At 52.8% G+C, this 250,455-nt stretch overlaps 1 protein-coding gene across 1 annotated transcript; it reads left to right on the forward strand.

The window, feature by feature from the left end:
* The first annotated feature begins 20,723 nt into the window (after positions 1-20,723).
* ADAMTS2 (ADAM metallopeptidase with thrombospondin type 1 motif 2) lies at positions 20,724-229,555 on the forward strand. Its single transcript, XM_077138156.1, has 23 exons — positions 20,724-20,788; positions 20,932-21,659; positions 21,807-22,189; positions 81,709-81,853; positions 131,660-131,862; positions 149,100-149,183; positions 170,903-171,059; positions 179,378-179,483; positions 180,153-180,296; positions 180,630-180,762; positions 181,829-181,942; positions 197,943-198,088; positions 201,353-201,528; positions 204,654-204,787; positions 207,340-207,463; positions 208,075-208,155; positions 209,645-209,811; positions 210,368-210,527; positions 212,538-212,670; positions 213,041-213,248; positions 214,679-214,808; positions 215,884-215,973; positions 226,101-229,555. The coding sequence occupies exons 1-23, from the start codon at positions 20,724-20,726 to the stop codon at positions 226,556-226,558; spliced, it is 4,269 nt and encodes a 1,422-aa protein (XP_076994271.1). The 3' UTR covers positions 226,559-229,555.
* The last annotated feature ends 20,900 nt before the right edge of the window (positions 229,556-250,455 follow it).

Raw genomic sequence — 250,455 nt, forward strand, 5'->3', positions numbered from 1 at the left:
TCACATCCTGGTTCTTCATGCTGTCCTTTGCACCTTGTGCCCTGTATTCTGATCCTGCCTGTTCCTCTGCATACTGCTTACCCGGCTGACTAGATTAAGAGAGTTTTTTTCCTTCCAAACATTCATGCAAGTTCTGGTGTGTTCTTTTTGGAACAATGGAGAATTGTGGCTAAATCCTCATCCAATTCCTCTCTGGGAGTGATGTCAAGACCTTTCACTGTAGCTGAGCATCGCCCCCACGCCCGACTCCTCTCCAGCCTGGCTGCAGCCCCTCGACAACCTCATAACCAGGATATTCAAAACTCCACTCCCTCCCTCGCCAGGTCACACGCTTCAACACCTGCCTGCCTTGGCGTTGGAAAGGTACCCTGTGGGACCTCAGGTGTGTTTGTTCTCTTCTGTATGGAGGGAATCTGTAGTTGCTTTTTCGAGCCTCAGTTCTCCTTGGGGCACTTCTCCTTGCTCTCTGATGAGAGCCTTCTTCAGCTATGCAAATGGGAGGTGAGACATTTTCATCATCCTGGAACAAGCATGGCCTTGGAAACGGCCTCCTCCCTTGTGGGTGCAGGGATGTCTGGAGAGGACAGGACAGCTCTGGGAGGCCCCCTGCTCTTGCCTCCTCTTGCACAGACACACCCAGCTGGGCTCCTCTCCTGGTCACACCCCCCCGTTGGGCTCCTTCCAGGACATGCCCCCAGCTTGGCTCCTCCCCCTGGCACCTCCATCCAAGCTCCTTCTCCACGCACACATGGGGAGGGGCTCACAGACCTGGAGGAGGGTCCGGGGCTTCTGGACTTGCTCTTTCTGCTGGCAATCCACTCGGGGATCCTATTTGTGCACAGACGAGCCTGAGTGTAGACGAATCACCATGGTTATTGCACATGGATTTGTCACAGTGTAAATTGTTGCCTCTTCAGAGAAGCCCTCCAGAGCTCTTGCAGACGCAGCCAGAGTGTCTCTCAGCATGTTCACAGGAGAGTGGCCCCTGCATGGGGACCTCTGCTGCCTTCCCCCTTGTTCTCCGTTGCCCTGGACTCTCTACTTTCCTCCCAGACTCACCAGTTGTCCCATCCTCCATGCACATTTGGGTTGCTGCCGGCCTGGGCCATCTTTGGGGGCCACGTAACTACTTTCCTCTGTCGGCTGTGGCCCCCACGCTGGCTCCACGGAGCAGAGCAGGGCGGTCCACTGTCCTGCTTGAAGCTCTGCCTCTTGGTGGTGCCCTGTCCCAGCGTCAGCCTTCACCCCCCGTCCCCGTCTCCCCACTCCCCGCCGGCCACAGGCGTGTCTCCCCCGGGGCTGCAGCGTGGCGGCTCCCCAGCCAGGTCTTAGCTCCGACAGCATTTTTTCCGGGAGCCTCTCCACTCAGCGCAGCAGTCATTCATTCACGCAACAGAAAAACGTGTGAGTCCTTTCTAGGGGAATAAGAGGGCAGCTGATGGGGCAGCGGGGCCCAAGCAGTGTCCAGGCCCTGAGGGGGGACCTGAAAATGTCCCACGGGGCTGACCAGGAGCGTCCCACGGGGGCTGTGGAGGTGGTCTGAGGAAAGCCGGGCCGGCACCCCCCAACCAAGCAGGGCCCTGCCGAGTCCGTTGCCTGGTGGTGCCCCCCTCGCCTCGGGCCGAAGACTTCTCCATCAGCTACACGTCAAGTGAAAGCGCAGGGTGCCCCGTCAGCAGGGTGCCCCGTCAGAAGACAGCCCTCCCTCGAGGGGCCCCAAAGCCCCCTGTCCCGGCCGTCAGCCTCCGCCTGGGGACGGTCCTCTGAGGCGACCTGAGAGGCGCTCCGCGTTGCACAGCCCCAGCCCTGCCCTTTGGGGTGCTCACAGCGCACGCTGGCCGCCCTCCGGGACGCCCGCCCTCTTTCCTGGGTCCCCTGCTGCCTGCTGCCTGGGTCAGGGGCGTGGAGATGCCCGGGAGCTGCAGCTCATGACCCAGAGCTCTGTCCTGAGAGAGGAGCCAGCTGGGCTGGTGGGTGGCCCCACTGCATCCCCGGAAAGCCCGCAGGGGCCCGTCTGATGTGGGAGGAGCTCAGGGTAAGGAAACCCGCCTGCGGGGCCTGGGGGGGGGGGGGCATGCAGAGAGGGCTGTTTTAGTTAGACTCCCGGATGCAAGTGTCAGAAACCAGTGTAGACTCGCCCAAGGGCTCTTCCTGCACCCAAGGGACCCTAGCACCGGAATGGGCACGCCCTCCTCTGACCCCACCCCGTGCTGGCTCCTTCCGCTGTCTGCCAAGAAGACACACTCCTTAAGCCTTAGGGAGAGGTTAAAAGTACCAGGGAAAGAGCTGATTGGCTGAGCTTGGGCCAGGAGTCCAATCCCACAGGAGGGGGCGGGGCTCGGCATCGATCGGCAGCTCCCTACCAATCAGAACCCGGGGTTCTCAGGCGCTCTGGACTGGGACCCTCCGCACAGATTTGGGGAAGAAACACCAGGAAAACCTGCTGATGAGGACTCGCCAGCATCCCAGACTCCTGAGACCAGTTAACACCCCCCACTCCCCGCACTTCCCGGCCCTGGGCCAGGCGCTCTAAATTAGTTATTTCTCCTTCCCCTACCAGTCCCGCGCAGGTGTGAACGAGCCCTCCCCCAGGCATAGCTATAGGCTCATCCTTCATCCTCAGGGTCTCCCGCTGGGAAATGCTGTGACTCCATGAAGCCAAACCTCCAGCAGGTAAACTGCCCACCCAGAGTCGGATGGGGGTTTGCCAGGCTCCAAAACCTGGGCTGGCCCCAATCCCCCCCTCCCCACCCCCAATGCTGCCACCCAAAGACAAGGCCAAATCGAAAGGAAGATTCTCACAAAATACAACATGATAGAAAGAAGACAATAAAACATAAAGATTGGGAAAATGAGTGGGCCGGATGAAATTGCTGGAAGCCTGTGCAATAAAAGGCTGAGATAAAACAGTAGAAGACCTGCAAAAATTTATTTAGAAAAAGAGGGAAAGGTCAAGGAGTGAGTCGCATTAGCTAATGGAAGACGCCAGACAGAAGAACGCGTCTGACTGAATAATTATGAAACTATGAGTTTCGATGCGGGGGTGGGAGGGGTTGGAGGCAAGCTCCTGCTTGGTCCCGGGACCCGGGCTCCTGCCCCCTGCAGCCCCTTCCCCCGGGGTCGGTGCCCAGCCCTTCTCGGGGACGGCCCTGCCAGGGGCTCTGCTGGGGGTGCCAGCGGTCTGGAATTGCAACCCCCCCAGCAGATGAGGCTGGTGCCCTGCACAGCTTGGAGCAGACGGCGGGGGAGCCTGGGCTCAGCTCCCGCTTCTGGGGCTGCGGCACGCCAGCCTCCCCACCTGCCTTTATTTGCAAACTCCTGGCAGGTTCCAGTTGCTCTTGGTTCAGACAGCCCTTCCTGCGTTTTGTCCTGGTCTGGAAGGATGTCCTGTCCCCTCCCCGGGGAGGGCAGAGGGGGTGGGGGTGGGGGCCCCCTACACTAGCGGTGGCTTCGGAGCTGGGGCGCGCGGGGCTCTGGTCGCTGAGCGCAGCATCTTCCCCGGAGCCCGCAGACAATGGCCGGGTGCGTGGCGTTGCTGGGAGACCAGCAGCCCTGGGCAGGCGGCCGGTGGCTGGCCGGGTGGTGGCATTGATTTTCCACCAAAGCGCTGTGCCATCTGCTGGCCCCGCAGCTCCGGTGTCAGGATGAGCCTGCGGTCTGGGGTGGGGGCAGTTTCAGGGGGCCAGATGCTTGGCTGGGAGCCAAGTTTTGAAAGAGAAGCCCCTTGGCAGGGAGGGGGAGGGGGAGGGGGTTGCACGCCCTGAAGTTGGGGGGCCGCCTTAGCTCGGACATGCCCCTCCCTGGACATTGCTGCACCCTCTGGCACCTTCCCTGTGCTGGTTGTCAGAGAGCCCTGAACCCCTGCTCTTGTGGAGCCAAGAGGGGGAGGCAGCAAGGCAGGCACAGACGAGCATGGGGAATGAAAGGACTGGGAAAAACAATGTGGTGACAGTGATGGCAGGTGACAGAGCACTACAGCTGGGCGCCCTTGGATGAGCGACCCAACCTTTCTGAGCCTCTGTTTTCTCCTCTGGAACGTGGGGACGATGAAAGCAATCCCCGCCTTAGAGGGTGATGGAGAGAATTAGATGAGGTTAGGTATTTCTCAGCACCTCAGAAGTGCTGGGCAGGCACCGGCTATGACAGCATCGTCGTGCCAGGACAAGGGGGGCCTCAGCACTTGCAGATCCTTTCCTGCAGTTCCCCATTTGCGAATTCACCAACTGCTGAATTCTGTTTGTAGGCAATGGGCTCTACCTCCTTGTCTGCTCTCAGACTGCAGACAGGTCCTTTCGTGACATAAGCAGCACCCCGATTTTCGGTGAGTTGGCGGCTGAAAGGGCCTCCCAAAGGGAGTTGTGTGTTGTGGCCCCACCGGCGAGAGGGCTGGGATGTGCCTCGCCGAGAAGACGTTGTTAAAGCAGCTTCTTCCAGCCGTGAGTTATGTGCTGCTGGCCGTGAGTCCAATGCCAATGAATCAACAGTGGACACAGAGTAAGATGTCTGGAATATATGTCTGAGTGGGGGGAAAGCGGGACGCTTTGACTGTATATAGGGCAATACAAGAAAATTTTTTAAAAAATCGATGGATCTGCACGACACAGCAGGGAACCCTAAGTTAAACCACGGCCCGGGGTTGAAAGCACAATTCTAAAAACGCGTACCCATCCATCTTAACGGCTGCTTCCCACCCCCCTCGGGCTTGGGCGGAGGGCGGCTCCGGGAATCCTGTATTTTCCACACCATTGTTCTGTAAACCCTCAACTTTTTTAACTAAACGCACAGAAGAAAAGGGAGAAGCTGTCTTTCAGCGGGACTCCACGTGCTGCAGGGTTTTGCATTTATCCGCAGAGACCCGAGGCAGGTGGAACCCAGCCTGGGTGTCGGGGAACCCGGGTCTGGGCGCTGGGGGAATGGAGGCATCTGTGGGTGGCGGGACTGGCCGCAGTGGGGGCGCCTTGCAGTGGGGGGGGAGGGGAGGGTCGTGGGGCTTAGCCCCCAGCAGCGGGTGACCAGAGGCAGGGGCTGCAGGGACAGGGGCTCCGCAGGGGCCATCTGGTCTGGGGCTGGGTGTCTTCAGGGCATGGCCATGGTGACGGGCTGTGGGGGCGGCGTGGCCTTTGTCTCCGCTGCAAGGACACGGGTCATGCCCCGCTGGGGCTGAGGGTCTCCCGTGGCCCTCACCGCTGCCCGGTGCGCAGGGCCCGCACTTGGACGGCCCCCCATGGCCGACGCCTCCACGCAGCGGCAGGGAGCGACCTCGGACTGGCACCTGCGCGCAGGGAAGACTTTGTGCAGACACAAGAAAGCCGGCAGCTCGCGGGGCGTGTGCGGGGCTGCCTCATTTTAGCGTTCCTGGGTGTGGCCGCGGCCCTGATGTACAGTCCGGCAGCATGGCTGGGCCCGTTCCTGGGCTGGGGGCCCCGAGGCCCAATGCCGGGTGACAGGCACCGGCTGGGGTCGCGTCGCCCACCCCCGCGCCGGGCCAGGTCGGGCGCTTTGCCCCGGTTCCCTGGCGTCTCCCCTCCTGGTCGGGCAGACCTGGAGCAGGAGGAGAGAGGAGAGAATTCCAGGGGAAGGCACGGGGGCCGGGCCTGCATGGTCAGGCCCCGGGGTCTGAGAGCCAGACCCGGCCAGAAGGAATGCCTGCCCCTGCTCCGGCTGGTCCCACAAACTCCAGCGTCTTCCCTGGGCCCCCAACCGACTGCCCGTCTTGCGCATCTGGGGTTTCCCGTCCCCATGTCGCCAGCCAGACCTTCCATCTTTTCACCCACGCGTGTGCCCTCCTGTGGGTTCCGATTTCGCGGGGAACCCTGGCGAGCATATGCTCAGCATCCTCTCTGCACCTGCCAGGCCCACCCAAGGGACAGGCCTTCGGGGCTGGAGGGAGCACAGCCCTGGCACCTCTGGGGCCCCAGGAGAAGCTGCAGAGGAGAAGCTGCAGGGGAGGGGGTGCAAGGGAGGGGGAAAGGAAGGGGGCCATGGGTGAGGGGCTGCCCCTGGCCGGGGCAGGGTGCAAGGTACATGGACAGGCAAGACTGTTCCTCTGCCCGGCCCATCCATACAGGATACCCCAGCCCAACAAGGTCCTCGCCACCCCCATGAGACAGCCTCACATGAGGAAACTGAGATTCACAAAGGCCACTGCTTTGCCCCTCTCTGACTGTATCTAAAAGGCAAACATGGAGTGAGGTGGGATGCCAGCCAAGACAGGAGAAAACTGGGGCAGCCGACAAAGGTGGGAGGAACTGCCAGCCCCCTGAATTTACAGATCAGGAAACTGAGGCGCCATGGGCAGGGCGGGGCCGAAACTGCGAGCAGTGAGGTGCCTTGTCCAAGCATCAGATTGCGGATAAGGCGCCATCACTGCCCGTCACCTGTGGCACTCGGGACGATCAGCCTTTTGGACAATCGCCTAGCAAAAGCTGTCAAACTTCAAATGTGCCTTAACCTTAACAGGCACTCCCACTCCCGGGACCTTATCCCATGTGAAAATAGAAGCACCCAGATACCAGGAAGCGGGAAGTCTGTGACAGGCTGCTGGCGCGGCCAGCACACAGTAACAGCCACCGCCACCTCCACGGGAGTGGCTAAGCCCAGCATGGCAGAACATGCCGTGGATTTTAAGCAGCTTTTCTGAGAAGGTGGTAGGTGAATCTGCAGCTACCATCCTAGGATGTCCCTATACATTATGAAGTGAGAATGGCTAGTGGCGAGCTAATCTGTACAGCGTTGGCTGAAACCTACGGGGTACGTTCTCCCGCAGTTCTGGGAACCCAAGTCCAAAATCAGTTTCCCTGGGTGAAAAGCCACCTGCTTGCAGGGCAGCTTCCATCCCTAGGCTCAGTGGGGGGAAGCCGTTTCTTTGCCTTTCTCATCTTCTGGTGGCGCCTGCATTCCTTGGCTTGTGGCCCCTTCCTCCTTCTTGAAGATTCGTTGCTTTTTTTTTCAATATGTTTTTATTGAGAAATCTTCACACACACACATTCCATACATGGTGTATAGTCAGTGCTCACAGTGTGCACAGCTGTGCATCCATCACCATGATCATTTTTAGAACATGTGCATCACTCCGGAAAAAGAAATAAAGAGAAGAAAGGAAAACCCATACCCTTACCCCTCCCTCTCATTGACCACTGGTATTGCTCTTTGCCCAGTTTGGCAATCTACCCAATTTGTCTTTGGAAAGTCCTCACTCAATCATGTCTGTGAGTCCCTTTCGCCTCACAGGGTGAAGCTCACAGGTTCCAGGGATTGCAGTTTTTGTGCTGACTGTGATTCTGTTCTGGGCAAACCAACCAACCAACCCCCAAGTGCCCCCCAGGCCCATGAGGGTGGGCTGTCCCTGGGCTCAGGGTCACAGGGTGGGGTATGGAGAGAGCCGCTGGCAGCCTCCAGGCCGGACAGGCAGGCAAAGACACCCTCAGCTCAGGGTTTGGAGCTGGACTCTGAAAGGAGGTGGCTGGACTGCCTCAGAGACCCCCTCCATGCCCCACTGGAGATATATGAGTAGCTGCTCAGTTTGACTGGCCAATAAACTGGACAATCTGGGTTATAAGAATTCACTTATTTTGCATGTGACTTCCTAGATACACTCTGAGTCAGAGCCAATAGGATGGGGTAAGGGACGTTACTGTCTTGTGGTCACTCACACCCTTCCACTCTGGGCCATGCAGTTGGGATGAAGCTGACCTGGCTCTGACTTCAGCTCTGGACCTCATGGTCCGGGCCTGCCCCTCAGTGAATTCTATCCCCTCGGCCACGGGATAAGTGCAAGGATGCACACTTGACCCCCTGTGGGCTCGTGGGGAAGCTGTCTGCTTTTTCTCCAGAGGGTGGGGGTGTGGGAGTGGTTCGCTGGAGCTGCAGCAGCCCTTTTGGCACCATGAGGAGATCTCGTGTTTGAGATGGGGAGTCACCCAGAGAAGCAGGGCAAAGAGTTGTAGGGAAAGACACCTTGTCCTGTGGATATCATGTCCTATCTCTGGACTTTTAATTTTATGAAGCAATAAATTTCCTTTTTGCTCACGGCAACCAGAGTTGGTTTCTGCCACTTGCCAGGTAGCTGTGACTCTTCTGCCCTGGGCTCTTGTTCCGAGCTGTCTGCAGCTGGGCAGTGTCCTCTGCGTCCTGGGTCAGAGTCTGGCGCAGCGTGTGCTCCCCATTTAACCCCTCGTGGGAGGCTCTGGCCTCTCTCAAGTGGCTTCCTGCCCAGACACGGGCCTGCGAGCAAGACTCGCATGTAGCCCCTAGGTCTTTGTCGGGGGAGGCAGAGCGCAGCGTTTTCCTCGGAGAAGGCAACCAGGTGGAGTCTCCACGGCCCAACTTTAATTTAACTGATGATTTAAAAAAATCAAAACCAGCGTCTGGGGCATTCAGAATGCCCGTCTTTCTCCCGTTTAATTTCACGGGGGCCGTGTTATGGCTTTTGATAAAATGTTTCATTTTAAAGAACGGTCTCATCAAAGCTGAACTTGCCCATCAGGGACTCACCGATAAAAGACACCCTCATTAGGGAAAAGCGGTGCCGGGCTCGGGCTGAATTGGAGGTTTGGGGAGCAGAGAGGCGACGCCTGTGCCCTGTGAGATCCTCTCCTCCCCAGGGGCCACGAGCTGAAATCCAGAATAATTCCTCGATCACACTGTGCCGTGCTTGCCGCCTCCCCATTCCCGGCTGGCTGGAGCCCTGTGCAGACCAGCCAACCCTCCCGGGCCCCAGCAGCTGCTCCGTCCCCGCTGCAAGGGAGAAAGCCTTGGTGGTGTGGTGTGGAGTCTTGGGGTGCTGGGGGGGGGGTGGATGCTGCCGTGAAGCCTGTGAGAGGGGGCAGCGCCCGGAGGACGGGAGGTGCGGGGGGGGGGGGCAGCTTGCAGGTCCACAGGCCCGGGGACTTGCCCCAGAGCCTCGGGGGCAGTGGCCAGTGGTCCTGATTACAGAGCGGCAGGCAGGGCAGGGGTGCATTTGTGAGGATGAGAGGTGAGTCCCGAAGCCCAGGTGGAGAGAACACTGGGGCGCCCTGAGGGGGAGCGGGATCTTTCTTGCCTCTGTCTCGCAGCTCCCCTTCTTAGCAGGGCCACGCACTGCCTGCCCCCTTCACCCAGCAGGAGGGGAATGGGGGGCTCCGCAGGGAAGAGATACTTAGGTGTGTTTTTCTAGGGTGATTTTGAATCGGTTCACTTGCTGCAATAACGGAAATGGACGGAAAAGCATCAAATGAAGAGAATTAAGTCTAAGGTGTGCTGGGTGGTGCGAGGGTTCCCGACGTCCGCACACATCCTGGTGTCTGTGTCCTTTGCTGCGTGGCTCTGTAGTTGCTCCCTCCAGGCACTGCGAGGTCCTGGCAGTGTGCGGGTTTCAAATCCAGGCCTTACAAGACGTTGCCGGAGAGAAATCATCGCCCTCCCCTCCACGTGGGACCTGACGTCCAGGGGTGAAATTCTCCCTGGCAATGTGGGACGTGACTCCCAGGAATGAGCCTGGACCTGGCACCGTGGAATCGACAATGCCATCCTGACCAAAAGGGGTAAAGAAATGTAACAAAATTAGGTATCAGTGGCAGAGAGAGTCAAATAGAGTTGAGAGGCTGCTCTGGAGGCTGCTCTTATACAAGCTTCAGCTAGATTTTGCTATTTACCACGGTTTGCCAAACCCCAACCAACACCATTTCTGTTTTCCTTAAAGAATACTTAGGGCTCTATCAGAGATCCTACAAACGTTCTGTGCACTAGGAGAACTTTCCAGAAACTTACAGCCTCCAGATGGTTCCTAGGCCAGAGAAGTCTTGAAACCCAGAGGGACCAACCTCTCCAGAACATCAGCTAGTTCCATCCCCCTACCCCATATTATCCACAGCCCCTTCCAACATGAAAAAATTAGAATGGGCAGAGCCCAAATACCCCCAAAGAGTGGGAGAAGGATCAAAGGAGAAGGAGGAGTTAGAACAGATAAGACAGGATTTAACAAATGAGTGTGACTGCTGAGTCATTACACTGATATTTCTTTTAGTCTCCAGTGTCTTGGAGCAGCTGGAAGGAAAAACCTGAAATTGTGGAACTGTGACCCACACCAAACTCTGACATCTGTTCAATAGGCTCTTGTTACAATGTGCTTTGAAATGTATTGCTTTTTGTATATATATCACAATAAAAAAAGTGAAAAAAAAGAGACATTGCTGGTGTCTTTGCTCATCTTTCTAGAAGCTTCTGAGTTTCTCTAGGAGAAGCTGGGCAGCACAAGGAGCAACTCTGTGGGCTTGGGAACCCGTTGTTCCTGGAACTTGCTGGTTTTGGTGGTGGCTTGTCACACAGCACTACCATGACCATGGCTGACTGCTACAGAGAAGGTGCCTAGGATGGAAACGAAAACATGTGGCATTAGCTTTGGAACTGGAAACCATCATAGGAGGCCGGAAAATGATGGCCCAGGGGAGAACTGTCCTTTGTGCAACACCCTGGAGGTCAGAAAACACACCTGGTTTCCAGGTAGGATGGTGGAGGCGCGAGCTCCTGACGCCTGCAGGCTCGGTTTCCTGGTGGCTGTTGTAATAATAAAATCACCACAAACCAGGAGGCGCAGGGAAGCACACAGCAGAGACGTCTTCTCTCTCTGTTCTGGGGGCTAGAAGTCTGAACCATGGTGTCGGCCAGGCCTGGCCCTCTCGGAGGGCTTCCTGCCCCTCCCAGCCTCTGTTCCCCGGGGGCTCCAAGCAGTCCCCAGGGTCCCTTGGCTTGTGGACGCGTCGCTCCGATTTCTGCTTCCAATGTTTCTCCACGTCTGTGTCCCTTCTCCCTGTCATATAAGGACCTCGGGCCTCTCGCATCAGGGCCCCGAGTGCAGTGTGGCCTCGTCTTAACTAATTGCATCTGCAGCGACCGTGCAAACAGCATTGTGCTCTGGGTTCCAAGGGGCCATGAGTTTGGGGGCTGCAGTCGGGCCATGTGGGAGCACAGCCCACAGCACGGTCCAGCCCTTTCACCGGTGCCGTTTGCACGGGACTCGGCTGCTTCCCGGCCCTGGGTGCCATCTGCAGTGCCCGTGGGCCGGTTTGAGCCCGAGCCTTGGAGGCATGGCGCTGTTGTGCTCATCCCTCTGGAGGCTTCCGAGCCCTTCCAGGAGAAGCGTTTCCTTCCAGGACTGTCGTCCCTGGACCCTGGGTGCCCCTTGCAGCTGTGGAGCAGAGCTTTCTCCACCGACTCGCACAGCTGGGAGGATGAGAACAAAATGTTGTATTTTTTAAAAGATTTTTTACTATGAAATGTAACACACACAAAAGCAATAAATTTCAAAGTACATTGTAACAAGTAGTGATAGAATAGATTTCAGAGTTTGGTGTGGGTTACACTTGCACAACTTTAAGTTTTTCCATCTAGCTGCTCCAAGACACTGGAGATTAAAAGAAATAACATAATGACTCAGCAGTCATACTCATTTGTTAAATCCTGTCTTCTCTGTTCTAACTCCTCCTTCTCCTTTGATATTTCTCCCACTCTTTAGGGGTATTTGGGCTCTGCCTATTCTAACTTTTTCAGGTTGGAAAGGGGTGTAGATAATATGGGTTGGGGATGGAACTAGCTGATGTCTGGAGAGGCTGGGCCCTCTGGGTTTCAGGACTTACCTGGTCCAGGGACCCATCTGGAGGTTGTAGGTTTCTGGAAAGTTCCCCAAGTGCACGGAACCTTTGTAGGATCTCAGAGGCCTGAGTGTTCTTTAGGGTTGGCAGGATGGTGTTGGTTGGGGTTCTATATTTGGTAATATAAAAATCCACCGTATTTATATGGTAAATAGCAATGTCTAGCTGAAGCTAGTGTGAGAGCAGCCTCCAGAGTTGCCTCGTGACTCTATGTGGGTCTCTCAGCCACTGATACCTTATTTGTTCCATTTCTTTTTCTCCCTTTGGTCAGGATGGAATTGTCGATCCCACGGTGCCAGGTCTGGATTCATCCCTGGGAGGCATCTCCCATGCCGCCAGGGAGACTTTCACCCCGGGTTGTCATGTCCCACGTAGGGGAGAGTGCTATATCTTTTAAGCCACTAGAGTGTAGGGTAGGTTTCGATTCCCAGATACAACTCAAGAAGGAGCAGAAATAAAGGGGAGCATCCCTACTCAGCAACAGATACAGCTGTCTGCTGGGCACAAATCCAGCGTTGCCAATGTTTTTCTCAAAAGGAGTTAAGAATCTAGTTGTATAATCTGAAGTCTCTTATACTGTATGTATCTAAATCAGTAAAAAAGAACCACAGCGCTGTCCCAATCTCCTCACGGGCAGACATGGCTCTGCCCTCATCCTCCAGCTTGGGACGCCCGGCCCCCTGGGACCGCACGCTCCAGTTCCTTCCCCGTGAACGAATACCATTCTGGGCAGATCCTGGTCCCAGGAGAGGGTGACACGGAGCCCCGTGGAGCCAGCAGAGGCCCAGGGTTCCCGTTAGGGGCCTCACACAGCCTGCTGCTGGGCAGGACCCTCCAGCTCTGTTCCACTGGCAGTGAGGCCATTTGGGGACCGCAGGCAATTCAGGGGATTTGCCATTTCCTTGCTTTTCTGCTTCTTAACAGGGCATCTCGGGTTACATTGTTACAACTCATTTTGCGACAAGATGTGCAGAGAGTTACTGTAACATGCGCGCGCACACACACACACACACACACACACACACACACAACGCCTGGAGTTTAGGAGAGAGGGGAAATCAAGCACCACCAAGCTGAAGTTGATTTTACTGGGGGACGTTCTCCCTTTAGATTTTAACGCAGCCCGAGTTGGTTTTCTTTCCCAGACTTCTAGAAGGTGGCATTCAAAATGTTTACACTTGTTTCATCTGCCTTTTTTTGCCAAGCCCTGGTCCCCCACCCTCCTTTCCCTTATTTCACACTTGTCGTTTCGTTGCACACATATGCTCAATTTTATATATACATAGATATCATTTTTATATATGGCTTGTGAAACATGCCAGACGAAGAAGAGTGAAACAGTCCCGAAAACAGCTGGAAAATTATGCAACAGTGTGGCGATTAGGCACATGTACATTCTGTACTGCAAAGCTGCACAGCAGACTAAGTTTGTTATAAGTGAGGCTGGGTGGTTTTATTTTTTCTCTGGGACAACAGCTTGTTCAGTGGAGCAAGCCCCCTGCAGAAGGCGTGTCCCCAGGAGCCTCAGAACCTGCCTGCGGGTGGGAGCATGGGGGTGGTGGCAGGACCACTGGCAGGGAACAGGTTCTGGAAGAGCCAGGGAGACCAACACCCAAGGTCCATAACCTCAATTGTCAAGGCTCAGTTTGGAAGTGAGGGGCAAGGGCAGACTTTTCCATGTTTATACAAAAACGATCTGAGGGTCTCAGTGGACCTCAAGTGTTTCAGGGTGGCTGATAATGTAATTTGCCTGCTCAAAAATCAAGGGCAATATTATGGCCAACACAATATTCCTGTGCTCTGGGGAAGACCCCCCTGGCCCCCAGCAAGACCATCCACCCAACTCCTGGGTGAGCCCCTAGCTCTGGGCCATGACCTCTGCTGGCTGAGGAGGGGGCATGACTGGCAGTAGGACCCCCACAGGTTTGCTAAGGAGCAGTGTGGCTGCAAGTGGCTATGGGAAATGGCCGTGGGGGTAACGCCACCACCTGGAAGTCATTCGATTTCCTCCCTCTCATGTTCAGAAATATAGTGAGAGTGGCCAAGCTCAATGTGGGCTCCTGCTGCCAGCACCTGTACCTTGGGGGTCTGTGGGGAGCTGCCTCCAAGTCAATGTGCATCTGCGTGCCAGTTCATCTGCCTGCATCATGGCTGTGCAGGACAGCTTGCTTGTGTATGTGCGTGTGTGGGTGTGCAAACGAATGCTCTTGTTTCTGTCTCCTGGGAAAGCCTCCCGGCAGGTGCCCTTGACTTGCCTGCAGCGCTCCATTCATGCTAACTGGGTTCGCAAGCCCCCCAACCTCAAAATGGCAGGTCTCCCCCATATGCCTGCACCCCTGGCCTCCTCACCCCTAACCCTGTACCCCCATGTGCTGTTTTGAAGTTGTTATGTACCCCAGAAAAGCCATGTCCTTTAATCCTGATTCAATATTGTGGGTGAAAACCTTTGATTAGATGGTTTCCATGGAGATGTGACACACCCAGTTGTGGGTGTGACCTTCTGATTAGACGGAAATGTGACCCCACCATTCAAGGAGGGTCTTGACTAATTTACTGGAGTCCTTTAAAAGGGGAGACATTTTGGAGAAAGCACAGCTGCTTTAGAGCCGACAGAGATGCAGACATTTGGAGGTGCTTGGAGAGCCGACAGAGAGAGCAGACGCCTAGACACGGACGTTTGGAGATGCAGAGCCCAGCAGACGTCGTCATGTGCCTTCCCATGATATGCTGACGAGTCAGAACCCAGAGCTGTGTCCTGAGGAGCTGAGTGAGGCCCACAGACGCTTAGAGAGGAAGCCACTGGTATCAGAAGCTGGAAGCAACGGCACCGGGAACAAGGACCAGCAGATGCCACCACGTGACTTCCCACGTGACAGACATCGGCCTTCCCTGAGTCAGGGTGTCTTTCTCTTAGTTCGAACGTTGTAATGGCCTCAGAACTGTGAACTTGTAAGGAAATGAATTCCCTTTACAGAAGCTGCCCCATTTCTGGTATATTGCCTTCTGGTGGCATTAACAAGCCACCCCCCCCCCCCTCCACCCCCCCCCCATGCCCTCCCAGCTGAAAGTCTGTGCGTTCAGACCCGTGTTCCAAGGCCCTGGAGATGCCCCTTCCTTGGGTGGGTGGGGGACCTCGGTGGGCAGCAGGGGGTTGCTGGTACTAGGGGCAACCATGAAAATAAGCATTTTGGAAAGTCCCAGCAACTTGAGGCTGTGTGAGATGGCAGAGAGGCCTGGGGTGGGGGAACGCAAAAGACCAGACGTCCCCAACTCTAGCTCTAGCTCGTAGCTGCTCCATGGCCCAGCGGGCCCAGCTCTTTTTCCAAGAAGCCAGAGATGGCAGATTTTCAAGGGAGATTGTCTGATTTAAAAAATCTTGGCAAATAATTCAAGTTAAAAACAAAAACCTGGGGGCCACCAGCTGGCAATCCCTTATGCATTCGTTACAACACTTGAGTTTCAGAGCCACACTAATGAGTTGACTGCTTCATGAATAAAAGTGAGGACAGATAGCAATGTCAGGGGGCCTCAAGGAGCTGCACCCCAAAAGGTCAAGGGCCCAGGGTCTCAGGCAGGTGAAGCTCCCAGCCCCGAAACTCAGCTGCTTCCTCTATGACTGGGAATGATCACATTCCACTGACTCAGGGAGATACTCTCCCCGAGTGCCGGCCTCAGTTTCCCCCTAACCCCTGCTGTTCCCAGTGTCCTCCCCTCCCCACTCCAGTGGGGACATTGCAGTGTGCAAGGTCATCCTGTTCCTAGAGCATTTTGAAATGGTCACCAGCTTGCTTCATCCCTCCCCACCTAAAACCCTCCTCTTACTCCTGGGTGTGGCCTCTTGGACCTGTCCTCTTGGCTGCTGGGTGCCTCGTTCACCTCCTCTCCTCTTTTCTCCTGTTCTCACCTCCTCCACACTCGCTGCTCACCTGCTCTCCCTGCCACAGGGAGTCTGCATCAGTTTAGCAGCTCATCGCTTAGGCTGCCCCATTCCTAGGAGCTCCTCTCAGGTCAGATGCAGCCCCAAACTTAGCCCAAGTCCCCCTCCATGCCCCTCCATTCTTTATCACTTCCCCCTTTTGATTTTCTTCATAGCGTCTCTCATCGAAACGATGCTACCATATTGATTCATTCTACAAATATTTACGGAGCACCTACATGTGCCAGGCATGTTATGCTCGTTGCTGTATTTCCCCTAAGTCGCTAGGCAAGCTTGTTACCAGGGCGAAAATCAGCCCTGGCGTCACGGCACTGACGCCCCGTGTTGGCTGCTCCATCAGCGAAGGCATGAGGGAGGCACATGGTCTGAATGACTCCAGGACATTTCCAATGTGCAGGGTTTGCTCTCAGGTGTGACATTTCTGAACATAACCAATAAAGGGCAATACTTTGTCACATCTACGTGCCAGCGCTAAGCTTTTGTGTGTGTGCTGGTTTGAAGCTATTAGTTTCCCCAGAAAAGCCATGTCCTTTTTCCCACCTAGGTTTCCTCTTTTGCATGACACAGTTCCCGTGTGTGTGTGTGTGTGTGTGTGTGTGTGTGTGTGTGTGTGTGTGTGTGTGTGTGAAGGGGGGAGGGCATCTGATGGGGCCTTGGCACCCGTTGTTGGCTAGAGCTGCTGTGTTCAGAGGCCCCTCCATGAGGCCACCGATTTCGTCTCCCGGCTGCCAAAGCAAACACCGTGCAGTGGGCTGGTTACACAACGGGAGTCCGTGGCTCACGCCGCCGAGGCCAAGGGAAGTCCAGACCAGGGCATCGTCGAGGCAGTGCTTTCTCCCAGGGACGGTGGCGGTCTGGGCTGGCTGCCGGCTGTCCTTGGTCTTAGGCTCCCCTGCCACCTGGCCGTGCACATGGGGGCCTCTCCTGGCCTCCCGCTTCTCTTCGGGTCCTGTTGACCTTCAGCTTCTGTGGTTTTCCCCTTCTCTGTGACTTTCCCCTGACTCTGGTAATAGAATTAAGACCCTTGCTGGTTGAGCTGAGTCACGTTGTAAGGGAAGAGGCCGCCTCCGAATATCCTGTTGCAGTGAGCTCATACCCACAGGACAGGACTGGGGTGTAAGGGTGTGCTTTTCTGGGGTGCAGAGCTCCAAACCACTGCAGCCACTAAGCCCCATCGCTGGTTCTGCACGTTCATGGGCCCTCGTGGGGCTGGAAGGCCCCGGATCCCTCTCCAGGACCCCAGGAGCTTGCTCATTGGAAGGGGGACCAGGAAAACTCGCTGCCTTCACTGGGATCTGCCAAGGAAGGTGACAGAAGACCTTTTGCAGGGGATGGGAGTGGCTCTCCAATGGGCTCCTGTTTCTGATGAGCCCCGGAAGCCAGACACCGAGCAGAGAGCCTCAGCTTTCCTCCGCAAACCCCTGCCGGGCACCTGCCCTGCCTGTCTGTGGCCGGTACCGAGACACAGGGTCTTCTCTCTTAATTGGACCTCGCTCCTACCCTGAGGCACCCATGGTGATCTGTGACGCCAGATGGTGAGGAAAGTTTCCCATCTCTTTCTGCACCTATGTCCTCAGGAAGCTTTCAAGTTGGAGGTGGAGGGAGCAGGGAGCAGGTTTGGAGAGCAAAAGCTGACCGGAGAAGTTGACCAGGAATCGCTCCTGTTCCTCTTCCCCGAGGGGCAGGTGTTGCAGCACCTGCAGGGGCGGGGCTGGAGGCCCTCACGAGGAGCAGGCGCGTGTAGGGCAACAGGGAGTGGTGCGGACTGCATCAGGTTCGGTGGAACTGGAGGCACTTGGGCCCACTGAACACAAACACACATGACACACCAAGCAAAGCCCGCGTCCGAACAGAATTGATAGTTCTTTGTGTCTTGGGGACATAGACTGAAACCGGTCAGCTTGAGCAAAGAATCGCTGGGGTTTCGTTTTTTATTAATATTTTAACTGAGATATCTTCACACACATACAGCCCATCCGTAGGGTACAGCCGGTGGCTCACAGTATCATCACATAGTTGTGCATCACGATAATCATTTTTGAACATTTGTATCACTCCAGAAAAGAAAAACGCATACATCCCATACCCCTTACCCCTCCCTCTCACTGACCATTAGTGTTTCCATCTACCCATTTTTTCACACCTCACCCCCCACCCCACACTGCATTATTTATTTTTTTATCCTTATTTTCTGACTCATCTGTCCATACCCTGAATAAAAGAAGCATCAGACACAAAGTTTTCACAACCACACAGTCACACTGTAAAAGCTCTATAGTTATACAATCGTCTTCAAGAATCAAGGCTACTGGAACACAGCTCAGCAGTTTCAGGTACTTCCCTCCGGCCTCTTCAATACACCATAAACCAGCAGGGAATATCTATATAATGCATTAAAATACTTCCAGGATAACCTGTCGACTCTGAAATCTCTCAGCTACTGAGACTTCATTTTGTCTTATTTCTCTCTTCCCCCTTTTGGTCAAGGTTTCCTCCATCCCATGATGTGGGGTCCCGGCTCATCCCAGGAGTCTTGTCCCACGTGGGAAGGGAGAATTACACCCCTGGGAGTCATGTCCCTCGTGGGGGTGGTGGCAGTGAGTTCACCTGCCGAGCTGGCTGAGAGAGTCTCTGGGGTTTCTGCACCCCTATTGCTCCTGGAGGGAAAGGTGAGGTTGGGGAGTGGGAGTTAGGGACACATACCAGAGGGTCGAGAGTGGTTTCCAGAAGAAGAGGCACACAGGCTTGAACTGTGGAGGCTTGAGGAAGGAGGAGGCGACTTTTGTTTTCGAGACAAGGACTGGCCATCAGGACCAGCAGTTGGGGTGTGTTTACAGCCCCCTGCACTCCCCATGGAGGGTTCAGCTGCACTTCTAGATGTGCATGCATTTGATTCATACACTCAGCCTCGCGGGCTAGCATCGTGGGGTCCCCCCACTGCCCTGGGGCTCTGTCCGGGTGGACTGGCACCCCAGCAAGGGACAGAGCCTGGGCGGGCTGGGAGGGGCAGCTGCGGGAGTTGTTCAGGAGCAGAAGGGAGACCCTTCCAGAGAGGGAGCAGAGGGAAGGCACCCGAGGTGGGACTGGACACGACCTGATACACGATACACGGACTCACCAAGTGAGAAAGTTATCAGTCCTCTTTAATTCTCCTGCTGTCCTTCCCATTACAGCAAAGCAAAGCGCTCTGCTGGTGCTAGCCTGTCTTAACACTTTTATAACACTTGCTAATCAGCTTCAGCCTCAGCGCCTTTCGCAGGCAGTAGCATCTGGAACTTGATACCATTTTTCGGTTTTCATTTTGTTTATTTTTGAGAGCGGGGATGGATGGTGAGGGGCATGGGCATTCCCACGCACAGCAGTGATTTAAAGTATCCACAGCAAATTTAAATAAATTATTAAGTGCTGCATAAAGAAACTGTGGTAGTGGTGGTAGAAGCATTGGGTGATGATGGCGATCGTGGCAGGGAAGGGAGCGAAGTTTGGGGGACTGGGGCCCTTGCAATGGGAGAGGCTGTGGGTTGTGTTCCTCTCGTGTCTCCAGGAGGATGGAAGCACAGACAAAGCATGAGAGATGACTGGGAGGGACTTGCAGGTCCCAGGACCACCACCCACCTTGCTGGACCCAGCTCAGGGCTGCCTGGCTCCCTTAGCTCCTGAATTCAGCTCAGATGCAGCTTCTTCCGGGAAGGCCTCCTGGTTGCCTGGCTCCTCCCACCATGCTCATCACCATCACCTCTCTCTGCAGGGTCATCACAGGCCAAGAAATCAGATGTCCGCCAGGGCTGGGGGGAGAGGGGACTGCAGTACAGCACAGGACAGGTGCCCCATTTAGTGGCCTGGAAGCAGGAACGCGGGCCCAAGAAAAGTTGGAAATCTAAATTTTACGTGAAATCCTCTCCTATCTGGATCTGTGGACACCCCAAGTACCGTTTAGGAATTGTGCGGCGCGCGCTCTGGCTGCACGTCTAGGGCCAGGCAAACGGACCTGAGGATACAAAGTCACAGCGTGTGCAAGCTGTCTAAGTCATGCCCTTCCCGAGAAGCCTGGGCCCTTCTAGCAGGCAGTTCTGGTGGGTAATCGCTGGGTCCGGGGCTGGGCCCAGCACACGGAGTGAAAGGAGAGCCAAGAACAGGTGCCCACCCACCGGGGAAATGAGGCAGGAGTTGGGGGTCTTGCTGCAGACACATGCCTAGGAGGCAGCTGGGGAGGGTCCCCCCGTGGGGGCACAGGGGCAGGGGAGACACTGCCTCCAGGCAGTGGGGAGCTCAGGACTTGCTGGGGTGGAGGGATCTCAGCTGAGCCTGGGACTAGACAGCCAACATAGCGTGGGAGGAGGGGCGGGGCCGCCTTTGCATGTGGAGTTGGGAAAGGTGGGCAGAGTGGGCTGAAGCTCTATCAGGGTCGGGGACGGAATGCCCACTGGGGACACAGAGGCCACTAGGCTGGAGTGTCCCGGCGGGACTCAGGGCGTGCAAGGGCAGCCAGCTGGCAGCGCTTGCGGAGGGAGGTCCCGGGGCAACTGCGGACGGATGGCGTCCCCCGGCCCCAGAGCTCTCTCCCCGCGCGCCCTCCCAAGGGTGGGGGGCAGCAGCCAGGACCTCCTCCCTGAGTCCTCGCGCCCCGCCTGGCGGTCCCTTGAGCTCCACCCCGGGGGGGTCCTTGGGTGGGGAGGCTCCGCCGGGCTTGTGCGCGGGGGGGGGGGAGGGGGGGAGGTGGGGGGCGGTGGGGGAGGGTGGGGGGTGGGGGGCGGTGGAGGGGACGCGAGGGGGCGGCCGGCGGGGCTCCCAGGGCCCCGCTCGCAGCGCTCCTCCGCGGCCGCCTGGGGGTGTCGGTGCCTCGCCGCGAGCCGGGAACCGCGGCGGCGGCGGCAGCGCCAAGAAGCGCCGGGTCACCGCAGGCTGAGGCGCCCGCCGTCCCCGCCTCCCCCCGCGCCGGCCGGCCCCCGCCTCCCGCCTCCCTCGCCCGCTCCTTCCCTCTCCCCGCCTCCCCCTCCGCTCCTCCGCCCGCCCCTCCGCGCCGCGCCTCTCCGCCCCGCGCCCTGCGGTGCTGCAGCTGCGGGCGGCTCCAGCTGCCCCCAGATGTGGGCTGGGCGGCGCGCGGGCAACTTTCGCGCCGGCTGCGAGTGCGGGGCCCCGGCTGCGGGCCGGCTGCCGCCATGGATCCGCCGGCGGGAGCCGCTCGCCGCCCGCTCTGCCCCGCGCTGCTGCTGCTGCCGCTGCTGCTGCTGCTGCTGCCGCCGCCGCCGCCGCCCGCGCACGCCCGGCTCGCTGTCGCCGCCGACCCCCCAGGTAGGCGCCGGCCAGGTCCCCGCGCCTCGGCGACCCCAGTCCGCCCCGCCTGCCCGCCCGCCGCCCCCTCCCCAGGCGTGGGCCCGCCCGACTTGGGCAAACTCCGTGCGCCCCGCCCGGGGCCAAGTTGGCCAACTTCGGGGCCGGCTTGGTCGCGCAGGGGCCGCCCCGCGGCGCGCGCCCGGGCGCCTCGGGCCGAGGGGAGCCTTGGAGCGCTCGCCGCTCTCGGGACGCGGAGTGTGGGGAGACCGAGGGTCGGCAGAAGCCCCGCGGCGGGGAGCGCGGCGCCAGCCCCGGCGGGTCCGGGGCAGCCAAGGCGAGGCGGCGCCAGCGGACGCTCGGAAGGAGCCCCGGTGCCGAGGGCGCCGCCACGGGCCCTGCGCATGGTGGGGGTGGCCAGGAGGGGCTCCCCGGAGATCGGAGGGACCCTGCCCCACTCTTCCCCGCCCTCGGGCGCCCTGGGAGCGGGGGCGGACAGCGGGCTGCCCGGGAGCTGCACAGAGGACAGGCCGCCCGTACGGGTGGGGGGAGGGGGCGCACGGGGGGAGCCGAGTCTTCTCCACTCCGGAGGCGAGAGGTGAGGGCACTCGGGTGGCGGGATCGAGTCGCACGGGTAGGGGCCAACCGAGATGACTTCCGAGCAGCCCCCCGTCCTGCCAAGGACGGTAAGATCAAGGGGGAGGGGGCATCCCCTGGGAGCCCGCGAGATGCCCGCGGAGCTCCGGTCCCGAGCGCGGCGCGGGGCAGGGCTCCAGGCTTGCAGGGTCCCGGAGGGGGAACGGTCCGGAGGCGGCGGGAATCGGGTCGGTGGCTCCGTTAACGGCCTTTCCCGGTTGCCAGAAGGCCGGGGAGGTGCAGGCCACCCCCGGGGGGCTGCCTGGCGGAATGCCCCTTCCTTCCGCCGTGGAGCAGGGAGGTCGCCGCCGCTCTAACGCCCCTTCCCGTTGCAGGGGGCCCCCTGGAGCACGGAGCCGAGCGCATCCTGGCGGTGCCGGTGCGCACAGACGCCCAGGGCCGCTTGCTGTCCCACGTGGTGTCGGCGGCCACAGCCAGGGCGGGGGTACGCTCCCGCAGGGCCGCCCCGGGCTTTCCCGGAGGCAGGCAGGAGGACCCCGGCGGCAGCCTCTTCTACAACGTCACGGTCCTGGGCAGAGACCTGCACCTCCGGCTGCGGCCCAACTCCCGCCTCGTGGCTCCTGGGGCCACGGTGGAGTGGCAGGGCGAGTCAGGCGCCACGCGCGTGGAGCCCCTGCTGGGGACCTGCCTGTACGTCGGGGACGTGGCCGGCCTGCCTGGCGCGTCCTCCGTGGCGCTCAGCAACTGCGACGGTCTGGTGAGTGAGCGCGTGTTGGCCCCAGCATCTTGCTTAGTCCCGCCCCGGGCCCACCCCCCGGTGCTAGGCCCCTGCACGGTAGCGGGTGTGACAGGCGAGGCGTGGGCGCGCTGGCCCACGGGTTTGCTCGTTTCTGGGGCTGCAGGTGGTGCCAGCCGCGAGCCCTGCAGCGCAGAAATGCTCTTGTTCTCTGCCCCTGGCCCGCTGGGGCGCCACTGCCATTTATGTTGTGATTTCCTGGCCAGCTCCAGCTGGTTACTTGAAAAGTAGGTTTTTTCTCTCTAGGTTTTGAGCCAAGGGAAACATTTGGGAAACGCAGCCCCTTGGGGTTCAGGGGCCACTGGACTCTTCCTGGGCGCCTGGGAGAGGTCAGGTGCTAAAGTGGAGAGAAGGTGGGGGTCCCTTTGGGGACCGCCTGGGCACGCATGTGGTGGGAGCCTGGGACATCTTCTTGCTTCTGGGGCCCCACAGGAAGGCTGGGCGGCCGCTCGGGGAGCAGGCTGACATTGGTGAGGTTTGTCCGGCAGCTTGGTGGCCTGGCACGCGGCAGAAGCCACTGCAGTTTTCTATTTTGGTTTTTGGGTGTCTCCTGGCCAGACAGTGGAGCTGCCCGCTGTGGGTTCAGTTTTAATTGCTCTCAGGATGCCCCGATTCAAGTGTGTGGTGGCTCCCCCAGCCCTTGCCTGGCCCCTGGGCCACCAAGAGGGCTCCCCTTGGTTTGCAGAGCCAGCAATTACCTTCCAGCCAGACCGCCATGACCTTCTTTTTATGGATATACGGGAAAGACACTTAGGAAAATCACTGCTTTTGGCTGGATTTAGTTAGAACCTGGGCACAGTGTAAAGGGCTATAAATATCTTTGGAGGAGTTGGGTTAAAAGGGTGCCAACCTGAGAATCCCCCGTTTGTCTGAGGGTGTCCACAGCCTCGTGGGCATGCCATGCTACACTGGCATGGACTTCTTAGATGAGAGGTGGGGTGAGCCTGGCACGGACGCTGCCTGGGGCTGCGCACTTCCAGGGCTAATGAACTCCTGGTGGAGACCCTTTCATGGAGGCTTCACAGTGCATCATTTGTTCATTTGTCCATTTGGTGATTCACTTGTTCAGCCAGCACCCCCAATGCAGCTGTCCTCTGCATTGGTCAAAAACCTTGCAGGCCTGGTGCCCGCCCTGGAGCTCACATCTGAGGGGCACCCTAGCCGGGGGTTTGAGGGCATGCTCCTGGGGGGCTGCTGGAATGAGGTCCCGAAGGATGAGTTGCCAGCTGGAAAAGGCACAGGTTGGCATCTGGGCAGAAGCACGACTGGGGGCACGAGGTATGAATTGGCCTGGCCGGGGCGGGCAGGCTGAGAAGTCGTGTGTGCTGGGCTCACACGGGGACTAGAGAACAGCAGACAAGGCTGGGCGGGGACTGAGGTGGAGGCTTCTCCTAGGGGCCTGTGTGCCTAGGGGCAGTGAAAAGTGTCCTCGGTTTTTCTTCTTCTGTATCATTTGCTCTTATTATTTTCAAAAGGTTTTTATTGTAAAATATAACATATATACCAAGCAAAGAAAGAAAAACAATACATTTCAAAGCACACTTCAAGTACTTACAAAACAGGTCCTGGAGTTTGTCATGGGCGACCGTTCCCCCATCTCAGATTTTCCCTCTAGCTGCTCCTAAACACTGGAGGCTGGAAGGAATATTAACATAGTGATTCAGCAGCCATGCTCATTTGTTAAACCCCGTTTTCTCTGTTGCCGCTCCTCCTTCTCTGCTCCTTCTCCCAGGCTATAGGGATCTTTCAGCAATGCCCGTTCAGACTTTCTCATGTTGGGAAGGGGTGTCCACACTACAGGGGAAGGGGATGGAACTAGTTGATAATCCTGGAGAGGCTGGTCCCTCTGGGTTTCAGGATTTAGGTGACCTGGCAACCCTCTGGGAATTGTATGTTCTGGGAAGGCAAACCTACGGCAGGAAACCTTCACAGAGTCTCGGTTCCAGTCCTGGGTGTTGTTAAGAGGCAACAGGAGCGCTGTTGGTGTGGTTTAGCAAACCGTGGCGGTGAGCACCGTCTCCCTGCAGCTTGCGTGCAAGCAGCCTCAGGACAGCCTCTCGACTCTATCTGATCTCTCCTGGCCACTGAGGCCCTCCTTTAATACACTTCTTTTCCATTTGCTCCTGTTTTATAGCAATGAATTCCTTAACCCTTTAAGTCCCTCTGTGCCTCCCCGAGGTCCCAGGACGGCCCGCATCCTGCTCCCTTACCCCCTCACGGTACCTGCAGGGAAGGTTTCCAGGAGATGCAGTGACTTGCCCAGGACCACTCAGCCAGCGAAGGCATTTACCTGGCCTGGTCTTGTCCAGCTCCCTCGGCCGGGGTGTTCCCAGGTCTGGCTAGGCGAGGGGCACGGGGGTAGAATAAACCATTTCCTGGGCTCTCACTCAGTGGGGCTCCCTGTGACACCCATGCCTTTAACACTGAGCCGTGCAGTCCCCCCCTTCCCCGATAGGTGCCGTCAGTTCTCATTATCCCCAGGCCTCCTTTCCTGTATGTCACTCTGGGCCTTGGATTAGTGAATGCCAACCGCTGCCCCTGGGGAGATACAGGGTTCTATTCCTGTGAGCCTCTGTCGCCACATTTCCACCAACTGACTGACATGTCACCTCGTTCTGTGACAGCTTCCGTTTAAAGACTCCGTGTCCGATGTTTGTATAAAATCATTCATCTGTTAATACTGAGCTTTTCTGGCACATGGGCTTTTCTCGGTGGGGTAAGAGTCAGGGCTTCCTGCGGTGGAGCCCCGCTCCACAGCGCTGTCTTCAGCAGCGAGACCACCAGCAAACGCGGCACAGAACACGGGGCACTGGCCGGACCCCGGGCGTCAGTGCCCAGGCAGGAGGCAGAGCCACGTCAGCGGGAAACTGCCTGACACCGACTCATTTCGCCTCCGCGGAGGAGGATTTGGGGTGACAAATGAAGTTCAGCAGGGAGGCGAATTTGCAAACACTGGCGCGTGGGCAGTGCGGACCGACTCCCCGTGACCACACCCAAGCGGGCCAGCGGGTCCCTGTGCACGGGGCTCCCCAGGGGCCTGGATGAAATGCAGACACGTGCCTGCGCCCTGGCAGCCCGAGAGGTGTGATTCTGTCGACTCGCAGCATGGGCGAAACTTCTCTGGGGACCGCTGGGTCCCGCAGCTCCATTTCTCAAAGAGGGTTCCGCGGCACAAGGTGCTCTGGGCAAGTGGGGTACCGTGGAGAAACCAGTTTGGGAAACACGGCATTTGAGTTCGTTCTGGGAGCTCCAAGGGGCCCCATCTGGGGGTCCGGGCGCTGAATGTTCGGTCATAAAGAAACCTCTCAAACTTGGCGCAGCACAGCACCTCCCACGGACCAGACCAAGGGACCTTTTCCTTAGGGAAGGTGGGGAAGGAGCTGAGGAGAAAACACAGGAGGCAGTGCACGAGCAAGGTCGGCAGGAGGCGGAGGTGGACCCTGCCTCTCCCGGGAGCCACGGGCCTCTCAGGCCTGCTGTCCTACCCACTGGAAACCTTGCTCAGCCCCCTGCCTGGCTGAGGTCATTTCCCTGGTCTAAAGGAAGGGCGTGGTAACTCTCCTTAATGCGCACAGAGGCCGGCCCATCCGTGCAGCGCTGCAGCGCTCTCATGTCAGCGCGCTGCTCAGAAAACTGTCAGCAGCAAGTGGCAGAAAACCCAAGTCCAGTTTGGTGAAGCAGGACGGGGTCTTGTTAGCTCCCAAGGTGTCGAGCTCTCAGGTGTGGCTGGCTTCAGGTTCCCGCACTCTTGCGTGGGCTCCCCTCTCAGGTAGAGCCCTCTGGGGAGAGTCAGGGCTTCCCAGCAGGGCCAGGCTGATGTCTTCGCTGGTATCCACAGCCGAGCCCCACTTAGGCTGGCAGAAGTGAGGGCACGAGGTTTGCAGGCCCCCATAAACAGAGAGTGTGGAGGTGCGGCCCCCCCAATGCAACAGAGGTCAGCACCCCGGGTCAGCCACGGTGCAGCTTCCCTGGGCATCAGGGAGAGGTGCGTGCGGGAGCTCCAGTCAAAGACAAGCCTGCGAGGCAGCTGCGCCCCTCGGCTCCGGCATGCTGGGGAGTGGGGTTTCCGTTCCCTTGCAGGCCACTCAACGGGCATTGAGCATGATACTGCTGGGGATGGAAGTTTGCTTTCCACACTGTGTTAGAGAAAGTGCTTTCCAGGTCTTGTGTGCATCACAGCGCCATGGAAGGGCCTCTCAGGACCTCTCAGTCCGCGACACCCGGGCTCATTACACATGGGCTCCGGCATGCTCACCAAAACCCAGAGGGGCAGGTACGGGCTCTATGGGTTTTTTAATTTTTCTTTTTATTTCTTCTTCTGGAGTGCTGCAAATACTCTAAAAATGATCATGGTGATGAATACACAACTTTGTGATATAGTGTGAGCCATTGATTGCGTACTGTGGGTGGACTGTATATGTGTGAAGATTTCTCAATAAAATGTTAAGAAAAAAAGAAAACTGTACAGAGAAAACAGCAGTGAACATTAAAACCACATGCCTGCTCTGTCCGTGCTCTCTGCTGAGAAATGCAGACCTCCTCATCTTGTTTGATTCTTGCAACAGCCTATGGCGTATATCCTAATGTCACCCCATTCTACAGATGAGCAAACAGAGGCTCCAAAAACCGAGGTGGTCTCCCTAGGACTTTGCAGCCAGGATTTGAAGACATGTTTCTCTGATTTCAAGGCCCGACTCCCTGCATGCCAATGACAATAATAAAAATGAAAAACTGCATTAAGAAAGAAAAGCCTTTCTTAGTGCATTAGTTTGTTAATGTTGCTAGCATGCAGTATACCAGAAATGGAACAGTTTGAAAGGGGATTTATTAAGTTTGAAGTTTACAGTTCTGGGCCATACAATGTCCAAACTAAGGCATCCAGAGAAAGATACCCTGACTCAAGGAAGCCCGAAGCCCAATGTCCCATGGGAAAGTATGCGGCTGGTGTCTGCTGGTCCTTGTTCCCAGATCTGTCGCTGCTCATTTGGGGGAGTCCTGGGCAGGTGCTTCAGGCACAGCTGGCTCCAGGAGCTCTGTCCTGGTGTCAGAACTTGCCGTCTGCATTCATCTTGGGGTGGCCTTCCCTATGTAGGGGTTACCTGTGGCTCTAGGCTTAACTTGTCTTTGGAGATGCAATCCCCTGAAATGCTCTCCTTTCTAGAAGGTTCCACGGGACTCCTGGGGAAAGGTCTGATGGCCCTGCTTGGGTCCAAGGCCCATCTTGAAACCAGTGACTGTGACGGGAGCATCTGGCCTGAGCCTCCAGCCTGCTTTTGAGGTTCAGTCTGAGGTCAGAGCATCCGAGCACATGGAAGAGAGAGGGGTCTGGGCACACACGCAAGGGAAAGGCATGCATGCTGGACGGATGCCTGAATTGCCACCGCACCCCACCGGTTCGAGGCTGTCCATGTCCTCCTGGGTCGCACACTCGCCCAGCTGTCTCCAGGACTCCTGTGCATGACCCTCATGCTCTTAAATGGAACGTCTCCATTACTGGATCCCAGCTCCCTCCAGATGCCCCCAACCAGGCCGGACCCCAGCCTCCTCCAGACCCCCAACCAGGCCGGACCCCAGCTCCCTCCAGATGCCCCAGCCAGGCCGGACCCTAGGCCCTCTTCCTCTCCCCTGCTTTGCTGCCCCCACATCCAGTCACCCAGCATCCCTCCTGGACACCCCTGAGCTCAGCCCAGGTGCTGATTCTGCACCACAGACTGACTCCAAGCTGCTCGCCTTTGCTTTTGGTCCCCCCACTTCTCACTGGTCTCCCCTACCAGCCCTTCTCCACGCAGAAGCTGGTGACTTTTATAAACCACACATCAAGTCAGGATGCTCCTTTGCTCGAGACCTTTCAGCGGTTCTTATGGCCTTTAAAAAACAAGCAGGCGAACAACAGAAAACACACACACTGGCTCCCCGCCCATGCTCTGGGCCCAGCCAGCCCCCTGCTTCGTTTGTCACTGTGTGCCCTTCCTGTCTGAACTGCAGCCACACTGAATATTTTCCAGAAAGAACCTCTGCACACACCGTGTCCTTTCCCTAGACCCTCTCACCCCTTTCCTCTGTATCTGGCTTCCCCTGCAGCTCTCATTCAAATGCTGCCTCCTCCAGGAAGCCTTTTTGGACAGTTTACTTGTACCCATTCTTTTTGGCAACATGTGTCTCGAGCATCGGGGTTGCATGGCGTCTGGTTCTCACATGTGACTGTGCCTTGGCACCCTGCATGCAGCTCTGTGCGACTGTGTCCTCAGCTCCCTGCATGTGGCTCTGTGCGACTGTGTCCTCAGCACCCTGCATGTGGCTCTGTACAACTGTGTTCTCAGCACCCTGCATGCAGCTCTGTGGAGAGCTGTGCAGTGGGAGTGCAGGAGCACGTACAGGGAAGATGGGGCCCCCCAAGACCAGGGGCTGGCCTGCCTCTGGACTGCCATCTGCTCTGTTGCTGACCCCTGGGTGTCTCCACCCCATGGGGCAGGGCCCTTGGAGAATGGTGGAAAGCTTGGCCTCTTTCACCCACAGGAATGCATTTGTGCAGATGTGTGGTTTTGCATGGGTTTCTCACATTCGTTGGGGTCTGTGGAATCTATTTCTTTTGTTTTTTTTTGAAGAAATCTGTTGGGTGGAATTTCCCCCAAACTATTGCTTTCTTAGTTAAGAAGTGAAAAAGGCACACCCAGCTTGCCCTTTGTCTTCTTTTTCTTTTCTTTTTGGTTTCTTACTTTATTTTATTAAAAAAAAATTTTTATTGAGAAATCTTCACACTCATACGGTCCATACATTAAATATAATCAGTGGCTCACAGTATTATTACAGAGTTGTGTATTCATCACCATGATCATTTTTAGAAATGCATCACTCCAGAAAAAGAAATGAAAAGAACAACAACAAAAAAACTCATACATCCCATATACCTTACTCTTCTCTCTCATTGACCACTAGTATTTCCATTTACCCAATTTATTTTACCTTTTGTCCCTCTATTGCCTATTTTTTTATCCATATTTTTTATTCATCTGTCCATACCCTGGATAAAGGGAGCATCAGACACAAGGTTTTCACAATCACATGGTCACATTGTAAAAGCTCTATAGTTATACAGTCATCTTCAAGACTCAAAGCTACTGGAACACAGCTCAACAGTTTCAGGTACTTCCCTCCATCCACTCCACTACACCATAAACTTAAAAATAACCTCCAGGATAGCCCCTCTACTCTGTTTAGAATCTCTCAGCCACTGACACTTTATTTTGTCTCATTTCTCTCTTCCTCCTTTTGGTCAAAAAGGCTTTCTCAATCCCTTGATGCTGGGTCCCGATTCATCCCAGGATTCAGGTTGCACATTGCCAGGGAGAGTTTACCCCACGTAGGGAGCACAGTGAGTTCACCCGTTGAGATGGCTGAGAGACAGGCCACATCTGAGCAACACAAGAGGTTCTCTGGGGTGACTGTTAGGCCTAATTTTAAGTAGCCTGCCTTCTTGACTGGAAAATAGACACAATGACCGGAAGCCCTGCAGCCATCATGGGGCCACGAAGACACGAACCAAACCACACCAAACCTTGGTCTAAACCAACCTGAGTCAGGAAGGCACTCCCGAGGGACAGGAGTGGGGTGGGCTCAGCTGGGCTCTGGCAGCCGTCGTGGGAGCCCAGGCCTGTCCCCTCTCCTGGGCCTCACAGGGTCCAAGGGGAAAGTGGGGCAAGGTGGGTGGTGGCGGGTGGAGGTCTCCCTTGCTGGGGACATTTCCAAAGCTGGAGCTGCAAGTTCAATGCCCGAGGGCCCAAAGGTGAGCTCCTGTCCGCACACAGCGAGTAGGCAAGCTCGGAGGCAGGGAGAGGTGGGGGCGCTGGTGACCCGTCTCGGGCGCAGCGTGCGGCCACTCGGATTGTGCCTCGGCACTGCTGCATCTCCCCGGCATCATCAGGGGAGCTGGGTTTCAGAGTCAGGACGCTGACTCTTCTGACCTTGTGCAGACAAACAGGTCTGAAGGCCGCGTGCTGGCGCTGACGTCCCCTGAGAAGGGCTGGAGGCAGGCCTGCGGCTGTGGGGGCTGGGGGGCAGTACTTGTTGCTCGGCCTGCGCTTCCCACGGGGGCCACTGAGCAGGTGGGGGTCATAATGGGGGTTTGCTGAGAACTCAACTTCATTTCACCCCTCCATTCCACATCTCCTGGTTGACTTCCCCACCAGCTTCTCCTCGGGGCCTTTTGGTGGGTGGGATGGGCTTTCCCAGCCCTGCCTTCCTCCTCCTACTGGCCCTGGAGAGAGACGGGTACCAACTGGTGCCTGCCGGGATGGATGCTGGATTGTTGGGGCTTTGTGCACAAGTTGGCAGAGAGGCAACTCACCCCCGCCTCCGAGCAGCCCCTGGGGAGTAGCTTCCAGCAATAAGGCATCTCTGGATTTGTGGCATTTGAAAGGCACAGATGTAGTAGTAGCCCAGGGGTCAAGGGGTGTCACCTGAACCCCGCTCTCCCAGCTCCTCTTCTCACTTGTCACACCATGCTTCGGGGTACATGTGGTTGCAGCTGTGCCGGCACAGGTCGCATACTCCCAGGGACAACCCAGTGGAAGAGAGGAGGGGCCTCTACTTTGGAGGCTCTTGCCACGCCCTGAGCCTCCCCCTTATTGCACTAGCTCAGGTGATTACTGTAAGCCAGAATGTAAAGAACTGATTGGGCAGGCGCTGGTCACATGGCCCATGGGAGGTGCACATCCAGGAAGTAGAAATGGGGAGCTAGGGGGTGCTGGTGCCCCCAGGGAACGCCCTCTGACCCCGTTTCCCTGGCAGGGCCCCCTGGCTTTTCCTGGGTCTGAACTAGTTGCTGCATGGCAGGAACACTCCCCCCCACCTGCCCTCTGTGCCTGGTACCGGACTTGGCACTCTCCACTCCTGGCCTGTAGGGGTCCCGGCACGACCCCCTGCAAGCCAAGCATGGGACAGATGGGGAAACCAAGGCTGCGGTGACAGACGCAGGTCTGGGGTGGCCTCGCCCCTGGGATGCCTTCTGGAAGGGGCAGAGCATGGCCGGTCACCATCTCTAAGCCTGAGCCCGGGGTAGGGAGCTGTTGTGCACACACCTGAAACTTACCTGCAGGAGCAGAAGCCGCCATGCCGAGGGGCCCAGGAACCGCAGCAGCTGCTGGGCACAGGCGGGCACCCACCCTGTGGGCACTCACAGGCTCGGGGCCGGTCGGCAAACTGCGCCTGCCCCTCTGTCTGTCTGCTCAGTGGGGAGGGTTGAGTCACGCAGGTTAAACACAGGCAGCAGGCGGGGATCCCCTGGGGGAAACATCCCCCCCCCCCTCACCCCGCCCAGCCGCGAGGCTCAGGGCCGGCGGTTGGCCCTTCAGCTTCTCGGGTCTGCCCACTCCAAAGGGCGCCCCCACCCCTGCTGCTTGGGATGCAGCCCAGCTCAGGCCCCTCCAGCCCCACTACTTGTGCTCCCCCCCGCCCACCTGGGTCTCTCCATGTTTCCGTCAGGGAGCGGACAGGGCGAGCTGCGGGGGGCATGCAGCTGGGCGGAGTGTGGGTCTGTTTCTGGGGGTTGCAAAGTGTGATGGCGCTCGCTTCCTGCCCACAACACGGCCTGCCTATCCCCCCAGCACCTAAGAATGGTGTGAAACAGACCCCTGCCCAGACCTGTTCCCACCAAACCTGGGAGTGGGTGCGAGGAAGACCCTGCCCAGGGCACGTGGGGGGGTGGGGCAGCCGCGCGGGGGCCTGGGCTCGCCGTCCTGCCCTCCTGGGCCTAGTTGGACAGGCAGCCACACTTGTGTTGTCCCTGACGCCCTAGACATAGGTGCTGCTGTGTGCATGTGAACGTGCGTGTGTTCCTGTGCGCAGGAGTGAGCACCTGTGATGAGCACCTGTGTGGGTGTGTGCAGGTGGATCCATGCGCAAGGGTTTGTGCACATGAGCATGTGCATTCAAGTGAGCATGGGCATGCAAGTGTGAGCACACACACAAGGGTGTGTATGTGTGCACACAGGAGTGAGTAAGTGTGCACCTGTGATGCATAACTGTAGGTGTGTGCAGGTATTCCATGGGCAAGGATCTGCACGTGAGCGAGCATGGGCATGCAGGTGTGCGTGCACACTTCCAAGTATGTGTATGTGTGTATGCCTGTGTAGGAGGAGTACGTGTGTGTGTGTGTGTGTTCTGGGCATAGGTGGTTGTGCAGGGGAGATGGCAGGTTGCAGCCGGAGCCCGGAGGCGCCCGTGATGCCCAGCCGGGAGCTGCTGTGCGTGCTCCGCAGCCAATGCCAGGCGTGCCCCGCGCCTCAACCCGCTCCTTGGGCTCCTCTGTGAGTGTGAGTCACGCTGTCCATGCACCGGGGTCTCAGGCATGTGGAGGCAGAGAGACCATGGCGTGCAGGGAGGAGGGAATGGGACTAGTGTCCCCCGTGCCTACCCTTTAGTCCGAATGCTGTGGACTTAGCAATCGCGTGGGGAGCAGAGGATTTAGGGTGGGCTGGGGAGGCGGGGCAGCTGGCCCTGTCGGTGTGCATGTGGAATCCCCAAGGTCCCAGAACTCAGATCCCGGGATGCCGGACAGGGCGACTGTCTGAGCACCCTCACTGGGCACGCAGGACAAGCTCACGAAGAGCGTCCAGCACGGGCCTGGGGTGGGCCCTCCTGGCCAATCCCGTGTCTCCTCCAGCCGCAGAGGCTGTCAGTTGTCACACGCCGCTCCACAGAGCCACCACAAGAGGGGCAGCAGAGCTGGACCATGTGCACGTGACCACCTCCTGTCTACACCCGGGACCACCCCTCATTTGCACCTGGGGACCCCCCTCATCTACACCTCATCTATACTCGATCACCCCTAGTCTACACCTGACCACTCCTCATCTACATTTGGTGACCACCCCTTGTCTATACCCAGGGACCACCTCTCGTCTACATCCAATCACCCCTCGTCTACACCTGACCACCATTTGTCTACACCCGGGGACCACCCCTCGTCTACACCTGACCACCCCTCATCTGCACCCGGGTGTCTCTCCCTGGGAGGAGGGACTGGTATCCCCGGCACATTGTCCCTGAGTTCCCTGCAGGCTTCCTTCGAAGCGGTGACAGAAAGCGGCTGGAGCTGGGAGCATGTGGTGTGCACATCCACCTACGCGTCTTTTCCTTCCTGGATGATGCCTCCTGCCATCTCCGTGTGGCTGAAACTGCAGGGTAGGCGATGCCGCGGGGTCAGTTCCACTTGTCCGTCCCTCTGCTGTGTGTTCCTGCTCTTCTTTGAGTAATCCTTAAACCTGCAGTGTGGCCACACCTGGCCGCTGAGTTCTAAAAGTGTGGCTAATCTGAATTGAGAGTAATTCAAGTGTAAAATACCGGATTTCAAAAACGTAGTACCAAAAAATAAATAAAGAAAAGATAGAATGAAACATCTTAGGTAATTTGAAAATACTGATTATAGTGTGTGTGATAAAATGATATTTTTGATGTACTGGATTAAATCAGATGCATCATTAGGATTAATTCCTCCTGTCTCTCTCTCTTCCCACACGTGCACGCGGCGCCTGCGTGCGGCTTTACTGTGCACTGATGCCCCGAGACATCCGGCTGGCCCCTTTGCCCCCCCCTTGCCTCAGTGGTCCTGCACAGCTTTCCTGGTGGCCCCGTCTGTGTATTTTTCAAATACATTTTGGAATTGCTTTGTCTGGTTAAAAAAAAAAAAATTTCTTGTGAAGTTGACGACGTGAAATTAAACTTACAAACTAAAGGAGGGCTCAACGTCGTTTACAATCCACTCTTACTTATTTCAGTCCTGGGGTGACGCTGCTTGGTGACGTGGCACGCGTTCGTATGTAGGTCTCCCAGTTTTTTGTTTTTTTTTAGCAAGGGTCATTTCAAGGATTCCTTTTTCCTTGGCCAAAGAGGCTAGAATCCGTTCCAGCTTGGTGGTGCGGGAAGGCTGCTGGCTTCTGTGCGATTATCTTGGATCAGGCAGCTCGCTTGGGCTCGTTGGTTCTGACACGTTTGTGGCTCCCTTGGGGCTGGCATCGGCACAGCTGTCCCGGCTGAGAAGTCCCTGCACCCCAACTTCCGTGGCAGGCGCCCTGCCTCTCCCTTGGCGTGGTCCTGCTGGTGCAGTGAGTGGACCTCTCGTGAAGGCAGCAGCCTCTGATTGCTGCTCTCCTGAGGTCCCATTTTTATCAGGGACCAGAAATTGGGAGGAGCAGAAATCGGGAGCAAACGTGGCTAACCCTGCACCCCATCCTCACTCCACCCCCAGAGCCCACACGGGCCTTTTGAGGGGTCTTTACTTCTGCCTTAGTTGCCCATTTTGCTGGGCTTTTGGGTCAGAACCCACCTGGGACCTGTTGTAGGGAATGGGGGTTTCCTGGGGAGGGGGGAAGAGAACCCTCTTGGGGCACATTGGGGTGCAGCTAGCTTCAGGTGGAGCCCTTCGGATTCCCCCAAATGCTGGGCTCGCTTCTCCCTGCTGTGTCTCTCTCCTGCAGCTTCTCTGGAGCCCCCCAAGCACCCCTGCAGCTTGGGAGCTGCAGTTTGGGGTTTTCCCGGAGGAAGTCCCCTCCAGGGGAAGCCCGTGGGCGCTGTGCAGAGGCAACAACTGCTTTCCCTCCTGTTGTCTGTCCATCTGCCAGCCAACGGGCTGTGGGCTCGGGGAGCCGGGTGCCCGGGTGTGTGGCCACACCATCCTTGTACGGCCGTGACTTGGTTTCCCCAGCTGGGACAAGACACCTGCCTCGTGGGGTGGGAGGGGGTGGGGAAAGCGCGGCTGGCCAGAGCAGATGCATCATGGAGGGGTGTGGGGTGTCCCTCCTTAGCAGGTGGGGGTGCTGTACTCAGGGCTGGTGGGGAAGGTGCAGTCCCGAGCTTGGGGCTCCAGCTCCCTCCCCGCCCCTTGCCTGTGGGGGGCTGGTCACAGCCGGTTTGGCCTCACGTGACACTGGGGCCTGGTCTGGGCGGCCTGAGAGGGCGAGGGGAAAGGTCCATATTTCCTGAGCACCCCCCTTGCAGCGTCATTTTGTGGGGCCGGTTTGGGGCATTCAGTTGGGGCCCCCCTTTCCCTGTCCTCCTTCCCCTCCCTTTCCTTCTTCCCTCTCTTTTCCCTCCCCCGCCCTTCTTCTTCCTCCAGCCCCCTTGCCTTCCCCCTCTTCTATCCCCCTCCTTCCCCATTTTCTCTCCCCTCTTCCCCTCTCCCCCCAGATGGCATGCCCAGGACGCAGGGTGACCCACGCGGTGGCTTCTCTTCCTGGCCGCCTTTTGTCCAGGCTGCCGTCCGGCTCCCCCACTGCCCAGGCGGGGCACAGGGCTACGGGACGGGAGTGACTGCCCCAAGGCCACACAGCACCCGGCCTCATGCTGCAGCGGGAGCCCCAGACCCCAAGCCTTCCTTGTCCTGGGGGGACCGGCGCCTTGGGGCCCCGGGACCATGGCGGGAGGTGATGGGGGTCACGCTCCTGGGCCAGCATGGGGGGCAGAGGCTGTGCCAGGTGCCCCCACCGACTTCATCTCTTCACCCAGGCAGGGCACAGAATCAGCACTGTCAAAGCAGTGCCGGGTGCACGCCTGCTTCCCCTTCCCTCTCCTTTCCCCGTGTGGCGCACGTTCTGTCTGCTGCGAAAGGAGCGGGTTCAGTTCCGTTCCTCCCCAGTTGCCCCCATTGTCCCCCCACCCTCCATTCCCCGCTCACCCCCTCCTCCTCTTGGGAACACTTGCTCCGGCCTCTCTGAAGTCCGCAGAGGCGCTCCATTGACTTCCAGACCCTGTTTTCTCTTTTTGCAGCAGCCCCAAGCTCTTAAGCACTAACCCTTAATTATACGTTCCAACATCTCCTCGGGTAAGCATCACTGCCATGACTTTCAAAAAGATGTTTGGGCTATTTTTTGTCTGTTTCCTAAACAGACCGTGGGTGTGCTTTCTCACGATCTTACACAGTAGTAAAAGGAGATCTGGATTTTGGATGAGATCGCATACATAGAAATAATGTCCAAATCTTTGCTGGGCAAGCAGATGACATTTTCATGATCCTTAATTTTCTCCGGGAAAGGAGAATACTGTGAAATATTCCAGCCCCCCCCCTCCCCCGCCAGGAGGTTTATTGCTGTGAGGTTTGGACTTTCTCTGCCAACGTGAATGGGCATCCTACAGCAGCTACTGTAGTTATCCAGGTACACCTGTGCAGTGCAGGTGAGGTGACACCCAAACCTGGTGCCTGACCATTTCAGATGAAATATCTTTGCCAAGCTTAGGCATCTTTGCCCCCAAAGAGCAAGCAGATCTAAAAACGACATTTTGGCACAAATTGCATATCCTTTGGCACAACTGTGGCAAAACATTTTAAACCATCGTCAACTGGGCAAATCCAAGCCCCAGCACTGTGTCCTCTGTGAGGTGAGCCCCCAAGTCCCCCCGACTTCGGGTCATTTTCCCCCAGCAACTTCCACCTCCTCCAGGCGCGCCAGCCAATCCATCGTCCACTATCATAGAAATGCGGATAATCACAAAACAGCCTTGAGGAAAGGAAAGCTCTTGTTCAGATGCTTCCCGTGTTTGCATTTCCAGGTATACAAGTTTCTATATTTATTTGCCATCAAGACATTCTCATGAACTTCCTTATTATTGTGTTTTCCTTTTTTACTGATTTTTTGGGGGGAGATGTATGCTTAAAAGTATGCAATCAGATCTTCTCCATCAGCAATCTTTCCCTCTCAATATTTCATCGTTTTATCTATCTACATTATGTCGTCGTCTTTTTTTTTTTTCCAAAAAGAGAAAGTATTCATTGCTAGGCGGGAAGCAGGAGAGTAGATGGTCTAGTGGCCCAAAATCCGTCTCCCGGAGTCTAAGGGTTCAGCGTTTTAATGGGTTCAGACAAGGGCAGATGGAGTCGCTACCATTTCAGCAGAAGCTATAAGCAAGACCAGTTTACAGATGTAAAGGCATGAAACGGGGCTGGAACCCGCTGAGGATCTGTCCCGGGCAACGGGGGTTTCCCTTACTTGTCACTTTGAGAAAAAGAGCGGATAAAGGGAGTGACGGCTCTCACGGTCCCGGGGCGCACGGGAAGGGCTTCTGCGGTCATTACCAGGTATCAGGGCAGCTGGATCTCGGGTCACGGATTTCGGGTGTCCCCTCTGTCCACTCCATATTCCGGAAGGCAAGAGGGGCTTGTCTGTGTGATAATGCAGCGGTCAGTCACCCTAGCTGCGTGGTCACCTCGATTCTGCCCGCGACGCTGAGGAGCAGAGACCTCAGCCCTCGGACACGCTGCAGGACGAGAAGCTCCGACGGGGAAGAGTCTCTGCGCCCGGAGACATCGGGCTGTGCCTGTCCCTCCCAGACGCCTCCCCTGCATCTCGTCTCTTGGTTTCTTCTCGTTCATATCCTTTCCCGTGTTGAGGCTGTGAAATGTCCACATCGAGACGTCCTCAAGGCGATGCTTCCTTCCCCGGTGCACGGCGGCCCCGGCCTCGCCCTCCCGTCCAGGCGCTCCCTGCGCCCTGCGGGGCACCTGCCGTCTGGTGGCGGTGGCCGAGTGTGAATGGCAGCGGCTCTGTGGGTACCACGGCGCGTCGTCTGAGCCTGCGGCCCCTTCTCCGGGCGGCGGCAGAGCCAGGGAGCGAGGGCCGCAGGGCGGACGTGTCCCCTCGCACACGGGGTGGCGGGGTCCCGGGCGCGTCTCCCGTCCTCGCCCCCCGCGCTGGCGGCCTCTGCTCCCCGGCCTGCGGCCCCAGATGCGGTCGCGAGCTCAGGCCACGCTTGTGGCGGCCTGTCAGCCCCGGGGCCCTGCGCCTGCACCTCTGGGGGCCAGCAGGGAACCGTGGCATTTCGGAGGCGGTCCCGCGGCTCACCCGGGGCGGGGCTTCAGCTGAGGTGCTTTGGGGGGAGCTGACACGTGGCCTCCGATCGGGTAGCCTGAAGCTCCGGAAAACCAGGAACGGAGGCCCCTGCGGTGCTGGCCCCTCGCCCCCACGCCGCCCTGGCCCTGGGCCAGCCTGCTCGTCCGGTGGAGGCGGGGTTGCTAAGCGCTGGGCCGAGCGCCACGTCCACCCGCGCACATGTTTTGTTCGGCCTCCCGGACCTTGGACGGATTTCCCACAAAGCTTCCCATCTCCAGTTTCTCCTGCGAACCCGGGCGCTCTGGTGTCTCCAGGCCTGGGCTCCCAAAGCTGGAGCTGAGCCCCGGCGGACCCTTCTAGGCGGCTCCCACGACTCCACGTCTCTTTGCTGACGTCCCTGGGTGGCACCTGAGAGTTTCCTTATGATGAGGAGGGCGCGGCAGGGCTCCCTCCTCGCTCTTGTCCAGCTTTGTTGCACCTCTGGCCCGGGCACAGCCCTGGGCAGGGAACCCCGAGGACTCGGAGGCCAGATGTGCTCCGCACCCCGCGTGCTCCGCGCCATGGGGTCAGTTTCATTCTGGCTTCTTCCTGCCCCGGCTGAGCCGCCCGGGCCTTTTTCCTCTGCGAAGGGTCAGAGTTGACAGCAACTTTGGTGGGTTACTCTGTGGAGTAAATGAAATAAGCTCCGTGGCCGGCACTCGGCAACGACTCGCCTGTGTCACTCGCGATAATATTTTCCTCATGGCACGGCTGCAAGGAGCTCAAGTGTGGAAGTACTTACTTGGAGGCTGGGAAGCACGGTGCAGACATTCATCATTTCTGAGAGGTTTCTGGGCCCGGGTGTGGGGCTGGGAGGGGCTGGGGCAGGATGTCTTCTCACCCCAGGCCATAGCTGACCTTGGCCGTGTCGCCGCAGGAGGCCCCGCCTGTTCTGAAATGGAATTCCTGGGTCAGGATAAAGAGAACAGATGTTTACGGGACGAGGCCAAGAGCCGCTGACGTCACCGAGAGCCCGTCAGGACACGCCATTCCTGGGGCCACTGCCAGGGCTGGGGTGGACACACACACCATTTCTCCCACCAAATCCTTCCATCTGAACCCAATTAGCCAGGATTGGCAAAAATGTCCAATCTGGAGCGGGAGTGGAGCGCCTTGCTGGTAGGCAGGACCCAGGGAGGGAAAGGCGGACTGGGTGGCAGGCAGCCCCTGGCCAGCGCAGGGACATGGCTCCCTTCCGCCCCGTCGCCCGGAGGGAGCAGGCCTGTCCGTCACTTCTTCTCTGGCCACGGATCTGGACAGCGGGGCGGCCTGCTGGGCTCTCGCCGAGGCCCTTCGCCGACCTTGCCTGACCCCCGGGTCTCAGTCCTGTGAGGGCAAGTGGCTTCGGCCCAGGAGGCAGCCCGGGGCTGCTTGGAGGCCTCGCCCTGCTGTCCCCGCCTCTGCGGCTCGGCCCGGGTAGCTTCCACCCACCACGAGGTCAGCAGAAGAAGCCGTCATCTCCGCAGTGGTTTCAGCGCCAGTCCCAGGGCGGCTTCTCATTGGCCCAAATCAGTCACATGCCAAGCTTTCAACAAATCACAGTGGCTGGAGCAGAAGGCAGTGCTCTCATTGGTCAGACCTGATCACATGACCACCCCTGGTTCCCGGGGAGTCAGTCAAGCTGAGCCAGTGGAGCGAGGGAGGGGGTAGGTGGGGTCCCTGAGGCTGGCGTTGGACACCCCCCTAGCAGGCGGCACTTTGATTTTTATTGTCATACCTGTTCTTTTGGTAACAGCTTTATCAAGATGCAAATCATGTACCGTATAGTTCACTTCCTTAAATGATCAAGTTCCGCTTTTTAAACATGCTCCGGGGGTTGAATGACACCCATCGCAGTTTCAGGACATGCCCATCACCCCCAGCGCAGCCGCAGCGCCTGCACCTCATACCCCAATCCTGGGCAACCATTAATCTACTTTCTGCCTCTATAGATTTGCTTATTCTTTCATACAAATGGAAACATACAATTTGGGGCTTTTGGCGTCTGCGTTTTTTCATTTCACATAAGGTTTTCAAGGTCCATCCATGCTGTGTGGTATCAGGACTTCACTCCTTTTTAATGACTGAATAATATTCCACTGTCTGGGTGGATTCCATTTGCTTTACTCATTCTTTTATTCACTTATGGACGCTTTTGTTTACACCTGGCAATTGTGAATAATGTCGCTATGAACACCGGTTAATGAGGTTTTCATGGACCTCTATTTTTAATTATTGATGCATCAAATAAGACTTAGCGGCAGGACTCACGACCTCGGCCACTTTTATGTAGTTGTGAAGGTAAATGCTGTTTTCACTCATCTGCAGCCCCTGCAAGGAGAGACAAAAACCCCTGGGTTTTGTCCACGACTGGCTCATGTACCTCCATTCTGATGTGATCTGTGGCCTTTGTTTGTAGATGATGGAAACGCCAACTCTTGGCCAGAGGTTAGTGGAAATCGAGTCAGAAGTGCTCTCCTCTCCCAGGTGTGGGAGTTGGGGTTTTGAACCCTGGAGGGAGCTCCCGGAGGGCTGGGCAGCCGTCTTGTTGGGGGTCCCCCTTTGGTGCTATGGCCTCTGGACTCGTTAAGGAAGGTGTCCTGCCACCCTTTCCTCTCCCGAGTGTGCTGGGTCCCTTGCTGGGGACTCCTGCAGCCCAGCCTGGTGGAGATCCCTGGCCATAGCCTTCTCTCCTCCTACATGGCCACTTAGCCAGGAAGGCGGCCGGAGCCTGAGGTGCTCCCGTGACATGCCCGGACCACCCCTGGTCTCCTCTGGGTCAGCGCCAGCCTCCGGAGGGCACCGGCTCTGTCACGTCCTGTGCCAGGCACGGGGCTGGGGGGCTCTGCAGCGTGTCATGGCCTTGGGCCCTGCCCCTCCCTGCCCACAGGTGGCTTCCGTGTTGCTGGTCGGTGCTGCCCGTCGTTGGGCACAGCGGCGGCTGCATGTCGGCTTGTCCTCCGTGGCCACCGCCCGGCCTGGCCTGGCCTGCCCCCCGGGTCACCAAGGCCTCTGTCTGACAGCCCCTGGTGGCACCTCCTGCCCCGCGTCTTGGGTTTGCGAAGCGGCCGCGGTTCCCAGCTCCGCGCCTGGCTGCGCCGTGTTGCCTGGGCCACCTTCCTCCTTGCGTCGCCGGGGGTCTCAGGTAACAGTGCGGCTCAATTTTAGGACCAGCTGCAGGGGCTGCCGCGGTGGAGAGGGCGGACCCCGGGCTGGGAGGGCCCCCGGCAGCTCCAGGGCCTTGGGAAAGAGCTCCAGTGCCGTGGCGGCTCCGTGAAGGGAAGAGAGGGCGGGCGGCCTCCTGTGCCCGGTGCACCTGCCCACTGCGTCCCCAGGTCTTCTCTCCAACCCATGTGGGTACCCCAGAATGGGGGTCCCCAGCACCAGCTGTCCTGGATCGCTGCCCCAGAACGGGGGTCCCCAGCACCAGCTGTCCTGGATCGCTGCCCCAGAACGGGGGTCCCCTGCACCAGCCGTCCTGGATTGGTTTCCAGTGGGTTACAGCTTTTCATTCTGTCATTCGTGATCTCGCCCCCGCGCTAAAACAAAACACAGAAATAAACCCAGAGCACGCGGCATGTTACATGCATCTTCCACTTGTTCATGCAAACATGTTTGTGAACAAGTGTGTTGCACAGACCCTGTGACCTGCTGTTTTTGGGGGGTGGGGTGCACAGGCTGGGCCTCGAACCCAGCTCTCCTGCGTGGCAGACGCGCGTTCTGTTGCTGAACCACCCATGCTGAACAACCCAGAACAAGGGGCATGTTTCTGGGTTGTTCCAGCATCGCCTGGAGGCAGCAGGGTGTGCTCAGGCGACGTGGAGAGGCCAGAGTCTTCTGGGCTTGTAGGCCAGGGAGGAGCCGAGCGGAGGAGCTGCCCCGGCTGTCTGGGCACTGGACTCTGCGTAGTTGGAAGGGCAGGAGTGTGAGGTCTGGCCAGGCGGGGGGGAGCGCTGGTGCAGATGGTGGGCGTTCTGCCCGGGGAGGCAGGCAGGAAGGGTGGGCAGCGCCTCCTGGGCCCCCACACGGAGGCTGTGGAAGGCCTGCTGCAGAGTAACAAGACCAGCTGCCACAGGCTCACGGCTGAGGGGCTGTGGAGGGCAGGGGGTGCAGCCACGTTGGGGCTGCGGGGAAGCAGGTGTGTGGATTCCAAAGCTGCAGAGGGCGGGGCCAGGGACGTGGGCAGCAAGGAAGTGGAGGGAGGGATGCATGGGGGCAAGGAAGTGGAGGGAAGGGTGCACGGGGGCAGGGGAGAGTGAGCTAGAGAGGCTCTTCTTCCTAGGAGGGTTTGAGTAAACAGTGCATGTCTGTTTACTGTGTGTGTGCTTGAACTGCGTTTTTGCACATTTGAAGGGGCTCGAGTCTGTTTACAGAGAGCATGACAGAGAAGGGGGCACTGGAAGCTATGGAAGAGAAAGGGAACATGCATTCAAGAGCTCTTCCACAGGTGTCACAAGCCAAATGAAATGGGCAGAAACAAACAAACAAAAAGAAAGTATGATTAATAAAACTGAAAAGCAAACAGACCAGGGTCACGCGCTTTAGGCACAGCTGGGTCCAGGAGCCGGGTTGTGATGTTCCCTCTCTCTCTTTCTCCAACTTGTGGCTCTCTGTGCTGACTCCATCTTCAGGCAGGCTCTGCATCAGGCATGGAAACATCTGCAGGTGGTGGCCCCCTCACGCACTCACGGGCCAGCAGTTCCCGGGAAGCAGCTTTCCTGACAGCTCCGCGGTCCCTGGCCTGGTCTGAGTCTTCAACCAAGCTGTGCTCGCTGTGGCGGGGAGGATGCCTTCCCCTTCGCTGGCCCTGAGCTCCCTGCCCCAGCCCCCAGCCACGTGGTCTGTGCAGGCCTCTGCCGTGGGAAGTGGGGTGCAGCAGGCTAGGGCGGGCCTGAGGATGCGGCCGGGCGGGGTGTGTTCAGACTGGGGGCAGCCCAAGTGGCCCGAATGCAGGGAAGTGAGCCTTGGGGCCGGGCAGGGCAGGGCCAAGCCTGGGGTGGGGGCCGATGCCAGTGGGGCGGGGGAATCGGGGTGGAGAGGCCCAGGGGCTGCATGGGGGCTGTGTGCAGCTCCGGGGCCTCCTGCGCTGGGTGCCTGTGCACAGGTGGGCGGGGGCCACGGATGGAGGTGGGGGCCATGGATGGAGGCGAGGGCAAGTGAGCGGAGAGCAGCATGCACCTTGGAAAGCACTAGACGGGTTACGGGCAGAGGGCAGTCGCCAGGCTGAGTGTGAAGGCACCTGTGTGTGTGTGAGTGCACGTGACTGTGTGCTTGTATGTGGGTGCATATGAGGAAGTGCTCATGTGAGAGTGCACATGCAATGTCTGCATGTGTTCACATGTGCTTATACACGTGGGTGCATGCGTGTGAGTACATGGGAGGAGTGCACATGAGTGTGAGTGCTTTTGTGTGTGCACAAGCGCATGTGTGCAGGTACCTGTGCTCTCCTCTCGGCGAGGAGCTGGGAAGCAACGGGAAGCCCCAGTGCTGGGCAGCTGTGTCCCCAGCGGTCGCCCTGGGAGCTGTCCCGTACTCCCCAGCGGTGGCCCTTGTCCCGTTCCAGCTACCAAGACTGCGTAGTACCCCCGCCTCGTTCTGACCTGGCACTTGCCCCAGGCGTGTGTGCAGTGGGCACCCCGGCCATGCCACCCCTGCTCGCCCTTCTCCCGTCTGCTGGCCCCTCTCGCCCTCGCCTCAGCATCTGGCTTCCCCTTCGCCTGCCTTTCCTCTCCCAGCTTTGGCTTTATGTCGTTTTAATGAGGCCTTGGCCTCCTGCGGGCCGCGCTTGGCAGCGGCGCATTTAATTAATCATCATCCATTGCAGTTTCTCAGAGTAGACACTGCCGTTTATTCCCCACTAATTGGAGGAGGCTAGTTAAGCTCCGAGACGAGTGACCCTCGGGGCTGGGGACAGCTCAGTCCAGGCTCTGCTCCCGGTGGCCGTGGCACCCTGGGCAGCCCCAAGGCCAGGGCAGAGGCATGGCACCTGCTGAAGGTCGCTAGGTGGGGAGTGGCAGGTGGGGACCCGGCTGCCCAGAGCCTGGCCTCTCCACGGCCCTGCCCTAGTCCCTACTGGCCCCAGAGCGCCCCTGTCTGGGTTCTGGAACCTTCCGCTCTGGAGTCCACTAGACGGTGCCTGGTTCACCCACGTCCGTTCACAGCCCTCACCTGGCCGGGATGTCTCCTGGTGTTCATGTCGCCTGGTGCTGGCCACTGCTAAATCGATCAGGCCGTCGGTTAGGTGGATGATTCCCCAGGGAGCGAGCGCATGCTGTCTGTTCCACTGGCAGTCGGGGAAAGGAAAAGTCAAACAGGCTGCGACCCCGCAGGCCACCGGGAAGAGGCATCTACCTGAGTGGGGGGAAAGAGCACACAGGGAGAACTGAGTGTAACTAGTGCTGGTACTAGTACGTGGTCAGGTGGCCCAGCCATGCAGCAGTACTAACCAGAGCGAAGCACAGTGTGCTGGTTTGAACCTGTTGTGTACCCCACAAAAGCTTTGTTTTAACTCTGATCCAATCTTGTGAGCCAGACTTACTGTTCAGGGTGGGACTTTTTGATTGGCCCAGTTGTGGGTAGAGAAAACACAGCTGCTTCAGAGCTGACAGAGATGCAGACACCTGGAGGTGCTTGGAGAGCCGACAGAGAGAGCAGACGCCTAGACACGGACGTCTGGAGATGCAGAGCCCAGCAGACGTCGTCATGTGCCTTCCCATGAGATGCTGACGAGCCAGAACCCAGAGCTGTGTCCTGAGGAGCTGAGTGACGCCCACAGACGCTTAGAGAGGAAGCCACTGGTATCAGAAGCTGGAAGCAACGGAACCGGGAACAAGGACCAGCAGACGCCACCATGTGCCTTCCCACGTGACAGACGTTGGCCTTCCCTGAGTCAGGGTGTCTTTATCTGGATGCCTTAGTTTGGACATTTTTATGGCCTTAGAAAAGTAAACCTGTAACTTAATAAATCCCCCCTGTAAAAGCCGTTCCACTTCTGGTACATCGCATTCTGGCAGCATTTAGCAAAACCAATACAGCTGTGCACCTGCCTCGCCCTGAAGTTCCAAGCCTCAGTGTCACCCTAGGGATGCAGGTACGCATCCTGTCTTCACACAACCTGTGTGTCCCTGCCTAGGAGAAGGTCCAGAGGAGATGCATGCCCAAAGTTGTAGCAATTGGTCCTGGGTGTGGACTGATTGCAGGGTGAGGTGGAGAGGCCACGCATTTAGAAAGGATACACGCTCAGTTGCACATCAATGGGTGCCTGCACAAGTGTGTTTGCAAGGGCTGGCAGCACACGGCCAAGCCCAAGAGGTGAGGAGGGTGCTCTGTGGGGTGGGGGTGGGGGGCTCTAAAGGGCTTAAGCAGGAGCAGGACGTGCTCTCAATGGCATGACCCTCTCGGCTGCTGTGGCTGGACCCCTCCCCTGGGACCCCCTCCCCGTATTAAGTATCTCCTGGGGAGCTGCTCACCCCCTGAGCTGTCCCCTGCTGCTTGCTGGTGGCCGCTGGTGTCCCTCTGGACTCAGGGAACAGGCCACCTCTTCCCCCAGGGTGAGCTCCTTTTCTTTATTCTTTTGCAAATACACTACTTTGTGCCCTTGTGTCCTAGCTGCCGCTGCTGGATTTCGGGATCCTGGAGTCTGATGTGGGTGCCATCCTTTGCTCTTTGCAGCTCTCTCTCCTGGGAGTTCTCAGGACTAACTCTTTGTCTTTGATGAGCTTAGGTTTCATTACAGTGATTACCACGTGACCAGGTGTGGGTTTCCTTCATACATACACATATTGATCAGCTTTCTGTGAATCCATTCAAGTTGAGATCTTTCATTCAATTTTGTGAAATTCTTGGCCATTATTTCTCCTCTGTTTTTCCTCTCCTTCCCTCCCCTCCCCCTCCTTCCCTTCCCCCTCCTTCCCCTCCCTCTGCTTCCCCTCCCTTCCTTCCCCTCCCTTCCTTCCCCTCCTCTCCCCCTCCTTCCCCTCCCCCTCTCCCTCCCTCTCCTTCCCCTCCCCCTCTCCCTCCCCTCCCCCTCCCCCTCTCCCCTCTTTCCCCTCCCCTTCCTTCTTCTCTCCCTCCCGCTCTCCCCTCCCCTTCCCGATTCATCTGTGTCTATGTCGCTTAACTTTTCTCATCTACCTCCTATCTCTCCATCTTTTCCCAAAGGCGACAGAATGACAGCTCAGAGCATGCCTCAGCCTCTGAGTTTGTTTGGCTCAGCTCCTTCTGCAGCTGGATTTGGGGACCTGTTTCCAGTCCAGTGGGGAGGGGCTCGTCTTTGGAGCAGCTCCGCCGGCCGGCTTGTGCGTCCCTGTTCCTCTTGGAGAGCAGCAGATGTGACCCCAGCCCTTCCTGGGGTCGGTCGTCTGCTCAGCTTGGGGGGGGGGGGTCAAGCCCGAGTTCTAGCTCTGGCCCCAGTGTAGGTTCACCCCCCGACCCCCCCACCTGTGCCCCCCACCTGTGCCGCCTGTCCAGGCTCAGCTCCCAGGACTGGGAACCAAATCCCTTTCCGGGCCCTGCTGCTCCCCCAACCCTGGACCGGCCCTGGCACCGCGTGGGACCTCAGGCCTTCCGGAGGCACACAGCTGGGGGCCCTCTCGGGGTGGGTGGAGCGGCCTGAGCCGGGGCCACCCGGGGGGACAGGGGCCGGGAGGGAGGGTCCAGTGGGGCTGGGGAGGGGGAGCTGAGGGGCAGTGGCCGAGCTTGGGAGCCGGGCGGGAAGGAGGGGAGGATGGGAAGCAGGGGCGCGTCCCTCGGCGCACATGCCATCTTGGGGCCGTGGGGTGTGGACCGTGGGGCGTGGGGTGTGGGCCGTGGGTGTGTACCATGGCCGTGGGGTGTGGGGTGTGGGCCGTGGGCCGACGGGTGCGGCTGGGTGGACGGGTCCCGGCGCCCTCCACGTGGCGCGGCCCCTAGGACCTCAGCCTCGTCCTGGACGCGGGCAGGGGCCCTGCGGGGACACTCGGGGACGCCCCGGGTCCCGGCGCGGGGGGCAGCGCTAGCGGCGCGGAAGGGGAGGCTCTGTCGTCTCGGGAGCCGCCTCCGGCCCGGCCCCCCTCGGCGCTCCGAGCTCGGTAGCCCGGCTCCGGGGACGTGGCAGGAGGCGGCGAGAGGGGCTGCTCGGCCCCGCCCCGTGCGAAGCCGCCATCAGGACGCGGGGCCACCGGCTCGGGCCCGGGCGGGGGCGCATGCGCGGGCGGGGGTGCAGGAGCCCCCTACCACCTCCACCCCACCCCGGCAGATTCTGGCCAGGCCTCTCCTTCCTGACAGCGCGCGCGTGTGTGTGTGTGTGTGTGTGTGTGCGCGCGCGCGCGTGTGTGTGGGGAGCCTTCCTTGCAGGCCCCCCCTGGGAAGGAGTCGGGTGGGGGAGCGTGTATGAGGACATTTGTTCTGACGGCACCGAGCCTTAAAATATTGTCTTACTGCTATTTCTGTTTTCTTTTTAAAATTTTAAACTTTTATTCTGAAGCACTTTCAAACTTAGAGGGCAGTGAAGAAAAAAACAACTGGCTCCAGACAGCGGAGAGATATCCCCCTCCCAGCGAGCTGAGCCAGCAGCCTCACCCTCTCGCCACGTTTGCTGAAGCATTCTGTCTGTGGGTCTTTCAGTCCACGTAGCTGTGCGTCTGTTCCTCTATCTGTGCACTGTCGTCTGTCCGGGCAACCGTCATCTTTGCCTCTCTCTGTCCACCTACCATCTCTCTGTCCTCTGTGGCTCTATCACCTGTCACTTAGCTATCTTCTATCATTTATCCTTCCATCCATCTGTACCCGTGAGTGTAGGCTGTGCCCGTCGTGCTTGTTGAACTCTTACTACTGTCGTGGGCATTTCCTAAGAGCGCAGATATTCATTTATGAATCCACTGTAAGTACAGGTGTCAAGTTCAGGACATTTAACACTGATGTGGAGCTCACAGTCGATATTCCGAAGTTTTCATAGGTCTCAATAGTGTGCCTTGGAGCCTTTTCACCTCCCGTCCCAGGTCCCATCCAAGACCATGTTGTCCCTTCAGTGGTCATTGTCTCTCCAGCCACTCTTCTCTTTTTGTTTATTTTTTTATGGTGGAAACACGTGTAAGCACCAGCGTCCCAGCTCAGCCCTTCAAGCAGCCCGTGCGCCGGGAGGCCCCCCCCTGCAGCGCCCTCACCCCCTTCTGAAACTGGACCGTCCGCCTCCCCGGCCAGAGGCCCGATGCCCACTTGGCATTAACGCCCCACTCCCTGCCCTCCCTGGCAACCCTGCTGTATTCTCTGCCTCTGTGAGCTGCTTGTTCTCTGCTATTTCCTGTGTAGTGACCACAGGGCTTACACGCAGCACACTCAATCTGTAACAATCTCATTTTCCTTGACACAACTTAACCTCAATGGTGTGCACACGTGCCCCGGAACCCCCATCCCCAGCTGTGTGCAGTTCTTGCCACCCGTTGCATGCTGATAGCTGCGAGTCCCAACCCCGGCCTCTCACTCCCTGTTACACATTCACCCCTTAGACCCTGTAGAAGTAAAACGTGGAGTTAGAAAGTGAAGGTACAGTACCGCAGCACGGATGTTTACCGCACTCACCACCCTTACCAGAGGTCCTTTTTCTTCCTGCAGCTTAATTCTGCCTTGCGTCCTTTCCTCTCCAGCTGCATCTTTAGCGCCCTTTGTAGGGATGGTCTAGTGGGGACGGATTCCCTCAGCTTTTGTTTACCTGAGAAGGTCTAATCGCTCCCTCATTTTCTTTAAATTAGAAAAGTTGTTGGTTACAGAAAAATCATGTATAAAATACACGGTCCCACATGCCACCCTGCCCTTAACCCATTGCTTTGATGTGTGCCTTGTTACAACTGATGAAAGTGCAGCTTTATAATTGCACTAGTAACGATAATCCATGGCTTAACCACTTGTGTTGTGTAGTTCCATAGGTTTAAAAAGACCCTTACTATTGTAACAAGTATACAACCTAAAATTTACCCTTGTAGCCACATTCAGATATGATTCAGCATAACTGACATCCACAGTGCTGTGTTTCCATCTCGTCCATCCATCGCCCCATGGGGACTCTACATCTTCACCCTTAACTGCCTGCTCTCCACCCCAGCTAGGTCCTCTTGTAGCCTGTGTCTGAATCTTGATTCTGTGAATTTGCTTATTTAAAGTACTTCATATCAGGGAGATCACCAGTAGTTCTCCTTTTTTTACTGCACTTGGATGATACCTTCGGGGAGCATCACACTGTCTCCCGTGTCAGGACTTCATTCCCCTTTAGGGCTGACTATTCCCTTGTGTGCACAGACCACAGTTTGTTCCATTCATCAGATAATGCACACTTGGGTTGCTTCCAACTTTTGATAATTGTGAGAAAGGCCACTGCAGACCTCTGTGTGAGAATATCTGTTCGAGGTCTTTTGGGCATATACCTAGCAGTGGCTTTGCCAGGTCATGGGGCAATTCTGTACTTAGCTTCTGGAGGAACCAACAAACTGTCCTTCACAGCAGCTGCACCATTTTACATTCCCACCAGCAAGGAATGAGTGTTCCTATTTCTCCACATCCTCTCCAGTACTTGTAATTTTCCACTTTCCAAATAGTAGCCACTCTAGTGGGTGTGAAATGGTATCTCATTTGGTTTTGATTTGCATTTCCCTGATGGCTAATGATGTGAGCATTTTTTCATGTGCTTTTTGGCCATTTGAGTATTTTCTTTGCAGAAGTGTCTACTCAACTAACTGAATTTTTTTTTTGCATGGGCAGGCACCGGGAATTGAACCCAGGTCTCCAGTATGGCAGGCAAGAACTCTGCCTGTTGAGCCACCGCGGCCTGCCCTGCCCATGTTTTTAATTGGGTTGTTTGTCTTTCTTGTAAGATTGTTGACTTGTAAGATTTCTTTATACGTTCTGGAAATAAATCCCTTATTGGACATGTGATTTTTAAATATTTTCTCCCATTGTGTATGTTGTCATTTTACTTTCATGATAAATGTCTTTGAGTTCCAAATAGTTTACATTTTTTGAGGAGGTCACATTTATCTATTTTTTCTCTTGTTCCTCGTACTTTGGGTGTAAAGTCTACAAAACCATTACCTAACATGAGGTCCTCAGTTACTTCCCTATGTTTTATTCTAGGAGTTTGCTAGTTCTGGCTCTTCTGGTTAGTTCTTTGAGGTAGGGGGTACACCTACATTCTTTTGCAAATGGAGATCCAGTTTTCCCAGCACCATTTGTTAAAGAAAGTGTTCTTTCCCAGTTCAGTGGTCTTTGCCCAATTGCCAAAAATCAATTGCCCATAAATGTGAGGTTGATTTCTGAGCTCTCAATTCTATTCCATTTTTCTGTACATCCATCCTTGTGCCAGTACCATGACGTTTTGACTACTATGGCTTTGTAATAAGTTTTAAGATTGGAAAGTGTGAGTCGTCCGATTTCGTCCTTTTTCAAGAAGACTTTAGCTTTTCAGGGTCCTATACCCTTCCACATAAATTTGATAATTGGATTTTCTATTTCTGCAAGGAAGTTCGTTGGAATTTTGATTAGAATTACATTGAATCTGTAAACCACTTTGGGAAGACTTAATATTTATTCTTCCAATCTATGAATATGGAATGTCCTGTTTATTTAGGTTCTCTTCGGTTTCTTTTAGTTTGCAGTTTTCTGTGCAGAAGTCTTTACATCCTTGGTTAGATTCATTTCTACATATTTGATTCTTTAAGCTGTTATTGTAAAAGGATTTTTTCCCTTGATTTCTTCTTCCAGTTTTTCATTCTGAGCATATAGAAACACTAGTGATTTTTGCACGATGATTTTGTACCCTGCCACCTTGCTGAAGTCATTTATTAGTTCTTGGAGCTTTGTTGTGGATTGTTCAGGATTTTCTGCACATAAGATCAAGTCCTATCTGCAAATAGGGCAAGTTTCATTTCTTCCTTTCCAATTTGGATGTCTTTTATTTCTTTTTCTTGCCAAATTCCTCTGGCTAGAACGTCAAGCGCAGTGTTGAATGTCAGTGTGACAGAGGGCACCCTTGTGTTGTTCCCGATCTTAGAGGGAAAGCTTTCAGTCTTTCAGCATTGAACACAGCATTAGCTGTGGGTTTTTCATCTATGCCCTTTATCATGTCGAGGAAGTTTCCTTCTATTCCTAGTTTTCCAAGTGTTTTTTACAATAAAGGGTACCGGATTATTGTCAAATGTTCTTTTTGGCATCGGTTGAGATGGTCATGTGTTTTTTCCCTTCATTCTGCTAATGGCGTATTGCATTACTTTATTTTCTTCTTTTGAACCACCCCTGCATACCTGGAATAAATCCCACTTGAACATGGTGTATAATTCTTTTAATATACTGTTGGATTCAAATTCCTAGTATTTTGTTGAGGAGTTTTGCATCTATATTCATCAAAGAGATTGGTCTGTAATTTTCTTTTCCAGTGATATCTTTATATGGCTTTGCTAAGAGAGTGATGCAGGCCTCTTAGGATGAATCAAGGAGTGTTCGCTTCTTTTTATCTTTTTGGAGGAGTTTGAGCAGGATTGGTGTTAATTTTTCTTGGAATGTTTGCTGATATTCTCCTGTGAAACCATCTGGTCCTGGGCTTTATTTGTTGGGAAGTTTTGATGGCCATTTCAGTCTCTTTTGCAGTGATTGGTTTGTCGAGCTCTTCTGTCTCTTCGTGAGTCAGTGTAGGTAGGTTGTGTGTGTCTAGAAATGTGCCCACTTGAGCTAGGTCATCTGGTTTGTTGGCATACAGTTGTTCATTGTGCCCACTGATGGTCCTGTTTATTTCACCAGCGTCAATAAGAATGTCCCTCTTTTCCTTTCTGATTTTATTGATTTGGATCCTCTCCCTTTTTGTCTTTGTCAGTCTAGCTAAAGGATTGTCAGTTTTATTGATCTGTTCAAAAAACCAACTTATGGTTTTGTTGATTCCACTGTTTTTTTTTTCCGCCTCTTTCTTTCATTTATCTCTGCTCTAAGCTTTGTTTTTTCTCACTTCTGCTCACTTTGGGTCTGCTCTTATTTTTTATTTCTTCCAGTTTTGAGGTAATCCTCTGGTTTGAAATCTTTCTTCTTTTTTAACGTAAATATTTAGAGCTAAAAATTTACTTCTCAGCACTGCCTTTGCTGCATCCCATAAGTTTTGGTATGTTGTGCATCATTTTCATTCGTGCCAAGATATTTCCTAATTTCCCTTGTGATTTCCTCTTTAACCCATTGGTTGCTCAAAATTGTGCTGCTTAATTTCCACATATTTAAAATTTTCCATTTCCTTCTCTGGTTGTGATTTCTAGCTTTTTCTTTCCATATGCATTGTATGATTGCAATATTATTTAATTTATTGAGGCTTGTTTTGTGACCTATGATGTGGTCTGTCCTGGGGAATAACCCACGTGCACAGAAGCAGAGTGTGTGTTTCTGTCGCTGTTGGCTGCAGTGTTTCATGTGTGTCTGTTAGGGCTCGCTGGTTTAGGGCATCGTTCGAGTCTTGTCTTTCAGTATTGTTCTTCTCTCTGGATGTGCCATGCATTATTGAAGATGTTACTTAAAGTCTGCTAGTATTCTTGTAGAACAGTCTCTTTGTCCCTTCAAATCTGTCAGTATTTGCTTCATAGATTTTGGGGCTCTGCGGTTAGGTGTATGTATGTTTATCATAAGTATGTCTTCTTGTTGAATTCACCCCTTTATCAGATATATTGACCATCTTGTCCCTTCATAACACTTTTGACTTAAAGCCCATTTTATCTAATATTAGTATAGCTGCCCCAGCTCTCTTTGATTACTACTTGCATGGTATATATTTTTCCATCCTTTCACTTTCGATATACTTATGTCTTTGAGTTCAAAGTGATTCTCTTGCAAATCGCATATAAGGGGTTATGCTTTTTTATCCAATCTGCTTGTCTCTGCCTTTTGACTGGATAGTTTAATCCATTTACATTTAAAGTCACTACTGATAATGCAGGACTTTCTTCTGCCATTTTCCTATTTAGTCTTTGTAAGTCATACAATTTTTGTCCCTCAAGACTTCTGTTAATGCCTACTTCCATATTTATTTGATTTCTTTATTGTACCATATTGAGTTCATCATAATTTCTACCTGGCTATGTTTTAAATGTATTTTCTTGTTGATGCCATGGGGTTAAAGTTCAGCATCTTAAATATGTAATAATCATATTTGATGTGATACTAACTTAAGTTCAACAGCATATGCCTTCATATGCCTCTCCATTCCCTACCTTTTTATACTTATAAATTATGCCCTTTTACATTGTATTTCCAAAATCATAGATTTATCATAACTTTTTAATGAATTTGCATTTTAGTGCCTGCAGGAAGTAATAAGTGGTGAACATACCAAAAAATAGAATACAACAATACTGGCATTTATATTTACCCGGATGTTTACTTTTGCCGCAGGTTTTATTTCTTTGAGCCACTGCCTCTCCTTTTCTTTCAGTCTGAAGAACTTAGCATTGATTGTGGGCAGTCTAATGGTGATGAACTTCCTCTGCTTAACTTTATCTGGGAATGTCTTGACCTCTCCTTCATTTTATTTTATTTTGGCATGGGCAGGCTCTGGGAATCAAACCTGGGTCTCCAGCATGGCAGGCGAGAACTCTGCCACTAAGCCACCGTGGCCTGTCCCCTCTTCCTCATTTTTGAAAGGAAATCTACTGAATATAAAATTCTTGGTTGGCAATTGTTTTCTTTCAGCCCTTGAACTATTTCTACCTGCTGCCTCCTTGCCTCTGTCATTTTTGATCTGCCCTCATTCGCACTGGGACTCTTTGTGCATAACACATTGCTTTTCTCCTGCAGTCTTCAGAGCGCTTGCCATGCCCTCGGCATTCAAGAGTTTGACCCATGTGCTCTGGGGACTTTCGCCCTCCGAGTTTACCCTGTTTGGTGTTCTCTGGGCTTCTCGGATGTGCCTCTTAAGGTCTTTTGCTAAGTTTGGGAAGTTTTCTGTCACTATTTCTTTTTTGAGTGTCCCCTCTGCCACTTTCTCTCTTTCTCCTCCTGGGACTCCCACGATGCTATTTTGGTACGTTTGATGGAGTCCCGAGGTCTCTTAGGCTGTCTTAATTTTTACAATTCTTTTTTCTTTCTCGTCCTTACCCTCAGCTGTTTCAGTTGTCTTGCCTACGAGTTTGCAGATTCTTTCTTCTTCCAGCTTCTATCAGCTGTTGAAACCCTCCTGTGAATTTTTCTTTTCAGTTTTTGTAGGCTTTAGCTCCAGTCGTTCTGTTTGGTTCCTTTTAAAAATCTTTCTCTATGGAGATTTTCATATTGTTTATTCATTCCTCCACCTCCCCGATGTCTTTTAGCTCTTTCTCTGTATTTTCTTTCACGTCCTTGAGCATATTGAGGATCATTTTTCAAAGTCTTTTGTAGGGTATGGCCACAGTCTGCCCTTCATAGATGTTTTCTGGATTTTTATTGTATCCTTTGGATTGGCCATCATCTTCTGTTTCTTCGTTTGTCTTGTATTCTTTTGCTGCACACTATACATTCTAATATTTTAAGATGTTAACGTTGGAATTTATTCCCTGAGATGCCTGATTCTTGAGTTTGTAGCCGGCTGGAGCTTTGACACAGATTTTTTTGAGTGTCAAGAGATAACAAAGCCAAGCAAACCTAAGCAAATTGTCTTTGCAAACTGTCTTTGCATCGCCTGCTGCTCTCTGCAGGCGTCCAGCCTTCCTGTCAGGAAGGTCAGCCCGAGGCGAATGTCTCTTCTGAGCCTGTGCCCTACCCTGGGTTTGTGCTCGTGGTGCCCGCAGGAGCTCCCGCGTTACAGGAGTTTGGAGGCTGCCTCTGTTTCTTGGTTGCGACCTTCTCTCCCTCCAGCTGCCTCCCGCCAGGCTGGAACAAGAGACCTTTACCCCAAGCCGTTCGCCTCAATTGTTTCAGGCATTGTTTCTTTTTTTAAACATTTTTTTATTGTGAAATATAATGTACATACAAAAAAGCAGTATATTTCAAAGTACGTTGTAAGAAATAGTTGTAGAACAGATCCCAGAGTTTGGTGTGGGTCCCAGTTCCACAATTTCATGTTTTCCCTTCCAGCTGCTCCAAGATGCTGGAGACTAAAAGAAGTATCAATATAGTAACTCAGCAGTCAGACTCATTTGTTAAATCCTATCTTCTCTGTTATAACAACTTCTCTTATCTTTCTCCCACTCTTTAGGGTTATTTGAGGTGGGGATAATATGGGGTAGGGGAATGGAACTGGCTGATGTTTGGAGAGGCTGGGCCTGCTTGGTTTCAGGACTTATCTGGTCCAGGGACCCATCCAGGGACCCATCTGGAGGTTGTGGGTTTCTGGAAAGTTCCCCTAGTGCATGGGACCTTTGCAGGAGCTCAGAGCCTTGGGCGTTTTCAGGGTTGGCAGCAGTGGTGTTGGTGGGGTTTGGCATGCCGTGGTGATTAGCAATGTCTGGCTGAAGCTGGCGTGTGAGGGGCCTGCAGAACATGCCCTGCTTTTGTTGTCTCAAGTTGCTTTTGCCTGGAGGGCAGATTTGGAGGTGGGGGTCATGCTATGTGGTAGGACTTTCCAAACCGCTGTGGGGAGGGGCAGAGGGAGGGCCCCGGAAGGTTCCAGAAGCTTCTTCCACGGCTGCCCAGAGCTGCACTTTCCTCACCCTGCCCTGCCCAGCCAACGCAGCCCTTCCTTGGCTTGTCCTCCACAGCCCTGGGGACGAGCCCCTCTAAGTCCCTGTCATGTCTTTGTCTAGGGCAGGGGCAGTGCCCACCCGAAAGCCAGGCTCCAGCCACCCTCTGAACGGATGCCTGTGCTTGCACGTGGGGCTCTTCAGATGCCCTAAGATAACCCCCATCTCCAGAGCCTTAACCGAATCACGCTTGTAGGCTCCTTTTTTATTTTTTTGCCGTGTAAGTCCTTGCCCACAGTTCCGGGAGAGGTCTGGACTGTCCTGGGGAGGCTGTGTCACAGCCCATCAGACATCTGTGCCTTTGCTCCTTCTTCCCTAGCCTTGGGCCCCCGCCCTGCCACCTCTCCTCCTGAGGCCAGGGCCCCCACACCTTCCTCTCCTCCCCCCCCGTCACCCCTCCCTCTGCATGGCTGCAGTGTATGTGCACACACGCTTCGTGTATAACTGCACCTTTGCCTGTAGCTGGACGTCAGTGCCTTTAATCTGAGTCTGGACAGCGTCTTCGGAGGAGCGTCCAGCCAGAGGCCAGCTTCTCGGGGCCGGGAGGGCGGGCCTGGGGGGAGGGAGGACAGCTTTCCTCCAGCGGGGTTGGGTGACTCTGCACCCTAGCAGACGTCGTGGCGCATGTGCATCGCCCCTTATGGGGCCCCCTTGGCAGGGTGGGCTAGAAAGACGGCTGCTGCTGGGGGGATGGGAGGTGACGAAGCCCCTCTCCGGCCCTCAGGGGACAGAGGCCAGTAGGCAGGCGCAAACAGGTGTAACGCAGTGGGTTGGCATTTTGATTCCTAAAGCTGCCGGAATACATTGTTCAGAAATGAATCAGCTTTTCAAAAGGGAATTTATTAAGTTACAAGTTTACAGTTCTAAGGCCATAAAAACATCCAAACTAAGGCATCCAGAAAAAGACACCCTGACTCAGGGAAGGCCGATGTCTGTCACGTGGGAAGGCACATGGTGGCATCTGCTGGTCCTTGTTCCTGGTTCCGTTGCTTCCAGCTTCTGGTGCCAGTGGCTTCCTCTCTAAGCGTCTGTGGGCCTCACTCAGCTCCTCAGGACACAGCTCTGGGTTCTGGCTTGTCAGCATCTCATGGGAAGGCACATGGTGACGTCTGCTGGCTCTGCATCTCCAAACGTCTGTGTCTAGGCGTCTGCTCTCTCTGTCCGCTCTGAAGCAATTGTGTCTTCTGGGGCTTTGGCATTTCCAAACACTGCGTCTCTGTCAGCTCTGAGTTCTCTCCAAAATGCTTCCTCTTTTAAAGAACACCAGTAAACTAATCAAGACCCATGGGGAATGGGCAGAGTCACATCTTCATCTAATCAGAAGTCCACACCCACAACTGGGTGGGTCACATCGCCATGGAAACCATCCAGAATTTCTACCCACAGCTTGAATCAGAATTAAAACAATCATGGCTGTCTGCACAAGAATGGATCAGGATTGAAACCTGGCTTTCCTGGGGACACAACAGGTTCAAACTGGCAGTGCAGGAGGAGGCCACGACAGGGGCCTGCTGTGTCCTCCCGTGGCGTGGCCGTGGCCTGTGCCCATCACCAGGACGCGGACAGAGGCCCCTGGTAGGTCTGCTTCCCCAGCCCCTCTGTGGAGCAGGCTCTTCCTCCCATTGCACAGTGAGGGAAACTGAGGCTGGGCAAGTGGGCAGAGACTGCCTGCCCAGGCCTGGGGCTGGTGGTGCTGGGGGAGCAGGTTCAGCTGCCCAGGGGTCATCTCCTGGCCCGCCCTGCACTGGGGCCTGGGACTCAGCATTCTAACAAGCTCCCACAGGCTGGCGAGACCACAGCTGGGACCCCACGTCAAGTGGCAAGACCCCAAGCAGTGGCCCCTGCAGACCCGCAGGCAACCATCGCGAGAGCCTCGGAGGCGCAGTGGAGAATCCGCCTGCCCCGACTGTCCCCTTGGCTTCCACGCTGCCCCTACGCCCCGCAGCAGGGAGGCCTGGGGGAGCCGGGAGGTCTGCACATGCCTTGCAGCTCACGGGGGCCAGTCCTGGCCCTTGTCAACCCCGGGGCCTTTTACCCTTGCGACCCCCATTCATTTCGCAGAAAAGAAATTGAAGCCCCAGGGGCTGGCCCAGCTGGAAGTGCCGCGGGGTGGGGTGGTCATGGCTGAGCCCCCAGCCCGCCGCATGCTCAGACTGCAGGCTCCGAGGCCAGCTGGGACTGGAGGGCCCAGGCCTTCCTGCTGCGCCCCAGGGGTGTGGGGTTCGCTGACCGGCTGCTGTGGGAGAGCCCCAGTGGCAGAGGGGCTGGGGGATCTGTCCTTCCCCTGCCCCAGCCCTTCGCACCCCACCTCGCCCGCTCCCCAGGGCCTTGCCAGGTCTGCCCACCTGCCTCTGGAGGGGCACCAAGGGGGCAAGTCACGGAGGGAAGTGGCCGGAACTTCCTGAAGGCCAGTGAGGGTTACGGGTGCACTGCTCCGAGGGCGGGTGGGGGCACCGGGGGGAGGGGCGGGCTCGGTTGCCCGTTCTCTGCCTGCAGACACCATCTGCTGAGACATTTGGCGAAGACACTCAGGGTGGACCCTTCCTGGAGCTTTGAAAAAAATAAAGACGCGAAGCCCCGTGTTGCTGGGCCGGCGGGGGTGGGGGTGGGGGCGGCTGCAGTAGGATCCACCTACTCGGCCCCGTCCACCGCCTGCCACTGCGGGGCTGGCTCCGCAGCCCCTCCCCTCAGACCCTGCCCTTCAGACTCCTTCCCGCAGCCCCCGCCCCTCAGCCCACACCCCACAGGCCCTGCACCCCAGCCCCTTCCTGCAGCCCCCTTCCCGCAGCCCACACCCCACAGGCTCCGCACCCTAGCCCCCTTTCTGCAGCCCCCTTCCCACAGCCCCTGCCTCCCAGACCTCACCTGCAGACCCCGCCCCGCAGACCCAGTGCCACAGACCCCCCCCCCCCCCCCCCGCTCTGCAGCCCCGCCCCGCAGCGCTGCTCCTGCGCAGGAGCCCAGGGCCTGTATCTCTCAGCTGTCCCCCCGGCAGCCCCACCGCCCTGCACACCCCCTGGGCCAGGACGGGCTCCCAGCTCCGCCTCCAAGCCAGCGACACCAATGCTTGATAAATGGCGAAATCTGAACCCGGGAACCCCCGGCTAACCGGCCCCCGCCTGTGCTGGGCGCTCATACGGGGCTGGAGGCCCCACAAAAAGCCCCCGTGCTGCTTACTGGGAAATGGGGTTAAGGAGGAATAGCGCAGTATGGGCGGGTGGGCCGACGGCAGGGGCCTTTGCTAGGAGGTGCATTTCAGCCAAGACCTGAATTCCTGCAAAGACAGCGTTCCAGGTGGACAGGCAGCAGGCGCCAAGGCCCTGCGGCAGGAACCGAGCTGAAGTGTGCCAAGGACAGACAGCAGGTGCGTGCGGCAGACGCAGAGTGAAGGAGAGCGAGTCAGGGCTCAGTGGGGCCGGCTCGGAGCGGGGTTGCCCGGGGGTCTGGGGCAGGTAGGTGACGGGCTCTGCTGGATGCTGGGCTTAGGTGGGGGCTCAGGCCGGGGGCTGCCTGCCCACAGTTGCTTGATACCCGGTGTCTGCTGGCCCTGGGGCCCTGGCTTCTGCCGGGCCGCCCTTTTCCGAGAGTCCCCACCTTGGCCACTGTGGGGGACAGTCCTGCAGGTCAGCTTCTCCTGGGGTGCTGCTTCCCCGAGGGAGTCTCACTACCTGCTGTGGGTCCGCACGAGCCTGGCACTGCAATCAGGGCTCACCCCGGCGGTGGACAGGGAGCAGCGCCTCGGGAGCAGACGGTGCACACATCCCTTCCCCCTGGCAGGCTCCAGGGGTCTGCGCTCAGTCCAGGGGCGTGCGAATGTGTGTGTGAGAGAGGTGTGCTGTGCGTGTGCAATGGGAGCGTGTGTGGGTGTGTCCACACGAGTGTTTGCTTCAGTTGTGTGAGCATGTATGTGTTTGTCCATATGACCATTGCATTTGAGTAGTGTGTATGTGTGTTGTGTGTCCGTGTGTGTTTATGGGAGTGTGGATGTGTGTTTGCGTGGTGTGTGTGCATGTATTTCTCTGTTTATGTATGTGTGTCACTATGTGCATGTGCTTTTCTATGTGTCTGTGTGAATGCAAATACGTGTTTCTGTATTTGTGTGTGTGTAAGTGTATTCTTATGTGTGCCTATGTGGATGAATGGGGTGCTTGTTGTTTGTGTGTGTATTCCTGAGTGTGTTTTTGTGTGTACGCACGTGACAGTGTGTGTCTATTTCTCTGTGTGTGCATGTGTGTCAGTGATTCTGTATTTCTGGTAGCGCATGTGTCAGTGTGTGTGTGTTTCTACATGTGTACATGTGGATGTGAGGGGATGTTTGTGTATGGATTTCTATGAGTTTATTTCTGTGTATGTATGTGCGTGCCAGTGTGTCTATTTCTGTGTGTGCACGTGTCAGTGTGCTTTTGTGGACTTCGGTGGGTGTTTGTGTGTGCATTTCCTCATGCACATGCGTGTGTGCCAGTGTGTGCACGTGCTTGTGTGCGCCCGCGTGTCACTGTGTGCTGTGTGGGTGTTCTGAGCCATCAGGCGGGGCTGCCTCCTGGGGGGACCCCGTTTTCCCCGGTGGGCCGTGTCCTGCTGCTCCCCACGCTCCTCTCCCACCCGACTGCCCGGTGCCCACCCGGAACCCTCGCCACCAGGGTCAGCCCGGCGGCTTTCAGGGCAGGTTCATTTTTAAAGAAAAAAAGCTTCTCGTTCCAGTTAATTCATCTACGTTCATTGTATTCTAATCACCCAAGCGATTGGACTCTGTTCTGTGGAAACTGAGGCAGGCAAGCAAAAGGCCTGTCCCAGACCAGCGTCTCACACTGTTTCCAGTACCCGTACGTGTATGCCTGATGTCGTCTTGCAGTCATGCCCTCTAACTGCCATTTTCCACTCAAGCATATGTTTTAGAGCCATCTATGCTGGTGTATACAGATGGAGCTCACTTTGAACCCCTGCCCAGCACTGCATCTGTTAGCCCACTTCATGCGGGCTGGTGTCCTTAGGGGAGATGTGGAGCAAAGCTGTGGCCATTTTTAAGCGTCAGTGATACAGTGTAGTGTGAGGAAAGAATGTGGGTGCAGACTGGGACGTGGGCTGGCCCCCTGCCCATCTCCAGACTCTCAAACAGCCCCATTACCTGCACCCTTTCTCCTTTTTTCTTGGCCTGAAGTATGTCTGTGGAAGGGGAAGGGGCACTGGAGTTGGGCACTGAAGGTTGAATAGGAGTTTGCTGATTGGTGACAAGGTTCCTGGCAGCCAGAAGTTTAGCTTTCTGGACCCTGAATGTGGAGAGAGGCAGAGAGTGACTGGACTTACGGGGCAGAGGCCAGGCACTTGGGCCAGGAGGGTGAGCTGAGAGGACTTGGCCCTCCCTCCAGTGGTGTGCAGCCTCCTGTCCCTCTTTAGCACACTCATGAAGCCCACAGGCAGAGTGCACCCACGGGCATTCAGAGCATGAGCCGTCTCCGTCTCTGTGGCCTTACTCATGCCAGCTCCAGAGAATGCACGAAAGGAGATGGTGGGATTCCAGGGACATCCTCAGCCTGGCCCTGGCACCACCCTCCCTGGCCACACCTCCTGCCACCAGTGGCCCCTGCTCAGGATGCAGCTCACCGCTAGACGTGTGGTGGGTTGTCAGGGACCGCGCCCCTGCTTCCGGCTACGTTTGCTGTGGGCGCCCCGTCTCCACGCCCTGGGCACCACCTGGCTAGGGGCCTCTGCCACAGGCAGGATGGTGGGGCAGTCCTGGACACAGAACGCAAGGTGTTCACCCTTGGCCCGAAGTTTGCCCCTGGCTTTGCGTGCAGCTGCAGGTTTTTCTAAGTGTGCCGACACCGGTGCCTCAGTGTCCTCATCTGTGAAATGGTGCTGCCTCGGGTGGGAAACACTGTGACCGGGCACGGAGGCTGCAGGATGCTGCTGTCCCAGCCTTATGGTCTGCCACCAGCCAAGCTGTCTGGGGAGGGTAGGCACCGACCTGGGTGTTGGGCGCCCCTGTTCTGGGTGGGTCGGGGGGCGCCGCGCTCAGGGTCATGCAGGGAAGAGCATTCAAGCCCCCCCACCCCCGTCTGTTTTCTCCGTTGGTTGTAAATTTGCAACATAATAAATTCCCCCCTTTAAAAACCATTCCATTTCTGGTATATCACATTCTAGCAGCTACCAAACTAGAGCCACCTGTGACCCTCCCCCACCCCCACCTTGCCAGCAACACAATGGAGACATGTCCACCTCTGAGCATCCTTCCACCAGCATCTGTGGCCTGGGGCTGCTGTCAGCGTGGGCTGGGGGCATCTTGAGCAGGGAAGTAAAGGAGTGCTGGGGCCAAGGAGGCACCCAAAAACTCAGGGCGTTGCTGGGCGGCAGTGGGGCAGGGACGGTTTCCCGGAGGAAGGCACTGTGGCACTGAGGCCTGGCATGGTTAAGGAATGGAGAGAAGACCAACACAACTAGGTTGTAAATTTCCGTTGGTTGTAAATTTGCAACATAATAAATTCTCCCTTTTAAAAACCATTCCATTTCTGGTATATCACATTCTAGCAGCTACCAAACTAGAGCCAGACCTCTCTCCCTGCAGGGAGGTGATGGTGGCAAGACCTCTCTCCCTTCAGCTTCTGGCCAGTCTGACCAGGGAGCAAGCGTGGCCATTGGCAGCCACACTCTGACGATGCCGTAGCGTGTGTTTTCATTGTCTGAACCCAGAGGAAATGTCATATTTCATGAAGCCAATTTTTTCTTTCATGGATCATACTTTTGGTGTCACTTCTAAGCACTGTTTTCCTGACCCCAGTTGACAAGGGCTTTCTCCCATGCTTTCTTTCCTTTCTTTTTTTTTGCATGCTGTGTGGTGGGGTCTCATTTCATCCTTTCTCCGTGTGACTGTCCTGTTGGCGCAGCGCCATGTGTTGCGTTGTTTTGGGGGGTGGGATGTGTACGGGCTGGGACTTGAACCTGGGTCCCTGGCAGGGCAAGCGAGAATTCTACCACTAACTGCCCCATGCTGCCTTTTAACAGCTTTATAGTTTTGCATTTCACACTTAGCTCTATGATCCATTTTGAATTCATTTTGTATAAGGTGTGAGGTTTGAGTCGAGGTTAATTTTATTTTGCACATGGATGTCCAGTTGTTTCAACACATTTGTCAAAAACTGTTTTCTCCGTTGGTTGTCTTAGCACCTTTGTGACAGATTGGCTGGCCCTGGTCACATGAATCTTTTTGTCCATTTTCTATTCTGCTCCATTGGAGTATCTGAGTGAACTTTTGCCAACTACACATGACCCTGATTTCTGTAGGTTTATAGCAAATCTTAAATTCTGATAGTGTGATTCCTTCGGTTTTAATTTGTTTTTTCAAAATTGATTTGGCTTTTCTAGATCTTTTGCCTTTTCATCTCAATTGTAGAATCATCTTGTCTATATCTGCAAAAAATCCTGTCGGAATTTTACTAGAATCACCCCAATTGTGTTGGTCTTCTCTCCATTCCTTAACCATGCCAGGCCTCAGTGCCACAGTGCCTTCCTCCGGGAAACCGTCCCTGCCCCAATGACGCCCAGCAATGCCCTGAGTTTTTGGGTGCCTCCTTGGCCCCAGCACTCCTTTACTTCCCTGCTCAAGATGCCCCCAGCCCACGCTGACAGCAGCCCCAGGCCACAGATGCTGGTGGAAGGATGCTCAGAGGTGGACATGTCTCCATTGTGTTGCTGGCAAGGTGGGGGTGGGGGAGGGGCACCCCCTGGGTCACAGGTGGCTCTAGTTTGGTAGCTGCTAGAATGCGATATACCAGAAATGGAATGGTTTTTAAAGGGGGGAATTTATTATGTTGCAAATTTACAGTTCTAAGGCCATGAAAATGTCCAAATTAAAGCAAGGCTATAGAAATGTCCAATCTGAGGCATCCAGGGAAAGATACCTTGATTCAAGAAGGCCGATGAAGTTCAGGGTTTCCCTCTCGGCTGGAAAGAGACGTGGTGAGATCTGCTGGTTTTCTCTTCAGGATCTTCCCAAGGGCTCTGTCCATTCTGTTGGTTCTGGTGACTCTAAAGCTTTTTCCAAAATGTCTCCTTTTAAAGGCTCCAGTAAGCAACCCCACTTTGAATGGGTGGAGACACATCTCCATGGAAACAATAAAAAAGATCCCACCCAGCAATACTAAATGAGGATTAAAGACCTTGGTTTTCTGGGGTCCACAACAGATTCAAACTGGCACATTCCACCCTCTGGATCCCCGAAAGACATGTTCTTACCAAATGCACAATGCATTCATTCTGTAACAGTGTGAGAAAACCTTAAACCGTTTCAGTAACAGTACAAATGCAATACAAAGGCAGAAGCAGTACAAGATCTCATCAGTCAGCTACAGGCTGTTCTAAGGCAAAATTCTCCTCTGGCTCTGGACTTATAAAACTCAGAACAAATTATTTGCTGCCAACCTATTCCCATTTCCATAGGGAGGAAGGAACACAGGGGTTACTGGACCCAAACAGTTTCGAAAACCTGCAGGGCAAAGTCCATTAGGTTTCAAAGTCTGAGAGTCATTTATCCTCAGGTTTTAGAAAGCGACGGTCCCACCTTTTCCAAGGGCCTACGCAGGGGCCTGCCTTTTTCCGAATGCAACCTTGGGGGACACTGGGGAGACCACCTTTTTCTCGGCTCCACCCTCTCCAAGCATCGGGGCTACACCTGGGCTCTCTGCCATCTCCGGGGCACACGCTCAACCCCTCCATGTGGTGGCAGCCAGGCTCTCCCCAAACCCCAAGGAATGTGCTTCACCCTCTCCAAGGCCTGAGGCGGCATGACTCTTTCACTTCCATGAGGTGGAAAGCCAATCCTCTGTCTTCGGAGCAAACTCACCCTCTCCACGGGCTTGGGTGGGTCCGCTCTCCTGGTCTGAGGCTTCTTGACTTCAGACCTCAGCCTCCACGGTTTTGCCTCTGAAGTTATTTTTCCTCCACTGTGTCCCTTCTCTGAGCCCCTCCATCCAGACTGGCAGTGCTTCTCTTTATACAGATCCTGCAATATTCTCGTTGGCTTTCCATGCAGTAGCCTTGGATCATGCCCATCAGACATAAGGAGTTTCCACAAATCCTTCCTGGATAACTCCATGTACAGTCTTGTTTTCTTCTGAAATGGCTGAGTGGTTCCACATTTGACCCGATCTTCATGTGGGGCACTATTCTCTGGGGTCTCCCTTCCTGGAGGCCCAGAATTTTCCAGATCATCAGTTTCTGGCTTCTTTGTACCCAAGAGTTCAGTTCTTGGCTTATCTCTCTCCTGTTGCATTTCACTATAAGCTGTGAGGAGCAATCAGGCTGCACCTTCCACATTTAATTTGGAGATCTCTTCTGCTAAATATCGAAGTTCATGGTTTTTAAAATGTGCCTTCCAGCCAAAGCCACTTGTCAATTTTGCCAGATTCTCTGCCGTTTTAAAACAAGGATCGCCTTCCTTCCAGTGTGCAATAACATGTGCCTCACTTCTGTGTAAAACCTGGTCAGAGGTATCTTTAGAGTCCACATTTCTACTGACAGTCTCTCCAAAGCACTCCAGGCTTTCTCTATCAAGCGCCTTACAACTCTTCCAGAATCTTCCCCTTATCCATGTAAAAAGCCGTTCCAACATCTTTGGTATTTGCAAACCTCAGCAGCACCCCACTCTTGGTACCAAAAGCTGTTCTAATTTGCTAGCTGCTGGAATGCAATATACCAGGAATAGAACGGTTTTTAAAAGAGGAATTTAATAAGTTGCTAGTTTACAGTTCTAAGACCATGAAAATGTCCAAATGAAAGCAAAGGTATGAAAATGTCCAATTTAAAGCATCTGGGGAAAGATATCTTGCTTCAAGGAGGCTGATGATTAGGGTTTCTCTCTCAACTAGAAAGGCACTTGGCAATGTCTGCTAGCTTTCCCTCCAGGAGTCTTTAGCAACTTCCCTGGGGCTCTGTCCGTCCTCACGGTTCTAAAACACGTGGTTTCCAAAGTGTTTCCCTCTTAAAGGGCTCCAGTGAGCAACCCCACCTTCAATGGGTGAGGACACATCTCCATGGCAACCATCTAATCAAAGGTTACCACTCACAGTTGGGTGGGTCACATCTCCGTGGGAACAACCAAAAAGATCCCACCCGGCAATGTTGAATGAGGATTAAAGGACATGGCTTTTCTGGGGTCCACCACAGATTCAAACCAGCACAGAGGTCCCCCGGGTTCCTTCCTATCCAGCAGGAGACTGCTCCCCTCTTGATGGAATCCTGGTGCCACAGCGTGGGGAGCCCCAGCTTCCATGAAGGCAGTGGTGAGGAGCAGGCAGCCTCTAAGCCGGACCTGCCCAGGATGTCCAGCGCTGGTCTACACCTCCCTCCCTCCCGGCGCTGGTCTACACCTCCCTCCCTCCCGGCGCTGGTCTACACCTCCCTCCCTCCCGGCGCTGGGCTGTGCCTGCTTCCCGAGCCCGGAGCCCGAAGGGTGTAGACACAGGCTGTCCGCACTGCAGGAGGCCTGTCTTGTGCACGGGGGAATGAAGCCCTCACACCTCCTCCCTGCTGACCCAACTCAGACCGTTGCTGGGGTGGGGACGCTGCCGGACATGGGGAGGGCTGGAGGGCAGAGGGGTCGGGGCCTCCTTTCCCACAGGGTCTGTGGACCCTGAGTTCCGGGGCTGTGACCCCAGGGCGCTCGTGGAAGGAGGCCTGGCATCCCCACGTCCCCGTGTTCTCCTGGCGTCCACGGACCTGAGCAGCCCTCGGGGCGGGTGGGACGGGGGGAGCCAGCCCTGCGGCCAGCAGCCTGCACTGGCCTGTCAGTCTCAGATCCCGGGTGGGCCCAGAAGGTCTCGGTGATGGCTTGAAGTTCTATGGACCCCAGAAAAGACCCGCCAGCCGGCCCCTGTGCTGTGGGTGGGCCCCTGTGCTGCAGATCAGACCTTGTGCTGTGGGGGTCCCCGGCTGTGGGGGTCCCCGGCTGTGGGGGTCCCCGGCTGTGGGGGTCCCCGGCTGTGGGGGTCCCTGCTGTGGGGGTTCCTGGCTGTGGGGGTCCCCGGCTGTGGGGGTTCCTGGCTGTGGGGGTCCCCGGCTGTGGGGGTCCCCGGCTGTGGGGGTCACTGGCTGTGGGGGTCCCTGGCTGTGGGGGTCACTGGCTGTGGGGGTCCCTGGCTGTGGAGGTCCCCTGCTGTGGGGGTCCCCGGCTGTGGGGGTCCCTGCTGTGGGGGTCCCTGGCTGTGGGGGTCACTGGCTGTGGGGGTCCCTGGTGAGGCTGTTGCAGCAGAGGCCGCCCGGGTGGGCTGATGCTCCCTGTGGAGTCTTCTGCAAGGATGAAGCCCGGGGGGAGACCCAGGCCAGCGGCGGGCGAAGGGGAGCTGCAGGGCCGTGGACTGCAGGGCTGCCTGCCAATGCCCGGGCTGGGCATCTTCACGGCCTCAGAACTGTCCACCCGTAAGCTGAGAAAAGCCAGCCCACTTCCGGCGTCCCGCATGTTGGCACACTTAGGGAACTGAAACACTTCCCGAGCCGTTTCTCAGCCTGTAAAATGGGGACAATGAAGGATGTGAAGTGTGAACTTGTAACTTAATAAATCCCCTTTATAAAAGCCGACGCACTTCTGGCACATTGCCGTCTGGCAGCAGTCAGCAACCCAGACAAGGGAGAAAAGTGTGAAGATGAAAGTGAACGGCAGGGAGTCCTGCGGTTTGAGCTCGCTGCTGTGGCTGCAGACACCTGAGCCCGCAGCTCACGTCTGCCTGTGAATAGGATACGCTCTGTGGCTGGGGGCTGGCGGCCGCTCGTTGGCTGACTTCAGGGGATCAGCCTGGATGAGCCTGCAGGGCCTGGTGTAACCCAGAGGTCCCTGCAGGTGGAAGGAGAGGCAGCGGGCGCGATGCGAGTCCTGGGTGTGACGATGCTGTGGCTGTGGAAACAGGAAGGGGCTGCAAGCGAAGGAACTCGAGAGGCCCCTGAAGACGGAAAAGCCAAGATAATGGCTTCCCCCTGGAGCTTCCCGGAGCTTTTAGCCCAGTGAGTGCATCTTGGGCTTCGGACCTTCGGAACTGTAAAGTGATACATTTGTGGTATTTTCAGCCTCTAAAAGTTTGTAAAAATTGCTTAGAGCAACAAGAGGAAACGAATACAGCTACCATTGATATTTTGGAGATATTTTCATTTTGTCACATATATGTATGATTTCACATGAATGGGACCATATCACACCTATTTTTGTTATTTCACTTCCTTCAGATCCATTTCGGGTCTCTTTTCTGTCTTCTTGAGTCGAATGTGCATGTCTTCATTTATTTGCATTCACTTTTATAATTTGGAAGCATTTAGGGTTGTAAGTTTGCCTCTGATGGCAGCTTTGGTCTGATCTCCCCCAAAGCTTTTTTTTAATGTAATTATATTGAGATATATTCACATACCATAGAATGCATCCAAAGTATGCAGTCAGTGGCTCACAGTATCATCGCATAGTTGTGCATTCATCACCATGATCAATTTTAGAACCTTTTCATGACTCAAAAGAAAAAAAAGAAAGAAAGAAAAATAAAAAGAAAACCCAAAATATCTCGTACCCTTTAACCTCCCTGAGCAGGTTTGAAAGAATCATGGACCCAGAAAAGCCATGTTTTATCCTGATTGAATCTTGTGGGAGCTGCCGTTTCTTTTCATCCTAGTTCAGTACTGTGGGAGTGGAGACCCTTTGGATTATTTCCACGGAGCCGTGACACCTCCGACTGTGGTTGTGGCCTTGCAATTAGATGGAGATGTGACCACCCTTTCCCATGAGTCTTCATCAGTTTACTGGAGTCTGTTAAAGGGGAAGCATTTTGGAGAGAATAAGAAACTACAGAAGCCTTGGAGCTGACAGAGAGAGCAGATGTCGATGCTCAGACAACAATCCATTCAGAGACTGGAGCCCAGCAGCCATCGCCATGAGATGTTAGGCCAAGCCAGAACCTGGAGAGAGCCAAGGGAAGTCAGGAGATGGAAGCCAGCCCTGGAGAAGCAAAGTGAGGAACCCTGATAGGAGCAGAGGCTGAAAGCATCAGAGCCCAGGAGGAAGGAACCAGCAGATGCCAGCACGTGACTGCCCAGATGACAGAGGGGCTCCTGACCCATCGGCCTTCCTTGGGTGGAGGTAACGTCTTGTGGGTGCCTTAGTTTGGACACTTTGACTTCCTTAGAACTGTAAACTTGTGACTTATTGAATTCCACATTTTTTTTGCTTGGGCAGGCACCATGAATTCCACATTTTAAAAGCCGTTCCAGTTCTGGTAGATCGCATTCCGGCAGCTTGCAAACTAACACCCCCACCCATTATTATTATTCTTTTTGTCTTTATTTTCTTACTCATCCCCCCCCACACTGGATAAAAGGAGCGTCTGTCACAAGGTTTTCACAGTCCCGTGGCCACACCATAAAAGCCACACAGTTATACAGTTGTTATTGAAGGTCAGGGCTGCCAGGTCACAGTTCAACAACTTCGGGCATTTCCTTCTGCTATTCTAACACACTGGAAACTAAAAGAATATCCATACGAGTCCCTGTCACAGTCATTGTTACTCCTCCCTTCTCGGGTCCACCTCCTCCCTCTCGTCTGACCTCCCCCAGTCTCCAGGGACGCCTGGCCGTGCCCACTCCAACGTGTTCGTGCTGGAAAGGGGCGGCGAGCTTCTGGTGGAGGAAGGAGCTGGTTGCTGCTCCTGGAGGAACTCGGACCTCTGGGTTCAGGCTCACCTGGCCCAGGAGCCAGCTGGAGGCCTGGCGTTCCTGAGGAAGCGAACTTACTAAGAAACCTGTTTTGGAGTCTTAGAAAGAGCCCAGGTGTTTTCTGGGGTTTCCAGGAGTACTGCTGGCTGGGGATTGGCAGGCCACAGCAACTTCCAAAAGAAGTTTTTCCCTTTGTATGCTTTATGGCAGGGGCCGCATTTCATTCTTTTTCCATGTCAGGCATATCCCCTTATTGCAGCTTCATTTGCGGATTTTTTTTTTAATTTGTTTTTTTGTTTGTTTGCTTGCTTTTGGTTTTGTTTGGGAAGTGCACGGGCCTGGAATCAACCTGGGTCTCCTGCACTGCAGGTGAGAATTCTACCACTGAGCTGTCCTTGTACCGCCACCCAAAAGTTTCAGTGCACTGAATTTCTGTTGTCATAATTTTTTAAGGTGCTGTAATGTTTTAGTCTAACTTTTATCTCAGAGTTATTGAGCAGAAAGTTGAAAAGAGTTCCGAGGGTTTGGGTTTAGGTTTGGTGTAAATTCCTAGTATTGCCCAAACATTCTCAGACCTGGACACGGGGGGATGAGTCAGGTGCATTAGCATTTGTCTTTGACCAGGGCCAGCCCACCTCTCACCAGCTCAGTTTCCCACCATGGTCGCCCCCATCTTCTGCGCCTCCTGCCCACTCTAGCTAGGCAGGGCTGGGCCCACCCTCCAGGCCCACCCTCCCGCCCCACCTTCCAGGCCCACCCTCCAGGCCCACCCTCCAGGGCTCACCCTCCAGGCCCACCCTCCCGCCCCACCTTCCAGGCCCACCCTCCAGGCCCACCTTCCAGGGCTGCCAGCTGGGAAGCAGGTGGAGCACGCTGGGGACACCCGTGCTGCTTTGGGGAATTGCCGAGATTGGCTTTGTTTCTGGAGCTGGCTTAGCGTTTGTAGGTGTTAGGTGGATGTTGTCTCTCTCTTGTTTTTTTTTATGGTGGGAACACGTGTAAACACCAGTGTCCCAGCTCAGCCCCTCCAAGCAGCCTGTGCCGCTCTGCAGCGCCCTCACCTCCTTCCGATGCTGGACCGTCCACCTCCCTGGCCAGAAGCCCGATGCCCACTTGGCATTAACGCCCAGCTCCCTGCCCTCCCTGGCAGCCCCGTTGTATTCTCTGCCTCTGTGAGCTGCTTGTTCTCTGCTACGTCCTGTGTAGTGGCCACAGGGTTTACATGCAGCACACTCAATCTGTAACAATCTCATTTTCCTTGACACAACTTAACCTCAATGGTGTGCACATGTGCCCTGGAACCCCCGTCCCCAGCTATGTACAGTTCCTGTCACCTGTTGCATGCTGATAACTGAGTCCCAACCCCCAACCTCTCACTCCTTGTTACACATTCACCCCTTAGACCCTGTAGGAAATAAAACGTGGAGTTAGAAACCAGATGCACTAGTCCTGGTGTTTTAATTTCCCTATCGTTGTCTTTGCTGGTGACCTTTATCTCTTCATGTGCCTTCAGTCCGTTGTCAAGAGTCCTTCCGCTTCTTTGGCCTCTTGTCGGGTGGGCCTAGAAGGAGCACGGCAGCAGATTTTGTTTATCTGGGAATGCCTTCATCTCTTCCTCATCGTTGGTAGTTATCCCACATAGAATTTTTGGTCAGGAGCTTTTTGCTTTCAGTACTTTAAAAGTTTCATCCTATCACCTTATTACCTCCATGTCTTACGATGAGAAATTGCACTTCCGAAGCTCCCTTGTATGTGACGTGTGTTTCTGTCTTGTGGTTTTCAGAATTCTCTCTTTATCTTGGACAGTGACAGTTTGATTGGGTTCAGATCAAATTATTCTCTGACATACGTTGCGGTGTGTGTCTGTCTGGGTTCATCCCATCTGGAGTTGGTTGAGTGTCTTGGATGTATGTATTTGTGCCTTCTGTTAAATGTGGGAGGTTTTTAGTGTTATTTCTTTGTATGGTCTGCCCCTTTCTTGGCACAGGGCCAAGGACGCTTGCTGCCCCCCACCCCACGCTCGGAGGCTGCCCTGTCCTGGGAGCTGAGCTGGTCCAGGGCTGGGTGTCAGAAGCCCAGGGGCCCCATCGTTCTGTGTCCACTGTGCGTGTCGTCCAGAGCCCTGTGCCGGCATGTTTTGGTGGCTCCTTCTCACCTCACTCAGTCCTGCCGGCTGCCGGCACTGGTTTGGGCTCGGAGCCTGCACAACCTCCTGTGACCAGCCCGGCCCACCCGCCGGCCAGCACCTCGAGCAGACGCCCAGCACGGGGCTCTGTCGCCGTCTCCCACACCCCGGGGGGCTCGGAGCAGCAGCACATTCTTGTCCAGCTATCTGGGCGTGGGGTGTGCGGTCCTGTAGGCTGCAGCCCTCCCTTTCTGCTCCTGCCTTCTGCTGGGTTCCTGACTGTCCTCGGGCATCAGCCTCTGCCTCCAGGGTCACAGGGCCTTCTCCCCTGGGTCTGTCGGGGTCCAATCCCCCCTTCTCCTAGGGACACCCGTCCTGTTGGATTAAGGGCCCCTGCTAATCCAGCGTGGCTTCATCTTAACTAAGCCCAGCTTCAAACTCTCTTTCCAAAGAAGGTCACGCACATGGTTGGGGGACCAGGACGTGGACATGTCTTTGGGGGACCCCCATTTCCCCCTGAACAAGCCCCCTGCCCCGTGCGCGCTGCCTCGGCCCCACTGCTCTCCTTGCAATCCCATCCCAGCCCCTGGCGCCTGTCCCTCTGTCTCCTGGAGCTCACCCCCCTCCAGGGCCTGCTTCCCAGACATGGGGCAGCAGCTGCAATGCCTGGGGCAGCGGCGTCCTGCACAAATTGCATGAGGACGTCACTGGCCAGGTGGTGATGAGTCAGTAGCCCAAGAGGAAGCTGACCAGAGGGAACCTTGAGTGGCCTGGGGCACAAACTCCCTTCTGTCTTTTGTTTTCTTTTTAATATGTTATTTTGGAATCATTTTAGGCTGCAGGTATAGCCTGGAGGCTTCCCGGATGCCCACTGCTGGGGACTGAATCACATCACCCTTGAAAGGACGGTTTCTTGTCTTACTCTCTGTCCTTGGGGGTGTAGATAAGAACTTTTTTTTAAAAAAAAAAATCTTTCAGAATTGTAAAATACAACATATATACAAAGCAAAGAAAGATAAAAGCAATCATTTTAAAGCACACTTCAACAGTAGTTACAGAACAGATCCCAAAGTTTGTTTTGGACTACCGTTCTACCATCTCAGAGTTTTTTGGGATGAGTCTGGCCTGGGCACCATGGGATCAATCACATCTTCTGGCCGAAAAGGGGGAAAAGAAGTGTAACAGAATGAGGCCTCAGAGGCCGAGTGAGATCAAATGGGGTCAAGAGGCTGTAACTTGTGCCGGCTGCAGTGAGACCGCGCTCGCTGCCGTGGCTGCCTAAGCCCCCACCCGCAGAGCTGTTGGCTTTTGAGAACACCCAGGGCTTGAACTGAGACTCTGTAAAAGTTTCATTCACTAGATTTGCCTTCCTAGAACCTATAATTCCTGGAGGGTCCTAGGTCTGACAAATCTCGAGGGACCAGCGTCTCCACGATTGTCAATCACATCCTCCCATCTTGTAGTGTTGATGCTTCTTCTCCACATGAAAAAGTCAGAATGGGCATTGCCTGAAGATCTTATAGATTGGAATAAGGATTAAAGGAGGAGGAGGAGGCAGATAAGACCTTTTGAAGATCTTATCATCAGTCAAGGCAGGGTCAATTCGAATCAGGGTGGGTCCTCATCTGTATGATGGGAGCCTTAGAGAGAGAAGAAATTTCAACATTGTTAGCAGAAGCTAAAAACCAGGAGAAGCCCAAATGAAAAAAAGCCAGAGAGGAGAGAAGGAGATGGCCATGTGATGGAGGGTTCCTCACCACAACACTGTCGACACCCAGCAGGGGAAGGTGTGGCCTTGCCCACCCTGCAGCCCCCAAAGGGTGGGCTGATAAAGCCTGTTGCTCCGGCTGATGGTGGTGTGCCATTTGTCATGGTAAAGGCGGCCCCGTGTCACAGGCCTGGCCGCCCAGCCCCTTGCACGGCTGGACGGCCCGCTCGGCCCCGGCCCCCAAAACCTGGCGTTTACAGCCCTGCTTTACCCCTGAAATACACGAGATGAGATCCTTTGTCAGATGGCATGGCCTGATTTTCATTTTGGGACATCTGGACAAGAGAGGACAGCGGGTAGCCGGGGGCCCTGACAGGGAGGCCTACGCGGGTGAGCAGCTGGGCAGGTGGGCAGGGATGGTCGGCGGGCAGTTGCCCCAGACACCGTGGCCACCCCCAGGCCCGAGCAGGAAAGGAGCTGGACACAAGGGAGAGCAGGGTGGGCAGGGCGCCAGGCTCTCCATGTGGGAGCCTGAGCTGTTCAGAGAGGGGTTTGCACCACTGGGGAAGCCGAGACTTCAGAGGGAGCCCCCTGGCCCCCATCAGACGTGCCTGCAAGGGATGCCAGGTCGGGGCCGAAGCTGGCCAGGCGCTGCCTCCGGGGCCGTGGGTGCTTCCCCAGGCTGCACTGCCCGGAAAAGCTGCCGTCAGCTGTCTGCACCCCTCACGTGCCAGGAGCAGCTGCCTGCCCGGAAAATGCTGGGGTGTTGTGGACATGTGGCCTCCGCAGCCGGCCTCTCGGTGACCTGAGAGAAGGGGGTGCTGTGGGCATGTGACCTTGCAGCCTCCAGTGTGGGCACCTGGTGCTCCCCAGGCGCTAGGAGAGCCGGAGGGAGTCGGGAGGCAGGTCCTCACTGCAGGGACGCGCCCAGTCCCCGCTGTGCGTGCCGGGTGCCCGAGGGCACAGAGAGGAAGGGAGGGTGGCGCGGGTCCCCCAGGCCCCACTAGCACCCTGACTTGTCCACTTGCCTGATTTCTGGCCCAGCGGGGGGTGTTTCAGGCGGGGCCCTGCTGAGAAAATGACCCTCCTTCTTGCCCTTTGGTCTTAGCTGGCTCCAGTTTTGCATACTGGCGTATGAAGGGATGCAGCTACCACTTTTCTCTCCAAGCCCCTGAGCTGAGCTGGCAGGTGCTGGGTGAGGTGGTCACTCAGCGCCTGTTCTGGTTTGCTGAAGCTGTTAGGATGCATTATGCCAGAAATGGATCGGCTTTTAAAGAGGGAATTTATTAAGTTGCAAGTTTGCAATTCTAAGGCCGTGAAAATGTCCAAACTAAGGCACCCAGGGAAAGATACATTGACTCAAGAAAGGGCCAGTGATGGTCGGGGTTTCTCTCTTAGCTGGGAGGGCACATGCTGGCGTCTGCTAGCTTTCTCTCCAGGCGTCCCATTTCGTAGGGTTTCCCCAGGGGCGTTTTCCTTCTGCATCTCCAGAGGTCTCAGGCAGTGTGGGCGCTGAAGCTTTTTCCACAATGGTTCCCTCTTAAGGAACCAACCTTAAGGTTCCTTAAGAGGAACCTTCAAGGAAGCAACCCCACCTTGAATGGATGGAGACAAGTCTCTGTGGAAACATCTAATAAAAGGCACCACCCACATGGGTGGGTCACATCTCCATGGAAACAGTAAAAAAGCTCCCACCCAGCAATGCTGAGGATTAAAGGACATGGCTTTTCTGGCATACGTGATAGCTTCAGCCCAGCACAACATCCCTCAGTGAAGGCCAGACACTGGTCCTGGGGTCACCAGGCCCTTAGTTCCTGCAGTGGGACTTTGCAGCTTTCTCTGCTCACCAGGTACATTTCCTGGGGTGGGTAGGGGCGGGGTACGTTGTTGGAGTCATTTCCGGAAGGTTCTCCCTGTGCGAGCACAGACAGGGCCCACATTGGGAAGGGTCACCCAAGTGCTGGCCAACTGAAGGGGACTCCCTGCGGAGCCCTCTCGCCTGCACCTGCTGTGCACTGCTGGGGAAGCTGCTGTGGATTGCAGCCTGGCAGTTCCTCAGAAGATTTACCTTTCCTCAGAGGCAGCATTACCATATGACCCAGCAACTGTACCTCTAGCTATAAACCCAAGAGAAAACGCAAACATATGTCCATGCAAAGACTTACATGCAAATATTATTCATAAGATCACTATAACCATTTTTATAGCAGCATTATTGGCCAAAGTAGAAACAACCCAAAATTTGTCAACTGATGAATGAAGCAATAAAATGTGATGTGTCCATGCAGTGGCATAGTATTCAGCAATAGAAAGACATGAATATTGAAATGTATATATATGCTACAACATGGATAGTCTTAAAATATGATGCTATGTGAAAGAAATTAGCCACAAAGGGCCATATATTGCATGATTCCATTGTATTAAATGTCTGCAATGGGCAAATCTACAGGGGCGAAAACTGGATCGGTGGATGCCTGGTGGCTGGGGGTGTTCGGAAGAAATGGGGGGTGATAGCTAAAGAATATGGGGTGGACGGCCACGGTGGCTCACAGGCAGAGTTCTCGCCTGCTATGCTGGAGACCCGGGTCCGGTTCCCAGTGCCTGCCCACGCAAAAAAATTATAAAGAGCATGGGATCTCTTTTTGGAGTGACAAAAATGTTCCAAAACTGACTGTGGCGATGCTGGCACGACTCTGTGACTGTCCTAAAAACCAGTGAACTGGACTCTTTAAGTCGCGGATTATATGACGAGCTGGTGTGAAAGTGCTGTGTGCCCCAGAAAAACCTTGTTTTAATCCTGATCCAACCTCGTGTAGGGTGGAAACCTTTGGTTAGGTTACTTTATAGAGACTGGCCCTCCCGATGGTGGGCGTGGCCTTTGATTAGAGGGAGACGTGACTCCACCTTGACTAGTTTACTGACGTCCTTTAAAAGGGAGACATTTTGGAGAAAACACAGCTGCTTCAGAGCCGACAGAGACGCAGACACGTGGAGGTGCTTGGAGAGCCGACAGAGAGAGCAGACACCTAGACACGGACATGGAGATGCAGAGCCAGCAGACGTCGTCATGTGCCTTCCCATGAGATGCTGACGAGCCAGAACCCAGAGCTGAGTCAGGGTGTCTTTCTCTGGATGCCTTAGTTTGGACATTTTTGTGGCCTTAGAACTGTGAACTTGTAACTTAATAAATCCCCTTTATAAAGCTGTTCCATTTCTGGTACATTACATTCTGGTAGCATTTAACAAATCAAAAAGTATGATATTTGAATTATATCTCAAGTGGAGAGAAAGGTATTTCCTTTTTCATTGTATTTAAAGCTTTCTGATTAAGTCAAGGAGAGTCTCAGGGAACTCTCTAGCACTTACCAGTGCCTTCTTTACAATAAAGAGGGGCCCAATGCAGGCTCAGAGCCCCAGCAGCCAACAGTATCTGGGTAGAATTTAATGGAAATGGGGTCTGGAGAAGTCACAGAGTGCAAAAGTCTGGTGACGGTGCATGTGAAAGCTCTGGGGGGCGGGAGACCATGGCCGCAGGCACCGCTGCCCAGGGCTGGGGCCACCACACTCCTTGGGAATGGAGGTGGAGGGCTGGAGAAGCTGGAGGGAAGGGCACGGCTCCAGGTGTGACTGGGGGTTGGGTGTGGAGGGAGAGCCCGGCTGCAGCCCCAGGAGGCCCCTCCGTGCTGGGGAGTGTGGCTGTTGGGGAGCAGAGGGGCCTCGGGGGGCCATGGCTCGTGTCTGTCTGTTTTGCTTCTTCCTAACGGGACCCAGTAGGGTTATGGGTGGTAAACAGGGCCTCATCCACAGAGCCCCTGGCTTTGCAGATGGGGAAACTGAGGCTGGAGAGGGGCCGGGCCTGGCCGAGGGCAGGTGTGAAATGGGTCTCCTGGCTCAGGGTACGGGGCCATCCCAGGCAGGTCAGCCCTGGCTGCCTGCAGCCACCCGGAGGCCCAGGCCGCGCTGCCCACGGAGAGCAGCTTCCCAAGATGCAGGGGCACGCGTGGTCCGGCAAGAGGTCCCCAACCTGGAGCGGCAGTGGGAGGGGCCCCCAGCTCCGCAAGATGAGGCTGCGGGAGGGGCACCCAGGCCAGCCCGCCAGGAACCCCCTGGTGCCGACACCCTGTGCTCACCCGGGTGGGCCGGGCTTGCCAGGCAGTGTGTGGGTCCCGGGCCAAGCCCTCTCTGCGAGGCGGCCGTCACCCATTCCAGGCGCTGCAGGGAAAGGGCCCTGACCCTGCTTCACCCCATGGCTGAGCGGCTGGAGGCGAGGCATGGAGGTGGGTGGGCAGGGCCCAGCTGCACGGGTTGGGCAGTGGGCCTCGTGGTCAGAAAAGTTCCAGGCATCGGGGTTGCAGGTGCCAGCGCTGGGGCTGCTCCCGGGGCAGACATGTGTGTGTGGTGTGATGTGTGTGCTGTGATGCATGTGTGTAGCTGCGTGTGTCTGCGAGTGTCGGGGACCTCTGGGTGCCCGTGCAGGTGCTGCTGCCCTCTCCCCTGTGCCCCGTGCCCTGTGCCTTGTGCCCTGTGCCCCGCGCCCCACGCCTTGTGCCCTGTGCCTTGTGCCTTGTGCCCTGTGCCCTGTGCCCTGCGCCCCACGCCTTGTGCCCTGTGCCTTGTGCCCTGTGCCCCGCGTCCATTCTCCCCTCCTCTTTTTGATTGTCCCCAGGACACCATGGCCATCGCCGGCTCCTCTGTGCAGATGCTGCCCCGTCCAGGGCAGGGCTGGGTCCCGTCCTGTCCCCTGGGGCAGCATCTGGAGGTGGCCATGGGGTGCGGAAGGGAGAAAGGCGGGCGCTGTGTGAGGGTGGGGGCCCAGCCCAGGTTTTGCAGAGTCCCGAGCTGGAGGTCGGTGTCGGGACGCTGCCCGGTCCGCGGCTCTATGCAGCCCCGCCCGCTGCCAGGGTGGCGGGGTGGGGGGTGCGCTCTTCTCGTAAGGATGATTTTGGGGTTACGGAGCCGAGCACTGTAAAGCCCCCCACGGCCCACCCCCCACCAGGTCCCCGTGATGACGGTTCACCAACTCGGTCACCATGGGCAACCCGGGCTTGTCACACGTGCTGAGACCCCTGTCCCAGCCAGGCCCCGCTGCACTGGAAGCCGTGTCCCCCCCAGTGGTGGAGGACCGCACTTGGCCACCTGTCGTCCTCGCCGTTAGACTGGGCCACCGGGTCCTTCCCCATTCTTGTGCATTTACCTCCCACTTCCAGAGAGTGCTTCGCCATCCACCGAACTTCCAGGTGAGGCCCAGGAGGCCAAGGTGGGGCAGGCCCCAGAGCAGCGTGTGACCCAGCGCTGCGGCCCTCAGGCTCTCAGGGGAGCAGAGGTCCCCCAGCCCCCCGGCCCCCGGCCCCCCGGCGCACAGGGGCACGTGGCTGGGAGTGTGGAGACAGTCACAGCCTGCAGGGGCACAGCCGGGCGGGGGGCCGGGGCTGGTTGCCGGGGCGCAGCAAGCTCCCCTAAGAGCCCCTCATCTGGGGCACCAGCCCCTCCTTAGTGGAGGCGCACACTGGTTTTTATGAATGACAATTGTCGGTGAGAGCGATGCACTTCTCACACCGACACTTACCTGTGGGCCTTTAGATGCCTTGCACCTGGGATGCGTAGTACAGACTGAAGACGCCCTGGTCTCGGGTGGGCTCCGTGGTCTCGGGTGGGTGCCCTGGTCTCGGGTGGACACTCTGGTCTCGGGTGGACGCCCTGGTCTCGGGTGGACACTCTGGTCTCGGGTGGACACTCTGGTCTCGGGTGGACACTCTGGTCTTGGGTGGGCGCCGTGGTCTCGGGTGGGCTCCGTGGTCTTGCGTGGGCGCCCTGGTCTCGGGTGGGCTCCGTGGTCTTGCATGGGCACCCTGGTCTTGCGTGGGCGCCCTGGTCTCGCGTGGACGCCCTGGTCTCGGGTGGACACTCTGGTCTCGGGTGGACGTCCTGGTCTCGGGTGGGCGCCCTGGTCTCGGGTGGGCTCCGTGGTCTCGGGTGGGCGCCCTGGTCTCGGGTGGGCGCCCTGGTCTCGGGTGGATACCCCACAACGGCAGACGAGATGTGCCCACGTGGTCAGGCCCAGTAGCTTGTGGAGAAGACTGGACGGGTCACGGGATCTGCTCCCCCCCGACCTCCCCACCTGGCTCCCGAGGCGACGCCCCGGCCTGGTGAGGGGCAACCTGGAGACACGGGCCCAGACCCCACACTTCGGATACACCTCAGTGCACTTCAGTGCCGTTTCGGGGGTGCCTGGAGAGGGTGCCCCAAGCAGCAGCCCCCCGTGCAGCTCGGCCTCTGGATTGCTGACCGTGGCGAGGCTGCAGTCAGCCCAGTGGCCACTCCAGAAGGTACCTGGACCTCCATCCCATGGGAGACCCCAGGGCCACGGCTGCCCCTCACCAGGCCTGGTCCTGGCCTCTTGGTCACTCTGCGTTCCTCATGGATTGGGGGCAAAACCCTGTGTCTTTAAGGAGTTCTCCAGGGCCTGAGCCTGTGGGGCAAATGCCCCCCACCTGCAACCCACGGGCCTCTGCAGAGGGGGCTGCCCTGTGGGAACCCCCCCATTTGCTGGCCTGACCTCCATCCCTGGGCATCCGCAGGTCTCCTCTGGCCTCAGTTTCCTCGCTGGGGAGTCAGCGGCCTGGTGGTGTGGTTGTGTCCTGGGCTCCGAGTGCCACCCGGGACGTCTCAGTGGCTGTGTCTGGGAGGGGGCAGCTGGCCCACCGTCCACAAGGTGGGAGGCCCAGGGAGCCCCCAGACCCACTCCCGAAACAGGACCAGTAACGCAGAGAGCTGGTCTGTCCAAGACTCGCCCGGCCGCTGTTTCCCACATGTCTCAAGGGGAGTCTCCCACCCAAACCACACAGTGGCGTGGCCCACGGTGACCGGAGTCCCTGTGGCTGCGTGACCACTCACCCACCTGCCTGCAGCAGCCCCCGTGCCTTCCCCTCCGCTGTCCTGGCCCCCTTGGAGGACCTGTCCCCGCTGCTACGGACTCACTCCTTCCCTGGTCCCATGGGCATGTGCTGACTCCCCGCTGAGCCTGGCTGGGCCCTGGGGTCAGGGGATGAGCTAGAGGTTGGGGATCTGCAGGGGACCCACTGGGCTCCCGCTCCCCTCTCTATCCCCACAGGCCCCCATGAGGGCGCCTGCCCCAGCCGCGGCGCCTGCCTCCCTGACCTCCTTCCCAGAGGAGGGAAAGGGGGGGAGGGGGCTGGGGAAAGGGGAGGGGGCTAAGCTGAAGGTGGGGGGAGGGGGCCCAGGCTGGGGGAGGGGTAGGAAGGGGGAGTGTCCATGGGAGAGCATGGTTCCAGTGCCCATAAAGGGAATGTGACCCAGGCCTGCTGAGCTGCAGTGTGGGATGGGAAAACAGGAAACGCCAGCTCTTCTGATTTTATGAGAAATCTGAAAATCTGGTCGTTTATGTGAAATCTCATGATTCTTCAGCCTGAGCAACAAATTCTGCCTTTGTTGTAAGAAAACCCTGAGTGGGCCATTACTTTGTGGCTGGAGGAAGATAAACCTGTAGGTCTAGGGGGTGCCCAGAGTTTTAGCGACCACAAAGCCAAACTGTGTGTGCGCCCAGGTGGGGCGGGGCCTGGGGGAGCGCGTTCTGAAGACACGCCCTTCCGCTTTGAATTGGAAACAAATCCCCAGCTTGAGAACTGCTGCGTGGCTGTGACCATGGGCCGACTCGGTCTCTGGCTGCCAGTTCTGATCTTGTCTTAGACTTCGGGTCCCTGTGGGGAGCTCTGGGCCAGTGGCCGGGACTCCGCCTGCATCAGCCCCAGTGTTGGCTTCATAAGGGGGACAACTGTCCTGACAGGTGGGGGGAGGGCAGGCAGGGTCACTGCCCCCCCCCCCCGCAGGGCCAAGCGTTGCCCTAGCACCCGCCTGAGGAGTCTGAGTTGCTGGCGGCTGTGACGTTTGCAGACTGTGCGCGCACCTCTGTGATCTTCCCTGAGCTGTTCCCTGCACTGGGATTGCCCTGCCCTGGGGACAGCCTGCTCAGCGTGTGGGAGCAGGCTGGTACCCCTGTGAGGAGGACATGACTTTCCCAGGCCTGGAATCCTGCCCCCACTGCCCGTGCCGCTGCCAGAACGGGGGCCTTTGGGTGCTGCGCTGGAGGCTCTGTGCCTTGGCCCCAACCCCCCACGGTCCAGGGCAGCCCTGGCACTGCAGATGACAACCCCTGAGGGCAGTGTCCGCAGCCCTGGGCCTTTCTTTCGGCCTGTGCGATGGGGACAGCACTCTTGCTTCCTGGGTAAGGGAAACTGAGGCACAGAATCAGGCGGGAGCTGCGCGCCGCGCTCTTGCCGCGAGCCCTGGGGTGGGGGGGACCTGGCCCCTAGGGCGGGAATGGGGTCTCCGGGTGGGGGGCGGCCCAAGGGCCATCTCTGGGCGCCGTCCGGCCGGGCTGGGGGCCAGGCCGAGCCCCGAGGTGGCGCGCGGGAGGCGCTGCAGTGGGGCGCGGGGCCGGGGTCTGAGCTGTGTCTCTCCGCCCGCAGGCCGGCCTGATCCGCGTGGAGCACGAGGAGTTCTTCATCGAGCCCCTGCAGGAGGGGCTGGCGGCGCGGGAGCAGGCGCAGGGCCGCGTGCACGTGCTGTACCGCCGGCCGCCTCCCAGCGGCGGGCCCCGGGCCCTGGACGCAGGTGAGACGGCAGGGGGGGCGGGGCACCCCGTTCAGGGGAGGGGCCGGGGCGCCGGGACGGGCGGGGGCAGGGCTGGGCGCCGCCTCTGGGGCCAGGCAGGGCCGGGCGGGGTGGGCGAGTGCGGCACAGGGACCCAGGGCGCCCAGCGCGTGGCACACTGCAGGGGACGAAGGCGCACACTGGGCACGTGCTGACGGCGGTGGGGGGCGAGGTGGGGCGCTGCCAGTGCTCGGAGAGCCCTTGTCTGAGCTTGCCGGCCCCCCATCCCGGCTCCCCTCCCTTGGTCCCCCACCCCTGGACTCCCTCCCCTGTTCCTCAGCCCCCACCCTCAGTCTCCACCCCCAGGCCCCTCACCCTTGTTCCCCGACCCCTGGTGCCCAGTTGCAGCCTCCCCACCCCCACTCCCCAACCGTAGCCCCCACCTCCATTTCCCCCCCAGCCCCCCCCAGGCTTCCCCCCTCCAGGCACCCCGCACCCCCCTCGTGGCCTCCCACCCCTGCTCCCTGCCCTGGCCTCCCCAGCCTGCTCCAGCCTCTTCCTGTCCTGGGACGGGTGAGATCAGGGTCGGGACCTGGCTGGGGTCCCAGCCTGCTGTGGTGCTGGCTTACTGGGCTCCTCAGCACCCAGAAGTTCTCACGCACTTCCTCTGACTTTCTCTGGCTTCCCCGCTTGGCAGGTCTGGCTTCCCTGCTTGGCTTCAGCTTGGGCTGAAGCACAGGGCGGGGGTGTGGAGGGTCCAGCCCTGCCTTCCCGTCTCTGGCTCCCGCTGTTCTGGCCTCTTCCATTGGTTGCCCCTCTTCTCTGGGCCCTTCCCGCCCCTGGCCTCTGCCGTGCCCGGGAGGGGAATTTTAATGCAGGATACGCCACTGCCTGGGAGATGGGGGGCCAGGGGCTGAGGCTGGATGGAGGGTGGGGTGTCCAGGGGCGGCTGCCTGGCCGTGCGGAGGGGCTGCTCCGGCCGACGCTGAGCTTGGGTGCCGGACCCAAGGCCTGGGCAGAGGGTCGTGTGACCCCAGGCGGGGGGCTTTGACCACGGCCCCGGGTCCCAGCTGGGGTGGCGTGGCCACGTCTGCTTTCTCCATCGTCCCCCTCCGATGTCAGCTGGACCCCGCCCAGTGGCTCGGCCCACACAGGACACGTGCCTCCTGCTGTGTCTTGCAGGCCCAGGGCTGGGTGGCCAGCGGCTGGAAGGAGGCTGGCGCGTTCTGCTTCTGGCCGGGGACCTCAGGTCACCCAGCTTTCCACTGGCCTGGCCTGGGCAGGGGCTAGGTGGCAAGAAGGAGCTGTGTCCTGCAGCTGGCCACCGGCCTTGTGCCCTGCCCTGGAGAGGCCCGGGCTCTCTGCAGAGCTGTGCAGGGGTTGATGGCTTTGTCCCTGTTCACTGAAGGCAGGGCCCCTTTCCCCAGGAGGGCTGAGCCAGCACGAGGGCTGCACCCCCAGGGACCCGCGGGGACCCCCGGCACGGCCAGCGAGCACGGTTGCTCACGCTTTCCTCCCCCGCCTTCTGATGTCGCCATGGGCTCAGGGCGACACTCCTGCACCAAGACCAGCCCCCTCTGTGACTGACGCGGCCTGGCGGGAACGTGGGCTTTGGCAGCTGATGCTCTTATCGTCGAGAGAAAGCAGATGATCAATTTTTGTGCAAACCCTCTTGATTTTAAAACGTGGCTTCCCGTTTCTGAAACACACCATGTGGGCCAAAGGAAGTGTGTGCCCTGTGCTTTGAACGACGCGGCGTGGAAGTGTCCTCAGCTGCTCCCGGGGCCCCCACGCCCCCCCAGCCATGGCCCGGGAGCACAGGAAGGGCCTGTCCTTTTGGCCATGGCGAGCTCCTGAGCAAGGCAGGTGATTTGGGGTCCTGGTGGCGGAGAAGCCCAGAGCAAGGGACAGAGAGCAGACACGGTGGCCTTAGTGGCCTCCTCCCTAGTGGGTGAGAGCTGCTCGGTGCTGCCAGCCCTAGGACAGTCGGCTGGGGAGAGGGGCAGGTGGCCAGTCTCCTGAGCCGGCTGCCCGCTGTCCTTCCTCCACGGGGCAGGGCTTTCCCCACTTGCCGCTCAGTCCCCACCGTATCTTCTTGCCCTGAGCCGGGTGGGGTTTTCCAGGCTGCCGGGAGCTAAGTGGTGGACGTGTGGCCTGAGGGCCAGAGCTGGGCAGCCCCTGTGCGTCCTGAGGGCGGTGGCAGCTGGGGCTGTGGAGGGTGTTATAGCGTCCCTCTGGCTGCATCGCGAGGAGGAAGACGTGGGGACCAGGCAGGGTGGTGGGGTGCTGTGCCGGTTTGAATCTGTTATGTACCCCCAAAAGCCTGTGCTCTTTTTACCCATCCCTGTGGGGTGCACCTCTTGTGGGTGGGACCTTCTGGTTAGGCGTTTCCATGGAGACGTGTCTGCCCATCAAGGTGGGGGGTCCTCCTTTCCAGTAGTCCTTTAAGAGGCTCACGGAGAGGGCGCAGACAGAAGTGCCCCAGGAAGAACCACAAGGACACACAGAAGCCCAGAGACACTTTGGAGCGCAGGACAGCTGCATCGCCACACGCCTTCCCAGGTGCCGGAGGAGCCCGGGCACCAGCAACCTCTCCTCAGGAAAGGTGTCTTCCTCTGGGTGCCTTAATTTGGGCATTTCCATGGCCTTGGAACTGTACATTTGTAAACTAATAAACCCCCATTGACAAAGCCAACCCATCTCTGGTATATTTCATTCTGGCAGCTTCAGGAAATCAAAACATGTGTCCCGAGATGAGTGGAGGTGAGAGAGCACAGCTTTCACCAAGACAGAGTGCAGGCTGGGACGTGGGCAGGCTCCGTGTGGAAGCAGGCAGATGGCTGAGACCTGGGGGCCCAGTGCTTGTGAAGGGCAGTGGGGAGGAGGGGCAAGCTGGCCAGAAGCCAGAGTGGACAGGCCTTCAGCTCTGCCGCGGTCTGAGTTGACCTGGACCAGTCTGTATGAGTTTTGTGTTGCTGCTGTAACAAATGGCCACAAACTTGGCAGTTTCAAGCAAGTCACATTTATCCTCTTACTGCTAGAGGTTCAGAGGGCCTCTCAGGGTTGACATTGGGGGCGGAATCCGTTTCCTGCCTCTTCCAGCTTCTGGGGGCTTCTTGTTCCTTGGGGCTGCACCACATCATTCTCTGCATCTGGGGCCGCAGTCACCCTCTCCTTGTCTGTGCTACGCTCTCTCTGCCCCTCTTTTAAAGACCCCTGTGATCACATTTGGCGTCAGGAACAATCCGGAATGTTCTCCTGTGTCAAGATGCTTGCCTCAGTCGCGCCTGTGCAGTCCCTTCCATGCCTGGAGGCGCTCAGGTGCACGACCTGTTCGCGGTGTGTCTCAGCTTTGCATCAAGAGCAGGGAACCTGGCGATAGGACCCGTGCCGCGCCTGGCATACCTGCGTTTTTTGGGTCCCCAACAAAGCAATCCCCGATGTCTGGGAGAGACACAGTGTCTCCCCGCGGCAGCTGCAGGTGTCCGCAGCATTTGTGTTCCAGGTGTACGCACCGCCCTGCCTGGTGGGGGCAGTGGGGCCCACGTGTCCTGGGGTTGCGAACACGGCGGCTGCCCAGTTTCCCGCATTGCTCAAGGAAATGCCAGGCAGTGGGTTAGCTTGAAAATGGGAATTCAATGGCTCATCGTTTTAAAGGCAGGAAAAGTCCAGATCAAGGCCTCATGACGACCACGCTTTCTTTTTCTTTTTTTTTTTTTATATATTTTTTTTATTAATTAAAAAAAGAATTAACAAAACAATTAGAAATCATTCCAATCTACATGTACAATCAGTAATTCTTAATAACATCACTTAGTTGCATATTCATGATTTCTTAGTACATTTGCATCGATTTAGAAAAAGAAATAAAAAGACAACAGAATAAGAATTAAAACAATAATAGAAAGAAAAAAAAACAAAAAAAACAAAAACAAAAAACCTATACCTCACATGCAGCTTCATTCAGTGTTTTAACATAATTGCATTACAGTTGGGTAGTATTGTGCTGTCCATTTCTGAGTTTTTATATCCAGTCCCGTTGTACAGTCTGTATCCCTCATCTCCAATTATCCCTTCTCTTTTTTTTTTTTTTAATTAACGGAAAAAAAGAAATTAACCCAACATTTAGAGATCATACCATTCTACACATGCAATCATTAATTCTTAACATCATCACATAGATGCATGATCATCATTTCTTAGTACATTTGCATTGGTTTAGAAGAACTAGCAACATAACCGAAAAAGATATAGAATGTTAATATAGAGAAAAAAATAAAAGTAATAATAGTAAAATCAAAACAAAACAAAACAAAACAAAACAAAAACCTATAGCTCAGATGCAGCTTCATTCAGTGTTTTAACATGATTACTTTACAATTAGGTATTATTGTGCTGTCCATTTTTGAGTTTTTGTATCTAGTCCTGTTGCACAGTCTGTATCCCTTCAGCTTCAATTACCCATTGTCTTACCCTGTTTCTAACTCCTGCTGAACTCTGTTACCAATAACATATTTCAAGTTTATTCTTGAATGTCCGTTCACATCAGTGGGACCATACAGTATTTGTCCTTTAGTTTTTGGCTGGATTCACTCAGCATAATATTCTCTAGGTCCATCCATGTTATTACATGGTTCATAAGTTTATCTTGTCTTAAAGCTGCATAATATTCCATCGTATGTATATACCACAGTTTGTTTAGCCACTCTTCTGTTGATGGAGATTTTGGCTGTTTCCATCTCTTTGCAATTGTAAATAACGCTGCTATAAACATTGGTGTGCAAATGTCCGTTTGTGTCTTTGCCCTTAAGTCCTTTGAGTAGATACCTAGCAATGGTATTGCTGGGTCGTATGGCAATTCTATATTCAGCTTTTTGAGGAACCGCCAAACTGCCTTCCACAGTGGTTGCACCCTTTGACATTCCCACCAACAGTGGATAAGTGTGCCTCTTTCTCCGCATCCTCTCCAGCACTTGTCATTTTCTGTTTTGTTGATAATGGCCATTCTGGTGGGTGTGAGATGATATCTCATTGTGGTTTTGATTTGCATTTCTCTAATGGCCAGGGACATTGAGCATCTCTTCATGTGCCTCTTGGCCATCCGTATTTCCTCTTCTGAGAGGTGTCTGTTCAAGTCTTTTTCCCATTTTGTAATTGGGTTGGCTGTCTTTTTGTTGTTGAGATGAACAATCTCTTTATAAATTCTGGATACTAGACCTTTATCTGATATATCATTTCCAAATATTGTCTCCCATTGTGAAGGCTGTCTTTCTACTTTCTTGATGAAGTTCTTTGATGCACAAAAGTGTTTAATTTTGAGGAGTTCCCATTTATTTATTTCCTTCTTCAGTGCTCTTGCTTTAGGTTTAAGGTCCATAAAACCGCCTCCAGTTGTAAGATCCATAAGATATCTCCCAACATTTTCCTCTAACTGTTTTATGGTCTTAGACTTAATGTTTAGATCTTTGATCCATTTTGAGTACACTTTTGTATAGGGTGTGAGAGATGGGTCTTCTTTCATTCTTTTGCATATGGATATCCAGTTCTCTAGGCACCATTTATTGAAGAGACTGCTCTGTCCCAGGTGAGTTGGCTTGACTGCCTTATCAAAGATCAAATGTCCATAGATGAGAGGGTCTATATCTGAGCACTCTATTCGATTCCATTGGTCGATATATCTATCTTTATGCCAATACCATGCTGTTTTGACCACTGTGGCTTCATAATATGCCTTAAAGTCAGGCAGCGCGAGACCTCCAGCTTCGTTTTTTTTCCTCAAGATGTTTTTAGCAATTCGGGGCACCCTGCCCTTCCAGATAAATTTGCTTATTGGTTTTTCTATTTCTGAAAAATAAGTTGTTGGGATTTTGATTGGTATTGCATTGAATCTGTAAATCAATTTAGGTAGGATTGACATCTTAACTATATTTAGTCTTCCAATCCATGAACACGGTATGCCCTTCCATCTATTTAGGTCTTCTGTGATTTCTTTTAGCAGTTTTTTGTAGTTTTCTTTATATAGGTTTTTTGTCTCTTTAGTTAAATTTATTCCTAGGTATTTTATTCTTTTAGTTGCAATTGTAAATGGGATTCGTTTCTTGATTTCCCCCTCAGCTTGTTCATTACTAGTGTATAGAAATGCTACAGATTTTTGAATGTTGATCTTGTAACCTGCTACTTTGCTGTACTCATTTATTAGCTCTAGTAGTTTTGTTGTGGATTTTTCCGGGTTTTCGACGTATAGTATCATATCGTCTGCAAACAGTGATAGTTTTACTTCTTCCTTTCCAATTTTGATGCCTTGTATTTCTTTTTCTTGTCTAATTGCTCTGGCTAGAACCTCCAACACAATGTTGAATAATAGTGGTGATAGTGGACATCCTTGTCTTGTTCCTGATCTTAGGGGGAAAGTTTTCAATTTTTCCCCATTGAGGATGATATTAGCTGTGGGTTTTTCATATATTCCCTCTATCATTTTAAGGAAGTTCCCTTGTATTCCTATCTTTTGAAGTGTTTTCAACAGGAAAGGATGTTGAATCTTGTCGAATGCCTTCTCTGCATCAATTGAGATGATCATGTGATTTTTCTGCTTTGATTTGTTGATATGGTGTATTACATTAATTGATTTTCTTATGTTGAACCATCCTTGCATACCTGGGATGAATCCTACTTGGTCATGATGTATAATTCTTTTAATGTGTTGTTGGATACGATTTGCTAGAATTTTATTGAGGATTTTTGCATCTGTATTCATTAGAGAGATTGGTCTGTAGTTTTCTTTTTTTGTAATATCTTTGCCTGGTTTTGGTATGAGGGTGATGTTGGCTTCATAGAATGAATTAGGTAGTTTTCCCTCCACTTCGATTTTTTTGAAGAGTTTGAAGAGAATTGGTACTAATTCTTTCTGGAACGTTTGGTAGAATTCACATGTGAAGCCATCTGGTCCTGGACTTTTCTTTTTAGGAAGCTTTTGAATGACTAATTCAATTTCTTTACTTGTGATTGGTTTGTTGAGGTCATCTATGTCTTCTTGAGTCAAAGTTGGTTGTTCATGTCTTTCCAGGAACCCGCCCATTTCCTCTAAATTGTTGTATTTATTAGCGTAAAGTTGTTCATAGTATCCTGTTATTACCTCCTTTATTTCTGTGAGGTCAGTAGTTATGTCTCCTCTTCCATTTCTGATCTTATTTATTTGCATCCTCTCTCTTCTTCTTTTTGTCAATCTTGCTAAGGGCCCATCAATCTTATTGATTTTCTCATAGAACCAACTTCTGGCCTTATTGATTTTCTCTATTGTTTTCATGTTTTCAATTTCATTTATTTGTGCTCTAATCTTTGTTATTTCTTTCCTTTTGCTTGCTTTGGGGTTAGCTTGCTGTTCTTTCTCCAGTTCTTCCAAATGGATAGTTAATTCCTGAATTTTTGCCTTTTCTTCTTTTCTGATATAGGCATTTAGAGCAATAAATTTCCCTCTTAGCACTGCCTTTGCTGCGTCCCATAAGTTTTGATATGTTGTGTTTTCATTTTCATTCGCCTCGAGGTATTTGCTAATTTCTCTTGCAATTTCTTCTTTGACCCAGTCGTTGTTTAGGAGTGTGTTGTTGAGCCTCCACATATTTGTGAATTTTCTGGCACTCTGCCTATTATTGATTTCCAACATCATTCCTTTATGGTCCGAGAAAGTGTTGTGTAAGATTTCAATCTTTTTAAATTTGTTGAGACTTGCTTTGTGACCCAGCATATGGTCTATCTTTGAGAATGATCCATGAGCACTTGAGAAAAAGGTGTATCCTGCTGTTGTGGGATGTAATGTCCTATAAATGTCTATTAAGTCTAGTTCATTTATAGTAATATTCAGATTCTCTATTTCTTTGTTGATCCTCTGTCTAGATGTTCTGTCCCTTGATGAGAGTGGTGAGTTGAAGTCTCCAACTATTATGGTATATGAGTCTATTTCCCTTTTCAGTGTTTGCAGTATATTCCTCACGTATTTTGGGGCATTCTGATTCGGTGCGTAAATATTTATGATTGTTATGTCTTCTTGTTTAATTGTTCCTTTTATTAGTATATAGTGTCCTTCTTTGTCTCTTTTAACTGTTTTACATTTGAAGTCTAATTTGTTGGATATTAGTGTAGCCACTCCTGCTCTTTTCTGGTTGTTATTTGCATGAAATATCTTTTCCCAACCTTTCACTTTCAACCTATGTTTATCTTTGGGTCTAAGATGTGTTTCCTGTAGACAGCATATCGAAGGATCCTGTTTTTTAATCCATTCTGCCAATCTATGTCTTTTGATTGGGGAATTCAGTCCATTGACATTTAGTGTTATTACTGTTTGGATAATATTTTCCTCTAACATTTTGCCTTTTGTATTATATATATCATATCTGATTTTCCTTCTTTCTACACTCTTTTCCATATCTCTCTCTTCTGTCTTTTTGTATCTGACTCTAGTGCTCCCTTTAGTATTTCTTGCAGAGCTGGTCTCTTGGTCACAAATTCTTTCAGTGACTTTTTGTCTGAGAATGTTTTAATTTCTCCCTCATTTTTGAAGGATAATTTTGCTGGATATAGGAGTCTTGGTTGGCAGTTTTTCTCTTTTAGTAACTTAAATATATCATCCCACTGTCTTCTAGCTTCCATGGTTTCTGCTGAGAAATCTACACAAAGTCTTATTGGGTTTCCCTTGTATGTAATGGATTGTTTTTCTCTTGCTGCTTTCAAGATCTTCTCTTTCTCTTTGACCTCTGACATTCTAACTAGTAAGTGTCTTGGAGAACGCCTATTTGGGTCTAATCTCTTTGGGGTGCGCTGCACTTCTTGGATCTGTAATTTTAGGTCTTTCATAAGAGTTGGGAAATTTTCAGTGATAATTTCTTCCATTAGTTTTTCTCCTCCTTTTCCCTTCTCTTCTCCTTCTGGGACACCCACAACACGTATATTTGTGCGGTTCATATTGTCCTTGAGTTCCCTGATACCCTGTTCAAATTTTTCCATTCTTTTCCCTATAGTTTCTGTTTCTTTTTGGAATTCAGATGTTCCATCCTCCAAATCACTAATTCTATCTTCTGTCTCTTTAAATCTATCATTGTAGCTATCCATTATTTTTTCTATGTTTGCTACTTTATCCTTCACTTCCATAAGTTCTGTGATTTGTTTTTTCAGTTTTTCTATTTCTTCTTTATGTTCAGCCCATGTCCTCTTCATGTCCTCCCTCAATTTATCGATTTCATTTTTGAAGAGGTTTTCCATTTCTGTTCGTATATTCAGCATTAGTTGTCTCAGCTCTTGTGTCTCATTTGAGCTATTGGTTTGTTCCTTTGACTGAGCCATATTCTCAATCTTTTGAGCGTGGACAGTTATCTTCTGCTGCTGGCGTCTGGGCATTTATTCAGATTTCTCTTGGTGTTGGACCCAGCAAGGTTGTAATATTTTTCTGTGAAATCTCTGGGTTCTGTTTTTCTTATCCTGCCCAGTAGGTGGCGCTCGTGGGACACGTTTGTCTGCGGGTCCCACCAGTAAAAGGTGCTGTGGGACCTTAAACTTTGGAAAACTCTCGCCGTCCTGGGGGTTCGCTAGCCGAAGCAGCTTGAGCCGGCCCGGGGACCGAACGCAGGGAGGGTTGCTGGTCGCCGCAGCCAGGGAAAGAGCCCGTCCGAATTTCCTAGTCGGCCCTGGGCAACAAGCGTGGCGGGAGGGCGCCAGCGGCAGCGGCCCGTCCGAGAGAGTGCACGTTCCCCGGGAGTCACGGGGTCACCGTTCTCCGCGGCCTGGGGGTTTCCGATCCAATTCTCTCAGTTGGTCCGGGGGCTGCGCGTGGTGTGGGCGCCAGTCGCCTTGGTTTCAGGGGACCACCTCTCCAATTCTCCCAGCCGGCCCGGGAAGGGGGAAGGGAGTAACTCCGGCCGCTTGCCACCCCGCCCGGTAAGGCCCGCGCGCCTCGGCGATCTCACCCGAGCTGCTTCTCTCAGCCAGCCAGCCGTTCCAGGATGGGGTACGCTGTCTTTTTTATCTCTGTTGTGGCTTTGGGCGCTTTCTGTATCGTTTCTACTCCCCTAGTAGGTGTCCTGGAGAAGAAACTAAGATCCGCGCGTCTTACTAAGCCGCCATCTTCCAGGAAGTCTCCACGCTTTCTTCCTGGAGACGCCTCCAGGGCTGGCTGCCGGTTCCCTCTGTCACCATGCGCGTGGCAGCCCCCCGGCCTCTCTCTTCTCCTCCAGGTTCCGCTGACCTGTTGCTTCCTGCTTCCAGTGGCTTCCTCTCTCAATCTGTCTGAATTTCATTCTGCCTATGAGAGACTCCGGCTATAGGGCTAAGACCCATCCTGATTAAGGTGGATATTTTGATTTGCTAAATGCTGCTGGAAATGCAATATACCAGAAATAGACTGGCTTTTAAAAAGGGAATTTATTATGTTACAAGTCTAAGTTCTAACGCCATAAAAATGTCCAAACTAAGACATCCAGAGAAAGACACCCTGACTCAGCTCTGGGTTCTGGCTCGTCAGCATCTCATGGGAAGGCACATGGCGACGTCTGCTGGGCTCTGCAGCTCCAAACGTCCGTGTCTAGGCGTCTGCTCTCTCTGTCGGCTCTCCAAGCACCACCGCATGTCTGCATGTCTGCATCTCTGTCGGTTCTGGCTGTGTGGGCTCTGGAGCTTTTCCTAAAGTGGTTCCCTCTCAGAGGACTCCAGTAAGCAACCCCACCTTGAATGGGTGGAGACACGTCTCCATGGGAACCATCTAATCAAGAGCTCCCACCCAGCAATCCTGAATGAGGATTGAAGTACATGGTTTTCTGGGTCTAAGTGAGATTCAGACTGGCACAGTGGGCCACACCTTAACTGAAGGAGCCTCAGCAAAGGCCCGGCTCTCGGTGGGTCCACCGCAGGACGGGGTAACTTGAAGAGCACGTTTTTCTGGGCATGTACAGCTCCAAAGCCCCGGGCTAAGGCTCCCTCCACACGTGGTGCCCTGGGGACAGCGTGAAGAGACGTGACTCCTGCTCGTCTCCGTGTCCCCGTGGGGATGAGGACAGCTAACCACGCTGAGTCCCCAGACAGAGAGACAGCACGTGTATGACGGCCACGGTGTGCAGGGAGGAGGACGCGTGGCAGAAGAGGGTCCGGCTGCAAGACCACTTGGGCGACATCGGAGGGGACCGAAGACTCTCCAGAAGCAGAGAGGACTGGCCTGGCTCGGGAGCTGGCCCAGGTCATGCCAGCTGGGGGCTTCGGATCCCAGGCCCAGTTTGTTCCAAGAATTCTCTGCGAGTCAGTGAACACTTCGGTCAGCTCAAGCCTCAGATGTTTTCCACTAAAATGTCCAGTTTTCTTTGACCCGTTTCTCTTTGATACGAATGCCAAACAGCTCTGTGCACTTGGCCCTAAAGTAGCTTCACTGGGAAAAGGTCACGCCATCGCGTAGAAATATCAGCCTCTGGCTCTTCTCGCCCTCCTGTCCTTGGCTATTAGGTTTCTCTCCTGCTGTCCCACCTTCTCCCTCTCTCTCTCTCTGTCTTGCGTGCGCGCGCGTGCACACACACACGCACACATACACACACACACACCCGGGGAGCTTGGGTTGGGTTGGGGTGCCTCTCCCAGAGTGCGGGACCTGGCCCTCCTTTGGCGGAGGGTTGGGCCTGGGGTATAGGCTGGTGGGACTGGCCAGGAGAAGCCGGTGTGGAGTCCAGCTGGAGAGGCTCTGTTGGGTGCTGGGCTGGGTGCCAGGGTGACCTGGAGTCAGGGCAGGGCTTGGGTGCGAGCTCGCGGGATGGGACGGGACGCGCTGGAGGGGGAGGCCTGGAGCCGGACCCGGGTGGCAGGACAGGCAAGGGCTGAGCAGGGCCGGAAAGGGGGAGCTGGCTGCTCTGGGGGGCTCAGTGAGGCCGGGATGCTCCCCCATATCTTGGGTGGGACGAAAGTAATGTCAGCTGTACTTGGTGGGAGACGAAGGACACTTGGCCCCTTGGCACATCTTTAATAGCCCTTCCTTCCTCCTTCCCTCCCCTTCCCCCTTCCTCCCTCCAATGCCCCTTCCCTCCCCCCATTCCAACGTAAGGTCCCGGGTTCCTGCTTTCCACGAGCCAAGCCCTCCTTTCCCCGCCTTGGGAAGGTGTCCTTGCTCCTTTTGGTGGAGTGACAGGGAGCGGAGGGGGAGGCCGGCACCTTTCAGGGGGAGGGGCAGCGTGGACCCCCTGCCTTTTAGGCCTTCAGTGGAGCCCTGCTGCCCACTACCTGGACCCCCAGGATGGCCCCGCCACGGCCACACCCTGAGATAGGAGACACGCTCCCCACTTCCAGCCTTGGCACCTGGGCTTGGGCACGTCCGGGCAGCGGGTTCCGGGTTGCTGGCTTCGTCCAAGCTCACCAATGCCCCAAGCCCTGACTGGGGCAGCCCCAAGGAGAACCTGCTGGAAGCTGCCCCTGGGCTCCCCGGCCTTGGGGCAGAGCCAAAGCGGACTCCCGGCCGCTGCCAGGTCCTCCAGCCCCCACAGCGTGGGCTTCCGGGGAAGGTCTCTGCTGACTCTGGGGCCAGAAAGAGGGGCTACCTTTGGCTTTAATTTGTGACACTCTGGCTGTTGGTGATGGGGGACGCCCCTAGTGTGACTGCTTGCTGTGCCCCATCCTCCTGTTTCAGTCCCTTGCTCGTCTGTCTCCGGCATCTTACCTCGGGGGAAAAACCCTTGTAGGGCTTGACCTGCTGTCGCACTTGGTGCAAACTGTCCCCTGGCCGAGGTTGCCCTTCCGTTCTCCGTTTGCACTGAAACCTGCTCTTCCACAGCCCTTGGACGGTGGTCGAGGCCATGCACCTTTAAGGCCCCGTGCACAGATCGGGGCACTGGGCACCCTGCTTTGGGGTGTCATTTAATCTGCCCGCAGCCCCAAGAAGCAAGTGGGGGTATGGAGGCCCAGGGTAGGATGAGAGGAAAACAGACGATGCCACAGCTCCCTCCTCGTGCGTTGCTTTCCTGCGCAGTGTCGCCTCAGAATGCCCACCCAGAGGCCAGGTCCTGATCTCTGGTCACCCCCAGGAGCCCTGGACTGGCTGTCCTGGGGACACACAGGGCCTTCTGGGCACTGAGGCCCCCAAACTCCGGTCTTTGGCCACTTAGCACATCAGCTGGGGGAGGTGCGCGTGCACGCAGCAGGACTTCTCCGCATCGGGTAGAGCGCGTGGCATGTACTCGGTGCTCAAACATCCGTGAGGGGAAGGAAATGAATGAGCCCAGCCGGCTGGGACGCAGGGACCTCGTTCCCGGAGCCTCCCAGGGCTGCCCTCTGTTTGTTGCCAATGCCTGAGGCTGCCCCCTGCCGGTGTCGTGGCTGCAGTCACACCTCGCGTTCCCGGCTGTGGGTTCATGGCTTGGTGGAGGTGGGGCCCTTGCTGGGGCTGGCAGACAGTGGTCACCGGTCACTCTGTCTCACGGCCTGCAGAGACCCTCTCCACCCGTGTCCGGAGACACGGAAAAGCTCGGGGATGCTCTCACTCCCTTGTGGCTGCACCCCTGGAATGTGCCGTGACGTTTGAGCCCGGGACTCTGCGTTTCCCTGGACACTGCGCCCGCAGCGGCTGCAGCCCACCTGCCTACGGTGCCGGAGCAAAGTGTCCCGTGACCACTGTTCCGTCTCTCCCCTGAGGTCTCACGGAGCGATGGCCCCAGCTGGGGACAGGACACTGCCCAGTGGCCAAAGTGGGAGATGCTGGTAGTTCTCCACATGGAACTTCGCTGGGACCCTGCGCAGGAGGGCTCGGCGCAACCCTGGCCTCAGTTTCCTCACTTTTTCGGTGCGCTGAATGCTGGACTGCAGTCAGGCCTCGGGTGGACAGCTCCCGGGCTGTGCTCGCATGCCCCACCCCGAACCCCACGCTCACTTGATTTGACTCACACAGTGTTTGCAGGAAACTCTGAACCTACGCCTAAAACTCGGGATTTCACATTAAAAGCTGCTTTGGTTTCTTTAGAGAAGTCAGAGGGCCTGACACGCTGGCCCGGGGCCTGCAGACAGTGTTTAGCTGCAAATTTCTGGGTGGGGTGCACAGCCCCCCACCCCCTGCTGCTTTCAGCTCAGCCCCCTCCCCTTGCAGCCCTGTCTGCCCTGGGTGGCTTTGGGTGTGAGTCCGGGCACACTGCCCCAGTTCTGCATGCACAAACATATGCACACTCTGCCTCTGTCAGTCTTTACCTCTCCCACACACTCACACTTACACACTCATCCACAGAGCTTGTGCATTTCCACTTACCCAGTTGCTGGGTTGAATTGTCCCCCACAAAAGACACGTCCTCAGCTTTACTCCTCATTCCCATGGTGGGAACCCATTTGTGAATAGGACCCTTGGAAGGCGAGTGGCCAGCTCAGGGGTCACTCTCTTGGAGGGCCTACCTAGGAGTGGCCAAACTGACAGAGGAGCTGGAGCCCTGTGGTTGGGAGCCTTACTGAGAGAAGAAATGCAGGAGGCCAGAGGAGCACATGCTCTTGTCAAACAGGACATCACCAAGAGATGGGGCAGGCTCATGTGCCAGTTTGAAACTATTACGTTGCCCAGAAAAGCCACGTTCTAATCCTGATCCAATCCTGTGGAGGCAGCCATGGTTCTTCTAGTCCAAATTCAGTACTGTAGGGTATTAAAATACTTTTAATTCAAACCAATAACTTTGATTGGATTGCTTCCCTGGAGATACGACATCCCTAGTTGTGGGTGTGACCTTCGGTTAGATGGAGACGTGACTCTGCCCACTCCAGGTGGATCTTGACTAGTTTACTGGAGTCCTTTGACAGGAGAACCCAGAGCTGTGTCCTGAGGAGCTGAGTGAGGCCCACAGACGCTTAGAGAGGGAGCCACTGGCACCAGAAGGTGGAAGCAACGGAACCGGGAACAAGGACCAGCAGATGCCACCACGTGCCTTCCCACGTGACAGACATCGGCCTTCCTTGAGTCGGGCTATTTTTCTCTGGATGCCTTAGTTTGGACATGTTTATGGCCTTAGAATCGTAAACTTGTAATATAATAAATTCTCTTTATAAAAGCCATTCTACTTCTGGTATATTGCATACCAGCAGCATTTAACAAACTAATACAGGTACGATACAATATTTTGTCCTTTTGCGTCTGGCTTATTTCACTTAGCATAATGTTTCCTCTGTCCATCCACATTGTGGCATGTATAATCACTTCACTCCTTTTAATGGCTGAATAATATTCCGTTGTGTGGATATACCAGATTCTGCTGACCCGCTCACCTGCCGAGGCTGCTGGGTGGCTTCCGTCTTTGGGCTGTTGTGAAGAGTGTCTGTGAGCGTTGGTGTGCAAGCCAGTGCCTGTCCTAACACATGCTTCTGGAAGGACCTGTTCTGGATATTCCACACAAATGGAATCATCCAACATGGGGCCTTTTGTGTCTGGCTTTACCCCTGGCTTTGGTTTGCTAAAGCTGACGATATGCACTAGACCAGAGTTGGGCTGGTTTTTAATCATGGAAATCTGTTAGTTTGTAAGGTTACAGTTCTGAGACTGTGAAAATGCCCAGATGAAAGCATCACCAGGTGACCTTTCTCCCTGAAGACCAGCTGCGCGTGATCTGGGGCCCCTGCCATGTGCTGTTCCAATTTGTAAGCGGCTGGAATGTGATGTGCCAGAAACCAAATGGCTTTTAAAATGGGGAATTTATGAAGTTGCATGTTTACAGCTCTAAGGGCATGAAAATGTCCAAATGAAAGCAAGCTATAAAAATGTCCAATCTAAGGCATCCAAGAAAAGACACCTTGGTTCAAGGAGGCTGATGACATTCAGGGTTTCTCTGTCAACCGGAAAGGCACATGGCAACGTCTGCTAGCTCTCTTCAATGGCATCCTCGGGGTTCTGTCTGTTCTGTTGGTTCTGTCTGTCCTAGTGGCTCTGAAGCTTTTCCCAAAATGGTTCCCTCTTGAAGGGCTCCAGTAAGCAACCCCACCATGAATGACTAGAGACACATCTCCATGGAAACCACCTAATCAAAAGTTACTAGCACAATTGGGTGGGTCACATCTCCATGGAAACAATAAAAATTATTTCCCATCTATACTGAGTGAGGATTAAAGAACTTGGCTTTTCTGAGGTCCACAACAGATTCAAACTGGCACACATGGCAAGGCTCATGGTGATGCATGCCAGTGCTTCTCTCCTGGGCTTCACTGCATTCAGCTTCTCTAGGCCACTTCTCCGAGTGGCCTCCTCTCTGAGCCTCTTTAAGGTTTCTCTCTGTTAGCTTCTGCCTCCTTTCCTGATAGCTTCTCTCTGGGTCTCTTTCTTGAGTCCTCTCTCTGTCTTTTATTCTCTTGGGAGGGCTTCAGTGAGAGAATCATGACCCTGGGGCAGCTCAACTGAAATAACCTCGTCGAAAGGGCCACCCACATAGGTCTACACCACAGGAGTGGATTGAAAGAGCACGATCTTTTCTGGGGTGCCTGCAGCGTCAAACCACCACACCCCAGGTCTTTTTAAAGTATCCTGTCTTCCTCCTGGGCTGGCCCCATGTCACACGGGCTGCACTGGCCTGTTCTCTTCCACCCTGCCCAGGCAGGCTTGCTCTCGTCCCTCCTGGCCTGTGGGACCCCGGGTGAGCCTTTCCGTCCACCCCGTGTCATGGTTTGCAGGCCAGCTGGCCTCACTGCACTATCCGTGCTCCTGGGCTGCACAAACCTCCTGGCTCCTTTTTCTGGCCCATCCATGACCGTGATCACGCATGTATGGCTCCAGGTCCCTTCTGGAAATGGGGCTGAAGGGGCTCCATTCATTTCATCAGAAAACACAGTTCTAGGTCTGTCCCATGCACACTTTAAGCTGGTCCTCTGAAGGACTCCATGGAAGGTGGGCAGCCCCAGGGCCCCTCTGTGTGAAGGGTCAACTGCGTGTTCAGGTTTGCCAAGCTGCCAGAATGCAATACACCAGAGGCGGACTGACTTTCTTTTTGGCTTTTAAAAAAGGGAATTTAATAAGTTGTAAGTTAATAGTTTTTAGGCTGTGGAAATGTCCCAATTAAAGCAAGTCTATAGAAATGTCCAATCTAAGGCATCCAGGGAAAGATGCCTTGATTCAAGAAGGCCAATGAAGTTCAGGGTTTCTCTCTCAGCTGGACAGACACATGGCGAACACAGCATCATCTGCTAGCTTTCTCTCCAGTTCCCCAGGAGGTGTTTTCTTTCTTCATCTCCAAAAGTCACTGGCTGGTGAACTCTCTGCTTCATGGTGCTACGGCATTCTCTGCGCTCTCAGAATCTCCTACTTTCTCCAAAATGTTTCCTCTTTTACAGGATTCCAGTAAAGTAATCAAGACCCACCTAGAATGGGTGGAGACTCATCTCCACCCGATCCAGTTTAAAACCCACTCTTGAGTGAGTAATATCTCCATGGAGATAATCTAATGAAAGTTTCCAACATGCAGTACTGAGTAGGGATTAGAAGAAACGGCTGCCATTACAAAGTGGGATTAGGATTAAAACATGGCTTTTCTAGGTTATATACATCCTTTCAAACCAGCACATTCCACCCACTGGACCCTAAAAAGACATGTTTTCCCCATATAAAACATGCATTCATTTCATCACAATATCAGAAAACGTAAACCATTCCAGTAAAATTACAAATACAATACAAGGTTAAAACCAGTACAAAGTCAGTTACATGCATGGTCTGTCCTAAGGCAAAATTCTCCTCTGGCTCTGGACCTGTAAAACTCAGAACAAGTTATCTGCTCCCAACATGAAAAGGAGGAAAAGTCATAGGATACATATACCCATTTCCACAGAGAGGAATTGGAAGGAACACAGGGGTCACTGGACCCAAGCAGTCTCGAAAACCTAGAGGGCAAACTCCATTAGATTTCAAAGTCTGAGAGTCATTTATCCTCAGGTCTTTAGGAAGCAGCAGTCCCACCCTTTCCAAAGCCCGATGCAGCAGCCTGCCTCTCTCCGAATGCAACCTTGGGGGACACTGGGGAGACCACCCTTTCCTGGCTCCACCCTCTCCAAGGATGGGGTTGCACTTGGGTTCTCTGCCATCTCTGGGGCACATGCTCAACCCACCATCTGGTGGCATCCAGGCTCTCCCCAATCCTCAAGGAAAGTGCCGCACCCTCTCCAAGGCCTGAGGCAGCATGACTCTTCCACTGCAATGAGGTGGAAGGCCCATCCTCTGCCTCTGGGGCAAACTCACTCTCTCCAAGTACTTGGGTGGGTCCGCTCTCCTGGCCTGAAGCTTCTTGACTTCAGAACTTGCTTTTATAAAGGGGATTTATTTAGTTACAAGTTTACAGTTCCTTGTTGGAAAGGCAGCTGGCTTTGATCTGGGTTTCTTCGTCACATGGGAAGGCACACGGCAACATCTGCTAGCCTTTCCTGCCTTCTGGGTTCAAACGGCTTTCCCCAGGGTGCTTCCTCTCTGCATCGTCCAATGTCCAGGTCTGTGTTGGCTCTGAGCATTGCACTCAGCGTGCTGAGCTGTGCTGAGCTGCATCTCTCTCTTCTGACTTCTCCTTTAAAGCCTCCAGCTGATTAGATTAAACATCACTCACGGAGGCACTCTCCTTAGCTGACTACAGATGTCATCAGCCATGGATGAATTTCACATGTCGATGCTTATGTCTGCAGCAACAGAACAACTGGGCACCATCACCAGGCCAGATTGACACCTGCACCTAACTATCATAATACCCAATTATATGAATATGAAACAATATTAATAGTAAATAATACTCTGGAACTGTTAATACCACTACTAAAAATCTGCACAGTAGTAATCAGTGACAGAAGGGAGTCCCCACTGGTGGCAGTTCATAGTGGAAACCAGTGCCTTACCTGTCCCTCTGAGCACCAGGCACAGAGCCAGGGCAGGGGATGCGTCTGCTGGGTTCTGTTTCTCTCGTAAGGGGGGCTGCGGCTCACACGCTCCATAGAACCGGCAGCGCGTGCGTTTGAGAAGCCAGTAGGGTGTGGGGCAGTGGGAAGCACTGGGGACTGTGGCAAAGTAGCCAGCGTGTGTGTCCACAGAAGGGGACTGTGCAGAGGCTGGACTGGTGCTGGTGTCAGACCTGAACCGGTGTGGACTGCGTGTGCGTGTGTCTGCTTGTGCACACCTGTAAAAATACATGGGCAACAGCTGGGGGCAAGGACAGCCAGCTCAGCTCTGAAAGGGCACATTAGAGAAAAGGGACATGCTTGTTCCACATCTGTGAAGATTTGAAAATGCAGTTAATTACAATTAAAGAGTATTCCATTCAACTTCTTTAAAAAGGGGAATATATAAACTAAATCTGTGCATTTAAAATTTTTTTGTTGGAGTGAAATATATATGACATTCAAAAATTCCCATTTTAACCACTTTCAAGCATACTGTATTAGTTAGAGTTCTCTACGGAAACAGAACCAACAGGAAATATTCGTAAATATAAAATTTATAAAAGTGTCTCACATAACCATGGGAATGTAAAGTCCAATATCTGCAGGGCAGGCTGTGAAGCCGACAATTCCGATGGAGGGTCTGAATGAACTCCACCAGAGAGGCTCACCATCCAAAGCAGGAAGAGAGCCTGTCTCTTCTGAATCCTCCTTAAAAAGCTTCCAGTGATTAGATTAAGCATCACTGATTGCAGAAGACACCCCCCTTGGCTGATTACAAATGGAATCAGCTGTGGATATAGCTGACGTGATCATGATTTAATTCTATGAAATGTCCTCATAGTAGCAGACCAGCCAGCAGTTGCCCAACCAGACAAACAGGTACCACCAGTTGGCCAAGTTGACACATGAACCTGACCATGACATGTACCATTCAGTGAATTACATTCACAGGGTTGTGCTGCATCACCAACATCCACTAACCAAACTTTTTCATCACCTCAAACAGCAATGCAGCACCAATTACCCAAAAACTCCTCATTCCCTTCACCATCAACACTATACCAGCCAGGATATAATTCTTTTTTTTTTTTTTTAAGAAAAACTAAGAAGGAGGAAAAAGAAATGAAAATTATGAGATAAATTGAAACAATTTAAGAGTAAGATGAAAGAAATAAGTCCAAATTCATCAATAATTAGAGTAAATGTAAGTGGATTAAATAATCAGAGTAAATGTAAATAGATTAAGTTCAATGACAGAGATTATCTCAGTAGATCAAACAAAACAAAACGATGCAATCCAGCTATAGGTTATCACCAGAGATACAACTACGGTATGAAGGTGAGAAAAAAGTTCAGAGTAAAAAGTGTGGTAAAAAGAAATGTGAGGCAGCCAAAGGGAAGTCAGTGCTGATGTGTAAATCAGAGACCCAATACACATTAAGGCAAGATCCATTGGTAGAGAAGCATGGCTCCCCATCTAATGAAAAAAGGTTTCCTTCCTCAAGATGAAATGGCAGTACTGAAGGTATAGTCACCTAATAAGACAATCTCAACTTATTTAATGCAAACTTTTTTAGAAATAGAAAATTAGACAAATCTATCATTGCTTTAGAAGATTACAACCATTTTTTCTGATTAGTGTTGGGTCAAGTAGACAAAAAACCCCAGCAAAGTTAGGGAACATCTGAATAAAGCAAATGACAAGCTTGATTTAATGGATAGAGATAAAGTTTGCATCTGATGATGTGGCAGTTAGGTTCAGGTGTCAACTTGGCCAGGTGAAGGCGCCTAGTTCTGTTGCTGTGGACATGAGCCAATGGTAAGTGAACCTCATCTGTTGCTCATTACATCTGCAGTCGGCTAGGAGGCATGCCTGCTGCAATGAATGATGTTTGACTTAATTGGCTTGTTCTTAAATGAGAGAGCTCAATGTAGCACAGCCCAAGCAGCTCAGCATCCCTCATCTCAGCACTTGCAGCTCAGCCCAGGCCTTTGGAGATGCAGAAAGAAGTCACCCCAGGGAAAGTTGTTGGAACCCAGAGGCCTGGAGAGAAGGCCAGCAGAGATCGCCCTGTGCCTTCCCACATAAGAAAGAACCTCAGTGGAAAGTTAACTGCCTTTCCTCTGAAGAACCAACAAAATAAATCCCCTATTATTACAAGCCAATCCGTCTCTGGTGTGTTGCATTCTGGCAGCTAGCACACTAAACAGACAAGTAGAGGTCACTCATTCTTCTTAAGCAAATATATGACATAAAAATTGAACACTTAAGTGTAAATCTCAAGAAAATTCAATGAATAGTTATAATCCAGATACATTTCCCTGTCCATCATACCTTTAAGTTAGAAATTAATAATCCTCAAAATAAAACTCCTTTAGAAATATAAAAAAAAGGTTTAAATAATATGTGGTTCAAAGAAGAGATCATGGAACTTTGAACGTACACCACATGATGACTAAAGCACCAAATATCAAAACTTGGACCCAAGTAAAAGCAGTGCTTTGGGGGACATTTATATTACAAAAAGAAAGGGCTGCATGTGAAAGAGCTAAATTTCCATCTTAAGAAGTTAGAAAAAAGTAGGATTTTCCTAAAGAGGGTAGAAGGAAAAAGATAAAACAGAATAACACCAAAAATCAGTGAAATCTAAAACCCCTCAGTTCTGTTGTGTTGCTCTTCAGGAAGGTGGGTCAGTGTTGCCACATATTTCAGCTGCTCGGAAGAAGTCAGAAATACATTTTGATAGGAGCAGTTTCCAAATTAAGGCAATAGTATTGGACCACAGGAAACATCAGGAGCCTCCACTCCTCCAGCTTTGTTCTTTTCCAAGACTGTTTAGGCTGTTCAGGTCCCTTGTAATTCCACATGGATTTGAGCATTGGCATTCCCATTTCTGCAAAATAGGATGTTTGGGGTTTTGATAGGGATCACATTGAATCTGTAAATCATTTTAGGTAGTATCAATATCTTAACAATTGTGTCTTCCTATCCATGAACATGGGATGTCATCCTATTCATGTATAGTTTTAATTTCTTTCTGCAGTGTTTTGTCATTTTCAGTGCACAATCCTTGCACATCTTGGATTAACTCTATTCCTAAGTAGTTTTTAATTTTTGAGGTTATCATAAATGGAATTGTTTTGTGGATTTCCTTTTGGGTTTTTCTTTGATAAGGTGTAGAAATACAACTAATTTTTGCATGTTGATCCTGTATCCTACAACTTAGCTGAATTGGTTCGCTCTGATTGATTTATTTGTGAATTCTTTAGCGTTTTCTATATATAAGATCATGTTATTGTACTTTTCCTACATGCTTTCAATTTAGGTACCTTTCATTTCTTTTTCTTGTCTAATTTCTCTGGTTAGACTTTTCAGTAAAATTTAAATGGAAATGGCTAAAACAGAGATCCCTGTCTTGTTCCTGATTTTAGGGGGAACATTTTCAACTTTTCTACCATTGAGTATGGTGTTAGATGTGAGTTTTTAATAATTGCTCTTTGTCATGTTGAGGAAGGTCCCTTCTATGCCTGGTTTGCTGAGTGTTTTGACCATGAAAGAGTGTTCTATTTTGTTGAATTCTTTTCTGCCTCAGTTGAGAAGATCTCGTGCTTCCTTTCCTTCATTCTCTTCATGTGATGTATGACATTAATTGATTTTCATATGTTGACCCACCGTGGCTTTCCTGGGATATAAGGCCACTTGGTCCTCGTGCGTAATTCTCTCAATATGCTCCTGGATTCAGTTTACTAGCATTTTTTTTTTTTGAGGATTTTTGCATCAATATGAATGAAGGGATATTGGTCTATAGTTTTATTTCCTTGTGATATCTTTATCTGGCTTTGGCATCAGGGTAATGCTGGCCTCATAAAATGAGTTGGGAAGTGTCCCTCCTCTTCTATTTTTAGGAAGAGTTTGAAAAGGGTTGGAGGTAATTCTTCTTTAATTGTTTGGTAGAATCCACCAGTAAAACCATCTGGTCCTGGATTTTTCTTTATTGGGAGGATTTTGTTAACTGATTCAATCTACACTTTTCCTAGGTATTTTCAGGTTTTCGGTTCATTCTTGGGGCAGTTTTGGTAATGTGTGTTCCTAGGAATTTGTCCATTTCATCCAGGTTATTTAATTTGTTGGTGAAAAAATGTTCAGAGTATTCTTTTATAATCCTATTTTTTTCTTTAAGACCAGTAGTAACGTCCCATTTTCATTTCTGTTTTAGTTATTTACATCTTCTCTCTTTTCACTTAGTCCATTTAATGAAAGATTTGTCAACTTTATTAATCTTTTCAAATGAACCATCTTTTGGTTTCCTTGGTTCTGTGGTTTTTCTGTTGGCTATTTTGTTCATCTCTGCTCTAATCTTTATTATTTCCTCCCTTCTGCTTTTTTTTTTTTGTTTAGTTTGTTCTTGCTTTTCATATCCTTAAGGTGTATAGGTAGGCTATTGGTTTGAGATGTTTCTTCTTTTTTAATCTAGGGGTTTACAGTTATGTATTCTAAACTACGCTTTCACTGCATCCAATATTTTTGAATGTTTTGTTTTCATTTTTATTAGTCTCAAAGTATTTTCTAACTTCCCTTGTCATGTCTTGCTTGATTCATTGGTTGTTTAAGAATGTGCTGTTTAATTTCCACATATTTGTGAATTTTCCAGTTCTCCCTCTGTTATTGATTTCTAGCTTCATTCCATTGTGGTTAAAAAAGATAGTTAGCATGATTTCAGTCTTTTAAAATTTATTGAGACTTGTTTTGTGGCCTAACATGTGACCTATCCTGGAGAATGTGCCTGTTCTAGTTTGCTAGCTGCCGGAATGCAATATACCAGAAACAGAATGGCCTTTAAAAAGGGGAATTTAATAAGTTGCTAGTTTACAGTTATAAGGCTGAGAAAATGTCCCAATTAAAACAAATCTAAAGAAATGTCCAATCAAAGGCATCCAGGGAAAGATACCTTGGTTCAAGAAGGCCGATGAAGTTCAGGGTTTCTCTTTAGTGAGAAGACACATGGTGAACACAGTCAGGGCTTCTCTCTCAGTTGGAAGGGCACATGGCGAACACGATGTCATCTGCTAGCTTTCTCTCCTGGCTTCCAGTTTCATGAATCTCCCCAGGAGGCATTTTCCTTCTTCATCTCCAAAGGTCGCTGGCTCATGGACTCTCTGCTTCGTGGTGCTGCAGCATTCTCTGCTCTCTCTGAATCTCCTTCATTCTCCAAAATGTTTCCTCTTTTATAGGGCTCCAGAAATTTATCAAGACTCACCCAAATGGGTGGAGACATGTTGTCACCTAATCCAGCTTAACAACCACTCTTGATTAAATCACATCTCCAGGGAGATGATCTGATTACAGATTCAAACATACAGTATTGCATAGGGATTATTCTGCCTTTATGAAATGGGATTTAGATTAAAACACGGCTTTTCTAGGGAACATACATCATTTCAAGCCAGCATAGTGCCACATGAACTTGAAACGACTGCATATTCTGGTGTTGTTGGGTGGAGAGTTCTGTATATTTTTGTTAGGCTTAAGTTGGTTTATAGTATTGTTAAATTGCTCTATGTCCTTGTTGATCTTCTGTCTAGTTGTTCCATTCACTATTGAAAGTAGTGCATTGAAGTCTCCAACTTCTACTGTAAAATTGTCTATTTCTCTCTTCAATTCTGTCAGTTTTTGCTTCATATATCCCAGAACTCTGTTGTCAGGTGTGTATGTGTTTATACTTTTTGTATCTCCTTGATATATTGACCTTTTTATTATATATGATATCCTTCTTTACTTCTTGTAACAATTTTGACTTAGAGTCTTTTTTTCCCTGTTATTTTTTCCCTGTTATTAGTACAGCCACCCCAACTCTCTTTCGTTACTATTTTCATGCAATACTTTAACCATCCTTTCTTTTCAAACTATTTGTGTATTTGGATCTGAAGTGGGTCTCTTATAGACAGAAAATAGTCAGATTATGTTTTTTTCATTTCATATACATTATGTTTTTGGTTTCATTTCTTCCATTATTGTATTGTTTTGTGTTAAATCAATATTTTCCAATGTGCCATTTTATTGTCTCCTCATCACTTTATGTGTGCATGTATATGTGTGTATGTTTGTATAGATATTCATATACATAGTGTTCACCTTGGGAACCACAGTTAATATCGTGATTTTTGACAATTGACTTCAAATTAATACCAACTGAGTTTCAGTAGTATACAAAGGTTTTGCTCCTGTATATCTCTGCCCCTCCTTTATATTATTATTACAAATTACATCTTTATACATTGTGGGCCCATCAACATTTATTTATAATTATTGTTTTAAACAGTTGTCTTTTGAGTCATAGGAAAAAAGAGTAGTGACAAACCAAAAATACTTTTACGCTGCCTTTCACATTTACCTACGCAGTTACGTTCACTGGTGCTCTTCACTTCTTTACATGGCTTCAGGTTTCTGTCTGGAGTCCTTACATTTTAGCATGAATGACCCCCTTTAGAATTTTTTGTATCACAGGTCTACTAGCGATCAACTCTTTCATATTTTGTTTGTCTGAGAATGCTTTCATTTAAGTTTCATTTTTAAAGGGTAGTTTTGCCAGATATAGGAATCTTGTTTGACAATTTTTTCTTTGAGCACTTTGAATATGCCATTCCACTGCCTTCTGACTTTCAGGGTTCCTGATGAGAAATCAGCTGCTAATCTTACTGAAGAGCTCTTTTGTGTGACATGTTACTGTTCTCTTACTGCTGTCAAGATTTCTATCTTTGGTTTTCAGCAGTTTGATTATTATGTGTATCAATGTGGATCTTTCTGAATTTATCATACTTGAAATTTCTTGAGTTTCTGGGATGTGTAGACTCATACCTTTCATTAAGTTTGGATAGTTTTCAAACATTATTTCTTCAAATATTCTTTTTACCCCACCTCTTGCCTTTTCATTTTGGGATACTCATTTTGCATATATTGGTATGCTTGATGGTGTCCCATCAAGGCCTCTTAGGCTCTGTTCAGTTTTCTTCATCCTTTTTTGTTTCTTTTCCTTGGACTGGATAATCACATTTGCCATATCTTCAAGTCCACTGATTCTTCTGTTTGCTCAAATCTGTTGTTGAATCCTTCTAGTGCATTTTTGCATTTCAGTTATTGTATTTTTCAGCTTTGGAATTTTTATTTGGTTACTTTTTATAATTTCTATCTCTTTATTGATATTTTTTATTTGATGAGGCATTTTCATTCTAATTTCCTTGACTTCTTTAAGCATGATTTTCCTTAATTCTATGAATATATTTTAAATGGCTGTTTTGAAATCTTTCTTAAATCTGGCATCCAGACTTTCTCATAGGCAGTTTCTGTTTCTTGATATTTTCCTGTGTATGGGTCACAGTCTTTCTTTAAATGTCTCTTTTTTTTTTAGGGGAGAGACTGGATATTCTGGGTAATATATTGTGGCAACTTTAGATATTGATTCTCCTCCCTCCTCTCTGGGTCTTGATGTTGGTTTAGCTTGCTTGTTTATTTTTTTCTTGACTTGAATGAACTATTTAGTGAATGCTGTTTCCCCTGCAGCTGTTAATCTTATTGAAGATCTCTCCTCCAAGGGGGCAGACTTGGGTATGTGCACACTCTGTCTGGGATAATATTGGTTTTGGCAGGTTTCTCTTTCTCTGGTCTTTGTTAAACTGTCTGCCTAGTTTTGTATCATGCCCAGCTGTTAGGCTCCAATAATTGACGGCTGATTGCTCCATTGTTTGTTACAGTGTCCTGGGACATAAATTGCTCCCCAAACTGATCCAATTCAATTGGGGTAGGCTAGTTTTTGAAGACAGTCTTTGAAGTTTGTTGTCACCCCAGTAAGACTCTTCTTAGCTATCTTTTTTGCTGCATGATCTCTGGTAAATTGCCTTCTGATTTAGCTGGTTGCTCCCATGAAACTACCAGCCTCCATTTAATTGCTTACCAGCCTTAGGCTTGAATTTTCCCATAACCTGTGTAAGATAAAGCCAGTCCTTTGGGGAGAGCTTCAGACAGCTCTGCTCTTTTGGACTGCCTCTCTCCCCAGCAGAATCTCTGAGGGACATTATAGATGGTGTATAGGACAGTGACCTCTGAGGGACATTATAGATGGTGTATAGGGCAGTGACCTCTGAGGGACATTATAGATGGTGTATAGGGCAGTGACCTCTGAGGGACATCATAGATGGTGTATAGGGCAGTGACCTCTCAACTTCTGGGCTTGCGCCTCCAACGTGGAACCTGTGTCCTACCACCAGACTGGAATGGGGCTGGTCAGGTCCCCAGCATTCTCAGCCTGCGTTCCCTGAGATGGAGCCCCTGCCCTGTGAGTGGGGACTGCGTGGGAGTGGGGTGAGAGTGGAGAGGGGTCCCATCTTTCTGGCCACACCTGACCAGGGTGGCCTGGAGCTTCCCTTAAGCTGAGCTGGTGGGGGGAGGGAGGGAATCATAGCGAAGGGCCACTGACTTTTCCTATGCTCCTTCTGAGATTTTTCTTATCAAGATTTAGCAGATTTTCCTGAATAATTGATGCTTCTTCATTTGCTGTAAGCCCTTAAGACAATTTCCAGAGACCTTGAATTGTTGGTTTAAAAAATAATTTTCCCCCGTGGTGGTTATTTTGCTGAGGAATGGGCCCCTGGGGCTCCCCACACGACCACTCCCACAGAGAAATGGGAGGGTCCTTCTTAACCCTTTGAGGGGATAGCATCGAGGAAGATGGGGAGCCCTGTATCTGCCAGCATCCGTCAGGATGTAAGTGCTGTGGATACAAATCCAACTAAGCCAAGGAAGGAAACTCACTGGCATACATGATTGAGGTAGTGGGCATAGCTGGCTCCAAAGATGCTGCCAAGACTCTGTCTTTCCCTGTCTCCTGACTCAGCTTTCTGCTCTCACATTAGCTCTCTTCATCTAAGTAGCCACAGCCCAGGGAAGAAACGCGTCCTTCTCCCAGTGTCAGATCTCGTGGAAGGCCGCGGGCAAGCCTGGCTTCGGTGCTTGCCTGCCCGCAGGACCCACTGCAGTGGCGAGAACAGGTCCCGGTTCTGGTTCATGTGCCCTCCTCTGCAGCCGCCTGGGAGAGGAAGGGCGTGATTTACACGCTGGCCAAAGCCACATGGGCAAGGGTCCTTTTCCCCAACAGAAAGAGACCCAGTTTGGTCTGAAGAATCAACAAGTGGCCTTCGCTTGCCCCCTTTTAAGGAAATGTGCATGGATAGGTCCATACCCAGTTTTTCATACAATTAATTTCGATGCACTATGCATCTCTTTCACGTACTCAGAATATAAGAACTAGTTCTAAGAATTATGTCTTTTTTTAAAAAAAACTTTTTATTGTATGTTATATAGACACAACTTAAATTCTTATTTTAACCATTTTCAAGCATATAAGCTCTCATTAAATTCCTTTTTTTTTTCCACATGGGCAGGCACCGGGAATCGAACCTGGGTCCTCAGGCATGGCAGGCAAGCACTCTTACCTGCTGAGCCACCATGGCCCGCCCATTAAATTCCTTTTTCATGCAAAAATAAATGACCATTTCCTGGGAAACTGAAATAATTTCAAATTATGCAAATAAAAAGAAGAACAAACTTGAATTCTGATCAAAAGTAAACTTCTTCAAGAAAGCAGCAGTTTTTTGACATCAATAAATTGAAATTACAGAGTGGCCTTTGACATGGCAATTTTCACATAGTTTTGGACACTAAATTGACTTTAACTTTTTGTTTTGATGGCAACAAGACTGAATAATTCTGAGTCATCAAAGGATGAATAACAAACTGAGCTCACAGAACTTTGCTAGATAAGGAAGCTTCTCAGGGTTGCTTTGATGTCCCCTCATTCTCGGCAAGCGTGAGGTCATCTTTGGCCATTCGTGTCTCCCTGCGGTTGGCTGGGGCAGCATGTACTGACCTCTACTTACTGGTTGAGGTCTACAGGTGACAGCTGCTGGGACTGTAGAACACAGGTCACCATGCAGGGTCTCCAGGTATCTCTACACTTTTGCTCTTGACACAGTCACAGGCTTTTCCCCAGCCCCAACCTCCAGTGTCCTGCTCTGGAAACTTCACTCTTCTCTTCCTCTCTTGCTCTGGTTTCTTCTCTTCCCAGGGATGCCATTCTACTCCAACAACATACACAGAGGGCTGTGGTTCACCTCATTCGTGGAACTAACCCACCTATCAGGGAAACTTAGACTCGAGCTCACTTCTCCCCAGTAAATTCCCTTGGGAGTTTCCTCCTGGTCCACTGAAACCAGGACCTGAAGTTGGGCCAAGCTTCTCGTGGGCAGCCCACAGAGTCTGTGCTCCCTTCCTACCTCCTGAAGACGTAGAGGCTCAGGTTCCTGATCTAATGACTCGGGCGGTTCCCACAGTAAGTGCTCGGGGTGTCTCTTGGTGCCCCCAAAGTCAGTGCCTCTGGGGATCGAGGGCAGGGGGGCAGCATGGAGCCTCTGCCCCGACCAAAGCCGTAAATCCACCCTGTGACACATCCTGGGAACTCATTTGGCAGAGCACCCAGTTCTGTAGAACTTCAAGATGTCAACAGCTTTCAAGGTTTCAAAAAAAAAAAAACTTGCAAGATGTGTTTTGCTTTGATGCCACCAGCAGTCACACCCTGGACCTTCCTTTTGCCGGTCACCTCAGCCCGTTCACACGCTCAGTTTCGGCGTCCACTCTCTGATGGCTCCCTTCGGTCCTGGCTCACTTTCGCTAACACCTGGACTTCCAGGAACCTTCAGCCTGCCTAGAACCTCCAGCCTGTTGGTGTTTCTGCCTTTTCCCCGCCTACCGTTGACGTCCTCTCCGTCCCTAACCCAACTTCCTCATCTTACATCACCTGCTCCATTAGTGTAGTCGCTCTTGCTTTGTAACACTTGCTGGACAAAGCTGTAGTCCTGGTAAATAGAAGCTACCTCAGCAACGCACCGGGGCCCGACCAAAGCTGGAGAAAAACACTCAGCTACACTTACAGGGACGATGGTCGCACGCCTTAAATGGGCATGGAGGGTTGTCAGCAGTCCACTCACACGCTCCCTTCCTAGGCGACTTTTGGTCCCTTTCCTCTCTCCTCACAACTCCAGCATTTTTTCCCCAGCTTCGCTGACACAGGTCCCTTTCCTGCCTTGTCAGCTACTGCCCCTGACCTTATTCCCTTTATAGCAAAAATCCATGAAGAAAAGTCACTGTCTCCAGTTCTCCTCTCCCCATTTTCTCTGAACCCCACGTTGTTCAGCCCTTTGCCTCCACCCTCTGCCACAGCTGTCTCAAAGCCACTGATGACTTCCACGTTGGTCAACCCACTGGCCAACGTTTGATCCCTGCTGCAGCCTGGGACAGGGTGGGTCCCTCCTACCCCCTCGGCCTGACTTGCAGGACATTCCACTTTCCTGGTTTCCTGTCTCCTCACTGGTTGTTCATTCTCAGCTTCCTTTACTGATTCTTGCTTTTTACCCCCACTGCTGGACGCTGGCATCCCCTGGGCGTAGTCTCTGGAACTCTTCTTGTCTCCCTTGGAGATCCCCTTCGTCCTGTTGCTTTAAGTTCCCTCAAAGCACCAGTGGCTCCCAGACGTTTATCTCCAGCTCAGACCTGTCTTCTGAACCCCGCACTCATGCTCCAGCTACCTCCTTGGCCTTCGGATGCCCACAGACTACAGAATTCAACGTGCCCCAACCTGGACTCAGGCCCCCACCCACTCCTGGCCCACCCGCTGCCTTCCCCGTCACTGTGGATGGCTAGTCCCTCCTTTCGTTGGAGTGGCCCAGAGTCTTGAGTTATCATCGACTTTGCATCTCACATCCTACGCCCAATCTGTTCACTTACATTCGGCATCCAACGAGCGGGCCATGTCTCACCATGCCACACTTGTTCCCTGGGCCAAGCCGCCGTCCCCCCCGGCTGGCTGCACGAGCTCTCTAACAAGTCTGCCTGCGTTTCTCTACCCGCCCTGCTCCCTGCCAGGCCTCCTCAGCACAGCAGTCCGTGGTTCCTTTTATTAAAAGCAGTTTTATTGAGATATAATTCACGCACTGTACAATTCATTTAAAGGGTAAAAGTGAGTAGTGTTTAATATCGTCACAATCAGTTTTAGAGCATTTCTGTTACCCCAGAAAGGAGACCCTCACCCATTTACTGGTCACCTCATATTTCCTGTCCCCCAGCCCCTGTCCTCTAGTGATCAACTTTCTGTCTCTATAGATTAGCCTATTCTGGACATTTCATAGAAATGGAATTATACAGTGGCTCCCCACTTCATTTGACTTAAAAAAAATGTCCTTACGATTTGTGAGACTCTTTCTAATCTGGGCCTCCTGCCTCTCTGATCCTTCTGCCCGTCTCCCTCTCACTCAGTGCTCTGGCCACTCTGACCTCCTGGCTCTTCCTCTTCATGAGATCTTGTCTTAAAACCTTTTGGACCAACTCTTCCTTTCACCCAGGTGCGCTTTTCTTGGACACCCCCACGCCTCACTCCGTACCTCATTCAGGTCTTTGCTAGCTGAGAACCGCCCCGACCTTTCTAATGTTTTGCACCAATCCCTCTTCTCAAGCCCTGTGCTTCCCTTCCCCTTCCTCCGTAGCGCTTGCTGGCTTCTGACCTGCTCGTGGTTGCTAGAGTGGAAACTCTGAAAGGTTGGGGGGCTGTGTGGGGTCCCTGGCACTCCCCAGGAGCAGGCCTTTGGCCCGGGTGGTGGAGTGGAGCGTGCACACTGAGGGGACAGCCAGAAGAGGCTGTGCCCGAGATGTTAGATGTCTCAGCCGCCCCAGCTCATCCAGACCCGTCCTCTCTGTCCACAGCAAGGGGAGGCTGTGGTGGGCGCCCCAGCGGGCTGCACGCTGCCCCGAACCTGGGACACTCAACTGGCGCGACTAGACCCAATCATGAAGACTCTTCAGAGTAGCTCAAGGGAAATGGAAGGAGGAAGTGTTTTCAAGCATTTATCAGAAGTCTCTACCACCTAGCTGAGTTTCCCCATTTAGGGCCCTAGAACTTGGGACAGAGGAACCAGTGGTTTCCTTAGGGTTCCAGGCTGAGCCACTCTTAGGGCCCCTCATTGCCACTCAGCAGCTGGTGGAACGGGGCCCACTGACATCGTGCCTGTGCCCCAGGGCCGAAGGACCTTGGGCTGAGCCTTTCCCAGTGTCGTGTCATACCCAGCTTGGCATTGACAGCCTCCTCCTGGCCAGGGCCACATGGCCAGAGGTGAATTGGAGGGGCTTCTCCCGGTGGAGGGGCTTCTCCCGGTGGGGCTTGTGCTCGGGTCAGGAGACTTGGAAGCCCGTGAGTTCGTATCTCCATGTGGTCCATGTTTAACAGAACGTAACTATGGGGGTACTTTTGAAAACCCAGGAGAGAAAGTACCTTGCTCTGTTTGCATGGGTGACGTGCAGCTGGGTTTTGAAGACTGAATAGGAGCCTGCCAGAAGGAGGGTGGGCGTTCTGTGCAAGGTGAGCAGTGCTTTTCAGGACCGGGGTGCCACCCCCCTAGGCCAGCCAAATGTGTATCCTCCAATGGGGGGCTCCAAAAATGGGACCCCTGGCCAGAGGGGCTCTGCCCTTGCTCTGCCCACACGGGTGCCATGACTTGGCGCGCCTGGAAGGTGGCGTCTGCTCCTTCTAGTAATTTCCCCTCCTCCAACCTGCCGTCCTGCCCACCTGCTCCCTCCAGCCCCGTCCAGCTGGGCCTCTAATCCTGTCATCTCCTTTCTTAGCAATCCCAACTCATAGGGATTTGATTACAGGGTTTTCTAACAAAGTCAAAGGGAAATTTCCGCGTGTGGCTCGGAGCCGAGTCCTCACGGCGCTGCGTGCCAGGCAGCCAGCTGGGGCCGGGTGGGTCAGAAAACGAAACAAGAATCAGGAGGGCGAGGTGGGAGGGCCGAGCCCATGGGAGAAGAGGGTGGTAAACCCTCCCTTCCCCATGCAAGCGCCACCCCACACGGCGCTGGGAGTGAGCATGTGCAGTGAGCGTGGACATCAGGCGAAACACCCAAGTTCCTGCCCGGGGGCTCCGGAGGCGGAAGAGAGCTTTCCTTAGAGCTGGTCTCCAGAGCAGCCCTGCTCTCGAGGCACTGGGGGGCGTTCCCGGGGGGCCCTTGGAACTGGGCTTGGGGAGACATGTTCTTGGGGAGTCCTTAGAGCTGACCCCTTCCTCGCAGAAGGCGCGGGAAGCCGGGAGAGGCTGCTGAGTGGGTCTGCCCCGCTGTGGGAAACTAGGTCTGGGTCTGGTCTTGGCCCGTTCCCGTGCTTTGGCCACTCCAGGGCGCTGGAACCCGGGCTTTGGCTGCCTCCGGGTCCCGAGCCCACCTGCCTGTGGCTGCTCTGGGCAGGCCCGGGATTGCTGGGCTGGGGATGCTCCCTTCGCCCCCAGGCTGGCCTCGGGCATGGGAAGGGGGCGTCCAAGCTGGGCCCGCCCGGAGGTTTCCCTGGTGAGTGGGCAGGCCCTGTGTCCTGGTCACTGCTGTTGAGTCACCTGGGCCGCGTTTGTCTCATTCATCCAGAAGGAGAACCCCCTGGGGTGAGGCCCCTCGTGCCCCTGGGCTTCCCAAGACCACCCGCTAGCCTGGCCCCACTTTGTGCCCCTTGGCGCAGGCCTGCCTGGTGGGCGTCCGTCCTCTGGGACCCCACAGGAGCCCCCAGCATCACGGCCTGCAGATGCTACCCTGAGCCCTTATGCATGTTCATGCCATCACTCCGCCTCCTGCGTCCTGCTGAGTGCGGGCGTGTGTGAATGTGTGCGAGTGTGTAAATGTATGCAAGCACGAGTGTGTGCACATCTGTATGTATGTGTGTTGGAAGTGTGTGTGAGTGCATGTGTGAGTGCTTTCAAAATGTGTGTGCAAGTGTGTAAATGAGTGCATGAGTTTGTATGTGTATGTGTGAGCATGTGCTGGTATGCGTAGGTGGATTGCATGTGCGTGAGTGCATTGAGGATGAGTGTGTGTGTGTGAATGAGTGTGTCCGTGCATGTGAGTGTATGTGTGAGCGTGTGCTGGTGTGAATAGGTGTGTGTGCATGTGTGTGAGTGCGAGGATGAGTGTGTGTGAATGAGTGCGTCCGTGCATGTGAGTGTATGTGTATGTGTGCATGTGTGCTGGTGTGAATAGGTGTGTGTGCGTGTGTGTGAGTGCGAGGATGAGGCGGCGGGTGGGGGGAAGCTGCGGCCGGGTGGCGAGTGGCGGGAGGGGCTGCTCAGCCAGGGTGGGCGGCTCGGGGGCGCCCCGGGAGGGGAGAGCAGGACCGGCAGGTGGTGTGTGGCAGCAGGTGGGGCGTCTGGGGAGGGCGGCAGTGCGTGCCACACACTTGGCAGGGTGCCACCTGCTAGGAGCTTTCTGAGTGTAACTGTGACGATTTAGGGAGTCTCGCCCCAGGGGAACCCCCAGGGTGTCTGGGCAGCAGGGGCCTGGAGAGTGGCCACGTGGCCTCCTCTGCTGCCGAGGGCCCCCCGGGGATGTGGGCTCCAAGTGCAGCCCCCCGGCCTGGGAGCCCCGCGTGACTCGGGTGGGATTCACAGGGTTCAGAGGCGCTCGGACCGCTGGTTTCTCCCCTAAGGAGGCTAATCGAATTTAGCAGTCGGCGCGTGGCTGGGCGCGGACGTGCAGGAGGGGAGCAGCTCCAGCTCCCGGGGCCAGGGCGGCCTGGACCCCCCCTCAGGGACTGAGCACCCCTCAGAGCCTGCACGCAGTGGACACCTCACCCCACCCTGCGCCACCCACAGACAAGCCAGGCGGGGCCCATCTGCCCGACTCTATAAAGCGGCCTTGGGTAATTTGGGGTGCCCCACCACGGCAGCAAAACGTGGGGGTCCTCTGGTGCCAGCCTCCTGGTCTGCACCGTGGGAGTTGCCCGTGGGACAGGAGGGTGTGTGCGAGATGAGACCCTCGTGTCAGGCTCCTGCTCCGGGGCACAGGGGAAGGCTCTAGAAGCAGGTGTCACTTCCGGGCTCAGGACCCTGCCCGCAAAGCCACCCCGTGGGGCGCCCGCCGCACTTTTCCCTCCGGTTTTCCAGGGTGACCCACCACAGGCTTCTTCGCGCTCTGCTCAAACGTGAACATGGGTTCGACTGTTTGAAATCTGATTAAAAGTTGGAACTTGAAGAGAAGTTGCAGTAGGAACCCCTACGGGCGACAGTTCCGGGAATCCAGCAATGCAGCTATTGCTGCTTGTCACGGGACAGACTCGTGATGTCGAATGCGATGCCCTCCGGGGCTGTCACCCGGGCTGGCCTCAGCGGACAGTGAGGTTTTCTAGCTGTTCGTCGGTTGACACGCAGGCAGGCTGGTCTTTAGGAAAGCAAAAATTCCAGATTTACAATGTAAATAAAGGGTTGGAGGACATCATCGGATGCATTGGGTGGGCAGACCATTTCCCTCCAACCACAGCTGTCCTTGCAGTGCTCAGGTTTCCAAGCCCTTTAAAAATCAAATTCTGCTTTTCAATGCAATTGACATACAACTAGGTGAATGCAGTAATGAGGACGTGAATGGAACCCCTGGGTTTACAGAATATCGGGGCGTACCAGCCCAAAGATGGGGTCCACGCTCTGTGTCAGGATGCCGTTATTGATTTATTTTTATTTTATTTTTATGTTGACTGTAGACCCTAGTCTGCATTTATTGTATTTTTTCCTGTGTACCTTCCATTTAGCATGCTTTTATTTTTAAATGTAATTTTATTGAAATGTATTCGTGCACCACACAGTGTACCAGAGTATACAATCAACAGTTCAGGGTTTTGTCACATAGTTGTGCATTCATCACCACGGTCATTTTTAGAACATTTACATCACTCCAGAAACAGAAATAAGCAGAAAAAGAAAATCCTAAACATCCCATACCCCTTTCCCCACCCTCTTATGACCACTACTATTGGACTCTACCCAGTTTTAAGACTGACCGTAGAGGTAGGCTAACGACAACAGAGTGGTGTTGTCAGAGATAATTGTATATCGGGGAGACAGAACACAACATCCAGAAGTGACCCACCAAACACAGGCAACCGGCTTTTTCCTTTTTTTACAGTATAGTTACACAATCATTATCCAAGACTGGGGCTGCTGGGTCACAGTTCAGCAACTTCGGGCATTTCCTTCTGCTATTCTAACACACTGGAAACTAAAAGAATATCCATACGAGTTCCTGTCACAGTCATTGTTACTCCTCCCTTCTCGGATCCACCTCCTCCCTCTCGTCTGACCTCCCCCAGTCTCCAGGGACGCCTGGCCGTGCCCACTCCAACGTGTTCGTGCTGGAAAGGGGCGGCGAGCTTCTGGTGGAGGAAGGAGCTGGTTGCTGCTCCTGGAGGGACTCGGACCTCTGGGTTCAGGCTCACCTGGCCCAGGAGCCAGCTGGAGGCCTGGCATTCCTGAGGAAATAAACTTACCAAGAAAACCTTTATAGAGCCTCAGAGCCCAGGGACACCTGCTGCCTGGGCCCGGCAGACATGGCCTTGGCAGTGGCTGGTGAAGCGAGGGAGAGTAGCCTCCGGGACAGCCTCTCCACTCTGTGAGATCTCTCGGCCACTGGGACTTTGTCCTATTTCTCTCTTCCCCCCTTTGGTGAAGAAGCTTTCTCAATCCCTTGATGCATGTCTGGGCTCATCCTGGACGCCGTGCCCCGCGTGCAGGGAGGCCCACAGCACACATCAGGACTGAGCCAGGGCTTGACCCCTTCGCCCTCAGCCCCATACACTAAATGCGCAGAGGGTTTTCTCACCCTGAGGGGCGTGCAGTGTTGTGCAGAGCCGGCCACCTGATGCCTCAGCGGCCCAGGGTGCTCTGGTTACAAAACCGAACGCCCACCTGGGTCAGACGGGTGTATGTATCTGTGCACACGTATGTGTGTGTGTATGGGTGCACGTGTTACATGTGTGCATGCATGTGCCTGTGGGTGTGTGTGCGCATATATGCATGTGCATATATGTGTGCCTGTGCAAGGATGGGTGCACTGTATGTGTGTGCATGTGAATCCATGCATGTGCGTGTGTATATGTGTGTGCGTGTGCATGTGCATGGATGGGTGCACATGTTACGCGTGTGCATGTGAGTCCATGCATGTGTAAATGTGTGTGCATGTGAGTCCATGCATGTGCGTGTGTATATGTGTGTGCGTGTGCAAGGATAGGTGCAATGCGTGTGTGTGCATGTGCGTGTGTGTCCTCTTAGGACTCTGGTGGTGCACGGGCACGGTATCGAGTCCAATAACTGGACAGCCCAGGGGTGCGTCAGCTTCAGTCCCAGCTGGACCTGGGACCTGGGCGAGCGTCTCCTCCTTCGCCTCTCAGCGCTGCTTTGCCTCGCGTTGGAGACACTCCTTTCGCGGGAGAGCTGTGCCCGGCAGCCCCTGGCTCGCATTTTACCCGCCCAGCAGCTTCTCCAGTGTGGGAAGAAAGCCCCTCTCCCCTGTATTCCAGATGTTTGGCCTTGGCTTCGCTAACCTGACCGGGCCAGGTGGGCTCTCCTGGAGCTGGAGGACGGTCTTGGCTCCCCCCTGGGGTGGCAGTGTTCGGGGTAGTTCAAGGAGCAGTGCCCCGCATTGCATAATCCCAGGTGGTGCGCGTCCCCTGAGCGAGGGGGTGGGTGCTGGCCCGACCAGCCTGTTCCATGACCCCCAGCGCAAAGCAGCCACTGTCCCTCTGTCCTGGGAGGGAAGTCCAAGGGAGGGGGGCTGGGGAGCTTTTCGTCCCTTCTCAAGTCACCCTTCTCCTCCGCAGCCCACGAGGTGCCCCATTCTGGGGTGCTTTAAGGCGCCCCTGCCAGCTCTTGTCCCTAAGATTTGGGAGTGCTGTGCCGATGGATGAGGGGTCCCTAGGCCGCTCCCCAAGATTTGCAGGTGCCATGCAGATGGATGAGGGGTCCCAGGGCCCCTCCCCGAGATTTGGGGGTGCCGTGTGGATGAATGAGGGGTCCCAGGGCCCTTCCCTGAGATTTGGGGGTGCCGTGCTGATGGCTGAGGAGTCCCTGGGCCGCTCCCCGCTCCACCTTGGGTCGTAGAAATACGGCGGCTCAGTTGCATCTGTCAGAGCTGCAAACATTCGTTCCGATTTGGTAATAAAGCTATAAAGGGCCGGGATGAAATCATCATAATGAGCCTCTTTTAATAAAGCGCACCGTGGGGCCTGCGCCAACGGGCCCCGTGGGGAAGAGCCCGCTTTCCGCTTCCCAGAGGTCCTGAGAGCCGCCGCCGGCAGCAGGGCAGTTTGCCCGCAGCCTGATCATGCAGCCACATAAACATGTTTTATCGCAGTCTCATCTGCGGAGGCATTTCAGCCGCACAGGGCTCGTCTCTTAGCAGCTCACAAACGCAGGGCGTGACTGTGATCCCCGACCTTCCCCGGGCAGGGTCCTGGCTGCTGCGCTGGCTCTGCACCCCAGGCTGGGTCCTGGCCGCTGGGTCCTGGTTGCTGGGCTGGGTCCTGGGCTTTGCCAGGCTTGTGGCCCCCCGGGTCTGAGGATTTAGGGCCTGGAGCCTCGGGGGCCCTGGGAGGAGTGGGTGCTGCCAGCGGGCACAGCCCGGCTAGGGCCAGTCCACGGGCACCGGGACAGCGCTCCAGAGGTGGGCCGGAACCCACTCCCCCAGCTTCTTATAGCCCTTTTACGGCTTCACTGTGTCATTTCCATCACCGATCGGGTGAGGGCAGGGCTGGGGCTTCTACCTTTAGATGTCTAGACAGTTGTCCTAACAACATTAAAGAAAATGAGCAGAGAAATGCTGTCTCCGCGACCTGCGCAGTTTCCTCTCTTTTGCCCTGTAATGAGCATCCATTCTAAGGTGATTATAGATTATTATTTTTTTTGCATAATGAATGCAGCTTTGAGGGTGCGCATTTTAAATTTACATACATTGTGCTGCATTACATGCGTGTATTGGTCTAACATTAGGGCCCCTAACACAATGACAAACCAGGTGTCTTAGAACAATAGGAATTCACCCTCTCACGCTCTGGAGGCCCCAGAACCAAGGTATGGGCAGGGTTGGGCCCCCCCACAGGCCCCTGCCGGCTCCCCAGGCCCAAGGTGCGCTGTGGTGTTTCTGGGCCCGTGTGGGTCGCAGGCGCCCCTCGTCTTCTAAGGACACCAGTCACCCTGGTCCAAGGTACACCCCTCTGGTGTGACCCCGTCCCAACTCGAGCGCACCTGCAAAGAGCCTGCTGCCCAAATAAATCCCGCCCGCAGGTCCCGGGGCTGTGCTGCTAAAGTCCATTAAACACCCACAGAAGACAGTGCTCCGAATTCAGTCTCGTGGGTGCAGACCTGGTGCTGGGCGGGGCTTAACGTGGGGCTGTTTCCGTGGAGATGTGGCCCACCTAATTGTGGGCGGGGCCTTTAGATTAGGCGGTTTCCACGGAGATGCGGCCCGGTCCATCCAAGGTGGGTCTTAACTTTACTGGAGTCCGTAAAAAAGCCTCCCTCCGAGGGTGTCCTTGGCTGGCTGCAGATGTTTGCAAGGGGACCAGAAGAGAGGTGGCGTGAGCTTGGTGCTATAAGGGGAGCCGCGTGTGCGGTGATGTCACCTCCTGCTCTCTGGTTGGTCTTCTATCCCCCAGAGAAGACCCTTCCAGCCTCCCAGGGTTCCAGGCCCTCATGGGGCGGTGGGCGGTGCTGTCAGCATTCACTCAGCCGTACAGTGGGTGGGGTCACACACGACCTCTGCCCCAGCCCTGCCGGAGCCCGGGGTTAGGCATGTGGCATTAGCCTCGCCGGGGCCTGCACCCTTCCAGGCCCCCCGCCCACTCTCAGAGCTGCAGGGGCCGCAGGGTGGCCGGGCGAATCCAGGCTCTCCTGCAGCCAAGGGCTCAACTCTGGGACATGCAAACCCGTGGGCGCCTTCGTGCCCGCCTTCGTAGGGGGATGGAACTAGCTGATGTTTGATGCCCGTTTGCGTCCCAGCCTTCCGCGCGCTGCTGCGGCCGCCCCTTCCTCGCCTGCTCTCCCTGCCCCCGGGCCTCGTGCCTTACAGAGGTCTCATTACTGAGTGTTAGCCCCCGGAGGGGCCTACCTGCGCTGCTGCGTGTCCAACCTGACCTCCTTCCCCAGACGCCCCTCCTAGCCTCCATTTTAATCTATACTGATTTTTAACGTATTCATTACATTATATGCATTATACTGTACACGTGTTATTTAACATACACAACGGGTCTGATGTGGGGCTTTTTATCTGGCTCCACTGCCCTGTCCCATGACACTAGTGCCACTCTGATCCAATTAATTAAATTCTGTCTGTTCCCTTGATTTCAATGAGACTTACTCCCTCATTAGTATTCTCTTTCAGCATTTTTCTAGCTGTTTGCATGCCTTTCAGATGACCTTGGGCGTTACTCTGTTGGGTTGTAACAATGTTTCAGTGGAGACTGTGTTAAATTTATTGATTAATTTGGAGGAGAATCAACTTCCAATTCAGGACCACATCATCTTGTCTGCATTTATTGATGTCTTCTTTTGTACCTTTAGATGTTTTTAGCATCTTTATTGAGATATAATTCATATTACACAAAATTCACCTTTTTTCCCCAAATATACACTCCCTCTTTCCCCTGCCCCAGTCCTCTGAAAACCTCTAATCATCTTTCTATCTCTGTGAATTTCTAGGCATCTCTTGTAAGTGCAAACTGTTCTTCAGCTTCCACGTTCCATCACATCTCATGACTCCCTTCTTCCTTACGGCCAGTGAATGATCCGTCACGTGTACACACCCCAATCCGTTGGTCCATTCATTTGTCAGTGGGTACTTGGGTCTTTTCCAGCCTTTGGCTGTTGTAAATAATATGGTTGTGAGTAAATATTGGCGGACAAATATCTGGTTGAGATGCTGTTTTCACTTTCTTGGGGTATTTTACCTAGGAGTGGAATTGCAGGGCCCCAGGTGGTAATTTTATATTTGACTTTTAAGAATCTGCCATACTGCTTTCCACAGTGGCTCCATCATTTTACATTCCCAGCCACAAAGCTCTGGAGTTCCACTTTTTTTTAAAGCAATAGCCATCTTTGTGGGTGTGAAGTGGTATCTCATGGTAGTCTTGATTTGCATTTCTCTAATGGCTTATGATTTTTAAAGTTTTAAACTATATTATTTTTTTTAACTTTTTAAAAATTGTGTAATATAACATATCTACAAAAAAGCGATAAATTTCCTAGTACATTTTAACAAGTAGTTATAGAACAGATTTTAAAGTTTGGCATGGATTACAGCTCCACAATTTGTCTTCTAGCTGCTCCAAGACACTAGAGACTAAAAGAAGTATCAATATAATGACTCAGCAGTCATACTCATTTGTTAAATCCTACCTTCTCTGTTATACTCCACCTTTTCTTTAAATAAAATATACATAAAAGCAAAACATTTCAAAATACATTGCAACAATTAGTGGTAGAATAGATTTCAGAGTTTAGTATGGGTTTCAGTTCCACAATTTTAAGTTTTTATTTCTAGCTGCTCTAAGGTACTGGAGGCTAAAAGAAATATCAGTATAATGGTTCAGCAATTATACTTATTTGTTAAGCCTGACCTTCTCTGTAAAACTCCACCATCACATTTGACCCTTCTCCCACTCTTTAGGGGTAATTGGGCTCTGCCCATTCTAAATTTCTCATGTTGTGAGAGGCTGTTGATAATATGGGGCGGGGGATGGAACTAGCTGATGTTCTGGAGAGGCTGGGCCCTCTGGGTTTCAGGAGTTACCTGGTCCAGGGACCCATCTGGAGGTTGTAAGTTTCTGGAAAGTTCCCCTAGTGCACAGAACCTTGTAGGCTCTTATATAGTGCCCTAGGGGTTCTTTAGGATCAGGAGGAACGGTGTCGGTTGGGGCGTGGCAGGTTATGGTAGGGGCAATGTCTTACCGAAGCTTGCCTGAGAGTGACCTCCAGAGCAGCCTCTCGACTCTATTTGGGCTCTCTCAGTCACATATATAGACTATGTTTATTTTTAAGTTATGATACATTCATTATTTTTTGCTTGTTACTAGGTACTTTTTGAATTCTGGTACTATATCTGATTAAGCACTTTTTTCCACTCCATTTGCTAGCTGACCATTGCTATTTACAAGAAATATATTGATCTTTTCATACTTATTTTGTATAAGTATCTGTTCTTTCTAGGTTTGGCAAAACACTTCTATAAAACATCCTAGGTTACTCATAGGTCAGAATTTGGGATACAGGGGATGGGGTGGGGGTTTAAACAAAAGGAAACCAGCTGGGCTCTTCTTTGACTTCTTTTTCATTTTCTTTTAAGGTTATTGGTCTATTCAGGTTTTAAACTTGAGACAGCTGTTGGAATTTTAAACTTGAGACAGCTGTTGGAGTTCCTATTTTCTACTTTCGTCTAGGCTTATTCAAACTGTGGTTTTAGTTTCTGGTGTTTATAGCGTTTTGAGGGGTTTCCTTTGATTGTTGTTTTGGATTTTATCTCCTTGCTGTTGGAGATAGTGGATGCGCTTTTTCAGATTTCCTTTGTATTCAAATACCTCATCAGATGTGTTTGAGAAGTGCAGGTTTTCTGGTTGATGGATTTAAGCATTAGGTCGTTTTATTAATTCAAATCCTTACCTAACTCTGTCTAATTCATCTGTGCTTTTCTGGGATCAGTGCACTACACTGGCCCGGAATGAGGGCTTTGTCTCTCTTTTTGTAGCGGGTTAAAGCCCTTTAGGAGGTGAAGTTCCATCTTCCTGCCACCTTGCTGTTGGCTTTACCGGTTCGTCTCCTCTAACGGCCGGCGGCATGCGCTGCCTGTAAATACTGCTGCGCCTGGGTTCATCTGTTGGCAATTATGAGGTTCATCTTTCTTTGCCCCATTGTTTTAACTCCTCCTGGATCTTTGGTTCTGTTACGCCTTGTGTGCGTCAGCTATAGCTGAGTTTTGTTTTGTGCCCTCACGTGATCTGCAACGCTCACCACCTCTCACCCCTGCCCCAGCACTGCCCCGTTGTCAGGGGCGCATCCCCACCATCGCCACCTCTGCCCCCCACCCCAGCACTGCCCTGCTGTCAGGGGCGCGTCCCCACCATCGCCACCTCTGCCCGCCCCAACACTGTCCCGTTGTCAGGGGTGCGTCCCCACCATCGCCACTTCTGCCCCCCACCCCAGCGCTGTCCCACTGTCAGGGGCACGTCCCCACCATCGCCACCTCTGCCCGCCCCAACACTGTCCCGTTGTCAGGGGCGCGTCCCCACCATCACCACCTCTGCCCGCCCCAACACTGTCCCGTTGTCAGGGGTGCGTCCCCACCATCGCCACCTCTGCCCGCCCCAACACTGTCCCGTTGTCAGGGGTGCGTCCCCACCATCGCCACCTCTGCCTGCCCCAACACTGTCCCGTTGTCAGGGGCACGTCCCCACCATCGCCACTTCTGCCCCCCACCCCAGCGCTGTCCCGCTGTCAGGGGCCCGTCCCCACCATCGCCACCTCTGCCCGCCCCAACACTGCCCCGCTGTCAGGGGCGCGTCCCCACCATCACCACCTCTGCCCGCCCCAACACTGTCCCGTTGTCAGGGGTGCGTCCCCACCATCGCCACCTCTGCCCGCCCCAACACTGTCCCGTTGTCAGGGGTGCGTCCCCACCATCGCCACTTCTGCCCGCCCCAACACTGCCCCGCTGTCAGGGGTGCGTCCCCACCATCGCCACTTCTGCCCGCCACCCCAACACTGCCCCGTTGTCAGGGGCGCGTCCCCACCATCGCCAACTCTGCCTGCCCCAGCACTGCCCCGTTGTCAGGGGCGCGTCCCCACCATCGCCACCTCTGCCCGCCCCAACACTGTCCCGTTGTCAGGGGCACGTCCCCACCATCGCCACCTCTGCCCGCCCCAGCACTGCCCCGTTGTCAGGGGCGCATCCCCACCATCGCCACCTCTGCCCCCCACCCCAGCACTGCCCTGCTGTCAGGGGCGCGTCCCCACCATCGCCACCTCTGCCCGCCCCAACACTGTCCCGTTGTCAGGGGCACGTCCCCACCATCGCCACCTCTGCCTGCCCCAACACTGTCCCGTTGTCAGGGGCACGTCCCCACCATCGCCACTTCTGCCCCCCACCCCAGCGCTGTCCCGCTGTCAGGGGCGCGTCCCCACCATCGCCACCTCTGCCCGCCCCAACACTGCCCCGCTGTCAGGGGCGCGTCCCCACCATCACCACCTCTGCCCGCCCCAACACTGTCCCGTTGTCAGGGGTGCGTCCCCACCATCGCCACCTCTGCCCGCCCCAACACTGCCCCGCTGTCAGGGGCGCGTCCCCACCATCACCACCTCTGCCCGCCCCAACACTGTCCCGTTGTCAGGGGTGCGTCCCCACCATCGCCACCTCTGCCCGCCCCAACACTGTCCCGTTGTCAGGGGTACGTCCCCACCATCGCCACTTCTGCCCGCCCCAACACTGCCCCGCTGTCAGGGGTGCGTCCCCACCATCGCCACTTCTGCCCGCCACCCCAACACTGCCCCGTTGTCAGGGGCGCGTCCCCACCATCGCCACCTCTGCCCGCCCCAACACTGTCCCGTTGTCAGGGGCACGTCCCCACCATCGCCACCTCTGCCCGCCCCAACACTGTCCCGTTGTCAGGGGCACGTCCCCACCATCGCCACCTCTGCCCGGCCCAGCACTGCCCCGTTGTCAGGGGCGCATCCCCACCATCGCCACCTCTGCCCCCCACCCCAGCACTGCCCTGCTGTCAGGGGCGCGTCCCCACCATCGCCACCTCTGCCCGCCCCAGTGCTGCCCCGTTGTCAGGGGCGCGTCCCCACCATCGCCACCTCTGCCCCCCACCCCAGCACTGCCCTGCTGTCAGGGGCGCGTCCCCACCATTGCCACCTCTGCCCGCCCCAGCGCTGCCCCGTTGTCAGGGGCGCGTCCCCACCATCGCCACTTCTGCCCCCCACCCCAGCGCTGCCCTGCTGTCAGGGGCGCGTCCCCACCATCGCCACTTCTGCCCCCCACCCCAGCGCTGCCCCGCTGTCAGGGGCGCGTCCCCACCATCGCCACCTCTGCCCCACCCAGCGCTGCCCTGCTTGGCTCTGCTGCACCTGCCCTCCCCCAGCCCCCAGCTCAGGCTCCTCTCCTGCCCCCCCCCAGCACCCGCTCTCTGCCATCCTGTCCCAGCCACAGAGAGCAGCCTCTCCTTGTGGGGCCTTGGGGAAACTGAGGCATGCATGACCCCATGGCCCCTGCCCCTGCCCCTGCCCCTGGAGCCCCATCCGAGACGGGGAGGCAGCTGGTGCACAGCCCACCGGGCAGTGTGCTTAGGGCACACGTAACGCCCCCTCTCCGCACCCTGGCCTACAGGGCCCGGCACCCATCGTCACAGCCCGTCCACCCCAGGCCCACCAGCCGCCATTCCCTCGGGGGTCTCCTGAGGCCCTGGTAGGTAGGCTGCATTTGGGCAGAGGCAGTGTTAGAATAAAAGGCTTGGCGAAGACAGCCAGGCAAAGGCAGGACAGGGGTGCCCAACTGCCCCTGCCCACGTGGCCATCAGCACCACCTGTGCCCCCCCCCCACGGTGCCGCTGAGTCGTTCACGGACTCAGGACCCCAGGTGTCCTCTCCTCCAGGCTACACGTGCTTGTTTCTACCAGGGTAGGTTTCCCCCAAGTCAGCCTGTGTCGGTGATGTACGGGGCGACTTCAGGGCGTGGGGGGACAGAGGGAGTCTGAAGACCTCGACTCACATCCCAAGGCCTCTTATCTCTGGCTGTGTGGCTTGGGTGAGTCGCCTAACCTCTCTGTTCCTCGGTGTCCATGATGCTGAAGTGGGCACAGTTGTGAGGTTGGTGAGGAGATTCCTCCTCGCAGTGGGGAGGGCTGTGCACAAGCCCCCACCGCAGAGATTCGCATGTCGCTGGGCGGCCCCTAGGATGTTGGCAAGCTCAGGTGTGCAAGCCCAGGTGCACAAGTCCAGGTACACAAGCTCAGGTGTGCAAGCCCAGGTACGCAAGCCCAGAATTGCAAACCCAGATGCACAAGCCCAGGTACACAAGCTCAGGTACGCAAGCTCAGGTGTGCAGGCCCAGGTACGCAAGCCACGCCTTTCCTCTCCTGGCCGTAGATGACCGTCCTGTTGCTGGAGGGGCGGAGCAGGGCAGCCAGGGCAGGGGGCAGTTCCCCTAGGCCAGGGTGGTGTCCAGGTCTCCATGGGATACCATTGCTGCTACCGCAGCACCCAGCTTGTCGGACAGGCTGGCTCCAGGGCCAGGGGACGGCTGGGGCTGTGGCATGGGCCACGCTTCAGGGGCAGTCTCCTCATGGGGGACACTGAGGGGTTTCAGGACTCTGCTTTGCTTGGCCTTTGGGGCGTCTCTCCAGGGGCAGGAACGTGACGGAAGGGGAGGTGGAGAAACTAAAACACGGTGCCCGTTGGCTCTGCAGCTCACCTCAGGCAATGAGCATAATTAAAAAAGGACAATGCTGATAATAACCACGCTGGAGGTGGGGGCTGACATTCCACTCATACGAGAAGGCACGCATCGCAGCCTCGTTACACAACTTAGCTGTTTTTAATGGGCCCGAAACGGAGGATTTCAGTGAAGAATTGGGCTTGCTCAGCAAAAGCAGCTTCAAGATGTGCCCTGGACTCCCGGGGAGGCCTCTGCACCTGCCCACCTGCGCTAGGGCTGGGGGACACCCCGGGGCCCTCGGGGGCCAGCCGGGCGGGGCTGGCCGACCAGACGCTGTGTGTCCAGCCTCGGTTCTTACGGGTGCCTCCTCTGGGGTCTGCTTCACCCGCGTCCCCCCGTGTGACCTCCGGCTCAGCAGAGGCAGAGAGATAGCGGAGCAGCCTCTCCCCCGGAGGCAGGGCTTGTTTTTAGTGGAAATTACCAGCACCCTGCTTCCCAAGGTGGCTCTGAAGGTGAGCTGTCCCTGCTCTTTGGAAACGCAAAGAAATAAATGTGTAAAAATAGAGTAGCAATTCCTCAAAACCCCTGTCAGGCTTAAGTCTCCAGCATCTCCTCTGGGAACGGTAGGGCTGGCACTGAATTATCTCACAATGACGGGCTCTGCACAGGCTCTTCCTGCACTGCCGCGGTGCCCGCCAGGAGCCCGGGCAGCAGCTGTCCTGGGGGAGGGGAGGGTGCAGCATGGGGGACTGCAGAGCTGAGGGGCGGGGGCACAGGGCCCTGGAGATACTGGAGCCCAAATGCCTCTAAGCCCCGGCCCAGCTGCTGCTCCAGCCTTCTGCTTCTCATCTTGACTTTTTCCTCATTGGTCTCTGCCCATCAGCCAAAACCTTAAACTTAATGTACAGTGTGTCTGGTCTGGGCCCATGGCCATGAGATGGGGGACAGGGGTAAATGAGAGAGTTCCTGCCCGAGACTCAGCCACACGGGGTGGAGAGGCACATCATGGGAGTTCTGCAGAGAAACAGAGTGGATAAGATGGATGGATGGATGAGTGGATAGATGGATGGATGAGTGGATGGATGGATGGATGAGTGGATAGATGGATGGATGAGTGGATGGATGGATGGATGAGTAGACGATGGATGGATAGACAGAAGGACGGACAGATGGATGAATGGGTGGATGGATGGATGGATGGATGGATGAGTGGATGGATGGATGGACAGATGGATGAATGGGTAGACGGATGATGGATGAGTGCATGGATGGATGGATGAATGGATGGATGGATGTATGGATGGATGTATGGAAGGACAGATGGATGAATGGATGGATGAATGGATAGAAGGACGGACAGATGGATGAATGGGTGGACGGATGGTGGATGAGTGGATGGATGGATGGAAGGATGGACAGATGGATGAATGGGTGGATGGATGGATGGATGAGTGAATGGATGGATGGATAGATGGATGGGCAGATGGATGGATGAATGGGTAAATGAATAAATGGATAGATAGATAGATTTCAAGGAATTGGCTCTCACAGTTGTAGGGTCTGGCAAGTCTAAAATCTGGAGGGCGGGCTGACAAACTGGAAACTCAGATCATGTCACAGTCCTGAGGCAGAATTTCTCCAGGAAACCTCAGTGTTTGCTCTTAGGGCCTTCAACCAATTGGATGAGGCCCCTCCCCCGCTGACTGTAGGTGCTGTCATCTGCAGTGTCCCTTCACTGCAGCACCCACATTGGTGTTGGGTTCCATAACTGGGTACTGTGGCCTAACCACGTTGCACATAAACCTCCGTGTCACACCAGGGTTTCCTCAGCCTGCCCATCTGGAAGTAGGGGTCTATAAGGGGCCCCTCTGTGGGAAGCCTGTCGCCAGCGCTGAAGGAGGCCTGTGTGCAGAGGCCCAGGTGGTGCAGCCGTGGCTGGACCTAAACCCTTGCTAGGTGACCCTGGCACCAGGTGACTGTTATACTGGGTGGCCTTGACACTAGGTGGCCTTACAACTAGGTGACCCCATCACTAGGTGACCCTCACGCCTGGTGACTCTCACACCTGGTGAACTTCACACCTGGTGACCCCATCACTAAGTGGCCCTCACACCTGGTGACCCTCACACCTGGTGACTCTCACACCTGGTGACCGTCATACCTGGTGACCCTCACACCTGGTGACCGTCACACCTGGTGACCGTCACACCTGGTGACCCTCACACCTGGTGACCGTCACACCTGGTGACCCTCACACCTGGTGGCCCTCGCACCTGGTGACCCTGCCCTGGCTACCTTACCTCCTTGACTGCTGTGCTGCTTTCCAAGCCCCGGTTCCACCTCCAGGCCTGTTGTCGTGGGCACTGTGACCTGGAGGGAGTCCCTGTCCCTGTCCCGGAGAAGGCAGCAGGCAGGAGGTCTGGAGGAAGGGGACAAGGTTGTTCTGAAGACGCTTTGGGGAGACGTGGGATTCCCCATGGCAGGCTGTTGGCCCCCACCTGCAGGGGCCATGGGACCTGAGCCCCCACCCCGGGTTGGGGACCTCATGATGACCTGCAGCCCTGGGTCCTCCTGGGAGCCCCACCCGGGAGCGTCACTAAGAAGCAGGACTTGGGGTCAGGGACCGACAGGGACTGAGACCTGTGCAGGGAGCAGCCAGCCAGCAGGGCCACGGGGAGTGGAAGCTTCCAGAAGGCTTTGGCACCGGGGACCAGTGGGTGGCAGGCAGTGCAGCTCGGGTCAGTGAGCTGAAGTTTGGGCTGGTCAGCCAAGCTCTGAGGGATGGGGCAGGGAGGGCGGGGCTGGAGCTCTGGTCTGGGGTGGGGCTGCAGGCCCCATGGGGAGGCCCAGGGAGGGCCCAGGAGCTTCAGCCGGTGGCGACAGAGGACATGACATCCAGGTGCTGCGCCAGATGGGCCACTTGGACCCCAGAGCTCAGCCGAAGCCTCACCCCAGCCTGGCGCCCTCCATGGGTGGGCGCTGGGTTCTGAGCCTTGGGGGCTGGGGCCCAGCACCTGCCCATTGTGGAGGACCTGCGGAGAGGGGACTCCTCGACTCCTGCTCTTTGCACTTAGGAGGCAGGCAAGGCACAGCTCCCCTGGGGCCCAGGGCAGGTCCTGGCCAGGGCGTGGGGCAGGCAGCCCCCCCAGAGAGGGCCGGCTGGCTTCAGTGCAGCCCTGAGAAGAGAGCGCTGGGAGGGGAAAAGAGACTCTGTGGGACACAGGCTGGGCCTCCGGGTCCCCACGTTATAGCGGGGGACGATGCCACCGGGTAGGCCAGCCTCTTGGAGTGCGTGAGCGTGTGAGCCCTGCACACTGGCAGCTGTGCAACCCTGAGGTGCCCACCCGCCCACGCTGGCCTGCGTGCAGCGCTGCAGGAAGCTGGGCCCCTTCCCCACCCCGGTCTGGGGCTCTAAGTCCTTGGTCCTGAGGGCCCAGTGACTCCTCGCGGGGGCCACAGAGTTGACGTGAGGGCCTCAGGGCGGAGCCAGCCGGGCTGCCGCTGCGCTCTCCCCGCCTGGGTGCGTTCGTCCGCGACACTGCGCCGCGCGGCCGGGGCTGGCTGGCTGTGCGTTCGTAATGGGACGCCCGGCAGGCCCCGGCTGAGCCCGGCTCCCTCTCTTCTTCCAGGGCCCTCCCCCGGCAGCCTGGAGCAGCTGAGCCGCGCCCTGGGGGTCCTGGAGGAGCGCGCCAACAGCTCGCGGCGCAGGACGCGCAGGCACGTCGCGGAGGACGACTACAACATCGAGGTGCTGCTCGGCGTGGACGACTCGGTGGTGCAGTTCCACGGGAAGGAGCACGTGCAGAAGTACCTGCTCACGCTCATGAACATCGTGAGTCGGGGCGGGGGCCCCCCTAGCGCACCCCGCCCGCCTCGGCAGCCCCAGTCTGCGGGCGGCCGGCTGGCCACCGACCTGGGCCCCTGTGCCCCTGCACTTGCGCTGGCGCCCAAGCTCGTCGTGCCTGGCCCAGGCATTTTCCTAGAAATCGTCAGAGACCTTTCGTGTGACCTGCAGGTTTTGTGGAGCTGTTTTCCTGTGCCGTGCATCCCATGCAGAGCGTAACGCGGCGTCTCACAGTGTATCACAGTCAGGCAATCGTCACACTCCGCTTTAGACCATTTTCACTGCTCCAAAAACAAAAACCTCAGATGCACACAAGAAGAGGGAGATACCCCTTCTCTGGGAACACTGTCCAGGCCTCTGAACCCTGGTTTTCTCATCTTTAAAATGGGCCAGTAGTGTCCATTTTTGGCATGGTTGTGAGTCTTGAATGCGATAATGGAGGCGGAAGTGCTTTCCGGTTTCCAGATAAAGTGGGCTTTCAGCTGGACGCTGGCAGTGGTGACGTGTGATTTAACAGCACACCCACCATGGGTTCCTCGGACAGCGGATGGACAGTCCGGTGTCCCGTGTTGGGGGGGGTTCCCCTGCACTCGCTTCGCAGGCCCCAGGGCCAGGCTGGAGGAGTCTGGAACTTTCTCGCAGTTTCACTAGTTACCTTCAATTTATTCATTCATACCCTCTTTTAAAAACCTTTTTTCATTTATTACCCTCTTTTTTTAAAAAAATATTTTTACGGAGAAATCTTCACACATGCTTGATATACAATCAGTGGCTCACAGTATCATCTCATAGTTGTGTATTCATCACCATGATTGTTTTTAGAACATTTGTATCACTCCAGAAAAAGAAATAAAAAGAAAAACTCATATATCCCATGTCCCACACCCCTCCCTCTCATTGACCACTAGTATTGCAATCTCCCCAAATTTTTACCTTTTATCCTCCCCGTTATTTATGTATTTTTTGTCCTTATTTTTTTTACTCATCTGTCCATACCCTGGATAAAAGGAGCATCAGACACAAGGTTTCACACTCACATGGTCGCACTGTAAAAGCTCTATAGTTATGCAGTCATCTTCAAGAATCAAGGCTACTGGAACACAGCTCAGTGGTTTCAGGCACTTCCCTCCAGCCGCTCCAAAACACCATAAACTAAAAAGGGATTTCTATATAATGTGTAAGAATAACCTCCAGGATAACCTCTCAACCCTGTTTGAAATCTCTTGGCCACTGAGATTTTATTTTATTTGATTTCTCTCTTCCTCCTATGGTTAAGAAGCTTTCTCCATCCCTTGATGCCGGGTCGTGGCTCATCCCGGGATTTCTGTCCCACATGGCCAGGGAGGTTTACGCCTCTGGGAGTCATGTCCCATGTAGGGGGGTGGGGCAGTGAGTTCACCTGCTGAGTTGGGCCAAAGAGATTCTCTGGGGGTGACTCTCAGGCATAACTGTAAGTAGGCTTAGCTTTTCCTTTGCAGTATAAGTTTCATAGGGCCAAACCCCAAGATCGAGGGCGCAGCCTGTTGAATTGGTTGCTCCCACTGCTTGTGAGAATATCAGGAATTCCCCATTCGGAGAAGCTGTCACTCATACCCTTTTGATCCAACTGGGACAGAATCTTTGGATAATGGGATGGTTACTCTCCTGAAAAGCATGACAAACATAAACATTTTTTAATTGAAATGAATTTCCTCGTGACAGAGAGGAGTGCAGGGGTAAGCCGCGGTAGGGGAGAGTCCCGGGGCCATGTCTTCTCTCTGCGTCGCACAGATGTACCTTCGTTTTTTATAGTAAACCATTGCTTATTGCGAGCAGGGTGGTGGGTCGTGTGGGGACAGGAGGAGGTCGGTGCCGCGAGGGCCCAGTGTGGACAAGGCTGCCGAAGTGCCCGCGTTGGGACTGGGGTTGTCGTGGCATTGAGTGCCCTCAGAGCACGCGCCCCTCTTGGGAGCTTGTGCGCCCGCGAGAGAATAGTGGGGCCTGGTCTCAAGCCGCAAGACCTCTGGTGGCCTTGGGAAGGGCAGGTATCAAGGAAGCGTGAGTGGTTGGGAGCCTTCTGGAACATTCTGGGGTGACGGAGATGTTCTGATTTTGTGTCTTGGTTCTTCGACATTTGAAATGTGACTGAAGCAATGGGAGAGCAGAATCCCTGATTTAATCCATTTGAATTAACTTGCATTTAAATTTAAGCACCCGCGTGGCCCGTGGCTACCGCAGCTGGGGAAGATGTGCGGCCATCCGGCCTGGAACTGCAGCTGGGGTCCCGACTGGCCCTCGAGGCCCTGGTCAGGGGCACGGCCCCTTCTGGGGGAGTGCACAGCTGGCCCATGGCTTTCCAGCGCTGGAGAGAAAGCAGCAGCATAGTGGACGAATGTGACGGCAGCAGGCCCAGACCGGCCTGCGAGAGGCCCCTGGCCTGCTGCGTGGCAGGCAGAGCCCAGTGCGTTGCGTGCCTGGGGCCCGAAGTGCGAGGGCTGGTTCTGAGCAGGGGCTGCACCCAGGGGCCGGTGCTGCAGGAGGGTCCGGGGCTGGGCCGGTGCTGCAGACTGGACCGTGCATGATGGAGGAGCAGCGGCGAGGCTGGCTGGGCGCAGGCTTGGGGTCTACCCTGCCCCTGCAGCTCGAAGCTGCCTCAGTTTCCCTTGCTGCCCAGGGTGACTTCTGCCTGCAGGAATTCTTTTGGGGTTTCTCCGTGGGCAGAACCGTGGCTGGGGCGTGGCGTGGACACACAGCTGCGTCTAATACCTGTGTGCTCCCTTCCACTTCTCTGCCTCTCCTGCAGTCCATTTGGGGCCAGGTGGCCAGTTCTGGCTAATGGCCTGTGTGGAAGGGAGTGACGCATGCCACGTCGTGGCTAACTGGTTAGCAGACACGTGTCCCCTCCACGTCTCTCTTCCCTGCTGCGGTGACCCTGGGGAGCCACATTTCAGCACGGGACTACCTCCAGGGCGGCGTTAAGCCTGTTGGACCTGCTTACCTGGCTTCTGTCCACGCACTGAATGCACGTTTGCTGGGCCTGTGCTGGACGTTTGCTGGACCCGTGTCGTCGTCACACGGGGTTGGGACGGGAACAAGGCCTGGTCCCGCTGGCCGTGGCCTTGCCTTCTGGTGGGGGAGCGCAGGCAGTAGTCAGGTGAAAAGTGAATACGGTCATTCCTGCGTGCTCTGCAGGAGGTGGGAGGCTAAGGAAGGGAGCGGACTGAGAAAGTGGCACGCTTTGTGTGATGGTCAGGGAGGTCAGCTGGGAGCAGAGGCCTGAATGCTCAGAGGAAGATGTGGGAGGGGAGGGACAGGGGGCCCCAGGCTAGGGAACAGGCGCGGCAGAGGCCCTGGGGCAGGAACCAGGTGGGAGAGAGGCCCATGTGCTAGGGGGCACAGGGCGTGGGCCCTGGGGAGGGATTCAAATCATGACTCCAGGGCGGTGGGAAATTGCAGGAGGTGCTGCTTCCCTCCTGCACAGGCAAGTGGGAAGGGCCCCTTTGCCAACCCGTTCCTTTCCTCGCCCGCCAGGTCCAATTTCCTTCTTTGCCTCTTTAAATATAGAGAAATAGCATTTTTTGTTTGTTAACATATACTATATTTAGCACGGCCAATATATTATTTATGATGGAAAATTAGAATATATTTATATAGTTACAGTTTTCTCCTATCAATTATTTTCTACTGCCTCATTTTAATGACTGCATAAAATTGCACCATGTAGCTGTAACGTAATTTTCATGTGCCATGTTATTTATATAACGTTCATACAACAAAACTTATTTCCCTATTAGAGGTCAGGTAGGCCCCTATTTATTTATTTAGTATTAGAAACAGAACTGCAATGAAGACCCTTATAGATGGATCTCTCACTCCTACTAAATAATTTCCTACTAAATAAAATGAGTTCCTAAAAGTGGAAACCCTAGTGTGCCAGTTTGAAAATATTATGTACCCCAGAAAAGCCATGTTTTAGTTCTAATTCAGTCTTGTGGTGGCAGCTGTTTCTTTTAATCCTGATTCAGTATTGTAGGATGGAAACTTCTAATTAGATTATCTCCACAGAGACGTGACTTGCCCAATTGTGGGTATGAACTTTTGATTAGAGGGAGATGTGACTCTACCTATTCCAGGTGGGTTTTGATTAATTTACTGGAATCCTTTAAAAGAGGAAACGCTTGAGAGAGAGCCAGAAACAACAGAAATGACAGAGCTGACAGAAACTTCAGAGCAGAGCTGACACAGATGCTGACACTTGGGGAATAGAAACACGGATGTTTGGAGGTGCTTGGAGCCCAGCAGACATCACCATGAGATGTTAAGCCAAGCCAGAGCCTGGAGAGAGCCAAGGGAAGTCAGGAGATGGAAGCCAGCCCTGGAGAAGTAAAGTGAGGAACCCCCACAGGAGCAGAGGCTGAAAGCAACAGAGCCCAGGAGGAAGGGACCAGCAGATGCCAGCACGTGACTGCCCAGCTGACAGAGGGGCTTCTGACCCATCGGCCTTCCTTGGGTGGAGGTAACGTCTTGTGGGTGCCTTAGTTTGGGTTCTTTCACTTCCATGGAACTGTAGACTTGTAACTTATTAAATTCCCCTTTTTAAAAGCCATTCCAGTTCTGGTATATCGCATTCCAGTAGCTGGCAAGCTAACATACCTGGGCAGCAGGTATGCATATTTTAAGACTTCATATTCTAGAATGTTCTGTGAAGGTTCCCACATTGGTTGTGAGTAGCAGTCTCCCTACCTGCTCATCATTTTTTAAGCATATGCTAAAAGCAATCATTTAATTTGTTTTTTTGTGATTCATGCCCTTTTTCCTACGGGGTCTTAGTTTTGTTTTTCTTATTCATTTGAAAAGCCCTTATATTAAAGTAGGCTTACTTTTTGACTGGTCTTTGTGTGGGAAAGATTTCCCCCAGTTCCACTGTTTGCCTTTTGTTTTGTTTTGTTTCCGGGTGGCGTTTGGAGAGCTCTCTTTGCTGTGTGATGAGGTCAGGCACTCCATCTCTCCCGGGTTGCTCCCTGGGGTGCCATGTCTGTCTGACGTGCTCAGGAATTGTCTCCTGGGGCCTCTTTGGGCTGGACCTGGGAGCACGTCCCAAACCCACTGTCTGCGGCCTCTTTCTCCAAACTCCAGCCCCTTCCTCACCGCCGGGCACCCTCGCCATGCTTTGCTGAGCTGTGGCAGCCCCTCTCTGAGAATGCCTCCTGAAGTGAGAAAGAGAGCTCAGAGGCACCAACTTTCTTTCCTGTGAGTCATTGCTATTTCATGCAGCCTCTGGCTAACACCAGAATCATCAGGATATTTCCAGTATCCCCGCTTTGGGAAATGCTGGGCTTACAGGCAGAACTGTCTACACGATTCCCAGGCCCCATGCAGAAGGCAAAGAGCAGGGAAACGCGCCGTTAGAGGCCACATAAAGCTCTTCCTTTCTCCCGCGACCTCCCTCAACTTGTCAAGTTGGGTTTTTTTGCTGTTTGATATTACACTATGTAAGAAAAATTTAATTTAAAATCATTGCCGTGAATTTAATCCCTTATCTTTATACTGTACAGTGCCTGTATTTAAATGTATTTAAAATGATATAAACATTTCAATGGTGTGTGAAATCACTGAAATTAGACAATTTATATTTTATGGCTCTTTCCTGGAGGGTGCCTCAGGCTGGCCAGAAGGGACAAGTACAGGAAAGACTCAGGAAAGTCAGAAGGAGGAAGAGAGGAATTACCCAGGCCTGGGGTCAGGGGTTTCCTCAGGCATGGCATGTTCTCTTGGGCACTGGGATACATTTTTGGTACTGAGATACTCCCTCAGCACTGGGATACCCCTTTGGTCATTGGGGTAGTCCTTTGGTCGCTGGGATACTCCTTTTGGCACTGGGATACTGCTTTGAGACTAAGATAATCCCTCAAGCTTTAGGATACTCTCTGGGGCACTGGGATACCCCTTTGGAATGAAGATACTCCCTCAGGCACTGGGAGGCTCTTTCAGGCCCTGGGATACTCCTTTGGGCATTGGGATACTCCTTTGGGACCAAATATTCCCCCAGGCACTGGAGTACTCCTTTGGGACTAAAAGACTCCCCCAGGCACTGAAATACTACTTTGGGACTAAGATATTCCTTCAGGCACTGGGATACTCCCTTGGGCACCAGGATACTCCTTGGGGGTATCTGCAGGAGGGCAGACCACCTGACCGTTCTTGCCATATCCGTGTTAAGCCGCCAGGCCCGTGCAGAGGTTGCCTCCTGAAGTGAGAGGAAGGATGGAGGGAGAATTGAAGACAGCTAAATTCAAGTGGGAATTAATTAGGCTGTCCCTCTCTCCACCCCATACGGCACCCAGGAGGGACATGCTGTGTGGCCTGGGAGGCTGCTGGGCTCCCCCTCCCCTGCTAACTGGATGGCGTGTCCCCCGTCCCCCGGCCAGGGTAGGTTTGGGGAAGTTGAGCCCACCCAGCCTCCCTGGCCATGGGCCCAGCGGGCACCCATGGCACACGGGAGATCCCCAGGGCCCTGAGGCCTTGCACCGCGCCCCGCACAGGCCCCGGATGGCGGCCACTGGCTGGACGGCCGCCACGACCTGCGCGATCACCAGGGGCCCCTGCACCCGGCCCTGCCCCCTCGCCCGCACCCCGGCCCCTGTCCAGGCAGAGGGCACAGAGGTCAGAGGAGATGGGGAGCAGGCCTGGCTGGGCAGGGTGTAGGGCAGGGACGGGTGACGGGGAACCTGCAGGGGGACTGATCCCTACATGGAGGAACGGACACGGGCAAAGGACGGAAGGGGCATGGCTAGGCGGCCTTGAGGCGGTGGTGGGAGGCCGGCACTGGTGAGCCAGGGTTCTCCTGGAAGGACTGGGGGTGTGGAAGCCAGGAGCAGTAGGCTGTGCTCCACAGTTGGACCCGGGGTTCCTGACTGGGGTGGGCGTCCTGCCGTCCTGAGCCACCAGGCTTCCGTGCAGCCCTGGGACACCGACTGTGTCCCCCGCTGCACCTGGAGCCCCCCGGCCAGGTCATGTGTCACATTTCTACACATGACCTTCCAGCCGCTGAGCCAGCCCCTACTCAGGCCTGGATGCGGCGGCCTCACGAGAGGGGCCCAGAGTCATGCTGCCCCTGTGCTGGGAGCCCTAGAGGCACCTCGCCGGATACAGGCTCAGGAGAGCGCGAGGCGAGGGACGCAGGACGGCTGCTAAAGGGGCGCATTTGCAGGGGCTTTTTACCCCTTTTATTTTTTTAAATTTTTTATTATGAAAAATAACGTATTTACAAAATAAATTTCAAAGTGCATTGTAACCAGTAGTTACTGACCAGATGTCAGAGTTTGGTGTGGGTCACAGTTCCGCAATTTCAGGTTTTTCCTTCCAGCTGCTCCAAGACGCTGGAGACTGAAAGAAATATCAGTGTAATGACTCAGCAGTCACACTCGTTTGCTAAATCCTGTCTTATCTGTTCTAACTCCTCCTCCTCCTTTGATCCTTCTCCCAGGCTGCCCACCGTAACTTTTTCATCTTGGAAGGGGCTGTTGATAATATGGGGTGGGGATGGAACCAGCTGATGTCTGGAGAGGCTGGGCCCTCTGGGTTTCAGGACCTCTCTGGTCCAGGGACCCATCTGGAGGTTGTAGGTTTCTGGAAAGTAAACTTAGTGCACAGAGCCTTTTTAGGGTCTCAGACAGAGCCTTGAGTGTTCTTTAGGGTTGGCAGGAATGGTGTTGGTTGGGGTTTGGCAAACCCTGGTAAATAGCAATATTTAGGTGAAGCTAGTGTGAGAGCAGCCTCCAGAGTAGCCTCTCGACTCTGAACTCTCTCAGCCACTGATACCTTATTTTGTTACAATTCTTTTCCTCTTTTTGGTCCGGAAGGCGTTGCCGATCCCACAGTGTCCAGATACATTTTTAAAAGCAAAGTCTATTTGTGCCAAGACTGCAAGAAATATAAAACTTTGGCCTGAGACTAAAGTTTCTTCTGTGGCTTATGGCATTTAACCAAAGCACCAATTTCAGACCTTCTCTCCCTGAGACACCGGAGGCCTCGTTGCATTGCTGGGACTCTGCGGGGGCGACGCGGGGAGCTGCTGGCCTTGTGCCCTCCGTGTCTGCAGGAGACCACCCCGTGGTGGCTGGTACGCGACCCCCCGAGACGCCCCAGCCTCGGCCTGCTGCTGGGGAGCAGCCCCCAGGTCAGCCGGGCAGAGCCCACCGCGGCCCCTGGACGCCGCCCTGCAGGGCCGCTGCTGTTTCCGGGGTATTGCAAACCTCAGTTTTCTGGTAAAGCTGGCTTGGACGTAATTGCTGGGTTCAAGCAAAGTCCACACGAGCTTTTCAACAGGAACTGGAGACTCTGAAGCTGAGCTTGGGAAGCTGTAGCACTGCTTAGTGCTGCCTCGGGCTGGGGCTCCAGCCCTTTAAAGTTCGCTCCATTTCCCGACACGTGAATCCCCACCCCCCACCCCCCAAAAGTTAAGCAGCTAGTGCCCCTTGCGTCGGACACTCGGGTAGTTACGGGTGTGCTGGGGTGGGATCCGGCGGCCTTGGAGGCAGGAGCAATGGCACCCCAAGCTTGCTCCGAGGTCCCGGCCAGGCCCCCCACTCCGCAGCCCCCTCCTTGCTACCCCGAGGGCCTCGGCAGCTCCCCTGCAGCCACACCCCACTGGCGCTGAGCAGCTCCCTTCCTGCTCAGAGCCCAGCACCCCCCTCACCCTCGGCAGCCCTGCGGACCCCCCAGCTCCATTTGGGGGGCTCTGATTAAAGACATCGAATGTGCTGTCATGTAACGATTTTAAACAGCAGAGCAGGAGGGGCAGATTTCTGGCCAGGCAGGAGGCGTCTCCCAGCTGCTAACCGTTCACAGTCCGGAGGAACCCGCGAGGCCCCTTCCCTGCCCAGCGCAGGGGGCTCCCTGGACCTCAGTGCGTGTAGCCCCCACGGGGTGTCCATTGCCATCCGAGCCGAGGCCGGGACCTCTGTACAGGATGTTCTTAGACCGTCTCTGTTGAGTGAATGATTCCCCTCTGTGCCAGGATTCAGACATTTTTCCTCTTTTCTTTTCTAATTTAATCCAGAAATTGGCCTGGACTGATGAAAGGCTTGCCAGTGTCTGCAAACAGTCAGAAGGCATGTGGGCTCGATTTCCCCCAGCCTTTGCGGTCGCAGGGGCTGCGCGGCGGCAGCAGGAGGCGGTGTGGGGACAGGAGGGTCCCGGGGCTCGCGGGGTGGGGGCGTCGTGTGAACCTGCCGCAGAGCTGCAGGCGCAAACCACGTGACCTCGGGCTCTGGTTCTCGGGAAAGAGAAAAACAGCTTGGAAACCGGAGCCCGAGACTTGCTGCTCTTCAGTGGAGAGGACACAGCAGGGCTCCTGGGGCGTGTGTGGGCTCAGGGTGAGGGGACGGCAAGCAGGAGCTCCCAGCTTCGCAGGACAGCTACCTGGTCTGAGGCGGGGGTGCCGAGCCAGACCTCTTCCTGCCCTCACACACACCCCTCTGGTCCTGCTTGTCCCGGGAGCTGCAGCTGTTGGGGCCAGCCGCGTGTGTGAGGGTGCTGGGAGCCAGGAGAGGGGCCTCGGTAGGGGGGTGGGTAGGCAATAGGGTTCGGCAGGGAGTGGGGCGACAGGGGAGGCCACGCCCCTCGAAAATCCCCCCGAGTCCTGCTCTCCAGTGGCAAGGTAGGATTAAGCAGGCCCACTGGTGCCTGCTCTGTCTAAACCAGGCCCACCCTGACACAGGGGACAGAAGTGAACAGGACACGTCCCAACCCTCCAGCCCACGGGAGCCGGTCTGTTGATGAGCTGACAAGGCAAGCGTGGGGCAGTATGGGGCTACAGGGGAGACTTTCTGGGGTAGCTGGGTCAGGTGAGGTCCTCTCATGTGGGAGTGCCTTCTCAACGCAGCCTGCTTCTTTCATGAGCAGGAGGTGCTGGAAATTGCATCTAATTTTTGTGTGTATCAGTAGTTTGTTCCTTTTTACTGCTGTACGAGAATTGTGAAGATGTCACAGTTTATTTATCTTTTCACAATTCAGTGGATACCTGGGTTCAGCTGCCCTGTAAAGCTCAAGCAGGAGTAAACTAGGAGGACACAGTGGTGCCGACGCTGTTCCAGGTGGTGGAATAGCATGTGCAAAGTCCCTAGGCGTACTGCATGTCACACTGCACGTCTGTGGCCCAGGCAAGAGTGTCCAGGAAGAGGCAGGAGATGAGATTGTCCAGGCCCAGGACATCTGAGTGATTTTGTGTCAGGCTGAGGGCGTGGGCTCCGTCCTTGAGGTCCAGGGAGGGACGCAGGCAAGGACATGGCAGGGACGCAGTGCGGTCAGTCTGGAGTCTGTTTCGGTTTGCTAAACACTGCCAGAAAGTGATATAACAGAAATGGAGCAGTTTTTCAAAAGGGAATTTATTAAGTTTAAAGTTTACAGTTCTGAGGCCATAGCAATGTCCAAACTAAGGCATCCAGATAAAGATCCCTTGACTCAGGGAAGGCCGATGTCTGTCACGTGGGAAGGCACATGGCTGGCATCTGCTGGTCCTTGTTCCCGGTGCCGTTGCTTCCAGCTTCTGGTGCCAGCGGCTTCCTCTCTAAGCGTCTGTGGGCCTCACTCAGCTCCTCAGGACACAGCTCTGGGTTCTGGCTTGTCAGCATCTCATGGGAAGGCACATGATGACATCTGCTGGGCTCTGCATCTCCAAAGTCCGTGTCTAGGCGTCTGCTCTCTCTGTCAGCTCTCCAAGCACCTCCACATGTCTGCGTCTCTGTTGGCTCTGTTGCAACTGTTCTCCAAGCATCTGCATCTGAGCTTTCTCCAAAATGTCTCCCCTTTTAAAGGATTCTAGTAAACTAATCAAGACCCAACTGGAATGGGTGGAGGCACATCTCCATCTAATCGAAAGGTTCCACCCACATCAGGTGTGACACATCTCCATGGAAACAATCCAAAGTTTCTACCCACAAGACTGGACCAGAAAAAAGGAAACGGCTTTTCTGGGGAACCTAAAAGCTTCAAACCAGCATAGGGTCTAAAAAGATGGAACCTTCTCTTAGGGGGTTGGGGGCTCAATGCTTTCTGGTAATGGTGCCTTCCCCGTGGCCTGAAGCCTGAGTGTCTGCTGAACCGTCACTCGTGCCGGGCGCTGGGCTTGGAGGCCCTTCCGTGGTTTCCTCCGTGGCCCCCTGCAGGCTCCCTCGGCCGGATAACAGCAGGAGGGTGAGAAGCATGGGTTGTGCTTGCCGGAGGGATCGTCCCGTGTCAGCTGCAGCCACGAGATGCCAGCAAGCCGGGTATGGAGGCGGAGGGGGGCCCACATCTCCGAGGGGTCGGGGACTCGTTCCATGGAGCCCTCTTGGACTCCTGTGGGCACAGAGTGGGACACTCTGACCGCCTTTGCAGCTCTAGCACCTGCATTATGCATGTCAGGGCCACCCTAAGTGCGCCCGCCTTCGGGAGAGCCACCCTGGCTGCAGGTGCCTGCAGGCCTCGGGCTCAGGAAGCATCTTCGCTTTGGTGCAGTGTCCAAACTCACTGCGGTGGGTGGTCAGGCCTGCCCCAACCCCAGGCTCTCCTGGCCCTCTGCCCGCCACTCTCCCGGCTGCCCTGGCCTCTGAGGGAGCTGCCAGACCTTCGGACTGTGAGGATGGAACTTTTAAAGATGCAACTTTATTGATATACAGTATATACTCACATACCATGTCATCATCCAACACATACAGTCAGTGGTTCATGGTGTCATCATCGAGCTGTGTGTCCTTCATCATTTTTTGTAAAAAATAACATATATACAAAAGAGCAAAAAATTTCAAAGCACACTTCAACGTTTAGTTGTAGAACAGATTTCAGAGTTTGGTGTGGGTTACAGTTCCACAATTTTAGGTTTTCCCTTCTAGCTGCAAGAAATATCAATATAATGACTCAGCAGTCAGACTCATTTGTTAAATCCTATCTTCTCTGTTATAACTCCTCCTCCTCCTTTGATCCTTCTCCCAATCTTTAGGAGTATTTGGGCTCTGCCCATTCTAACTTTTTCATGTTGGAAGAGGCTGTGGATAATATGGGGAGGGGGATGGAACTAGCTGATGTTCTGGAGAGGCTGGGCCCTCTGGGTTTCAGGACTTACCTGGTCCAGGGACCCATTTGGAGGTTGTAGGTTTCTGGAAAGTTCCCCGAGTGCACGGACCTTTGTTGAATCTCAGACAGAGCCCTGGGTGTTTTTTAGGGTTGGCTGGAATGATGTTGGTTGGGGTTTGGCAAACTATGGCAGTAGCACTCTCTAGGTGAAACTTGAATATGAGTGACCTCCAGAGGAGCCTCTCGACTCTATTTGAACTCTCTCAGCCACTGATACCTTAATTGTTACGAGGATCAGAACTTGTGTGGTTTATCTGCATGACCAAGAAGTACAGTGGAGCGCAGCGGCAGCTATGGAGGGGGGTACCTGTATCTCCACAGCTAGGCCTCCCCGTTGCTTCCTGTCCCTCAGAAACACCCCCCCCCCACGAGGGCCCGGGAGTGATGCCCATGTGGCCCAGAGTTCAGGACCCCGGGGAAAAGGCTCATGGTTTTTGACCCTCCTGTAAATCAGTGACAACTTCACGGGGCTTGGACTGAGCCCAGGGGTTTGGCTATCAATGCTTTAAAAGTATGTGGCAACCCTAATGGGCAAACACTGTCACTCCGTCCATTTCACAGGCAGGAAACTGAGGCCCAAAGTGATTCAGTAATGTGCCCCAAATCACACAGCAGGATGGAGCAGAGCCCATATGGTTCTGACTCCTGCCTGCCAAATTCAGGAGAGGGAGTGGGGCAGCTCTGGCAGTTATTTGCACCAGTGTGCAGGTTTTTTTAAGGCAACTTTGCTCTTTCAGTGTCCCCGCTCTAGGATTTCATTTATTTGCCCAGAAAATAAGTGTTGCACCTTTTCTGGGTTCTGCGCATTAACTCGGTTGCCAGGAAGGTGGAGGGACCTTGCTTCCCAGCCTGGGGGTCCTGCAGAGAGAACCACAGGGTACCGGACCAGTTTTGTCCACACCGGAGGGGAGGCGTTGCAGGCTGGAGAAGTCAGGAGGACCTTTTGTAGGATGTGTCCTTGGTTCTGGTCTTGAAGAAGGGGTGTGCCGGTTTGAACGTGCCGTGTACCCAGAAAAGCCAGGTCCTTTAATCCTGACTCAGTGTTGTAGATTGGATTGTCTCCATGGAGATGTGACTCCGCCCATTCCAGGTGGGGCTTCATTAGTTTGCTGGAATCCTTTAAAAAGGGAGGCATTTTGGAGAAAACACGGCTGCTTCAGAGCCGACAGAGACGCAGACTTGTGGAGGTGCTTGGAGAGCCGACAGAGAGAGCAGACGCCTAGACACGGACGTTTGGAGATGCACAGCCCAGCAGACGTCACCACGTGCCTTCCCATGTGACAGACATCGGCCTTCCCTGAGTCAGGATGTCTTTCTCTGGATTAGTTTGGACATTTTCACAGCCCTAGAACTATAAACTGGTAACTTAATAAATTCCCCTTTTAAAAGCCGCTCCTTCCCTGGCACACGCATCCCAGGCTGCATTTAACAGCCCTGAACAGGGTGACAGCCTCCCCGCGACTGCAGGGCATGGCCTTCATAAAGCACCTTCTGCCAGGTGCGTGACTATGTGATACTTTGAGTGCTGGCGACAGTTCTGTTCACTTTGCATTGCCCGTGGACCATCTGCTGAGGGCATGCGGGTTCTGCTGAGAGAACCGGACTCCTGCAGCCCGGGAGGCACCTCAAGATGCGCACAGGTCAGCACCTTCCTGGCTGGAAGCCGGCAATCCCTCCCTGGCCGCAGGCGCTTGCTCTGTCCTCAGCCTCTGTCGAGGTGGCCAGCCCCTCCCATGGGGCCACGGTCTTCTCCCAGGTCCGTCAGGATTCACAGAGGAGCCACTGCCTGGGCCAAGGGGTGCTGCCTGAGACCTCGCAATGGGCTCCCCAGGCCCCGGCTCGCTCTGCCCACCCTGCGGCCTGGCACGGGACCTTCAGGTCAGCAGGCAGCTGACCTGAAGGCTGGGGTCAGGGACGGGGAGCTGCAGCCAGCCGGGGTTCTCCCCAGCTGTGGCGCGTCTCTGCGCGGGTGGGGGAGGCCCTTCCTGGGACCAGCGCCCCCCCTCCCGGCCCCCCATCCTCCCAAGGGAGAGAACTCAGCAGTTCCAAGCCGCCTCCGGAGGCCCCCAGGGTGGAAACCTGCCAGGAGAGACAGAGCTGGGCCTCCTCACGCAGAGCCTGTCTGTTCCAGAGCAGAGACTTGGCTGCACTTTTGCATAAGCAAAAGGCGCATTGCAACGCGTTTTCTCCCCCGAGACGGCCCTGGGCCTTTCTTCCGAACAGAGAACTGCCACGGCTTTGAACATTTCCCCCAAGGTTTGAAGATTCCTGGATCAGCTTCTCAGACAGCTCAAGGACGTCGGCTCGGGCTGGGTGGAGGAGACGCCTCCCCAGCACAGCCGAGGGCCGGGGCTGGGGCGCGGAGGGCCGGGGCTGGCCTGGGGAGGGAGGCGGCGCCCCAGCCGGGACCCCGGAGATAGCGGGACACCAGAGGGGCGTCTGCGGGGCGACATGCTCGGCCGGTCTCTTGAGACCGCACAGTCTCCCGAGTCGCTCGCTCATTCATTCGTTCAACAAACCTGCAAGGCCGGCTCTGAGCGAGGCCCTGCAGAGACCCGCCCGTGAGCAGCGCTGAGAGGCGCCTCCGCCATCAGCTGTGCGCGCCCGCGGGGAGACAGGCGCAGCGGATGGGCGTGGGAAATGGTGTTGGGGTGGGAAAGTGCGATGCTTTGAGCGTCCTCCTGCCTGCGCCAGCGCCCGGCTGCTGCGGGTCGGAGGGGCTGTGCCAGTGACGCCCGCCCCGGCTCCGTGCCGGCCCGTTCCCGCCCCGCCCCTGCCCCCGCCGCGGGCCCTCCCCTCTGCCCCGCCGCCCTCGTTTCCACACCAGGCCTTTCCGCCAGACCCGGTCCGCGGGGCCGGGCCAGCTCCCGGTCCACGGAGCACTCTCAGGGACTTAACCCTTCTCTCCCCACAGGCTATGGGTCGCTCCGGACTGAACGCTGCCGTTGGACGCCCAGTCTGGGAAGGGGCGTCGCGGTTTAGGGGCCTGGCTCCCTCCTGGCGCTCTTGGGAAGCTGCCGGGGGCTGGGGGGCGACCTCCAGAGCTGCGGGGGCGCCTGGGGGCTGGGGGTCGCCGGAGGCTGGGGGGACGCCTGGCTCCTGCCCCCGAATCCCTGCCAGCGTGCGCGGTGGACGCGTCCGGCTCTAGGCCGCACTGGCGGCGCAGCCCGTGTAGACAGCATCTCCCGGCGGCCTCGGCCGCGGTGCCCACAGCCTGGGGGAGGGCTCCCACCCCCACCCCCCACGCACTCTTGAGCCGACCGCGCGCGCTCGCTTCTGCCGCTAGAAAGTAACACTGTCAACGTTCCGCTCCTCGAACTTGGTAACTGCGCTCAGGGTGGTTGCATGAGCGAATATCCGTCTCTTAGGGATCGCACAGGCAGGGGTAGCTGCCCGAGGAGCGCGACTGTCCACCTTCAGGCTGGAGCTCAGAGTGTGGGGTGACAGAAACTTAGATGGGTATAAAATGGCAAGTGTGGCAAAATGTTAAAATTGGTGGGTCCAGGTGTCTGGTGGGTGAAGGGGTTTTCTATGTGGGGTTCGTATTTTTGTAACTGTCCTGCAGGTTTGAAAGCATTGCACACCAAAGAGTAAAAAAAAAAACTTGGAAACAAAAGCATTACACTGCATTGCACGAAATTCCACGCCATCCTTGGGGAGACCGTTGTCCTTGTTTTGTAGAAGAGGGGTAGGGCTGTGTGAACTGGCCACACCCCTCAGGGGTCCCCATCGCCCACCTGGCAGCAAGGGGCCCGTTCGGCCGTGTGTGCTCCTGGAGGACACGGGGTGGCTCGTGGGCAGTGTGCGCCTGGCCGTTCCACGCCCCCCCAGCCCATGGTGGCATGAGGGGATTTATTCTTTCCGTGAGTGTTTCCATGGAGCGCCGGCCAGGTGCCACCCTTTCCTGGTGCCGGGCATACAAACAGGGAACAGAGAGAGGCGACAGGAGAGCTCACAGCCCGATTGGGGCACAGGGTTCTAGAAGCCATGTACCGCTTGCTTTAGTTTGTTAAGAAATGAGCTGGCTGCTAACAATGGGCTTTATTAGCTAACACGAGTGCAGTTCAAAGGCTGTGCAAACGTCCAAGCTAAGGCATCAACAGGACCAGACCTCTGAAGACGGGTTAGCGGTGACCCTGGGGCCCTCTGTCCCATGGCCAGGCACATGGTGGTGTCCCCTGGTCCTTCGCTCCAGGCGTCGTTGCTTCAGCCTCTGCCTCGGTGCCCCCCTCTCTGAGCTTCTGCCTGTTTCTCTGTTTCGCCTTCTGCTCCTCCTGGCTCCTGCGGTTTATTTCCGAGCTTCTGTAGGGCTTTTTTCTGTCTTTTACCCTCTCATGAAGGACCCCAGGAGAGGATTTCGGCCCACCTCGAGCGGGGCGGGTCACAGCTCAATTAAAATAAAGTAACCCATAGGCGCCCCGGCCGTAGGTCAGGCCCCGGGGTGGATGACCGGGCGGACCTCTCCTGGACCCCCACAGCTTCAGCCAGCGCCTCCCCTGCTTGGGCAAGGCGGGTGGGATCTGGTCAGGCCAGGACAGAGGGGGCCATGGGGGGCTGCCCGGGCAGGGTTGGGGAGTGCCGGTGGGCCGCTGGGTTTCCGGAAGACCCCAGTGGCCGGGGCGTGGAGGGGGCGAGAGCCGGGACTCGCTTTCTGGGGCCAGGGGCCCTCGGACACCCAGGAGGCCCAGGGACGTGAACTGAGATGCTTACAGAGGAAGCCCCAGTCCAGCTCCACGCGTGCGGCGGACGGCGTCTGTGTCATGCCAAAGGCATGGCCTGGTGGCGGGGCTCAGAGAACAGCCCCGGTCTTGGGGCTGGGGGGGTGGAGTGGGGGGCCCTGCTGCGTCTGTCCCTGCCGGAGGGGCACGGCACCGATCCCAGGGGCCACTCACCTATCCCAGCTCAGGCTCTGGGGGGGAAGCCCCAGGGCTGGATTGGGGGTCGCTGGGTGCTGGCACCCGGGGGTGGGCGGCGGCCGGGAGGGGAAGGAAGGTGCACTCAGGAGCCGATCCCGAGGCGGGTTGATGGCGGCCACTGGGACAGACTAGGGGGTGCGGGGGGCGCACCGGGCTGCGGCCTGGGGACGGGGCTCAGGGTCCTGGCTCCCGCTGACCCCCCTGCGTGTCTTTCAGGTGAACGAGATCTACCACGACGAGTCCCTGGGGGCGCACATCAACGTGGTCCTGGTGCGGATAATTCTCCTGAGCCACGGGAAGGTGAGCGGCCGGCGCCCACCCCCACAGCGCAGGGCGCTCCAGCGGGGCGCGGCCCCCTGAAAGGGTGGGGTTTCACCAAACCCCTGACTTCTCCCCGCCGGCCACAGGAAGCCTGTGGGTCACCTCATGTTCCCACTTCAGCTCCTCCCTCTCCATGCACTTTGGCCTGCGCCCTCCTCTCCTCTGCCTCTGGTTTAGGGGGTCGCTGGTCCCTCCGGCCTTTCCCGGCCTTTCCCACCCTCTCTTTGGTTCAGCCTGGGTTCATCACTCCTAGCCGCACTCAGGGGCCTGTGGAGTCAGGGTGGAAAGAGGGCGCGGTGCAGGGGGAGGCTGCAGGGAGGGAGGGGGCCAGGTGCCGAGGACGCATTTACAGGTATTGCAGTAGTCGGGGCCTCCAGAGAAACAGGGCCCAGGGGCTCAGGGGACTGCGAGCCGGAAACTGATAGAGGTGATTCTGAAGTCTGGTGCGTCCCAACTCGAAGGGCAGGCCACAAGCTGGGAGCACCCATGAAGGCAAAATTCACATCCCCAGAAGGAAAACCCGTCTCAGAGGCAGGGATTCCTCTTTTTGACTTCTGAAATTCTCAGGGCTAGCTTGTTTTAAGACCTCCAACGGAGTGCATGAGGAGGCTGCCTCATCATTGCTGAGGGTGAGCTCCTTTGTTGACTGTAGATGCAATCAGCTGTAGATGCAATCATCTGGTTGTTCGTGTGGATCCATCTATGAAATGACCCGTGTGGTAACCATCAGGCCAGTGTTGCTTGACCAAACAATCAGACACCATGAAGTGGCCAGACTGATACATGAAATTAATCATCCCAGGAATTGACTCATCTACCCCCAGAGCAGATGGGGAGGTGGGTGCCATGGCTGTCCCCAGTTCCCAGGTAAAAAGGCTTACAGTGATTCAGGCAAGGTGGAGGTAAGCAGCCCGTGCCACTTGGCTCCTGAGGAGTTGGGACTTCCCACTCTGGAAATCTAATTCTAGATTCTGTGGTCTGAAGCGCAGAAAATCACCTTGTAGCTGGATCAGATACAGCAGGCGGGAAGCTAGGTAAAGGATTTGCTAAACTCCACCAAACGCCAGAGGGTCTCAGTCCCCCCAGGCAGAATCGAACTGCAAACCACTTAGAAGGAATGTGGTGGCTGCGCAGGGCTCCCATGGCAGGAAGGGTCAGGGGAGAGGGGCCGTGAACGCGCTCCCGGCTGAAGGCAGCCACGTGGGAAAGTCAGCTGGGTCTTTATGTCCCCCAAAGAGAACATAAAATGCGAAGCAAATCATTGAAACAAAGGAGAAAGTGGCAAAAGCAATTTTGGGCGTCTTCAATAACATGTTTTTCGAGGCCTTTAACAGGTTAAATTTTAAAAGGCATAGAGGTTTTGAGCAACATAACAAATCAAGCTAAATTAGTTAATTATATTTTTTTCTTGCTCTACTGAAAGAAGATGCACCTTTTTTTGTGTGGACTCACAGGACACTTAAAAATCACAAAAGCATTTTAGGCCATGAAGAGAATTTCCGTGAACTTCGTACAACAAAAACCATGTCCTCTAAGCCAGTGTTCTAAAACCTGAGGGGAAATATATAAACCTAAAAATTCCAATCCATTTGGAGATTGAAAAAAGCTAAGAATGAAATGATTAGAATTGCAATTGTAGACTATTTGGAATAATGAAAACGAGCATGTTACATTTCAAAACCTATGAATTGCCTAAAGCTATAGTCAGAGACAAGTTTGCATGGAAATCACGTGCTTTCCTTGATTACACATGACAGAATAAAAACAGGCTAACCCTCTATTCAACTCAATAAGTTAGAAAAATTTCAACAACAAGAATAGAAAACTATCAGAAGCAAAAATGGGGGAACTGTTCAGGAAAAAAAGCAGTAATTGGTAAATTAGAAAATGGAAGGAAATGGTAGAATCAATCAATAAAAGAGCCTTGGGAAAAAATCTCTGGCATATTTAATCTAGAATAAAAGACAGGAAACACAAGTAAAAAATTAGAAAGACCAGGTGGCCTATCCCAGTGGAAGAGAAAGGATTCGGGGCAATCAGTCACATTAGGAGGCTGTATTAGCCAGGGTTCTCCAGGAAAACTATAAATATAAAATGAGAATATGTAGAACCTGTTATATAGAGAGACGAAGTTACTCTAAGTAGTTGGCTTATGTAGCCATGGGAGCTGGCAAGTCCAAACGCCATGGGGCAGGCTGCAAACTGGAACCTCTGGGAAAGGTGAAGCTGAAGTCCTCAGTCCAGATATCCCAGGGCAACCTGGCTGGCTGGAAATTCCGGCAAGAGCCAATGATGACATTCAGTCTGAATGCCTCTTCTCACCTCTGAAACTCTCAGTTTTGGCTTTTAGGATCTCTCCAAGCGATTAGATGAGGAGACTCCCACGTTGCTGAGAGCAGTCTCCCTTGTTGATTGTAGATGCAATCAATTTATTGTAGAGGCAAACCCATCTTTGAAATGCCTTCACAATAACCAGCAAGCTAGAGGTTGATGAAACAGCTGTCCGTGGAGTTGAGCTGTCTCCTCCAGGAGGCTTCTCCATGTCTTCACTACCTGGGATGCCAGTGGTGACCACCAGAGGAGGGTGGGTGTGCAAGCGAGCACAGCCGTGACCACCAGAGGAGGGTGGATGTGCAAGCGAGCACAGCCGCAGGAGGAGGGGTGGATGTGCAAGCGAGCACAGCCGCAGGAGGAGGGGTGGATGTGCAAGCGAGCACAGCCGTGACCACCAGAGGAGGGGTGGATGTGCAAGCGAGCACAGCCGTGACCACCAGAGGAGGGGTGGGTGTGCAAGCGAGCACAGCCGTGACCACCAGAGGAGGGGTGGATGTGCAAGCGAGCACAGCCGTGACCACCAGAGGAGGGGTGGGTGTGCAAGCGAGCACAGCCGTGACCACCAGAGGAGGGGTGGGTGTGCAAGCGAGCACAGCCGCAGGAGGCTTCAGTGAGCTCTTAGTCAAAAGCTTGTGGGGATGGACCAGACCTCCCAGATGTGGGGTGGGACATGCTTGGGTGCAGCACCTAGCCCAGCAGCCCCATCCCTGTGCCTCATCCTCGGGGGATTTGGAATGTCCCATGGCAGACGCTCCTCTCTGACCTCCATGGAGCCTGTTGTGGAGGCCTCTTTCTCCTCTCCTCTCATCTTTTCTCCCCCTTCCCCAGGCTGAGTCCTTTCAACCCTTCTCACCACTCCCTTCCCTGGCCTGAGGCCACCCCGCAGCTCCCAGCAGGGTCCTCTGTACCGCAGGAGTGTGAGTGGGGACATCCTTTCTACTGCTGGGAAGAAGTGGGTCCCGCGGGTAGGAAGGGCAGAGAAGCCACTGACTGACCTGTGCACCAGGTGGCAGCTGGCTCTCTCCTCCCTGGCTGCTCCCCCAAACTGATTAAAGAGAAAATTTGGGGATTGGGTAGAGCTCAGTGCTGGTAGAGCTCTGAGGTCTTGTTTGGCCCCAGAGGTGTCACCTTCACAGTCTTGGTGGTTCAGTGGGAGAAGCTTCCCCTCTTGTTCTTTAAACTCGGCCGAGGCTGTTGGGTAGGAAGACTGTATGAGTACGCTGAGGATATTTGCAGGAGAAAGGCAAAACCTGGCAGCAATAATTTGCGGAACCTTGTGTCAGGAAGATCCTGGTGAAATTGAGGATTTCCTGGAAGAATGGAAATATTTCAGAGCAGATTTAAATAAAAATAGACTATACTGCGAGTCCCATAACTGTGGCGGAAACTCAAGTTCTGCGCAATTTTCATTTACCTTAAAATTTACTCTAACTATAGAGTCAGGTAATCTGTTTTTGCCTACGCATTCTTGCATTCTGTTCGTTTGCAAGGAATTATTAAGCAAAGATCATGCTGCGTAGACTATTTCAGTGTATAACATACGTATGCGAATTGAAATTCACCCAGTTCATCTTTTGTTGCCAATATGATCATTGCACTCAAAACTGCCAAAGGCAAGCTACCCAAGCAAAGTACAGTCCTCTCTTACATCTAAAAATAGATGTGAAAATCCTAAGGCGTTAAGAGTTTAACTCAGTAAGCCATAAAGAGAAACTTCCACTAAGGCAAATTTAGGAATGTGGAGATTGTTTAAAATCAGAAAATCTGGCCATCATTCATCACATCGTTTTGCCCAGTGACAAAACTCTTCGTCTAGCAAATACTTCTCAAAGGGCTTCCCGTGTGTCATGATGTCCCGGGTGCTAGCGATTTTGGCAGGCCTGGGCCCCTTCCTCTCGGGATCACTTTTTGAAGGGGAGATACATGCAAGTAAATAATTATGATAGAGCAGCTCAAGGGCTTCGATGGGGAAACGTGGGAAAGCCTGATCCTTATCTAAGGCCAGGGAAAGCCAGTGGAGAAGGCGACATTTCAGCTGAGAACGAAAGATGGGTTCCAGTGAGCCACATGAAGTGAGTGAAAGGGGGAAGGAGTCAGGGAAAGAATGCTCTGCGTTCAGAGGCTGGAAGGGGGGAGAAAGCAGATGGGCTGGAGGAGCAAAACGCGGTGGAATCTGATTGGAGGGAAGCATGGAGGGTCAGTCGATGCTCAGGAAGCCAGAAGGAGCAGATCCCAGGGGATTCTACAAGCCCCAGAAGGAGCAGATCCCAGGGGATTCTACAAGCCTCACAAGCAGTTTGGGGCTCCCCCAAAGGCAGGGGGAGCTGTTGGGCCGCTTTCTGCAGAACAGGGGTGTTTCGGTTTGCTAATGCTGCCAGAATGCAATAATACCAGAAATGGGCTGGCTTTATAAAGACAATTTATTAAGTTACAAGTCTACAGTTCCAAAGCCATAAAAATGTCCAAACTAAAGCATCTGGAGAAAGATATCTTGACTCAAGAAGGGCCGATGTCTGTCACGTGGGAAGGCACGTGGTGGCGTCTGCTGATCCTTGTTCCTGGTTCCGTTGCTTCCAGCTTCTGATGCCAGTGGCTTCCTCTCTAAGCGTCTGTGGGCCTCACTCAGCTCCTCAGGACACAGCTCTGGGTTCTGGCTTGTCAGCATCTCATGGGAAGGCACATGGTGATGTCTGCTGGGCTCTGCATCTCCAAACATCCGTGTCTCTGTCGATTGTGGCTCTCTCCAAAATGTTTCCCTTTTTAAGGACTCCAGTAAGCTAATCAAGACCCACCTGGAATGGGTGGAGTCACATCTCCATCTAATCAAAAGGCCACACCCACAATTGATTGGGTTAATCTCCATGAAAACAATCTAATCAAAAGGCTCCACCCTATAAAATCGAATCATGATTAATAGAACATGGCTTTTCTGGGGTACATAGTACTTCCAAATGGGCACAAGGGGTGTGATCTGGTTTGCATTTCTGAGAAGATTCTGGGCTCTGGGGTGCACACTGAGCTGGAAGGACCAGTGGCCGGGGAGGGATGGAGAAAGGAGGCAGAGAAAGGGAAGTTTAGGAGGCCAAATTAAGGAGTCGTGGAAGTTAAATGGACTTAGGTGGAAAGATCTCAGTCTCTGCCTTGGGCAGCTGGGTGGATGAAGATGCTTTTCCCTGAGATGGAGAGAAGAGGAGGAAACCAGGTTTATAGGGAGGAAGACTCCCTATATAAAAATATAAAGATGAGTTCATTTGAGACACACTGGGTCTGTGGTCCCTTCTCCACGTGGAGAAGTCCAGGAGAAAGCTGGTGTGAGGCTCCAGAGCCCAGGGAGGGGTGCAGAGCAGGAGGTAGGAGATAAGACTCGTTGGCACAGGTACGGGGAAGGTGCTGAGATGCCTCCTTGGCTTCTGTGGCGTGTACGGGGAGGGGCAGCTTAGAAGGATCCCCGAGGAGCTTCCCTCTCTGGGGGCCTGAGGCAGGGGGTTTGCAGTCGGCTGCACAGAGGCTGAGAGGGTAGCTCCAGGTTTGTAAAAATCTGAGAAAACCAGATAGTAACGTGAGAACCAAAATTGTATTGGAAGGTGGAGAAAGAAACACATTTACTTAAGTGTTCTGTGTAACTGTTAATAGAGGAATTCCACAGTCCAGTAAATCTAGGAAATGCTGGAAAAACAAAGTAAAGCAGATATTCTGACAAGATTTCTCAGCGATTTCCCTGTTTTCTTTTTGGCTTGGGCAGGCACTCAGCAATTTCCCTATGGACATGTGCCTGGCAGGCCTCCAAGCCAAGGAGACCGTATGCATAGTTTCTTAAAACGGTTTCTTGAGGGAAACCCTTCCCAGCATTTTGCAGAGCCCGTGTTGGCAAGTCCTCAGAGCAGGCACGGTAGAACTGGAGGAAAGTGACATCCTAGGACCTGGTTTCTAAGATTCAGGACGTGCTAGGCAAGGTTGGGTGGCAGGAAACAAATATTGGAAGAGAGTGGACAAAAGTTTGTTTGCTGATGATTGTGTGCCACGAAACTCCCGAAGTATCTCTTGTACAACTTTTATAGTTAATAAAGGAGTTTAGTGGCACCGATAAATAAAAGTTCATCATACAAAAGTCAGTAATTTCTGTGTGAACCAACAATGCCTGGCAGTGGTGATAATGCAGAGAACAAAGTTCTTTTTATGATAGTAACCAAAAATAGAAAATACCCAGAATGGGCCTGGCGAAACAGACTCAGGGTTTGTAGGAGGAAAACTGCACCTTGTCAGTATAGGAAAAAAGTAAAAGGAAATGAAGAGACACATGCTATTCCTTATGGGAAGACTGTTGATTCCCATAAGGGAACGTTGATTTTTCCCACATTAATAATTGAATATTTGGTGAAATGATTTTAAGGTTTCTCGAGAATCATAAACAACCATGAATGTCTGGGAAAGCCTTGAAAGTCAAACAAATAAAAAGGGACTTCAAACAAGTTGTAGAGCTAGAGTAATTAAAATCATGTTGTATTTGCATATGCATTTACGGATCAGTGAAATAAAATACAGAGCTCTGAAAACTCCTCGTACAAGTACTTTAATATGGAATTAATGTAAATGGAGTGTTTACTAAGTGTGGTAGGTTTATGGTAAATATGAATTTAATATATAGTAAATTAAATATATCGCATGATAAATAAAATATTCAACCAGTTAAACTGTACAAATCAAGAAGAAAATAGTGGCTGACAAGGGCTCTCCAAGCATAAATCCCATAGAAGGAGTTGCAAAGGGGAAGAGAGATAGATTTGCATACTTAAAATAGAAACTTCTATCTGTCCAAGACACAAATTAAAAGGCAAATCACAAACAGGAGCAACCTTTGCAATATGACGAGGATATCTGAAAAGATGAAGAGTGCTACAAATCAGAAAGGAAAATAAAACTGAAAATGGAAATAGTTGACAGAAGCAAACACACAAATGCCCCCAACCCCCAAAAAGTGTATGTGTGTGTGTAATATCTAACTTCGTTATTAACTGAAGAAATAAAATAATACGCCAGTTTTACTAGGGAGAAGGAGGAGTTATAACAGAGAAGATAGAATTTAACAAAAGAGTGTGACTGCTGAGCCATGATGCTGATATTTCTTTTAGTCTCCAGTGTCTTGGAGCAGCTGGAAGGGAGAACCTGAGATTGTGGAACTGTAACGCACACCAAACTCTGAAATCTGTTCTATAACTACTTGTTACAATGTCCCTTGAAAATTTATTGCTTTTTTGTATATATAGCGCACAATAAAAATGTTAAAAATAATATAGATTAAGAAGAGGGCTTCACTGCCACCTTGGGGCACAAGCACCCTTTTCTGGTATGCGTAGGAACTTGTACATGCTTCTAGAAAGAAATGTGACGAGATATATCACTGACCTCAGAAAATTCATCCCTTTAGCCTTGGCCATTTGTTTCCATGACTCGACCCCAAAGTAATTACCAGAGCTGTAGACAGAGTTTCAGGAACAAGCTGAGTGCTGCGACCTTATTTCTAAGTGTAAACACCTGGGATCAACCTCGATTGCTCAGCCATCAGCATCTGGTTAAATAAATTAGGATGCATCCATGCCGTAGGATACCGGCCACCGATAAATCACATTTCAAAGCTAGTTATTCGTATTGAAAAATGGTTATAGGGGCAAGTTCAGGTGGTTTTTTGTTCGTTTGTTTGTTTTTTTTTTCTAAAGCAGGATATAAACATTCAGGATTCTTTCCATTTTGCTTGCAAATATACATGCAGACCAGACTGGGAGAAGTATATCCAATGCTAAAAGTATTTGTCTCTGAGCAGTAGGCTAATGCTTCTTTATTTTCTTCTCTGTCCTTTACTACATTAAAAAAAAATGTTTAATTGTAAAATATAATATATATTCAGAGCAAAGAAAGAAAAAAGCAATAATTTTCAAAGCACACTTCAACAGGCAGCTACAGAACAGATCCCAGAGTTTTATGGGTGACTGTTCCACCATCCCAGATTTTTCCTTCTAGCTGCTCCAGAACACAGGAGGCTGGAAGGAATATTAACACAGTGACTCAGCAGCTGCACTTGTTTGTTAAATCCTACTTTCTCTGTTATACTCCTCCTTCTCCTTTGATCCTTCTCCCAATCTATAGGGGTCTTTAGGCAATGCCCGTCCTGACTTTTTCGTGTTGGGAAGAGGTGTTGACACTAAAGGACGGGGGTGGGCGTGACTGATAATCCTGGAGAGGCTGGTCCCTCTGGATTTCAGGATTTATCTGACCTTCCAGGAAAGCAAACTTTGTGCCCGAAAACTTTGTAGAGCCTGGGTGTTCTCGGGAGTCCACAGGAGTGCTGTTGGTTGGGGTTTAGGAACCACGGCGACAGGCTCTGTCTATGCAGCTGGTGTGGGAGCAGCCTCAGAACCGCCTCTTGGCTCCACTGATCTCTCTTCACTGCGGAGGCCCCATTTTATTACATCCTTTCCTTGCTGTTGGTCCAGAAGGTGCTGTTGGTCCTGCGGTGCCAGGGCCAGGCTCGTCCCTGGGAGTCACGTCCCATGTAGGGACGCCTTGCATCGATTCTCCTTGCGAAGTTGGGCTGAGAGAGAGAGAGAGAGGGGGAGGTGACGTCTGAGCAGCAAAGAGGCTTCCTGGAATCAGCTCTTACGCTTCGTCATGGGTAGTCTCAGCTTCTCCACTGCGGAAATAAGTTTCCTAAGGGCAAGTCTCAAAACCAAGGGCTTGGCATATTTTGGGGGGAGTCCCCAGCGGTTGAGAGAGAACCCAGAGTTTTCCAGATGGGAAAGTTTAACCATCACTTACACGCATTATATATATTTGCCACCCTTCAGACACTCAAAGGACTCTACCAATACTTTTTAATTCTTAGTCCACCATAGTCTGAGATGTCTCCTGATACATCTGTAATAACCCAAAAGTGTGCATTTTTCATTGTGAAAAAATCAGTTTACATCTTGAAGTACATAGAAACGGTTGAGTCCGAGCCGTCCACCCTGGAGAGCGGTCTCCGGTGGGTGCCACTGGGCTCTGTCGTGCTCAGCGTGATTTCTCGATTATATGAGAGAACGCACTTCCACGTCGCCCCTCGTCTCTGCTGGAGCTGCTCGGGGGGCCTGGGGTCTTTCCCCGTGGGTGCTGGCTTCCTGTCCCGGGCCGGGCCCAGGGTCCCCGGCTGTGGCGGCACCCCCAGACCAGAGGCAACCTGTCTCCCGTCTTCCTGCTGGGAAGGGGGTGGGGGAGGGGACGGGAAGGGAGACCCACCTGCGATGGCTCCTGAGGATCCAGGGCGGGCGGGGGGAGGGAGAGGCGGCCAGGGGCTTCCTGCTGGGGAGGGGCTCCCCCCCACCCCGCTCGTTTCGGCCTCACCTGTGAGGACCCAGTCAAGGGCGGGCCAGCCTTCTTGGCCATGCCCCGGGTTCTGGAACATTCCCGCATTCATGTCTGTCTCCCACTCCTGAGACCCAGTCGAGGGTGGACCGATCTCCTTGGCCATGCCCCGGGTTCGCTCCTGACTTGTATCTGCCCTGAGGGGAATCACAAAGCCCACCCCAGGCTCTGGTGCCTTCTCCTGCCTGCCCCACCCTGCCTACGTCCGGAAGCTGAGTGGAGCTGGCGTCCCGCCCCAGAGGGGGAGTGACCCGCTCGTGGGCCTCAGGTGCCCTCCGCCGTCCCTGTGGACCTGGTGGGGAGGGCTGGGGGCAGCACCCGGGAGGGCTGTTCGCCCCTGCACGGAGCCCGGGCACCTGCTGGGCAGCCTCCAGGCCTGAGCGAGGCCGAACAGTCTGCATGTCGGCTCGAGGATGGGCTGCGGCGTCCCCACGTTGGGACCTTCGGTAGATGCAGGCCAGTGCAGACCCAGTTCGCAGGAGGGGGCTGCAGCAGGAAGGGAGGTGTCACAACAAACGGAGTGATCAGACTGAGAAGATGACACGCTGCGGAGACAGGGTGTTTGCATTGTAAGTAGGGGACCCTGAATCCAGGTGAGTTGCTCTCTAAGGAACCCCTGGTTTGCTGTCAAGGAGTGAGGTCCCCGTCCCTGGGAGAATGTAAGTGTGGCAAAGGCAGCTGGAGCTGGGATTCCTGCAAAGAGAGGAGGGCTGGGCTCTGTACCCTCCAAGGCCGGGCTGTGACCCGGACTTGGGATAGAAAGTGGCCCAGGTACTCAGCTCTTGCTGTACATTCCAAGTTGTGACCGAAATGGACCAGCTGCCCCCGTTCTGTCCCCCGTGGCCTGTCTGCAGACCTCCCAGGCCAGGGCCGGGATACAATGGGTAGCACTTGTGCGGATGACACGTTGTTTGTCTTCCTGCTTATGAGAAGCCTCCGAGTTAGCTCAAGTTTTCCCAAAACAACATTTTTCTCCATTTCTTAAAAAAAAAAAAAATAGCAGGAGGAGAGAGATGATCTTATTTTATACGACATGCAACCAGCCCGGGAGCAGAGCACCGGCACGTCTTGAGGGTTGCATAGCAACCGGGTTTCAATTGATTTTTTTAAGAAGGCACCAAAGCTACCGAATTGTTCTCATTTTAAATATTTCCGAGGATGATAGAGATGAAAGCAAATGGAAGTCGAGGGTTTGGGGGTCATCAGAGGAGGGCGTGGAGGGCCGGGCCTCGGGCCCTGCATGCCCGGCGGGCCTTCAGCCTCAGGCCAAAGAGGGGTCCGATCGAGCCTCCTGGAGGGCGCCAAGAGAAAAGGGCCGGGCGGGGAGCTCGGTGTCCAAGGCAGGACAGTTGGAATGTCTTAGGTCCATTGACACCTGCCCTGAGCCTCCGTTTCCCCTTCATGGCTGGGGGATGGGCGGCTGGACGCCAGTGTGGGCAGCCTTCCGAGCAAGGCAAGCAGGGTGGCAAGGCCGGGGAGAGAGGGTCTGGGGCCGCAGGCCTGGAATGGACCCAGGAGGCCAGGCCCCCCGTCAGATACAGCTCCCTGGCCTGAGCATGGCGCAGCCCTCCATGTGACGCAGATCCCAAAGTGCAGGGGAGGGTGAGGAGGCGTGGGGCTGGACGCTGCCCTGGGGACCCCCTGCCCCTGGCCCCCGGCGGCTCCCTCGCGGGTGAGTCTGGGTGGGGCCCGGCAGGACCTGCTGCCCGGCAGCGGGGCGCCTCTGGGAAGGCTGGACGCAGCTCACCTTTGGGAGTGCAGAGTCTTGTCGTGGAAGCACAAGTCACTTAACTTCACGGAGCCGTGGCTCCCCGTCAGGTGATGTCTGTGCACTCCAGCACCGACACACAGTGACCACGAGCCCTAAAGGGGTGGTTGAAAGTGCTGTGTACCCCAGAAAAACTGCGTTATTCAATCCCTATTCAGTGTTAGGGTAGAAAACTTCGGTTAAATTGTTTCCATGGAGATGTGACTCTACCCATTCAAGGTGGGTCTTGACTAGTTTACTGGAGTCCTTTAAAAAGGGAGACATTTTAGAGAAAACACAGCTGCTTCAGAGCCGACAGAGACGCAGACATGTGGAGGTGCTTGGAGAGCCGACAGAGAGAGCAGACGCCTAGACACGGACGTTTGGAGATGCAGAGCCCAGCAGACGTCGTCATGTGCCTTCCCATGAGATGCTGATGAGCCAGAACCCAGAGCTGTGTCCTGAGGAGCTGAGTGAGGCCCACAGACGCTTGAGAGGAAGCCACTGGCACCAGAAGCTGGAAGCAACGGAACCAGGAACAAGGACCAGCAGATGCCACCACGTGCCTTCCCATGTGACAGACATCGGCCTTCCCTGAGTTAGGGTGTTTTTCTTTGGATGCCTTAGTTTGGATGTTTTTATGGCCTTGGAACTTGTTCTAGTTTGCTAGCTGCCGGAATGTGACACACCAGCGACGGATTGGCTTTTAATAAAAGGGGATTTATTTTGTTGGTTCTTCAGAGGAAAGGCAGCTAACTTTCCACTGAGGTTCTTTCTTACGTGGAAGGCACAGGATGGTCTCTGCTGGTCTTCTCTCCAGGCCCCTGGGTTCCAACAACTTTCCCCGGGGTGACTTCTTTCTGCATCTCCAAAGGCCTGGGCTGAGCTGCGAGTGCTGAGATGAGGAATACCGAGCTGCTTGGGCTGTGCTACGCTGCAATCTCTCATTTAAGCACCAGCCAATTCAATCAGACATCATTCATTGCAGCAGGCACGCCTCCTAGCAGACTGCAGTTGTAATGAGCAACAGATGAGGTTCACGGACCTTTGGCTCATGTCCACAGCAATAGAACTAGGTGCCTTCACCTGGCCAAGTTGACAACTGACTCTAACTACTGTTACTGTCACAGAACTGTAAACTTATAACTTAATAAATTGCCTTTTTAAAGACATTCCATTTCAGGTATTTTGCATTCCAGCAGCATTTGCAAACTAATACAGGGAATAACTGCAAGCTGCCCCATGTAGCCTGTCAGCATCCCTGTGTGTGCATTTCCTCCCTGTACCTGTGGGGTAGTGTTATCAGAGAGGTTGAGGGATGAACCCAAGGGCACACAGCAGCAGGGCCCGTTGCTCTGGGAAAATACTGCTGTTTCGACAAGCTGAGGGGGCTTGAACTTGTTTCCTTCCCGCTTGCTCTCCGGGGGGCTCTCCCCTATTGGGAGGTGTTCAGTTTTGACCCCAGGGGACATTTGGCAACACCACATAACTGGGTGGGGGGGAGGGGCTGTACTGGTTTCTGGCTGGTGAGACCAGGAATGCTGCTGGACTTCCTCCAGCACACCACAGGAATTACCCTGCTCCAAACGCCCCCTCTGCCTGGCTGACCCCCGTGCCACGCCCTCACACCTGTTCGTCTGTGCATGTGGGCCAGGGAGGGTTTGAGACAGAGCGGTGGCCGGCAGGTGGGGAGAGTGGAGCAGAAGGCCAGGGCAAGGCTGCCGGCCCCAACCCGGAGCAGAGAAGGGCTGGGCGCGGGCTGCGGATTCCAGCTCACCTGTGCTGCCGAGGTGAGCCGCACCTGTCACCTGGCGGCGGCTGCACTGAGCCTCGAGTTTGGAGGTGTGCACGCGTGTGTGCAGCAGATCTGCCCGTCCCTGCCAGCCGGAGTGGCGGTCAGGGCCTCAGCCGCCATCCTTGGGGCAGCAGTGCCACCTGGTGACCGCCTCAGGGACTCCCACCCTTGTTTTCCTTCCCTCCGCTTGCCAAGAGGTGGGTTTTCCAGCCGTGGGGCTGGGGCGGGCCGTCGCTTCCCTCGCCTGGAGGTGAGAATCTGTGGGCTGGGGCGGAGCTAGGCGAGGAGTGTCCCCTGCCTGCCCGCAGTGACATGCTGACGGCCGGCCCAGGCAGCACCTGCAGGGGACTCCTGAACCCGGCCCCCCTTCCCTGCCGCCTCCGCGCTCCCGGGCACATTCCCACGCCTTCCGTCCTGCCCCCCACGGCCTGGCTCCCGAGTGTGCATGCTCTTTGTTCATTCGTCCGACAGATGTGCGCCCAGGCAGGCAGGGCCACTGCTGCGCCCGGCTGAGTGCTGGGGCTTGGGGACTGACCCTGGGAGGGCTCGATACATACAGGGAGAACGGATGAATGGACAGATGCTGCGTGCACACGCGTTGGGCGGCCGTGGGACCGAGATCGGTATGACATTAACCCTGTCCTCAGGGAGGATATGGTCAGGTGGGACTCAGGGGCCAGACTCGTGGGCGGAGCCAGGGGCCCTGAGGCCAGGGCAGGACGTGTGGGGGCTGTTTTAGTTGCTAAATGCTGCCAGAATGCAACGTACAGAAATGGGTTGGCTTTTGTAGAGGGATTTATTAAGTTACAAGTTTATAGTTCTAAGGCCATAAAAATGTCCAAACCAAGGCATCCAGGGAAAAGCACCTTGACTCAAGGAAGGGGCAGTGACGTTTGGGTTTCTCTCTCAGCTGGGAAGGTACTGGCCACATCTGCTGGTTTTCTCTCCCGGCTTCTCCTTTCAGACAGCTCCCCCAGGGGCGTTTTCTTTCTGCATTTGCAAAGGTCTCTGGCTGCCTGGCCCTGGTTTTCCACCATGGTTCCCATTTAAAGGGCCCCAGGAAGCAACCCCACCTTGAATGGGTGGAGACCCCTCTCCATGGAAAGCACCTAAAGGTCCCACCCACAAGTGGGTGGGTCACATCTCCATGGAAACAATAAAAATGGTCCCACCCAGGTTAGGCACGTGGCTTTTCTGGGTTACACAACAGTTTTAAACTGGCACGGGGGCCTCGGGGCGTGGAGAGGGACACACTCCCCTTCTCACCCTTCTTGCCTCGGCCCCCCCAAGCTCCCTGGCCCCCGTAAGCACGGGCTGTTCGCTGAGGGCCCCAGTGGGGTCCCCCAGGGCCCTACAGGGTGGGCTTGAGGTTCTGGGACCCGCCCTCACCCTTGTCCTGACCCTGTGGGAAAAATTCAGCAAAGCAACTCCCCAGACCCCAAAGCAAGGGGCTGCGGAACCTTCGCTCCCCTCGGGCGTCTGGACCTGCCTTCTCTACCCCCCAGTCGGGTCCCTGGGCCCTGCAAGCAGGTTCTTGGACCCGAGGGCTGGGGTCTGGGCAGGCCCGTGAGCCAGCACAGAGAGGACAGGCTCAGGGCAGAGCTAGGTGGGCACCCATGCAGGGGAGGATGGCAGTGTGGCTGGGCTCCTCCTGCACAAATCCAGGACGGGGGCCCACTGGGCAGAGGGCAACACGGAAGGACCCACCCTGGCCAGCCTGGGCCCTGCCCAGGTGGGATTGGGGATGGCAGAGCCCATGCGCTGGGGTCTGGCCCACCAGTCCTGGGGCTCCCCCAGAAGGCCAGGGAGCATCTGTGGAGAGCCCACGTGTGACCATGCTTTGAGCTGATAAGTGGGGAGGGGCATACCGGTCGACTTGAGACCCTCCCTGCTCCCCGGGCTGGGCCCAGGGACCCCCAAACTGCAGGCTTCTTAGGTCCTGGCCATCCTGGGGCTCTCCAGCTGAGGCTGGGAGCTTGAGAAGCTGTTCTCACTGTGGAGAGTCCTCAGCTACTCGGGGAAAGGACCCAGCAGCTACCACCCAGCCTTGGCCTAAGGAAATGCCCAGTCTGCTGTTAAAGATGGCGTCGGCCCCGTGCAACACTGAAGTTAGCTCAGAAAAATCTCGGCAGGTCACTCTGGGGGACAGAGTCAGCTGGCCTGTGAGGTCCACAGCTGGTTGTGCAGCCACCGCCCTTTGCTGACCCCAGGAGTGCCACTCTCTCGGGAAGATCATGGTCCACTGGTCTCCAACCCCCCCACCCCCCCAGGACAGGTGGAGTCATTCCACCCCCTCCCCCCCAGGACAGGTGGAGTTATTCCACCCCCCCCAGGACAGGTGGAGTCATGCCAAAGGATTTTCCTGAGCGCTGCAGACACTGAGATGAGTGTTCAGGGCTGGCGGTCCGCACAGGAACCAAGAGAGCTGGGTATAAAAATCCTTCCAAATTGCAATGGTGCCTCTCCCAACCTCTCTTGTGTTTCTTTACTTCTGAAGGAGAGATGAGAATTGAGGAAAGGTCTGAGTCTCCCCTGCACTCTGAGAGCCGTAGCTCATGTGCTGTGTGAAGGGGTGACCTGGGGAGCAGGGGACCCATCGTGAAGGGCCAGCCTCTTCTCAGTTCAGTCAGCTGAGGTTGTTCTGTCCACACGGAGCCCTCAGACTCCTGCCTGTACTTCTCTTCTGGCCCCTGACCTGTCCCCAGCTGTCCCGGAAATTCTGCCCATGGGCATCTGCGCCTGTGATGAATCCTTAGATACATGCCTGGCTTACCCGGGCAGAAGGTGGATTTCTGGGAAGGCTGCAGGGCACATTCCACAAAGCGCAGGGAGCAGGTCGAGGAAAGTGTGGGTATCAGAAGGAGGAACTAGTGGGCGTTCTCTTTGGGGGCCACCAGGTGAACCCGCTCAAGTCGGTTCTCAGGACTTCTGAATTTCTGCTCCTGGCCTGACTTGGGTCCCAGACCTCCTTCGGCTGGCCTGGAGCCGGGCACCCAGCCGGATTGCCCGCCGAGCCTGCCCCCATGGGAAACAGGAGTGATCCCCAAAAGCAGTGTTGCCAAGTGAGCAGCCTGGGCAGGAGAGACGACTGCCATGGCTGTGACCCTTGGGCGTTGCAACATCCCCCCTTGTCCTGCTGAGCTGTGGGCCTCCCCTGCAGACCTGCCCTGCCGGCCCCTCTGTAGGCTTCATTGCCACCTACCGCCAGGGCAATAGACCCAGATGCCGCCTCTGCCTCCAGCCTCCGCCCCACCCCAGCCCTGAGACCCCCTTACCTATCTCCACCGCCTGCCTGGCTCTGCTCCGGGGCATTGCACTCACCATGACCCATCCATCTCAGCCGTCACCCTGCCCCCTTCCATCCGCCCTCCCTCCTGCTGACCTCTGCCCCTGGGCACGAAGTCCACTGTCTGTGGGCTGACCAGAGCCCTGGAGGCCAGCTGGCCTCTGGGACCTCCCACCCTGTTAAATGCTTCAGATCCAGCAGAGATGAGTGTGGAGCAAGTTGCTGAGACAGTGTCATGGGAACAGAAGCTTTCCGCAAACAGCCCCTTTGTTGTACGAAATAGACCCAGAAAGGGAAAATCTCCTTATCACGTACACAGCACAAAGAGGCTCAAACAGCAGGAGAAGAAATCCCTTCACGGCTGGGCTCCTGGGGTGGACAAAACTGCTCCCAAGTGGGGTGCAGACGTGGCAGCCCCAGACACCCCCCTAGACTGTGTCTTGAGTGTGGTTTTTATCCACCTCTGGGTGATGCGTCTTGCCTCTGAGAATTCCTGTTCTGATAAGCATTTGGGGTGGCTTGTCCTGATTTCTGGGTTTGAGGTCTGGCATGGCCTGTCCATGAGACTTCATGTCTCCCTCGTGTGTGGAGAGGCACACGATGGAAAAGGAAGTGGGGGCAGCGGAGGGCCGGAGGATGCTGCGCGGTGTGTCTGCGACCTGCCCACAGAAGGAGGCCGGGGTTGCTGAGGTCAGGGCGATGGCCTGTTCCAGGTCTGTGATATCCCTCACAAAGACGCCGCGTCCTTCGGTTCCTCTGAACTGGTTCCGGTGTGCTAAAGCTGCCAGAATACAGTACACCAGAAATGGTTGGTTTTTACAAAGAGGATTTACTAGGTTACAAATTTACAGTTCTAAGGCCGTGAAAATGCCCACCTTAGGCACCACGGGAGGGCACCTGCTCTGGAAAAAGGCCGCTGGCGTCTGGGGCGCCTCCATCTGCTGGGAAGGTCCGTGGCTTGTGTCTCCTGGTCCCAGCTCTGCTTCCAGGGTCCTTTCTTAGCTTCTCCATGGCAAACTTGACTTCTTCTCTCAGTTTAGAGTCTCCTGCATCGTTTGTTTTTTTTTTTTGTCTCCAAGTGTCTGTGCTTTCTCCAGAATATCTCCCTCTTAAGGACTCCAGTAAGCACACTGAAACCCACCTTGAATGGGCAGAGTCGCGTCTCCATGGAAACAACCAAATCAAAATGTCCTGCTCGCAGTTGGGTGGGCCGATTCTCCATGGAAAAAAAAACAAACCAAAAGGCCCCACCCAGCAGTAAACCTGCACCCACAAGATTCGATTAAAAGAGCATGGTTTGTGCAGGGTGCGTCACAGTTTTAACCAGCATAGCACCCATATGAGATAAGCCAGAACCGTGAACAAGTTTGGCGATGGGCAGAGAAAAAGGAAGCACAAAGAAATCCCACATTTTTTAAGACAAGATCCCGATGAAGGGCTGTGCCCTGATGCCTCCGTGAGCCCCGACAGACTCTCCTCTTTGACTTCTGGGGGTGCCCCCCAACCAGGACCCGCTCCCGGGAACCAGCAGGCGGCCGTTGTTTTCTGAGGTCTTGCCTAGGGCCCAGCTTCTTGCCTCTGCCGTGCCGCTCCAGGCCCGGTTCTCTGCCCCTCTCCCTTGGAGGTACCTGGTGGCATCTCTGCCGAACCCACCAGCCAGGAAGAAGCTCCCAGAGAGCTTGTTCTCTGCAACACGCCCCTTTGGGCTGGCGAACACAGATGGCAGCCTGCCTTCTTGGAATGGACGATGGAAAAACAAAGCAAGAGCAAAAACACAAATCAATATTTCAATAAATTATCCCACCGCGGCAGCGAGTGCGCTGTGGCTGCCAGGAGAGTGGGGGGAAGCCGGGCTGAACTCAGGGGAGCCCAGGGCCTGGGGTTGGGTCCAGGCTGGAAGGAAGTGGAGGAGGGGCACAGGGGCAGGGGAGTTGAATTTGGCCTTAGATATGTTTTGTTTGGGCCACATAATTTATTTCAATTTGAGTCAATGTTTAGTATTAGGTGGATTTCTTTAAAAGTCCAGATTTAAAGCTTGGCCCCAGGAAATCCAGCCTGGCAACCCCAGGTCTTCATTGTTGCATGCGGATGGTGGGCTGGCGCTGAGCGCTGTTGCCCCCTTTAGTGGAGGGGGGATTCCCTGGCTCGCTAAGCCCTTGCCCCGCCGTATTGCTGTCCACCTCTTTCATCACACTAGGGACCATTTCCCTGAGCCCTGACCCTGCAGCACCGGGACAGTTAAGATAGGCTTATCTTCCTTCAGCGCACCTGCCTCGCTGGCCTGCCCACCTGCCTCGCTGGCCTGCACACCTGCCTCGCTGGTCTGCACACCTGCTTCACAGGTCTGCACACCTGCCCCGCTGGTCTGCACAGCTGCCTCGCTGGCCTGCACACGTGCCTCGCTGGCCTGCACAGCTGCCTCGCTGGCCTGCACACGTGCCTCGCTGGCCTGCACACGTGCCTCTCTGGCCTGCACACCTGCCCCACTGGCCTGCACACGTGCCTCGCTGGCCTGCACACGTGCCTCGCTGGCCTGCACACCTGCCTCGCTGGTCTGCACACCTGCCCCGCTGGCCTGCACACCTGCCCCGCTGGTCTGCACACCTGCCCCGCTGACCTGCACAGCTGCCTCGCTGACCTGCACAGCTGCCTCGCTGGCCTGCACACCTGCCTCGCTGCTCTGCACACCTGCCTCGCTGGCCTGCACACCTGCCCCGCTGGCCTGCACACCTGCCTCGCTGGCCTGCACACCTGCCTCGCTGGCCTGCACACGTGCCTCGCTGGCCTGCACACCTGCCTCGCTGGTCTGCACACCTGTCTTGCCTTCCTGCTTCTCCAGGGCTTTCCTGATCCCCCCTGCCCCGGTCTGGCCTGGCCCCTGCCTCCGGCTTTACCTCTGCTGCCCAGGACCGACCCTGGGGCATCATTCTGGCTGGATGCTGCTATGGGAGGCAGGCCTGGACACACGAGGGGCGCCCACTGCCTTCCTCTGCATCCCTCAAGGTTGTGGAGGAGGTGGTGAGGCCGAGGAAACAGCCCCACTTTCCAATGTCTGAAGACAACCCAGTGGATTTCCTGTTCGCTTTCTGTGTATTCCCTGTGAGTTGGCAGAGACTCTGGTTGTCACAGTTGCCAGGGATGTCAGGGCAGCGACCATCTCGTCATTTCTGGTCCACGTGGCCGGAGAGAAGAGTTTCCCACGGGCCATTAAACGCCCCAGCCAGGGACAGGTGCTTGCCGCTTCTGCTCCCAGCCCAATGGCCACAGCTAGTTGCATGTGCTCCCCATCACCAGGGAGCAGGAAGGGCCCCTTCTCTCCTCCCCATCAGCTCCCCTTGGGCTGTCCTTCGTGGTCCCAGGGTCCAGTGAGTCCTGACCAGCAGCCCTCTCACTCTGGGTTGTGACTTCTTTCCTTACAAGCCATTACTATCTTGCTAGAACGAGTGAGTGGCGTCTCCCAGGGCAGGAGACAAAGTCTGCACAGTTGGTTCTGCTCCTGGGACCCAGGAACTGGCCCACCATCTTACACGTCCTTGGCCTGGGTGTCGCACGCAGCCCCAGATCCTGACCTGTCCTCCCTGGCCTGGAATCCCTCTTACTTCTTCTGGTGGCTTATTAACAACACTGTATGTGCACTCTCTACAACCAATGCACACAAAGGGAAACGCATGCGAGAATTGATAGATGCATGCAGTGGAAGAGAAGAAAAGAGCAGCTGTACACAGACCTGCTGAGTCTGCAGACAGACGCTTCCTTAAGGAGGGAGAGCGCATGCCCAGGCCTCTTCCCGTGGCGGGCTGTGCAGTGAGAGCAGAAACCACCACACTCGGGACAAGGGTCATGGAGAGAAAATGCGCCGCCTAGAAGCCTGGCTTTTGAGGCATTATGTTTTATTTGGGGAGGTGGTTTCAGGCAGGGGGTTGAGTGTAGACTTTGGTTTCAGGCTTTCTGGGCCCAGGTTTCAATTCCTTCACCTGGCTGTGGGACATGGGGCAGTGACACAGCTCTTCCAAGTCTTGGTTCCCCCTATGAAAGCACCTCGTTCACAGGGTGGCGCAGAGGCTGAGTGAAAGGCCGTGTGTCGGGTCCACGTGCAGCGTGGCCTTCAGTCGCATCAGTCCGGCAGGCAGCCTTTGCCATCCGCTATGTTGTGGCCGCCACGGAATGCGATAGTCCCCAGTGATCACAGAAATGATCTACTTGGGCCCCTGTGGAGTCTCTCCCTTCATTGAGTTGTTTTCTGTAAATATCTTCAGCTAGGGGAAAAACACAAGGTCATCTCCCACCTCAGGACTTGCGCGGCATGTTGAGGATTTGTCTCCCCTGCCCTGGGCCTTTTCAGAACTGTGGTCTCTTTGGGGTGTAGCCCATGCATTTACCTCCTGTTTTGGGTGCATCATGAGGTGGGGTTCACGGACCGTCTGAACCCAGAGATGTCCTCAGAGCTCTGTTTCCACATGTCCCTGAAAACGGGTGACCCTGCTGGAAACCCACGTGGGTGTGAGTGGGTAACTCTGTCTTCCACTGCGAGGAATGGAAGCGCACGGAAGGCAGGGCCTGAGAGTGAGCAGCCCGGGGTCTTCCCACCACCTGAGTCAGGTCCAGAATGAAGACAGGTCCCAGCTGCAGGGCTTGCAGCTGCGTGGATCCCAGTGTCCTCAAGCCAACCCACTGCTGCGGGTGTGGACCTCAGCATGCGGTTACTTCCCTCAAGGCATGGCCCGGGGTGGGCTTACTCCCCTCACTGGAGTCCTATATAAATGGGATGAGTATGGGAAAGAAAAAGCCACAGAAACAGAGACAGCCATGGAAGCCAGAAGCTGGAAGCTGGGAAACACGGATGAGAAGGGAGGGACCCGCGGGCGGTGCCCTGTGCCTGGGCCTGGGAAGTAGGAGCCCAGGGTCGCCGGCAGCCAGTCTGCAGGAAGAGGTATCATCTGTCACGTCCGTCCTAGGTCTGGACGTTCTCACGGCCTCTGAACTGCGCGCTTGTAAGCTGGTAAACCCCCACTGTGGAAAGCCAGCCCCTGCCCGGGGTCCTGCGTTTCGGCAGCCTAGCTAGGCCGGACCAGCACCGGTGGGTCTGCGCCTTGGGCTGGTCCGACGCTCACCCTCGCTCTCTGTCTCCCCGACCCCCGCAGTCCATGAGCCTCATCGAGATCGGGAACCCCTCGCAGAGCCTGGAGAACGTCTGCCGCTGGGCCTACCTGCAGCAGAAGCCGGACACGGGCCACGACGAATATCACGACCACGCCATCTTCCTCACCCGCCAGGACTTCGGACCTTCGGGGATGCAGGGTGAGTCTGTCCCCGGCCTGGGTGCAGAGGGGAGCGAGGCTGGGCAGGGCCCTTCTCGTGGGCTGCAGTGGCCGCCTTGGCCGGGGGCTCCTGGGTGGGAACCAGGGAGCTCCTGGCTCTAGGAACCCGCCAGGGCCTCTGCTGCTCCCGGGGGAGAAGGCGGGAGGAGGTGGACAGCTGGGCAGGCAGCCCGAAGGCCAGACACGGGCTCTGCAGCTGCGTCTCAGCACCGTTTACCTCCGCAGCTCAGATAGAACAGATTGGAATAAGTTGAGCAGCTTTTACATTTTGGAGATTTTACATACAAATTCGAACTGTTTGTGAAACCAACAGAAAAGAAGAAATTGGCAAGTCTGCAGTCGTGGTTGAAGGTTTTAGCCCACCACTTCTCTCAGTAACTCATAGAACAGCAGATAAAAACAGATCAGGAAAGATGCAGAGGGACGGTGCTATTCAACGACTTGACTGATTGAGATATGGGAGGATTCTACTCCGGACAACTGGAGTTGATGCACGCTTCACAAGGGCCCCTGGAAAATACATCCAAACAGTCCATTCGCGGCCAGGAGGGAGACCTCACAAAACTTAAAAGACTGACATCACCCCCAGTACTCTGACCACACTGGGAAAGAAAGATTAATATTAAAAATGTTAAATATTTGGAAGTTAAACAGTGCACGTATAAGTAGTCCAGGGATTGAAGAAGAAACCACAGCAGACACGAGAATATATTTTAAAACAGTGATTATGAAAATATGCACCGAAACTTGTGGATGTGGCTAACACATTTGTTAGACTGATGTTTATAGCCTTAAGTGTATTTATTAGGGAAGGCCAAAAAGTCAATCGTGTGAGCATTTAGCTCAAGAAATTTGAAAAAGAACAGCAAATGAAACTTGCCAAACGTAGAGGGAAGGAAACTGTAATGACAGGAGCAGAATTGTTGAAATGGGAAAGATGGTGGGTAAAGAAAATCAACAAAACCAAAGTTTGGTTCTTTAAAAAAGATTAATAAAATGGAAAAATCTCTAGCAACACTAATTTAGAAAAAAGAAAGGAAATACAAATTTTCTAAGATCCAGAATATAAGAAAAGGATATAGGTACACCTCCTTCAGGCTTTAAAAAGATCTTGAACAGATTTGTCAATTTTAGATGAAATGTACAATTTTCTTGAAAACACAAATTCTGAAAAAATGGAAAATCTGAATCATCTCATATTCATAAAATACATTGAATTTGTAATTAAAAACCTTCCTTCAAAGTAAACTTCAGACCTTGGTAGCTTCACCGGAGAAAATGAAGAAAAATTCTTCCTAATTTATTTTTTTAAGTAGAACTTTAAAAAAAAATAAGTTGTGAATTTACAGAACATCATACATAGAATACAAGGCTCCACATACCACCGTTTTATTAACATCTAGCATCAGTGTGGAGCATTTGTTCCAGTTGGTGGAGCACGTTTAAATCATTGTACCATCAGCTAACTCTGGGCTCACTGTCTGTGGTGTACAGTACCATGAATTATTTTTTAAATTTTCATTCTAGAACCACATAGACAACCTAAAATTCCCCCTTTTCACACATAAGGAATCACACCAAACTCTTCAATCACACCAAACTCCAGTGATTGAAAAGAGAAGGAATATTCTTCATCTAATTTTATGAGGACAGCACAACATTGCTACCAAAATCTGAGGTAACAGGAAAAAAAATCACAGGCACATCTCTCTCATGAATATAGGTACAAAATCCCAAACAAAATACTACCAAGGCCAATCCAGTGATATATGAAAAAAGGTATTACATTACAGTGATTTCGTTTTTTTTCCAAGAGACAAGTTTGGTTCAACACTGGAATAAATCAGTAATTACAATTCAGCACATGAGCAGAATAAAGGAGAAAGACTGTTTGACCATCTCATCTGAGCCAGAAAATATATTTGGCAAAAAATCATCAAAATTCTTATTGAACTAGTAATATAAGAAAATTTCCATAACATTATACAGGATATTTACCCAAAAAACTACAGCAAATATCATATACAGAGCGAAGTGCCGAGGGGGAGGGGAGCTCAGTGGAAGGACGCTTGCCCGCCATGTGGGAGACCCGGGTTCGATTTCCGGCCCAGGCCCTCCCCACCCCCCACCCCCCAAAAATAAAATTCAACAAATGGTGCTGCAGTAACTAGATAATCACATAGAAAAAGAGTGAAATGTGACCCCCACCACACAGCATACAAAAAAGAAGCTTTAAAGGAAAAGTGATTAAAGCATTTCCTCTAGATTGAGAATGGGGCAAGATTGCCAGCTAGTCCCACTTCTATCCCACATTTTAGGGGAGGGCTTAGTCAGTGAAATAAGGGAAGAAAAGGCAATAAAAACATAAGGAACAGAAAGGGAGCAATCAGATTCTTATTTAAAGGTGATGTGCTTGTGCATAGAAAATCCAAAAGATCTACAAATTATGAGAATTATTAAGTGATTTGATCAAGGTAAGCTGTTTTAATGTCAATATACAAGAATCAACTTAATTTTGACATTCTAACAACAAACAGAAGCTAAAATTTAAAAACCAATGCCACGTAATCAGAATATAGGGGTAAGAACGACATTGTCTGTATTTTAGAACTTCACCTACTGCACGAGATCAAATGAAGAGAGGTTTACTTTGTCCCAACCCTAGATTTTCTGTAGCACATAATCTAACCCAACCTGCCTGGACGGGTCATTTAAACAACCCAAACCCATGGAGCCCAGAATGGGAACGAGGGCTTGTGATTCTGCACAGCTTAATGTAATGCCTGGATACAACCCAGACTGTGTTAAGCAGATAATTCAAAACTACTGGCAAAGTCCCTTGATGGATGGGAAAAAAAATATGGAACTATTAAGCTTTACCACTGGGTAAACCCCTAATACTGCCTCATACATTAGGGACTCCCAAATCAATAGGCCAAGCTCTTGATCTTGAGCCTTGCTTCTGTGAAGCTTATTTATGTAGTGGACAAGCTCAGCCTACCTATGGTTATACCTAAGAGTCACCTCCAGAGGACTCTTGTTGCTCAGATGTGGCCACTCTCTCTCTAAGCCCAGCTGTACAAATGAAATCATTACTCGCCCCCCTATGTGGGACATGACATCCAGGGGTGAAAGTCTCCCTGGCAACTTGGGAGATGACTCCCAGGGATGACCCTGGCTCTGGCACCATGGAATCAACAATGCCATCCTGACCAAAAGGGAGAGAAGAAATGCAACAAAATAAGGTATCAGTGGCTGACAGAGTACAAACATAGTTGAGAGGCTACTCTTAAAACACGCTTCAGCTGGATATTGTTAATTGACACAGTTTGCCACCGCCCAACCAAAACCATTCCTGCCAACCCTAAAGAATACCTAGGGCTTTATATGAGATTCTACAAAGGTTCCGTGCACTAAGATTACTTTTCAGAAACCTACACCCTCCAGATGGGTCCTAGGCCAGATAAGTCCTGAAAGCCAGAGGGCCCAGGCTCTCCAGAACATCAGCTAGTTCCATCCCTCTACCCCATATTCTCATCAACAGCCCTTTCTATTGTGAAAAAATTAGAATGGGCATAACCCAAACACCCCTAAAAATTAGGAGAAGGATCAAAGGAGAAGGTGGAGTTATAGCAGAGAAGGTAGGATTTAATAAATGAGTGTGACTGCTAAATTATATTGTTATTTTAGTCTCCAGTGTCTTGCAGCAGCCAGAAGGAAAAACCTTAAATTGTGGAATGGTAACGCACACCAAACTCTGAAATCTGTTCTACAACTACTTGTTACAATGTGCTTTGAAATATGTTGCTTTTTTGCATACATGCTATAATTTACAATTTAAATATATAGAAAATAACCAGTACCACCTGCAATAGAATGGAAAATTCAGATAACTAGGAATAAGTCTAATAAGTCTGTCCAAAACCTAGATCAGAAAACTAAAATATTCTGGAGAGACGTTTTAAAAGACAAAACAGATGAAGGAATACACCCTGCTCACAGGTAGGGAGATTAAGTATTATAAAGATATCAATTTCCCCCAAATACGATCCTATAGAATCAATGCAAGTGCTCTGAAAATTCCAGCAGGATATTTTGGGGATATTGACAAGCTAATTCTAACATTTATATAGAAATGCAATGGGCCCAAACCAGCTGAGAACAACTGAAGAACAGAAAGAGCAAAGTATTCAGTACTTTCAAAAATACAATAAAGAGTGTAATTTTGATGTAAGGTTTGACAAATATTTGAACAGAATATGGTGTCCGGAATTGAACCTACACTATAGGGACACGTGATTGATTGTGAAGATGCCTCTTCAGGGTAGAGGAGAAGGTCAGCATCTCTAACACACAGCATTGGGTCTGTCAAACGTCCAAGTTGGGGAAAAATTGAAGCCTGACACCCCCACTTCACTGTATACAGAAGGTCAACTAAAGTGGATTTGAGATCTGAATATGTGTTCTAGTTTGCCAAAGCTGCCGGAATGCAACGCACCAGCGATGGGTTGGCTTTTAATAAAAGGGGATTTATTTTGTTGGTTCTTCAGAGGAAAGGCAGCTAACTTTCCACTGAGGTTCTTTCTTACGTGGAAGGCACAGGATGGTCTCTGCTGGTCTTCTCTCCAGGCCCCTGGGTTCCAACAACTTTCCCTGGGGTGATTCCTTTCTGCATCTGCAAAGGCCTGGGCTGAGCTGCGAGTGCTGAGATGAGGAATGCTGAGCTGCTTGGACTGTGCTACCTTGCGCTCTCTCATTTAAGCACCAGCCAATTAAGTCAGTGTCATTCATTGCAGCAAACACACCTCCTAGCTGACTGCTGATGTAATCAGCAACAGATGAAGTTCATGTACCGTTGGCTCATGTCCACAGCAACAGAACTAGGTGCCTTCACCTGGCCAAGCCGACACCTGAACCCAACTACCACAATATGAAAGGTGAAATAATAAAACTTACAGAAGAATAGCTCCACATTATTGGAGTAAGAGGATTTCTTAAACAGTTCATACACAAAAAAGCACTATCCATAGTTGAAAAGATTGATAAGAAACAGTGCTACCATAAAAACTTTTGCTCATTAAAAGTGCAGTTATGTGGTTTGTGATGGTTTGAAGGCCTTATGGTCCCCCAGGAGATCGTGTTTTTAAAGCTAACCCATTCCTGTGGCTGTGGATCCACTGTGGGTGGCACCTCTTGGTCAGGTGTTTTCAGTTGAGGTGTTTACTGGAGTCCTTTATAAGAAGCAAAGAGAGAGAGAGAAAAAAGAAGAGAGAAACACAGGAAAAAAAAAAAGAGCTCCAGAGAAGCTCAGAGAGATAAGCCAGAGCAGCTGAGAGAGGACACACAGAAAACAGGGAAGAAGCGACTGAAGCCAGAGGCTGGAAGCAAAGAAACCAGGAGAGAAGGACCAGCAGACATGCCCGGTCATGGGCCAAAAGAGCCCAGGGTCACTGGTAGCCGGTCCTCAGGGAGAAAACATCACCTGCTGATGCCTTGATTTGGACATTTTCATCAGTTGTGACAAGTAGCCTGCAGCACTGCAAGGTGTTGATATGGGGTGGCATGTGGAAATCCTGTATTTTAGGCATGATTGTTCGGTAAACCCACAACTTCTCTAAAAATCAAAAGCAATAAAATTGACAAACTTCCAGCAAGACAGACCAAAGTTAAAAGAGAGGAGTCATGAACCACCAATATCAGGAATGAAACCTAAATAAATAAACAAACAAACAAACAAAGGTTATCAATCTATTGGGGAAAATATTCACAATACATGTATCAGATATAGGACGTGCCTGGAATATATGAAGAAATCCTACAAATCAACAAAAATGATAATGATGAGACTAGCCAAAAAGCAAATAATCCAGTTAAAAAAATGGGTGAGAGACTTCATCAGACACTTACCAAAACCCAAATGACCAATAAGTCTATGAAAAGATTCTCCACCTCCGTCAACTTTAGGGAAATGCAATTCAGACCACAATGTGAGACCAGACACGCCTGGTATAGAGTGTTTAAAATCAGAAACTGACCTGACAACACCACATCTCGGTGAGATATGAAGTAAGTGTGCTTCTCATACCACTCCAGTATGTAGCTCTCCTTGGGCTTTCATCCACGGGAGGGTTTTTATGGGGAGCGGGTGCTGCCCCATAGGAAAGGAAAACCCTACAGCCTTTATATTAAGCAATGCCATCTTTTAAAAATGTGAGAGGACATCCAGGGATTATCAGACATTATTGCATGAGAAAGATGGGCCATGATGAAAAGCCAAACAAAATGCGGGAAAACTGACCCCAGAGAAAGTAGAAATGATCTAGAGAATGGAAGAGAACTTTTTCAAAAAGTTGCTTTCCCAGATGGATGGTGGAGATGGGGGACAGCCTTGTGAGTGAAATGAACTGAATTATGTGTGTGGATGTGGTTAAAAGAGGAGATTTTAGGTCACAGCTTCGTTACTAGAAAAATAAATAAGACATAGGTCTGTAGAACACAGCAAACCCTATTGTAAATGATCGACTATAGTTAATAGTACAATTAGGAGAACAATTATTTGTTATAATTCTCCTAATTATAACAAATGCGCCACACTAATGTGAGGTGTTAATAATAGGGTTGTAAATGGGGAAAAATACAGCCTAGTATAAAGTATGGACTATAGTTAATAGTACAATTATACTATTCTTTCACCAATTGTAAGAAAGGCACCACACTAATGCAAAGTGTTAATAATGGTGGGGGGTTATATGGGAACCCTGTAATTAACTTTTTTTTAAAGTAATGTTTCCAGAACCATTTGGGAAGATAAATTTGTAAAACCAGAACACATTGCTTTGAAGAATCAGAGAACAGCAAAGAGTTTTTATGAAAATGGCATTGTGGGTTAAATAAAAAGTCTAAAAGCTGACATAAGAAGCCAAGGAAATCTTCCATTTTTGAGCAAAAAGACAAAAGAATTAGAATATGAAAAAAAGAGAATAGACACAGAGGCTCAACCCAGGACAGTCAGCAGCTCTCTAATGAGATTTCCAAAAGAGGGAACAACAACAAAATGAAACCAAACAAAATAAAATAGGACAGAAGGAAATAAAGGAAAAAATTAATAAAGGCACTTTTCCAAATCTTCAGATCATAAAGGCCACAGAATGCTAAGTAAAATGAATGGAGAACATTCTCACGGAGACACGTGTTCCCATGAAATCTTTGCGTACAAAAAACACTGAAGGTTTGCCCACGATTCATGGCAATTATCTTAAGGTCTGCAGAACAAAAAATACTTTAATATACAGATTTCCTTGTTGGTTCTGAGGGGAGAAGACTGGGGTAAGATTAACAGTCAGTCCAAATGCCAGCCCACCTGGCTCAAAACTGGTCTGACTTTCTCTCTGAGCATGTTGCGTCTGCCTCCCCGTGGGGTGTGAGAGGAGGGCGGCGAGGGGGCTGTGGGAGCGGGGGTCCCTGCTTGCCGGCGTGTGGGAAGGTTCCTCTCTCCTCCCGCAGAGTGAAAGCAAGGTCACTTTGGCACCCACAGCTCTGTAAACCTTGGTTTCCCTGGTCCCAGCTGTACCCCCTGGCTTAGATGAGAACTGGCGGCAGGTGAAACCCTGCCTGGTGAAACTGGTGAAACCCTCTCTCTGGTTTCCCTCGGGTTCGTGGGCAGTCTCAGCGTCCTGACCGGCCAGCACCCTCCCCTCCCCACCTTGCGAATATCGTCTCTAAAGCTTCCCTGTGGGGGGATCTGAGGAAACCCCTGTGGCCAGTCCCAGGCTCCCCGGGGCCTTTTTGTTCCCCTGCTGTGTCCCGCTCTCCCCCCAGCCCTGCCCTCCGTCCCTGTCCATCGCCTCTCCCCGACCACCCCTCTGGGACTGTGCCCACAGGACCCTCGGCGGCCCCTCGCTGCCACCCGTGAGTTCCCTGTCACCCGTGAATTCGGTGGCACTGCAGAAGCTCCATCGCGGGGGGCAGGTCCTTGGGCAGCTTCCCCGAGGAGCCGGCGTCCTGCTGCCCCTCCCCACCATCCTCTGCCCCCACTGTCCACAGTGGTCTTCCCGACAGACTCCTGGGGAAAGCAGACCCTACAGCGGGAAGCTGCTGGGCATCTGGCTCAGATGCTCCCCCGGGGGTGCAGGAGGGGGAGGTTGTGAACAGGAAGGAGAAGCAGGCAAGTCCCTGCACGTCAGAACTGGACTTGGGACGTGGACCTGCTGCCCAAGGGGACGGCGGTGGACCAGCGATGCTGGGGCAGTGCTGGGGGGGCGGTGGTCCAGAGGCTGGAGCCGCCTTTTGTCCCTGCAGGCTACGCTCCCGTCACGGGGATGTGCCACCCGGTGCGCAGCTGCACCCTCAACCACGAGGACGGCTTCTCCTCGGCGTTCGTGGTGGCCCACGAGACTGGCCACGTGTAAGTGGCCCCGGGTTCCGTGCTGTTCAGGGGGGAAGGGGCTCACAGAGGCCACCCCCTGCCTAGGGGGCCTGGCCCACTCTCCTCAGGTCCCCAAGGTAGGCCGCTCGGAATATGATGTCCTGAGGTGCCCGCTCCACACAGGGTGGGCATGTGACCCATTTTCCACTAAGGGGATGAATCCAACGGAGGAAAACTTAAGGGCAGGAGCTGCCAGCCTCCCTCGCATTCTCTACTCCAGCCACCAGAAGTGCTCCTTGTCCTGTCCCACAGGGGCCCCTTGGGGAGGCTGGTCTGAGATTAGAGCCCTCAGTGGGGATGTGGGAAACCCGGGCCCTTCCTGGACCAGCTCAATGCGAAGCCCTGCAGGCCGGGTGCGAGAGCATGGGGACTGTTCCCGCATGAGGAGTGTGTGGAGGAGTGAGTGTGGATGGGGAATTGTGGGGCTGTGGGGATCGTGGTGCCACCTGGTGACAGCGTACTGGAGCTGGACACCATCCCCCACCGTGGGCTGGGCCAGGGCTCCCCTCCCTTCGCTTCCCCTGCGCCCTTGGCTTGAAGACTCACTGGTGGGAACTCTGCGCCCCTTGGCTCTGGGATGACGAGCAAGCAGAGGCAGGGGCAGACGTGGTGCCCAGGCGGGCAGCCATGCTGACGCTCCCCTCCTAGGCTGGGCATGGAGCATGACGGGCAGGGCAACCGCTGCGGCGACGAGGTGCGTCTGGGCAGCATCATGGCGCCACTGGTTCAGGCCGCCTTCCACCGCTTCCACTGGTCCCGCTGCAGTCAGCAGGAGCTGGGCCGCTACCTCCAGTGAGTACCAGGGCCTGGGCCGGGTGCAGGGGTCCATCCTGCCCTGGGGCCTCCTGGCTTCAGCCTCAGCTTGTTCCCGGGACCCCCACCTGGCAGGCCCTCTCCTGCCCGAGAGGAAGAGAGCAGGGAGCTACCACTGTGGGGGCCGCGTCCCGACAGGAAAGTGCACTGTGCAGCCGTACCTGCAGTGGGCACCTTGTGACCCCAGGACCTGAGTATCTTGACCACCAGGGGAAAGAGATGCGGGGGTGGGGGGAACTGAGGCTGCGCAGCTGAGGGCCAGGGTGTGCAGGCAGACCTCGCCCCCTCACTGCCCCCCGTGTGGCCCCCCAGCTCCTACGACTGCCTGCGGGACGACCCCTTCGCCCACGACTGGCCAGCGCTGCCCCAGCTCCCGGGGCTGCACTACTCCATGAACGAGCAGTGCCGCTTCGACTTTGGCCTGGGCTACATGATGTGCACAGCGGTGAGTGTCCGAGCCCCTGGCCGCAGGCACGTCCCGGCACTGCCCTGCACCCTGGCCCAGCTGGGGTGAGTGTGGGGCCAGGCTCCGTCGGGGAGAGGGGTGCAGCCCTATGGAAGCCAGCCTCCCCCTCTGCACCCGTCTTCCTCACCCGGCATGGCCTGGGCACTGAGAACCGAGGTGGCAAGGGCTGTGGGCATGGGGAGTTGGCAAACGCCAGTGGGAGCCCAGGCCAGGCCTCCAGGTCAGCCCATGGGGCTGCAGGGGAAACGAGGTGGACAGAGAAGCAGGTGGAGAGGGCATTCCAGAAGGGGTTCCCATGGGCGGGAAGCACACAGCACGCAGAAGAGAGCAGAGCTGTCGGCAGGAGCTCTGGCCCTTGGAATGAATGATACCCACTGACCCCACACATGGCAGCTAATGTGGTGAGCATCTGACTAAAACCCCCACCTCCACCACATGGAAGAAAGAAAGGAGGTGCTCCCACTTTACAGATGAGGAAGCTGAGGCCCAGAGAGGTTAAGTAAGCTGCCTAAGGCCACACAGCTTGGAAGAGGTTGAGCTCAGGTACTGATGCAGGTCGGCTCATTCATTGTGTGATGGACCAGAAGGCACAGTGGGCTTGACAGGTTGGCGAGGGGACACTTTAGAAACGTTGAGACAGGGGTGTGGTATGGCCAGGTTTGCGTTTCAGCTTGGTCCCTCCAGGATGTCTTGTAAGCAGAGAAGTAAAGGAAGAAGGCAGGACAAGATCTATGTGAGTGGAGAGAAGGGCATCACGAGGTGTGCACCTTCAGCCATGCATCCCATGGCAGGGGGACCTTGCAGTGGTCAGCCCTCACCACCTCCAGCCACTGCAGGTCCAGGCAGATGCTTGCCTGCCTTTCTGCCAGGCAGGGGTGCAGCCCCCGAGGGCTGGGAGCTGGGGTGCTCTCATGACCCCAGCACCATACGGAACTCGCGGCACCACTGGCTTGTCTGGGGGGCACCTTGGGGCTGGAGGCCTGGGGGACAGGGCAGCCCCCTGGGCAGAGGGTGCCCGGCTGAGCCGCAGTGGCCTGCCTTCCAGTTCCGGACCTTCGACCCCTGCAAGCAGCTGTGGTGCAGCCACCCGGACAACCCCTACTTCTGCAAGACCAAGAAGGGCCCTCCTCTCGATGGAACCATGTGTGCGCCCGGCAAGGTGAGTGGGGGGCCGCGGGGCTCTTGGGAAGTGGCAGAGCAGAGAGAAGGCAGGGACACTGAGCTGTGACCTCATCGTCAGGTAGTGGGTCCTGCAGTGCCTGTGGGTGAGGCCGGCGGCTTTTAGGGGGAGCCTGGTCCCCCTCTGCTGCCTCCTTCCCAGTAACTGCCCCCCAAGATTTCAGTACGCCAGCATTGCACTCTCTGATGCTTCCGAGACCCTGTTTCTTCTGCTGGATGACCCTGGAGTCTCGCATCTCACGGTGCATCCAGCCACAGTATCAGTTTCCTGGAGCTGCTGTGACAAAGGACCGCAAACTCGGAGGCTGAAGACAGCAGAACTCCATCTGCCTTCCCCTTCTGGGGGCCGGAGGTCTGAGATCAGTTGTCGGCAAGGCTGGGACTTGCCAGCTGCACAGTAGATTCAAGGCTTTCCTAACCTAGTATCGTCTCACTCACAACCTCTTCAGGACCCTGTTTCCAAATAGGGTCCTTTGTGGGGTCGGGGACTGGGATTTGAACTGGTCTTTCGAGGGGCCACAGTTCAATCTGTTACGGCCACCCACTCGGGGCTTCCCTCCCTGGGGACCCTTCCTGACCCCCCGACAGTTTCTGGGCCCCCCCCCGCCAGCCCCACCCACACTGTGGGGTACCTCCCTGGCAGCTGTGGGTCCGAGTGGCCATTGGATCCCCAGGCCCAGGCCACTGTTCCCCAGCGCCTCCACGTTTGCCCCTCGTGGAGACCTTGAGGCTGCCTGGTGCCCCCAGCCACGCCCGAGCCCACGTCCCAGACTCTGCCGACCCCACAGAGAGGAGGGTTCTCCATCAGCCCCGCCGGAACTCCAGGTCTGATTCAGCCTGGCTCAGATGAAGCCCAGGCCAGGCCCTCCCTGCTCTAGGCACTTCCTGCAGGTGGACTCTTACGACGTGCGGCCTTTTGTGTCTGGCTTCCCTCCCGTAGCCTAACGATTTTAACACTCGCCCATGCTGTAGCAGGTGTCAGCACCTCGTTCCTTTTAAGGGCTGGGTAGTGTTCCACGGTACAGGTAGACCACGCTTTGTTTTTCCGTTCTTCTGCCCGTGGGCACTTGGATTGCTTCCACCTTTTGGTTCTTGGACTGGTGCCGCTGAAAAAAGGGGTGCACAAGTTTTTGTGTGATGGGTATTTTTCAGCAGTGTCCCCAGGTGCTTCGGCTGGGCCCCAGACTTACTGAACTGTTCAGAGTCAGAGGTGGGAGCTGGGAAAGCCGTGGTCCTCCCCCTACAGGCACCTGTGGAGGGACCAGAAAACCTTTGCTTCACCCCTGGGACAAAGTGGGTGGGAGGGAGGCAGAGGCCGAGGGGAGGACCACCCCTGTGGGTCTCTGCACCGTACCTGTTACTGCCCTGTAATTTTATTTTTGGACGGCAGCCACCCCTTCTCTCCCCTGTTCCTGTAGGAAAAGCCCAGGGTGAGCGGGGGCAGGAGCAGGGGGAAAGCTGCCAGGTTGGAGAAACTGCAGCTCACCATAAGGAAGCAGCTCAGCTGTCCCCTCTGCCCCCTGGACTGTGGCGCGGGGTGGCGGGGGAGTCCCACAGAGCACATGCTCGCATGTAGGCGCCTGGACTGGGTTCTATCTCCCCGCTCCCTAGCCACACTCAGCGTCTCTCTCCTCTTCACTTCCATCGCTTCACTGAATCCCTGCGGCAGTTTGTAAGCTGCTGGATTGTAATACACCTGAGTTGGAACGGCTTTTATGAAGGGAATTTAACAAGTTACAAGTTTATAGCTTAAGCCTATGCAAATGTCCACACTAAGGCATCCAGGGAAGGATACCTTAATTCAAGGAAGGCCGATGGTCAGGAGCCCCTCTGTCAGCTGGGCAGTCCTGCCTGGCATCTGCTGGTCCCTTCCTCCTGGGCTCTGTTGCTTTCAGCCTCTGCTCCTGTGGGGGTTCCTCACTTTATTTCTCCAGGGTTGGCTTCCATCTCCTGACTTCCCTTGGCTCTCTCCAGGTTCTGGTTTCCTTGACACCTCGTGGTGACATCTGCTGGGCTCCAAACATCTCCAAACATCTGTGTCTCTGTTCTCTGAAGCAACTGCTCTCCAAGCATCTCTGTTGGCTTTGTTGTTTCTAAATTTTCTCCAAAATGTTACCCCTTTTAAAGACTCTAATAAACTAATCAAGACCCACCTGGAATGGGTGGAGTCACATCTCCGTCTAATCAAAAGTTCCCACCCACAACTGGGCATGTCACAGCTCTGTTGAGATAACCTAATCAAAAGTTTCTGTCCTACAATATTGAATCAGGATTAATAGAAACAGCTGCCCCCACAAGATTGAATCAAGATTATGACATGGCTTTTCTGGGGTCCATATTAGCTTCAAAGCAGCATGCTTGCTCACTCATAACTGCACTCATCTATCTGATGGGATTGAATCATGGCCCCCAAAAGGCATATTCAGGTTCCAACCCTCGTCTGTGGTGCGCCCCGTGCGAGCAGGCTCTCCAGAGGATGGGACTTCGGTGAAGGTGTGGCCAAACGGAGCCAGGTTGGACATTCCCCCAATCCCTGGAGTCCTTTCCACGCAGAGTGAAAGTCAGAGGAGAGAAAGAGAAGCCCCGGGAGCAGCTGGAGGCTGGAAGTCAGTGGAACTGGAAGTTGGAGAAGATGCCGCCATGTGCACTGCATTGACGGAAAAGCCAAGGAGCTCTGAGGACTTCCGGGCAGCCGGGAGATACCCAGCCCCTGAGAAGGCAGCCTTCCAGCCTCTGAAACCGGGAGCCCATAAATTCCTGCTGCTAAGCCAGCCCATTGTGTGGTGCTTGTTTTAGCAGCCTGGAAACTGAAATACTGCTAATTCCCAGAGAGGAACGTCTGTATGATATTCTGTAGACAGAAATGACCTGGCATCTCTTAGTTTCCTAGGGAGAAACTAGAATGGAAAATACTAATCCCAGATGACCTCATCTCACTAATTGCACCTGCGAAGACCCTGTTTCGTGTAAGGGCACGTTCTGAAGTTCCAGGTGGGCGTGGATTTTGGGGAGACACTACTCAGCCCAGCGCCGTCGCCTTCCCTTGAGTCTGCAGCTCATTCGTTATCAGCCCAGGTTGGAAACTGTGGGTGCCAGGTGTGGAGGGCCTATCTGCACCAGCCTTGGGGCTCAGAATCCTGTGCCTCCCGGAGAGGACGCAGACAGGGTGAGGCAAGGAGAAGCCAGGGCCGGGGGGGCGCAGCTGGAGATGGAAGGGTTTCTTGTGGAATCAAGATTTGGGATGGGGGTTCGGTGACGGGGAGAGATGAGTGTGTCCCCTTTGGATGAAGAAGTGATGCAGTGACCCTGAGGAAGTTCCAGATTGCCTCAACTCGGTATTTATTCATTCACTCATTCATTCACTCAATGTTGAGGCCCTGTGAGCACAAGCTCGCGTTCTGTGGGGGTCAGACACGAAGGCACAGAAAGCCAGGACACGGGGTAAGGAAGGTCCACCTTCAGAGGGCTTCCAGGTCAGCGCCCTTGTCTGAAGGGGAGTGGCGAGATGGCCAGGAGAGCAAATGAGAAAGCTGGGGTGAGGGTGGGAGAGCTGGGAAGACAGATGTTTCTGGGTATCTGCTCAGTGCCAGGCCCTGCCCAGGGTGCTGGAGACTCAGGGGTGATTCTGATGGGCTGTCAGCCTGGCACACCCCTGAAGGCACACTTTGTCCTCCTGGGTACCAGGAGGCAGGGTCAGGCCATGCCAGGGCCCAGGGGTGCAGGCCCACCTCAGAGCGTCCGTGTGAACCGCTCATATCGATGTGCAGTCCCTTGAGGACCAAACCACCACACTGCTTTGGTTTGCTAAAGCTGCAGAAGGCAACACACCAGAAACGGGTTGGCGTTTATAAAGGAGATTTATTAAGTTGTAAGTTTTTAGTTCTAAGGCCATAAAAGTGTCCAAACTAAGGTATCCAGGGAATTTGGTTCAGGAAAGTGCTGATGACGTTCTGGGTTTCTCTGTCAGCTGGGAAGGCACATGTGACATCTGCTGGCTTGCTCTCCTGGCTTCTCATCTCAAACAACTTTCCCCAGGGGTGTTTTCTTTCTGCATCTCCAAACATCTCTCTCTGTGTCAGCTCTGAAGCTTTTCCAAAATGGTTCTGTATTAGTGAGGGTTCTCTAGAGAAACAGAATCAACAGGAACATTCGCAAATATAAAATTTATAAAAGAGTCTCACGTGACCACGGGAACGCAGAGTCCAAAATCCACAGGGCAAGCTGTGAAGCCGATGACTCTGATGGAAGGTTTGTACGAACTCCACAGGAGAGGCTTTCCAGCTGAAGCAGGAGGAGAGCCTGTCTCTCCTGAATCCTCCTTAAAAGGCTTCCCGTGATTAGATTAAGCATCACTCATTGCAGAAGACACTCCCCTTGGCTGGTTACAAATGGAATCAGCTGTGGATGCAGCTGACATGATCATGATTTAATTCTATGAAATGTCCTCATTGCTACAGACAGGCCAGCACTTGCCCAACCAGACAAACAGGTACCACCACTTGGCCAAGTTGACCCCATGAACCTGACCATAACAGGTTCCCTCTTTTTTTTTTTTTATTAATTAACAAAATTAACTAACACAACATTTAGAAATCATTCCATTCTACATATACAATCAGTAATTCTTAATATCATCACATAGAATATTCATCATTTCTTAGTACATTTGCATCGATTCAGAAAAAGAAATAGAAAGACAACAGAAAAAGAAAACGATAATAGAAAAAAATAAAAATAAAAAAATAAAAATAAAATAAAAAAAACTATACCTCAGATGCAGCTTCATTCAGTGATTTAACATAATTACATTACAATTAGGTATTATTGTGCTGTCCATTTCTGAGTTTTTGTATCCAGTCCTGTTGAACAGTCTGTATCCCTTCAGCTCCAATTACCCATTATCTTACCCTATTTCCCTCTTAAAGGGCTCTAGTAAGTGACCCACCTTGAATGGATGGAGACACATCTCCATGGAAACCACCTAATCAAACAGTCCCACCCACAGTTGGGTGGGTCACATCTCCAACCCAGCGACACATCTGCACTCACGAGACTAGACTGGATTGAAAGAACATGGCTTTTCTGGGGTACACAACAATCTCAAAACAGCAAACCCTGGATCACAGAGTAGGTGTCATGGACAGGCTCTTCTCAAATCATTGGGGAAAAGGTGCCTCAACTCTACCTGACATTAGGCCTCCTTCTAAACTTGCATCAGTTTACGTTTTCTATTCAGGTATGGCGGAATATTTTAAACACAGCTCCAAACTTGGATCTTTATTTAGAAAGGACACACATGTACATAGGTACGGCAAAAAATAAGTGACTCTAAAATAAAGTTTCAAGGACCAAAAGAGAAACATGGTTGCAAACTAAATACAGAAAGTGTGATCAAAATGTTCACAAAGCTCAGCTGTACCAGTTTAGCTGCATTGTTGAAACTTGTTTTGTGATGCCTTCCATAAAACGAGGGAGAAATTACAGACTGCTGCATCGGTATTATATATATATAAAGGATCCTATTTTTGTCATTTTCAAATTTGTTTATTAAAGAAAGGAGAGAAAGATCAGATTAAAGTTAATGGAATATGAAATGAAAGTAATTAAAATGAATAAAAAAATCAATAGAGATAACTTTTCTTTCAAGAAGTGAATTGTAACTAAAAAAGAGTTTAGAGCAAAGAAAAAGAAATCATTCCTCAGAAGGAAGAGATGAATATAAAAGAGAAGCAATGGACACGCTCATTAGTTTGACAGTCTGATTGGTGAAGAGAAGTGAATCTAAGGAACACGTTGGAGAAGCTTCTTTCTGATCGGAATAAAACACTGGCACCATTAAGACAAGGTGACGCTCAGAATCCTGCCCCTGCAATGTGGAAGTTAACAGAAAACTGGTTATTGAGTCAACTGCAAAAACAAAGAGTGTTTTCAATCAGGTGTTGTCAGGAAAATGTGAATACCCTGAAATCCACTACATGGAAACTGGATAGCAGCTTCTCCAAATTGGATGGTCATAAATATTCAAAAGACATCATCAGTAACCCCTCTAAATTATTGGTAAAGTTAAGAAAAAAGAACATATCTCCCTTAGCATGTTAGGGAAAGGGTAGCCAAACCACAGTGCCTGGGCCAACTCCGGCTGTGGCCTGCTTTGCTTTTTAGAGCTTTATTGAGATATGATTCACATCCCATACAATTGACCCATTTAAAGAGTACAGTTTAATGGTGGGTTTTTAAAAAAGATATTTTTATTGCAATACCTTCATGTACTGTACAGTTCATCCAAAGTATACAGTCAGTGGCTCACAGTATCATCACATAGTTGTGTATTCATCACCATGATCATTTTTAGAACATTTGCATCGCCCCAGAAAAACAAAAAGAAAAACCCATGCATCCCATACCCCTTACCTCTCTCTCTCACTGACAACTAGTATTGCACTCTACCCAATTTTTTACCCCTTTATCCCCCCCCAATATTTTTTTGTCCTTATTTATTTACTTATCTGTCCATATCCTGGATAAAGGGAGCATCAGCCACAAGGTTTTCATGATCACATGTAAAAGCTCTGTAGTTATACAATCGTCTTCAAGAATCAAGGCCAGCTCTAACCCCAACTCTGCAAGTGGAATCATTATTGTGCTGGTTTGAAAGGATGTATGTACCCTAGAAAAGCCATGTTCTAATCCTAATCCCATTTTGTAAAGACAGCCGTTTCTTCTAATCCCTATTCAGTACTGTATGTTTGAAACTGTAATCAGATCATCTCCCTGGAGATGTGACTCAATCAAGAGTGGTTGTTAAGATGGATTAGGTGGAGACGTGTCTCTACCCATTCTAGTGAGTCTTGATTAGTTTACTGGAATCCTATAAAAGAGGAAACATTTCACAGAAAAAGAGATTCTGAGAGAGCAGAACGACATAGCCATGAGAAGCAGAGAGTCCGCCAGCCAGCGACCTTTGGAGATAGAAGGAGACATCTCCCAGGGAGCTTCATGAAACAGGAAGCCAGGAGAGAAAGCTAGCAGATGGCACCGTGTTCGTGGTGTGCCTTTCTGGATGAGAGAGAAACCCTGATCGTGTCCTCCATGTGCCTTCTCACTTGAGAGAGAAACTCTGAACTTCATCAGCCTTCTTGAACCAAGGTGTCTTTCCCTGGATACCTTAGACTGGACATTTCTATAGACTTGCTTTAATTGGGACATTTTCTTGGCCTTAGAACTGTGAACTAGCAACTTGTTAAATGCCCCTTTTTAAAAGCCATTCTGTTTCTGGTATATTGCATTCCAGCAGCTAGCAAACTAGAACAATTACCCTCCCCTCCACGTGGGTCATGACATCCAGGGTTAAAGTCTCCCTGGTGACATGGGACATGACTCCCAGGGATAAGCCTGGCCCTGACACCATGGGATCAACAATGCCTTTCTGACCAAAAGGGGGAAAAATGTAACATGGAGGCTACTCTTATGCAAGCTTCAGCTAGATGTTGCCAACCCCCAACCAACACCATTCCTACCAGCCCTAAAGAACACCCAGGGCTTTATCTGACATTCTATGTGTTATAAACCTTCAACTTCCAGATGGTCCCTGGACTGGAGAAGTCTGGAAACCCAGAGGGCCCAGCCTCTCCAGACATCAGCTAGTTCCATCCCCTACCTCATACTATCAACAGTGAAAAAGTGAGAGTGGGCAGAGCCCAAACACCCCTAAAGATTGGGAGAGCATCAAAGGAGAAGGAGGAGTTATAACAGAGAAGACAGGATTTAACAAACGAGTGTGACTGCTGAGTCATTATATAGATATTTCTTTTAGTCTCCAGTGTCTTGGAGCAGCTGGAAGGAAAAACCTAAAATTGTGGAATTGTAACTCATGCCAAGCTCTGAAATCTGTTCTACAACTAATTGCTGCAGTCTGCTTTGAAATTCATTGCTTTTTTGCATATGTGCCGTTTTTCACAATTAAAAAAGAAGAAGAAGGAGAACCAAGACTACTAGATTACAGTTTAGCAATTTCAAATATTTTCTTCTAGTTACGCTAATAACTAAAAACTAAAGACAGATATCTACATAATACATAAGAAGAACCCCAGGATAACCTCTCGACTCTGTTGGGAATCTCTCAGCCACTGACACTTTATTTTGTCTCATTTCTCTCTTCCGAAGCCCTTTTGGTCGAGAAACTTTTCTCAGTCCTTTGATCCGGGTCCCGGCTCACCCCAGGAGTCCTGTCCCACGTGGTGGGGAGAGGGCAGTGAGCTCATTGCCAAGTACAGCTCAATGGTTTTTAGTTGGTATGTTCACAGAGTTGTGAAAACATCACAATCTAATTTTAGAACATTTGTGTCACCCCCAAAATAAGCCACGAGCCTGTTAGCGGTCATTGGCCGCTCTTCCTGCTCTAGGCAGCCTGTGTTCGCCTCTGGGTTTGCCCTTTGTGGACATGTGGTCTTCTGTGACGCGCTTCACTCCCGTCACGTGACGTTTTCAGGGCTCATCCCTGTTCAGCATGTGTTAGCACTCATTCCTTTTGTGGCTGAATCCTGACGAGTTGTACGGATATTCCATGTCGGTGGACATTCGGGTGGTTCCCGCTTTGGGGCTGTGATGGCAAATGCTGCTATGAACATTTGTATCCAGCTTTTTGTGTAAATGTGTGTTTTCATTTTCCTTAGACACATGCCTGAAAGTGAAATTATTAGGTCTTTTGGTGACTCTCTTTAACATTTTGAGGAATGGCCAGACCAGCCCTCGGACCAGCCTCGCTGTTGTATTCCTGCACAGCGTGTGAGAGCTGCAGTTTCTCCACATCACCGCCAGATCTCTCCCTGTCCGCGCCTTTCATTACAGCCGCCTAATGGATATGAAGTGGGCTCTCCTTGTGGTTTTGATATGCATTTGATTCTGTAAATCAATTTGATATTGCCACTTTAACAATAGGAAGTCTTACAACCCATGAACCAGGACGTCTTTCCATTTACTTAGGTCTTCTTTAGTTTCTTCCTGCAGTGTTTAGAGTATATGCTTTGCACTTCTTTTTATTATTTATTTATACTAAGATTTATTACTAAGGTGTTTTCAGTGTGTGTGTGTGTGAGAGAGAGAGAAAGAGAGAGAGAGAGAGAGAGAGAGAGAGAGAGAGAGAGAGAGAGAGAGAGAGAGAGAGAGATTCTATTCTAAACAGAATTGTTTTCCTAATTTCATTTTTTTTGCTTTTTCATTGCTAGTGTAGACAAACACAATTTGATCTTGCATATTGGTCTTGCATCTTGGAAATTGATGAACTGGTTATTAGTTCCAGTAGTATTTTATTTGAGTCTTTAGGATTTTCTCCGTAGAAAGTCATGTTGTCTGCAAATAGGGCAGAGACCGTTAGCGTCTTCCCTTGCAATCTGGGAGCCTTTTATTCCTTTCCCTTGCCTCGCTGCCAGCCCAGGAACCTCCACTGCAATGCTGACTACGATGGTGTGGCCGGGTACCCTTGTCTGGTCCCTGTCCTAGGAGAAAGGCCTTCGGTGTTTCACTGTGAAGCATGACGTTAGCTGTGAGCATTTCATCGTGTCCCTTATCAGGCTCAGGAAGATATCTCCTATTCATGGCCTGTTGGGTGCCTTTTCATGAAAGGGTCTCGGATTTCTGTGAAATGCTGCTTTGAACCCGTTAGAATGACTGTGTGGCTTTTCCTTTACCTTATGGATATGATGTATTACGTTAATTGATTCTTGGATGCCAAATCAGTCCTGCTTTCCTGGGATAAATATCACTGGATTGTGGTATATAATCTTTTCTACATGTTGCTGGATTTGGTTTGCTAATATTTTGTTAAGGGCTCTGTGTCAACGTTCATAAGAGATCGTGGGCTGCAGATTTTTGCAATGCCTTTGCCTGGCTTTGGCATCAGGGTAAGACTGGTTTCATGGAGTGAGTTGGAAAGTATTCCTTTCTCTTATGTTTCTCGGGAGAGTTTGTGAGGGATTAGTGTTAGTCCTTCTTTAAATGTTTTATGGAACCCACCAGCCAATCCATCTGGGCATGTGGGATGGATTCCCATGTTTGTGGGAAGTTTTAAATTACTAGTTCAATCTCTTTACATGTTATAAGCCTAGTCAGTTTCTTCTTGATCTTGAGTTGGTTTTCAATAGTGTGTGTCTTTCTAGGATTTTTTCCACTTCATTCAGTTTATCTAATTTTTTGGTATATATTTATTCATAAATATTCCCTGTTTTAGTCTGCTAGAGCTGCCAGAATGTAACACACCAGAGATGGATCGGCTTTTAATAAGGGGATTTATTTAGTTAAAAATTTCTAGTTCTTCAGAGGAAAAGCAGCTAGCTGTCACCTGAGGTCCTCTGTTGCATGGGAAGGCACAGGGTGGTCTCTGCTGGCCTTCTCTCCCGGCCTCTGGGTTCCAGTGGCTTTCCCTGGGGCGATTCCTTCCTGCATCTCCGAGTCTGAACTGAGCTGCGAGCGCTGAGATGAGGTGTGCTGAGCTGCCTGGGCTGTGCTGTGCTGAGCTCCCTTCTGACCTCTCTCTTGTAAGCCTCCAGCTACATACATTAAATGTCGCTCCCTGTGGAAGGCACCCCCTTAGCTGACTGCAGGTGTCATCAGCAGGAGAAGAGTTTCACATGCTGATGTCTCATGTCCACAGCAGCAGAAGGAGGCACACCGCTGGCCAGGTTGACACCTGAGCCCAACTACCACATTCTCTATAATCCTTTTATTTCAGTGAGGTCTGTCAGTCCAGGTTTTAATTGTTTGAGTCTTCTCTCTTTTTCCTTTGTTCAGTCTACCAAAAAAATTATCTTTTTATCTTTTCAAAGAAACAACTTTTGGCTTCATTAATTTTCTGTGTTGTTTACTATTCTCTATCTAGTTTATTTTCACTCCAATCTTTATGATTTCCATCCTACTGCTTGTTTGGGGTTTAGTTTGCACTTCTTTCCCAGTATCTTAAAGTGCAAGATTAGTTTACTGATGGAATCAATTGATTTGAAATGTTATTTTCTAATATAGGCATTTATAGCTTAATTTTCCTCTCAGTACCATTTTAGCTACATCCTGTAAGTTTTGGTATGTTCTGATTTCAACTTATTTCATCTCAAAATATTTAATAATTTCTCTTGTCAATTTTTCTCTGACCCTTTGGTTATTTGTGCTGTTTAATTTCCACATATTTGTTAATTTCCAAGATTTCCTTCTGTTATTGATTTCTAATTTAATTCCATTGTGGTCAGAGAGCCTACTTCAATGATTTAAATCCTTTTAGATTTATTGAGGCTTGTTTTATGGCCAGGCGTGTGGTCTATCCTGGGAGTGTTCCGTGGGCCCCGGAGAGGAATGTCTGTCTGCTCCTGTAGGGTGGAGGACCTGGAGGTGTCTGTCAGGCCCGCTGTGGTTCACTGTGCTGCGTCTCCTCTGTCCCTGCTCGTCTTCCTGGTCATCCCATCAGTGACGACAGTGCAGTAGCAAAGCCTCTGTTACTCTAGACGCGTCCCTTTTTCTCTTCAATTTTGTTTGTTTTGCTTCATGTGATTTGGGGCTCTTTTGTTAGGTGCATATATGTTTATAATTGTTATACTGTCCTCATGGTTTGACACTTTTATTATTATAAAATTTTCTTTTTTATATTTAGTAACACTTTTTTGTCTTAAAGTCTGTTTTGTCTGTTATTGGTATAGCCGCTCCGGCTCTCTTTCGGTTACTGTTTGCATAGAATATCTTTTTCCATCCTTTTACTTTTAACCTATTCTCTTTGTCAGCATAAAGTTGTAATCTCTGCTATCATTATTGACATGGTTGGATTTATGTCTGTGATTTTGCTTTTTTTTTTACTGCTTCTAATGCCTTTTTTGTTTCACTGTTCCTCCTCTAACGGCTTCTTTTGCATTAAGTGAATGTTTTCTTATGTAATATTTTAATTCCTTTAATAATTTTTTACCTCTTTTCGAAGTTATTTTCTTTGTAGTTTCTCTAGAGCTTGCAATGCTCGTCTTGTCAGTGTGGGCTTCTGATTTATATTAATGTGACGGCAATGAGCTCCAGAAGTGTTATTTCTTTATAGCTCTATTCCCACCTCTGTTCCTTTTTTTGTGCTGTTATGTTATGCAATGTTACGTCTGTCTATGTTACAGACCCAACAATACATTCTTAAATGTATTAATTTATATTATCTTACAGCTTTTAAAGAAGCACATAATGAGTATATATTGAGCAAAGTTGTTATATTAGCTTTCTATGTACCATTTCTGGTATTCTCTATTTGCTCCTGTGGACTTAAGTTACCAGCTGGCACCATTTCCTTCCTCCATCACCTTTTTCTTCCCAGCTGCCTCCTTTGTGCTGTTTCTGTTCAAATATATTACATTTCTATAAATTATAGGTTCAGCAGTGCAATTATTTACATATTATTTTATGCAATTGCTTTTTAAATCAGTTAAGAGAAGAATGTAGAAGAAATATACAATTATATTGTCTTTTATAATTACCGACGCCTTACCTTCAGTTGTGTGCTTTGCTTTCTCACATGGAATTGAATTACTCTGTGGTGTCATTTCTTTTCAACCTGAAGAACTTCCTTTCCTATTCGTATATGGTGGTCTGCGAGCAATGATTATTTCAGTTTTGGTTTATCCTGGAATATTATCTCATCTTAATTTCTGACAGAAAATTTTGCTGAATATAAGGTTCTTGATTGAGAATCCTTTCTTTCTTCAGCATTTGAATGTCATCCCAGTTTCATGCCTTCCATAATTTCTGAGGGAAAGTCGCTTTTTAATCTTACTGGCATTTTCCTTGTACATGATGAGTCATTTCTCTCTTGCTGCTGTCAAACTTTCCTCTTTACCTTTGCTTTCAACATTTGACTATAAAGTGTCTAGGTGTGGGACTCTTTGCATTTATCCTACTTGGAGTTCATTGAATTTCTTGGATGTATACATTAATTTTTTCATACAATTTTGGACACTTCCTGCCATTGTTTCTTTGAATATTCATTTTTCTGCTATTTTCTCTCTTTCCTCTCCTGGTATTGTGTAATTTTAGTGTGCTTAATAGTGCCCCATATTTCTTAGAGGCTCTTTTCATTTTTCTTCATGATTTTTTCTCTCTGCTCTTCATATTGCAAAATTTTCATTGCTCTATCTTCAATTGATTCTTTATTCTGCCAAGTCAAATGAATTTTTTCATTTCAGTGTATGCACTTTTTAACTTCAGAGGTTCTTTTTTGGTTCTTTTATTTATCCATTTATTTATAATTTCTGTCTCATTAGTGATATTCTCTATTTGATGAGACATTGTTCTCCTACTTTCCTTTACTACTTTAGACATGATTTCCTTTTGTTCTTTGAACATATTTATAATAGCTGCTTTGAAATCTTTGCTTGCCAAGTCCAACATCTGGCCCTCAGTTTATGTTGCTTATTTTTCTGGATGTGGTTCACTCTTTCTTTGCATGCCTTAAAATTTTCTTTTTTTGTAAACTTGATATTTCAGATAATATATTGAAGTAACTCTGGAAGTTGATGCCCTGGGCCTTGTTTCCTTGTTTATTTGTTGAACGACTTGACTGGACTGTGTCAATGAGATTTATTTCCCCTGCCTTGTGTATGAGGCTCCCCAGAGGTCACAGCCCTGGGCATATGCACCCTCCCTCACCGCCATCTCCCTGCCACATGCACAGGTGTTTTAGGCAGGCCCTCTTGGACTGTCCCTTCCCCTGATTGCCTGCTGAGCTTCTGATTCTGCCTGTGTCACAGGACTGTTAGCCTGCACTGACTGCTCTATTGCCAGTTGAGAATGCCCTTGGGCATAACTTGCTCTATAGTCTGACCAGTAAAGTCTGGACCCTTTGCAAGGGCAGGGTATTGCCAGCCTTTCTCTTATCAGCTGCCTTTGCCCCTGGTTATCTCACTAAACTTCCAGCTGTTCAACTGTTTCTTTTGTTGCTTCTTGTATCATGCAGCTACTGCCCACTTCTTAATTGTTCACACTACAATCTCTCTTTTTTTAAGTAAGGAATTTAGGCATTATTTCGGTTTGTTAAAGCTGTTGGAATGCAATATACCAGAAATGGATTGGCTTTTACAAAGGGGATTTATTAGATTACATATTTACAGTTCTAAGGCCATGAAAATGTCCAAGGAAGACATCGACAAGCTGGTACCTGGACTCTTAAGAAAGGCCACTGGCGTCCAGAGCGCCTGTGTCTGCTGGGAAGCCACATGGCTGGCATCTTGCTCCCGGTTCATTGTTTTCAGCTTCTGATTCCAGGGTCCTCTCATTGCCTTTTCTGGGGCAGACTCTGGATTTCATCTCTTATCTTAGCATCTCCAAGGGCTGTTTCCAGGCATCTGTGCTTTCTCCAAAATGCCTCCCTCTTAAAGGACTCCAGTAAGCAGATTAAGACCCACCTTAAATGGGTGGGCTCACATCTCCATGGAAACAACCTAATCAGAAGGTCCCACCCAACAGTGAGTCTGCCCCCAGAAGACTGGATTAGAAGAACTGGGCTTTTCTGGGCTACATATCAGCTTCAAACCAGCACAGGCGTGCATTTTCCTATGCTCTGTTCCAGATAAAGTCAGTTCCCTTAGCGAGAGCTGTGGAGCTTTCTGTCCTGCGCGTTCTCTGGGAAGAACCACTGCACTGCTGCACCAGAGCTGGGGGTAGGGAGGCAGTGGTCCCTTCTCCAAAAGCGAAACCCCTGCAGGGGTCCAGTTTTCTTGCCCTGCCTTACTTGGGATTTGACGGGGGCTGGGGAGGGGAGGGGAGCTCTAGTACGTTGGGCCACCCCTTCCGGGAATTGACTTTCTGCCACAGATTCAGGAAGATGGCGGCTGCTGGTGGCCTGCCTTTCCCAGAGCAAGGGCTGGGGAGGGGCCTGGAAGGGAGCCTTGTCTTCCTGGAAGCACCTTCCCAGAATAGAGCACCTGCCCCAGGGAGCTGGCGAAGAGATGGAATGCCTCAAGGCTCAGGTGCCCAAGACTTTCCCTGCTCTTACCAAGACTTAGTAGATTTTCTTGAATACAAATTTCTACATTTGTTGTATGCCCCCATGAGAATATCCAAAGACTTTAAATATTTTGTTTTGTTTTAAACCAATTTTCACTTGTTAAATACTGGTTTTACTAGGGAGAGATGCTCCTCACATTACTATTCCGAAGTTTCCATTTGCTGTCTCTTTTTGTAAATAAAATTTGAAAACACAAAATCTGAAAAAAAAAGGAAACTCTGAATTGTCTCATATTCATAAAAGACATTGAATTTGTAATTAAAAACTTTCCTTCCTTCATGCCACAGGGGCAGTGTTGCCACTTTCTCCCTTTATTTTTGTGGTTGTCAGTTTTTAATTTTTAAAAATTCAGTGACATTTTCTATTTGAAGCATATCTTTTTTCTATATACCTAATTCGGTATTTTCAGCTGCCATCTTCTCAGAGTGGGCTCTCCCTGTCGGCGGGGCCGGGAGGGGTGGTCCAATTCTGGTTGTAAACGTGTGTTTCATGCGCTCCCATCACCTGCTTATTACGGCCTGCGGAGTGCTTACAGAGTATTTTCTCACGATTGCCTTTTTCACTTATATAAGTGGATTTTAACATCTCCGACTCCACTGTGCGGGTTTGCGCTACCCGCAGCGTGGGCCCTGGAGACGCGTGGGGAAGAGTGGGGGCGGGGGGCAGCGGAGGTGGGCGGGGCCATGAAGAGAGGGCGGGGCCGGGGAGAAGTGGGCGGGGCCTGGAAGGGTAGGCGGGGGCTGAGGAGGAGCGGGCGGGGCTTGGAGGAGAGAGTGTGGGAGGAGAGGGCGGGCCGGGAAGGGGTGGGCGGGGTCCTGACGAGAGGGCGGGGCCTGGAGGGGTGGGCTTGGAGGAGTGGGAGGGAGGGAACGCGGGAGTGGGCAGGGCCACACGAGGACTCCACCATGCTCTCGGCGGTTCCCCAGCGCGAGCGCGGCAGCCCCCGAACCTCGGGACTCGTGTCTTGCAGCACTGCTTCAAAGGACACTGCATCTGGCTGACGCCCGACATCCTCAAACGCGACGGGAACTGGGGCGCCTGGAGCCCCTTCGGCTCCTGCTCGCGCACCTGCGGCACAGGTGTGAAGTTCAGGACCCGCCAGTGTGACAATCCACAGTAAGTCGGCCCCTCCCCGTGGCCCCCGGTGGGTGCGTGGTGTGTGGGGAGGGGGCCCAGGCAGCAGCGCTGGCCTCCCCAGGAGGAAGCTGAGACTGGGGTGGTGTGGGGGGCAGGGCTAGCCTCTGGCCAAACCGCCTGCTGGGGGCCAGAGACGTAGTGGCCCCCCCCCGGGACCGCAGCCACCTGGGCAGCAGCATCCGCTGTCTGTCCTGGCTGAGTGCATCAAGGACAGAAGGTAGGACAGCAAGAGGGGATGGGCGTGAAGAAGGGGGTTCTCTCAGCCCCCGGGAGGCACCCAAGCAGCTGTCTGCAACAAGGCAGGAGCCCAGTGGGCCCAATGCCCCCAAGGCCCAGCCACCCGGGGCAAAAGCAGCTGCGCAGCCCTCCCGGTGCCCGCCGGGTGCCACACCCCTCCACCTGGCCCCCACCCCTGCCTCTCCTGCAGCCCCCCACCCCTGTCTGCTCCCATTGCACCTGAGGGTGTCTCTGGGGCCCATGCCCCACCCACCCTCAGCCCATGAGGGGCGAGCCCTGAGTGAACCCGGGTAGCCAGCACAACTCCCAGCTCCCGCCAGCTTCTGTCTTTCTTTAGCCTGTCTGGTGTTTTCAAAGATTTTGAGCAATCTCAAAATACTACAGATCTGGAGATTTCACATCTTGAAAAATCAAAACAGAGCTTCAGCTTCCAAATTGGGGCCAGAGTCTCTGCGCAGGTGGACTTTCGGGGGGACTTTAATTCTTACTTAATTAAGTAAGAATTAAAGTGGCATACACCAGCTTCCTGGAAGAGCCCGGGACCCCCAAAGTTAAGCCCCCAGCGTGTGCACCACATCCGGCGGCCTGAGCTTTCTGAGTTGGGTGTGCTTCTGCTTCACTCCGGGCCGGGTCTCTGGGCTGGCCGCCGAGGGGTGTAAAGGGGGTCAGCAAAGTGCGGCCCTCAGCTGTGCATGGAGCCCCCCCATCTCTAGCTTGGGGGCTCCATCTGGGAGGGGTCTCCAAGTGCCCTCCTCCCCCTCAAACACCCCTGGGTGCTTCTACACATGCACTGAGTTGGAACCGCCCGAGCATACTGGTTGCTTGGTCGTGGTGCCATAGTGCATGGCCTGGCACACAGCAAGCACTCAATAAGTGTCTTTCCTATCTGCTGCCACTTGGTGTGCTGAGGGGGTGGCTGGGCTGCAGGTACACAGCTGGCAGAGTAGGTCCAGCCCCACCACCCCCTGTGCCAGGCCCCAAATCTGCGGCCTCACTCCAGGCTGGGTTTTTGAGGTGCAGGGGATCCCCCTCAGTCCTAGACCAGCAGAGCTTACCAAGGCCTGGAAGGTGGGGGAAGGCGGGGCATACTTTCCTGACCCTCTGGGGATTGCTAGCCTGCCCCGCTGGCTCAGACCCCATCCGTGGCAGCAAGGGCAGGGAAACAGCTGCAGTCCCAAAGCATCTCAGGACCCACGGGATCAGCGTGGCTTTTTAAGTGCAATTTTATGGAGATATATTATGTATTCACATACAATATAATCATCCAAAGTGTACAAACAGTAGTTCACAGTAATCATCACATCACTGTGCATTCATCATCACAATCAATTTTGAACATTCATTACTCCAAGAAATAAAAGTAAGAATTAAAGTAAAAGTAACAGTAAAAAGAACACCCCAAATATTCCATACCCTTGCCCCATTATTTGTTTATTTTTTATCCTTAGTTTTTACTCATCTGTCCATACCCTGGATAAAAGGAGCATCACACACAAGGTTTTCACAATCACACAGTCACATTGTAAAAGTTCTATAGTTATACAATCGTCTTCAAGAATCAAGGCTACTGGAACACAGCTCTGCAGTTTCAGGCACTTCCCTCCAGCTCTCCACTACACCATAAACTAAAAAGGGATATCTATATAATGCATAAGAATAACCTCCAGGATAACCTCTCGACTGGGTTTGGAATCTCTCAGTCACGACAGTTTATTTTGTCTCATTTCTCTTGTCCCCCTTTTGGTCAAAGCTTTCTCAGTTCCTTTCTGCCAGGTCCTGCCTCATCCTGGGGTTTCTGTCCCACATTGCCAGGGAGGTTTACACCCCTGGGAGTCATGTCCCATGTAGGGGGGTGGCAGTGAGCTCCCCCAGCAGCGCGACCTGCTCCTGAGTTGGCCAACACCTGGCCTCACTTCCGTGCCTCTCCAGGAGGTGGTAGCCAGACCTCCCGCGGCTCCGTCTCCATTTGCGTTCTAGCGCGTGGGGATGTGGCTTTTCTTGTCATACCGTGGGGTGCATGTGACGGTGCCACGCAGTGTGGAAAGAGTCCACAGGCTCCACATCCCTCACTCGCTTTTACCCCCCATCTCCTCTGAATTCGCCGGCTAACGAGAATGCCAGCTGTGATCAGTAGAGTCCCCACCTCGCTGCCGGAGCCTCTCCCTGGACCGGTGGCCTCTTTCCGCCATCCCCAGCGTGGACACGCTGCCCTGGTTGCTCCTTGGAGGGTGCTAGTTGCTCTGTGTTGGGTGGCAGCAGTTGCTGCCCGCAGCTGGAGGCTGAGTCCCAGGTCTCGGGACCAAGCCTGGCTGGGGAGTGGGGCTGGGATTCTGCCCAGCTCTGCCCTGTCCGAGCTGGGACAAGGGTGCGAAAACCTCCCAGCTCCTCCCTGCATTGTTGCCAGCCGTGCCCCACCCCTGCCTCTAGAAGCATCCGAAGCTGGGGACGTTTCCTGGGTGGGTGGAGAGGGTGTTGTGATTTGTGGGTTGGCACTGCTCTCATGGAAGTGTGTTTGTGTGTGTGTGTGAGTGACTGAAATGTATCCCGGCTTCTCTGAGGTGGAGAAAGGCCGAGGGCCACTGAGGCCAGATGCTCGTTTACACTGCGTGCATGTGGGAAACCCACGGATTCAGAATTGCCTTTGCACTCCTCCCCAGCCGGGAGATGCCCAGCCCCTGCCACCCCCGTTATGGCCCAGTGGGGCAGCAGAACCCACATACACCACCACGGGGTGCACTGTTCCGCATGCGGTGGGGCGGGGACAGGGCTGTGGGCAGGTGCTCCTCACCCAGGTATCCCACCAGGAGGGACCCCCAGCCCATCCGCTGCGTCAGGTCCGGGAGGCCAGCCTGGGACCCGCCGCTGGGGCTGGGCAGACCTGGGCCCTTCATCTACCAAACCACCCCCAAGACCTGAGATTCGGGGATCCCGTGGACCCCAAGAAGCACCTTCAAAGTGGGCCTTTCCGGTGGTCCGCAGCTGCAAAGCCTTTGCTTTCTCCCGCAGCCCGGCCAATGGGGGCCGCACCTGCTCCGGCCTGGCCTACGACTTCCAGCTCTGCAACTCGCAGGGCTGCCCTGACCCCCAGGCGGACTTCCGCGAGGAGCAGTGCCGACAGTGGGACCTGTACTTCGAGCACGGGGACAGCCAGCACCACTGGCTGCCCCATGAGCACCGGGACGGTGAGCCCGCTGGGGCGGGCTGGCGGATGTGCGCCCCCTTTCCGTGCCTCCTGACTGCCCTAGCTGGATGGGCACTGGGGACACTGCCGGGGCTCAGGGCTCATGGCTTGCAGCAGGGCTGCAGGCTCGAAGGAGCCAGGGAGCTGGGACTGGCCAAGGAGGCAGGTGCGAGGGAGCCAGGCTGGGGGCTGAATGGATGCCCAGGTGCCCTTCAGGTGGACGAGATCAGCGCTGTGCCATCCGCCGGGGTCTTAGCTTGTCAGGGATGGTATGACAAATACCACAGATGGGTGACTGCTTTAGTTTGTCAGTGCTGCTGGAATGTCGGGTCGGCTTTCGCAACAGGCATTTATTACATTACAAGTTTCTAAGGCCATAAAAATGTCCAAACAAAGGCATCTAGGGAAAGATACCTTGACTCGAGAAAGGCCGCTGGTTCCAGAACCCTTCTGTCAGCTGGGAGGGCTCGTGGCTGGTTCTCTGGTCCTTTGGTTTCTGGTTTCAAGCAGCTTGCCCGGTGGTATTTTCTTTCCGCATCTCCAAATGTCTGGGTCTCCTGTTGGCTCTGAAGTTCTTTCCAAAATGGTTCCCTCTTAAAGGACTCCAGTAAGTGGATTAAGACCCCCGTGAATGGGTAGAGACACATCTCCAAGGAAACCTTCTAATTGAAAGGCCCCCCATGGAGACAACTTCATCAGAAAGTACCACCCTAAACAATAGGTCTGCCCCCACAAGATTGAATTGGGAAAAAGTGGCATATCTGGGGTCTATAGCAGCTTCAGAGCAGCACCACTGGGTTAGAATTTATTGGATTTTACTGTCTTGCTGTTTTGGAGGTGAGAAGTTCACGTCAGTGTGCAGGCAAAGCCACGCTCGCTCCAATGTCTGCTGCATCCTGACAATGGCAATCCTCCATCCCCTGGCACTCTCTCTCTCTCTCTCTCTCACTCTTGCTCTTTCTCACTCTCTCTGGCTTTTTCTTGAGTGTCGTTTCCTTTGCTTGTAAAGACTTCAGCCACATGGGATTAAGACCCCCTCACCTTCAGGGTGGCCTCACCTTGACCATGACATCTTCGGAGGTCCTGTTTGTGATCAGGTCCACCCCCCAGGTCCAGGAGTGAGGCCTGGGCATGCCTTTTGGGAGGACCAGGATTCAGTCCCCAACAGGCAGGTTCAGCCGGGCGGAGCTGAAAGCAGCGGGGCCGAGCCCTGTCAAGCAACCAGGTCCCCTCTGGCTTTCGAGCCTGTGAGCCAGGACTCTCGGTTGTGTCAGGAAGCACAACTCAAGCAGGTTTAAGCATTGAAAGGCATCTGTTGTTCCTGGGGTTGAAAAGTGAGATAGCTTCAGGCACGGCTGGAGCCAGGTACTTGTGACATTTTTCAGGAGCTTCATTCTGCTTCTCTCCACTCCGGTTTCCTCTCTGTCATTCTCTCTTCTGCTGCCTTGGCATCTGGCACCTAACACCTTATGAGCCTGGAAACCTCAGGACAAAGAAACCTTCCCCCCTCCCAGTGCTTCCAGCTCCTGTGGGGTCCGTGCTCTCTGAGATTTAACCAGTGTTGCCCGGGGATGGGGGACGGCCTGGCTCTCCTGGAGCCAGAGGGGAAAGGGGCTTGGTTTGAGCACATGAGCCGAGAGCAGGAGAAGAGTGGCTCCTCACAGAGAAGTGAGGGTGCTAAGAGTCGAGGAAGGGCAAGGGTGATTGTCCACTGCTCTTACGAATGGCAACCTGTCCCCGAGATTCCAGAATTCCATCGGAACAGCCGCCCACGGCACTCTTGTGCTGGAGGCTACTGGGCCAGCTGTGCATAGGTGACCACCCTCCTCCTCATGGCCGACCAAGCCTGTCCACAGAGCAGGACCAAGGGACTCCTACAAGCTGACACCTGGGAGGACCAGCCTGTGTATTTCCCCACTCACATGGAGGGGCTGGGCTGTCACAGCCCAGAGCCCCGGCACCTCCCCGAGGCCACAGAAGCAGTAGGGTGGGGTGAGAGAGAGAGAGGGGAGAATGACAGTTTGTGCTGGTTAAAAAGTGCTGGTACTTGTGACATTTTTCCAGTCTCAATTCTAAGTGCTGCCATGTGTTAACTCTCAGGAACCCTAAGGGGAAGGCAAGCCAGTCTGCTTATTTACAGATGGGGAAACTGAGGCACAAGCATATTAAGTACACTCCCAAGGGCACCCCTCTGCAGTGGGGGTGCCAGGGGTCTCATGCCACTGAGTGAGCAGAGAGGGAGCTAGGAAATAAGTACTCTAACCCGCACACTCACCACACCTCTGCTTCCATTTCTCTCTCCACCTGTAGAGTAAAAGCCGTTGCTTGATGCCAATAATACTGATTCTGGTCTGTTTCAATTTGCTAACACTGCCAGAACGCAATATACCAGAAATTAGATAGACTTTTCCCATGGGGATTTCTTAGGTTACAACTTCACAGTTCTAATGCCCAAATTAAGGCACCCAGAGAAGGATGCCTTGGCGCTGAGGGAGGGCCGCTGTCGCGTGGGAAGGCACGTGGAGATGCTGCTGGCCCTGCTCTCCTGGGTGGGTTTCAGTGGCTGTCCCCAAAACCTCTGGCAGCTTCTCTCTAAACTCTGGGCCTTTATTGTCTCTAATCCCCTCAGAAAGGACTTCAGCAAAGGTTTAAGACCCACCTTGAGTGGGCTAGGTCACATCTCCATGGAAACCACCTAAGGGAAAGGGCCCCCCCATGGCAGGTCTGTGCGCAGGAAGGGCTGAGAGCCGGCTTTCCTGGGGCACCCCAGCTCCAGGCCAGCACAGGGGGGAACCGTGGCCCAGCACTTGATTGCCTCTAGGATGATGCCGAGCAGGGAGGTGCCGCGACCCGAGGACGGATCAGGAGGGGCCTGGCCCCCTGGGGCTCTCGGAGAAGGGTTCCTTGGAAGTCAGGGACAGCCACCCTCATCCCGGAGCGCGTCCGGGGCTCCCGCTGCCGCCCTGCCTAGGGGCGCTAGCACGGGGGTCCCGGGCCCTGGAGCCCCAGAAGCGCGGAGGGCAGCCGGGCGGGGGCACAAGTGGGCCCTGAGACCCTCCTGGGAGGACACTCGGCCGACGTGGGGAGCCACGCGAGGCGCCTCAGCACCCCGTTCTCCGCCCGCAGCTAAGGAGCGGTGCCACCTGTACTGCAAGTCCCGGGAGACGGGCGAGGTGGTGTCCATGCGGCGCATGGTGCACGACGGGACGCGCTGCTCTTACAAAGACGCCTTCAGCCTCTGCGTGCGCGGAGACTGCGCGGTAAGGGGCCTCGGGGCGGGGCGCGCAGGGGTCTGGGGCCTGGGCGGACCCCACGCAGCCCACGTGGGGAGCCCCTCCCGCCAGGGGTCCGAGGTGCGTGGGCAAAGCCGCCCCCACCAACAGCCAGCTGAGCTGCCAGGCCACGAGGCGTTTTTTTGGGGGGGTGGGGGGGGGGTGGGCAGGGGTGTTTAGAATAGATGAAATATTTGTTAATTCATTTATACCCTATAAAAACAGGACTGTAGCTTTCGAACAACTGGGGGATACATGCGGACATACATATGACCATAGCGCAAAGGAGACGGAAAGATTAAAAACATAAGAGAGAAGGGCAATCAGGGTTAATATGTCAGTTATAACAAGCCACGTGAGCGTGCAACGCTTGTTTCAAAATAACGGAATCCTGCATCAAAATATAATACCCGAGCGGATGCTACAAACTAGAAAATATCAAGACACAATGATTTAGGAAGGTTCAGAGTAAAATGGTAGTAAAAGATCTACCAGGCAAACACAACAGAGAAAGGAAAGGAGGAGGGGAGGCGAGGAGGCGGCAGGAGGAGAAAGAGGAGGAGAGGAGAGTGAGAAGGACAGGAGGAGGGGACAGGAGAGGCAGGAATCAGGAGAGAATTTAAGAATTCAACAAGGCCAACAGGTCCCTTTGTTTTAAGAAAAAGCCCTGCCCACTGCTCCATCCAGGAATAGCCCGCCATCACCAGGTCGTTTAAAACCAGCAGAAACAAGGAGAAGCTGAGAAAAGCGTAGCGTACTTCCTGACTCTGGTAACCCATCGATAGAATTTCATGGCAAATTGGAACTGAGGAAAGAAATGTCTTGGAAACGCACCCCTTCCGTGATGACCCATCATTGCTGGCACCCGCGATCTGTGCCTGCAGCCCCTGCGGGTTGCTGGCGTGGCGTCCTGCTCGGGGATGAGTGGCCATCCCTGCACCACACGGTCACTGGCCCCGTGGTCCTTTTGGGCTCTAAGAAGTTTCGAGCCAGTAGAAGAATCCTGGGCTCCCGGGGCCTGGGGTTAAAGCTGGGATTCACTTCCCCCTAATTCAGCCGCAGAGCACCAGGCCTAAGTCATGTCTCCTGAAGGGCAGTGGGCATTTGCACAGGGTGCGTCCTTTGCAGCCAGGTGAGTTGTTCACCTGGCCTGGCTCAGTCACGCCACCGGGCAGCTGCCCAGACAGGGACCATCTCCTGGCTGGCAGGCAAGCCCCTTTTATCAGCTGCACCCTGATTTCAGAAATACTAGCAGATGGTGAAACATGCGCATCTTAGAGTCGAGGGAAACCAGTAACAGGCAATTTGAAGCCATCTCAAGGTTTGAGACATGCAGTAGTTAGTTTACTCTGCAAGCTCTGAACAAACCCTGTGAGAGGACCCGTTTTAGAGCGCAGCCTCTTCCTTCCCTTTCCCTTTGTCCGATGCCCCCCTTCCACCCTGGGCTTCACCTGGCACGTCTGCGGTTGGCAAACTGGCTGCAGCCCTTTTAGAAAGAGTGTAGGAGTCGGGGAGGGGTGATTCTCAGGGAGCTCAGGTGCCCTCATGTGGGTTTGGTTCTGTCCAGGCCTCCGCCTTGGATGCTGCCTCCCTGTCTGACACCCTATAAACGCCCCGTGTCTGCAGCTCCAGGACCTTCCACTCCCGTTTACTCAGGCTGGGGCTGGGGCAGCTGTCCCCACATCTGGGGCAGTGTGCCACTCTTACGTAAAATGGGGGCCTTCCCCCCACGCCAGCATGTTTCTTATTGATAGTTTTGTACCTTTCTTGCTTCTTAAAAATGATTCCTAAGGCTTGTGGTAAAAATACCCAGTTGACAAAAACAGAAATTGCTGATGTGCATCCATTCATTCCAAAGTGACAGGCTCACTTAGCTGACATGAACCCCCCCAGAGCCCCCTCCGTGTCCGGAACCCTTTGCTCTCCAAGCCCCCAGTCAGACAATGGCAAAAATCATAGAGCTCGGGCGGAGGAAGCGAGTGTCTCCCAGAGATGGCAGTGAATGCACTTTCAAGGGAGCGTTGGCTCCGAGCTTCCCGGCAGCCAGGGCCAAGAGGGAAAGCAATGCTATTGCGGGGCCAGCAGAAGGGAGGAGGAGACGTAGCCTTTCTCTGCTGAGCTCTGGGAGGAAGCCGTGTGAGCACTGAAGCGACTCTCACTGCCTCCAGCCCAGACACACTAAAGAGGACGTTGCATTCCTTGGGGGCAAAGAGAGAGATGGGGGTCTGAGCCTTCGGGGGGCCTTCCCTTGGGGGCTGAGCTGTGTGGAAGCCACAAGAGGGGCACAGACCACAGGACAGAAGTGCTCATTTAGAGGCCGGAGCTGCCATGCTGGGCTGAGGCCCTCTTTGGGCCGTGCCCAGCTCTCGAGGGCCCCCCCTTTGCAGACGAGCGACCAAGGCGCCGTGAGGCCAGGGTCTGCCCGGGTGCATGCAGCTCGCATCCCAGAGCATGGCGACGGGAGCAGGGAAGCGCGCTGAGCATGCGGGAGGGAGCGGGTGCGACCTCGGGCCTCGGCACCTGCCTGCCCTTCCCTGCAGAAGGTGGGCTGCGACGGGGTGATCGGCTCCAGCAAGCAGGAGGACAAGTGTGGTGTGTGCGGAGGGGACAACGCCCACTGCAAAGTGGTCAAGGGGACTTTCACGCGCTTGCCCAAGAAGCAAGGTGAGTCCCTGCCCTCCCGCGGCCCAGGTGGCCAAGGCGTCCTTCCCACCACTGGGTCCAAACCCTTCCGGAAAGGGCAGCGGGCGGGTGGGACGGGAGCGTGACAGGACCAGCGCGGAGGAGGCTGTGCCTTCCAGCAGGGCCACCCCTGCCCCAGCTCTCCGGGGCCTCTCTGCTCGTTGTTTCCTTCTGCCCGCCTGGCTGGTCTGAGACTCCAGGGCCCGGGATGGGCCTGGGGAGGTCGGGGTCCCGGGCCCAGTGAGTTCTGGGTGGGCCTCGGTCCTCCGGGGTGGGAAGGGGTCCTGCAGCAGGTCACTGGGCCTCAGTGCGTCCCCCCTGAAAAGGGGAGAGACCCCTGTGATTGACCTGTTTTAGGGGAGGGCTTGGGGGCCTTTGAAGCAGGCTTGGAGCTGACCCTTGCAGCTGCCTCAGGAGAGCAGGGGGCGCAGGGGGTGCAGAGGGCAGGCTAGAGGCCCGGGAAGCATCTGGGGTCTGACCGTGAAGACAACAGAAGGGAGGGGAGGGGCTGCACACAGCTGCTGGGTCTCCCTGTGAGGGGGGCCGCCTGGCCTGGCCGCCTTCCATCCGCTTCGTCCTTGGTCGGGATGCAGGTCACGTCAAGATGTTCGAGATCCCGGCAGGAGCCCGGCACCTGCTCATCCAGGAGACCGACGCCTCCCGCCACCACCTGGGTGAGTCCTGGGGTGGGCAGGTGTCAGGCTGAGCCGCGACGGGATGGGCCGTGGACACAGGTGGCCTGTCCGTGGGGTGACCTCAGGCCCGTGCCTATGGCCATGCTGTGGTGGCAGCGCGTCCCTCCTCAGCGTCGCCGCTGGAACCACTTTTGGGCGCGCGGGCCGGCATGTCCACCACGGCCACGAGGTTGTGCGGCCACCATGAGGCTCGTCACCCAAAGCCATCGGCGCCTGAGACCCCAAGCTGGCCGGCTGGACCCCAACCCCCTGCCCACGCTCTGCATGGGTCTGCCTATTCCAGAAATTTCTCGTGCCTCCTACAGGACTTGTCCTTTTGTGTCCGGCTTATTTCACTCAACACGGGTGGCCACAGGCATCTGAGCTCCTGCCCGTACTCACTTTCCTTCCACGCTCACCTCAGGACGACACTTTCCATCCCACGCTTGGGAGAGAACCAGGGTGCCTGTCGTAGACAGGCCAGACTACGGACACCCCTCCCAGATAAACGAAAGGCCCTTCTCCGTCCTCAGCCCGAGTCTGAAGTCCACTCGCCCTGCTGAAACGGGAGCAGGCCCCAGAGGGGGATAAAAACCTGCCGGAACCCAACAGGCTTCCTTCGTGCCACCCCGGGGAATTCCAGGAAGAGGGGCCACGCTGGTTTTCCCGCCCCGTCCCCAGCCATCCCGTGGCCCACCCAGGGGGCTCTGTGCAGCCTCGCTGGAGGCCCTGGTTGGGGGGTCAAGGCCGCGGCTGCAGTTACGGGTGGGGTGACCCACTGCGTGGGAAGCTCCTGCCATCCCATGAGTTGCCAGGGCTCTGGGTGGCCATGGGCAGTGGGTTCTCAGCACCCCAGGAAACCCCCCCCCCACCCCCAGCGGCTCCATGGCTGGGCAGGGAGAGCCGGGGTGTCCAGTGGATGCCCAGGTGGGCTGCAGCAGGATCCTGACATCTGCCGGGGGGACGCCCAGAGGCGCCCAGTGCCTGGTGGGAACGGGCTCAGGGAGAGGCCAGCGAGCCGCTGTCGGGTTTTCCAGGGAGCCCTTAACAAGCTGGTCCCGGCGGGTGGTTTATGCGCCCCCATTCTGGAGACCGAGCGGCTGGCAGGGCTGCCCCGTGGAGGCTGTAGGGACAAGCCCTCCTGATCTCTTCTCCGAGCTCGCGTCTTCCCGCACTCCCTGGCCTGGCCTGGCTCTCTGCTTTCACGAGACCATCTTCTTCCCTCTGTCTGTCTGTCTGGCGCGTCACTGCATTGGATCGGGAGGGCGGCCTGTTAACGAATTCCACCCGAGCCCACCCTGTTTCCAAATAAGGCCGCACACTGGAGTCTCGGACCTCCGTGTACCTGTCAGGAGGGGACACAGTTCACCTCTCCATCCAGGGAGATGTTTGGCTGTCAGCAGAGGGAGGGGCCTGCCGGAGGCGGTCGGGGGAGGGGCCTGCCCTGGGTGACCCGAGCGGGGTGCGGACCCCCTTCTGCCGTTCTCAGCCGTCAAGAACCTGGAGACGGGGAAGTTTATTTTAAATGAGGAGAACGCCGTGACTCCTAACCCCAAATCCTTCATTGCCATGGGCGTGGAGTGGGAGCATCGCGACGAGGACGGCCGGGACACGCTGCAAACCATGGGGCCGCTGCGCGCCACCATCGCCGTGCTGGTGAGCGGGGCCGCCGGGCAGAGCGTGGCGCCCTCGGGAAGCCCCCCGCGCCCTCGGGAAGCCCCCCGCGCCCTCGGGAAGCCCCCCACGCCCTCGGGAAGCCCCCCGCGCCCTTGGGAAGCTCCCCCACGCCCCTGCGGCCTCTGCAGCCCGTGCGCCTCCCGCTCGACCGCGGGCCCCACCCAACCTGTGGCACGGAACTAGGAACTGGGGTGCCGGCTTTCCCTCCACTCCCGCGACTCGGGCAGACTCTCCCCTCGAGGGACCCGTTTTCCCCACCCTGAGCCACGCTGCCTCTTGGCTGTGGTCTCCGCTCTCCAGTTTAAACCCGCGGAGCTTAGCGGGGCAGCCGCAGCGAGGCATTTTACTTCCTTCGGGGAGACGTTAGACGGGGCGGGTAGGACAGGCCCTTTCCCAGCCCGCCGCCCTGCGCACTCCTGGCTTCCCGGGAGCCCCCCGCCCACCTGCCCGGGCGCCTTTGTGGGGAGCTTGTTCCCGACCCTCTCCCGGCCCCAGAGCGGGCGCCCTCGCTCACAGCCACGGGGCCTGGGGGCAGGTCATCCCACAGGGGGCTGCGCGCATGGCGCTGACCTACAAGTACATGATCCACGAGGACTCGCTCAACGTGGACGGCAACAACGTGCTGGAAGAAGACGCCGTGGCCTACGAGTGGGCGCTCAAGAAGTGGTCGCCCTGCTCCAGGCCCTGTGGAGGAGGTGACAGCTGCCCCCGGGGCAGGCGCCGGGTGGCCAGGGGCTGGTGGGCAGCAGCCTGGGGGAGGCAGCGACGGGGAGCCAGTGGGCCGGCGACTGGGGTCCAGGGAGCCTGAGGCTGCAGGGTCTGGGGGCGTTGGGGGGGGACAGGCCCCGGGGCTGCCACTGCCCAGGCCCCTCGGACCGTCCTTCCAGGACACCCTCTCAGCTTTCTTGGGGCGAGTGGGGTGCCGGCAGTCTCGGGTAACCTGAACCTCACAGAGGTTGTGCTTGGGGCATAAACATAGGGGGGGTCCCCACCGGGTTAGTACAGTGGTGCCCCCACCCCAGAGACTGAGCGAGGCAAGCTGGGGAGAAGACAGCTGAGCCTCTGGGAGCAGGTGCCTGGGACAGATCCCCCCTCTCCCCACCCCAGATACCATGCGGGGCTTCCTGAGGGTTTCCTCTCTGCAGAGAGAAGGCCCATCCTCCAGCTCGGACCTCAGAGAACAGCACCCCTGCTTCCCGCATGCCTTTGGGGTGCCTTGCCCCTCCCCCATGCACCCTACATTGATCTTGTGACATGCCCTGCTGATTCTCCCCCCGTGTGCCCCACATTGACCTTGCCGGCATGCTCTGCGAATTCTCCCCCCTGTGCGCCCCACGTTGACCTCATGACACGCCCTGCTGATTTCTCCCCCCGTGCACCCCACGTTGACCTCGTGACACACCCTGCTGATTCTCCCCCACCCCGTGTGCCCTATGTTGACCTCATGACACGCCCTGCTGATTCTCCCCGTGCACCCCACGTTGACCTCGTGACACACCCTGCTGATTCTCCCCCACCCCGTGTGCCCTGCGTTGACCTCATGACATGCCCTGCTGATTCTCCCCGTGCACCCCCGGCACTGCCTAGTTCTCCCTCTCTTGCCCAACACCCCCAGTATTCTCTTAAATGGCCACATCAAGCCATATCTCTCCCGGGCGTCCGCATCTCCAGGGGCTCGCTCTGCTCTTGGGAGAATTACTCAGATCCTCCTCGTGGCCGTTTGCTGACCTGGCCGGCTGCTTCTCGTTACCCTCCAGCCTCTGCTTCCCCTGTGAGCCTGCCCTGCTCCCTCCGCAGCCCCTTCCACCTCCTTTCCACCGCTGTGTGGAGATTCTGCACGTGCCCTGTAGGGGGTTAGCTGCAGCCTAGGCCTCTAGCCACCAGAAGCCAGTGCACTCGTTTGTTAAGCTGCCAGAATGCAGTATACCAGAAATGGAATGGCTTTTATAAAGGGAATTTATTAAGTTACAAGTTTGCAGTTCTAAGGCCATAAAAATATCCAAACTAAGGCATCCAGGGAAAGACCTTGACTCAAGAAAGGCCCATGGGTCTGGTATGCCTCTGTCAGCTGGGAAGGCTCGTGGCGACGTCTGCTGGGGTCTTTGGCTTCGGGTTTCAAACAGCTTCCTTTCTGCAGCTCGGCATGTCTCCGGCCATGTGGGCTCTGTCACTTCAGCTCTCCGAGCATCTGCATTGGCTCTGAGCTTTCTCCAGAATGTCTCTCCTTTTAAAGGACTCCTGTATTCTAATCAAGACGCACCTGGAATGGGTGGAGTCACACCTCCCTCTAATCAAATGTCACACCCACAATTGGGCATGTCACATCTCCGTGGAGATAATCTAATCAAAAGTTTCCACCTACAGTAACAGTACTGAATCAGATTGAAACATATGGCTGCCCCCAAGATTGGCTCAGAATTAAAACATGGCTTTTCTGGGGAACATAACAGTTTCAAACCAGCACAGCCAGTGACATATCCATCCCAAGCTTGTGGTCACCGAAAATATCCCCATGTGGCCAGATGTCCCCTGGGAGCAAAACCGCTCTGGTCGACGCCCACGAACGGCTACGGGCACGGGCGGAAGGGACTGCTCGTCTCTGGTCCCCGGGGAGGAGCCACCGCCCCCTGGGAAACACACACGGCCCCGCAGCTCCCCCTGGGGCCTGGCGCCCCGACTGAGCCCCCGTGGCCGTCTTCCTGCAGGCTCCCAGTTCACCAAGTACGGCTGCCGTCGGAAGCCAGACCAAAAGATGGTGCACCGCAGCTTCTGCGCCGCCCTCGAGAAGCCCAAAGCCATCCGCCGCGCCTGCAACGCGCAGGAGTGCTCGCAGCCCGTGTGAGTGCCCCGCGGTGCCCAGGTCAGGGATGGGGTCCCACAGTGTGGGCGAAGGTGGCCGCCCCAGCGCCTCCAGGGAGGCAGGTGCCGGGACCGAAGCCCGAGTGCCCTGGGCTGTTTTTCTGTCCCTGTTTTTCTTTCTGGGACACCCCCCAGCCTCGGGCACCAGCAGTGTGCATTTTAGAACTTGGGGCGACGGCGGTGCTCAGCGCCGAGGCTCGGGGTGCAGGGCTGGCTTTCAGTCCCGTGCTGGAGCTTCCGCAGCATCCCGTGCGTTTCTGGGTCTGGGGCCCTGGGTGGGGAAGCCACGATGCTACGGAGGCTGCTTCTGCTCTGGCCCCCAGGCCTGACGGACGTGCTGCCCCTGCAGGTGGGTCACAGGCGAGTGGGAACCATGCAGCCAGAGCTGCGGGCGGACGGGCTCGCAGGCACGCGTGGTGCGCTGCATCCAGGCGCTGCACGACAACACCAACCGCTCCATGCACAGCAAGTACTGCAATGACGCCCGCCCCGAGGGCCGCCGCGCCTGCAACCGTGAGCTCTGCCCCGGGCAATGGCGGATGGGGCCCTGGTCCCAGGTAAGCAGGCTCCTTGGCCCTAACCTTTGGCTCCCCTTCCCAGCTTGGGGGGAACGAGGAGGCCAGAGGGCATGTGGGCTTGGACGGGGGTGTTTTGGGATGCTCCAGAGAAACAGAACCAACAGGATATATGTAAAGAAATGTAAGGATCAGGCATCGGCTCACGTATCTGTGAGAGCTGGCAAGCACGAGCTCCTCAGGACAGGCTGCAAGGTTTACTGGGAACTCCGGTACAGGTGATGCTGGAGTCCTCGGACCAAATTCCCCAGGGGAACCTTGTTGACTGAAAATTCTGGCAAGAGCCAGAGGCAGAAATTCTTCCTAGCTCAAACCCTCAGTTCTGGCTTTTATACATACAACTAATTGGATGAGGAAATGATCCTCGTTGCTGAAGGCAAATGCCTTTGATGATTGTAGATGCAATCAACTGATTGTAGATGCAAATCCCATCTAAGGAAATGAAACCCTTACAGAACCCAGCAGGCCAGTGTTTCACCAAACAATAGGAAACCATAATTTAACCAAGTCAACATACGAAATTGACCATCACAGGTCAGGAAAGCCAGTAAGCTTGCAAGAGGGGAAATGAGCAAAGCAGGACTTGGACCTGGGCTAAAAAGAGTAGTTAGGATGGATTGAGGGACTAAAGGGGCAGTTACCGGGGCAAGGGCTTAGTGACAGTCAAGACCAGGCCAGAGCTGACATCTGGCTCAGAGGTTGACGGCTCTCAGGTCCAATGATTCGCTAGAGAGACTTCGAAGTTGTTAGACTCACGGTTTTGGTTTATTATAGCAGGACACAGGGTAGGATCAGAAAAGGAAAAGGCTCAAAGGGTCCAGAGGAAGGTCCCAGGGAAACCAGGCCCTAGTTTCCAAGGCCCCTCGAAGGGCAGGCTCAAGGGGCCTGCTTCTTTCCTCTAGGAATGGAGTGTGGCACTTGTAAAGTCTGCAGAGAGGGGAGGCTCAGCGAGCCTGGTGTCCGGCACAAATAGCTCGGCCACTGCAGCCCCCGTCAGACAGAGCCGGTGTTCACCGTGAATCGCCATTATAAACCTTTCCAACTTGGCCCAGCACGGCTGTGTGAAAACACTCTTATCAGAAAGAACATTCCAAGAGCTCAATTCCCAGGGCCCTCTGTGAAAACAGACTTTTCCTGAGAGAGTGCAGGGTTAGAGGGGACCAGCCTGCTGAGTTAACCCTTTCTTGCACATGTGGTGAGGAGCGAGTCTGTGCTGGGTTGGGCTGCGGGGTGAGCTGTCCTGGGGTTGGGAACGGCTGCTCCTTGGGTCCCTCCGTGGTGTGACAAGGCAGAGAGCCTGCAGGGGCTGGAGCCACCTGGGGCCCTGGGTGCCACCTGCCAGGGAAGGGGAGGCGCGTCCCATTCACAGGCGGAGAGGGACCATGTCCCGCACACCCTCCTCTGCCTGGCAGTGCTCTGTCACCTGCGGCAATGGCACTCAGGACCGGCCAGTTCTCTGCCGAACAAAGGACGACAGCTTCGGGGTCTGCCAGGAGGAACGGCCTCAGACGGCGAGAGTCTGCAGGCTGAGCCCTTGTCCCGGTAAGCTCTCGCAGCTCGGGGGGAGGGTCGCTGCTGGCATGGCTCAGGAAATGCAGCCCTTGCACTCCACTGGGCAGGTTCAGTGTCCATGAGCTTAAAGGAGAAGCTGGGGAGCAGCTGGGCGCTCACAGGAGCAGCTGGGGAGATGCCTGGCACCCTCAGGCCAGGGCTGGGGAGCAGCTGGGCACTCATTGGAGAGGCTGGGGTGAAGCTGGACATTCACAGGCCAAAGCTAGAGAGAAGCTGGGCAGTGCTGGCCCAGGGCTGGGAAGGAGCTGGGTCCTCCCAGGTGAGGGCTAGAGAGAACTTGGGCATTGAGTTGCAGCAGCTGGGGTGACTCAGAACATCCAAGCAGGCTAGGGAGTATCTGGGCACTTGCAGGCTTGGCTAGGGAGCAGCTGGACACTCGTGGACCAGGGCTGGGGAGCAGCTGGGCGCTCCTGAATCAGGGCTGGGGAGCATCTGGGTCCTCGCAGACCAGGGCTGGGGAGCAGTTGGACACTCGCAGACCAGGGTTGGGGAGCAGCTGGGCACTTCTAGATCAGGGCTGGGGAGCAGCTGGGCCCTTGCGGACCAGGGCTGGGGCTTTTGAGTCTGGGCACCAGCCCCTTTCCCTGCTGTGAAATGGAAGGATTGCCCATGCGCATTCTCTGGGCTTGGCCCTTCCTGGCACTGGCCACTGGCCCAAGAGACAGTGCAGACTCTGACGGCCTATGCCATGGGGCTCGCAGGCCAGGGTGGGGAGAAGCCCTGCATTCCGGGCTGCTGACTGAGCTGCCCACCCGACACCTACTGCCTCTCCGCGTCCCCAGGCCAGCTCACAAGTCGCTCCCCACATGATGGGTTTCCATCCTGGGTGGAGCAGGGCAGGGGCTCAGGCAGCGCTGCAGAGGTGCAGAGGGCACATTCACGCCTCGCCCGGCCCTCTAGGTCCCACCGTGGCCCATCCCTGCAGGGACCTGCAGGCGGTCAGCGTGCTGCCCGAGCAGAGCAGGGGCCCGTAGAAGTGGGAGGGTGCAGCGCCAAGGTGCAGGGTCGGGGCCCTGACTGCAGCCTGTTCTCTTCCCCGCTCCAGGAAACGTCTCTGATCCTTCCAAGAAGAGCTACGTGGTGCAGTGGCTCTCCCGGCCCGACCCGGACTCCCCGGTCCCGAAGATCTCGTCAAGTAAACGGCCCGTTTATAACTCTGCCCTCCGCCTGCAGTGCACGCCTTGCGCCCTGTGGAGCTTGCCTTGGGCTGCTCTCCTCTCTTTCTCTGGAAAGCTCCCCTGACTTCCGCAGCCCTCCTCCAGGGCTGAGTCTGCTTTCTCCCGGGCCTCCGTGCTCGGCTTGTCTCCTGCGGAGCTCGCGCTGCCCGCCCCGAGGGCCAGGGCCTGGGGGGCGCTGGTGTCCCCAGGACGGAGGAGTGGGGGCCAGGACCTGGTGGGCGATGGCTTGCAGAGGGACAAAGGTCTGGCGTGGTGCTGTGCAGGGGCCGGAGGCCGGAGCTTCGCCACGGCACCCACCTGCCTCCAGCTGAAGCTGCGGGCCGGACGTGAAGTGGGGAGCCCACCGTGTCCCCTTGCGGGGAGGCCCCGGGGTGCAGGGGGTCCCTGGGAGCAGGGGGAGGCTGCGGTCTTGCAGCCCCAATGCCCTGTTTCGAGCAGGGTCAGGACGTCCCGTCACCGCTGCTTGCCTCCCCGCCCCGCCGCTGCTGCTCACTGTCCCCTCCGGCTCGGGCACCACGGCCGCTCCGTCCTGCTGGCGCGGCCCATGCCGTGGCCCCATCCCCGTGGTCCCCTCCTGGAGAGAGCGAGTCTGTCTTACGCTACCCGTGTGGACAACCACAGAATTACCTCAATTTTTATCGTGCTTTGTTTTTGTTTTGCTTAGGGAAAAACAAAAATCTGTAGGAAATGCCTTAAAGTTGAGAGGTCACAGAACTGACTGCTAACTCCAGTCTCGGCGCCGGGGAGGGCAGGACGGGCTAGGGGGAGGGAGGGGCACCCAACCCAGCTCCCCCGCCGGCCAGGGACGGGGTCCCACCCTTGGGGTCCGGCCACTTCCGCGGGCGCCCACCCCAGCCTCCGAGGCCCTGGGCCTGCCTGGCACGACGGCTGCCGCGTCCCTCGTGCCGGGTGTGTCGCTGCAGACGAGCCCTCACGACTGTTACTGTCCCCCTGCCTGGCGACGAGGGCGTGCGTGGCTGCGGGATGGGGTGACCGTGCCCCTGCCCTCACGCACTCTGGTTTATCAGGGATATTTTATTAGCGTTTTGTACGGATCTAATGACCTTGTATCTCGGTTTCCATCGTTGTCGCTTTTCCACTTTTTTTATGAGACAACTTTAGCGTGTGCCAAAGTGACTGTGAACATGACGTCTCCTTTTTTCTTACTCATGGTCGGAAAGAACTCCTGTCATGCAGCCCGCAAATAAACTCAATAAAAGTTCCGGAAAACTGGGTGCCTGGCTCTGACGAGACACGTGGCTGGTTCTCTCGGCCTTCGCGGCAGACCAAGCACACGTGCAGCGTCGCTGGGTGTGATGGGGGTGACGGTGTAGGGGGTCCAGCTGACTCTTCCCCCTGCCCCATGGAGCTGTCCGGGGGCCCCCACCCCATCCAAGCTCGTCCGTAGTCCCTGCCCCGAGGTATTTTTCAGAATATAGCGGCAGCCCGTGAAAATGCTGCACCCTGATGGTGGGTTTTGAATTATCTGTGCTAAGTGCCCTTGTCACAAGGATGTCTGGGTTCCCTCCCTGTGGATGGGGTCTCCCTGAGGGTGGGGTCTTCCGTGGGTGGGGTCTCCCCATGGGTGGGTCTCCCCGTGAGTGGGGTCTCCCGTGGATGGGGGTCTCGCCATGGGTGGGGTCTCCCCGTGAGTGGGGCCTCCCCGTGGGTGGGCCTCCCCATGGATGGGCCTCCCTGAGGGTGGGTCTCCCCGTGGGTGGGTCTCCCCGTGAGTGGGGTCTCCCCGTGGGTGGAGGTCTCCCCGTGAGTGGGGTCTCCCCGTGGGTGGAGGTCTCCCCGTGAGTGGGGTCTCCCCGTGGGTGGAGGTCTCCCCGTGAGTGGGGTCTCCCCATGGGTGGGGTCTCCCGTGGATGGGGTCTCCCCGAGGGTGGGTCTCCCCGTGAGTGGGGTCTCCCCGTGGGTGGGGGTCTCCCCGTGAGTGGGGTCTCCCGTGGATGGGATCCTCCCATGGAGAGTGCCCACCCCCAGTCCGCCCTGGCCCCCGCACAGCTGTCCGGGAGGGTCAGTGCCCATCGGCCCAGGCCAGCTCCGGGAAAGTCTGGGTCAGAACAAGGGCAGGTGGTGGAGGCTCCAGGAGTGTCTGTGTGTCTGTGCGTATGTTCAGTCCAGCCTGTCTGTCTCCCTAGGTCTGTCCCTGAAGCTGCAGGGGCTGTGTGTCCACCGATCTTGTTGACCACAACCCTGCCACAGCCAGTGGCCAGCAGGGGCCTCCAGAACCACAGCGGGGGTGTCTCTTGCTGGCCGTATCTGTGGCCCTGCAGAGGGTCCCGTGGCAGGACGGGGGAAGAAAGAGAGGGAGGTCACGGGAAAGAGCCGGTGGAGTGACCCAGATTCGGCCACAGTCACCTTGGTCGAGTTCAGGCTCCCAGATGGTAGAGCCCAAGGGGCCTGTGCCGTGTGCGGGGTGGGCTTTTCAAGGACCACCCACCTCGGAACCAGTTGCATGGCCTTTGGAATGGGAAACGGCGCACGAGCCCATTGCCTTTCTCTGGAGAGAAGAGAATACTCCACTCTCCATCCTAGTTTCCAAGAGGCAGGAGGGGCTGATGGTTTCAGTGGCGCATAAACATGGCGAGAAGCGCTGAGCCATCACTTGGGTTTGTTTGGAAATAGCTTCGGTTTTACCATCTCGGACGCTTCCTCTTCCCTCTCAAATGCAGGACTTTGCAGGCAAGAGTCCCCCTAGCACCTGATAGATTCAAATTTGGCCTGAAAAGCGACTGCAGGCTTTTCTTTGTGTTTGTTTTTAGGGTTACCTTATTCACCTTACTAGTTTTCTATGCCTGGTTGCAATAGAACGTTTTCAGCCAGGATCATTTTATTTGCTTTCTTGTTGTTGTTTCTTTTTTATTGTGAAATATAGCATGTGTACAAAAAAGCAATACATCTCAAAGTACATTTTAACAAGTAGTTGTAGAACAGTTGTCAGAGTTTGGTATCGGTTACAATTTCACAATTTTAGATTTTTCCTTCTAGCTGCTTCAAGAAACTGGAGACTAAAAGAAATGTCAATATAATGACTCAGCAGCCACATTCATTTGTTAAATCCTATCTTGTCCGTTTTAACTCCTCCTCCTCCTTTGATCCTTCTCCTGCTCTTTGGGGGTATTTGGGCTCTGCCCATTCTAAATTTTTCATGTTGGAAGGGGCTGTTGATAATATAGGGTAGAGAGATGGAAGTAGCTGATGTTTGGAGAGGCTGGGCCCTCTGGGTTTCAGGACTTCTCTGGCCTAGGAACCATCTGGAGGTTGTTTCTGAAAAGTAATTTTAGGGTGTGCAAGTTTTGTAGGATCTCAGATAAAGCCATAGGTGTTCTTTAGGGTTGACAGAAATGATTTTGGTTGGTGTTTGGCAAATCATGACAATTAGCAATATCTAGCTGAAACTTGCATAAGAGTAGCCTCCAGAATAGCTTCCGACTCCATTTGAACTCCCTCAGCCACTGATGCTTTATTTGATTGCATTTCTTTTACCCCTTTTGATCAGGAAGGCATTTTCCATCCCATCATGCCAGGCCAGGCTCATCCCTGGCAGTCATGCCCCACTTAGGGGGGAGGGTAATGATTTTATTTGCCCAGTTGGGCTTAGGGAGAGAAAGGCTGTATCTGAGCAATGAGAGAAGTTCTTTGGAAGCAGTTCTAAGGCAAACCTAGAATCATTTTAAAACTAGTTCTTTCAAAGAAAGTGGCTAAGCATGGTAGTAGTACAGGTTGTGTTCAGAGGGAGCTAAGATGTGGGTTCAGCACTCAAATGACTCATATTTATGAAAATTTATTCTCAATGGCTTGTCGTCATGCAGTGGAAGACAGTAGGTCTTTCTTGTCATCACTACTGGACATGACCGAAGCTCACATACCGTAAGACTGGAATTGCCCTGATAGATCTCCTTCAGAGGCCAGTGCCTCCGGGCTGGTCACACCGCGCTGCCGGGGTATAATTTGTACCTTCTTCACCTCACTGGCATGTGATATTACTTAAAAATATAGGGCCCATTGGTCTGATTTTACAATGTCTTGATGATCAAGGCGAGTGGATGGTAATGAGTATTTTGAAAATCTTCCAGGGTGATATCAGCGTAGCCAAGCCCTCGGGCAGTGGTTTTCTCCATTGTCTACTCACTGGTTCGCTGACTTATTTTAATTTCAAAAAACTTACAGCAACTAATTTGATTATTCAAAGGAAATCAGATGCAGAAATCCAACGTAGGTTGGTTGGAGGCACCAGTGGAGCTGAGCTTTTCAGCTGGTGAATGTCAAGCCCCTCCGTCAGCTCAAGCAGAGGCTCACTGAGGACACTGTTCGTACCCCATTTGCATCTGGGCACTGGGGAAACAGCTGCCCTTGACCAGGCATTGGCAAAACCTTTTCTATCAAGGGTCAGATGTCAGTGGGCTCTGCTTTGTGGGCTGTCTGGTCTTGCTTGCACTACTCAGCTGTAGCTGTAGCAAGAAAGCAACCCTGGACAAAAACGAAGAGGCATGGCTGTTCCAGTAAAACATTGTTTACAAAACCAGGCATGGGGGGTGGAGAGGCAGATTCGTGCCACGGTGCCCTAGTTTCCTGACTTCTGTTCTAGCCCGGCTTGTCCTGCTCTCAGGGTATCTCCCTCGTGGGAGAGACAAACGAGGGCAAGTCACACACAGATGCAGTGTATTAAATAGCGACCCTGTGATCTGAGTGAAGAAGAAAGCACAGGGACAGAGGAGGGGGGTGTGCCCCCCTTCTGGAAGCCAGTTCCTCCCACACCCCCGCTGACGGCCAAAGCCCACGGAGGGGACGCTGTCACCTAGTTCTTTCAAAGCCTCCGGAGAGAGGAAATGCTCTGGCTGGGAGGCGATGGGTGTGGGGCTGTGCGGTTTTGCATCCTACCCCCAGCCCCCACTGCAGACTGACAGCTCTGATTTCAGCTGTGTTGTATAGTGGGCCTCTGTATGATTTTATCCACAGAAAGGGTCCTATTACTTTGAAAACTCGGAAGGCCACATCTCAGGATCTCCTGACTTGATTTCCCAGAACCTCCTGTCGGCATACGGCCGTCCGCCCATACTGAGCATTTTTCATGAGAATGCTTCTGGTCTCAGGGCTGGGAAGACCTGGGCTCCCTCTGGACAACGGCCTCGTTTTCCTCCTCCCGTTGTGAATCGTGCAGCCGAATGTGCTTGTTCCCTCTTGTTGCCTCTCAGAAGGTCAGAGCCAAAGTTGGGGTCCAGCCTCCCGCTTTGAGGGTCTGCGCCCCATGTGTGTATTTCTTATCCAGAGTCTTGCTATTTTAAAGCCCAGAAGCTCCCTGCTTTCTGAATTACTCACATTTATCTTTCCAGATACATGCTTTCGTTTCTGTAAGGGAACAGAAGTACTATCCAAAAATAGCCCTGAAATAGTGGTGGGGATAATGAAGAGAGTGAGACACTAATCAGTCACCCCATCTGACAGTTAACTGTGAACTTACCAACAGGGATAAAGTGCTGGGAAGGGGAGTCCAGAGTCCACATCTGGTGGATTAACCGCCTCACGGGAGTCAGATGATGCTGTGCTGAGGCAGACGTGTTTCAGCTGAGCCTGGAGAATGGAGGAGGGGGGCTGGAGGAGGAGTATGCCATGTGTGCAAAGGCCCTGTGGCCAGAGCAGAGCCTCTAAGGCCAGACTGAGGCTGGAGAGGTGCAGGGAAGAGGGCTTCATCCTGAAAGCAGTGAGAGACCATGCGGGAGCTTCTGGAAGGAGAGTGATGTGGTCACACCTTCAGTTAGAAAACCGCATTCTGACCAGAAGAGAGAGCTAGAGGAGGGTTAAAAATGGATGCAGTCAGGCTGGACAAGAGGCTCTCCCACAGGGCAGCCAAGATGCAAGGTTGCGTGGGCAAGGTGAAGATGGGAGAGGTAGAGAGCTGTGGACTTACTCAAGAGCATAGAGGAGGAAATACGGACAGGGCTTGGAGATGACTGGATATGGTACACCTTAAAGATGGTGGGCAACTCCCCACGTTAAAAAAAAAAAAGAGGCTGTGAGCTTGGGCTGGATGTGTTGAGTCTCAGGTGCCTTTGGCACCCACAGGGGTCTGGTGGGCATTTGTACACAGGAGTCCTCTGGAAGTTTGGAGTTAGTGGTCTAACTTAGTGGTTCACCAGCCTGCAAGTGGAAATTTCAGGATGGAGCAGTGGCCAGGTGGAAGCAGGTGGACATCAGAACCAGTGGCCCTAAATGGGAGGAGAGGCGCCTTGTCTGTTATCGTGGGAGGTTTCACAGAGGATAGGATGGCTTCAGGTACAGAGAGCATTGAATGCTGGTGTGGGGAAGAACTGCGCCAATCCAATGACTCCTTGCTTCCTCTCATCGTTGTTTCCTCCTTCCATATTCCTTTCTTCATTCCCTCCTTCCTTCATTCCTTCCTTCCATCTTCCTTCAATCCTTGTTTCTCCTTTCCTTCCTTTCATCTTTGTTTTTTCCTCCCTTCCTGTTATCCTTCCTTCCTTCCATATCCCTTTCTTAGTTCCCTACTTTCCTCTCCTCCCTCCTTTCCTCCTTCCTTCTTTTCTATAGGAGATGAGGTCAGTTTGGGAGAGTTAGGGCAGAGGAGGGACACATCAGAGGTTTGAGTGGAAATGTTGAAGAGTAGAGAATGGCTGAGCAGAGAAACACAGTGGGCAGTGTTGGGGACCCATTAAGGTGAGTGATCAGGAATTTATAGTAGATCAAATATCCCCTGTTGTATGACCTATTTTTTTTATATTGAAAAATTTTTCTTTAGATCATTTCAATTTCTGTCTTGTGGAATAGGTAGTGGAGTAGAGGGTAGAAGATCAGGAATTTGCAAAAAGCACAGAGAGTGAAGAGAGAGTGAGAGAAAAAGGAGTTGGAGAGGTCATGTTAATACATGTAGAAGCAGAATTGGAGACATACCAGAGAGAAGAGGGTCCTGCAGGGAAAGATAAAGCAGTGGTCCTCTTGGGGAGAGAGTAGAGGCTCTCCATTCAAGCTGAAATCATGGATGATCTTGTCCCAGTTTGAAAGCTGCCAGGATGCAATATACCAGAACTGGAATGACTTTTAAAAATGGGAATTTATTAAGTTGGAAATTTACAGTTTTAAGGCTGTGAAAATGTCCAAATTAAGGCATCAAGGGAAAAATACCTTGACTCCAAAGAAAGGGCTGATCAAGTTCAGGGTTTCTCTCCCAGCTGGGAGACACATGGTGAAGTCTGCTAGCTCTCTCTCCTCATTTCATAAAGCTTCCCTGGGGGCAGTTTTCCTTTCGCTCCAAAGGTCTCTGGCTGCATGGGCTCTGTTGGTTTTGGTGGCTCTAAAGCTTTTTCCTAAATGGTCCCCCTTAAAATGCTCCAGTAAGCAAACCCAACTTGAATGGATGGAGATGCATCTCCATCATCTAATCAAAAGTCACCACCCAAAATTGGGTGGGTCATTTCTCCATGGAAATAGTCAAAAAACTCCCACCTGGCAATACTGAATGAGGGCTAAAGGACATGGCTTTTCTGGGGTACAAGACTGATTCAAACTGGCACAACCAGTTTCTCAGATGTAAAGGAAGGGGAGGGTGTGCTGGGAAGAAGGACTCACCTGTGTGGAAGCATCACATTATAAAAGAACACAGTTTGTTTGGAAAGTAGGCGGAAGCTCAATGTGGCAGGGTTATAGGATACGTGGAGGCAGGAACAGGACTTGAGACCCAGTAGAGGGATGCCCAGCAAGTTGGGCTGCTTTTTAATTTCCCTGTAGGCACCTTTGAGTAACAAAGATCATCTGGGGAGATTGGGTGAGGATGGGAAGAAAGAGTCAGCAAAGCCAGTAGGAGGTCCTTGGAACATTCCTGTGAAGAGAAAATAGAGTCTGGCAAGGAAGGGGTGGACACAGTAGCACTGGCTGAAGTCTATTTGTGCTCACTCTGGGCCAGTCACTAAGCTGTTGTTTTCAGTTGCCTCATTTAACCTTCATAATACCACTGAGAGCAGGCACTATTATTTCCCCATTTTGCAGATTAATACACGCATATAACCTGCCCACATTCATACTTGCGTAGGTGCAGAGTCAGAGTTAGAACTTGGGCAGCTACGGAATGGGCAGGTGCTGTGGATGAATTGAAGAGGAAGGAGGAAGAGGAGAAGCAGAAGAGTTGAGGATGAATTCTAAGAATCTGGCTTTCTCTTCCAGGAAGTGGTGATGCCATTCAGCAAGGCAGAAACATGGGAGAAGAAACAGGCTTGAAGGAAATAGGTAGTCACTTGGCCATGTTGGGTTCTAGGTCCTTGTGGGACATAGTTGGAGATGAGATGGTTGTTGATTAATGGACCTGGAGTGCTGATAAGAGCTCTGAGCCAGGGACCACCATGTGGGGTCCTCAGTGTGTGGGTATTAGTGGGTTGGCTGGAGATGGTTCCAGAAGACCATGTGACCTGGTGAGAAGAACCAGGCAAAGGACAGGCTCCCAGGGAACATGAGCAGAAGGAGCCAGGACAGGCTGAGGAGAGGGGCTGAGGGAAGAGAGGAAACCACAAGAGGGAGATTTTCCAAGATGTGGGAAGGACAGCTCGTGTCCTTCCCCTGGCTGCAGAATGCCCTCCCCCCCACCCCCAGTCTGTCCAGAAGCTGCTGGTACCACTTTCTAGAGCAGTTGGCCTGGGGTGAGCCAGGTGCCTGGTTCCTGCCCAACATCCCAGGTGGGAGTGAGACCTGGGCAAGGACGTGGCAGTTGGGTGCAGTGAGGACAGCGCGGTGGAGAGAAGCTGCAGCGGGAGCACTGGCCCTTCACTAAGCCACACATCATCTTGGAGCCTTAATTCCCTCATGAGGCAATGCCTCTAGCAGGTGTTTTGTGAGCCAAATTGCCAGGTTAATGGAAGGCCTTTGGGGGCTCCTAATCTTGGGTCTACAATACAATACAAGTGTATTTTCTGGGAACTCTTTGTATTTTATTTTGTGCATCTAAAAACATAGCTCTGAGCAGGGATTTGTGGGTTTCGCTGGATGCCAGAGGATGGCACCGGAAGGGTTGGGAGCCCTCGTCCAGCGCAGGAGCCCACATGGGCGCTATTGTGTGGCAAGGACGGGTCCCATTTCCCATGTGGCATCTGCCACACGTCCCCCCACGGGGCTCACCATCCCGGCAGGCAGTGGGGCCTTGGGTCCATTTGGGGTTTGTAGAAGCCAAGGAGAGAAGGCGCCCCAAAGTCTTCAAAATTATCTTCTTCAGTTTCTTTTTAATAGGCTAATTCTCAGAGCAGTGTGAGGATATGGAAAAGCTATGCACCTGAATATTCCATGTTAAATACAATTTAGTTATGAATTTGACTGATGGTGTTTATGGACAGAACTAAATTAAACATCAGGATGGTTCCAGAAAAGCCGGGATGTATGGTCGTCAGGTTACAGAGATAGTAACGTATAAGGGATATTTACACACAAATCCAGCTTCCGTGGCTCCCTTTTTCAAATTGTGGCTTTGTCTTTGGGGAACCTCCGGGCCGCAGAGCCCCAGGCAGAGCGGAAGCGAGGGCCCAGCTGTCGGGGTTCCGAGCTCCCGCCTTGACCCAGTGAGGGGTGTGGTGTGGCCGCAGCTCGGCCTCGTCCAGGACTTGCTGGGTGGCTGCTGAGAACCGGCGCTTTTAGGTTAACTTTCCTGTAGTGATTGCTGTGCTTGTAGAATTCAGCCCTGCCCAGAGTTTTGCTGGGGCTATCCCTGGGAGTTCCAGCGTGAGGATCTGATGAAGTTCTGTGCTTTAAGATGAGATTGGAATCACGCCCCAATAATCAACAGTCCTCGTTTCAGTCTCCGACTTTAAGATACTGAAAAATGCAGAGTTGCCTGGAACCTGCTTGAAAGACGAGGGCATTGCTCACAGCTCGGGCAGGGACGCTCCGGGCCCGTGGTCGCTTGTGGGTCCCCTCCACGGCTGCTCTGACACTGAAACCACGCAGATGCTCTGCGCCAGCTCACTCCCCTCTGCGCTGTCTCTGGGCTCTTGCTAACGTCTCTTCCAGCAAGTTGCATCCTGTGGGGAACAAGGCCCCCTTCTCTTGTCCTTTGGTTACTTGTCCCACTTTTCTCTTTCAGAGGGCCACTGCCATGGTGACAAGTCCATGTTCTGTAGGATGGAAGTCTTGTCCCGCTACTGCTCCATCCCAGGCTACAACAAGCTGTGCTGCAAGTCCTGCAGCACCCATGCCAACAGCACCAGTGCGGACGACAGGGCACAGCCTCCGCCCGGGAAGCACAACGACATCCAAGAGCTCGAGCCCACCCTCCCAGTGCCCACTCTGATCATGGAGGCGCCGCCTGCGCCAGGAGCCCCCCCAGAGGTCCCTCGCAATACCTCCAACACCAACGCCACCGAGGACCACCCAGAAACCAATACCGTCGATGGACCCTACAAAGTCCATGGCTTGGAGGATGAAGTCCAGCCACCCAACCTAATCCCTAGACGACCGAGCCCCTATGAAAAGACCAGAAACCAAAGAATCCAAGAGCTCATTGATGAGATGAGGAAGAAAGAGATGCTCGGGAAGTTCTAATAAAATGGAGACATAGCATCAATAGCATTTTATTTCTTGCTTATAGAGATATTCCATGGGAGAGCAAATCCTGTGTCATGGAGGCGAAGTCAAAATTCCTGATTCCAAAAGGTTTTGAGAAAACAAAGAGGGGGGATGACATCAAAAATGTAAGTGTGAGCAAGGGCCAATGCAGTTGGCACGTGTGTTTCCCATGCCATGAATGACGGACTGCCAACTCCAAGAGGGCGCTGGGTGTGGGGTGGAGGGTGGAAAGGAGCACAGAGGTTCTGCAATGTCCAGCAGTGAGGGGAGGACAGAAGGGATAATTCTGAGAGAGAAAATAGTTGCCTTGAGTTTCTGAGTAGTGACTGGGAAATACTCCTTTCCTTGGTGGAGACCCAGGACACTTCCCACCGAATCCCAGAGCAAGGCACCAGCCCCTTGGGAGCTTTTAGGAAAAATGGTGACATTTATAATTGATCAGCATCCAGGATGAGCTCAAAGAAATGGAGGTTGTGAACCCACATGCCTTCAAGGACCAGGCAGGCGATGGGCCCGTTGGGGGCCAGGTCCAATGTGCTGGCCCTGCCCATCAGGAGCTGATTGTCAGCTCCAGCTGCTGTTGCTGTGTGCAAAAGCCAGCCCTTAGTGCCAGCCCGTAGTGCCAGGCAGTCTGATTTTTTTCGGGAGAAGCCACAGGTCTAGGTTTTCATGAGAGAAGTCTCCATTTTTAAAAGTCACCTCAAAATATTTTAAGGAAGTCTGTTAAGATCGAGAGCTTCCAGGCTGTAACTCTGCTCCCCAGTCTTTTGTGAATGAAAGACGTAGAAGTCGTCTGACCCATTTGGTGCTTGTGTTGTATCACAGTTGAACATCTCAATCGAATGGGAGCTGTGCAGACATCCGTTTCGTCTCAGGAAAGTCAGGAGCAGCCTGTACCTGGGGCAATGAGGGTAAATCTAGACCGCTGGACTCTTTGCTGCACGAGAAGACACTGGGGAGCTCTCCCCAGAGGGTCTCCCCTCCGCCCGCCTGGCCTTAGTTGTGCCCCAGCAGGCTCCAGCAGAAGGGCCCCCAGCACCCTCCCCTGGCCGTCTGGGCCTTGGAGAGACCGTCTCCTCACCCAGTGCATGAGAAGGAGGAAGGAGGGAAGGTCCAATGGGTGGTCCAAGGCCCCACAAATCTCGCCCCCACATCCTCCCCGCCAGAGGGCTTGGAGTGCGGCCCCCAGCGTGGACAAACTCGCGATTCTGAGCTCCTGGGTTTTGCAGGCTCAGGTTAGCTCCCAAGCCCAGCTTGGCCTGAGGAGGCTGGACCTTCCCTGTCTGGCCTTCCGCCTCCCCATAGTGGCCTCTGAAATTCTGAACTGACAGTACACTGCAGGACTCGGCCTCTACGGGGCCTGGGGCGAGAGGTAGGAGGCTGGATTGTCCTTTCCTTTTGCTCTTTCCTAGCTGTGTTTATCAACTTCTGCTTTCATCAGAATTGGGCTCTGTGAGCAACACGTGAGGCAACAGGAGGATGGAGGCTAGGGTTTACTTCTCACTGCATCAATATTTTGTGAACATGTAGCTTAAATTTCTCTAAATTACAACATCCAGGGACACATAAGCTCCTTAACTGGGCTATCCTGGGCCAATGCACAATTCTTAAGTTTTTCATGTCCAGGGAAGTTCTAGGGGCTCACAGGTCTTAGAACTTAGACTCTCTTTTCAATTTCCCATTATACAGATAAGAACACCGAGGCTCAGGGTAATATCATTAGGGCTGATAGAGTTTTGCGGTGCTCAGCGTGTTTGTCTGAACCTGTGTGTGTGTCTGGTTATGACCACGTGTGCAGTCTAAGGAATGAAGTGAGTGTGTAGGAAACAGGGAAAGTGGATACCTGGAATCGACGCTTCATTTTGCCACCGGTGAAGGCCGCTGGGTTGACACTTAGCCTCCCCTCCCCTTGGACATCTTCACTTCCCCCCCGCTGCTACCACGTCTCACACGTGCCCATGTACTCAAAGGAGTGTACCATCTTCTAAGAACCAAACTGGAGAAAACACTTTGAATACCTGTATAGTGTCGCTTCTTTGAAGCACTTTTGCAGTCCTGTCTGTTATTGGGAAGTGGGTCCCACCACTTCCCCTTGTTTGTTGAACCCATGCGGCTGGTGCTGTTCATGAACTCAAGGACTTGTCATTTGTTGCTTGGGTCTGTCTTAGGATGTGGAGGAAGTTCAGGACTAACCCTAACCAGATGGCATGGGGGCTGTGGGATGGGGTCTCCATGCTCAGGTCCCAGCAAACCAGGGCCTCATGTCCTGGGGGCTAGAAGCCTTCAGGGAGACAGCCTTGGTGGCACGTTCTCATGGGATCTGTCCTCTTCCGGAGAGACTAAGATGCCCTCTGGGCGCTGGCGGCTATTCTGGCCATGGCCTGTATGCCATGCTCAGTACGTGGCACCATATATTCTCAGAGCTCTCTAGAGTGAGCAGAACTCACCCAAGCCATAAACACCACCGAGCTTGGGGCCAGTCACAGCGCAGGCGGAAAAACAGTCGTGAGCTGCCAAAGCCAGCTCGCATCTGCATTGCTCTTCGTGCAGACGGGTTCCTTTCAGCTGGGGTTTCGTAACACTGGGTTGTGACTCGGAGGTCCTCTCCCTGTTTGTGGCAGCAGCAGGTCTGCCTGGGCGCCTGGGGCACACTTCTTGTTCATGGAGAGATGCACACTCGAATTGGGGACCTGACTCTGATGTACTCCTTTTGGCAAACCCATGGAATTTCATGTATAAGCCTTTCATTTGTACTTTAAGGTTTTTGTCTGTCGGTTTTAGTCTATCTGTGGTGCTCAGTAGTGATATCCTTGAGTGCTCCTGCGTGCTGGATGACCATCCTGGGGAGCCATCATGGTGCTGAACTCAAGTCACGAAATCTTATCTTACCCATCACAGCAATCATTACATCTTTTTCTGTATAGTAACATTTGACTGCTTAATTTTGTAATTTATTAAAGTTAAAATGCCTGTTTTTGCAAATCATGCCTGTGTTTGTTTGTTACCGTGACGACACTTGCCCCCAGCCCCAGTTTGAACTTGGGCAGAAGGGACATATGTGCTGCCTTCAGAAGGTCGCGAGGTGGGGGGACAGCAGAACCGAGCCCCGGCTCGGGCACCCAGAGAAAAGGTCGTCTCTCCAACGCACTTTACGTAGTCTGTTCTCCAAGTGACACGGCTCACCTGAGAACCCAACTAGACCTTTAGTCCTGGGTGGAGGTGGCACTCCAGACACTTCCTCCGCCCTGACCACAGGCCCTCCTCTTCCTAACAAGGGTTGCCATAAAAAGCATGACATTCTGAGTTAAATTAGAATTCCAGAGGTAAGAAAAACAAATCATTTTTAATATAAAATGGGGCATACTGTTGTTTCTCTGAAATTCTGATTTAACTGGGATTCCTTCTTTTTTGGCTAAGTTTAGTCACTTGATCTATCTATAGTCAGTATTCCACTTTTAAAGAAAAGTCCAATCTCCTTGGCCCTCTTGGAAAATAGCAGGTTGTGAGGAAGGAAGGAGATTGAAGAGGAGGAAAAGAGGCTTTTGCTATCCCTGGCCAAGAAGGGAGCAGGCAAATAATACGTGAGTACTAAAAGAAGGGAATAATAAAAAATGTTTTATTCTGCATGGGAAGTAGAGGTGGCTTTGGAATGTACAAGAATTCTCAGCTTGTGCGTCACGGTAATTTGTTTTGATTTGTTGTTCTAGTGCAGTTAATCATTTATAATGGGGAAGGGGAACGCAGAACGCGTGTGTGCAAGTGTGTGTATTGGGAATGGGGAAGGAGGTGGGGCTGAGCAAGGAGAAACTGGCCGGGAGTAAATATGTGCAAAGGTAATTCATAACTGGATAACCCAGTGAGGCTATTTTAGAAATAGGCCCAGGGTTATAGTGGGAGTGGTAAAGAAGGCCCAATTTGTGCGTTGCGAAGAGTATTGATGATTGATTTAAAGGCACCAGTGGTGTGATTACAGAGGTGCCTGCGGCTCGTCCCTCCTCTGGGGACTCTGCAAGTGCCTGAGGCAGAGTTGGAGGGCTGGCTCACACCCAGTGGCTTGTCCCTGAGTGTGCTTCCTTAGCTCGTGGGAACACCACACATTCCTCTTCTTAGAGGTTGTGTGTCCGCTTCTCTCCGCACCCATCCCCACCCCGTTCTCATGGTTTAGATGCTGATGAGCCAAGCTCCTGTGGTCTTATACCCGACATCTTCACACATTCAGAATCATGCTAATGTCCTAGAGGGTCTTTTCTTACACCCTCCCTTTCTCTGCTTCTGTTCACGGGAGTTTTCACATCCACTCGTGATCAAGTAGAGACTGGGCAGATGGGGGCCGGAAAGTGCTTGCCTTTCAAACGAGATTTTTATACTGTGCCCCTGTGCGGCTCCCCCTGGAGCGCTGAACTTCAAACAAATCAAGGAAACACAAGGGTAATACCTTGGTTCAATTAAAGTTCTTTTAGTTTCTTGAGATAAATACTTAGATTATTGATTTTTAACTTTTATTCTTTTTCATTTTATGAACTGATGGCTGTACATTTCCCTCTGAGAATGGCTTTAGCTGCACCCCACAAATTTTTGATATTTTATATGTTTATTATCATTCCATTCAAAGTATTTCCTCATTTCTATTGTGGTTTTTCTCTTTGACCTGCGGGTGGTTATTTTTTTAGAAGTTTCATTGAGATATATTCACACACCATACAATCTATCCAAAGTATACACTCAAGAGTTCACATGTCATCACACACTTGTTCATCCAATGGGCTATTTTAAAGCACACAAGTTTAATTTCCAAACATTAGGGGATTTCAGAATTTTGGATGGTTATGGAATTTTGGCTTATTCTATTGTAGCCAGAAACATTTTCTGAAAGATTTCAGTCCTTTGAAGCTGGTTTCATGGTCTAGAATGTGGTCAGTTTTTGTGATTGCTCCACGTGTACATGAACAGAGCACGCGCAGGGAAGGTGTGGAGTCAGGCTCCTACTACAGACGGAGTGTGCATTACATCAGATTTGCTCACCTGTCATTCAGATTTTTTGTATGCCAGTTTTGTTGCCTTACTGTTTTATTAATTTTACAGAAAGGTGTTTTGATAGGTCCCACTATGATTGTGGCTTTGTCTATTTCTCCTTGCAGTTCTATCAACTTTTGCCCTTTTTTTCCTAATAAGCTCTTACTATTTTGAGGCCACACTCATGGGAGCATACAGATTTCTAATTGTTATATCTTCTTGGAGACATTATCCTTTTATCCTTATGACCAATTTTATTTCCATAAAAGATTTCTGCCTTGAAACATTTTTTTTACCCCTAATATTGGTATAGCTAAATCAGTTTTCCTCTGGTTAGTGTGCGCATGATTTAACCTCTTCCACTGCTTTACTTTCAAACTTTCCATATCTTTCTATATCTATATGCTTTGTATTTGAACTTTGTAAACATTTTTTAAACATTGCCTCTCTGTTTTCCTGGGCTGCTATCACAAATGCCACACAGTGGGTTGGCTTAAACAATGCGAATTTATTGGCTCAGTTTTGAGGCTAGGAGAGCTCTAAAACATAGATATTGGCAAGGCTGGCTTCCTCCCCAAAAACTGTGGCACTGGGATTCTTTTGCTTTCCCATCACCCGCCTTTGGGTCCTCCTTGGCTGCCTCTGACCCTGGCTTCCCGTGGCTTCTCTCTCTAAAGCCTCCCAATGACGACCCACCCTGTGTCAACTGACCACACCTTGACGAGAAATAACGCCTTCGAGAGGCTCTGTTTACACTGCATTCACACCCCCAGGAATCAGATGGAGATTAGAATCAACGCTAAACTGGGGAACATAATTCAGTCGACCGCGTCGTCTAGCGTTTTCAGCCTTGCAGTCGCGCCATTTGGGCTGTTACATTTAATGCCATCACTGGTACCAGTGCCTGTCCTTACCTCTTATTTCTTCCATGCTCTTGGTGCCGACTATTTTATAGTCTTTTTCTCTTCTTTCCTGGCTTCCTTTAGATTGTGTGCTTTTTATTCTGTTAGCTTTGAAGCCAGGTGCTGCTCTTCTATTACTTTAATGAATAGTGAAGTTGTTTCACCGTGCACTCTTGAATTATCAAGATCTATTATTACTCTTAAATTGGCCCTCCTTCCAGCAATGGAAATCCTTAGAACAGTGATTCTCAAGCTGTCAGTGATAAAAGGTCAATTTAGAAAATTTCCATTCCATTGGAGACTAATAAAATAAAAAGGAATTCACAGAAAATGAAAAAAAGGGCAAGAACATACAAAATATAGACCCAGTTTTTAAAATAGTTTTGAGGTGTAACTGACATACAATAGCCTGCACATATTTGAAGTGACAGGCTCTGAAATGTGTATATACATAGGAAACCATCATCACAGCCAAGACAACGAACATATCTGTTGCCCCCAGGAATTTCTTTTTGTCCTGCTCTAACCTCTTTCTCCTTTCTCCCTGCCCTCAGGCAACCACTGATCTCCTTTCCATCACTGCAGATTAGTCTACATTTTCTAAAGTTTCATAAGAATGGAATTAAATAGCATGTACTCTTTGGCTGCTTTCCATCCGCATCATTATTTTAGATTGCCACATGGTGTTGCATATATCAATACTTCATTCCTCATTATTACTGGGTAGTAGTCACTGTATGGACAAACTGCAATTTGTTTACTGGTCACCAGCTTATGGACATGTGGGTGCTTTAAGATTTTGGGTTTTACAAACAAATCTCCATGAATATTTGTGTACAAGGCCTTGCGTAGGGGTATGCTTTTCTTGGGTAAATACTCAGGAGTAGAATGGCTGGGCCACAGAGCAGGTATATACTTCACTTTTTAAGGAACTGCCAAATGGCTGCATTGGTTGTGACAGCTCATATTCCTGCCAGCAGCGTGTGAGAGTCCCAGTTCCTCTACATTATCCCTGTGCCAGTTTGAGTCTGTGGTGGACCCAAGGAAAGCCACGTCCTTTAATCCTCATTCAATATTCCTGGCTGGGAGCTTTTTTATTGTTCTGTGACCCACACATTGTGGGTGGTAACTTTTGATTAGGTGGCTTCCCTGGAGCTGTGACTCCACCCATCCCAGGTGGGTCTTGATTAATTTACTGGGATCCTTTAAAAGAGGAAACATTTTGGAGACAGTCCCTTTTAAAGGCATAAGAATTGCAGAGTCCACTAGCCAGCGGCTTTTGGAGATGAAGCAGGAGAAGGCCCCTGAGGGAGCTTCATGAAGCAAGAGGCCTGGAGAGGAAGCTGGCAGATGTCAATGCGTTTGTCATGTACCTTTCCAGTTGAGCGAGGAAACCCTGAACTTCATCGGCCTCTCTTGAGTGAAGTTAAGCTCTTGATGGCGCCTTAACTTGGACATTTTTATAGACTTGCTTTAATTTGGACATTCTCATGGCCTTAGAACTGTAAACTTGCAACTTAATAAATTCCCCCTTTTAAAAGTCATTCCATTTCTGGTGTATCACATTACAGAAGCTAGCAAACTAGAACAATCACCAGCACAATATAATCAATCATTTAAATTCTAGCCATTCTAACAGACATGTAGCGGTATCTCTTTAATTTGCATTTCCTTAGCGATAATGACGCTGAGCATCTTTTCATGTCCTTATTTGTCATGCATATGTCTTCATTGGTAAGGTGTCTGTCAACCTTTTGCCAAATTTTATTGGGTTATTTTTTTTCTCACTTAGTTCTAAGAGTTCTTTATAGATTACTAATACAAGTGACTTATCAGAGGTATGCTTGGCAAACACTTTCTACCAATTTGTAGCTTGTCTTTTAATTGTGTTTACAATGTCTTGTGAAGAGCAGCTTTATATTTTTAATGAAGTACAGTTTATAAACTTGTGCTTTATTATATTCTGCATATAGAAAATATTTGCCTTATCTAAGGTCACAGACTTTCTTCTATAAATTATATTTGCTTAGGTTTTTTGCATTTATGTCTATGATATATTTTGAATTAAATTTTGCACATGAAGTGAAATGTGAATTTAAGTTCATTTTTTTGGATACAGATATCCAAATATTGCAGCAGAATTTGTTGAGAAAGATTATCTTTTCTCCACTAAGGTCATGATGATTTCCTCTTATGTTTTCTTCTAAAAGTTTAATAGTTTTAGATCTTACTTACAGGTCTACAATCTATTTTGATTTAATTTTTTGTGTAACGTGACATGACGGTCTAAATTGATCTTTTATGAATGCGGACATCCAATTATCCCAGCACCATCTATTGAAAAGACTATCTTTTCTCTGTAAAAATGCTTTAGCATGTCTGTGAAAAATCAATTGATCATAAACATAAGCGTTTTCCCTCAACTCTGTTCCACTGATCTCTGTGCCTGATCTCTGTACCACGCTGAATTGATTTCTGTGGTGTCATGGTAAGTTTTGAAATCAGAGAATGTAAGTAAGTCCTCTAATGTGGTTCTTCTTTTTCAAAATTGTTATGGCTCTCCTGGGTCCTCTGTATTGCTACATAAAATTTAAAATCAGCTAGTTAATTTCTGCAAAAATAGGCTACTGGAGTTTTAGAGGGATTCCATTGGGTGTGTAGATCAATTTGGGAAGAATTAGCATCTTAACAATATTGTATCTTCCAATCCATGAACATAAAACGTCCCTCCATTTATCTATTAAATTTACACAAGGAAAAATTAAAAACATGATTGGAATTATAACCATTAAAGAAACTGAATTAGTAATTTATAATATTTCCAGAAAGAAAATATTAGGCTCAGGCTGTTTATAGACAAATGCAGACAAATATTCATGAGGCAGATCATTCTAATGCTATACAAATTCCTCCAGATAACAGGAAAAGAGGAAGCACTCCCTAATTTATTCCATAAAGTGTTGATACTCAATGCTAAAAATAGATAAATACCAGAAGGGAAAATCTCACATATGAACATGGATGCAAACACCCTAACCCCGATACTAGTACGCCATATCCAGTTTCGGATAAAAATGGTTGTGTTAGTTTGCAAGCCGCTGGAATGCAATATAAGAACTGGAATGGCTTTTAAAAAGGGGAATTTAATAAGTTATAAGTTTACAGTTCTAAGCCTATAAAATTGTCCAAACTAAGGCATCTAGGGAAGATACCTTAATTCAAGGAAGGCCGATGGGTCAGGAGCCCCTCTGTCAGCTGGGCGGTCACGTGCTGGCATCTGCTGGCCCCTTGCTCTTGGGCTCTGTTGTTTTCAGCCTCTGCTCCTGTGGGGGTTTGTCAGTTTACTTCTCCAGGACTGGCTTTCATCTCTTGGCTTCCCTTGGCTCTCTCCAGGCTCTGGCTTACTTAACATCTCATGACAACGTCTGCTGGGCTCCAAGCATCTCCAGACATCCTTGTCTCTGTTCTCCAAGTGTCAGCATCTGTCAGCTCTGCTCTGAAGTTTCTGTCAGCTCTGTCATCTCTGAGGTTTCTCCAAAATGTTTCCCCTTTAAAGATTCTACTAAACTAATCAAGACCCGTCTGGAATGAGTGGAGTCACATCTCCATCTAATCAAAAGGTCACACCCACAATTGGGCATGTCACATCTCCATGAAGATAACTTAATCAAAAGTTTATACTCTATAATAATGAATCAGGATTAAAATAAATGGCTGTCTCCACAAAATTGAATCAGTATTAAAACATGTTTTTTTGTGGAGTACATAAAACTTTCAAACCAGCACAGGTGGTATATGGGAATCCTGTATTTTATGTGCGATGGTCTGTAAACCCAAATTCCTCTAATAAAGGGGAAAATTGAGATGGGATTCATTGAAACACTGTGAAAACACCTAGGGTTATGAAGGATGTTTTGAACTGATTTGGGTTTGATTGAGGCAGGATATTTTGTTCTTGTTTTCTTTTCTTTCTTTTTTTACATAATTGGAGATACTTTTTTCTCAAGAAGGAAGCTGACAGAGAGGAAGGCAGAGCCGAGAAAGGGAAACACACTGTAAAAATATCACCAAGTCTCCTGACTCCAACTATGACTGAAGACAGAGGGACTCCTGGCTTTCCTAGGTTTTTGAAAGGATAAATTAATCTTTCTTTTTAAGGTGGTTTGAGTTAAGTTTGTGTTAATTGCAGTTAAAAACATCATAACTAATACAATGGTGGTATTAGTTTGCTAATGCTGCCAGAATGCGATACACTTGAAATGGGTTGGCTTTAAAATGGGAAGTGTATTAAGTTACAAGTTCACAGTTCTAAGGCCATAAAAATGTCCAAACTAAGGTATCCAGAGAAAGATAGCCTGACTCAAGGAAGGCCGATGTCTGTCACGTGGGAAGGCACGTGGTGGCATCTGCTGGTCCTTGTTCCTGGTTCCATTGCTTCCAGCTTCTGGTGCCAGTGGCTTCCTCTCTAAGCATCTGTGGGCCTCACTCAGCTCCTCAGGACACAGCTCTGGGTTCTGGCTCGTCAGCATCTCATGGGAAGGCACATGGCGGCGTCTGCTGGGCTCTGCATCTCCAAACGTCCGTGTCTAGCCATCTGCTCTCTCTGTTGGCTCTCCAAGCACCTCCACATGTCTGCGTCTCTGTCGGCTCTGACGCAGCTGTGTTTTCTCCAAAATGTTTCCCTTTTAAAAGGACTCCAGTAAACTAGTCAAGACCCACCTTGAATGGGTAGAGTCACATCTCTGTCTAATCAGAAGGCCGCACCCACTACTGGGCATGCCACATCTCCATGGAAACCATCTGATCACATATTTGCTCCCTAATCAATGGTCTGGCCCCACAAGATAAGATCGGGATTAAAACATGGCTTTTCTGGGTTGCATAATAGTTTCAAACCAGCACAACCAAACCCAAAATCATAAGTTATCTTTTATTAGCAACTGAATTATTTTGTAAGACTAGTTTTTATTCAAATTATATTCTTGATATATAGAGAATAGTCAAACCCTAAATGAACTGTCATCCAAAAGTGTGCTAACCTTTGATGCAGCCAGAAACACTTAAAATAGTAAAAAAAAAAACAAAAAAAAACAAAAAAACCCCTCAGTGAACTGTATTTTGTAACTTTCAAAGTAGCCCAAAGCAGAGCCTCTGACCACTGTAAAGCACTGACCACAGCCCAGATTCCCAGAAGGTGAACCTGTAAGTAAGTGGCTCTGCCAGCAAACCCGGCAAATGCTTGTCTTGCCCAAGATTGGTGGCCCTTGGAGCAGTGACCGTCTGTGACCTGACTATTTGGATGGCCCCGGTGTGACCAGCTCCCGCACATGACCCCTGAGAGTTGATAAAGTGACACGAGCCACCTGGTCATTTGAAGGACAGTGTGTTAAGTGCTTCGACACCTCACGTGGATGTCCTAAAGAATTTTCATTTAGTAGATTTGTCGACTTTCTTGCCTGTTCTACACCCTCCTTGCACATTTGTCTCCTTTCATATACTCGTCCTGCAGCGCTGAGAATCAAGAGTTTTGTGCCAGGTGGCAAACAGCTTAAAGATTATATCGATTCTATTCTAACTTGACATCATTCCAATAATACATTTCAGATCTGCAACTTCAGTGTTGTATGTTTTTCATGTTAATAAAGTTAATGGTCATTTCTTTTTCTTGAAGATTTATAGATGTATCTTTTATCATGTCTCGATCATTACCTGTAAAGCTTATCCTCACTGTATCTGGTAAGATTACGATCTGATAGGAAATAATTGAAAAGTCATTGTATCCAGATCTAATCAAATCAGTGATCACTCTGTTGCTCTCAGGTGTTAATCTTCACAGAGGATCAGTATCAATTGACTTTATATGCAATTTACTTTTTTCTTTTTTCTTTTATTTCTGTTATATGTAATTTTAAACCTTATTTTTCACCTGCCATCAGCATCACCTGTAACCACACACTGACACATGGATGCGTGCTAACTGCACGCTCAGCTTTATGAATTAGCCCAGAGATAGCAGTTGTTCTTCCCCCTGAAACTTTTGAAGTTGACGTTGTTTCCATGAGTTCAGCTCCAGCTTAGGTCAGGGAACCCGGAACTCCCTCTTGTAAACACAAGCTTTGGCTTATGTTTATCCTAAAAAACCAAACACCTCATGCTCTGGGTATGAGTACCTAGAAATACACATAATCCAGGATCATTGGGTAAAAATGTTAAATAGGTTAAGGTAAAAGTAATTCTTTTATATTTGAGGAACTTCAAACTCATCTTGACATTATCACATAAAAATGCTGCTTGAGTCGGCAGTCTCAGGGATCATTTTAACTCCTTGGTCTGTAAAGGCATTTTAAGTATCCTTAATGTGTTGTTAAATCACAGATTTTAGTTCAGGTTTCCAGAGAGCTTTATATTTTGATCCACAGTGATTTTTAAATTCACAGTTTTATTTTGCGTCCTGATTCCCCAATATTTGAACTTGGTCATGTGTGGATGCTGTGTTTGCAAGATTAAAATCAATACCGAAAGGAAATAGCATTATCAATTCTGCCCTTAAAACTACCAACAAAAACGCCCCACTTCTTTTTCTGACTTTCCTTTTGCTTTCCACCTATGAAATTGTAAGCTGAAGTTTACCATTTCCCTGTCATTCTGCTCTGGCATATGTACTAAAATGAGCACACTGCTCTCCTGCTACAAGTTCCATGGGATCTGCTCGTGAATTAAAATAATAATGCCTGCTTTTCACAGTTATTAGAGCCGTCTCAGCAATGGATACATAGTTTCAGGATTTCTATTTATAAGATTAAGATACTTTAGAACGTTTCCAAAACAGACTTCTTTTTTATTGTTATTTTTCTTTCACGCGCTCTTTTTTTTTTATGTCATATTAATGTTCTGAGCTGGTATAAATGCCAGGATATTATGTAGACTTGGTATCCTCACCTCATTAATTTAATTAATTTAATTAAATTAATTAATACACACAGCACCCTGGCATTCAAATGGCTAATAATATCCAGTCAGAATAGAACTTACAATTTCTATGTTATTTTTTAAGGATATGTGATTTCTAAAATAGACTTTTTGTATATAATGATTAAAAAAACATTGACACAGGTCAGCCCAGGGTTAGCCAGATTGTTCATTAACCTGAACATTCATCGCCTGCCTTGGTCTGAGCAATATAGAACTGTCCAGGCTTCTGCAGTTGGGAGGACGTCTTGGGTGTTCACCCCCTGCCCTCCCTGTGCTGCTGAAACGGGACGCTCACTCCCTGAAACCCTGCGTCTCAGGATGGGCCATGAGACCACCAGGTGATGGAGTCAGGGTTGTCCGGGTAGCATTGCTGGGGAGTTTCCTACCCGGGGAAGCGATGCGGTGAAAACGTAAATACATCCACTGAACATCGCGTCACAGCAGAATCTCTTCACAAAAGCAGAGAATGGATAGAAGGCTGCCCCCCAAGTCGGCTTCTGAGCACCTCCTTTATGAGCTGGGCAAGGAATCTGGTCACCAATAGTGAGTCATCAGATTGTGTCTGATTGCTGCAGCCAAAGAAATAGGCCCAGAGAAGATAAACTAATCTAAGACTTTCAGTGAGAACAGTTAGCTGCTCCAGGCATGGACTCTGAGAGCAGTGTCAGCAGTCAAAGAACAAGGCATGTGATTTTTCTTTTTTTTTTTTTCCTTTTTAATATAGTTTTTAAACATTTTATTGTGGTAGCACATATACAATGTGAAATTTCCCATTTTAACACTTTCATGTATACAATTCAATGATATTGATTAGTAATATTGTACTACCATTGCCACATCTGTCACCAAACACCCCCCAAAAAGAAACTCAGTGCCCGTAAGCAATAACTCCCCACCCCACCCTCAGCCCAGCCTTGGCCTCCAGTACCTTCCATACACGTTCTGTCTATACAGACTCGCATACTCTAGGTTTCCCATATAAGTGGAATCACACAATGCTTGTTCTTTCGTGTGTGGGTTATTTCATCCAGCATCACGTCTTCAGGGTGCAGCCGTGTGCTAGCCTGTCTCAGACCTGGATTCCTCCCTCTGGCTGGGTGTAGACCACGCTCTGTTTACCCATCGCCTGTCCCCACACCTGCGTCCCTTCCACTGGTCAGCTATTGTGATAAAGCCGCTATAATAGGAGTCTTGTTTTTAATCGTTTGGGGTATAGACATAGAATCGGAATCGCAAGGTTATATGATAAGTCTGTATTTAACTCTTTGTGAAACTGCCAAACTATTTCACAGGAGCTACACCACTTTACATTTCCACCAGCAAGGTATTAAGGGTTCCTTTTCTCAATATCCTCGCCAAAATTGCTATTTCCTTTTTTGTAAATAAAAACTCTCAGTAGGAATGAAGTGATATTTCACTGCAGGTTTCGTTTGTGTCTCCCAAATGGCTGATGACGTTGAACACCTTACATGAGCTTAACGGCCATTTGTGTATCTTCTTTGAAGAAATGTTTAGTCAAGTCCTTTGCCAATGAGTTCTTCATTGAATTGTAGGATTTCTTTATATGTTCTAGACATTAAACTCTCATCACAAAGGACAGGCTGAGCCTACTTTGGATTAGGCCTGAGAGTCACCCCAGACAACCTCTTCCGTTGCTCAGACATGACTGCTCTCTCTCTCAGCCAACTCGGCAGGTCAGCTCACTGCCCTCCCCTCCCCACTACATGGGCCATGACTTCAGGGTATAAACTTCCCTGGCAACGTGGGACAGGACTCCTGGGATGAGTGAGCCTGGACCCAGCATTGTGAGAATGAGAAAGTCTTCTTGAACAAAAAGGGGAACAGGAATGAAACCAAATAAAGTTTCAGTGGCTGAGAGATTTCAGATAGACTTGAGCGGTCTTTCTGCAGGTTATTCTTATGCAGTATATGGATATTCATTTTTAGTTTTTGGTGTATTGGAGTAGATAGAAATATCTGAAACTGTTAAACTGTAACCCAATAGCTTCGATTCTTGAAGATGACTATATAACTACAGCGTTTTTAAGGTGTGAATATGGGAGTGTGAAAGCCTTGTGACTGGCACTTCCTTTATCCAGCGTATGGACAGATGAGTATGAAAAAAAAAGACAAAAATAATAAAAACTAGGGTGTGCAGGGATTAATGGGTGTTTGGGGTCTGCTTTTTCACTTTTATTCTTATTTTTATTGTTTTTGTAGTAACAAAGTTCAAAGAGATGTTTTAATGATGAATGCACAGCTTTATGATGATACTGTGAACCATCGATTGTACACTTTAGATGATTGTATCACAATCAAAAGTCATTGAAGGAAAAAACGTCAATTCTAAATGAAGAAATAATAAATGAAAACCCTCAGGCGGGCCACGGTGGCTCAGTGTCAGACTTCTCGTCTGCCAGGTTGGAGACCCGGGTTTGATTCCTGGTGCCTGTCCATGGAAAAAAGAAAAAAAAAACCTCATCACAAATGTGATCTCCAAACATTTACTCCCATTCTGTGGCTCCTTTTTCCCTCTCTTGATAATGTCCTTTTATGCACATATGCTTCTAATTACGGTGAAATTCGATTTACCTATTTTTTTTTCTTTTGTTGTTTGTGCTTTTGATTTCATATTTAAGGATCTATTGTCTCATACAAGGTCCTGAAGTTTTTCCTAAGTTTTGTGGTTTTAGGAGTTTTATGGTTTTTGCGCTAATATGTAGGTCACTGGATTTGTTCTAGTTTGCTAGCTGCTGGAATGCAATACACCAGAAACGGAACGGCTTTTAAAAAAGGGAATTTAATAAGTTGCTAGTTTACAGTTCTAAGGCCGAGAAAATGTCCCAATTAAAGCAAGTCTATAGTAATGTCCGATTTAAGGCACCCAGAGAAAGATCCCTTGGTTCAAGAAGGCCGATGATGTTCAACGTCTCTCTCTCAGCTGGAAGGGCACATGGCAAACATGGCAGCGTCTGCTGGCTTTCTCATGGCTCTACCAAAAGGGACTCTCTCCAAAATGTTTCCTCTTTTAAAGGATTCCAGTAAGCAACTCCACCTTCAAGGGGTGGAGACAAACCTCTATGGAAATCATCTAATCAAAAGTTACCACCCACAATTGGGTGGGTCACATCTCTATGGGGACAATCAAAATGCTCCCACCCAGCAATATTGAATGAGGATTAAAGGTCATGCCTTTTCTGGGGTCCACCACAGATTCAAACCAGCACAGGATTCGTTAACTTACAATTTATAGTTCTTAAACCATGAAAATGTCCAAATTAAGGCATCAACAGGATGATCCTGGTCTCTGAAGAGAGGCCAGCAGCACTGGGACACCTCTGTCACGTGGAAGGCACATGGCACCTGGGATGTCTCTGTCAGAGGCATGTGAGAGAGGTGTCCTGGGTGCCATGCTCATTTCTGCCCATTCAAGGTGGGTCTTAATTCTTTTGCTGGAGTCCTTTATAAGGATAAAAGACAGAAAAAGTGCCGAGAGGTCAGAGAGAAACACCCAGAGAAGTCTGGAGAGAACTTAGAGAGAAAAACCCAGAGAAGCTGAGAGGACACCGACAGAGGAAGCCACTGGAACCAGAACTGAAAGCAATGCAATCCAGGAATGAGAACCAGAGAAGCCTGTCCTGTGCCTTCCCATGTGACAGATGTGTCACACATGCCAGCAGCTTTTTTACAGAGTCCAGGCGTTCTAGTTTGATAGCTGCCAGAATGCAGCACACCAGAGATGGTTGGCTTTTAATAAAAGGGGATTTATTTCATTAGTTCTTCAGAGGAAAAGCACCCAACTTTCAACTGAGGTTCTTTCTTACACGGGAAAGGCACAGGGTAATCTCTGCTGGTCTTCTCTCCCGGCTTCTGGGTTCCAAGAACTTTTCCCTGGGGGGATTCCTTTCTGCATCTCCAAAGTCCTGGGCTGAGCTGCGAGTGCTGAGATGAGGTATGCTGAGCTGCTTGGGCTGTGCTACGTTGAGTCTCTCATTTAAGCACCAGCCAATGAACTCAAACATCATTCATTGCAGCAGGCACGCCTCCTAGCCAACTGCAGATGTAATCAGCAACAGGTGAGGTTCACATACCATTGGCTCATGTCCACAGCAACAGAACTAGGTGCCTTCACCTGGTCAAATTAATACCTGAACCTAAATACCACACCAGGCATCAAAACGTTGATGCCTTAATTTGGACTTTTTGTGGCCTAAGAACTGTAAATTCTAAGTTAATAAATCCCCATTGTAAATGCTGTAAAACTTGAGTTTTCTCAACATTTCTGGTATATTGCATTGCAGCAGCTTTAGCAAACCAGAACAGATTTTGGTACCAAAAAAAGGGTGGTGGTGGTGCTGCGATTTGCAAATACCAAAAATGCTTGAGTGAACGTCACCTCTTGTTGGTGCCTTAATTTGGATGTTTCCTTGGCTTTAGAACTGTAAACTTGTAACTTATTACATTTCCTTTATAGAAGCTCGATTGCATTCTGACAGCTTAACAAACTAATACACCTACTGTGACTAGCTTTTTGTAGCAGAGATTACCAATTGCTCTGAGCCAGCCAACCCGATAGTGAGAAGCAAACATTGCCAGTGTAAACACAAGACTTGCTGCCTGTTGTGCCATAATGCGGTTCCCAAAGACACGTGCGACCTTTGCCATCAAGACCAAGCCTACAATCCCGTTTGTGGATGGGTGCCCCATTTGCTTCAAGGTTGGCTTCAAACCCCAGCTTCCTGCTGTGGTGCCTGGTGGGGACCTGGTCAATGTCCAGCAAGCTGTGTGCATTCTGAGCAACACTACAGCCATTGCTGGGCATCTGGACCACAGGCTTGACCGGATGCATGCCAAGCCTGTCTGCATTCACTGGTGGGTGGGAGGATGAGAAAGGAGGAGAGGTTTCTGAGGGCCGTAAGCACATGGCTATTCTTGAAAAAGGTTATGAGGAGGTGGGTGTGGATTCTGTTGAAGGAGAGTGTAAGGTAGAAGGAGAAGAATAAACCCAAGTTTTCTTCTAGGAGTTTTATAGTTTTTGCTCTTACACTTAACTTTTGGACCAATTTTGAGTTAATTTTGTAAACTGAGCAGGAGGCATAGCCAACTTCCTTCTTGCCCACGTGTGCATTCAGTTGTTCTTTCTCACCTGTATGGTCTTGGTGCAATCAATTTTGATGCCAGGGAAGAGGAACCTTTAAGCACAATGTCACTCCCCCATGAAGGATTCACAGCTGTCTCATTAGTGGGCCAGGGCTCTTCCTAAATGGCCTGTAATGAAGCTGCTTTAGCCAAGGACTGAGGTCAAGAAAATAAACATCTCCATGGAGGGGGAAGAATGTAACCACGGATGTAAAAACAACATGGATTGTATCTTTATCTTAAACACTAATCTTAGTAAAACATCAGGTTTTAGGCTCCTTTAATGATTATACTAGAGACCTGATGTCCTCAGTGTATATGAAATATTTTTGTTCTAAAGTCATGTTACTCCTGGTGCCTACCCTTTTCCTTACAGAATGCTATTTCTCCAAATCGGCTGCCAACAGAGACCCTCTCCTTTTCATTGTCCCAATAAATCAATATCTACTTCTGTGCCTGACATGGTTTCCGTCTCACAGAAGCCCCCATCTGTGCTCTGCATAAGCATGGTCTGGGCCCGAGCAATTGGCTGGCCAGTCAAGTGACCGAGACACCACCAGCAGCAGTAGGCCTGCATCCAGACTCTGCAGGTGAAAGCCCTGGTTGGCCTGCATCATCCATGTGGGGAGGGGTAGCTGTCCTCCTGGATGGATGGGGCTGCTGCTAGAATATGAGGATGCCCTGAAAACTCCAGTTGCAACTATTTTGCAACAGATAGCAGGACCACAAAATCTCAGCAAAAGAAAGGGGAAGGCCAAATAGTGGTGGCCATAGCCTGGCTCCTTTTAAGACCTTACATATGGCCACAGATGCAGAACAGGAGCCAAAAACGACACCCCACCATCTATAGGTGGGCTTTAAATTAGAGAGGGATACAGGGCTTGCTGAAGTGGACATGAAGGATGCCTTAACAGACCACTTGCATTGCGTGGAGATCAATTAATAATATTAGCCTGTATTTATGCTTCAGCCTGTGACTGAAAATTACCCTGAGTTTCAGTCCAGAGAATATTAACTAATCTGTCAGGGGGCCCCAAATCTCAGGATCCCTTAGATTGACCTGATGATGAACAGAAGTAAAAGGAAGAAGTATAGGAAGTAGAGTGTTTAGTTTGTTAGTGCTGACAGAATGCAATATACCAGAATTGCATTGGCTTTTATAAAGGGGATTTATTAAGCTACAAGCTTACAGTTCTAAGGTCATAAAAATGTCCAAATTATGACATCTGGAGAAAGATACCTTGACTTAAGAAAGGCTGATGGCATCCAGAACACCTCTGTCAGCTGGGAGGGCACATGGCTGACACCTGTTGATCCTTTGGCTTTTGGTTTCAAACAACTTTCCTAGGGGCTTTTTCTTTCTGTATCTCCAAACATCTGTTTGTGTTGGCTCTGAAGCTTTTTTCAAAATGGTCCTCTTAAAGGATTCCAGTAAGTGGCTTAAGAACCATCTTGAATAGGCAGACACATCTCCATGGAAACCACCTAATCAAAATGTCCCACCTACAATTGGGTGTGTCACATCTCCATGGAAACAACTTAATTTAAAAGATCCCACCCAAACAATAGGTATGCCACCACATGTGTGGATTAGGATTGAGAGAACACGGCTTTTCTGGGGTACATAATAATTTCCAAACAGCACATTCCATTCTTTGGACCCCAAAAAGACTTGTTATTTCCATACACAAAATACATTCGTTCCATCACAATATCACAAATGCCTTAAACCATTTCAGTAACAATACAATTACAATACAGTCTGAAACAGTACGAAATCTTATTAAAGTCTATTAAAGACATTATTTATCAAAATCTCCTCTGACTGTCGACCTATGAACCTCAGAACAAGTCATCTGCTACCAATACACAAAGGAGGGACAATCATAGGACAAATGATCCCACTGCCATAAAGGGAGATTGGAAGTAAAATGGGTCCCCAGACCCAAACAGTTCCTAAAACCTGCAGGGCAAACTCCGTTCAATTTCAAAGTCTGAGAGTCAGTTAACCTCAGGGCTTTAGAAAGCGGCAGTCCCAACCTTCCAAGGGCGCACGCAGCAGCCCGACTCTTTCTCCAAACACTGGCTTCAGGGCTGCAACCTTTAAAAGTACTGCAAACTGGAAGAACTGCAGACACTAAAAAATATAACCTCCCGGGGCGGGGTGGGGGTAGGAGACGTAAAAAGACTTCTGCTGCCGCTAAGGAACAAGAAAGAGTGGGAATATGACTACCCACCCTTGGCCCATTTAGTGGCCCTGTGTGGGCAGCACAGAAACCTGATGGAACCTGGCGTATGTAGGCGGATTCCGGCAAATTGAATAAAGTCACACCACCTATGCATGCAGCACTTCCAAACACTGCCCCTTTATCATAAGAAATCAGCACTCATTTATGTCTTTATCATTTCGTTTTAGATTTAGCTAAACCTTTCTTCAGTACTCCCTTAGACGGCAGGTCAGCCTGCTTTTGCCTTCACTCGGGAAGGGTGGCAGAGGAGATCATCGTGCTCCCACACGGTGAATTTACACAGCCCATTTCCCACAGCCTGGTGGCAAAAGACTTGGCCATTTAGAAGAAGCCAAATTTGCAACTTTATTTATTTATATTGATGATATTATGCTAACTGGTGAGTCTCTTTCAGAACTAACAGAGGTGTCAGAAACATTAATATCCCACCTCAAAAGCCAGGATGGGCAGTCAGTCACTACAAGCTGCAAGCCCTGGCTTCTCTGTCAAATTCTTGGGTATTGTATGGTCAGGTAAGACAAAAACTATCCCTCATACAGTAATTGATAAGGTACAATTATCAATTGTATTCTCAATTGAATTATCAGTCCGTATGTCACACATCCCCAAGTAATTAGCGGCCTCTCTAGGGCGACTAAGGTGGTGGTGAACTCTCATTTTGCATTTAGCTCAAACATTAAACCATTGTGTACACTAATTATAAATGCCACATTTGGGACTGGGAGGATGTCCAGCAGGCCAAAGGGCAGAGCGATGGCGAAGGCACTGGTGGGGAAGACCGAGAGCTCCCTGTGAACTGGATGTGGTTAGCGCCAACACTGGTTTTGGGTGGCAGAAGGCAGAGGCAGCATTCTAAATGAGGACTCTAGGTTTCTGGTCACAATTATGGAAAGGGGTAGATATAGCCTTTTATCGATAACAACTTCTGAACCAACAGGGCATAAAGTAGTGTAACAAAATAAGGCATCAGTGGCCAGGAAAGGTCAGATGGAGTCAGAAGGCTGCTCTGGGGGCTACTCTTATGCAAGCTTCAGGTGGACAGTGCTCATTGCCGTGGTTTACAAAACCCAAACAACGTCACTCCTACTCACGCTTAAGAACACCTAGGGCTCATACTGAGACTCTAGAAAAGTTTCATGCACTGTTTGCTTTACTGGAAACTATAATTTCCAAAGGGTCTGTTGGCCTGATAAATCTTGAAACCCAGAGGACCAACTTCTCAAGACTATCAATTAATTCCATGCCCCATGCTTTAGTGTCAGCATTCCTCCTCAACATGAAAACGTCAGAATGAGCATTGCCCTAAAATCAAAGGAGGAGGCGGTATAACAGAGAGGAGAATTTGGAAACAAGTATGACTGCTGAATCACTCTATTAATATTCCTTCTAGTTTCCAGTGTTTAGGAAACAGCTATAAGAAAAAATCTGAGATGGTTGAATGGTAGTCCATGACATAATCTGAGATCTGCTCTGTAACTACTTGTTAAAGTACGCTCTGAAAATTATTGCTTTTTCCTTTCTTTGCTTTGTATATGTTATATTTTACAATAAAAAATGTTACAAAAAAGATATAGCTCCTTAGAAAAGCAATGTGTGCTGCATTAATGCTGTATTGCAAGTGGAAGGTCTGACCCAGGATGTCCTGTCCCCTTACACTGCCCTCCCTATACAGGGCTGGAGTGCACCAGTAAGCCACACTCTGCAAGTGCCATCCAGGTCAGGAGGCCTTTGTCAACAGCCCAGCTGCCAGCAGAGACAGTGCATCTCTTGGATGGGTGCCCAGAAACAAGAACAATGGACAGTCACAGGGCACCTTCTATGGGAACAAGGGCTTTGGGAAAACATCTGGGACACCTGCCAGCGATGAAAGGGAACTGTCGCGCCCCTGCCCACTCTCCTAACATGCCACCTGGAAACACTGAGACATACCCAGCTCAAGTCCTGAGTCACACCATAGAAACCCAAGACGCGACCAATGGCTTCACTGAAAGAGCGGACACTAAGGGTATTCAACCTTACGGCACTTAGCCCAACCTTTCCAGCTACCCATCATATGCCAGCAGCTTACAGACATCACATGGGAGTGTCCAGATGCTCCTGAGTCGGCCACACCCATCGTCACCATATGGGACACATGGGCTGATCTCAGGCTGCAGTGACCTGGTGGCAATCACATGACATCACCCTTCTGCTCTCAGAAGGAGCAGGCAGTACATTCACTGCTGTAGGTACAGCTGTGGGGCTCATGTTAGCATTTCTGGTGAGGAAAGCTAATCAGCGAGCAACCATATGCTGCCTAAAAAACCTCTACAGGATACCTACAGAAATAACAGTGACCAGGGAACCCCTTTCACTGGACAAACGACCCAAGCAAGGCTACGGAGTATGATGGAATGTGGACTTTCATCCACCCTCTACCCCCAGGCACAGGCCTTTTAGAAAGAATGAATGGCCTCTTAAAGAGACAGCTGAAAGGTGGTGAGAAACCCCTACAACAATGAACTAAAATGCTTTACCAGGCCCTAACCTGCCTAAACTCTACACCACAGGCCGCTTGCTGCTCCAGCTCCCATTGAAATGTTAATGGCAGGTGCAGGCGGCTTAAGTGAGCACTGAGGATACAAATTAAAGGCTCATCTGCCTTACTGCTAAAAAGGGGAGCAATGCTGATTTATCGTTGCCTGTGCCTCAGACCCTACAAGCGGGGAAATGAAGCCCTTCGGCCTCGGTGCTGGCCGATGCAGCCATGCTGGTCAGGAGTCTGAGGCCCATGTGGAACAGGGTTCACCCAAACATTGTTATATGGCCACAGTTTATACCAAAAATGCCTGTTGAAATTTGTATAACCAACCCTGGGCCTCCTGCCCCCATGGGAACCTCACATGTAACTGTGTGGATTCCTCTCATGCCTGGACTGATAGCTGATGTCAGTAGAGGACTCTCGGGACCGACAGGAGATTCTCCGGTACGTAAAGCCTCCCACAGGGAACCTCTGCCTGGTACCTTACCACCTACCAATGGACTCCTACATTCATATTACCAGGTCAACAAGATTCACCCTATTGTTCCCCACAAACATCTTTCTTTTCACCCATCCCACCCTAGCAAACACCTTTCTAGTGTGGGCATCAGCAGTAACCCATGCCCACATCAAACCCATAGCTGGGTTTTGCAGCCTTCCCTGGTCCCTGGCTCCTGCTAACTGGACTATGGGCAATGCTGTGTTGATATGGCAGAATTTGACACACTGACAAATCTGGTGTGGGACTCTTTTAAGACTAAACTCCAATTACCGTCTTGAGACTTGGGGTAATGTTTTTTTCCCTTGTGAGGTAACAAGTAAACGAGTTCCAGCCTATATCCAGGTATGCTGTACATGATGGGTAGGATGGCTGACAGCAGAAGCAGTAGCCTTAGGCTCTATTGTCCCTGACTGCATGGAATATCTTGATGGAAACTGAGATATGGTTGGTTGCCCTCAGAATTGTGTAATTTTACTGTCATGCTACATCATAACCTTTTCCATGGCAAAGTCCCTCCAGCATGGAACATGTGCCTCCCAAGGGGTGGCTATGGACCTGGGGGCAATATGGATGAC

The sequence above is a fragment of the Tamandua tetradactyla genome, chromosome 20, assembly GCF_023851605.1.
Source record: "Tamandua tetradactyla isolate mTamTet1 chromosome 20, mTamTet1.pri, whole genome shotgun sequence".
In the NCBI taxonomy this organism is placed as follows: Eukaryota; Metazoa; Chordata; class Mammalia; order Pilosa; family Myrmecophagidae; genus Tamandua; species Tamandua tetradactyla.

Coding starts and splice junctions, on each gene's coding strand:
- ADAMTS2 (XM_077138156.1), top strand. CDS start 20,724: ATGGATCCGCCGGCGGGAGCCGCTCGCCGCCCGCTCTGCCCCGCGCTG. Junction 171,060..179,377: donor CGGACCTTCGGGGATGCAGG/GTGAGTCTGTCC, acceptor TTGTCCCTGCAG/GCTACGCTCCCGTCACGGGG. Junction 208,156..209,644: donor CGCCTCCCGCCACCACCTGG/GTGAGTCCTGGG, acceptor TGCCGTTCTCAG/CCGTCAAGAACCTGGAGACG.